General features: G+C 36.6%; 9 protein-coding genes and 1 pseudogene across 9 annotated transcripts; 4 read left to right on the plus strand and 6 right to left on the minus strand.

The window, feature by feature from the left end:
• Positions 1–62,388: 62,388 nt before the first annotated feature.
• LOC100438760 (olfactory receptor 13C5-like) lies at positions 62,389–186,522 on the minus strand. Its single transcript, XM_009244711.4, is given in 3 exon segments — positions 62,389–62,472; positions 185,558–185,829; positions 185,832–186,522. Coding segments are annotated over 2 exon segments (954 nt in total). The 3' UTR covers positions 62,389–62,472; positions 185,558–185,566.
• LOC100436923 (olfactory receptor 13F1) lies at positions 95,841–96,799 on the plus strand. The gene is given in 2 exon segments (XM_009244709.3): positions 95,841–96,006; positions 96,009–96,799. Coding segments are annotated over 2 exon segments (957 nt in total).
• LOC100437297 (olfactory receptor 13C4) lies at positions 117,794–118,773 on the minus strand. The gene has a single exon (XM_002820056.6). It carries the CDS (start codon positions 118,748–118,750, stop codon positions 117,794–117,796), a length of 957 nt encoding a protein of 318 aa, XP_002820102.5. The 5' UTR covers positions 118,751–118,773.
• LOC100437669 (olfactory receptor 13C3) lies at positions 129,582–130,625 on the minus strand. The gene is given in 1 exon segment (XM_002820057.4): positions 129,582–130,625. A coding segment is annotated over 1 exon segment (1,044 nt).
• Positions 156,275–157,235, plus strand: LOC100438037 (olfactory receptor 13C8). Its single transcript, XM_009244710.4, is given in 2 exon segments — positions 156,275–156,975; positions 156,977–157,235. Coding segments are annotated over 2 exon segments (960 nt in total).
• LOC100440236 (olfactory receptor 13D1-like) lies at positions 177,084–178,019 on the plus strand. The gene has a single exon (XM_002820061.3). The coding sequence runs from the start codon at positions 177,084–177,086 to the stop codon at positions 178,017–178,019; it is 936 nt and encodes a 311-aa protein (XP_002820107.3).
• A 4,963-nt stretch (positions 186,523–191,485) lies between the features above and the next one.
• On the minus strand, positions 191,486–192,732 carry LOC100438394 (olfactory receptor 13C2). The gene has a single exon (XM_009244712.3). The coding sequence runs from the start codon at positions 192,730–192,732 to the stop codon at positions 191,776–191,778; it is 957 nt and encodes a 318-aa protein (XP_009242987.3). The 3' UTR covers positions 191,486–191,775.
• A 12,103-nt stretch (positions 192,733–204,835) lies between these two features.
• On the minus strand, positions 204,836–205,792 carry LOC100431269 (olfactory receptor 13C9). The gene has a single exon (XM_002833200.4). It carries the CDS (start codon positions 205,790–205,792, stop codon positions 204,836–204,838), a length of 957 nt encoding a protein of 318 aa, XP_002833246.4.
• A 41,089-nt stretch (positions 205,793–246,881) lies between these two features.
• LOC100440967 (olfactory receptor 13C7-like) lies at positions 246,882–249,488 on the minus strand (annotated as a pseudogene).
• A 35,970-nt stretch (positions 249,489–285,458) lies between these two features.
• Positions 285,459–286,501, plus strand: LOC100439125 (olfactory receptor 13D1). Its single transcript, XM_009244713.4, is given in 2 exon segments — positions 285,459–285,716; positions 285,719–286,501. Coding segments are annotated over 2 exon segments (1,041 nt in total).
• The last annotated feature ends 1,857 nt before the right edge of the window (positions 286,502–288,358 follow it).

The following is a 288,358-nucleotide window of genomic DNA, read 5'->3' on the forward strand; positions in this document are numbered from 1 at the left end:
CTTCTTCTGCTACCTGCCATATTATCTGTTCCTTTCGAATTTGTTCCTTGAATGGATGGAGACAGAGACGCTTTGAGGGATACAGGAGGATGGCAGGTAGCCCTGGCTCTAGCTGTGAAGAAAGCGTACCCACAGAAGAATGCTGAGTTGTCCAGGTTGTTTTTCTCCAAAGTTTCCAAGCTAAGTTAGGAGTAATAAAACTCTATTTTAAACTGATTTCCCATTCTCCTCAGTCTTCCTCTTCCTCTCACAAGGATTCAATATATAGGTCATAATTGTGTTTCTCAATCCAGCTTTATCTGCTTCTGTTGGTTCATGGAAACTCCTCTGGGCCCCTTCCCAATGGTGGACACACATCCCTAGCTCAGTTCTTTTCCCCAGTTAGAGAAGTGTCATGGCACAGTCTTCATCAATTAATAAATTGTTGTCATAAATTCATTGTCTTGACACTGCTGAATACTGAGAACTGTATAGGAATAAGTTAACAAATGGAATCAGGCTCTTCCAAAGAGTGGATGGGGAAAATAGAGGCCCACAGACATGGGCAATTTAAAAAATTATTAATGCAGGTCAGAAATATGCAGATGTCATATTATTTTACATTAACTCTGTAAAATTAAGTCTATCACATGTTGACTAGGTACTGCGCTATCAAGTGTAGCATATTCCTGATACTTGTGGGGCAAACAATCTAATCATATTAGTGAACTGTGGTTATCACCTTTCTTTTTCTTTTCTTTTTTTTTTTTTTTTTTTTTTTTGGGACAGAGTCTCGCTCTGTCACCCAGGCTAGAGTACAGTGGTGCGATCTCGGCTCACTGCAAGCTCCACCTCCCGGGTTCATGCCATTCTCCTGCCTCAGCCTCCCGAGTAGCTGGAACTACAGTTGCCCACCACCACGCCCAGCTAATTTTTTGTATTTTTAGTAGAAATGGGATTTCACTGTGTTAGCCAGGATGGTCTCGATCTCCTGACCTTATGATCTGCCCACCTCGGCCTCCAAAGTGCTGGGATTATCATCTTTTAAATCACCAGGATCCTATCACAGTGCCTCCAACAGCAGACCACTCATGACCTGCCTCAAAATTGTTTGGGAATGCTTTTTTAACCTATGAGTTCTGAAGCCCTTCTTCAGAGTAACTGAATACAAATCTCTTGGGATGGGCCTGGAAATGTGAATTTTTAGAAAGCACTTCAGATGATTCATTTGCACATGCTAGTTTGAAAACCACTGTTTGATTACCTCTGTGAATCAAACTGTTTTAATTTTCACTGCTCCTTTCCAGACCTTGCCCCAAGTATATATCATTTTTACAGTGTTTTAACCATAGTAGAGATATACATTTATACTCTGCTTAAATGATTCATAAGAATGTTCTTGTTGCTACAGTCTTTTTTATAGTCATTTTTTAATGGCTACATATTATTTTATTGTGATATAGACCATATTATGTTACTCAATTAATCACTTATAATTCTTTTGCCCCAGATATTATTCTTTGTCTGCTTTTGGATTATTTAAGTATGATAGGGTCCCAGAAAATAGGCTTATTGGGTCAAAGATTTGGCCCAAATTTTTTAAAAACTGAAATCAAATATAGGCACAATAGCAATTTTCACTTTACATTCACAAAATGAAGCATAAAATCTAAAGCACTTTAGCTTGACAGACATTTGGCCAGAAGTAGAGGGGATGGGAACAGGGGAAAAACCATGTGACATACATAACTTGAAAACTATATCAAAATAGAGAAATTTTTTGCAGATGTCTGTGTGTAGAGAGAATAGAACTGCTTTGTAGATGCTTTCTAGACATAAATAAAGTGTAAATAAAATCTCAGGGATGGCACAACTTCCTAGAAGTCATTTGTAATAATATCCCTTACTTCACCAAGAGATTGTTTCCCATATTTTTATGTGGGACATATAAACCAAGGACTAGGAACAATCTAATTCCTGTAAGATTCTAATCACATCCTTGCCTCTAGTACTGACTCTACCAATCCACTCTCCTTTCTGTAGCCAGGATCATCTTTTTCAGTCATATGATCATCTTTGATCCTCATTCCACTGTCCCTTAGATAAAATACTGTGCACACATTTTAACATGCTTCCTCATGTGCGGACCACTTTGCTTCAGCCCTACAATATGCATTTGCAGCTTGCTATGTAGAAGGCTTTCTGTTAGATCCTTCCTCCTACCTAACTTGCTCCGTAGCTTTATTGAAATGCTTAAATTTACCCTTCCAATTTACCCTTGATAAATATGGAATAGCAATTTCTTTTCAACAATTGTATTACGAATTGTTCCCTCATGTCATTGTGCTTTTAAACCAATTATATTGGTGTTGAGACGTTTTCAAAGATTTATAGGTAAATTGTTTTATTTTCCCCATGTGCTTCGCTCCTTTATGTTTTTTGAGATTAGAAAGACATTTCTCAGCCAGGCGCAGTGGCTTATGCCTGTAATTCTAGCACTTTGGGAGGCCGAGGTGGGTGGATTACGAGGTCAAGAGATTGAGCCCATCCTGGCCAACATGGTGAAACCCCATCTCTTCTAAAAATACAAAAATTAGCTGGACGTGGTGGCATGCTCCTGTAGTCCCAGCTACTCGGGAGGCTGAGGCAAGAGTATCACCTGAACCTGGGAGGCAGAGGTTGCAGTGAGCTGAGACTGCGCCACTGCACTCCAGCCTGGTGATAGAGCGAGACTCTATCTCAAAAAAAAATACATTCTTCAAATAAAGATAAGATAAATATTTATCTATATTTTATTCTATTACATTTAGTTGTCAGTTAGTTGTCAGGTTTTTTTTTTACTCAATTCTGTAATCTATCTGAAACTTCTTTGATGACATGATATGAGAAAATGATTTAAATTGTGTTTCCAAAAATTTTAATAAAATCTTCCAGCACATTTTTTGTATAATCTATTTTTTCTTCATATTTTGCAATGCCATTTCTACTATGTCCTCCCACTTGCTTATGATAAAATTCAGGTTTCATTCTCAATTGTTTCTTTCTCTTTAGCATCTTGCCACAGACTCTCACCCAATTCTTAACCAAGCCCTTTTGTTTCTATCTCACTTCATCTCCCCCAACAACAGTTGACCCAAGTCACTATCATTTCCCATATGACCACTGTGGAGGGCCTCATAGGTTGTTCCCTGTCAACTTGTCCTCTCTAATGAATTTGCCACAGATCTGCCAAGGTGATAGTTTAAAAATGTAAGTCAAATTATGTTACATTTCCTTGCCACTTAAAACACTTAAATGGCTTCAAATAAATCCTGGAATCAAAAACCAGATTCAGTCCCAGGGTATATAAAAGTCTATTAAAGTGTGAAAGGAAAATAAATCTTGGGGCCCCAAATCACTAAGCTAAAGGGAAAAGTCAAGCTGGGAAATGCTTAGGGCAACCCTGCCTCCCATTCTATTCAAAGTCACCCCTCTGCTCACTGAGATAAACATATATCTGATTGCCTCATTTGGAGAGGCTAATCAGAAACTCAAAAGAATGCAACCATTTGTCTCTTATCTACCTATGACTTAGAAGGCCCTCCTTGCTTTGAGTTGTCCTGCCTTCACCTTGAGTTGTCTTGCCTTCACCTTGAGTTGTCTCACCTTTCTGCACTGAACCAATGTACATTTTATGCATATTGATTGATGTCTTTTGTCTCCTTAAAATGTATAAAACCAAGTTGTGCTCCTGCCACCTTGGGCACATGTCGTCAGGACCTCCTGAGGCTGTGTCATGGGTGTGTGTCCTCAATATTGGCAAAATAAACTTTCTAAATTAACTGAGACCTGTCTCAGATTTTTGTGGTCCACATGTCGGTAACCACAGAAAGATTCTGAGTGGAGATGCCCCTGACTATTGACAAATCTCCTTTTGGTGCTTGGTACCAGCATGAACTTACTTTATGGCTGAAACCAATAGGATAATTTGCTGAGGTCTTGGAGCACCCCCTCCAGAGAATCCCTGACCTCCCAAAAGTTGGTGGAGATCTAAAGTTTATTTTGCTGTACAACTCCCTGCTCCCCCACCCTTTTTTTCCAGAGTTTTGCTTGCTTCCAACAAGGAAGGCAAGATTTCCCATTTCCATGATGATGGAAGGCAGGAACTCCCTTTATGGAGTTTGAGCTTGCTCCCAGCAGGAAGACGAGTTTGAAGGGTTTTTTTTTTCCTGCTTCTAGGATGGTAGAAAGCCTTCAGGCTGAGATCCATCCCTGCATAAGTAGCTGAATTGGGGTTTTGTCTTGGCTAAAGTTTAACAACCAACTGGTCTTAATTTCTCCTTACCATTAGAACACTCAGTGATCATAATGTTGGGTTTTTTGTTGTTGTTGTTGTTTGTTCCGGTCTTTCTCCCATCAGATTTCACCAGCTCTACCTGGCTTGGTCAAATCTTAGTGAGAATTCCAAATTATGGGTAACAAAGCCTCTGTAATTTGGCTAAAATTCCTCGCAACTGCAAAAGAGGAAAAAAAAAAAATACACATGCTTGGTTTCTGGTTTGCTTCCTGCCTTAAAAAAAACGTTCTTTAATTTACTTTTCTCCCACCCTATACCTCCTTCCCCCTTTGCCTAATGCAGTACCAAAAAATCTAGAGAAGGCTTCTAATGACTTGAACCCCTTAAAATAATTCAGAACAAAGGGTGACTCACCCATTTTGGGGTGTTCTGTTTTCTTTGTAAAGTTTCAAGAGTCATGGTAAGATTCTTCTTAGTCTAAAGCTCTGTTTTCCAGTATTGCATGACCTGACCTCTTTGGCTTTGGCGTACCAGAGATTACCTTGTACTGTGAGAGGATTTGACCTGGCATGTGTAATGGCAGATGAGAGCTACAGAGTTAGGGTCGCAGAGCATAGTTTACAGGAAATGGTCTTGGCTGTTGTTTTTTTCTCTCCTAGGAAGTGGTTGTTTAAGGATCCTAATTCTAGTTTGGACATGCATTCTAACAGGTCTTCTCTATTGATTTTTCTCCCAAAATTAATCTTGATTCAGCTTGCCTATGCACATTTGCATGAGGAACTGAACTATTGTTTTCATAGGTAAATGAGAGAGACTGAGGTTTCTCAGCTCTGAATAGAAAGGGCATTTGCTCTTCCCAGCTGAAAGTCACTCCTGGGTAACCAGGGGCCTTGTGGGAGTGTTGGGGATGCAGGGAGCCACAGGGAAATCCCCACAAAAATTAATTTTAAAAAAAGTCTCGTCCAGGAAACACATATAAGGGTGGATCACCCAACATTTTGAGCCCTCTCAGGGGTCACAGACCTCTGGAGAGAGAAACTGAGACATGTAAGAAGGTGGAAATGACTCAGTGGTGACACACTGTGGAGTCCTACCCACAAGCAGCAAACATCGATCCAGCACACAAAAACCCTAGGCCACAGCTCAGTTCCTCCTTCTGAGTAAAAAAGTGGGAAACAAATAATCCAAGAATGAGGAGAAAACAAGGAGAATAACCCCCTTTCAAGCACTCTGTAGGTTTTATGGTATCTCTACTTGCCAGAGTTTATGAAAAATGGTTATATTAAGGAAAAAGAGTCCTATGGTCAACCTGCAAAGTATAGAATTTCTAAGTTCTTTTCTTCTCTATTTTTCTTTTCTGCCTTCTTTGAATCTGTTATTTTTATATTAAGATAAAAATCACTGGATTCAACAGGTTCTTTTGTAAGCTGGTGAATTTGTATTTATCTCATGACTAAAGTACTGAAGTAAAAGCTATGGGATCTTCGTGTGTGTGTGTGTGTGTGTGTGTATATATATATTTAAAAGGCCTTTATAATCTCTATAATTTTATGTATAATTGGCAATTAAATCCATTTTAATTGGCTTATGAAAATAAAAGCACTTGAATCAAACACTATTGGAAAAAAGAAAAGACTAGTCTAATACTTTTTCAGGTTTATTTAACTTAAGTAAAATATTACATAAGCTGGCTTTATTAGAAATGTCTTAAGAATTTCCAGCATAAAATTTTTTGCATTTATTAAGCAATTTCATACCATCCCAGCCAAATTGTATATGGTGTCAAAATTTGGCATAATGTTACCAAACTATAAACCCAGCCCAAAACAGAATGATCTTTGCTTGCATAATCTTTAATAAATAAGACATTGGCTTACTAATAATAGCTACATCTTGAATTTATTAAGATTAACATAACTTCTAATCTTGTGGCTTTAGGCGGTCTAGTCTGCGGGCAGTAAGGTTTGTTTTGGGAAGAGATTGTTATCATCTTTGTTTCAAAGCTAAACTATAAGCTAAGTTCCTCCAAAGCTAGTTCTGCCTCTGCCCAGGAATGAACAAGGACAGCTTGGAGGTTAGAAGCAAGAAGGAGTCAGTTAGGTCAGATATTTTTCACTGTTTCAGTTATAATTTTGCAATAGTGTTTCCATAAATTTAAATGACTATCAGAGTTTTCATAAATAATCTAGGTAAACGATTAAAATAAAATAATTATGTAAATGTAATGGAATAAATACATGTAAACAAACTCATCATAACTTAGAATATAAAGTTATATTAAGTTAAATAATAGATATTTCATTATATGGTTATTTTCCAATAAAATACCAAAAAAAATTTATTCATAGGAAAACATTCTTTCTAAAAAAAAAGCAGTGTTTCCTTTTTAAAAAGGTGAATAGTTTTTGTCTAATTCAAAACTTATGTAAAGGTTATATATAAAACAAGGTAAAATAAACCAGGAAATAAGAGAGATGTAAAGAAAGTTATAAAAATAGTTTCTTTTTTGGTAAGCAAGCTTAAAGAGAAATAATTTCATATGAGAAAGAATCTTGTATGGTAGATTTAGTCCTAAAATAAAATGACTGATTGTTTAAGAGGGATGTTCAGGACAAACCAGAAAGTTCAAGCATGTCATGAATGGTCTGTGTAAGTCACAATAAGATGATTTATTAAATCACAGTAAGATGATTTATTTAAAAAATCTTTCATATAATCCAGTTGTCTATTAATTAAAGGAAAAATATAGTGGTCTTTCTAAAGCTAAGCTTAATGTAAAAAACACATACACTAAATAATTGATTAGAACAATGAAATTTTCTTAAGGGATTGATTTACTCTTAATAAATTATAAGAGACACTAATTTTTTTAAATGAAAGTTCAACTTTTATTGCATCTCACTATTTTCAGTTTTCTGTCTCCTTTTAAAGGGTACAATATAGTAGCACTCTCCTTCAACTCATTTTCAGCTAAGTTTTTTTTCCTCAAATTCTGTTTGTTGTGGCCTGAGGCTAACAATGTTTTGGTCTAAAGAAAATGTTTTCTTCCAACGTAATATTCTGTGCAGTGCAGAAGGTCTTTCCTTTTGCCTAACAGATTTTTCATTTTATTGAAATAATTCCTATGCCATTATTATTAAATTTTGGTTTGCTTAGGAAAAAAAACTGAGATTTAAAAACTTTTTTTTAATTAAGTTTATTATATCCTTGCATCTTTCTGTATGTTCTTTTAAAGTACTTATGATGTTAAGTCACAGGGCTTTGACTCCTGGGTCTAAAAAGGACACCATGTCCTGCTAAGTCTTAAATGCTGACAGCAATTAAAACTTCATCTTCAGGTCGGGTAGAAGAAGCCAATCAAAATAAACTGCACTCCTGAGACACAGGACAAGAAATTAAAGTTATTCAATTCCTCATGGCCCAGGGACTATCATGGAAGAGGTGGGCATGTGAGATTGTAATGGCCAACTTTGAGTGATAAAATAAGTTCAGTGTCTCTATAAATTAATCATCAATGTCGAAGGCACACTGATGCAAGACCAGCATATGGGCCGGTGTGTCAGATTAATAAGATTTTCTTAAGCATTAACTGACTCTTTAATAAAGATTATAAAGGTTATAAAAGGCTTATGGAAGTTACATCTTATAGTCAAGATTAAAATTTTATACATTGTTTATAAAATTTTGAAAAACAAATTTAATTGGTTTCATGCTGTTTTATTAGGACTTATTGTTTGGAAAATTAAGTCTTCTCTCTCAAAGAATGAAGATTTTTACCTTTTTTTGAAATTAATTATCACTTTGGTCAAATCAATGACTTATTTTACAATGACCTGTGATATCAAGTGTTTTAAACCTCTGATATTTGACAAACTTTCCAAAATCAAATTATAAATTGTCTTTCTCTGACCTAATTAATCTTTTAAGATATTAGATTCCCTAAGATCCAAAAATGACATAATTTGGCATACTTGTTATTAAAATTATATAGGAAACACTGTCAAATATGGAATGGTGTTTGCTTTTCTTTGGGCTGTATTTGTATAAATATGTTATTGGTATGTGTTCCAAAATTATGGGAAATCTCTATAATTCTGATATGACTTAGTGTACATTATCAGTAATAACTATAATTGTTATGTTAAATTATTGTGCACCACAGAGGTAACAAATTTCCTTGCCAATTGTGTTCTTGACTATGGCTGCCCTAAAACTTTTTTTCATCCTCGAGCAATTGTTTTCTTGTTTTGGTCCTCTTTAGAAGGTGGTTTTATAATCAGCTCTAAAACTCTAACAGGTGCTCTTGAATACAACTTTCTAATAATGTTGGAGATTGTGACATCAGAATAGAAGAAAAACTTTTAGGAATCATGGAGAACTGAAATGTTCATGATATCAAGCAGAACAGGAATTAACTACATGGACAGAACTAATAGAAGACTGAAGTAAACTTTATGACTTTTGCTTAAAACATTCCTGGTCCTTTGTTTAGTTTTTTGAGTCAAGGAAATTTTTCTTTTGAGCTATTGAGAGGTTTTAACAATTTAGTATATTTCTATGAACAAAATTTAGAACATATTGATTTCTCCAGAATTTGGAAACTATTTGTGTATATTCTTAACTTATGGCAATATCGTTATTTGCATAAGTGCAATAAGAATCTGTTTTCATTTAAAACAGGACAAAATTGGAGAAACTGGTTATTTTTTACCAAGGCTTTGACTGGAATGGTGCACTTTCCTTTAAGGATCAAACATGACTTTTGGAGCCAATAAAATCCCCTTAGGAAAACTGGCCTCATTCCTTGTCTACACAGTTCCTGTCCAGGATTCCTGACCTATGGTAAGTAAAAAATGTCACTTTCTGGGAGGCCCAGGAGCCCCAAGTTTATCTCAGTACCTCAAGAGGAGAGGAATTCACCCAACTCATAGGTATTCGATGGTACAAATTCATGGCTGGGCTTGGCTTTATAAAAGTCTTATCTGAGATTCCCCTTATGGAACAAAGTTCCATCAAAGCCAATTTAAAAGCTTGTATAAAAAATATTATTCTTGCTGTACTATATACAAATAAGCAGGCCAAGTATAATAAAGCAAATCAGTCTTACCATGTTCTGTCTTTAATAAAAATGGGAAACTAGAAAAAGAAAAATTTTGTTTCAAAAACTAAATTTAGATTCTAGTCTTACCTAATGTTTTTCAATTTTTATTATTTTCTACAGGTGGGACTGAATTCTATTTTTATTATTTTCTACAGGTGGGACTGAATTCTAATTTTTCTTGGCTACAAGTCTTCAAAATAACGTTTTCAATTTTTTTCCTTCCCCCCACCATTTTTCCTACCTGCAGTCACTGAAAACTAAGCTGTGTTTTCGTAAAGCCCTGTGAACTAAAGCCAGACAACTTAAACTTCAGAAGAAAATAACAGCAACCTATTTACATACATAAGCCAGTCTCATACCTGCCTACTGATGTATGGACTTCAGAGTAATGTGGCCTATACCAATATTTCAGGATTGTTCTTTTGTTTGTTGTTGTTTTTCTCCCTTCCTCTCCCTATTTTCTCTTCACAGGATGTGAGACTTCACAACCTGCTAAAAATGAACTTTCCTAATAACTCGGGACCTACCTGTCTAGGAATAAACCATCCTATTCATGAGAGATAAGACAAAACCTGAGACCAGAGACTCATTTTTTCCTAAAATGCTTTCTCCAAGAGATTTTAAAAAAGAAAAGGGGGGGAAATGTGAAAGGAAAATAAATCTTGGGGCCCCAAAATCACTAAGCAAAGGGGAAAAGTCAAGCTGGGAACTTCTTAAGGCAAAAGCTTGCCCCCCATTCTGTTCAAAGTCACCCTTCTGCTCACTGACATAAATGCATATCTGATGGCCTCATTTGGAGAGGCTAATCAGAAACTCAAAAGAATGTAACTATTTGTCTCTTATCTACCTATGACCTGAAAGCCCTTCCCTGCTTTGAGTTGTCCCGTCTTCACCTCAAGTTGTCCCACCTTTCTACACTGAACCAATGTACATCTTACACATATTGATTGATTTCTCATGTCTCCCTAAAATGTATAAAACCAAACTGTGCTCCTACCACCTTGGGCACATGTTTTTGGACCTCCTGATGCTGTGTCACAAGCATGCATCCTTAACATTAGCAAAATAAACTTTCTAAATTAACTGAGACCTGTCTCAGATTTTCAGTCTTCACAAAAGTAACTATTTTAAAAACTAAATCTGTAATTTGAAATACTTTTATAAAGAAACCCCTAGGTCTAGTTTACTCCAGCAATAAATTTTTCCAAAGATCTACAGAAAAAATAACTCCAATCTTAGACAAACACTTAAAAAGAGGGGACTCTTCTTAATTTGTTTTAGGAAGCCAATAACCACTAAATATTAAATATCTGATAAGGTCATCATGAGGAGAAAATATTATAACTCATTTTATTCATGAATTATATATAAAACTTTAAATAAAATGTTAGGAAATTGAATTTAAATATAAGTTGAAAATAAATTGGTAGAAAAATGAAATAATTTTTTTAGAAAGTGAATATATTGAAGCCATATTTGCTTTATTTTAGGAATAGCGATCTTCCTCAAACAAATCAGATCACTCCCTAACCTAGCTATTGCTTAACACTTTTCAAAGGATCCATATTTCCTATCCCAACCATATATACAGTCTAAGTAAGTAACCTTACATCTCTAGTCTTTTTCTCTCCGGTAGCCCCATATCCTCTTTGCATTTCAATTACACTGAATTTAAAGTTCTACAAAATAGTGGCTGTAATGTAATGCCTGTGAATTTACTATTTCCTGTCATTGGAGTTCCTTGTTATCATTCCTGCCTACTCATTCAAGACATAATACAGATCTCATTTACTCTTGAAAGACTTTCTTATCCCCAGGCATATTTAGCAGGTTCTTCTTTTGCTTCCCTATAGCTCTTTGAACACTGCATTAACATTTGCAGTTTACTTTTCCTTCTCCTGCACCAGGCTACACATATGTTAGGAGAAGAGAGTATTATTATAATTATTAATATTTTAGCACTTAACCCAGTGCTTGATGTTTAACAGCGAATAGAAATCAAAGACTAAGAAATCCAAAGTTGCCTTTTCTATGTCAAAATGATGATTCTATGTTAGTGCAGGCTAACTTAATGATGTTGGAGAAGAGGGTAGAATTTGATGTTCAAATCAAGCTGCTAACTGCTTTCTTCTTCAACATTCTTCATGATAAATTGTACACACCAAGATGTAAGCCAAATGGCAAAGCAACAGTTTGAGAGCCACCAGTACATAACTTCCTAGTAAAATTGATTGAACAATGTGGTCTATTTCCTAATCTGGCTTCCTTTCTCTGAGGTTCCATTCTCTCCCTAAACTCTCCAAATTTTGAAATCTTTCATGCGTCTCTCAGAAAACCCTATGACATTCAGATGAAGGGATCACTGTCCCTGGATTTACCCCTCTTCATCATGCTTCTCTCCAAGTCAGAGTCCTGCTATTTGGAGATGCCTCCTAGAACTTTAATAAGATCACCAATGATGGCTTTTCCACCTAAAACCCACAGAATAGTCAGAGGTTGGGCTTTTAAACAGGAGCTATGAAACTTCAAGTCTCATGGCCTACGGGTTCATGGTACCTCGGTGACAGTTACTCAATACAATGTGTACACATACATTTTCTTAACCATTGCCACATTAGATCATATCACTATGCCCCATTTCCAGTCTAGTCAAAATCACTATGATGAAGAAGATAAATCTAACAAATTTGACCTCTGCAAGGTGATTCAGCCTTATTTTGTCATAACTGAAGTGACTGTTGCACAGAAAAAGTCAGAAACTTTTCTTTCTCTACCTGGGAGATAACTAGTCATTAAGGATAAAGTCTCATTGTTATCTTAATAGGGCTTTAAGATCATTTATTTTGGTAAGACCCCAATAAATCTAGTCTGCTTATTTCAATCTTGTTCCAGACAGAATAAGAGGAGGTAGTAGCCTTATTTTCTCTTTAATCGCATTAATACCAAAAAAATTAAATTAGTCATATTATTAGATTATAAAATTTCTGTAAATCAAGTCCAAGTCTCTGGCCAATAAAGATATTCTACACAATAGTTTCCTCTTCTTTGCCTGAACTTCATAAAGAAAATTTTCTTATTGTAACCCTAACTTGCACAGATATTAAGACTTTTTGATGACAAACAGACCTGATTTGTTCAACACACTTTGAGTACTTACTTTGTCTTCAAAATTTAATGAACACTTTTACATAGATGCTTTAATTCTTATACTGTTCTATGAGATAAGTGATCATAGCCTCAATTTACAGATGTGAAAATAGGTTATGAGATAAAACCTCAGGTATTATTTTTCTACAAATTCCCAGCCAACTCACCAGGGTAGCAGGGAAGAAGGGATTCAGGATAGCCACTCTGAGAAATCATGCATGTGCCTCTGTCTGGGGCATCTTATTTTTACTTTTCTGAGAAAGGGCATATGAGGCAAGGCCTAAGTAGGGAGTGAGTACTTCCTTTTCACTAAAACACAGAGTCGAAGAAGCAGAAGTGACTGTAGAAATGGAATGATTTGAGGGTATTCTAGAAAACTTTTATTCATAAACTACAGATTTTTGTGTGTTCTTCAAGGGAGGTCGATTTGGAAAATTTGCTGCTGACTTCTAATGTTCTGATTATACTCAGTGAGAGGTTGCACGTGTGTCGTATTTTCTCAAGACATAGATTTCCATTTCTGCTAATTTGTAATTAGAAAGCCTGTTGGTTTGCAAAGCACATTTAAAACCATGAAAAGGATGGCAGCATTTTCTACAGATGCAGTTACAAATGACAGAGATTACCCTGTGCATTTGTGCATTTTAAGATGATCTGTAATTGTTTTGCCCTCAGAACACTACTTAGCCAAGAAGAGGTCAGTTCTAGTCTTGAACTTATTCTTAAAGAGCTAAGCTTAATTATCTTATAATTGTGTGGGAAACCCAAGCAGAGTTTATTGTTTACTCTTGCAGAAACAGCAGGATGATGTTAAGTCTCTGCAGGGTGCTCTGCAGATCACAAATTTTCTTCAAATTGCTCAGCAAATTGTGGTAGGGGAAAAAGAGACAGGCAACTATACCTTGTACTGGAGTTAAAAATTTTTATCTTTTTAACCTGTTTGTATACATATAAATATGCATTGTCTTAATTTTAATTTTCATGGACATTTTAATAAAAGAACATCATTAAAGCAATGCAGCAAAGGTACTTAGGTTTTAGAGGAATTCACCTCTTGGCAAAATCCCAGGGAGCCATGGGAAACTGGCTTTCTCACTTAATTTAAATTCAGAAACATGCTTTATGGGTGTATTAGTCTGTTCTCATGCTGCTAATAAAGACATATCCAAGACTGGGTGATTTATAAAGGAAAGAGGTTTAATTGACTCACAGTTCCAAATGGCTGGGGAGGTCTCAGGATATTAACAATCATAGTGGAAGGGGGAGCAAACGCATCCTTCTTCACATTGTGGCAGGAGAGAGAAGTGCCAAACAAAAGGGGGAAAATTCCCTTATAAAATCATCAGATCTCGTGAGAACTCACTCACTATAATGAGAACAGCATGAAGGTAACTGCCCCCATAATTAAGTTACCTCCTACTGGGTCCCTCTCAGTACACGTGGGGATTATGGGAACAACAATTCAAGATGAGATTTGGGTGGGTACACAGCCAGGCCATATCAATGGGGAAACTCATGAAGACAAAAACATATCATTAACTGGGACATCCAACGGGAATGAGTTATGGCTCCCTAATATAGATATAAATACAAATTGATTCAATTGCCAATTTCAACATTCATGGTGACATTCATTCTTCTGTTAAATTTTATTGGGGTCTTCAGGTCCCAAATATTGTATCCCCAGCAATACACCTGTAGTCAGCTACAAAACCCATATTTTAAACTCTATTTAGAAAAATATTTTATAAACTTTGCCTATGTGCCAGAAGTCTGGCTGTGTTCTGTTGCTGGTACACATTACTTTCCCTTCCACTTATGTTAACTTATACCATTCACTCCAACCCTTTGTTTTCTGCCATTTAGATGGCATTTTCCTCCATCTCCACTTCCCAACCATCGAACATCCAACTAATATTTGTTGAGTGCATGCTAAATACTAAGCACTATTTTCTAAGACGTTCGTTTTCTCACTTAATCATTACCAAAAGCCAGTAGATAATATTATACTCATTTTTAAAAAAAGAAAATTGAGACTCAAAAGTTTAAGACTATGGGGTCAGTTAGCTAGAAAGAGAAGGAAAGTATTCTCATTCCCCAGAAATCTTTCAACCTCACCATATCCTTAGCTCCTTAGCATTTCTCCTTAATTTGGATGATACCCCTCTCTGACAAAAAATTCTTCCTTGGATAACTTCTCTTCACACCTTAACTTAGTTTTTTTTTTTTTAATTTGTCATTCCATATTTCATTCCCTAAACACCCTAACCTATAAGGCAAAATTAAATCCATCACATTAATCCATTAATAGGGGTTCTATTTTTGTTTTTCTAAAACTTATGAAATTTTGGGTAACTTTCATTAAGAACATGTTTTATTTTTCCAAAATATTTCTCGTGGGATTTAAGAAAAATAACTTCTAATATGTTAATAATATACGGAGTGCATACCTTTTATGTGAAAATAATGTTGTATTTTACAAAACCTTTCCTAGCAATCTCTCCTGTAGCTGTCCTAGTCTAGGTCTTTATAAGTAGTACCTAGATTGTTGAAGCTGTATTCTAATTGATTTCTGTTCTTTCCAGTGTATCTCACTTGACTACTTGAAGCTAGTGGATTAATTTTCCTGAAATACAGTGCCAATACTATAACTTTCTAATTCAGATACGTTTGATTACTCCAAATTGGTTATTGAATAAATTGCTAAATTAGTAACTTGCCCTTTAATGACTTATCAGATGGGGTTCACATTTCTTTTTAAAAAATATTTTGTACCACCTTTTGAAAACACTCCAACCAGATAGAAATAGCTGATCCCCCCAATAAGTGCTAAATACTTATTTACTAAGTATTTAGTATAAATACTAAGCATGTTGATGCTATTCATATTTTAGCAATTTCCTAAACAACTCTTGATAAGTTTCTTACATCTTAATTATACTCACCAAGATATATTACCAGGTTATCTGTGGAATTTACTCTTCCTATTTAGAAATAACTTTCCTTCCCATCTCTAAATTTCCAAATCATTGTCTACACCGCTTTTATAAAATTTGTAACTTTCTGTTGTGTTGCTGATATCGTATTTCCATATTAGAAATAGAGGGAAAAAATTCATGTTTGATTGTTTTTATTCCAAATAATCTAGCAAAGTCTCATTTTTTTTACCATCTATTTTTGTTAAAAAGGACTACGCAAATTGTAGTCACAATAGGGCATTTGTCCCGTTGGATAAAGAACAATATCGAAACCTTCAAATTGTGATATCCTTGAGTAAAAGATCATAATCTTTCATATATATATATATGTGTGTGTGTATATATATATGTATGTGTATGTGTGTGTGTATATATATATATATTTCCTGTTACAGTTATTCCCTATAACTAGTACTATATGTTTTTGTAACACTCTAATTCTTCTCCAAACTGTGCCACTTATTACATTGCATTATAATTATTTAAATTCATCTCTCCTCCTAGTTATCCTATGAATTCCTGAAAAATAGAAACCATGCATTATTTAGTTTTATATGTCCAGGTTTAAAAATAGCTCCTACTTGCTGTTAAAATAAGCATTAAACTTAAAATTTAATAAAATTATTAAAGGTACTTTAGTCAAATTCAAACTAGATATTCAAAAGTCATCAGAAAAAACTAAAATGAATTATTAATAATATCTAAAAGGAATAAGCTTAGTCAAAATGCTTAGCTTCATAAAATGTCCTCAAATACAAGTCTAAAAATAACCAAAATAATATCACTGACAATTTTTATCTTTCTGGGAAAATATTCATCCTAAAAATAAACTAGAGAATCACTTTGGTGAAAAAATCATTCTGTTATAGAACACAGCAGGATGTTTTTCCAATAGAATAACCCCAATTATTATGACCAAAAGATTTCAACAGCCAACAGAATAGAAGCTTCTTAGAATACTGGATGAAGTACCATTTTAGAAACTAGTCCAAAGAGCCCTGAATTTTGATTCATGTCTCAATTGCAGCTCTTGTCTTGCAAACTCTTTAATCCTAGAAAATCATTTCTCTTCTCTGATGCTGTTTTCTTGTCTACGAAATGAGGCAATTTACTGACAACATCTTTTTTGAGTTATACACTTTTATTATTTTAAGCATGAATGTTATAATCTCTAATTTAGGACTATATATTAACTTGAAAGCAGAAAGCTATTATATGGTGATATTGGGAGTCAATTGACTTATTTGTGAAAAACCTCTGTATGGTTAATTATTTATTCTGTTTCTTTTCATTGGCTCACTAATTTTTTTTTTCACTTTCAAGTCTGTTGGGTTTTGTTTACTTGTTTGTTTACAAGGAATATTAATGTATATGAATAGTACAGCTTAAAACTACATTCTGCTTTTTTGTGCTTTGCATCTGAAACCATGAAAAGTACATAGAAAAAAAGGAATATTTTGTAGTCAATATGAGCTATATAATTTCCTGTTTAGCAACAGCCACCAGAAAAATTTCTTATAGGGATTCTTTGACCTTCAGGTCTAGTGGCTAATGAGCCTCACTATGACACTGAACCCTGAAATGTTTGTTTGAGTGAAGTGAGAACCACAGTTGCCATACAAACATAAACATTTTGTTAATGCTTTCTATTAGTAGAATGTTTTTCAAGATGATCTTTGGCTCTGTTTATATTCTATCACCTTACCCTTAACTGAGGGGCAGATTCCTAACAAATGTTGAACCGGTCCATAGCTCTCTTCGAGAATTTGAAATGGATACAGTAAATGAGAATCAATAAGCCTGACAATTTCTGGCCCTGAAAGATTTATGGACACTTTTTGCCTGAAGCTCCTAGAGTGTCCATGATTTCTGCCTTTTCCATTTTGACTATAAAATACTGAGGAAAGAAAATGAAAAGGACACCAAAAAAAATAGAAAGATATTCCATGTGCATGGATTGGAAGAATCAATATTGTTGAAATGTCCATACTACTCAAAGCAGTCAACAGACTCAATGCAACCCCTATCAAAATATCAATGACATTCTTCACAGAAATAGAAAAAAGAATCCTAAAACTTACATGAAACCCCTAAAGTTCCAGAATAGCTAAAGGTGTCCTAAGCAGGAAGAACAAAACTAGAGGAATCACACTACCTGACTTCAAATTATGCTACAGAGCTATAGTAACCAAAACAGCACAGCACTGGCATAAAAACAGACACAGAACAATGGAACAGAATAGAGAACCCAGAAACAAATCCATACATTTACAGTGAACTCATTTTTGACAAAGGTGCCAAGAACATACACTGGGGAAAAGATAGTCTCTTTAGTAAATGGTGCTGGGGAAACTGGATATCCATATGCAGAGTGAAATGAGACCCTATCTCTTGCCATATACAAAAATAAAATCAAAATGAATTAAAGACTTAAATCTAAGACCTCAAACTATGAAACTACTACAAGAAGACACTGGAGAAACTCTCCAATACATTGGTCTGGGCAAAAATTTCTTGAGTGATGCCCCACAAGAATAGGCAGTTAAAGCAAAAATGGACAAATGGGATCATGTTGAGTTAAAAAGCTTCTGCACAACAAAGGAAACAATCAACAAAGTGAAGAGAGAGCCCATAGAATGGGAGAAGATATTTGCAAACTACCCTTCTGACAAGGGATTAAGCCAGAATATAAAAGGAGGAGCTTAAACAACTCTATAGGAAAAAGTCTAATAATCCAATTTAAAAATGGGCAAATCTCACCTCTCAACAATGGCAAAAGGAAAGACAAGTAGAAATTATTGAGAAGACAAAAATCTGTACCAGAATAAGAAGTCAAATGTGGCCCAATTGTGAATAGTTGATAAAACATGGGAAAATAGAATTTGTTTACTTGGATGCTTGATTCTTCTTCGGCTGACAAGATCTTTGGAATTTACAATTACATTTGCTTTCCTATACATTTTTAATGCTATTCTGTCTACATTGATTAATATTTAGAATAAACTTATAGGCTAAAAAGGTTTTTATATTTCAGAAGCAAATGAAAATGTTATAAATCATGACAATTTATGAGTTCACCTGACAGAAAAATGACAAAGAAAATAGTCATCAGAGATTTTAAAAAGTGAAAATTAAAATGTATTTATTCTAAATATATATTAAGGAATCTTATAATTCACTCATCTTATAAAGTCAGTCAATTGAAACTTAAGGATGTATGTAATTTCAAGTTATATTACCTATAGGACAACCACACATACACACATACACACACGTACACATACACAGTTTATTTTTTTTAACGGGAAGATAACTGAGAAAGGGGATGAGAAGTAGTGGAAGTACACTAAATTGCTTTAAACAACAGAGAATCCCTAGGTATTATCTAAAATAGTTTAAAATATTTACTTTCAGAAAAAAGAACTAGGAATAGGGGATGTTGCAGATATGGGTCTTTGCTTTCATGTCTTTTTGTGTGCTCCTTGCTATTTTCCCTCTGTGTATGAACTGGTTTGTATTATTCAAACACTAATCTTTGAATTAAAGATAGCAAGAGGAGTAAAGGTGAATAAAGAGTCCTAATATTATGGAATGGAATGGAATTAGCTTAGTAAAACATAAGACTATTAGAAATTTTCTAGGTTAACATCTTTTTAATTTCAGAGGTAATTTTGTTTTTCTCTGAGGATAATATTTTTTCTGAATTTTTCCTTTACCGCTCCTGAAGTATGCAATGATCAATTCCACATGCACACGATACACCAAGACAATATTGATTCTTCCATTCCATGAACATGGAATATTTTTTCGTTTTGGGGGATCCTTTTCAATTTCTTTCATCAGTGTTTTACAGTTTTCATTACAGAGATCTTTAACTTCTTTTTTAACGTTAATATCTACGCATTTAATTTTATTTGTGGCTATAGTAAATGGAATAATCTTTTTCAGGTTGTTCACAGTTGGTATGTACTCTAGGGTTTCTTGTGAATACAAAATAAAATTATATAGCACAAACCTTACATATGGCAAAACACTTAATAATGTAGCCAACATCCACTTGTGTTTCTTAACAGTGTTATTGAGGTGTAAGTTATACTAAAATAAAATTCATCCCTTTTAAGTACACAGTAAGGTGACTTTTGGCAAATGTCCACAGTCATGTTACCACCATTACAATAAAAATATAGAGCATTTCCATCACCACAGAAAGTTTTATGGTACTCTTTTGCAGCCAATACCCTCAATCATTGGCTCCAGGTAATTGATAATTTGCTTTCTGTCAACACATTTCACCTTTTCTAGACTTTCACAAAAATTAAATCAGAGTGTACAAATACAGACTTTGCATCTGGCTTCTTTTGCTTAACATAATATATTTGAGATTCATTCATATTATTGCATGTATCAGTAATTTATTCTATTTTATTTTAAGTAGTGCCCTATTGGGTAGATATACTGCAATGTGTTTATCCATTGAGTAGTTGATGGACATTTTTGTTATTCCATTGTAGAGCTATTTAATGTTGCTATGAACATTTAGGTAAAGGCCTTTGTGTGGATATATACTTTTATTTTTCTTGGATAGAAATATAGGAGTACAACTGCTGAGTCTTATATGATAATAGTATGTTCAACTTCATAGAAAAAGATAAAACACTGCCAGCTGGTTTATAAAAGTGGCCCTATCAACACTGGTATTTTCAGTCTTTTTATTTTAGTCATTCTAGTGAGTAAATAGTGCTATCTCATTTGTGTTCCTCTGACTACTAGTGATGTTGAGCACATTTTCATAAACTTGTTTTCCATTCTCATATCTTCTTTTACAAAGTATCTGTCCAAATAATTTGCTCATTTTTTTATTGATGAAGAAGACAACTTATTATTAAGTTATTGGACTCCTTATATATTCTGAATACAATTTTTTGTTAAATGACATGTTGCAAATATTTTCATCCAAACTTAAACTATAATTTAAGTTTTCATTTTCTTAACTTTGAATATATTTTCTATACTATTGAGAAAATTTGTGGCCATTAATTCTTCAACTATTTTTCTGCCCTTTCTTTTGGTCCTCCCTTTTTCTGAATCACTATATGTATGCTGGGTCATTTTACATTGTTGCACTAGTTTCTGAGTCTGTTGTATTTTCTTTAATATTTTCTCTCTTTTTTCTGAATGGAATAATTTTTACTAATCTATATTTAACTTCACTTATTCTTTTCCAGTTTTCTCACGTTTGCAGTTGAGCCTATTTAGTAAATTTTTTTTTTTCATTTTGGTGATTTACATAATGCCCCCTTTATTCACTTTTTAAATATTTTACATTGCTCCGTTGATATTCTCTATCTGTTCACTTGTTAATAATACCAATATCCAAGCCAACTCCGTGTCAATTTCCACTGAGTGCATTTTTCTTGAATATGAACCATACTCTTTTCTGTATCTTTTTATACTCAGATTTTGTGTATTAACTTCTGTGGCAGACTTTTATAATGACCTCCCTCCCAAGGATATAGTCACCTCTTAATCCACAAAATCTATGAGTGTGAGACTATATGAAAATATACCTGATTAATCTAAGGATCTTGAGAGGAGAGATTATGCTGGATTATCTGGTTGGGCCCTAAATTCAATCACATGTATCCTTATAAAAGAGAAGCAGAGGGAGACTCAACAGGGGACCAAAGAAGGAAGACAGTAATGTGACAATGGAATCAGAGAAAGGTATTGCAAGATGCTACACTGCTGGGTTTGCAGATGGAGGAAGGGGACCTGAGCCAAGAAATATAACTCCAGATGCTGGAAGAGGCAAGGAATAGACATCCTCCTCAAGCCTCTTGAGGGAGTATGGCACTGCCAACACCTCAATTTCTGCCCAGTAAAACTGATGTTGAATTTCTGGCCTTTAGAACTATGAAAGAATAAGTGTTGGGTTTTTTAAGCCACAAAGCTGGTTTTTAATTTGTTAAAGCAGTCACAAGAAACTAGTGTAACTTCTCTTTGATTTTCTTTTTTCAGCTTAACTGAAGTATATAATTGACAAATAAAAATTCTAGGTATTCATAGTTGACATGGTTTTGCTCTGGGTCCCCACCCAAATCTCATGTCAAATTGTAATCCCCATGTGTCAGGAGAGGAGCCTGGTGGGAGGTGGTTGAATCATGGGGACATACTTCTCCCTTGCTGCTCTCCTGATAGAGTTCTCATGAGATCTGGTTGTTTGAAAGTGCATAGCATTTTGTCAGATGAGTAGATTGCAAAAATTTTCTCCCATTCCGTAGGTTGCCTGTTCACTCTGATGGTAGTTCCTTTTGCTGTGCAGAAGCTCTTTAATTTAATTAGATCCCATTTGTCAATTTTGGCTTTTGTTGCCATTGCTTTTGGTGTTTTAGACATGAAGTCAAAGAACTCAAACAAATTTACAAGAAAAAAGCAAACAACCCCATCACAAAGTGGGCAAAGGATATGAACAGACACTTCTCAAAAGAAGATATTTATGCAGCCAACAGACACATGAAAAAATGCTCATCATCACTGGTCATCAGAGAAATGTAAATCAAAACCACAATGAGATACCATCTCACACCAGTTAGAATGGTGATCATTAAAAAGTCAGGAAACAACAGGTGCTGGAGAGGATATGGAGAAATAGGAACACTTTTACACTGTTGGTGGGACTGTAAACCCATTCAACCATTGTGGAAGTCAGTGTGGCAATTCCTCAAGGATCTAGAACTAGAAATACCATTTGACCCAGCCATCTCATTACTAGGTATATACCCAAAGGATTATAAATCATGCTGCTATAAAGACACATGCACACGTATGTTTATTGCGGCACTATTCACAATAGCAAGGACTTGGAACCAACCCAAATGTCCATCAATGATAGACTGGATTAAGAAAATGTGGCACATATACACCATGGAATACTATGCAGCCATAAAAAAGGATGACTTCATGTCCTTTGTAAGGACATGGATGAAGCTGGAAACCATCATTCTCAGCAAACTATCACAAGGACAAAAAACCAAACACCGCATGTTCTCACTCATAGGTGGGAATTGAACAATGAGAACACTTGGACACAGGAAGGGGAACATCACACACTGGGGCCTGTCACGGGGTGGGGGGAGGGGGGAGGGGGGAGGGATAGCATTAGGAGATATATCTAATGTAAATGACGAGTTAATGGGTGCAGCGCACCAACATGGCACATGTATACATATGTAACAAACCTGCATGTTGTGCACATGTACCCTAGAACTTAAAGTATAATAAAAAAAAGAATAGTAAAAAAAAAAGGAAGTGCATAGCAATCTCCCCCACACTCTCTCTATCTCTCCTGCTCCATCACAGTAAAGTGTCTGCTTCTCCTTTACCTTCTACCATGACTGAAAGTTCCTGAGGCCTCCTAGTCATGCTTCCTGTTAAGCCTATGATACTGTGAGTCAATTAAACCTCTTTTCTTCATAAATTACCCAGTCTCAGGTAGTTCTTTGTAGCAGTATGAAAATAAACTAATACAGAAAATTGGTACCAGAAAAGTGAAGTATTGCTATAAACAAATATGAAAATGTGGAAGCGGCTTTGGGACTGGGTAATGGGAAGAGGTGGAACAGTTTGGAGGGCTCAGAAGAAGACAGGAAGACATGGGAAAGTTTGAAAATTCATATTGGGAACTGGAGTAAAGGTCACTCTTGCTATGTTTACCAAAGAGACTGGAGGCATTGTGCCCCTGCTCTAGAGATCTGTGGAGCATTGAACTTGAGAGAGATGATTTAGTGAATCTGGCAGAAGAAATTTCTAAGCAGCAAAGTATTCAAGATGTGTCCTGGCTGCTTCTAAAAGCCTACAGTCATTTGCATAAACAAAGAAATGACCTGAAACTAAAACTTATATTTAAAAGGGAAGCAGAGCATAAAAGTTTGGAAAATTTGCAGCTTGACCATGCAGTAGAAAAGAAAACCCCATTTTCTGGGGAGGAATTCTAGGCTGCTGAAATTTGCATAATGAAAGAAGAGACAAATGTTAATAGCCAAGAGAGTAGAGAAAATGCCTCCAGGGCATTTCAGAGACCTTCCTGGCAGCCCCTCCCATCACAGGCCTGGAGGCCTAGGAAGGAAAAATGGATTCATGGGCCAGGCCCAGGGTCCTCTTTGGTGCAGCCTTAAGACATGGTGCCCTGCATCCCAGCCACTCCAGCTCCAGCCATGACTAAAAGGGGCCAAGGTCCAGCCCAGACTGTTGCTTCAGAGGGTGTGAGCCCCACGCCTTGGCAGCTTCCATGTGGTGTTGGATCTGTGCGTGTGCAGAAGGCAAGAGCTGAGGTTTGGGAACCTGTGCCACGATTTCAGAGGATTTATGGAAATGCCTCGTAGTCCAGGCAGAAGTCTGCTGCAGGGGAAGAGCCCCCTTGGAGAACCTCTACTAGGGCAGTGCAGAGAGGAAATGTGGGGTTGGAGCCCCCACACAGAGTCCCCACTGGGGCACTGCCTAGTGCAGCTGTAAGAGGAGTGCTACCATCCTCCAGACCTCAGAATGGTAGATCCACTGACAGTGTGCCCCGTGTGCCTAAAAACGCCACAGGCACTCAATGCTAGCCTGTGAAAGCAGCCATGGGGGTTGTATCCTGCAGAGCCACAGAGGCAAAGCTACGCCAGGCTGTAGGAGCTCACCCCTAGCATCAGTGTGGCCTGGATGTGAGAGATGGAGTCAAAGGAGATCATTTTGGAACTTTAAGATTTAACGACTTCCCTGCTGGGTTTCGGACTTGCATGGGTCCCATAGCCCCTTTGTTTGGGCCAATTTCTCCCTTTTGGAATGGGAGTATTTACCCAATGCCTGTACCCCTATTGTATCTTGAAGTAACTAACTTGTTTTTGACTTTACAAGCTCATAGGTAGAAGGAACTTGTCTTTTAAGCAGAGTATAAAAGTTTGGAAAATTTGCAGCTTGACCATGCAGTAGAAAAGAAAAACCCATTTTCTGGGGAGGAATTCAAGGCTGCAGAAATTTGGATAAGTAAAGAAGAGCCAAGTGGTCATATTCAAGACAATGGGGAAAATGCCTCCAGAGCATTTCAGAGACCTTCATGCTAGCCCCTCCCCTCAGATGAGACTTTGGACTTAAGACTTTTGAGTTAATGCTAAAATGAGTTAAGACTTTGGAGGACTATTGGGGAGGTATAATTTGTTTTGATATGTGAGAAGAACATGAGATTTGGGAGGGATTTAGATTTCCCAAATCTCTTTGGGAAAAAAACACTGAAAATAAATACAATGTTAGAGAAGTAATACAGGTTTGCTCTTACTTTAACTGACTGTCCTTTTTATCCCCATGCCCAAACATAGCCAGATGTCAACAATGAGAGTTAGTTACCATCTTCTTGAAGAATCTTTAGGATTTTTCCGTTTATTTCTTATTTATTTACATATGGTTATATCAACACAATAAATGTTACAGTATTTAGACCACAGTTCTGTTACTCTAGGTTGCAGCTAAATTTTGGGGCTTGATAAGTTGTTTTTGTTTAGTTGGATCCTGTTTTTACTGGATTAAGATGATAAAAATAAAAAACTAATAATAGATTCATGTGGAGTGATATTATTGCTAATGATGGGCTGGCAAATCTTGTGTCAAATAACAAAGAAGTTAAAGCAAGCTTTCTTGCCCTATCCCTATTAAGATCAGACAGACTTCATTAGGACAAACAGAAGAAAACTTTCGTTGTTATACCGATCTGAAACCCATAAAAATAATGAGGTGAGGATAGAGAATTGGGCAGGGGATATTTCAGCTCAACATGCAGATCTAATAAAGACTCAGCTGATCCAGTAGGGAACTTGAAGAAAAAGATTGTGCAGTATCTCTTCAATGCTCCACATTGGACAAAAAAGACCAAAATTTAATACCTCTCTGGTGCTTAGTCAAATGTTTCTTGGGAGCTGGTCTTGCTGAGTTCTAGTGTACATCTCTTCCTGAGGAAAAGCTTAGAAGAGGAAGCCTATGGGGATTAGTATAGCCCTTGTCACTGTAGGTGGTCTCTGGATTACAAATGGTCTCATAGTCTTTCTCCTCTATGCATTCTAAATCTCCCTACCCTTCAGCTATTACCCCAGCTGGTCTTGGTAGTTTACCATGTGGTACAGCCCAAACTCTTATTGAAGAGTTATATGAGCCCCTGATAACCATATCCTTCTTAGGTTGGTGTTGTAGTATTTGAACACTCAGAGTTGCAATTAGGCAAGGGGATACACAAGGTGCCCAAGTGGATCACCTGACTTACACATATATTCTCTCTTGATCACATTATGTAACAACAACCCTATATCTACCTGAGGATCAGAGTGAAGTACTGTCAAAATCTTGACTCTTTGTCTTGCTTGCTAGTCTCTGGATATGAGGAATCCACAGTGCCCAAGCAGGAACCATATCTCATATTTCCATGGAACCCTTGAAGTATCCCTTTGCTACAGGGTGCTCTCTTTGGAGCCCAGGACTGCTAACCTTACAGAGCTCAGAGTTGTGAGGTCAAGAAGCTCAACTCTACCAGTGGGTCATTGAGAATTATAGTAAGAGGGGTCACTCCTGCTTCTACCATATGGTTTCTGGACTGATGTATTCTCCCTATTAAGAAGGTCTCTGATTCAGTGTGCATAATGCTTCCTGAAAGTCAGCACCACATCCTCAAAGAGTACTGCCTCTGGATTAGCAGTATGTATGTTGTTTCTTCATCGTGCCATTGCACTGCTCCTTCAGACCAGATGGTTCTGGGTGGTGCAAGTATATAATATGACCAGTGGATCCCATGGTCACTGACTCACTCCAGCATGTTCTTTACCATGAATAGGGCCTCCTGATTGGATGTTATGTTGTTGATATTCTATAACTAAGGTTCTTGGTTCAGGCACTCTTGAACTAGTGGTGCTAGGTAAAATTCTGCAGGCAGGAAAGGTAAATCTGCATCCAGAATATGTTCCTGTATCTATGAGAATGAAACACTAACCCTACCATGACAGAAGATGCTTATCACTTTGACACTGTTTTTTAATTGTTTGTTAAACGTCCTCAGCTTTTAAAAATTTTCCTTTTGTAGAGCAGTACAATGTAATAACAACCAGACATTTTATTTTATTTGTATTTATTATCCACCCTTATCTTTTACTTTTCAATGCCTGTGAAAGATAAAGGAGAAGGAATCAGGGTTGGAGAACTGGAAAAGTCTTGGCCAACCAAATAGGCAACTCTGCAGCAAAGATTGCCCATTAGAAGAGTCAAATGCTGGGAAGAAATTGCAAACCCTACTATTCTCACTGTGCTCAAACATCGACTAGGAACTTCCACAAAGAGTGTGGCCTTGGCTTGAATATTGCAGCAGCAGATTATGTAGGTGCTGCACTTGGAGTTTTGCACTTCTCACAGCTGACAGCAAATTCTTCCTTCAAGGGAGACCTAAGCAGTCCTCCATATCTGCCAAATTACTGCATAGGAGCAAAAAGGAGCCCTCCATTCATCTAAGGAGCAAAATGAACTAGCAGAGAGAGCTTTGGCATCAGGCAAATCTGATTGTAAATACTTCTAGCATATAGTTGCTCTTACATTGGTATGTTGTCTAATGTTTCAGAGTATTACTTTCCTTGTCTATAATGGGAAAATAATAATAATTATCTTATGGTTATTTGTTGAATATATGGGTAAAGTTATTATGAGGATTAAATGAGATAACACTTGGGAATAGCCTAATAGAGTGTTAAGCACATAATGGATGTTCAATAGATATATTAAAGTAATAAATTGCCCTAATTTCTTATTTGCAAAAGTTAAGAGACTCTGGTCACTACTTTTGATGGAATATCTTAAATAATTCATTTTTTTCCTAGACATTTTATGCACAATAATGGGACTGTGACACACACATTATCCCTTCTGCCTGAAGTGTCTTGACTTTCCCTCTTTGTCACTCTGCAAGGTCCATTGTCCATTCTGAAGCATTAAATAACTAGTATAATAGGTCATGAGGGAAATTCCTGGCATCTTAATTGAAGTATATTCCTTTGGCTGCAAGTCAAAGTTAACATTATTAGGATTTCTGGCATCAGAACAATCACTTGTAATTCTTTCTGGAGAATTTTCTTGGTTAAGCAATGCTAATGAAATCCTACTCGAACCAGCTATATTCTCTGGCAATTTCCCATCTATGTATGCACTGATAAATATTTGGAAGATTCTCATTCCTCACTGATTTATTGACATAAAATCATTTTGGTTCACTATTACAATTTTCATTTCATCTACAATTAACCCATTAAATTTATTATTCCAATTATTCTTTACTCCTGGCACCTTATGTTATTATAACTGTTATTTTATACTATTATTAACACCTAAATCTATGATACTGAAAAGGGTAATAATAAATTTACAGTAGTTTTTTCCACATCACCTTAGTTTGGGACATATTATTGTTTACAACTTTATGTTACTACAGTAATCTTGCTGTATAAGTATCTGTGTACAAGTTCTTTATTTTTTACAGAAACATTGAAATATTTATTTGGATTTTTTTCAGAGTTGGATTGCTGGATCAGGAAATATTAATATTTTAAAGACATTTATTACCAAACCAGTATCAAAAATATCAACTTTGGTTGACTATGATACCAGCAATGGATACATGTATATGTTTCCCTGAAATGCTATGAATACTGTTTTTCTGAGGCATGAAGAGGTAAGCAGCAACACAAAGACTAGCATCAATGCCTCCTCTTTTTTTATCCAGTGCTTTCAGCACAACCTATCATATGAGCAAAAAGTATACATTAATCTAGTAGATGCACCTGCCTATTCTATCTTGTGGTTTAACTTCCAATAACACTTCCTAAAAATATACAATGTCTTAGCACCAATTACAATTTTGTAATTAACTTATCCTTAATTTTCTGAATAAAGTAATTTTCAGGCACATCTTTACATGGATTCGGTTTGTAGTTCTGGCTAATTGCATGGGCTCAGAAACCAGACGGAATCTCAAGTCTCCTACTTAGTAGATATGTGAGAGGCACACAGGTTACTCAATCTTTCTGCACTTCAGTTTTCTTCCTATGAAATGGGTTTGACAATGGCATAGAATTTAGAGTATTACAACACATAAAGGAGTTCATATAAAGAAAGTACCTAAAAAGTATCTAATATACAGTAAACTACCAATAAATTCTAGCTGTATTTGGGAGCTCCCTAAATATGTAGTAGAGAGATACATATTTAATAGGCTTTGTCTTTGTTTAAAATGATTGATTGATTAGGCCATTTATGTTGTAATATATGTTTAACACCAAGTAGATCAGGGAAGACGAATATATTTCATGTCCCGTTGTCATTTGACTGGTAATGGCTGCCTGGAACACTGTGCTGAAAAGGATTGTGTGTCCATGTCTATGACTAGAGAGAGTCATATTTAATTTGTAGTGTCAGCCACAGGTGCAGATGAAAACAACTGCAAGTGTGCATGTCAGATATTTGGTATATTTGCTGTAAACTAAATAGAAATAATCAAATATTTACACCTAAGTTATTTCATTGGCTCTCTGTATAGAAACAGAATAAAAATTATTTTATTGGTTCTATATAGACAAAAATTAATAATAATTTAGCATCTACCAACTATTGCAGAGAAGATCTGAGTCAGGTATTGAATTTGCAGTGAAGATGTCTGTCTTTCAATACATTACTTTAATTATATAGGTATTTTTGTCATGGAAGGGCACACTTTCAACTATTTGTATTCAACTACAAAAAGCAAAAAAGATACCACTCTAGTTGTAAAAGATGTAAGCTCATCAAATAAGTAGATATATGGCTTTTTAATAATAGATCTTTGCTTCCTACCTGGTAGGCTATGTTGTTATAGAATGAAAAATCAGTTCCCCAATGTGCTCCCATCTGTTTCTTTGACTAGCCAAACAGGAGCTCACATGGAGGAACCAAGTCTTATTTATCTTTGTATTTCCAATGCTTGGTATAGAGTTGATGCTCAGTAAATGTTTGTTGAACCAATGAATATCTTCTATGCCGAGGTAAAGTGGTTGTAGGATTCAAGATGAATGAGATGATCCTGGGTGATGGCTGATGCTGTCATCGCCCGAACACAACAGCACTCCCAGTAGCCGTCATGGCTGATGGGGATTTTTCAGGCTCCACATACAGAAGCACATACAAGTATAATGGCTAGATAATGCCTAAGCTCATTTGCAAAAAAAATCAGCTCTAGCCCTTGTGACCTGGGACAAGAATTTCGGGAAAATGTCCTTTTGTCCTTATCAGTGAGACTCTTAAAATATTATTGCTAAGATATTCAAATTACTTTCAATTTTCCAGATCCAGTGGGTAAGCTCCTTTCATTTTTACTTTATGAGAGTAAAGTGAAGTCTGAAGTCTGAAGTCCCTGACAGTAATATTGCTTCCTGCTGTTGAAAACACTTTTTCTTCCAGGGCTTCCATCACACTATACTACATAATGTTTTCTCTCTCTCACTGTGTTTCTTTCCGGTCTTCTCTTCATCTTTCAACACGTTGCTTTTCCATAGGGGTCTATTATTGGTTTTCCTCTCCTTTCCACATATACACTCTTGTTTTGAAATCATCTACTCATATAAACTCAATTCTCATCTCTATCACTTACCTGTTGGTATTTTCCTAAGTGGCATTTTACACTCTAAAACTTGAACTTCAGACTTTTAAAAAATATTTTATTTTATTTTTATTAAAAGATTTTTTTGAAACAGGTTCTCACTCTATTGCCCAGGCTAGAGTGCAGTGGTGTGATCATAGCTCACTGCAGCCTCCATCTCCTGGGCTTAAGTGATCCTCCTGCCTCAGCCTACTGAGTAGCTGAGACTATAGGCACTTGCGACCATTCTTAGCTAATTTTTTTTGGTAGAGATGGGGTCTTGCTATGTTGCCCAGGCTGGTCTCAAACACTTAGCCTCTAGTGACCCTCCTGCCTCAGCCTCCCAAAGTTCTCAGTCTCCCAAAGTACAGGCATGAACCACTGTGCTCAGCCTTTAGATTTAAATGTTAAAGTTCCCCAAGACATCTTTTCCTAGATTGCTTTCAGTCCCCTCAATTTTAAAATATCTAAAATCATAACTATTACTTACTCTGCCAGAAGTCTGCTTATACCTCTTTATTTCTTCTATAAATAAATATTTTTTAAGTTACAAAGTCTAAAAAACTCTGAGAAAGCCTATGAAGATGTTCTTCTCTTCCTCAGCCAATAAGCTTAGTTATTTGTAGTACTTCAAAAATATATCCTTCTGAATCTAACTTTTCCAATATTATACCCATCCTTTCTTTTCTATTCCCACAATAATTCCTGGATGAAGTCTTCATTGTTACCTAGATTATTGTTATAGTGTCCTCAATTATTGCCCTGTTTATAAAGACTTCCCTCTATACTGATACTAGAGTTATCTTTTCTAAAAAGTAAGGTGGTAACTATCTTTACTAAAAAATTTTTCGCCTAATTTCATATAGAAGATAACCCATTGCCCTTTGTTCACATGGAATTTTCTGATCTTATTTACTATAATAATCAAAATGTAGTTATGACTTTAAGTGAAAGTAGACTCAATGCTTCACTCAGAAGTGGAAAGATTATCATAATGAATAAAAACAAAATCTAGAAACAGAAGACACATCTAAAATGCAAAAAAAGTTTTAAAAAGCTTGAAAGTATAAGAATGGAAAAAATATACCACAGATAAAAGCAAAACAAGATTAAAGAGAAACAAAACAGAAACAACATCAAAGAAATAAAACTTAGGCTAAGTAAGTTGTAGGAGCTCAATAAATATATATATTTAATTTTTTTACTTGAAGTTCCAGGATACATTTGCAGAATGTGCAGGTTTGTTACACAGGTATGCATGTGCCATGGTGGTTTGCTGCACCCATCAACCTGTCACCTAGGTTTTAAGCCCCGCATGCATTAGTTATTTGTCCTGATGCTCCCCTTTCTCTTGCCCTCAGCCCCTGACAGGCCCCAGTACGTGTTGTTCCCCTCCCTGTGTCCATGTGTTCTCATTGTTCGACTCCCACTTATGAGTGAGAACATACGGTATTTGGTTTTCTGTTCTTGTGTTAGTTTGCTGAGGATGATGGCTTCCAGCTTCATCCGTGTCCCTGCAAAGGACATGATCTCATTCCTTTTTGTGGCCTCATAGTATTCCATGGTGTATATATATCACATTTTCTTTATCCAGTCTATCATTGATGGGCATTTGGGTTGGTTCTGTGTCTTTCTATTGTGAGTAGTGCTGCAATAAACATATGTGTGCATGTATCCTTATAATAGAATGATTTATATTCCTTTGGGTATATACCCAGTAATGCAATTGCTGGGTCAAGTGGTATTTCTGGTTCTAGATCCTTGAGGAATCCCCACACTGTCTTGCACAATGGTTGAACTAGTTTACATTCCCACCAACAATGTAAAAGCATTCCTATTTCTCCACAGCCTTCCAGCATTTGTTGTTTCTTGACTTTTTAATAATTGCCATTCTGACTGGTGTGAGGCGATATCTCATTGTGGTTTTGATTTGCATTTTTCTAATGATCAGTAAAGTTGAGCTTTTTTTCATATGATCGTTGGCCACGTAAACGTCTTATGTTGAGAAGTGTCTGTTCATATCCTTTGCCCATGTTTTGATGGGGTGGTCTTTTTCTTGTAAATTTGTTTCATTTCCTTGTAGATTCTGGATACTAGACCTTCGTCAGATGGGTAGATTGAAAATTTTTTCTCTTATTCTATAAGCTGCCTGTTTGCTCTGATGGTAGTTTGTTTTGCAGTGCGGCAGTTCTTTAGTTTAATTTGATCCCATTTGTCAATTTTAGCTTTTGTTGCAATTGCTTTTGACAATTTCATCGTAAAATCTTTGCTCTTGCCTATATCCTGAATTGTATTGCCTAGGTTTTCTTCTAAAATTTTTGTGGTTTGGGGTTTTATGTTTAAGTCTTGAACCCATCTTGAGTTGATTTTTGTATAAGGTGTAAGGAAGGAGTCCAGTTTCAGTTTTTGCATATGACGAGCCAGTTTTCCCAGGACCATTTATTAAATAGAGAGTCCTTTTCCCATTGCTTTTGTCAGGTTTGTCGAAGATCAGATGGTTGTAGATGTGTGTGGTCTTATTTCTGAGGTCTCTATTCTGTTCCATTGGTCTGTATGTCTGGTTTTGTACCAGTACCATGCTATTTTGGTTCTTATAGCCTTGCAGTATTGTTTGGAGTCAGGTAGCATGATGCCTCCAGCTTTGTTCTTTCTGCTTAGGATTGTCTTGGCTAGTCGAGCCCTTTTTGTGTTCCATATGAATTTTAAAGTATTTTTTTCTAATTCTGTGAAAAATGTCAATGGTAATTTGATGGGAATAGCTTTGAAGCTATAAATTACTTTGTGCAGTATGGCGATTTCCATGATATTGATTCTTCCTATCCATGAGGATGGAATGTTTTTCCATTTGTTTGTGTCCTCTCTTACTTCCTTAAGCAGTGATTTGTATTTCTCCTTGAAGAGGTCCTTCACGTTTCTTGTTAGCTGTATTCCTAGGTATTTTATTCTCTTTGTAGCAAATGTGAATGGGAGTTCATTCATGATTTGGCTCTCTGCTTGTCTGTTGTTGGTATATAGGAATGCCTGTGATTTTTGCACATTGATTTTGTATCCTGAGACTTTGCTGAAGTTGCTTATTAGCTTAAGGAGTTTTGGGGCTGAGACAATGGGGTTTTCTAAATATTAGGATCATGTCCTCTGCAAACAGAGACAATCTGACTTCCTCTCTTCCTATTTGAATACGCTTTATTTCTTTCTCTTGCCTGATTTTCCTGGCCAGAATTTCCAATACTATGTTGAGCAGGAGTGGTGAGAGAGGGCATCCTTGTCTTGTGATGGTTTTCAAAGGGAATGCTTCCAGCTTTTGTCCATTCAGTATGGTATTCACTGTGGGTTTGTTATAAATAGCTCTTATTATTTTGAGACATGTTCCATCAGTACCTAGTTTATTCAGAGTTTTTAGCATGAAGGGATGTTGGATTTATCAAAGGCCTTTTCTGCATCTATTGAGATAATCATGTGGTTTTTGTCATTGGTTCTGTTTATGTGATGGATTACATTTATTGATTTGAGTATGTTGAATGAGCCTTGCTTCCCAGGGATGAAACTGACTTGATCATGTTGGATAAGCTTTTTGATGTGCTGCTGGATTCAGTTTGCCAGTATTTTACTGAGGATTTTCGCATCGATGTTCATCAGGGATATTGGCCTGAAGTTTTCTTTTTTTGTTGTGTCTCTGTCAGGTTTTGGTATCAGGATGATTCTGGCCTCATAAAATGAGTTAGGGAGGAGTCCCTCCTTTTCGATTGTTTAGAATAGTTTCTGAAGGAATGGTACTGGCTTCTTTTTGTACCTCTGGTAGAATTTGGTTGTGAATTCGTCTGGTCCTGGGCTTTTTTTTTTGGTTGGTAGGCTATTTATTACTGTCTCAATTTCAGAACTTTTATTGGTCTATTCAAGGATTTGACGTCTTCCTGGTTTGGAAGGTGTATGTGTCCAGTCTTGGGAGGGTGTACATGCCCAGGAATTTATCCATTTCTTCTAGATTTTCTAGTTTATTTGCATAGAGGTGTTTATAGTATTCTCTGATGGTAGTTTGTATTTCTGTGGGGTCAGTGGTTACATCCCCTTTATCATTTTTTATTGTGTCTATTTGATTCATCTCTCATTTCTTCTTTATTAATCTAGCTAGCAGTCTATCTAGTCTATTAATTTTTTCAAAAACCCAGCACCTGGATTGATTTTTTGAAGGGTTTTATGTGTCTCTATCTGCCTCAGTACCACTCTGATCTTAGTTATTTCTTGTCTTCTTCTAGCTTTTGGATTTGTTTGCTCTTGCTTCACTAGTTCTTTTAATTGTGATGTTAGGTTGTTGATTTGAGATCTTTCTAGCTTTCTGATATGGGCATTTCGTGCTATAAATTTCCCTCTTACACTGCTTTAGCTGCATCCCAGAGATTCTGGTACATTGTCTCTTTGTTCTCATTGGTTTCAAATAACTTCTTGATTTCTGCCTTAATTTTGTTATTCACCCATGAGTCATTCAGGAGCAGGTTGTTCAATTTCCATGCAGTTTTGTGATTTTGAGTGAGTTTCTTAATCCTGAGTTCTAATTTGATTGCACTGTGGTCTTGAGAGACTGTTTGTTGTGATTTCAGTTCTTTTACAATAAATATTACTTTTTATTAAGAAAAGTATCCAAGGTTATATAGTTACAGGGACAGGAATTTAACACAGGCAGTTTAAAGTGCATATGCTCTAAAGTGCTAAAATAAGCTGTATAGACACAGATAAAACATTGTAAACAAAAGAAAGGAATAAAGAGGAAAATTCTGACAGATTTGAATACAGCAAAATATAAAATGTCTGTTTATCAAAAGATATCCTTACAAATGTTAAGAGAAAAGCTATACTTCTCAAAATATATCTTTAATCTCATCCTGTTGGTAGACATAACTACCAATTTAAAGATATTATAAACTCAGAAGAACATGTTAAGTGACCACAGAGGTGCAATCAGAAACATTCAAAGCTGTTAATGTTTGAAATCCATCTCTACTTGCCTCCATAAGCCATACTACACATGGCCAGCTCTCCAACAATACTAAGGCAGACCTAATTTAGGAGACAGAGTACTCCATCGTCTGTGGAATTTGGTGCCAGATATCCTTTTATTGAACCTTTATCGAAATTTCCTTAGACTGAATATCAGTCTAAGATGCTTCCACTCAAGTTATTGCATGGTCTGAAGGTTCCTCCAGATTTCCTTGACCCTTTCCTATTTCTTTTCACACAGCCATTACCCCTAATAAGACCCTGTCTGGGCTTCTGCTTCTTGGTGGACCTAGGCTAACACATCCTACTTACAACACTCTGCATGGCATAGCCTCCACCTACTTCTCCATTTTCGCTTTATACCATACTTTCTCTGGTACTCTCTTGCCTAACACTGGCCTTCTATTATTTTGTCTTAAAATTAACTTCTTCTTATCTTCTCCTAGTTAATACCTACAGATCCTTCAACTATTAGTTTAAGAATATCAATTCAGAGAAGATTTACTCCTATTATATATTACAAATGTATCTTGTATCTATTATAGCACTGTTGCATTTGAAATTTTATACTTTATTTTGTTATCATTTAATTAGTCTGTCCCAACTAGACTGCAAGCTAAACAAATAAGTGATTGCATAAATAAACAGCCAAGGGAATAGCTATTTCCTCACCGTTGTATTCCCAGTATATTGTAAAGCCTCTGGCCTGCAATAAGTGTTCTATAAATCCATGCTGAATTAATTAATGAAAATCAGCAGTATAAAACCCCCCTTTTCACTGCTGGGAAATCAAACTGCAGTCTAGCAAAATATTTGTCCTCAAATGGTCAAATGGTCTTCTCAATCCCCATTCCTCCCCTCCCCTCCCCTCCCCTCCCCTGGTTTATTAAACTCATGTTTATCCTTTTAATCTCAGTACAAATAACTCTTCCTCAAAAAAGCCTTTAATGAAGACCATCTCACCCCTCATCCAGATGGAGCGCCCTCCATTATGCATTACTATAGTCTTGGGAATCTCTCTTCATATAGTTTGTTAAGTTTTCAAAAATTTAACATTAGTTCACATAGGTATTTAATTGCATAATAATCAGTTTGACTAATTCAACTGTCTATCCCCTCCAAGAGACTCTTAAGTTCCATGAGGCCAGGGTTGTAATAAACATTCGTTGAATGAATAAAAAAGGTTATCCCTTCAGTCAGTAGTGCAGCTTTAGAAAGAAAGATTTGACCGTTAAAGGACACAGTGGACAACTGCTAGCTGAACACATCATTTGAACCAAACTTAGGGAACATAGAGAGACAGGTATGGCAGTTAGATCATTATTATATTCATAAAGATAAAAAAGAATAAAACATATAGATAAAATAAGTTGTAACAAGTGAAGTGCAAAATGTTTCCCAGAAGTGTAATGTAAATATTAATCAAGCCTAGAAAAATAATTTTTTGCCTATTAGATCCATAATATGCTAAAAGCCAGCCCAGCCAGAGACAAGTCCTATTTTGACATGGCATTGTGAGGAAGACTGGTCATTGAGCATCAGAGCCTTGACTATGAATTCAGGTGGTTTATGTATTTCTCTACTTCAATACCTTCAGGAGTTATTTTAAAAATTATTTTTCCCAAAATGACAAACAGAATGCATTAAATAAAATAATAATGATGATAACAATCAACACATCATTTATGGAGTGCCATTTTAGATTCAATAAAAATGTCACTAGAATGCTTATTCAACCTTACCCCCAAAGCCAGTACTTCGCTCTCCTTCATCCATGAGAACCTACATTGCTTCCTCAGTTTGTGGGCATCATTGGACAGTGTATATATGGTTAATGAGTATCTACACTGCTTAAGTCAGATGGGGACTGGGCAATGTCTTAGGGTGTAATGAAGGATAAAGTCCTTGCTGGAAGTTCTCTAGGTCATTCAAGCTGCTGATGAATACAAGTCTACATCAAAAATTGACAGACCATATAGACAGCATCATAGACCTCAGGCATACGTACAGGGAAGGATAACTGCTCTGCCCTGGAGGACTCAGCTACCCATGCACCCCATGGGTACTCAAAACCATACATAGGAACCCTCTGCACTTCCTTTGCTACTTTAGTTTCAGGCTAAGGACATGGAACATTTTTTTTCATGACTATGTATACTTTATCTGCCTGTGTGTCTGCAGTCATTTCTGTCTCAGATCTTGCCATATTCCTAACACTCTGTCAATTTTGCTATTTCTAGGATCCCCCAGTTCACTTTGCCTTTTATCTTATCCCTCCAAACTCTAGCTTAGGGAATTATGTTTTAAGACTGGGGAAGTATTCATCAAAAGCTCTTGGCATAATTTTTTAATGAATTTAAGCTCTTAGATGTTTCCCTTTGAAATTATCAACTTTGGGTGCTGGTGGTATTCTTAGATAAATCTAACTTTATTGATTTTGATAGCCAAATGCTAGGGAGCTTTAGGGGATGCCAAATGGCCATGGAGTCTTTATTCCCCATTATCTTGGAAACTTTTAAGACAATTTTTCATTTATTTTTCTGCCTTTGTTTTGCTAACCACAGTTTCAAACTACCCTATTTCTCATTGTCACACCACTTCTTTCTGACACTATAAATATATGTGATCAACAGCACAACCATGAACTAGCCATTTGTCAAGTTAATAGTGCCTTTGCCTTGAAAAGAAGTGGAAATATTTCTTGTTCATTCTCTGTCCCCTTCACAGACCCCTTGAACTGTCCTAATCCCCTTTCTCTTGCCATTATTTCTATGAACAAGTAATCCAATATGCTGGATCATTCTTTTTGATTTTACTTTTTACTACTTTTACAGTGTGAAAATTGGAACATGACTCTTTAATAACATATACCTCTTAGATTTTGACCTTTGGTTTCTCTGACCTCTAATTTTTATTTTAGAACTATTTTTTATTCGAGACTTTCCTTTGCCTGCATTAGCTATGCAGATCTTGTTATCAATGATGAATAAATATTGAATATTTATTAAGAGACTAAAATGTATATCAGAAAACCTCATTAATTCTATGTGGACCCAGAATACATTTTCTTTTGCTTTCCATAATCGATATTTCCAGGTATAATATGTGGATACTATAAAAAAAGTTTGGAGTATGTGGTATAATAATGGTTAAGATACTTAGGAGTAAACCTTATGGCAGTTTAGAATAATTCAATTCATACAGAATCCTCATTACAAATTATCTTTAGGGGCACCTGGGTAAGGAGAGTCAGATACTCTGAGGAACCAGATGCCACATCTAAGAAGGATATTCAGGGTTCAAAAGCCAAGCCAATATGTATATGTCATCACTTAGTTCTGAAGAGTAAGCACTAGGATCCTAGCTGTAAGCAAGGCAAGAGTTTAGCATCTTGGTGAACACAGGAGCCAGCTAAGAAGTCCAAACATTGATCAAAGGAGGAGAATTTTAATTCTAAACAGGGCTTTACTGTTCAGAGCTCTTTATATTTGGGTACTGGCTACCTGGCATCAGGACAGCGTAGATGTGTAAAAGGCACAGGCTTGGTTTGATACTAAAAGAATTGTAAATATTATCCCTTACATTCATATACAGACTGTCATGTCATTGCCAAGACTGTAAGTTTGAAATGATCTAAGAATTCTGCGTTCAGGCTGGTGAAAAGCCTGGCACCACGATGGATGCCTGAGGAATGAGCTCTACCTTCCACCAATATCACACATCATGCTTTTTCTTTATAGTTACAGTAGTTGAAAGTTTATTAATATTTTATTTTTATCAACTTTAGAAAAGAGCCCAATTTGCAACTAAAATATCTGGGAGACTAAGATAAATCTAACTTTATTGATTTTGATAGCCAAATGCTAGGGAGCTTTAGGGGATGCCAAATGGCCATGGAGTCTTTGTTCCCCATTATCTTGGAAACTTTTAAGACAATTTTTCATTTATTTTTCTGCCTTTGTTTTGCTAACCACAGTTTCAAACTACCCTATTTCTCATTGTGATTGTATCTCCCTACAATCTATCCCTCCAAATACTCCTTAGGCTTTTATTTTGTCTTTAAGAAGAAAAATAAAATGTCCAGCTACGATCTTAGTATCTCCCTCATTTAAACCTATTTTTCTCCTGTGTTGACAGCACCTTAGTTAACAGTGCAACATTCACCTAGATACCCAAGGGAAATACCATGGAATTACTCTTGATTCTACCCATTTGTGCATCTCTCATTTCAACCATGTACTAAAGCCTGTAATTTCTCCCTCCAAAAATTCCCCTCAAGTTCACTGAGTCTCTACTCAGAAATTAATTTAGACCACTCAGCATCACTTAAAGGAGCTAGGCCCCACAGCTGGACCAGTTCCACTTAAACTCACACCAGTTCAGCTGCTGAGGTCCCTGCCTGTCTTGCAGTCAGGGCTCTGGCCAGCCCTCATGGTTCAATTATATAAAACAGCAAATGGCATTTCCTGTTGTCCAAATTATTATTACCGTACTAAAAACACTAATTTTTACATTATATCTTTTCCACTCTTTAGACCCCAACCAATAATTACCTCAATCACATTTTAACTAAAGAGGGGAAAAGGCACATGGTTACTCATGCAGTTGGTTTATGTGTTGTGGTTATTAATAATCAAAGTCACCAAAGGCAAAGTGGAAAAAATAACAGCTATGCAATCAAGAACAGAGAAAGAAGCAAGCTCAATATAGTTTCCAATAAACCTTAAAATTGGGCTTTGCAAATATTAACAAAATATGAGAACTAAATGATGTGATTGTTTGTCTCTTTTTTATCTAAAGTGGACCAGAGAAAGTTTTGTGCAGCACAGCAAGACTTCTGCATCCTAATTGAATAAAGGGTCACGTAACCCAGAACTCATTTCTGTGTATTTCTCTTTAAGTGTCTTGCCCTGTAACCTTCCCCCTCCCAGATATTTTAGTTGCAAATTGGGCTCTTTTCTAAAGTTGATAAAAATAAAATATTAATAAACTTTCAACTACTGTAACTATAAAGAAAAAGCATGATGTGTGATATTGGTGGAAGGTAGAGCTCATTCCTCAGGCATCCATCGTGGTGCCAGGCTTTTCACCAGCCTGAATGCAGAATTCTTAGATCATTTCAAACTTACAGTCTTGGCAATGACATGACAGCTGGTGCACGTGGCATATTAATTCAGCACACATCAATGCCAACTGGGTGCCCCATGAATCAACTCACCACCTTTTCTTCAACAAAGCAGCAGCTGTCTGGTTTTTAAATGTTTAGTTACAGGGGAAAGGGGTAATATTAGACATACTTATGGAAGCATAAAATCATGTATATAAGCACAAATTGATGTGACCATTGTGATGGAATAAATTTGCATAATCAAATCATTCCAAACAATTATTTAACTCTTTACTAGTTAACTTTTAGTCCTTACAGTTTGAAAATGTAATTATAAACAAAATCTCCTAACCCAGAAACCTTCACAAAAGTGGAAGAGAAAGAAAGCTATTTTTATTGCATAAGCATTAAATTAGAATGCAATGCACATCACATACATTTTGCTAAGAGATTACAGAAGCAGAAAGAAATCTTACCAAGCAGAAACAAATCATTACATACATGCTCTCAAGACAAACTATAACTAGTCCTCATGTAAGAGGACATGATGGCACAGTTTGTCACACAGAATTCATTCTAAATTCATTTGGTAATTGGGCGACCATCTTGTTAGCTAATTGACTTTATCCAAAGGAAAAAAAAAAATTTCTAATATCTTTATCACAGGAGGCAGTTTTGCAACTTGGAGCAAGGCATCCACCAAAGTTAAGCTTCTCCCCTCCAACTGAAACTGGTGGATAGGGATGCTGTCTTCCTTAATGATTGCATTTCAAAGAAATAGTTCCCAGGTCCTCGAGAAAGAATTCCTGGACCATACAGCAGACAAGAGGCTAATTTAGCTTTTAATGACTTACAAAGAGACAGAGAAACAACTTGTAAGTTTTCTAAAGTAAATAAATACTCTAAGCAAAGGGAAGGAAGTCTCTTCCCTTATTATTTTCAACAGGGAGAATTAAGCATTTCTTTTCTATGTGCCTTTAAACACAAAACCTGGTGCATAATAAATGCGCATTACACATTTATTGTTGATTCCTACTGACATGTAATGAGTCACTTCCAAACTGATGGAGAGAATATAAGTAAAAGAATCACAATAAATAGAACAAAATGTAGAAGGTGAATGATACAGCAAGAAAGCATAGATTGTGATTGTCATTTACAATGAGATAATGAAGGACAAAGTGTTTCCCTTATGAAGGGATTCGGTATGACACTGACCTGTGCTGACACCCCTTCAGTGTGACCTTGTGTGTGTTGTTAAACCTTGTTAGCTCTGTCTCTTCACTTATAAAATGGTTACTATCTTTTTCATTTAATCTAAGATGTATGTCATTGATTATAAGTGGCACCATTGTTATATATTATAAAAAGGAAAAATATCTGATAATTGTATGATGCCATTTTTTGTGAGACCTATCACAATCTTAATGACAGTAAAATGTGAGAAAGTTGGGTGTCTCAGAATCAATGAAATATAACTAATAACAGCTTCATAGTGAGGTTTTGGAAATTAAATATTATGATGTATGAGAAGAGTGTAGCAGGATACCTGGCACAAAATAGATGTTCAATATATGTTATCAATTATTGGTGATAATGATAAAAAATAGTTTGAACTCTTCTATTACAACAAAAATCCCCAGACTGGTCAAATAAACCAGGTTCCAGGAAGAACTTGCTTCTTATAAAACATCCATTTGCAATAACTCGACAAACAATGGTTAAGTCTCAAAAAACTTTAAAACATTTCTTGTATATCTGTAATTATTTTCCCATTTTCATCCCTATTTTTAATCGGTATGTTTTTGTCCTTGGTTAGAGTACTTAATGATTTATCTATTTTGTTGTACTGTTTGTAATGGTAAGTTTCTGAATGTGTGTATTGTTTCTGCTAAAGACTTTCATTTGTTGGCTGGTTAGTTGATTTTCCAATTCAATAATTCCTGATTTTAACTTTATTGGTTTCTTTTGCTTTTCTTGGCTTTGCAATTAATTTATCCTTAATTTTCTGAATAAAGTAATTTTCAGGCACATCTTTACATGGATTTGGTTTGTAGTTCTGGCTAATTGCATGGGCTCAGAAACCAGACGGAATCTCAAGTCTCCTACTTAGTAGATATGTGAGAGGCACACAGGTTACTCAATCTTTCTGCACTTCAGTTTTTTTCCTATGAAATGGGTTTGACAATGGCATAGAATTTAGAGTATTACGACACATAAAGGAGTTCATATAAAGAAAGTACCTAAAAAGTATCTAATATACAGTAAACTACCAATAAATTCTAGCTGTATTTGGGAGCTCCCTAAATATGTAGTAGGGAGATACATATTTAATAGGCTTTGTCTTTGTTTAAAATGATTGATTGATTAGGCCATTTATGTTGTAATATATGTTTAACACCAAGTAGATCAGGGAAGACGAATATATTTCATGTCCCGTTGTCATTTGACTGGTAATGGCTGCCTGGAACACTGTGCTGAAAAGGATTGTGTGTCCACGTCTATGACTAGAGAGAGTCATATTTAATTTGTAGTGTCAGCCACAGGTGCAGATGAAAACAACTGCAAGTGTGCATGTCAGATATTTGGTATATTTGCTGTAAACTAAATAGAAATAATCAAATATTTACACCTAAGTTATTTCATTGGCTCTCTGTATAGAAACAGAATAAAAATTATTTTATTGGTTCTATATAGACAAAAATTAATAATAATTTAGCATCTACCAACTATTGCAGAGAAGATCTGAGTCAGGTATTGAATTTGCAGTGAAGATGTCTGTCTTTCAATACATTACTTTAATTATATAGGTATTTTTGTCATGGAAGGGCACACTTTCAACTATTCGTATTCAACTACAAAAAGCAAAAAAGATACCACTCCAGTTGTAAAAGATTTAAGCTCATCAAATAAGTAGATATATGGCTTTTTAATAATAGATCTTTGCTTCCTACCTGGTAGGCTATGTTGTTATAGAATGAAAAATCAGTTCCCCAATGTGCTCCCTTCTGTTTCTTTGACTAGCCAAACTGGAGCTCACATGGAGGAACCAAGTCTTATTTATCTTTGTATTTCCAATGTTTGGTATAGAGTTGATGCTCAGTAATAGTTTGAACTGGCAGCTCTAACTGCACAAAAGGTAGGAAGTTTAAGTATGTGGTATTTTTCAACCTCTGTTACGGGTATCAAATAAATGAGCAGGGGATTGAGAGTTGTGGTTGAGTTGGAAAACCAGCTGTGTTTTCCACACACCTTTTTGTGGTAACTATGACAGCAACTGTCTCAGGTGAGAACCTTATATTACAGGCTTGTTGTGTGGTAAACTGGTGTATATCTGTCTCTGTTAGCAGACTCTGGTGAACTTTTAAGTCTCTTTATATTTTTAGTAACCATATGTATTTCTCATTTCTCTCATTAGCTTTCATGTCACATTTTCTATTTTATTTGTAGTTTTTTTCCAGACCTCAGGTTGCAGAAGATTGAGCTAATCATATTCCTCAGTTGGAGACATAGTGTCATCAGTGGTTACACAAGTCCCCAGCATTGTAATTTATTTAACCCCTTATATCCTTCTTCCCATTTCTATCCATTCCCTCCTCAGCAACCATTTTAATATGTTTAATACATTTTTATATATTTTGTTTAATATACCTTTTTATATATTGTATATATTTTAATACATATTTATATATTTTGTTAAAATGTTGTTATAGTTTTGTGATATATATATCTATAATATAGTATAAGTTCCCTTCTATTACATTTATTACATGTATGTATATATACAAATGTGTATATATTTTCATTGACATCTCATTAACAGACTACAATATGCACAGATCTTAGGTCTTCAGTTTGTTGTCTTTTGACAAAGGTATACACTGCGTAACCATCACACAAAACAAGATACAGAATATTTCCATCCCTCCAGAGATTTCCCTCATGCTCTCATCTAGCCAAGTCTCTTCTTCCTCATTATTTGTAGTTTTTTTCCAAACCTCAAGTTGCAGAAGGTTGAGATAATCATATTTTTCAGTTGGAGACATAGTGTCATCAGTGGTTGCACAAGGCCCCAGCATTGTGTATATAGGTACAGACATACACACACACACACACACACACACACACACAAAATATACTATATATGTACACATATACATTCAACACAAGTCTCTGCTTTTAAGATCTGTCTGGCCAGATGCGGTGGCTTATGCCTGTAATCCCAGCACTTTGGGAGGCCGAGATGGGTGGATCATTTGGGGTCAGGAGTTTGAGACCAGCCTGACCAACATGGTGAAACCCCATCTCTACTAAAAATACAAAAATTAGCTGGGTGTGGTGCCATGTGCCTGTGATCCCAGCTCCTCAGGAGGCTGAGATGGGAGAACACTTGAACCTGGGAGGTGGAGGTTTCAGTGAGCCAAGATCAAGCCACTGCACTCCAGCCTGGGCGACAGGGTAAGACTCCATCTCAAAAAAATAATAATAATAAAAAAGATCTATCCATGTTCTTTTGTGTCCACCAAGTCTACCGCTTCTCACTGCTGGCTACAACCCTGTGATTTGTACCCACCATGTTACTCACTTCTTTAGCCTGCTTCCTCTTCTACCTATCCCAGTGACGTTGCCATGAACATCTTGAACTTGTCCCTTTATAGATCTGTGTATTAGTTTGTGATATTTATCCAGGAGTGAAATTGCTGGATTGTAGGGCATATATAGAGAGAGAATTGCACTCAATACTGCCAGGTTTCTCCAAAGAATGGCTTCTGCAATCAAAGTTTTCACTAGCAGCGCCTAAGTCTTCCTACATCCTCACTTCTATTCCAACACTTGGCATTAGCCAGCATTCCAATGTTTGCCAGTCTAACAGGCATATAACAGTCATGACTTATCACTATTATTTATTCTGCATTCTATATTTTTACTGATACATGATAGCCCTTGATTTATTAAAAACATCAACTTTTAGTTTGTGACTATTTTTCCTGGCGAAGTTGCCCTTCAGATAGGTTTTTTTGGTATTGAAGTTTTGGAGCTTATTTCTAAATTCTGGGGAATTTAAAAATTTTTTATGAAGTCAGATTGATTAATTTACTTCTCTACTTTCTTTATTTTTGTAGTCATGTGCTTAGAAAATCTTCTCACCCATCTACGTATTGTATTAGAGAAAAGTTCTGCCAAATATGGTTCTAAGAAGTCTATAAACAGTAACAGTTTTATCTTTTCATAATTATTAGAGAATGTACAATACAGACAACGTTTTCATCCCTCAACCTCACCATAGGTTTTCCTTCATCCCCAGAGTTTAAGAGTGACCACAATTGAGAAAAAGAACAAGGAACTGGGCAAAGTTCAGAGATGAGGTAATGTCTGTCATACACATTCTCTCGTGATAAAGTAACTGTGCTTTTACACCTTGGGACTGCTATTTTAAAATAACTGTACCTTTAGCCATGTCATGATGCCCTTCCTTGTATTTTCTCTAGGTGAAAGTTACAGTCCAAAATAAAAAATTTAATAGTTGTAAACCGTTATGAGCTGAAGCAATTTCTATTCATCCCTTCCCTATCTCGTATAACCATAAATAAGAATCAAAATGGTTGTTCATTATTTATTACATGATGGAGAGTCTTAGCAAAAACTAGTTGTATTAAGAAATAATTTTCACCTATACCACAACACTGGAGGTTATTATATAATTTACAATGTAGTTTTTCTATTTAGGTAGGCTTTATCTCACATACACCTATAAGCTCTTATTCTTTGTTCATTTTAGTGTGTTGTTTTCCTTCTGAGCTATTATTTGTAATGATCTTTCTCTTGCCATCTCAGAGCATTTTGCAGACCAAAAGTTGTGCTTTGGGTACCCTTATGAGTGAGCTGTATTGGCATTTGTAGAGGACTAGAATCCCAAAGCAAAAACACATGAAACAACTCAGTAGCCTGCTGAAGTTTGCTTGTGAGTCAAAGAATTTAATGATCTACCGAAGAAGTATATAACACAAAAAAACAATGGGTGCTTGGCCTTGATGGAATTTTTATCACTTTAGTCAGATGAAGAACAATCTAGCCATGAGATACATAATCTGTAAATAATACATAATAATAATCACATACACTAATGACTGTTTATGGTTATTCTTGTAGCAGAAGATTGAAATGTAGACTGAAAACATTGATTCAAATCCAAACTCTAAAATGTTAAGCTTCTTAAATATATAAAACTTCAGGATTAATATTTTGGAGTATTTCTCTTAAATTGTTCCTTTGGGGTAGGAAATGGAATAGAAATTGTGAAATCTTAAGCTCCGCTCAAAGAAGTAAACATTTTACCCAAAATGTATGTATCATAAACCCTTGAATATTTCATAAATTCTTCATTAATCATCTCTTGATTCAGCCTTATTGCAACATAACAAATCATGTCTCATAATATGTAGTTAGGTTGCTCTAAAGAGACTGAAAAGGGTTTTGCCGTTTCTTTCTATGGCACTGTCAGATATCAGCATTATTTTTCTTGTGATAGTTTTAAATGTGGTAATTGTTAACTAGTATCAGAGAAATTCCAGATGCATCTGGTCAGCACTGGTATCTTGGCACACAATATGCTGTTTAAATAATACATGCCTTCCAAAACTGGACCCTTTGCACAGCAAATGGAGGCGGCTGGATGCAAAATGATTGGAAAGATGGTAGCCAAGCGTAAAACTGTTCTATAGAAGTAACCTTTTATTTTGCATTAACTAAATCTGCTTTTTTAAGCTTATCAGCCCCTTCAAGTTTACAGTTAATGGGGAACACTGTAATTTGAGATGTCAGAAAATGTATCTCAGATGGAAAAGGGAACTTGCAGAGTCCTTCTCTGAGGCTAAGGGAAAATTATATAGTATATTCTGGTTGTTCCTTGGGTTTTAAACTTGGAGCCAAGCAGTTTTCGTTTTTAAAAGTACAGTGCCTTATTTATCCTTTTTGTTTTTAAATTTACAAAAGCTAAAAAGCTGATCTATGTGAATAAAGGCTTGTATTTAAAATAATAATAATAATACATGCCTTCACTTAACATCCAATAGTCATATGTATAAGGAAGCTTAAGCCATGTAAATCATATTTAGCAAATAGAAGAAAAATTAAAGTGAACTTTGAAAAAAAAAAACATCTCATCCTATTTTGCAACACCTAATAAAGTGAGACAACTTACTCTTCATTCCTAATCCACAAAGAAATGCACACTGGCTCTAAATAATTGTCTCCTTAGATGATTAAATGCGGTATATGAGAAGACTTCTAAACAGTGGATCATGTAGGAGTGGAAGAAGACTAGCTCAGGTAGATTTAAAATTACCCAATCCATAATTACAAAATACCACTTCCCTTTTATTATTTTAGGCTTTCCCAGAATGAAGTTAAGGTTTTCAAAGCAATAAAAAGCTGAAAACACTGTGTGTTGGGTTTTTTTGGTAGTCCATATCAAAATGCATATAGCAAGTGTCGCCACAGAGGAGAAACCTTTCCTATATAGAATTAATAAAACTGCCTGATTAAATTCCAGAATGCTGGTTGTACTGGGAATGAAATCCACTCCTGAATAGCCTGCAGAGCTTTGAAACTCTAGAATTAGAAATAAACTTGAAGCTCATTCTTGAGGCACAGATCTCTTCTAAATACACAGATCTCTCTTAAAGCTCTTTCTGTATTATAATAATTGATAATTAAATTTTGTTTCATTTTTGTAGCAAAAGCACTAGTTTTCATGAACAGTTGCACACAGAATTAATTATGGCCTTTTACGAATCAATAATATGTTTGCCTATCTTAAATCAGGTAAGTGCTTGATCAGTGAGAAAAACTGTTATTCACCCAAGAGGTAAGTACAGTGGAAACAAATTGCAGCAATAATTGGAATAGCCATCATTTAACTTATCTGGATGAATAATATTTTTATTTTGTAGATATTTTGGGGATTCACCCTAAACTTTTTCTCCTTAATCATTCCAAAAACTCAATAAATCACTAAATCCTATTTATTTTACCTTCTAAAATCTCTTAGTATCATACCTTTCTTTCTACTTCCAGGGCTAAAGCCTTCAGGGCATTACCATCTATTACCTCAACTATTACAGCTATCTTTTCACTGCCTTTCTGGCTGCTGGTTTCTCCCTAGTCTGATGTATTTCTGCACTACTGTCCAAGTCTAATCTGACCATATGACTTCTCTGATTAAACTTCTCCTTTTCTATACTATATTTTGGATCAAGTCCAAATCTTTCTGCGTGTCATACAGGCCTGTGCGTTATCTGGCCTTGTCTGTCTTCCAACCTCATCTCTCTCCCAAGTAACACCACCACCTTTAAGCAGAGGATCAGAGGTGTAGGCCTATCAAAATGCTTATATTTCCCTGAGCATCTCTTTCATGATGACCTCCCTTTCATGATGTTCCTTACTCTTCCTAGAGCCATCTCAGACAGAGACAATATTTTGTAGAAAAACACTTCAGAAATCTGCGAGAAGAATATCTAATGAGAATATTTTATTGCCAAGAGCTTTGCACAATTTAATTCAATGAATAGTTAAAATAACCCTAGGAAGCGGGATCTATTGTTACCATTTTACAGATGAAAAAACTGAAATTCATCTATATAAGAAATGTGCTCAGCACCACATAGGTTGTAAGTGGTAGTGCTAAGTTACAAACTCCAACAGTTTGAATCCAGCACAGTCATATGTTTTATTGCACTTCAATCCCCCTTTCTGATTTTTATATCAACACATATAAGAGTTGGGAGCACTAGAGTTTATGACTCTATCCTCTACTTAACTGTGATTCCTTCACGGCAAGGACAATGTCTGTTTTATCTTCCCTGTATTCTCAACACACAGTTTGGTCCTGACAATCCATAGGTATTTGAATAAATGAAAAAAATGACTTACGGGTTATTCAACCTTTTCCTTACTTTGTTTTTGTTCATTAATTGTCCCATGCATATGGCCACCTAACAGATAAGCTAAGGAGTGGAGCAAATATAAGTTTCAAATCAGTCCAGGTGGTACCTAGGTGATGTCCTATAAGAAGACTTAGTATAGAAAAAAAATGTAAATGAATTTAACCAAATCCATTTAATTAAAATGTAAATGGATGTAGCTAAGAGAGGTAAAGTAACTAGCCCAAGCTCACACAGCTAGTAAGTTTTTTAGTAACAGGTCTACCAGCTTCTCAGCCTTGTGATGTCCAAGTGAGCACCTGTTGCAATGGATACTTGCAATGGGTATTCGTATGTATTCTTGGAAGTCTCCTCTTTGTTATCACAAATGCATATTTAAATTTGGCCTGTGTATGGTCTGTCTTCTCAATTAGATCAGAAACTCCTAGAGAAAAAAGATTGTCTAGATTCCTCTGTGCTTCTCACATTTGCGTAAAACTATGACATGCATCTGAAATGCACAGTAAACATTTGTTGAATAAATGAACCAATTATTTAATTAATTGAAGTTTATTAATATAATAGCCTGATTATTTTAGAGTATTTATAGGATTTGAATAAGAAAATGCATATTCACCTCAGGAAGCTATTCTGATCTTCCTTTCTTGGAGAATCCAACACTCGCCTCTTCCCTCACATGATCATTATTTCATCACTACATTTTGGGGATTATATATTAACTTTATGCTAGATTTCAAAAATCAGACTCAGAAGTTGTCACTAAGATTGATAATAGTACCAAGTATTTTGGGGGCCAAGTACCCATTACAATAGATGCTCCCTTGTACATCACAAGGCTGAGAAGCCAGTAGACACTGCTACCAAATTCCAAATCTGTCACTTACTAGCTGTGTGAGCTTGGGCTAATTACCTCTCTTAGCTACATAATTATCCACAGCATGGTTTAACTGAATAAAGCACCTAACACAGATTTGCATATAGACAATGCACTATAATGTGAGTGTGGGTTTTTTTCTGCAAAAATACAGGAAACTGAAATTTCTTTTATTTCTTTTTCTTTCTTTCTTTCTTTTTTTTTTTTTTCTGAGACAGAGTCTTACTCTGTTGCCCAGGCTGGAGTACAGTAGCATGATCTTGGTTCACTGCAACCTCCACCTCCCAGGTTCAAACTATTTTTGTGCCTCAGCCTCTCAAGTAGCTGGGATTACAGGCATCTACCACCACACCCAGCTAATTTTTGTATTTTTCGTAGAGGCAGGGTTTTAACATGTTGGCCCAACTGGTCTCTAACTCCTGGCCTCAAGTGATTCACCCACCTTGGCCTCCCAACGTGTTGGGATTACAGGTGTGAGCCACCATGCCCAGGCCAAAACCGAGGTTTCCTACTGGCTCTGACAATAACAAGATATGTGACCTTCAATAAGCAAATTCACTCTCAGAGACTCGCTTGATTTTCTTTAAACAGTACTGATACGAGTAAGTCAGCTGTCTGAAGGAAGGCTAGTGAATCAATAACTTTTCTTGGTCTCATCTAGCTATAAAACCCTTTACATAAATTTGAAACTTCTTCCGATCGAAGGCTAGCCTAGGAAGACTATGTATGGCGAATCCATGAGTCAGCCTATTTGTTTGCTTATTTGTTCAACAAATATTCATTAGTCACCTACCATGTGCCATCCAGTGTTATAATCACTGAGTAATGAACAAGAAACAAGACAGACAACTTTCCCTCATTAATAGAGCTTACAACCCTTTAGAGGATAATAAACACATATCTATACAACATCAGATGGTAAGTGCTGTAAAAAATAAAGTCTGGTTAGCAGTAAGTATGGATAGCCTGGTCTAGAAAAGCCTCCTGGAGAGAATGGCATTTGCACAGAGACCTGCATGATAGGAGAAAGTAAACAATATAGTAAGTGGGCAAAGAACATCCCAGGCAGGATGAACAAGTGCAAAATCCCTGAGGTAAGAGTATGTTTGGAGTATTTGATGAACAGCAAGTCAAAGGGTCTGGAGAAGACTCAGTGATGGCAAGAATTATAGGACATGAGGTCTGAGAAGAAGCGGGGCCAGATCATGGAGGGCTATGAAGGCCAAAGTGAGGTTTTTTTCTTTTATTTTAATTGCAAATGGAAGACTTTGGAGACAAATTCCTTATATTTTGAGGATCAGGCTGGTGCTGTGTGAGAAATAGATAGCGCACCATCCATTTATCAACAATTCCAAATTTGCTCACTTCTATTTTCACTCATAAAAGTCCTTCATTGAAATAAACCTAGTGCCAGGCGGAAGGTCTGGGCTGTTTCCTGTGGATGGACGTTTATTAATGACATCTCCTTAGAGTGGGTGCCGGATGGAGAACTGAGACAAGGAATGAACCAGTTCTGTGAAGCAACACCTGGAGGGAGTCCAGGCACAGAGAAGAGTAGATAAAAACTTTCCAAAGTTGGAAAGAACTTGGAGGGTTTCAGATGCAAAACTGAGGCTAGCATGTCTGGAGCTGAGTGAACAAGGGGAGGGTGGTGCCAAAGTGAGCTGAGAGACAGGCAGTCATCAGACAGTGCAGAGCCTCTGAGCCATACAGAGTTTGAGTTTTATTCTAAAAGCAATTTTAAGCAAGTGTAAGCAAGAAAATGGTCTGATTTTATAATTTTTAAATCTTTCTAGTTACAATGGATGTGGGTATCAAAAAATTGTTTTCATTATTCAAGAATTTGGGACTACTGTCTTGCACAAGTGACCCAGGAGATATTGACACTCTCACTCTCCAGGTCCAGTCCTGTTAATACTACTTGCTTTATATTTTACAAATCTAGTCCTTTGTATCCAACCCTGCTGCTGCTGCCTTGGCCCAGGGCGTCAGTATCTGTCCAGTTGATTATTCTAATAGGATTCAAATTGGTTTCCCCTAAAGGGCAGTTCTTATCATGCCACATCTCTCCTTAAAATACTGTAATGTGTCTCTAATTCCTTGTGTTTGTTTGTTTGTTTGTTTGTTTTTGAGACAGAGTCTCGCTCTGTCGCCCAGGCTGGAGTGCAGTCGCGCCATCTCGGCTCACTGCAAGCTCCGCCTCCCAGGTTCACGCCATTCTCCTGCCTCAGCCTCCCGAGTAACTGGGACTACAGGTGCCCGCCACCATACCTGGCTAATTTTTTGTATTTTTATTAGAGACAGGGTTTCACCGTGTTAGCAAGGATGGTCTCGATCTCCTGACCTCGTGATCCACCCGCCTTGGCCTCCCGAAGTGCTGGGATTACAGGCGTGAGCCACAGCGCCCGGCCAATGTGTCTCTAATTCTTAAAGTAAATATAAATCCCGGTTGGCCTGGACACTCTCAGTTTATACCTTTTCTCCCAGAGTAATTATTAATAGCACCAACTCTCATTCTTCAAAGTTTCCCAGTTTGGCAAATCATACAGTGACTCTTAGGCATTTAGTTTCAAATTCACACTCCAGCAAGTCAGACAAATCCCTTCTAGGCCCAGATTCCTCCACCCTTGATTGCCCCCACCCTCCACCCTATGTATTTTTTTTGCATACTTACATATTTCCAGTGTTTTTAAAGCAAAAACACTCTGCATTCATTGTCTTTTCTCTTGGTTTGTATATACTTCCCCCACTATTTCTTCCCACAGCTAGCTTGTGTATGATCTTCAAATTTCAGAACAGGTTCCACATCCTTCTAGAATACTTTCCTTCCCTAAACTTAAGTTGTGTGCCTCTACTTGTAATACCATAGTTCTTTTTTATTTCCAATAACTAACACAAAGCCAGAAAATGTTTGTGGAAGGCTAGAAAGCAGGAAGGACGAGAGGCAGGAAGGCAAGAAACAGGTAGGAGAGAAGGAAGGAGGGAAGGAAGGAAGGAAGGAAGGAAGGAAGGAAGGAAGGAAAGGAGGGAGGGAGGGAGGGGACTTGTCTTACATATGGAAGATATTTAATAAATTTTGACTATCATCAACATATAGTCTTTAACTTAATTACTATATTCATTATAAGAATTATGAGTAATTTCTAGTCTAAAATAATCTATTTTATGACTGATATTTTGTCTTATTCTTAGAGCCCTGTAATACAATTGATGAGATCAGTTCCATTTATTTTACTGGTAAAGAAACTGAGACTCTCACCCTTTCTAATTGCTTTTAAGCAGCAGTTTTGCATCATTATTGGATTAAAACGAAGGTATACCTAGGATGCAGCTATGAATTCATATTTTTAATACTTTGATGGATGACAACTGATTATAAGCTGCAGTTTCTCAATGTGTATTATCACAGATACTTCACTCATAGGCCTTTTAGTCAAATCTCATTTCCCAAGGATAGCTAAATTTAATTTATAGGTTTGTGCATTTCAAGTTAAAGGATGGATATTTGATATCAGAGAAGAGCTACTGGCCTGTATTATGTCAAATAGTAACTGAAATGAAAAATGGTCAAAATGAGGCTAAAGTTTTCTAGGACATTGTGCAGATTATTTTGCATTTCCCCTATACTTCTCCAAGGTTCATTCTCTGCCTTTCTCTCCCCTGCACTTTCCCTGGGAGCCTGACATTGATGGACTCCATCTACCAGGCTTCCCTGACCAAAAGCTTCCAGTTGGTTTGGACACTGGAGGCACAGGCAGGCAGACAATCCAAAGGGAGGAAGACAGAGACTGTAGGTTTTCTTACCTGCTCCTTTTCTGTTTCCTTGCCATGCCTCTGGCTGTAGCTGTGACTCTCTATGTCCATGTCTATAGGCTCCACCTGCAGCCACTTCTCGATAGGTTCAGCTCCCACTGGGGTGAGATAATTCATTTTTCTTCCCTTTTCCATTTGATTTTAGGGTGATAGTTGTTTTCTTCCACTTCTCATCTCTGGGTGGCTCACCATCCCTATTTCTCCCCTTATCCCTCCCTAGTATATGTAACTCTTTCATTACATTCTCTTTGGGATGATTTCTGTTTCCTGATGGGATCCTGATTTAAAGGGGCATGATGTCTTCATTTCTGCTAATAATCAAAACTTAATAATTAAGATTCACAACATCCTTGACACACAAATTAATTAGGTGAGATTCTGTCCAGCAGCAAATAATAAAATGCTGTGCTCAAAAGGCTTACATGAATCAGTTTATTCATTTAATATAACAAGAAGTCTGGAGGTATATGGCTACTGATATTAATTTTGGACTCTATGATGTAAGTTCTGACATATCTTTGGCTCACTGTGTCTTTATTTCAGGATCACAGGATGACTGTGCCACCTCCATCCATCACATCTTTATTAAATCAGGAAAAGAGAGAAGAGAGCTCATAGCAACCATGTCTATCCATCTTAATAAGAATTTAGGTTTTCTGGCCTGGTGCGGTGGCTCAGGACTGTAATCCCAGAACTTTGGGAGGCCGAGGCAGGTGGATCACCTGAGATCAGGAGTTCGAGACCAGCCTGATCAACATGGTGACACCCCTGTCTCTACTAAAAATACAAAAATTAGCCGGGCATGGTGGTGCATGCCTGTAATCCCAGCTACTTGGGAGGCTGAGGTAGGAAATCACTTGAACCCAGGAGGCAGAGGTTGCAGTGAGCTGAGACTGTGACATTGCACTCCAGCTGGGGCAAAAAGAGCAAAACTTCATCTCAAAAAAAGAATTTAGTTTTCTGGAGGCTACTCTGACAGACTTATGCTTAGCATCTGTTATAAGGTGAATTATGTCATCTTAAAAGTAATATGTTAAAACCCTAACCCCTAGTACCTCAGAATGTAACTGTATTTGAAGATAGAGGCAGTAAAGATGTAATTATGGTTAAATAAAGTCATCTGGGTGGGCCTTCATTCAATCTGAGCTGTATTCTTTAAAAAGAGGGAAATTCGGACACACACACAAGACACCAGAGATATTCACACACAGAGGAAAGACTATGAGGGGATGCAGGTAGACGGCAGCCTTCTGCAAGTTAAGGAGAAAGGCTTCAAAATAAAACAAAATAAAACCAACTCTACTGACACCTTGATTTTGGACATCCAGCCTCCAGAACTATGAGAAAATAAATTTCTGTCATTTAAGCAACCTGTCTGGTCTTTTGTTATGACAGTCCTAGCAAACTAATACAGCATCTTATTGGTTGGAGTTATGTTTTCAGACATCCCAGGTGTCAGGAAGAGTGAGGAAGTACCTAGATTTCCAGATATTTAAGGGAGGGACAGCAAGAAGGAAGTTGAGGTTGAGTAGCCACACTACAATGTTTGCCTCAGAAAATGTTCTTGTGATGTCATTTTCACTGAATTGAAACATTTTATTGAGATAAACAAATCTCACCACAGATGTTAAATATAATAAATCTCTTATTTTACTGTTTTACTGCTTCAAATAAAATAGATCCTTCAGATCAAAGAGATACAGGAAGGGAGTTGGCCATTTGTGAAAGAAAGGCATGAACAGGATTTGATGATGTGTTTGCTATCAATGGTACATCAGTCCATTCTCACACTGCAATAAAGAAATAACTGAGACTGGGTGATTTATAAAGAAAAGAGGTTACATTGGCTCACAGTTCTGCTGTACAAAAGCATAGTGGCATCTCCCTGGCTTCTGCAAAGGCTAAGGGGGAGCAGACACCAGACACATCACACGGCCAGAGCAGGAGGCAGAGTGAGATGAGGGAGGTGCTACACACTTTTAAACAACCAGATCTTGTGATAAGTCACTCACTCACCATTGTGACAACAGTGCCAAGGGGGATGGTACTAAACCATTCATGAGAAACCCCCCATGATCCAATCACCTCCCTCCAGGCCCCATGTCCGATTTTGGGGGCTGCATTTCAATATGAGATTTCAGTGGGCACTACAGATCCATACCATATCAAATGAAGAGAAATGTATTATACTAGCTTTCACCAAAATTCATTTTAGAAAAATGCACCAATAGGCAACAGAAGAGACAGTCAAGTGTCTGCATGAACAAGTGAGAGGAATATGTAATGCAACTGGGAGTGAGGAGAAGGAAAAAGAGAATAAAGCAGCATAATGAGAAGATAAATACAGGACCAACGTTTACGAAGGAAGGCTGGGCACCAGGTACAGTGAAGTAATCAATGCCCATTGTGAAACTACAGTAGTTGAACAGCCAACAGAATGAGATTAGAAATGTCTAATATATCCTCTGAAAAATTTCTAACATAGACAATAATTTCCTTTTCAAATTTATTTGAAGGTGGAATGACATTTAAAGAAAGGGTTCCTGTTTTGTATTTTTCTTAGCACAAGGGTAAGGAAATACCATTGCAAGAGTCATAGAACCAGAAAAAGAATTAGTAAAGACAGGAAATAAGAATTATAAGTGATCATGAGAATATAAGCATTTATCTTAGAGAGGGTTTTGAACTTCAACAGTGTGATAGGCAGAATAACAGTTTCCAAAAATATCCACATCCTAATCTCTGGAAACTGTGAAAATGTTAGGTTACCTGAAAAAGAAGAATTAAAGTTGCAGATGGAATTAAGGTTGCTAATCAGCTGATATTAAGATAAGGAGAATGTCTTGGATTATCCAACTGAGCTCAGTGTAGTCACAGATTTTTTTAAGAATGGAGGAGGCAGAAGAGGCAGTCAGAGTAATGCAATGGTAGAAGAACTCAACCTGCACTCTGGCTTTTGAAGATGGAGGAAGGGGCCACAAGCCAAGAAATGCAGATCCCCTCTAGTAGCTGGAAAAGTCAGAAAATGGACTCCCCAGCTTGAGCCTCCAAAAGGAAATGTAGCCCTACATTTCTTACAGAAGTCTGACATGGTTGAACTGTGTCAAAATCAAGGTGCTTATTTTATCGTTACAGAACTGTAACATAAAAATATCGTGTTGCTTTAAGCTACTTAGTTTGTAATAATTTGTTTCAGCAGCAAAAGAACAGTCATACACAAAACTTGAAGGGTGGAAATTCAGAGGACTGCATTTTTATCTATATCATCCTTTCTTAACCAGTGGTTGAGAAGCCCCTCTTCCACAACTGCAGCTCTCACTGGGTTCTGGTAACACCATTAGGGCCTTTGCCCATTTTAGCTCTAAGGGTATTCAGCATTAAGAACTCCAGCTGTTGCTGTCCCTGGGAGCTTCACCATCCTTTATTGATTCCCTAAATCATGCCCATGACTTTGTAAATAGACGCTTCATTCATTTCTCTTTAGGTAAGTCTTAAATGGACCAGCTCTTTCCCCCCCAAGACCCAGACTAATATTCTTGGCCTCTTTGTCAGAAATGTCTTCTAAAAGATATTCAACCACACATCTACAGGTTCCTGACTTTTGTCTTTCTGAGGCTAAAACAAGCATCTCACTTGAGAAAGATCACCACCTGTTTAACTTTTACATAGAGAGAGGATATATCTGGGGTTTTTATTGAGAGCCACACTAAGTGAGATTGGCAATTCAGTACACAAGTAGAAAAAGAGAAAAGCTATTTACAGATTTCTGAGGGCTCAAGACGGTATGTCTTAAGAAGAAAAAAAACCCCATCAGTAAATGGGGATCACAAGTTTTTTAACTGGTAACTTCTAAACCCCTATTCTAGAACAAAGTTTCAATCAGTCCTTGGAAAACTAAAAATATGTTTAATTAAAACAATTGCTGATCTACTGGTTTGTCTTAGAAGTTCAAAGTCTTTTTAGGTCTAACTTTAATTCAATTATAATCTAATTTTTATTCAAGAAAGCTATATTGAGTAATTTATTTATTTGTCTTTGCTACATATAATCTCTGGTACTAGGGTTGCAGGTCATTCTGAATTTGGAACTAATGAGTTTTACTTAAGAGATCTATGGAACTAAGCAAGTGGAATTTAGCAATGTATAAAAAGAATTAAAACTATGACCAAGTAGAATTAATTCCAAGTTCCCCAAAGTCTGGTTCAACATTTGAAAATTAATTAATCTAACTCGCCATATTAACAAAGAAGAAAAATCAGTTGATCATATTAATTGATGCAGAAAAAGCATTTGACAAAATCCAGCAATGATTCATGATTTTAAAACTCTCAAACTAGAAATAGAGGGGAATTTGTAAACTTGATAAAGAACACCTACAAAAAACTTACAAATAATATCATTTTTGATCATGAGAAACTAGACCCTGTTCCCCCAAGATTGGAAACAAGGCAAAGATGTCCCTTTCACTACTCCTATTCAACACCTTATGCAAAGCACTAACGAAGGTAATAAGACAAGAAAACAAAATAAAAGATATACAGATGAGAAAGAATAATAATGTTTTCATTTGTTTGTTTTTGCAAATGACATGATTGCCTATGTAGAAAATCCCAATGAATCAACAACAACAAATCCTGTATCTAATAAGCAATTAAAACAGAGCTGCAGGATACATCAATTGCTTTATACATACCAACAATGGAAAATTTAAATTTCAAACTAAAAACACAATACCATTTATATCAGCACTCAAACAAGAAGCACTTGTATAAATCTAATAAAGTGTGTATAGGATCAATAGAGGAAAGATCCAGAACAGTCAACATAGTACTGAAGAAGAAAAGAACAAAATGGGAGAACTATACCACGTGAATTACTATAAAGCTATAATAATCAATACAGCATGGTTTGGGTGAAAAAAGCTGGACATATCAATGGAAGATGAGGAGCCCAGAAATAGACTAACACAAATATAGCCAACTGATCTTTGATAAAAGAGGAAAGAGAATTCGACAGAGAAAGGATAATCTTTTCAACAAATAGTGCTGTGACAACTATATAGCTATGTGCAAAAAATCTAGACGTGATACTGAATTTTGATGAAGGTAAAACAAAAACAGCTAGTGACAAGCCCTGTTAATACTGCACACATCTATGAACCTTGTGTATGACTGTAGCTCCTATTAATACTATTGTTATCAATTTTAGAGTTAATGTGGTCTAGGCCTTTGAAAGATGACATGATATCTTGGAATTAACAACATTGTGATATAGTTGATGATATTTAAGTTATATCATTTACTGAATCTTTAGTGCTGGGAAAATTGCTTAATATCACTGAGTAATGTTTTCTCATCTAAAAAACGGATATAAAGATATTGTCTTCCATTTCTGACATGGCCATGGAAATCTAATTCAACAATGCATGTGAGACAATAATCACAATATAAGCATCTGTCTCAAGAAATAGCGGTATGAATTTAAAAACAATAGACTTAGGAAATATTGTCAGTAATATGTCCACTGTATCCCTAAGAACCACACATATTAAATAGCATTTGAGAAATATTTCTTGGCATATGGGACTGGGTAAAGTTTTATTTTCCCTTACAAAATAATACCCTTCCTCTTAAGGAAACAATAATTTCTCATATATAATTAGATTATGATTCAGAAATTTTTATGTCCTTTTCAGTGCCACCTCCATGGAAGTAGACAGTTCCTCCATCTCTTGACATTGGGTCTGACCATATGATTTACTCAAGCAATGGAATGTTAGTGAACATGGCAGAACCAAAGGCTTACAAGTACCTGTGATATTGGGCCTGGCTGTTTGACCCTTGCATTGCCATGAGAACATGATCTGGCTTAGCCTACATGTCCAAGGAGGCTGAGAGATGCTGGAGTATTTTCTGTTTTACACCTGCAGCCTGAAACAGAAAATAACAGACACTACAGTTCAGATCAGCTAAAATCCAGTCAAAACATAGATTTTAGCTCAGCTGAGGTTAACAGAATTGCTTAAGCTCACCAACAGATGCATAATAAGTAAATAGCATGAGCCACCAATATGTTATGGTTCTTTCAATGCTGTTATATTTCAATGCTTTGGCAACAGCTACCTAAAATACCATGTGTCTCATTTTACTTTTTTGTCTTCTAGGAAGCTCAGAAATTTGAAGCTCAGTTGTGTCTTTAAATTGTCTGTGTATTTGGGCATTTATTTTACAGGATTTCAAGTTTTAAATTTTATATGCATTTCTACTTTTTCAGATTCCGTATTTCCATTTTTAATTTACCACTGTTTTATTGCTTGTGTTTTCTCCTAAGTTTCTCATATGCTTTTAGGAATAAAACAGAATATTCATGTGAAATATTGAGCACTTAGTATGTGCCTGGAATTATAAATATAGGTAAAATGTCTTCCATATTCTTTAGGATGTTATAGTCTTATAAAAGAGATAGACATCTAACAATAGATATAATGGTATAATATAAAACTTATAACAATGTAATATAATAGCAATAGATATAATAGAGTATAATGTGCATACAAAAGTATATAGAAAGTATTTTGGTCATGCATAGGAAGAAGCCACCGATTATGCCAAGGACTGATAAAATCAGACCAGGAAGTCATCACAGAGTAATATTTGAGCTTGATTTTGAAATATAAGAGTTTCACTAAACCTGGAATTAGAAAGCATTTTTTTTTCAGGTAACATGAAATAATTCGATTATAACTGTAGTTTGTAATGTGAAGCAAGAAGGGACAAAAAAATTTTGTAAACGTTTGTCTACTGTGCAAAAATGAGTGTCACATCTAAGGAGAAAATGGATAATGTCAACAGAGACATGGAAACCATAAAGAAAAAATTAAAAATAAATGCTAAAAAAATGAAGATTGACTCACATAGGCTCATCATTAGACTCAATATAGACAAGGAAGGAATCAGTGAATTTGAAAATAGGTCACAAGAAACTTCCCACACTGAAACACAAGGAGAAAAAAAGGAATGGAAAAGAAATACAGAATAAAACATTCAACAGTGGCTCATGCCTATAATCCCAGCACTTTGGGAGGCTGAAGCAAAAGGATCACTTGATGTCAGGAGTTTGAGACCACCTGGCCAACATGATAAAACCCTGTCTCTACTAAAAATACAAAAATTAGCTAGACATGGTGGTGGGGGCCTGTAATCCCAGCTACTTGGGAGACTGAGGCAGGAGAATTGCTTGAACCTGGGAGGCAGAGGTTGCAGTGAGCTAAGATCGCACTACTGCATTCCAGTCTGGGCAACAGAGTGAGACTTTGTCTCGAGAAAAATTCAAGAACCATGGAACACTATTAAAAAGTATCGCATATCTGAAGGGAACAGGGACTCACTAAGGTTTTTAAGCAATGGAATATCATCCCAATGGCTTTATAAGTGTTTTAAAATTCACTCAATAAGAGAATGTGAAAGAGACTGTTCATTCCTACATTAGATATTTAATATATATTTATTCACATATAAACACACATTAGATATTTAATCTACATTTATTCATATACAAACACACATAAAAAGTGAGAATTTTTGTGACAATGAATAACAAAAATTCATGTTTAAATAAAAAGTAATTATCATAACAGTAAGTGTAGACTTTAGCTACACTTTTGCATAAAACAGATTGAAGGAATAAGCCTAAAAGCTTCCTTTTCTTTAATTTTCAGAATTCAGAGTTTTCAGGTCAGGCACAACATATTGAGTTCTACCCTTGAAAATTTGCACAGAGTTTCATGAAATGCCTGAGTCTAGAACTAGTGAAAAAACAAGAGAATAAAAAGTCATATGTTTGGTTTGAAGCTTTTTTGGCAGATTCATTCCCCTTTATTTGTCCACATCCTCAGTAATAACTTATTATTCATTGATAACAAAGATCAGTCAGGTTCAGTTATAAATCAAAATTTACAAATGGGATAGAATAGGGTTCCCTAGGCTGCTCTGGTTTTCTTTGATCCCATTGTCAGTATGTATTTCTAGACACTAGTGATAAGAATATTAGTCTTGATATTTTACCACTCATCATCTCTTCACCTATCAGCATCCAGTGTGTTGGAAATATCTTCAACACAATTGTAATTATAATACATTGACCTCAGCCTTTTTCATTCCTGAAGGGAGGGAGGGGCTGACAAGGGGCTGATTAAAACCTGGTACCAGGCATGAGTTTTGAGAGGTAAAACCAGAGGGGAGCATCCTCCCAGAGCTGAAAATTAATCACAAGGGATACCTTGTGGGATTAAAAAGGGAAATGAAACCACTCCAAGTTCAAAAGCCAGGAGGAGAAGAAAGATAGCCTAAGAATAGGGCAGGGCATCATCAGAGACAGAGGCAAGGAGGGTCCAGGATAAATTCCTGGAAAGAATCATGTATTTATCCATTCTTGCATTGTTACAAAGAAATACCTGATATTAGGTAATTTATAAAGAAAAAAGATTGAATTGACTCACGGTTCTGCAGGCTCTACAGTAAGTATAGTGGCTTCTGCTTCTGGGGAGGCCTCAGGAAGCTTCCAGTCATGGTAGAAGGCAAAGGGGAAGCAGCCATCCTACATGGCGGGAGCAGAAGCAAGAGACAGTGAGGGGGGAGGTGCCACACACTTTAAATGACCAGATCTCATGAGAACTCACTCACTATTGCAAGGACAGCACCAAGGAGATGGTACTAAGTCATTCATGGGAAATCTGCCCCCATGGTCCAGTCACCTTCCACCAGGCCCCTCATTCAACATTAGGGATTACAATTTGACATTACTTTAGTGGGGACACAGATCCAAACTAAATCAAATCATAAACTCTACTGACATTAATATAGATATGGTAGATGCATGAAGGTGTTGAACTGACTTCCAGCATGAGAGCAAAAACTATATCTGTTTTAGAATGATCTAAAACTTATTTTACATATTCTTGGTAGATGACTGCAACCAACAGCAGTCTTCTTACCATATTGGCACTGGAGACATGCAATCATCCCATTTTCAGTCAAGTGGAATTCAGCACAAAATATGTCTACTTTAAGCCAAGATCTTTAGATATCAGGGGTTTCAGGGCTACAGGGGGACTTTGACCTATGAACCATTTTTTGGTGGGTTATCTTGGATCAACCCTGCCAAACAAATGAATATGAGCTCATATATATTTTAAGGTACATATTTCAAACTGCTATGAGTAATAAGGTGGGAATCTAAAAATTAATCTAATGATCTATGCTAAAGAAAAGAGATTAAATAAAAAGTCAACTGTGCAACTCATCCCATGGTTACAACCCATAAACACATGGAAATGTCATGTAGCTTGGCTGCCAATAGCAATCAATTTGACTAGGTGACCAGCACTGGTTTCTGAGCTGCTTTGTAGGCCCTACAGGATGAATGTTAATGAGTTTTTACTGACAGTGACCTCTCTCAACCTCCTACAACAACAAAATGGTCCTGACACATCAAGGAATTTTGGAGTTTCAGAATGAAGCTTCAGAGTCTTCCCACAACTATTTGCCAAATGTTAGGGGCAAATCCAAGATCTCATTAGTTAGGCTCCTCAAGGTGTAGAAACAGATGGTACATATATATGTCTATCCAAACTCCCTCAGAATTATATAGGTCTATTCCCTCAGGCACATAGGGACAAATTCTCTTTCCATATCTTCCTGTTTCAACCTTGATACTAAAATGTCTTTGCCCACTTTTCTTAACCGGATTTCTTCTAACTCCCCCAACACACACATTGGCACACATCCTGTCTATTCCCAGGGTAATATTTTGTGTAGTTCTTGACACTGATAACTTTGCACAAGAGCTTTAGTTTATCATACAGTTATGAGCAAACAAGTCAGGGGAAACTAAGAATTATTTTTAATTTTAGGGACTCCTTAGGGAAAGGAACTTTCTAAATATCTTATTAGGTTCCTTAACTACTCTTACATTTATTTGATAATAGTTTAATTTTTTACTGGAATAGTCCATTAGCAAATCCTTCACAGTTTTCAAGATTACATTTTAAACTTGAAATTTATTATGTTCTTGAAATTCAATGCTCTTTTCAAAACTATTTCTATATTCAACATATTAGCCTCCATCTTTTGTTGCAATCAAATATTTATTTTTTTTTTATTTTTCAATCTATCTGCTATTTCTGTAAGTTCAGCCTTTCCTAGTTGAAATGGAAAGAAAACGGAACTTGGAGTGAAAATGTCTGAGTATAGATACTAAATCTGTTGGTTTATATTTATGTGACCTTGGGAAATAACTTGAATGCTTGCTTTAGATTCAGCTTCCTCATCTCCAAATGAGAATATGAAAACTTACATAGCTTATAGAATTCTCATAAAATTAAATTAGGTAATAAAAGCGAAAGTTCTTGGCAGGTATTGGGTGCTCAATAAATATTTGACACCATTCAATTGTGTGCTCTCCTTGCCCTTAACCTCGCTTCCAAAATGTTTAGGGCCATTATGATGTTAATATGCTTGCTCAGATAAGACAGAACTAAGCAATAAATTCATTAAGGCATTCATATTTTCTCAGGAAACAAATCCAAAACTTTTCTTCAAAATTGTGACTTTCCACAAGTCTAATGATTGCTGAGGATAATGGTGAAATTTAGACAAAGTTCCTCCAAAGGATGATGATTTTTTTTTTTTTTTTTTTTTTTTGAGATGGAGTTTCACTCTCGTTGGCCAGGCTACAGTCCAACGGCATGATCTCGGCTCACTGCAACCTCCGCCTTCCAGGTTCAAGTGATTCTCCTGCCTCAGCCTCCTGAGTAGGCACCTGCCACCACGCCCAGCTAAATTTTTTTGTATTTTTAGTAGAGACAGCGTTTCACCATGTTGGCCAGGCTGGTCTTGAACTCCTGACCTCATGATCTGCCTGCCTCTGCCTCCCAAAGTGCTGGGATTACAGGCGTGAGCCACTAGGTCCAGCCAGGACAAAGATTTTTTTTTTTCTTTTTAAGGAAGGGGCAACAGAAAAGTTGCTACCCTGAGAACATATCTGCTATTTACTATCTATCTACTCCTTGTTCACCAACCCTCTCTCTTCTTTCCCCATCACACTCCCCCCGCCTCCTCCCTTCTACTTCCATTCCCCAGCTCTCATTTTTCCTACCTCCACAGTCCATAGATCCTCAAATGGAACTCTACGAATTTCAAAATCCAAGATCTCAGCAAATACCAGCTCATACCTGTAGCCCTTTGCAACGTTAAAAGTGCAGTCTGCAGGTGACCAGCGTAATCATCAACCTGAAGCTCCTTAGAAATGCAGAATCACAGATCTCTGGAATTAATATCTACAGTTTAACAAGATTCCCAGGTGATTCTTACGTACACTTAAGTTTGAGAAATATCGCCAATAGTTCTCAACTCTGGTTGCATGTTGAATATCACTTGGAGAACTTTAAAAATGTTATATGTGTCTACTCCTAGCCCCCAGGAAAGATTCTGATTTAATTGGTATAATGTGAGGCCTGAGTATTAGTGCTTTTTAAAAGTTCCCAGGTGATTCTAATGTGCAGTCGTCTTTGAAAGTCTCTCTTCTGCCCCAGGTGTGCTTTCATACAGTAATGCTTAGAAATACCTCAGCTCCCTTATCAATAAGGATTTAAATACTTAAACAGCTTTACTCATTTAGCAACATCAAAAAGGCTAAACAAAGAGATATACTCAAAAACCCTCCCTGTATTATTACTTACAACTGCATGTGAGCATACAATTAAAAAACGGATAACAATTTTTAAAGTTTACATGGACACACACATTTTGTTCTGCGTATTTGTATAATAAAACCTAGGTCTACAGACTCACATATCTCCTATTGCCATTTAAAAAAAATAAATACAGTTATATTATAGGACAGAGAGGATTCCAAATGAAAAGTGTAGGTCTCTCTTCTCCAATAAATCTATCTTCCCAAACGTAATAACTATTAGTATTAACTTTCATCTTCTAGAAAAAAATTATACCACATAGATTCTTTTTTTATTTTCGCAGACCACATTCTGTCCTTTATATTGACCTTTTCATTCAATATATCTCAGAAGTCCTCCATGACATGTTTTTCACCTCTTTGCTGATTTCAGTTCTAGTTTAATACAGGTCTTTTTGATTCTTCCCTAGTGATTTTTGATCATTTTTCTACAACACAATATTAAATGATTGGCCTTATACATCTAGTAGCACAATTTAGTGAGAACATCTATAAAGTGTGTTTTAGTGTTATAATTCTTGGAACAAAAGGTACAAGAAATTTCAGTGTATACACGTGTTGTCAAATTGACACTAAGGATGTACACATCTACTTTCTCAGCACCAGTATATGCTTTTGTTTTTAGCAGTTCAAAATATCATTGAACTTTTTGTTTGACTTTTGTCAATATGACAGATAAGAAATGAAATGCTATAGTTGCTTAACATATTACATTTCATGATGTATGAAGAAGTCAAACATCTTTTCATATGTTTACTGCTTGTCTGCTTTTTTTGTAAACTATACCCCTTTATGATTTTTTACATTCAACCCAGAAAAATTAAATTCAGAAATCAGATGTTGAAAGGTCATGTTTCGTGTTCTGTGCTGATGTGTTAGAAAAGAGCACTAGAGAGAAGAGCCAGGGCAGAGAATAGGGCCGTTAACAAGTATCATCAATATCCACAGAAGCATCTAGAGGATTCCCTGGTTCACAGATCTAGTTCTTCAGCTCTCTGATAATTGAATGTTGATGAGCTGAGGTTAGAGAGAGTCTGTGATGGAAAGAGGGGTTTGTGAGGCTGGACAAATCCAATTCTATTGTCTCTGAGCCACTGATTCAGCATCAGTTCCTATACCACGTCAGGAATGGGATGGCCTTGCACAGAAGCAGAAATCATCCTGCCTGAGAAAATAGCATGCTTGTCTAAGAGAAAGCTCAAGGTTAGAAAAGGCCTAGTTAGAGGTTGAGATCCCTGAGACAGACTGCCAGAAATATCACTAGTGCCAAAACTCATTTACATAGCTTTGGGCTGTGATTGGATTCATCATTTAACAATGGTTGACAAAAGATTGTCTTCATCTCTGTTATCTTACCCCAGGAGAAGAGACAGAGTGACTCTATTAAACATCCTTTCATCCCATTCTCCATCAAGAATGGATAGTGATATATTAGTAAGAACCTTTCAAAGAATTACAAGGACTTACTAGAAAAAAAAGTGCGAAGTCCCAGTTTAAACCAAGGCTATTCTTTCCTAAAGGTATATTGGCAAATTAAAGTAATTATTGAGATAGAAAAAGCCAGGCACCAGGAAGTTCACCTAATAACAAAATCTTAGTCACTGAAGAGTCACTGAAGATTCCAGATAAAACATGGTGTCCCTTCTAAATGCATTTTCTAGCCCAGTTCCTATTGTATGGATACCTAAATCCTATAAGACAGCAATAAATAAAAACTGAAAAAGATAATTTTAAAAATCCCTATTACAGATTAGGGCACATTTTGTACTCCTTTATGGATCCAAATATGTAATTTTAAGAAGAAAAAAGTGATTCTGCTTCTGAAAGAAGCCTCTCTTCCTTTTTTAAAAAACATTGTATATTAGGCCAGGCGCAGTAGCTCATGCCTGTAATCCCAGCACTTTGGGAGGCCGAGGTGGGAGGGTCACCTGAGGTCAGGAGTTCAAGACCAGCATGACCAACATGGTGAAACCACATTTCTACTAAAAATACAAAAAGTATCCGTGCGTGGTGGTCCACACCTGTAATCCCAGCTACTCGGGAGGCTGAGGCAGGAGAATTTTTTGAACCCGGGAGGTGGAGGTTGCAGTGAGCCCAGATCACGCCACTGCACTCCAGCCTGGGTGGCAGAGCGAGACTCCATCTCAACAACAACAACAAAAATTGTATATTAATATACTATAATAATATATGGTATATAATATATAGTATCATAAACTGTATTATAGTTTAATAATAAATGTTTGTTTATTATATTATTTTGGCTTCAGAGTACTCAGAGATGTCTTGTACCTTGACCTCACCATAGTAACAGAGGCACCCAGAAGGTTTGAGCCAGTGATTCTGGAAGCAGTGTCCCTTACGAAGAGGTGGCAAATTGTGGAAGTGAGCTCATAGCCAGAAGAACATGTTGGGAGGCTGAGGTGGGAGAATCTCTTGAGCCCAGGAGGTAGCGGCTGCCGTGAGCTGTGATCACGCCACTGCACTCCAGTCTGGGTGATAGAGTGAGACCCTGTCTCCAAAAAAAAAAAAAGATACCTGGGGGAAGCAGCTCACCTGTGAGCACAAGAGGATGGGACAAGGCAACCCAGCATAGCTTAGCGGGCAGAGGTAGGATCATTGGCGTATAGGCAGACAAGAAGCAAGGAAGGATGATGGATGTCATGTGACAACATGCTAGACGTGGTGATAAGAGCACCTGATATATATCCAGGTGGCTGCAGAAATAATTATGGAAAAAAGAGAAGGTGGATTCTTCACTAGCAGATAGAGCATTAACCAGTGAAATAGAAACTACTACTTATTACCATACTACCAGGATATAGTAGGGAAATGCATTTACATGTGTATAGTTATTTATAACTAAAATCTGTAACAATATTTCAAATATACAGCTTATATGATGAAATAATATTTAAAGAGCTTAGGAAAAGTAAGATTGTAAGGAAGAAAAGAATACTAACCTGTATATACAATATGGTCCAAATAGTTGTTAAAGAAATATATAGATAGCGATTTAGAAAAGATATAAAAATATTAATGTTACCATGTTATCATAGCAAAATTATGTTGTTTGCTGTTGTGATTGTTACACTTTTTAAATAACAAAAATAATGACACTAAAAGGCAGAATATAAAAAGCTGAATTAAACAGATTAAGCAGACAATTGTAAACAGTGCTGTGATTAATATTCTTACACACACTTTTTGCTTACTGGTCTCATTATTTTATGTAAAATAATATAAGATTAAAGCCAAAAGGAGCCATAAAAACTACATAATCTGTACTTTAAAAACATATTTGAATGCTACTTTGAAAACTGTTAATGAAGCTTATCTGGATGAAAGTATACAGGTAATTTTTATTGTTTTTAATAAACGTTTTCTCATTTTCTTCTACCTCCTTTTCCTTCTCCTTCTCTTACTCCTCTCTTTTTCTTCTTCCAATTAATCAGGCAAATAAGTGCTCTAAATCTGTTTAAATATATCTACGTTTTTACTTCACACATATTCTTCTGCCTTGTATTTTTTGTGATGCTGTAGAAAGCAACAATACCACAGTTTTGAAAGCATATTTGAGTCTCATCCAATCCATGGAGGTGACCACTCTTCCCACCTCACATAATATTCCTGGGAAGAGCTGATATGCGGAAAATAATGTGCTGTGCCCTAAATTGACATTAGAACATAAGCTCCGTGAAGGCAGAGATCTTCACTCAATCCCGTAAGTTGATGGGATGTAATAGCTGCCTACCTATGCCAGGTATGGTGGCTCACGGCTGTAATCCCAGCACTTTGGGAGGCCGAAGTGGGTGGATCACCTGAGGTCAAGAGTTCAAGACCAGCCTGACCAATATGGTGAAATCCTGTCTCTATTAAAAGTACAAAAATTAGCTGGGCATGGTGGTGTGCCCCTGTAGTCCCAGCTACTTGGGAGGCTGAGACAGGAGAATTGCTTGAACCGGGAAGGCAGGGGTTGCAGTGAGCCAAGATGGCACCACTGCACTCCAGCCTGGGCAACAGAGCAAGACTCCATCTCCAAATAATAATAGCTGCCTAAGATCAGCTGGGTAATTAGTGTTGTTCGATGCTCAATTGATATTGTTAACCCTAGGTTAACCATCTTGAGAGTAGATTATACTTTTTAAATAATTAAGAGAAAACTTACTCATGTATTTTCTATCCATTGATCCAAATTTAGGATTTTTAAAACACTTACCAGTTCATTTTGATGCCTGTCAAAATCCAATGAACCCCACTCCACAGTTCTTGCCACCTCCATGCCCCAGGGGACAGGGAAAAGTTTCTGGGTTCCAAAAGAGTCAAGCCCACTTTTATTTTCTCTCCAAATCCTGTGTGTTGGAGAATGGGCAATTTGTTTTCCAAACATTTGTTAGTAAAGTATTTCTGCACATCGAGTGTTGATTTTGTGTGCCATTATTCACTCACAGTACAACTCATATTGACTTGAAGTCTTTTTTATTGCTTTCTTAAAATTGTTCATATCTGTTTCCACCTCTTCCATTGCCACTTGCCAAAATCACCATATTTTTCCATCCTGAATTGCATTACCCTACCTTTAATCATCCTCCAAAATGTAATCAGAATGGCAGAAGTAGCTTTCAGCTATGCAAATCTGATCTTTTCACTTTGATCCTTGAAATCATTTAGTCTGTTTTGCTTACAAGAGAAAATTAAAATTTTTTATTTTATCAAATAAGGCTTTCATAATCTGACCCTTTCCACTTTTTGCACTCTTCTCACACGACTCTTACACTGGTTTTATTTAATTACTATATCTATTTGAAATCAATTAAATATATGTATAAATATTTAAACTGATATATTTAATTACTTCTTGTTATCCCAGCTGTTTCATGCCCTTGAACCTTTTAACTTCATTCTTTATGACCGAAACATGCTCTTATAGACACCCTCAAGTTAACCTTTTTATACAATCATCTTTTTCAAGATTTGGCTTAAGCATCATTTCCTCTGAGAAGTTGCCCTTTTCGAGTTGGGTTAAAGCTCTCATCTCTACCTTCATTCTTTCATAATACCCTGTGCATGCATCTATCTTAATGCCTTCTATTGCATTTTTCTGGTTGCTTGCGTGTCTCTACAATTAGAATGTGAGTAAACTGGAGATATTTTCAATTGTTTGATTCATTCTTGTATTGCCAACAGGAACTGCAGTTGATTACACTTAGTGAGGTATTTGAAGATCATTTATTAAGTAAATGCACACATAACCAACATAAAATCTTCCAAAAATACCTTGCTGATAAATGTTCTAATAAAATTTCCTCTTTCTGTGAGTGTTTATGGTAGAATAATAAACCAATGTGATGCTTTTCTTTCTTAGAATCCAAAGCCTTTTCCCTACAGGCTGAGATACGGCATGGCAAAAACTATGGAGTAGCAATTCTTAGACCTTGGTTTACATCAGAATTGCTACCTTCCCCCTCAGAAAATCTCAGTGATCAGGGTTAGTGTCTGACTTGGGAATATGCATTTTAACATATGATTCTGATGCACACAGACATCTGAGAACCAGAACTATAGAGAGTACCTTGCATATTTTCTATGTGTTTTGCCATGTTCAACAAGTCTTAAATAGGCATTAACATGCTGCTGTGTTTTAACTAAGATATTTTATTCTATCCTCTGGGACTATTATCTTGTCTACTCTGAAGTCAATAATTTCTTGTTTGGATGCTCTAGCAAAAATGCACCCCCCTCCCCCAACACATCACTCCATAAATTTAAATTATACCATAGATACTAAATCTTGGAAGCTTTCGATGTCTTATTTTAGATTGAGTCACCCCCTCCAGTGCCATCAACTATGGATCAAAATATCTCTCAGGCGACCCCCTGGGACTCTGATAACTTATGGAAGCAACTGTGCATGGAGTTCCTCAAGAAGATTTCAAAATAACCTGAGATTTTAAGGTGTCTAAATTGAAGGGAACCTATGACTTTTGGTGCTCTTTCTCGCCAACATACAGTATCTCCTATGGCATGTTTTGCCCCCAAGAAAGATCTTCATTAATTTATAAAATTCACACAACATGATACAAATAAATATTTGGTCTGATACAATAACATAATGCCCTCAGGGAAAGTACTTTTAGAAATAAAAATTAATGATATTCTATTTTGACTGTTTTTGTAGACTTAAAAGATGATTAAAAAAACCACCAGGCCAGGCGCGGTGGCTCACACCTGTAATCCCAGCACTTTGGGAGGCCGAGGTGGGTGGATCACCTGAGGCTAGGAGTTCGAGACCAGCCTGACCAACATGGAGAAACCCCGTCTCTACTAAAAATACAAAATTAGCCAGGCATAGTGGCACGTACCTGTAATCCCAGCTACTTGGGAGGCTGAGGCAGGAGAATTGCTTGAACCTGGGAGGCGGAGGTTGCAGCGAGCCAAGATCGTGCCATTGCACTTCAGCCTGGGCAACAAGAGCAAAACTCCATCTCAAAAAAAAAAAAAAAAAAAAAAAAAACACCAATAGATTTCTTTGTATTTTAGTGTTTTTGTGGCAGTGTACAATGTGGAATTTTATTTATCATTCTTATTATAGTCCTTCAGAGTACTTATAAATCAATTATACAGAAAAGTAGCTCTTGTGTTTCACTCAAAAGCATTAACGCCTTTCCTTTACCATAGGAGAAAAGACGGCAAGAAATTAGCAGTTAACTATTCTCATTGCCAAAGGAATATTTAGATGAGATCTATATTTTGCTATGAATTTGTGTATTGTGGACTTGTGAATATACAAATGGCAAGTGTCAGTACCACTCTTCAAAATAGTATAGAAGATTTATTAAAGTCAGTAGTTCATATTTGCATTAACAAGGACTTTGGCTTGAAGTCCATATGCTGCTTCATAAGACAAAAGGGAAACGTAACTTGATTTGGACAGACTAAGCAGAGAGTCTGCTTTCTGATGATTCCTTGTGTTCTAAATGGAAAAAGATCTGTGACATCTCCTTAGGGTATGAACCCCTGATGCCAGATACAGTGCTCCAGCCCATTGTTTTCTAAACTCAGATACAGGAATGCTAAGCACCAAGTATTCACTCCAATCTTAAGCACTAGGAAGGCTGTCCTTTAAAAGTTGCCTAGGCAATACAAATTTTAGTAATAATAGCATTACTTAATCTTCACGAATTTAGCATTGTGCTAAGTATGTTATTTTGTACAAACTAAGTTAATCTGTGCTGTATGAAGTAAGCATTTTATTATTCTCACTTTATAAGTAGAAAATGAATATGCAGAGAACCTAAGTGACTTGCCTAAAGTTGGAAAACAGAAGCCAAGACTTAATTTTGATCTATCTAACTCCACTTCCTGAACTCCTAGCCTCTGTGATGAATTCCGGCATTGTTCCAGAACAGCCAGGCCGTTACCGCAGACAGCAAACCTATATTTAGAATAAGAGAGCTTAGCCATTGTCCTTGGTGTGCATCTCATTTTAAAATTATTTTTTCATTTTGAATTTAGTCTATGTCTCTTGCCAATTCTGGTGTGTAAAAAAAATATTTCTGCCTCCTAGCTCTGAAATTTCTCATGTTCTTACGTCCACGGAAAGTTTTGTAAACAATCCATTTTCTCATTAAGTGGCTATCTTTTCTTCTCAGATAGCTTTAGTAGTCTATTTTTTTACATAAATGAACCACTGAAGGAAAGCAGTAGGAACTGTTGTGAAAATGTAATGCAAGAATATGTGCAAAAGGTAAATGATGGTGCCTGGTGCATAGAGAGCAGTCTGTAAGTTCTACTAGCTACACCATTCCTTTCCTCCAAGACTGGTCCAGAAAGGCCTTAGGCTCTCTGAACATACAGAATGTCTTGCTTGAGTTATATCTGAGCAATAAAGACAGAGACATTGAGATTCTGCGTGCCAATTTTATGGAGAAGCAGAAAATTATGCCCTTAGTGTGTGCCAGAAAACTCAGAAATTGTCCTCTTGACATTACCTAAACAATCACACCACCCTTTTCTCTGCTAATGTTACTTTGCAATAAAACTGTAAATAAAAAGGTCAAAATCTTGATAACTGGGCATTTTGCTTTCTAAAATTCAGGACCATGTAGACAAATAACATTTATATTCAGAAGGAATTCTAGCATTCTGGTACTCTCCATTTAAATAAATTAACTCATATAAGGAATGTCATCTCCGTGTAAATCAAAAAAGTTGTGAAGATAAGGAAATATAATCTTATATTTTTATTGGCCACTTATAAATTATTCTATAGTTCTTTTTGGGAAAAATATGTATAGTTTATTTGGAATATGATTCAAATTTCCAAGGAATTCTGTGTGATACACATAACTCCTATTTTATCTCTTTCTCTCTCTTTTTTTCTTCACACCTCGGCTGGCAGAAAAATTCCCTATTTTAAAATAAGAAACTAAGGCCTTGAGAAGTTCATCACTTTGTTGAAGGACACACAGCTAATACTGCAATGATGTATGCTTCTCTGCCCGGGTTTCCTAGACAACCAGCAGTCAGACAAACTACGCTAGGCTCCCAGTAAAAGGAGCTCACTCCGGCTCAGCATCCTAGGTGTCTAGGGCTTGCTTCCCCAGAGAACTGCAATGCTGCACAGGACCCAATGCCTAGTGTCTGATGAGAAGTCCCCAAGAGGGAGAGAGGACACAGGGGGACAGGACAACCAGACTAGAATGATTTCCTCTGTGTCACGTTCCAACAGTGCCACTACCTCTAACCCTGTTTCTCCTTCTCTTCAGGCCTATTTCTGTCTCCTAACAGCTTTCAGAAATAAGCTTTAAATTAATTCACCCAGTTAGTTTTAATGGAGTTGAAATTATTTTCAAAAAATTAAATGCCATCATATTGGCAACAATTCACAAAACAAAGGAATTTGATCTGTGAAACATCATGGTACAATCACTGGACATCCAAGCTTGTAATGCTCTATAAATTCATATGCACAATTCCATCTGGACAGGAAACTATCAGCCAAACATGGCCAGATTTACACATCCTTTTTGGAACTAGTGCTGAAAGTGTAATTTTAAACATTTAAACCCAGCACTACTTTTTAAAACTTAAAGTATGCAAGTGAAATTGAAGTGCACTAATGATTTTTAGTGTAGCTTTAACCTGCATTAATCAGAATTGCTCTCGTTTGCAGATGGACTCTATTGAAATGGCTTTGCAGGATTTTGCTTACCCATTATGGCAGTTGGAAGCAGCATAATTTATTTGCGTTGCATCCTTTATGCAAATGGTATCCATTCCCCAAATGTTCTCTTGAATTAAATAAGGCAAGAGTGTAGAGAGAATAAATTAAAGAAAATCATAGCATACAAATATTGTAGAAGGAATTAATTAAACCCCGCATGGCATTGAGCCAGAAAAAAAGAGAGAGAGAAACTAATAAGTATATTCAAGAACAGGGAAAAAAAAAACTTTAGCTGATATTTGGGGAAATGGAATGTTGAAAATGATAGTGAATAGTTGAAAGTGGCCTTATTATGAAGGAAAAATAGGCTATTTTACTAAAAAGAGATTAAATAGAATTCAGAGTTAAATGTGACTTCAGTGTTAGATAAGTCTATAGTTAAATATAGAACAGGATGCTCTTTTAAGAAATGATCACAAATTTCATTCAGCTAAGATGTAGTTGTAGTATATTATGATGGGAAATAATTCAATGAAGTAGATTTTTTAGGTTGCCTGTGATATATTCAACTTCACTTTGGAAGTGAAATCACAATAATGACATGAAAAAGAATACACAGCACCTACCTGATGAATTCTGCCTAAATATTTCTGAGTAGTCAAAACAGTTATGTATTCTTCTAAAATAATGCCACTATTTCTGCTATTAAGATAATGAAGAAGTTGCACGTATGGGATTATTAGCTCTTCAGATAAACTGTGGGTTTGAGATAATCCCTAGTATATTAAGCCTAGGTAAAAATTTATTTAAATTGTCAAGTACTGAATAAACTCATGATATGGTAGTGGAGATTTGAAAATACATGTGTGATAAGAGGTACAAGAAAATTTTGCAAAGTTTTTAGAGAGCTAAGAGGAGGAATTCCTGAATTGGTCTGGGAGAAGCCAGGGAAGATTGCACAGTTGATATGACCAAAAATATAAAGTTGACAAGGACATTTTAGACCTAAGCAAGAACACGCGCAAAGACACAGAGGGATGGAGGTCTCTGTTCGCCCACCTCCCAATAATCGGCAGTTCCTGAGCATGAAAACAAGTGAGGAAAGAACAGGGAATGAAATTAGAAGGCACGGAGTGTTAAGATGTGAATTCGCCTTCCTTCAGGGAGACAGGAAAATGTCTGCAGGTTGGGCAAAGGCACAGGGTGGAGCAGGCTGGGTGGGGTCCATGGTAAACTTGACATCCTGGATTCTTTCCAAAGGAGGCATCCTCCAACCAGTGTGAGGTGTATATTATATTGTGTGAATACAATATTTTATATGAAATATTCAGTGTTTATATGCAAGAACTAATTCAAACTCTTAAGAATTAGACTATTATATAAGCAAAAAACAAACATTTCTGAGGGAAAATTCCAATTAAATAAGCTGTCATTTTGTAAACTTTGCTCTAAGGTATACATATAAGAATGATATATACATTGACTTAATCGTAACCCATGTTGTATCTAATCTTCTAGAAGCTTATATAACTCTATATTAACATTATCAATACATTGTCTTGTAGTTCCTTTTATCTTAAAGTGAGTTACATGAGAGCTCCAATTAATCAATGTAACTATATCTTTTTAATTTTATCCTATAGGGCAAGAGTCTACATATTTATGTATGTAACAGAATCTTGCAGAATGTTAAAAACTTATATTCCTGGGCATCGTCCTCATACCAGTAATATCGGAATCCCAAGACCCAGGAATATGCTTTCTCAGTAAGCCCCCCAGACTTTTCAGACACAATGCTGTGATAACCACATATTAACAATCTCTAATCTAAAGAATGTCCAATGTGAATGAAAAGGTTTAACCTGTTTCCACTGCATACACTGAATAGGATCTGAAGTAGAGGATAATCAGAATCAGAAAGCTGGGATAATCAGACTTTTAAATTAGACGCTACTTGATCATAGGGGAGCTAAGTCTGTCTCATTGATTCTTCTTCTTTAGACTGGCAGTCAAAACATGTTAGCAACAGAGAATCAAGCACTTCCGTATGTCAAACCTCATGATATGGCTCTGACATACATGCTACCTCTCTCAATCTTTAGCCAATGTGTTCACAATTACAAAAATAAAAATAAAAACCCACCACACTGAATTTCTCATCATTCTACAAACTTACAGAATTCTTTCATATGTCAATACTTTTGGAGAACCTGGGCCCACTGTCTGCAAAGCACTCCTTCCTGTTCAGTTCTTCATCTAGCAAACTCCCAGTCTGTCCTTTATAGACCTGAGCAAATGATACCTCCTCACTGGTAAAGCTCTCCCAGAAACCCAGGAGATTCAGTGCCCTCCCTTCTTCTTCCCACAGCAATTTGTTAATATGGTTGTTAACATATTTTATTGAGATGATATTTATCTTACCATCTCTTTTATGAAACCTTGAGCTATTGAGAATATTCAGCCTAAATGGTAAATCTAGTAGCCCTTCACAGACAACAGACAATGAACTCAGTTTTAAGTATTTGTGAAAAGATTGCCAAAGCAAAGGGCCCTAGAGCAATTAATCCACAATCAACCCAGCCCAACTATGACTAAGTTAGTTAATAACCAAAAATCTTTTCGTTAAATTGAATTCTATTAAGAAATCCTAAACCAGCTCAATTACTAGATGCTACATTCTGTAGTCCACTGTCTTAATTGTTGAGATCTATCCCACTGTAACATTGAGGTTGTTTGTAATGTATGAGTTTTTGCTACCAGAAAGTTATAGTACTAGTAAAGGACAAGATCTCCACTAAAGCTCATTTAGTAAATTAGAGAGAGACAGCAAGTCATACCATAAAGAGCCTGGATCCTAAAGTCAGATAAGCCTAGGCTCAAACTACGTATTCCACTGTGTGACTCTGAACAGGTTATTTTATTATGAAAAGCCTCTATTACTTCATCTGTAAAATGGAAATTGTTTCACAGGGTGAAGAGCTAATTAGATAATTAAATATGTATGAAAGTACCCAGCATATTGGCTAGCTCATAATAATCACTCATAAATTTTTTATTGCTGTTGTTATACTGAACCGTTGCACCAGGCACAAGCCCTTTCCATTATAAAGCCTGGAAGAACTGAGGCATGAAGGTGGAATGTGATAGTTGATTGGGCCCCGGTTTACAAGGAGGGCATTGGCAGAAGTATTATATTGGCATGCTAGGACGTGTAGTATCAAATCGTATCTTGCAAACTACAAAATATATAAAGGGACTTTACCTCATCCATGTACTTATAAGTTGGTAGATCTGTTTTAAAGACTTTGAAAAGTCTGTTTTTGAGAAAATGTGAGTGTTTAAAGTCACCTACTAATCAATGGACAGTGATACAGTTAGGATGTTTGTCCCCTCCAAATTTCATGTTGAAATGTGATCCCAGTGTTGAAGGTGGGAACCGGTGTTTGGGTCATGGGGGCAGATCCTTCATGAATGGCTTGGTGTCTTTCCCCATGATAGTGAGTGAGTTCTCGCTCTATTAGTTCACATGAGAGCTGGCTGTTTAGAAGAGCCTGATACCTCTCTTGCTCCCTCTCTCGCCATGTGATACGCCAGCTTCCCTTGCCTTCCACCAAGAGTAAAAGCTTCCTGAGGCCTCACTAGAAGCTGTGCAAATGCCAGCACCAGGCTTCTTGCACAGCCTGCAGAGCTCTGAGCCAAGTAAACCTCTTTCCTTATAAATTACTCAGTCTTAGGTATTCCTTCACAGCAACACAAATGGACTAAGGCAGATGGTCATAATTAGAACATGTTGACTGCGAAAGAGCCCCAATATTAAAGAGGAAGACAAGCAGTGGGCCTGAGCAGGGCTTTGGAGCCTCCCTCAGAGTCTGTTGGACTTAAGGGCCCAGAGTCTAGCCCTTACTTTTTGTTTTTTTTTTTTTTTTTTTTTTGAGACTGAGTTTCACTCTGTTGCCTAGGTTGGAGTGCAGTGGCTTGATCTCGGCTCACTGCAGACTCTGCCTCCCGGATTCAAGCGTTTCTCATGTCTCAGCCCTCCCGACTAGCTGGAATTACAGGCATCTGCCAACATGCCCAGCTAATTTTTGTATTTTTAGTAGAGATGGGGTTTCACCATGTTGACCAGACTGGTCTCGAACTGCTGGCCTCAAGTGATCCACTCCACCTTGGCCTCCCAACGTGCTGGGATTACAGGTGTAAGCCACCGTACCTGGCCCCCTTAATTATTTTGTTCTCAGAAATTTAACTGATCAGTGTGGCAAGAGTTAACTGGCCTCTAGGGGCTGGTTCATAACAACCAAATTCTCAAGAGATAAATGATAAAGCAGACACTAACAGATTTATCAATTTACCATGGAAGAATAAACAACAGATTTACTAATTTACCAAGGAATAAACACTTCCAACAAGCCCAGGACACTCTTCTCCTGGCATTAGATACCAGATACTTAGGTAGTTTGGAAATGGATGTGTTGTCAAAAGGTTGTCAGTAACAAAGAATCAGAGAAAAGGAATAGGATACTCTTGAGGAATATTTCAACAAAAATAAAGAAAAGCTAATGGTTTCTCCATGTCCCCTAATCCTGTTCATTTTCTAGTGGTCAGACTGTGTCTTTTAGATAAAGTGTCTCTATGTGGTACAAAATTCCTCCTTTTCTAGACTCAAGCAGATAAGGCCACTATTTTGTTAACAAGAGCATGCACCTTGCAGATAATTCAGCGACAACTCTCCCTTCTTATAGCCTGGCCACTTTAGTAAAGCTTAAACATTGTCCATAATTTAGTCATTTATCTTTGTACCAGTTTGTAAACTGTATGGTTATGTCTGTACATGATTAAACTCTTGGATATTGTGTGCTGAGTCCTATGAGATACTCTCATGGAGAATGATTTTATCTACCTACAAGCATTGAAGACACTTTATCATAACTCCTACAGAAATGACAACACCAACTCTCAATGGTCCCATTAGGACACACATGAAATTCTCTGCAAAAGGACTAGCAACTTTGACTCTTTGTAACATGACTTCATGATGGATGCTGCAGTCATTTCTCAAGGATACTTGTTGAGCACAGTCTTCGTTTTTGGTAGGTGATTTACAGAAATATTTAAATGTGTTTCAGCAAGTTAAACTTGTCAGCACATGTCAAAACACTGAAGTTATAATGAGAGTCTATGACCTTAGCACAAACATGATGTCAATATTAAGAGACCTCTCGTTATAATTAACATTCTCCTTGAACTGAGTCTCTATGAAAGACTTTTTACCAAGCTCTTAAACAAATTAATTACTGCACATATTTCCTAATTGAAATATTCAGGGCATTAATTTTTTATGGAATTCAGGAATTCTAAAGGGTAGGAATAATTTGATCTTTCTTGGAGTGGGAAGAAGTTTGTTTCTAACAAGAGCCTAATAAAAGAAACTCTGTCTCTATTAATCATAATTAATAGAGAATGATATACAATATAATCTAAATCAACATAATAAGAAAAATTGTTGTTTTCAATTAATAAAGTTCAGAAAAAGAAGTTGCATCATTAAGTCTGGATACTTGTTACAAAGTAGGAACTGAAGAAATGCTGAATGAAACTTTTATATCTGCCATAATGGTGTAAAGTTTTAATTATGAACAAATTTTCATTGATTTTTATTTGAGGCCATGTTTTGGACATTTCTCCTTCAGTTTTAAATGAATAAATGCTTACCAAGGACTGGCTAAGTGTGATTCAACTCCATGTGCTAGTCAGGCACACCATGTTAGGCACTACGGTGGGTTAATACGAAGTTAGCATCCATGGTGAAACCCCATCTCTACAAAAAATACAAAAAATTAGCCAAGCGTGGTGGCAAGCACCTGTAGTCCCAGCTACTTGGGAGGCTGAGGCAAGAGAATTGCTTGAACCCAGGAGGCAGAGGTTGCAGTGAATCAAGATTGCGTCCCTGCACTCCAGCCTGGGCGACACAATGAGACTCCATCTCAAAATAAATAAATTAATTAATTAATTAAGTAAGTAAGTAAGTAAAATAAAAATACTAAGCATCGCAAAGAATTTAAATTTCTTCCATGATATACAACTTTTGGGGTGTATTAATTTACAGATGTTCAGATTTGATAGTATTTGATTGGACTTTGAAGACCATACTTCAATTACATTTATCAATTTCTATTTGTTTATCCTTAAAAATAATTACATTAATAATAAAAACATTAAGACTTGTAATCTTGTGACCTGCCTGCAAGTCATTTATCAAATAAATTGTTGATTCTTTAAATAGTTCTTAAGAGGACCTCCAATTTCAGAACTGCTGGGTTAACTGTTTTCAATCTGTTCAATTATACAGTTTGATAACATGTATTTACAAAGCACCAGCAGTGTGCTGAATCCTAGGAAAACAGTGTGAGTGAAAACAAATGAGATGCCATCTTCCATCTGTGTGACTCCACGAAGGCACGGCCGATGTCTTATTTTAGTATGTTGCCTTTCATTTTTGGCCATGTCTTACTACAAGGGCTCCTATTGCTATTTGTAGTAATATATATTTTAACTGGCAGTTCTCCGGCCAGATCTGTGGTTGTATTCTCTTATACTAGCAGGTCTCACACTTAAATCCATTGGCAGAGCATCTGAAAGATGCAGTGTTCTCTGCAGAAGCATAGTTAACCTGGCATAAAATTAGGAAGAATTCTTCCACGGCAATGTGACTCCATTACATTAATAAACTATACATTTATATGCAGGAATCCATCATTCCACACATTAAAAAGCTGTTGAATGAAGCTAAGTTGAGGGTTTTGAAAATAAATTTAAGCCAGTGAAAAAAGAGTTAAGTATTAAAATAATGTTATTTGAGAATGCTGATGAATTAAAGAATTAATGAGCACATTAAGGTTAAGAGAGGACATTCAAGAGTAGTCCTTCATTGGGGAAGAGGACACTAATCATGATGACAATCATGACTCAGCAGATATGCTCAAAGACATATCCAGGTGTTATGTGTACCCTCACTTGCCTGACCGTTAAAAGTGGCCAGCAGAATGGTCAATGAGGTTTGAGAAAAGAGGCAATAGCAAGAGTGCAAGAATAACCCACAGGCTGACATGGTATCTTCATCAACCACCTGCAAAGTATCTGACACTTGCCCTGTATTCTGGCACTGATCACAATGGGCATTCAGGTCATTCGTGCTGCAGACGTGCACATGTGTATATCCAGGTTATTAAATGAGCTCAACTCCATGAGGGTATACTCCTCCTCAAGACGGAGATCATGCCTTATCCAGCTCAAAGTTCTCTGGGCTGGAAACTGGGCCTTCACTCAGAAAGTATTCTTCAAAAGTGTCTTATGGATATTAATGAGCAAAATATTTTTCTAAATATACATGATATAAATAACACATGTTGGGAAGACAAATTTATATGACACTAAAACCCAGCTACAAGGTAACTGCAGTTGACTCATTTCATTGCTAAAGCAGAATCAGTTGCTAACATCCTCTTCTTGGGCAGTCTTTTAAGTGGCCAGTTTGGCTGCTATAGGTAACATCATTTCCTGATGGACATCATCTTGGATAGAAAATAGAATACAGAATAACATTACAAGGAGCATCTTGTCTTTGCCTATGAGATAAGCAACTAGTGCTCTTCAAGGCTCAAAAACAAAAACAAAAAATGAAAACTGGGCACACATAAGAGGTCTTAGAATATTTGCTGTAGGAAACTTGGTCACTCAGAACTTAATGAGGCTCTATGTTGTCATATTTTCTTTAAAACATGAAGTATGAGTGCCAACATTTTGATATACTACAATCTCTGTCTCCTATCCTATCCTATCCTACTTTTAAGCCCCTTCTATTTTCTCCTGACTCAGAATTTTTCAGTCATGTACCAGATGTAAGCACGACATCACGTATAAAAAAAAGGAAGGAAGGGAGGGAGAGATGGAGCAAGAGAGGAAGGAAGGAAGGAAAAAGAGAAAAAGAATAATTTATTCTTGCTTTTTAGCATAAAGATTTAATGACACATTTCAAGCATTTCTAAACAATGGCCATGTTGACCATCTCATAAAACTTAACCACCCCCCGACACACACAAAAAAGGAAAGAAATCCACCAGAGGATATTTAAAATCCCAACTTGGGAAACAGTTTTAAGGCCTTCTATTATGGGTTGAATTGTGCCTCCCAAATATTAATATGTTGAAGTCCAAATCTCCAGTACCTCAGAGTGTGACCCTATTTAGAAATAGGGCCATTGCAGATGCAATTAATTAAGATGAGGTCATAACTAAGTAGTGCAGGCTCCTAATCCAATATGACTGATATCTTTATAAAAAGGAAAAATCTGTACAAAGCAATAAACACAGGGAGAATGCCATATAAAGATGAAGGCAGAGATTGGGGTGATGCTCCTACAAACCAAGGAATGCCAAAAAATGCCAGCAAACTACCGGAAGCAAGGCTGGAGGCATGGATCAGAGTATCTCCCACAGCCCTTAGAAGGAACCAACCCATGATCTGGACTTTAAGCCGTTAGAACTGTAAGGCAATACATGTCTATTGTTTAAGCCACCCAGTTTGTGGTACTTTGTTATGACAGCCCCAGCAAACTAATATACCTTCTTTGAAGTCATTTACTGAACATAGGAGGGCCTGTCTTGACAAGGCAAGCCATCCCCGTTCGTGCCCCCATTGAAACTGTGCTATGGGATAAGCTTGAGTTCTGCCTTGGCTGAAGCTGTACAATCACTTACCATGGAAAACAACACTATGTTCTATTTTGTTCTCTTATGATCACACAAAGCAGAAGCAGGATTAGCACTGGAGCCACAGGTGCACCCCATAGAGTTTATCTATATCTATATATATACACACATACATAGATATAGATAATATATATTATCTATATATAATATATAGATATATATATATAAGTATATGATAAATACAAAATTAGCCAGGCGTGGTGTTGCATGCCTGTAATCCCAGCTATGCGGGAGGCTGAGGCAGGAGAATTGCTTGAACCCAGGAGGCTGAGGTTGCAGTGAGCCGACATTGTACCACTGCACTCCAGCCTGGGCAACAAGAGCAAAACTCTGTCTCAAAAAAAATATATGTATCTATATAGAAAGACATCTATCTATCTATAGATATATTTTATATATAGATCTATATCTATAGATATATTTTATATATAGGCCTATATCTATAGATATATTTTATGTATAGACCTATATCTATAGATATGTCTTATGTGTAGATCTATATCTATATATAGATATGTCTTATATGTAGATCTATATCTATATATATATGTTTTATATGTAGATCTATATCTATATATAGATATGTTTTATATATAGATCTATATCTATATATAGATATAGACACACTTTATATATAGCTCTATATCTATATATAGATATAGACACACTTTATATATAGGTCTATATCTATATATAGATATAGACACACTTTATATATAGGTCTATATCTATATATAGGTATAGACACACTTTATATATAGATCTATATCTATATATAGGTATAGACACACTTTATATATAGATCTATATCTATATATAGGTATAGACACACTTTATATATAGATCTATATCTATATATAGGTATAGACACACTTTATATATAGATCTATATCTATATATAGGTATAGACACACTTCATATAGAGATCTATATCTATATATAGGTACAGACACACTTTATATAGAGATCTATATCTATATATAGGTATAGACACACTTTATATAGAGATCTATATCTATATATAGGTATAGACACACTTTATATAGAGATCTATATCTATATATAGGTATAGACACACTTTATATAGAGATCTATATCTATATATAGGTATAGACACACTTTATATAGAGATCTATATCTATATATAGGTATAGACACACTTTATATAGAGATCTATATCTATATATAGGTATAGACACACTTTATATAGAGATCTATATCTATATATAGGTATAGACACACTTTATATAGAGATCTATATCTATATATAGGTATAGACACACTTTATATATAGATCTATATCTATATATAGGTATAGACACACTTTATATATAGATCTATATCTATATATAGATATAGACACACTTTATATATAGATCTATATCTATATATAGATATAGACACACTTTATATATAGATCTATATCTATATATACAGATCTATATCTAGAGATCCATATCTATATCTAGATATAGATCTATATATAATATAGATCTATAGGTAGATTTATATCTATATATCCTATATACAGATAGATAGATTTATATCTATATATCTTATATACAGATAGATAGATTTATATCTATATATCCTATATACAGATAGATAGATTTATACATAATATAAATATATAGATACCTATATAGATCTAGAGATATAAATCTATCTCTATATAGATCTATAGAAATAAATATATAGATATATCTATCTATAGATCTATAGGTATCTATATATCGATATCTATATATATCTATATATCTATATATCGATATCTATATATATCTATATATCTATATATCTATATATCTATACATATATCTATATATAGATATATACATCTATATATCTATACAGATATCTATATATAGATATACATATCTATATAGATATATATCTATATATCGATATCTATAGATCTATATATAGATATAAATCTATCTATACATAGATATACAGGTATATAGATAAAAATCTATCTATACACAGATATATAGCAAGATATAAATCTATATATAGAGACAGAGATATATAGATATGAATCTATATATGGAGACATAGATATATAGATATGAATCTATATATGGAGACATAGATATATAGATATAAATCTATATATAGAGACATAGATATATAGATGTAGATCTATAGAGATATAGTTATGTAGATATACATCTATATAGAGAGATATAGATATGTAGATATAGATCTATATAGAGAGATATAGATATGTAGGTATAGATCTATATAGAGAGATATATAGATATAAATCTATATAGAGAGATATAGATATATAGAGATATAAATCTATATATAGAGATATAAATCTATCTACATATAGATATATATGGATATAAATATCTCTCTACATTTTTTTTGAGACAGAGTTTTGCTCTTGTTGCCCAGGCTGGAGTGCAATGGCGCGATCTCGGCTCACCACAACCTCAGCCTCCTGGGTTCAAGCGATTCTCCTGCCTCAGCCTCCCGAGTAGCTGGGATTACAGGCATGTGCCACCACGCCCGGCTAATTTTGTATTTTTTAGTAGAGATGGGGTTTCACCATGTTGGCCGGGCTGGTCTCGAACTCCTGACCTCGTGATCCACCTGCCTTAGCCTCCCAAAGTGCTGGGATTACAGGTGTGAGCCACCGTGCCCAGCCCCAGCTTATCTATATTTACCATAAACAATGGCCAGGCAAAGCAGTCATTGACTGACACATTAATGTAAGAGATACGTCAAGTGTCCTTCAGTTCAAGGACAGGGATGAAACCTTGTACTTAGTCTATTCCCCACACAGCCTCCAGTTCAATACTGAGCACAGAGCTTTCCCTTAGTATTTAATCTTCAATGTAAAACACTAGCAACTCTCTTCGACAGTTTATTATATTTTAAAATAATTTGAATAAAAATATAGAGACGCTTGTTTATATTTGTAAATATTAATAACAACAGAAAACAAAGCAGTGCATTTTTCTCTCCATGGAGAAAGCTTTTCATAGGGGGAGGGTGGGCTCCATCAAAGACAAGCAAGTCTTTTTCGCCATCTAGTGGCAATAGGGGATTATAACATCAGAGATCTTAAATTCAAACTTCTCTTCCCACACCAAGCTTTATTGAAGTATACCTGACATAAAAATTGTATCTTAATCCTTTCAAGGACAATTAAAACTATACTTAGAAAATTGTAGTAGAGTAGGGTTCACAAATAGAGCTGCGTCCCTGTGTGTACACAGGGAAGGCCAGTGTAACCTTTCCTTTCCTCTTACCTTGGGTCTGTGTGCAGGAATGTTATCTATGTGATGAATTATTTATTCATCTAACAAATCTCCACCTAGTCGTTACTATATTCCAGCCTCCATAATGGTAATAAAAAAGCTGACTAGCAGGAGTTCGAGACCAGCCTGTCCAACATGGTGAAACCACATCTCTACTACAAATACAAAAATTAGCCAGGCATGGTGGTACGTGCCTGTAATCCCAGCTACTTGGGAAGCTGAGGCAGGAGAATCGCTTAAATGAGAAAGGTGGAGGTTGCAGGGAGTTGAGATCGCACCACTGTACTTTAGCCTGGGCAACAGAGCGAAACTCTGTCAAAAAAAAAAACTAAGAAACCTAATTCGCAAAAATAAGCCATCATACAATATAAGGGAGTCAGACCTAAAGTGTCTGTCAGACCTAAAGTGACAGCTCACAAATGTCAAATTTAAATACATTTATTCCACGCTTGCTATGCTTCCAAAAATATGCAAAATATCACCCACCAGTGGTTACTTTTTCCATTAATATAGGCCTTCACCTGACGATTTGAATCTTTTATTGGTTGGATCTTGTGCCCCACGACTTCCAGACTTCTTGGCTTTGCCCCGTGTTCCTGCTTCAGGCTGCAAACTGCCTTTTGTTTTGATGAAGTTTGTGGCCCCACATCTTTGACTTTGTTCCTTGAACATTTTTCTTAGACATGATTGTATTTGCTCTACTTTCTGTGATAACCTTAGAGAACCCTTACTACCCAAAAATTATACTGGAAAGCCAAAAGGAGATGACATCAAAAGCCCAAGGCCTTGAGGGCCCCGTTCCCTGGAGATGAGACAATGCCTTCTTTGCTGTCTGTGCAGAAAAGGCTGTGCAAACCACAATTCTGTGCACTCAGATTTCAACAATGACCACTACACTTGCCTAAAGTATCTGCTTTGCTGGTGTCCTGATTTTAGAAAGGAAACATAAAGCTTACCAAGGGACCATGCTCTCCGGCACCAAGGAAGCAAACTCATTACCAAGAGAAAAGATCAGTATAGATTTGGGTGGTCGGATTACTTCACAGAACCTTAAACATTTCCCCCCATCCAAGGTACTAGCCTTAATAATAGGCCCTGAGTGTGTTCCTGAAGAGGTGTAAGCTACTCAGGTGCCGACCAATGCCTCTGTTGTAGACTGAATAGTGTCCCCCAAATTTCATTTGTTGCAGTCCTAACCTCCTGCCCCTCAGAATAAAACCTTATTTAGAGATAAGGCCTTTAAAGAGGCAATTAAGGCCAGACATGGTAGCTCACACTTTGAATCTCAACATTTTTGGAAGGCTAAGGCAGGAGGACCACTTGAAGCCAGGAGTTCAAGACCAGCCTGGGCAACAAAGCAAGACACCATCTCTACAAATATTTTATTTTTTTGACGGAGTCTGGCTCTGTCGCCCAGGCTGGAGTACAGTGGTGCGATCTCAGCTCACTGCAAGCTCCGCCTCCCGGGTTCACACCATTGCCATTCTCCTGCCTCAGCCTCCCGAGTAGCTGGGACTACAGGCGCCCGCCACCATGCGCGGCTAATTTTTTGTATTTTGTTTAGTAGAGACGGGGTTTCACCGTGTTAGCCAGGATGGTCTCAATCTCCTGACCTCCTGATCCACCCACCTCGGCCTCCCAAAGTGCTGGGATTACAGGCGTGAGCCACCGCGCCCAGCCCAAAAAAATTTTTAAAGTGATTAAGTTAAAATAAAATCTTCAGAGTGAGACCTAATTCAATATGAGTGGTATTCCCATAAAAAGAAACGTGGACACAAAGAGAAAAATCAAATGCATGCACACACAGAGATGACCCTGTCAACACGCCAAGAGGAGGCAGTTGACTCCAGTGATGAACAACGAGAGAGGCCTCAGAAGAAACTAAACCTGCTAACACCTCAATCTTGAACTTCTAGTCTCCAGAAGTGTGAGAAAATAAATTTCTGTTGTTGAACTCACTCTGGCTGTGGTATGTTGTTATGGCAGCCTTAGCAAACTAATGTACCCTCCTATGCAATAACCTAATCTTGGTTCAACACTCTTTCCCCTCTAGAAAATTTGCAGGTCTCCATGCAGTCTTCAACTCGAGTAACAGTCCTTCTTCTTGGAAGAGGAAGTTGTCTTTTTATTGATCCTGACTCATATTTGGAAAGGTAAAATGATTTTTCAGCCAGATTTATATTCACTTGGGGATGAACAATTATCTTCTTTGGGGGAGATCAGTAAAATAGCACAGAAACTCCCTCAGCCCCACATATTCATCAGGCCACTTCCCTCGTGATTTATCTCTGCATATAGATTCTTCTGAGATCACTGAAATGGGTATCCAGCCCCTGGTGTCTTTTATCAATACAGCTTTGGTGGTATTCCCAGGAACTTCTACAATGTATCAAAATAAAACATTTCAATGTCTTATTTTAATGTCTACCAGGCCACATTATGACCTCAACTGAGAGCTCGTCCTCTCAAATTATGTTCAATTATGCTATTCTGCCTAACTCCCTGAATTAATACTGTACAGTGAACACCAGATGACGATATAACCCAAGTAATGTACATCTCTGACTGTTTTAGTATCTCAGGATCCAAACTCCTCCCATCCACTTTCATTGAGAGACTTCTAATTTCAGTCTTATTTTCAATCCCTTCTCCTCAATTCTTTAAGTGATTTGTTAAAAATTCAAGCTATATTTGGCCAGGTGCAGTGGCTCACGCCTGTAATCCCAGCCCTTTGGGAGGCCGAGGAGGACGGATCACAAGGTCAGGAGATTGAGACCATCCTGGCTAACACGGTGAAACCCCGTCTCTACTAAAAATACAAAAAATTAGCCAGGCATGGTGGTGGGCGCCTGTAGTCCCAGCTACTCAGGAGGCTGAGGCAGGAGAATGGCAATGGTGTGAACCCAGGAGGCGGAGCTTGCAGTGAGCCGAGATTGCGCCACTGCACTCCAGCCTAGGCGACAGAGTGAGACTCCGTCTCAAAAAAAAAAAAAAAAAAAAATCAAACCATATTTATATTGCTTTCCTTCTGGTAAAAATCCCCTTTGAACACCTAAAATGTGAACTATAGAGGCCCTCAATTGGCACAGACTATCCCGTGTGACAATGCCAGTTTTACTACCTGGCACTCTCTCTTTCAAACTCAATAATCTAGTCACATTGATCTCCGTATCTTTTCCTGAGTGCAAAATGACATTTTATAACTCCAAGTTTAAATATACTGTTATTCCCTTATTGGAAGGCTTTTCTTTCACATACTCATTGGGCTGCATGTGATAACTTTTCAAATTCTATTCTGGTAGCATTTTTTGTATGATGTCCTTTGTAATCCTTCCCAGACCACAGCAAAGGGTGCTCACCCCCATGACTGACAAATAATTCTATAATCCTATTATTATAATATATTTCCCTAATTAGATTGAGAGGATGCCCAGGAAAGGGTTTATACCTTTATTATCTTCTTATCTCTAGCACCTAACAAACACAGTAATTTACAATTAGTGGCTGTTAACTAAATAATTTATTCAGGATTAGGAATAGAGCAGGAAAAATGTGGTCTTTGTGTGCTTCCTTGCTTTTTGAGGGGAGGGAGGTGGTTAGAGCAGGAATATGAGAAATGTTGATTTTGCACTGCCTAGGTCTTCCATACAAAAAGAGCTGTCATTCCAACAGCTCCTGTGCCCACATTTGCCTCACCTGGGAGGTTCTCACATCTTGAACACACATTTGTGGTTTTGCTTTATCTATTTTCTCAACACTGTTGTTTTCATGGCAGTCACTAGATTAATCTCATGTTCATCTGTATCAGATAAGCTTTCAATTTGTCATGTCACGATCAGAGAGGGGGCACAGAGCAGCAGCATGGTATTGTTAAAAAAAAAATCTCAATTCGTTTAGCTTTCAAGCATACTATTCCTAGTTCCTCTCTGAACCACCATATCATACCAACCTCCCTCTTTTAGACAAGCTAGGCATTCTCAGAGCCCTTAATGCTGGAAAAAACAAGACGACATATGGATAAATATTTAGATCTAGCCTCTTCCCCATCATCACTCCAGGTAAGTGGCTTTATCCTTCCTAGTTCTTCTTTGACTGGACAGCCAGCCCATGCTTCCAAATACTTTCTTGCTTCTCCTCTGCTCTTCCAATTCAATGTTGGATCTTCAGTTTCAAATCTGAATCATCTCCTATTATTTTTCACATTGATCTGATTCCTTATTCTGCTAGCATGGAATTATCTACCCCTTAGTCTAGTTATTTTTCATTCTTGCCCTCCAGTGTCTACACTTTAGCTTTAACTGATATTCGTAGGTGATTAATAGAGATCTAGTCCAAGAAAAAATATATATATAGAGAGAGAGATATGATTATATGTAATAGATATTTAATTTTGTATTTTATATATGTACACATACACATAAATTTGTAGTATCAATGCACTCACTGTAGCTCTGCAAGAAAGAGTCATTACATAGCCTGAAAGATGTTTATACAAGTGAATATCAGAGTTTTGAAATATTATATTTGAAAGCATTATGAAAGATGATCTATTTCAATTCTCTCCAATTAAGCACAAGACAAAGGAGGCTGAATGTGGAGATATGTCCAAGGTGAAACAGCCAGAAAAAAGTCAACTAAAAGACTGAATGTTCTCTTCCTAAGATCAAGAACAAGGCAAGAATGTCCACTATCACCACTTGTGTGTAGCACTGTATTGACTGTGTTAGCCAAAACAATAAGACAAGAGAAATAACTAAAAGGGGTTACAGTTGGAAAGAAAGAAGAAAAGTGTCCCAATTCACAGACAACCAGATTGCATATGTGAACAGTGACAAACATTTCCAAGGAATCCACACAATAAATAATAAAATTAATAAAAGAATTTATCAAGCTATCAGGATATGTCACCATATACATACCAGTTGCATTTCTATTTACCAACAAAAAGAAATTGAAATATATATATATTTGAAAAATACCACATATTTTAAAACATAAAATAACAGGGAAAATTACCTTTGTTTTTTTTTGTTTGTTTTTGTTTTGTTTTGTTTTGTTTTTGAGACAGAGTCTCACTCCATCACCCAGGCTGGAGTGCAGTGGTGCCATCTTGGCTCACTCCAAACTGTCTCCTGGGTTCAAAGGAATCTCCTGCCCAGACTCCCAAATAGCAGGGATTACAGGAGCATGCCACCACACCCAGCCAATTTTTGCATTTTTAGTAGAGATGGGGTCTCACCATGTTGGCCAGGCTGGTCTGGAATTCCTGACCTCAAATGATCCACCCACCTCAGCCTCCCAAAGTGCTGGGATTACAGGCTTGAGTCACTGCACCTGGCAGATCTGTAAAGCTTTTATACTGAAAGATATAGAACACTGCAGACAGAATTTAAAGACCTATAGAAATGAGAGATACATTGTTCATGAAACAGCAGAATCAATATGATTAAGATATCAATTCTCCCAAGATTGATCTACAAATTACTGCCATACCACTCAAAATCTAGGAAGAGGTTTTGGAGAAACTGACAGTTCTAAAGCTAATAGGAAAAGAAAAGGACCTAGTATACCCAAAACAACGTTGAAAAAGAAGAATAAAGTTGGAGGATTTACACTACCTCATTATAAACTTATTATAAACCTATAATGATCTAGCTACTGTGGTATTGGCATAAAGAAAAACAAATAGATCAGTAGAACAGAATAAAAGAATTCAGAAAGAAATCCGTGCAATATATAGTCAGTTGATTTTCTTTTCTTTTTTTTTTTTTAATTTTTATTTTACTTTAAGCTCCAGGATACATGTGTAGAATGTTCAGGTTTGTTAACATAGGTATACATGTGCCATGGTGGTTTGCTGCACCGATCAACCCGTCATCTAGGTTTTAAGCCCCGCATGCATTAGGTATTTGTCCTAATGCTCTCCCTCCCCTTGCCCCCAACCCCTCAACAGGCCCCACTGTGTGATGTTCCCCTCCCTGTGTCCATGTGTTCTCATTGTTCAACTCCCACTTATGAGTGAGAACATGCAGTGTGTGGTTTTCTATTCTTGTGTTAGTTTGCTGAGGATGATAGCTTCCAGCTTCATCCATGTACCTGCAAAGGACATGAACTCATTCTTTTTTTATGGCTGCATAGTATTCCATGGTGTATCTGTGCAACACTTTCTTTATCCAGTCTATCATTGATGGGCATTTGGGTTAGTTCCAAGTCTTTGCTATTGTGAACAGTGCTGCAATAAACATATGTGTGCATGTATCTTTATAGTAGAATAATTTACCATCAGAGAGAAAATTCCATGGAGGTTCAGTATTTCTTCTTTTCAGCATTTTCTGAAGTATCTCCAAAGCAGAAATGTAGTCTGCTGCTGCATAAATAGTGGGAAATAAGATTGGCAACCTTTCTGAGAATCATTCATTGCATCCACATGATCTTTTTGTGGGTAGCCCTAAAATAATGTACTGTTCTTTTTTTTTTTTTTTTTGAGATGGAGTCTTGTTCTGTCACCAGGCTGGAGGGCAGTGGCATGATCTCAGCTCACTGCAACCTCCGCCTCCCAGGTTCAGGCAATTCTTCTTTCTTCTGCCTCAGCCTCCTAGTAGCTGGGACTACAGGCACGTGCCACCATGCCCAGCTAATTTTTGTATTTTTAGTAGAGACGGGGTTTCACCATTTTGACCAGGATTGTCTCAATCTCTTGACCTCATGATCCTCCTGCGTTGGCCTCCTAAAGTGCTGGGATTACAGGCATGAGCCACCGCACCCAGCCAATAATGTACTCTTCTAACCCTTCCCCCAAGCACAATCAAGTCAACCTAAATGATTCACTTTGAGCCTCACAAGCTTTGGTCTATAGGAACTGGACAGGTAAGTCAGAAGGAGTATCAGATAAACAAATTCAAAGGAAAAGTGGATTCCGGGGCCAGATGTTAGTCCATTTTTCTTCTCTCTTTTGCTTTAACCATTTGTATTGCAGTTGCAGCAAATATTGTCTAAATGTGAAAAGCAAAGGAAGGGCATTGCCATAGTCAAAGAGGGAAATAATGAAAAGGGAGAATAAATACAAGGAAAAAAGATGATTGAAGAAGCAAGTCAAAAACCACAGAATGGAGAAAAATCTAACATTTATTAATTACCTACTATACACCAATTACAGTCTTAGTTGCTTTACATGAAATATCTTTATTCCTCAAAACAACTCTGATAAAGAAATATTGTCATTGCCCTTTTATAAATAATCTGAATCTCAATGAGGATCATCAACTTGCTCTAGGTGACAAAAATGAAGTGGTAAAGTGGAAAGTGTTTATTGCACAAAGTCCCTAGTCTTTCCTGTGCACCAAGCTTTCCTATAGTTAAAGAAGGGAACCATATGCATGATCCTAAGGCCATGAAAGTTCTATCTCTGTTGGAGTGAGTACATGAAAGACCTAAAAGACGCATTCTGATTGCAAATACTAACTAGCAAAGAGATTTTTTTTACTGTGCTTCCAAAAATCTTGGCAATCATTCAAATTTATGACCTTCTCTGAGAATGAAGAATATTTACAATTCAGTAATGGCCGTGATTACAATCTGCTACTAACAAGCAAGTTATACAATCACAATTGTATAGTGATGACATTGACAATATGCATTCCCCACGCCACCATACACTGTCAACCATTCAACTCTCACTTGGAAAACAGACAAGTTGTGAACAGGGATTATAAAGCATCACTCAAATAGATAGAACAGTCAGTGGATTTCTGAAGGGTAAAGATGCCTTTATAGGGTGAAGCTCACTTCCCACAAGAAAAAGTGTTTCTGAAAGCAAATGGACCTTTATGTGCTGTGAGACATATCTGCCCTCAATTGCCTTCTCTTTAAGCCATGTTGAATAATAGAAAAGTTGCTTAAGCACTCATTCCCCTGTCTTTGGTGGGATCCATATCAAGTACAACTTGATCTCATTCATATTATAAAACTCTCCTACGATCTGAAGGAGAAACTACCAACATTATCCATTATTTTTAATTTCATTTAAATTAATGAGCCTGACTTCATAACACTATTGGGAGAAGAGTAAAGTTTCCCTTCCCAAAGACAGTGTAGATAAGAAACATGTTTACCTATTGTTTCAATAACCCTACAATTAGGCAAGACAAGCTACTGACTATAATTGGATTTATGGGACACTGTCCCTGGAGTTTTAGAATTTGTAATACTGTGCAAACAGATGTTTAACTTTAATTTGCTGCATGAATTGGAGACTTATTAAAAAGCAACAAATAGCTTAAATTGCCCTACACTGCTAATGGCAGGTTCTTTGGAGGATGTTTCTGCAGCACAAACATCAGGACAACAATAGCAAGATGAAAGAAATATCTGCCATGTGTCTCCCAGCATGAGACACATTTCACCATTTTCCTGAGTTTGAGAAGGAAACTCTGGGCTTGTGTCTAAGTGTTCAAAGTCTCTGCTAATTTATGGCTGCCAAAATCTATAACTTTTTTTGCCTTTATTCACTGAGACTTCCAAATTATTTTGGTTATATCTCTAGGAATGGCAGAAGAAACTGTGAACTTGGAAATCCAAACAGTTCCTAAGTAAGAAGATTATTACCAAATCAGAGGAAGAAAATCATGCCAATGTTACAGAGGTAAATAGATCAGTTAAAATGTGGTTTTGGAAAAAGAAAGAATGCAAAATATTGTTTCTTTTCTCATTCTTTTGTGATACTGATTAAATACACCATCCTCCTACGCTCACATTGCCAGAAGAAAATCTTACAGCAAAACTAATATTTTAAGGATGTATCTGTTGACTTCTTGCTTAAATTTTTCTTATTAGTGACATATTTCTTCAAATATATATTACTATCACTAACCTAGAGAACCATTTAAGAACAGAACACAAGTTCATATAAATAAAACATGCCAGATATGTGAAGGAGGGGGTTATGTTTTATGTATGTGTGACGTTAATCCTTCTATGCATACATACAGATGAACATAACATAAAAATATGTTCCCGGCAAATTGGACACCTGTAAAAGTATTTTTCTTCCTGGGATTTTCTCACTACCCCAAAGTTCAGGTCATCATATTTGTGGTGTGCTTGCTGATGTACCTGATCACCTTGCTGGGAAACATTACTCTGATCTCCGTCACCATTCTAGATTCCCACCTGCACACCCCATGTACCTCTTCCTCAGCAATCTGTCCTTTCTGGACATCTGGTACTCCTCTTCTGCGCTCACTCCAATGCTGGCAAACTTTGTTTCAGGGAGAAACACTATTTCATTCTCAGGGTGTGCCACTCAGATGTACCTCTCCCTTGCCATGGGCTCCACTGAGTGTGTGCTCCTGCCCATGAAGGCATATGACCGGTATGTGGCCATCTGCAACCCCCTGAGATACCCTACCATCATGAATAGGAGAACCTGTGTGCAGATTGCAGCTGGCTCCTGGATGACAGGCTGTCTCACTGCCCTGGTGGAAACGATGTCTGTGCTGCCACTGTCTCTCTGTGGTAACAGTATCATCAATCATTTCACTTGTGAAATTCTGGCTATCTTGAAATTGGTTTGTGTGGACACCTCCCTGGTGCAGTTAATCATGCTGGTGATCAGTGTACTTCTTCTCCCCATGCCAGTGCTACTCATTTGTATCTCTTATGCATTTATCCTCACCAGTATCCTGAGAATCAGTTCAGTGGAAGGCCGAAGTAAAGCCTTTTCAACGTGCACAGCCCACCTGATGGTGGTAGTTTTGTTCTATGGGACAGCTCTCTCCATGTACCTGAAGCCCTCCACTGTAGATTCACAGGAAATAGATAAATTTATGGCTTTGGTATATGCTGGACTAACCCCTATGTTGAATCCTATCATCTAGAGTCTACGGAACAAAGAGGTGAAAGTGGCCTTGAAAAAATTGCTGATTAGAAATCCTTTTAATGCTGCCTTCATTTCCATCCTCAAATAACAATCACACTCATACAGATAATCAACATTACCCAGAAAACTGCATAATAGTTTACTTAAACCAACCATGGAAAATACTTATTTTCAATAGAAGTTTACTATTATGTCCTCTATTCTGATTTCTTATAAGTAAAACTTTTCATATTAACAAATCATTTATGAAGAATAAATTAAGTTTCCAAGAAAGCAATTAACATTTATTGAATATTAGTATAACATTAAAATTCGATAATTGCCTATTGTTTCATATTTACTTTCTATAGCATCTCAGTGTCCAGCTGTGACATAAGCATAATAACAATAAATATGCCAAAACTGTAAAATTTTGAGCCTAGTAAATTTTGAAATAATTTACTCCAAATGATTCACAATTTCCCCTCAATTTAAAAAGAAATGTATATTTTTTAATTAGTGTGGATACAACTCAAAGTATACACACATGCACACACACACACACACACACCCCTAATAATTTGTAAAACCAAAACAGCATCAATTTTGGAACTCTTCCTAGTTTCCAACATGTTAAAGTGGAAAAAACATGGTTTTAAATGTAATGAAATATGAGTGATTTTGGGTTTTTTTGTTTTGTTTTGTTTTGTTTTTTGAGACAGAGTCTTGCTCTGTCGCCCAGGCTGGAGTGCAGTGGCACAATCTCAGCTCACTGCAAGCTCCACCTCCTGGGTTCATGCCATTCTCCTGTCTCAGCCTCCTGAGTAGCTGGGATTACAGGCGCCCGCCACCACACCCTGCTAATTTTTGTATTTTTAGTAGAGACAGGGTTTCACCTTGTTAGCCAGGATGGTCTCAATCTCCTGACCTTGTAATCCGCCCACCTTGGCCTCCCAAAGTGCTGGGATTACAGGCATGAGCCACCACACCCGGGAGAGTGATTTTGTTTATTTGGAATGTATGTGTGGGGGATGAGTAAATATCTGTGTGTGCGCAAATATATCATAACAAGGGTTGGCACTATTGTAATCCTATGTATGAGGTGGAATACAGGTCCAATTGCAATGTCCTAAAGTATCTATGGATATAAGATTAGAATACTCTTATATTGTACTTTGTCTCAGTGAATTCATCAACACACACCTATCATGTTATTCTTTTTCTTAAGGCATGCTGAATTGACCAGTTAATTAAAGCTGAGGAGTGAAATTGCATTGCAAGATAAATAATATATTAATGCAGATACATATTCTAGAAACAGATTCATAAATATATCTAATATATGTGAGCAAAATTACATAAATTATAATTTTACCAGTGTTACATATTGATGTACTTTTCCTTGTCTTTTCCACCCTCTCTGGAGCTATAGAATATTGAGGCCAATGTGCACACATTAGTTCTTTATCAGAGAAGGTTCATTGGATTTATGTGGGTGATGGCTTTATCCTAGGGAGAAGGTACCTCTTGCTGCATACATATAACCTTCCTAAGCCTTAGGTGTAGGGAACATGATGCAATTACAGATAATTATTACAAGAGTTTCCAGCCTAAGCAAGACAGAGCTTGCAAGAAATTACTCAGTTGTAGATGAATGGATTAGGAATGGAACCTTGTAGAAGGAAAGAATTCAATGAGTAGGAAGTGTGCTGGTGATCTTAATCCAAGTGCTGTTAGCACACATCAGAACACTTTTCTTACTCAAGTATCAGATTCCCAGTTCTATTAATTCAGAATCTCTACAAAGGTAGGTACTGGACATTTTTATTAAAAATCAAAGCTATATAGTTATTTTTATTTCCGTCCTTACTTAAACATTTCAGGATCAGGCAGTAGTGACCACAGCATGATGCTATTATTTGGCTGAAGAGGAGGAAGGGATGTTAAAACTGTTAACCACTCAGTTTCTACACCAATTTTAGAAAAAAAAAAAACTAATTCCAGGTAATCACAAACATTGAGCACATAATAATTCATCTTATTTGTTTATATGGGTGGAAAAAAACCTATAAAAATCGTATTGAATTTAAAGTTTTGTTTCATCAGCTCCAGTGGGCATGTATTAGGCACATGATATCTTCTTCAAAGTCTTTATTTATCAGTGTTTTTAAGGGATGCAATGAACTAAATTAGGAATTGCAGTGTAGGACAAGCCAACAAGCTGCCCAGAAGCAAAACAATGAAATGACCTTATCTACCTGGTTGGACCCCGACAAGCCCAGAAAAAGTCCTCAGATTTCAGGTACTTCTGTAAGAGTCATCTTGTCCAAACAAAGACAAGATGGAGTTAACTTCTATGTAACCCAAGTATGTTTTCGTTGCTCTCCTCCCAAGGATGGAACTACATATGTAATCCTGAACTGTGTCCTGATTACATCTTCATTATTCCATGATGAGCAGCCTCCACCACTACAATATTTTAAAAATATTATCATTGATTGATAAATAATAATTGTATACATTTATGGGATACAATGTGATATTTTTCTCTACGTACACAAAGTGGGATGATTTATTATTTTTATTTTTTTCATTTCAAATTTTATCTTCGATTCAAGTAGTACATATGCAGGTTTGTTACATGGGTATACTGCATGATGCTGAGGTTTGGGACACAAATGATCTTGTCATCCAGATAATGAGCACAGTACCCAACAGTTAGTTTTTCATCCCTTGCACCCACACCTCACTCCCCCATGTCTATTGTTGCCATAAGTACCCAATTTTTAGCTCTTGCTTATAAGTGAGAACATGTGGTACTATGTTTTCTGTTCCTGCGTTAAATGGCTTAGGACAGTGATCTCTAGCTGCATCCATGTTGCTACAAAAGGCATGATTTTGTTCTTTTTTATGACTGCCTAGTATTCTATGGTATATATGTACCATATTTTCTTTATCTAATCCACCATGGGAACCTAGGATGGGCACCTAGGATGATTCCATGTCTTTGCTATTGTGAATAGTCCTGTGATGAACATATGAGTGCATGCATCTTTTTAGTAGAATGACTTATTTTCTTTTGGATATATACCCAGTAATGGGATTGGTGAGTGAAATGGTAGTTCTAAGTTCTTTAAGAAATCTCCATGCTTTTCACGATGGGTGAACCAATTTACATTCCCACCAACAATGTATACGCATTCCCTTTCTAAGCATTTCCATTTCTCTGCAGCCTTGCCAACATCTGCTGTTCTTTGGCTTTTTAATAATAGCCATTCTGATGGTACAAGATGGTATCTCATTGTGATTTTGATTTGCACTTCTCTTATGATTAGTGATGTTGAGCATTTTTTCATATCTTTGTTGGCCACGTGTATGTCTTCTTTTGAGAAGTGTCTGTTCATGTCTTTTCCTTACTCCTTAATGAGGTTATTTGGTTTTTGCTTGTTGAATTAAGTTCCTTATAGATTCTAGATATTAGACCTTTGTCAAATGCATAGTTTGCAAATATTTTCTCCCATTTTGTAAGTTGTCTGTTTACTCTGTTGATAGTTTCTTTTGCTGTGCAGAAGTTCTTTAGTTTAATTAGGTCCCACTTAATCGATTTTTCTTTTGTTGCAATTGCTTTTGAAGACATGGTCATAAATTCTTTCCCAAGGCCAATGTCCAGAATGGTGTTTGCTAGGTTTTATTCAAGGATTCTTACAGCTTGAGGTCTTACATTTAAATCTTTAATCCATCTTGAGTACATTTTTGTGTATGGTGAAAACTAGGAGTCCAGTCTCATTCTTCTGCATGTAGCTCGCCACCTATCACAGTACCATTTATTGAACAGGGAGTCCTTCCTTCGTTGTTTATTTTTGTCAACTTTGTAAAGATTAGATGGCTGTAGGTCTGTGGCTTCATTTCTGGGTTCTCTATTCTGTTCCACTGCACTATGTGTCTGTTTATGTACCAGTACCAAGCTGTTTTGGTTATGGTGGCCTTATCGTATAGTTTTTAGAGTTGGGTAATGTGATGACTCCAGCTTTGTTCTTTTTGCTTAAGATTGTCTTGGGTATTCAGGCTCTTTTTGGTTCCATATGAATTTTAGCATAATTTTTCCAATTCCATGAAAAATTACATTGGAAGTTTGATAGGAATAGCATTGAATCTGTAGATTGCTTTGGGCAGTATGGCCGTTTTTGATATTGATTCTTCTAATCCATGAGCATGAAATGTTTTTCCATTTGTTTGTATCATCTGTGATTTCATTCAGCAGTGTTTTGTAGTTCTCCTTGTGGAGATCTTTCATCTCCTTGGTTAGATGTATTCCTAGGTATTTTATTTTTGTGTGTGGCTATTGTAAATGGGATTGCGTTCTTGATTTGGCTTTTGGCTTGAATGTTATTGGTGTATAGGAATGCTACTAATTTTTGTACATTGATTTTGTATGCTGAAACTTTACTGAAGTTGTTTATCAGTTCCAGAACCCTTTGGGCAGAATCTTTAGGGTTTTCTAGGTATAGAGTCATATAGTCAACAAAGAGAGATATTTTGACTTCTTTTCCTACTTGGATGTCTTTTATTTCTCTTCTCTGATTACTCTGGCTAAGACTTTCAGTACTATCTTGAATAGGGGTGGTGAGAGGAAGCATCACTGTCTTCTTTCAGTTCTCAAAGGGAATGCTTCTAGCTTTTGCTCATTCACTATGATGTTGGCTCTAGGTTTTTCACAGAAGGTTCTTATTATTTTGAGGTATGTCCCTTTGGTGCCTAGTTTGTTGAGGGTATTTATCATGAAGAGATGTAGGATTTTACCAAAGGTCTTGTCTACATCTATTGAGATGATCATACGGTTTTTGTTTTTAATTGCATTCATGTGGTGAATCACATTTATTGATTTGCATATGTTGAAACAACCTTGCCTCCCAGGAATGAACCTATTTGATTGTGGTGAATTAACTTTTTGATATATGCTGGATTCAATTTGCTAGTATTTTGTTGATTATTTTTTGCATCTTTCCTCCTCGGTATTATTGGCCTGTAGTTTTCTTTTTGCATCGTGTCTTTGCCAGGTTTTGTTATCAGGGTGATGCTGGCTTCATACAATTAGTTAGGGAGGAGTTCCTTCTTGATTTTGTGAAAATTGTTTTAGTAGAATTGGTACCAGCTCTTCTTTGTACATCTGGTAGAATGCAACTGTAAATCCATCTAGTCCAGAGCTTTTTTTGATTGGTAAGTATTTGGTTCCCATTTCAATTTTGGAACTCAATATTGGATTGTTTAGGGTTTCAATTTCTTCCTGATTCAATCTTTGGGGGGTTGTATGTTTCCAGGAATTTACCCATTTCCTCTAGATTTTCTAGTTTGTGTGCATGGAGGTGTTCAGGATAGTCTCTGAGGCTCTATTGTATTTATGTCACAACAGTTATAATGTCATCTTTGTCATTTCTGTTTGTGGTTACTTGGATATTCTCTCCTTTTTTCTTTGTTAATAAATACAGAGCAGTTTATACTTTCTACCAAGTCAAACTGTATCTATTCTAGCTCCTCCTGACCCAAAGGAGGGAAAGAACATGTAGCTGATGGTCCAGGTGACTCAGGTTTCTTGACTTTGCTTTTTCCATGCAAGATGATGACTGAACACACCCTCTGCCCTACATAATTTTGCCTTAGGGATCTTTCTTGAATCCATTTCTATAATACTTAACACCCACTGCTGACTTCCTTCTCCCTTGGTACCTTTACTCTAAAGGTCAGAAAGGCTTACTATTATCTTTTTAAGCCTCACTTGCAGCTGGGGTGCTCATGGAAATAGTTCCTGTCAATAAGACATAAGTGTAAGTTTACTAGGGGCTCTGGGAAGGGTTTTGCTTTTAATACAACAAAGGGGCCTGAAGGCAGCGTCTGCCTTGAATGTGGTCACTACGTTGTGACCGTGAGGGGATAACCATAGTAGAATGACTGAAGAAATTGTATGCAGGCCAGTATGATAGGCCAAGTCACTGACATGAGCTATTTCAAACTACTGTTACACTTATTTTTAATCTTCTATCCGCATTCAGACAAAGCTAGCATACCCTGCTTTTCCCAGAGCTGAGCTGAAGAGCAAGGTGTATGCACAAGGCCCTGACAAGGGCACACAGGATCTACTAGTCAGTGCCACCAGAATGATTTCTCACTGCCTATGCCTGTGACTAAATGCCATCAAATGACACGCGAACAAACCTGGATACATTCTTAGTTGTGGATGGTGCAAAAGATTGCTAATGAAAGGGTTATTTTTTTGAAGTGTTTAAGTCCACCAAAATTACATCTCAAATTTGAAATGTCATGAAGAGTCTCCAACAAAAGGTAAAATGATCTGATCAACCCTGCTGCCCTTGCTCACATTAGTAATCACATTTAGTACAAATATATTTTCCTAGATGGATGTCTAATTGTGACTATGAAATATCATTAATGAGGTGGGCGGATCACAAGGTCAGGAGATCAAGACCATCCTGGCTAACACGGTGAAATCCTATCTCTACTAAAAATACAAAAAAAAATTAGCCCGGCGTGGTGGCGGGCCCCTGTAGTCCCAGCTACTCCAGAGGCTGAGGCAGGAGAATGGCATGAACCCAGGAGGAGCAGCTTGCAGTGAGCCGAGATCACGCCACTGCACTCCAGCCTGGGTGACAGAGCGAGACTCTGTTTCAAAAAATGTATATATATATATATATATATAATTAATGTAATATGTGCAGTCATGAGTCACCAAATCTACATTAAGAAAATGTCAGCCGGGTGCGGTGGCTCACGCCTGTAATCCCAGCACTTTGGGAGGCCGAGGTGGGCAGATCACGAGGTCAGGAGTTTGAGACCAGCCAATATGGTGAAACCCCGTCTCTACTAAAAATACAAAAATTAGCCAGGTGTGGTGGTGCATGCCTGTAGTCCCAGCTACTCAGGAGGCTGAGGCAGAAGAATTGCTTGAACCAGGGAGGCAGAGGTTGCAGTGAGCCGAGATCGCGCCACTGCACTCCAGCCTGGGCGACAGAGCGAGATTCCATCTCAAAAAAAAAAAAAGAAAATGTCTGACTTAGCAGAACTATCTTTGGAGATATGATCTAAACTATGGTCATTCTAAATCCATGTAATAATGGTAAGTCAAATTAAAGTGATAGCTTGTTGAGATTATAAATTGCATCATATTTTGTTTATCCATCATTTCTCATTGAATGGTAGATTATTTTATACTAATAAAAAATTAAAGTCCAAAAAAGTGATGCAATCTGGCCTAGACCCTCAGGCAGCTAGTGGCACAATGATTCATAAAACTCCACCTGTGACTTTAATATCATCACCCTTTTATTATTTGACACTGTCTCTCAATTGTCTTGAGTCTTGCTTCAGCTTCACTTTGCAACTTATTTTTTCCCCAAAGACCACTGCAGTACTTTCAAAGATTGGAGCCTACAGAAGGGAGATGGGGATAAACTGACAATTCCTCTTATAGTGCTTTTTAGGATTGAGGTCGACCTGATTACCTAAACAGCTACAATTGGCTCTCAACTAGCACAGAAGCAAATCAACACAGAGTGGCTTCCATATCACCAAAGAAACATGGTACCACCACAAATAATTGCATTGTAATGAGAAAGATGGCTATACAGTGTGGAAAAAAATTAATCAGGAAACAAAGGCAAGGCTTTGAATGCCACAGAAATGAAGGGTAGCGGGAGTTTACAGGGGAGAATGATTTACTTACAAGGTGTTAGCAACATAAGGAAAGAACAACTGAAATACACGTGGAACAGGGTCCTGGCTGCAGTGATAATACTAAAAGTAATAATAATAAATAGTAAAAATCCAGAATGCTTATCGAGTTATTACTGTGCTCTAGACACTCTTCTAAATTCTTTACACACAGTAATTTAATACAAGCAATAATGCTAGAGTTGGTATTGGTAATATTTTATTCCATTTCATCAACCATATTGTCACTTCCACTTTCCAAATGAGCAACCTGAGTAAAAAGAGATTAAATGGCTTAGGTTGTTCACAAATCAGGTATGTGGTGGAGCTGGAATCCAACCAATTCGACACAGACCCTTTCACTTAATCATTGTTATTCTAATTCTCACAATCAGCTGAATGTCCTTGAACTCATGTTTCCCTCTCAGCTTCACTAAAAAGCAGCTCTGCTGGAAAAACTGTGGAGCCCAGGTTCTTCAAAAGGTTCTGGGGTTGGACTAAACCAGCAAATCCTTGTGTGTGACCTCTCTTGAGAGTACAGGCAACTGTGGTTTACTTAAGAAGACAGGGCAGATTTAGGGATAACTTAAACTAAAACACAAATCATAATCAATGCCCACCTTAGCCCTTGAGGATTCGCAATAGTTGGCCCTTGAACATGGGTTTGAATTGCACAGGTCCACTTATGCGTGAATTTCCTTCAACCTCTACCATCCCTCAAACAGCAAGACCAACCTTTCCTCTTCCTCCTCTTCCTCAGCCTGCTCAACATGAAAAACATGAGGATGAAGACTTATGATGATCCATTTCCACTTAATAAATACTAAATGTATTTTCTTTACCTTATTATCTTAATAACATTTTCTTTACCTTATGATTTTCTTAAAAACATTTTCTTTTCTGTAGCTTGATTTATTGTAAAAATGTAGCCTATCATCCATATAACATACAGAATATATGTTAGTCAAGCATTTATGTTATCAGTAAGGTTTCCAATCAGCAGTAGGCTACCAGTAGTTAAGTTTTGAGGAAGTCAAAAGTTATACACAGATTTTAGACTGCATGGAGTTGGGGGTTGGCATCCCTGTATTCTCTTGATAGAGATGGGGAAATGCTGAGGTATGAATCCAGGTAGCATAGTACACACTTCCTCCTTCTAAACATCTTCAGGAATAATCTCTCAGGCTGTCATGCAATTGAACTTGAAGATATCTCCTTCTTGGACTAGCAATTTTAAATAAATTAATTATTTAAAAGCTATAAAAGAGAAGGTATGTATAATACACATATAATATATCATGTATATTAGCCGACTAATTCTTTTTTTAAAAGTATACAAATAAACTAAGGTAAAAAAGAAATTAATAACAACAAAGGCTTCTATTTAAAATGGCATTGGCTCAAGACAATTTGATTCAGTTTTTTTATGGAACTGCAACATGTATGAAGTTATATCAGCTATTATTTATTTATTTAGGTATTTTGTGTTTCCATTTGTAAACTGTAAGTCTCAAGAGAACACCAAACTTTCCATTTCTATACTATCTTGAATCCCTAGTTTCTTCAACAGTGCTGAAGATTTAAAAAGTACTTTAAATAAATATTTGTCAAATGAACCAAAAGCAGATATTAGAAAACAAAAAATCTAACTCAGATGAATTCATAAAAAATTAACAGTAAATGAAATTTTAGTTAGCTAATTTAAAACAAAAAGAAAAAATAGGAATATGTTAAATTGTGAAAATACAAGCAGTAGAATGACATTTAAAGATGTAATTTTTAGAATGAGAATATGTTATAAATACAGTGGTGTATTAATTAATTTGAAAATCCTGTTGCAATGGAGGATTTTTGAAAAAACAAAATGTAAGACCTCAAACTATAAGAATCCTTGAAGCAAATGCCATTGTAGACATAGGCCTTGTAAAATAATTTATGACTAAATACTTGAAAGCAATTGCAACAAAAACAAAAATTGATTAAGTGGGACATAATTAAACTAAAGAGCTTCTGCACAGCAAAAGAAACTATCAACAGAGTAAACAGACAACCTACAGAATGGGAGAAAATATTTGCAAACTGTGCATTTGACAAAGGTCTAATATCCAGAATCTATCAGGAACTTAAACAAATTTACAAGAAAAAGTCAAATAACCCCATTAAAAATAGACAAGAGATATGAACAGATGCTTCTCAAAAAAGGGCATACATGCTGCCAATGAACATATAAAAAAAATGCTCAATATCACTAAACATCAGAGAAATGCAAATCAAAACCACAATGAGATACAATCCCACACCAGTCAGAATGGCTATAGTCAGAAAACAACAGATGCTGTCAAGGCTGCAGAGAAAAGGGAACACTTACACATTCATGTGGGGACTTAAATTAGTTCAGCCACTGTGGAAAGCAGTTTGAAGATTTCTTAAAGAACTTAAAACAGAGCCACTCTTTGACCCAGCAATCCCCATTACTGGATATATACCCAAAGGAAAATAAATCGTTCTACCAAAAAGACACACGTGAACTCCCATGTTCATTGCAGCACTATTAATAATAGCAAAGACATGGAGTCAACCAAGGTGCCCATCCCTGGGAGACTGATAAAGCAAATGTGGTACATATACGTCATAGGATACTATGCTGCCATAAAAAAGAATGCACTCATGTGATTTGCAGGGACATGGATGCAGCTGCAGGCCATTAAGCTAAAGAAAATAATGCAGGAACAGAAAGCCAAATATTACATGTTCTCGCTTATAAGTGGGAGCTAAACTTTGGGTACTCATGGACATAAAGATGGCAAGTATAGACACTGGAAGTAATAGAGGGGGACAGGAAAAAGAGGCGCAACGGTTGAAAAACTAACTGTTGGGTATTATCCTCACCACCTGGGTGATGGGATCAATCGTACTCCAAACCCTCACATGTACCCCCCACATATACCCCCTGAGTCTAAAATAAAAGTTGAAATTATAAATAAAATAAAATTTCAATATAAGAAAGAGATATACTTTCAAACCACGAGTCATATCACACTCCATTTTAAAACACATTCCTGTGAAAGTTAGGTTTAGGACAAGGATAGCTTCTAATACCATTATTGTTTAACATTAATTGTTACGGATAATCCAATGCATGCAAAAGGAAACACAAATTTAATGTTATAAATATTGGAATAAAAGAGAAAGTTATCAATACTAATATCCAATTTTTTAAAGAAAATGGAGGAGAATCAACCAAGAAATCTATTGGAATTGTAAAAATGTTTAGTTACCTAGTAACATAAAAATATGTAATAATTAATGGTTTCTCTATAAGCAGCAGTTGTTTAAAAATTATCATGAAAAAATAATGCTAACACTATAAATACAAAATATGAAAAGCAATCAAAGATCTTTAAAAATTAAAAAAACTACTATATACATGAACTAATGATAACCTCAATATATAAAGAATTTTTCAAAGCAAATGGAATTTTTAATGTATTTACTTTGCCCAAATTTCCATTGAAACCAAAGTAGAAAATGGATAAATAATAAATATAAATTATAAACTAAGACAGACTAGCAAATTAATATACAAACATGTTCAATTTCACTTCTATGCAAATAAAAGTTAACAAATTCAGAAATGAGATGTTATTTTCAATCTATTAAATGGTCAACATTTTAAAAATGCATATACACTTATAAGCAGTTGATGATAATGGCAGCTGCTTAAATCCACACCTCCCTACATATCTTCCAAAAATACAGAATGTAACAGAAGAAAAAATAAAACTCTCCAAACCCACATAGTAGACATAACTAGAAATAAGAAAATATCTAAACTTCAAGTTACCTGTAAACACAAAATTTAACACCAAATCCTAACCCATCTCATGCTCCCAGTGAGCAAAGATTTTCATGGAAAGATAGAAGGGAACAGAAGCAGGCAGACTTAAGATTGATCTAAAACCAAGGACAGAGCCCTTAACACAGGTATGTATGACTTGAGGTAGCTATCTTTGAAAGCCATGGCTTCTTGGGTAAAAGTTAAGTGAAAAGGAAGGGACAGGAACCTTTGGAGATCTTGAAGTTAAAAAAAAAAAAAAAAAAAAAAAAAAGAAAGAAAGAAAAATTTGGATCCTGCAAAAGAAAAGGACTAAAATACCAGAAAGCATACAATTCCTCCTCATGTAGCCAGGCAATATAAAAATGCAGGAGGAGGAGAATCAAAGAGCTTTCAGGACAAAGAGTAAAATTGGCTTTAGTAAGCCAATGCTATAAAGAAGCAAAGCAGTCATGTAATGAAATTTTACCACACATCACAGACAGATGAGGGCACTTGTGACCTAAAAACGTTATAAACTATCCAAAATAATGAAATGAATAGATTAAAGTAGGCTATATTCAAAACTACTATTAAATGAAATAGAAAATGAGAATCAAAACCCCTTAGCTGATGGAAATCTCTGCCCCTGTCCAACAAAAGTATAAATACACAAGAAGTAAATAAAAATAGTAACACAACATTAAAAACTGATAAAAATATATATATATATATCCTTAAACAAGCACTTCAGGGGAGTTTAAAACCACATTGAATCAGAAATTCAAAAATTTACAGAAAGGGACATAATAACACACCAGGAAGAAATGAAAAGATATTTGATTGAACTCAGAAAAGAAAGAAAAGAAAAAACTAATTTTGGAAGTGAAGACTAAAATAAACATAGCCAAGGTAACAAAAGATTAAAATGAAATGTAATAAGGGCCTTGAATAAAGGCAGTAAAGCAATCAACAAAACAAAGTTCAAGAAAATCTATTCACACGTAGTTGAAATGAAACACAGGCAAAGAAGAAATATCGTTTCTTTTACAAGTATGTAAAATTTGAATCTCTAAAACAGAAAATAAAACAATAGAATAGAATTAGTATTTAAAACAAGTTTAGAAAAAATTTCTGTAAATATAGAAATGCTGAAAGCATTCACCAGATTCCTGGAAAAATTTACACAGCTAAATCAATCCTAAGACATAGCCCAGTAAAACTATTAAGGTTTGAAGATAAAAACAAAAAATCTTCAAGTTTTTAAAATTAAAAAGATTAATACTTTACAAAGGCAAAAGTCTTAATTCAGCATCAGACTTCTCAAAATAATCATACAATGTAGTGCATTTTCAAAACACTCAGAAAACACATACCAAAAAATTTTATCTATTCAAATTGTCCTTCAAATATCAATACTATTAAAATATGTTTAAAAGTGCAAGATCCAAGGAATGCTATACTCACAATCCCTTTGTGGAGTTGATGAGAAAATACTCACTCAAACAAAAAAAGATAAAGAAACTTGGGCAAAAAGCTAAGTGGAAAGCATTTAATAAATTTAATTATAGATCTAAGAAAATAAAACTGGGAATGAGGATGCAAGTATAATATATGAATGTTATATATTCTGACCAAATAAAAATGACACAATCAGAAAAGTTACAGGGAACATCTGCTTCTGGCAATAATAAACTAGCTAGGACCAGTTTTACCCTCGATCATGAACTATTAGAAAATTGGACAAAATAAATGAAATAATAGTTTTTAAAAATTGAACAATCAGGGCAGAACTGTGACTCTGAGGGAAAGAAAACTAAAATTAAGAGAACTTTATGATTACTTGTTAGACTCTGGTTCATGGAAAAGGATCCCAAAAAGATCACAGTGGTCTCACTAGATTGAAAAGGATCAGAATAAAATTCAGGAGACTAGACAACTGGAGTTTACAGTGAAGAGTTCTGGAAGTAAAAAAGGCTTGGCAAAGAAAAAGCTCCAGAGCCCACCAAAAGGGTTCTGTTGTAGCTGTTGCTAAATACTAAGCCACACTTGCAGAATGCTGAAACTTCATGGGTCCAAGCAAAGAAGAACTAATAGAGAGCTACAAGCCCAACTATTCCCAAAGCTCGCAAAGGCTTGGGAGACATTCAAGCAACCAAAGTGGAATATCTTCACTGACTATCCAGAGCATTTATTAGATACCTATGAACTGTCAGATAACAGTAGGATAAATGTAAAAGAAATGATGGAGTGAGAAAATCACTGAAGTAGCTTCGTTGTCTGGGGAAATACCTGTGGTTCGTCATCTCATGCCACACAGATTAATGACATGGACTCACACACATGGAGTGGGTTAAGGAGCAGAAATTTAATAGGCAAGAAAGAAGAGAACAGATCCCCTGTACAGAGCTGTGTGTGTGTGTGTGTGTGTGTGTGTGTCTGTGTGTGTGAGAGAGAGAGAGAGAGAGAGAGAGTGAGAGCACAAGCAAAAAATTTATTTTAAGGAATTGACTCATGCAATGTTGGGGATGCCACATCTGAGATCTGCAGGGCAGGCAAGAAATTCTGGCAGGAGTTGTCGTAGGCTCATGTCTGAATGAAGACACTATGGAGGCAGAATTCCTTTCTTTTCTGGGGAACTCAGTTTTTTAATGTTGACAGCCGATTGAATGAGGTCCACCCACATTACATAAGGTAATCTGCTTTACTCAAAAGTTATTGATTGAAACGTTAATCACATCTAAAACTAACTTCACATTAACATCTAGATTGGTATTTGACCAAACAACTGGGTGCCATAGCCTAACAAAGTTGACACATAAAGTAAAACATCACAGGGTAGCAAGAGGGAGTTCCCTGGTAGTGACTGATCAGTCACATGTTTTGATTATGGTGGTGGTTACAAGAATCTATACATGGAATAAAATTGCATAGAACTACACACACACACACAGCAACACATGAATACATGAAAAAATAGTGAAAACTGAACAAGTTCTACAGTCTTGTTAATAGTTTTGAACCAATGACAATGTTGTGGTTTTGATATTATGCTACCATAACACAAAATGTCATAATTAGAGGAAGCTGATGAGGGGTACATGGTACTCTACATATTATTTACTTTGGTTCTATAGTTATCTTCAAATAAAAAGTTTTAATAACTTTATGGATGCTCAAGTTCTTTCTTTTCAAGATGGCCGAATAGGAATAGCTCCGGTCTGCAGCTCCCAGCAAGATCGACACAGAAGGCAGGTGATTTCCGCATTTACAACTGAGGTACCCAGTTCATCTCATTGGGACTGGTTGGACAGTGGGTGCAGCCCACCGAGGGTGAGCCGAAGCAGGGTGGGGCATTGTCTCACCCAGGAAGCACAAGGGGTCAGAGAATTCTCTCCCCTACCCAAGGGAAGCTGTGAGGGACTGAGCCTGACGAAAGTTGCACTCCAGCCCAGACACTGTACTTTTCCCACAGTCTTTGCAAACCACAGACCAGGAGATTCCCTCTGATGCCTACGCCACCAGGGCCCTGGGTTTCAAGCACAAAACTGGGAGGCCATTCAGGCAGACACTGAACTAGCTGCAGGAGTTTTTTTTTTTTTTTTTTTTTTTCTAGACCCCTGTGGCACCTGGTATGCCAGCGAGACACAACTGTTCACTCCCCTGGAAAGGGGGCTGAAGCCAGGGAACCAAGTGGTCTGGCCCGGCGGGTCCCACTCCCATGGAGCCCAGCAAACCAAGATCCACTGGCTTGAAATTCTTGCTGCCAGCACAGCAGCAGTCTGAGATCGACCTGGGACGCTCCAGCTTGGTGGGGAGAGGGGCGTCTGCCATTGCTGAGGCTTGAGTAGGCGGTTTTACCGTCATAGTATAAAGAAAGCTGCTGGGAAGTTCAAACTGGGCAGAGCCCACCACAGCTCAGCAAGGCTGCTATGGCCCGACTGTCTCTCTACTTTTCTCCTCTCCGGGAAGGGCATCTCTGAAAAAAAGGCAGCAGCCCCAGTCAAGGACCTATGGATAAAACCCCCATCTCCCTGGGACAGAGCACCTGGGGGAAGGGGTGGCTGTGGGCACAGCTTCAGCAGATTTAAACATCCCTGCCTGATGGCTCTGAAGAGAGCAGCAGATCTCCCAGCACACTGTTCGAGCTCAGCTAAGGGTCAGACTGCCTCCTCAAGTGGGTCCATGACCCCCATGTATCCTGATTGGGAGACACCTCCCAGGAGCGGCTGACAGACACCTCATACAGGAGAGCTCTGGCTAGTATCTGGCAGGTGCCCCTCTGAGACAAAGCTTCCAGAGGAAAGAACAGGCAGCAATCTTTGCTGTTCTGCAGCCTCCACTGGTGATACCCAGGCAAACAGGGTCTTGGGTGGACCTTCAGCAAACTCCAGCAGACCTGCAGCAGAGGGGCCTGACTGTTAGAAGGAAAACTAACAAACAGAAAGGAATAGCACATCCACTCAGAGACCCCATCCGAAGGTCACCAACATCAAAGACCAAAGGTAGTTAAATACACGAAGATGGGGAGAAACCAGTGCAAAAAGGCTGAAAATTCTTTTCAACAGTTTAAAAATGTAGACATAATTCTTAGTTTGGGGGACACGAAAATACAGGTAGTGGGCTAGATTTTGCCAAAAGTTATTATTTACAGACCATTAAATTCAATTATAGTATTGTAACTGTATGATGATAATTGTATCATGGTTATGGTAAAAGAATGTCTTTGATGCTAAGAAGACAGAGTAAAATACTAAGGAGTAAAGAAACATAGTATCTACAACTTACTCTCAAATAGCTGTATATAAATAAATATATATAATATACACACATACATGTGCATATAAAGAGAAAGAAATGGTAAAACAAGCATGGTAAGATGTTAATATCCAAAGATTCTGGGTGAAGGCTTAAAGGAAATTCTTTTGTGATTCTTGAAACTTCCTATAAGTCTAAAATTATTTCAAAATAAAAGATATTTTTCCCAGTACTTGCTTAAAATAATCTGGAGAAAAGGGATAACTAAGTACAGATAATAATAAAACAATGAGCTCCTAATTAAAGATAAGTGGCACATGAGGTTTAATTAAAAAATTATTTTTCTTTTAACTGAAATTTTCCAAAATTAAATGTTTATACACACACACACACACACCAGAGCTGTAAAAATATGGGGAAGCCCTTAGAGTATCATTAACAAAGCATGATATAATTTAGAGGAAGGGATATAATTTAACAAGGGAAGTTAAAAATTTATATCACTTCCCATAATAATTTAATTTTCTAAAATTTATTCTGTAAAAACCTAAAAAGTTGCACACACAATTAAAAAATACTTTCCAAATAGTAATTCCAGGTGTTCATGGTACATAACAAAAAATGATTAATTTTATGACTCCAAATTAGTGAGAGAAATAATAAAATTTTAACAGTTGTTGGCTATAGGAGGTAGCAATAGTAATAACATTTTTTACTTTTTTATACTTCTCCACAATTTTTAAAATTTTCTAAAATATTTATTATTTGTCACAAAGTCATACATGTAATAATCTTTTGAGATTTCTCAATTTTCTGGGAGGATAGATTAGTTTTAAAACTTAATTTTCTGAGCATTCATCAACATGAACAGAACTTGTCTAAACTGGAACAATATTGTACCAACTTTTTGTAGAGCAGTGGAAAGCATTTGAATCAACTTTTATAAATAAATAATTCAATCTGATATAAACACAGATATGAGATGCTGGCCCTCTTCCCCTTATGGAAAAAAAAAAAAAATAAAGTGCTTAAGAGACAACAGAAGCAGGACCTTGTCATAGTGACATGTTCCTAAAAGCTGAGTGCCATAAGTCAAAGTTGGGAAAAAGCTAAACTAGGGTCAGAACAACACATAGGGCTCATCCCAGTGGGAGTGGGCAGAAGTTAAAAAGCCTCACCCACAGAGTGTGGTGCACACTTGTCCTAATTGAACCAAAACCAGCATCCAGTGTGATTCAAGTTAAGTAATAGGAGGGATCCACAGCTGGAGGTTTATTGTACAGCCCATGCTTCCTGGTAGGATAGTAGGAGTGCAGCAGGACTTCAGTGACTAGATCATCTAAGCCTAAACCAAGGAAGTGGATTGGCTGGGCATAAACCCCCCATGTAGGAGGACGGGGGTCATGTCATGGCTCTAAAACCAACAGAAAAAGGAAATTTACATAGGAAATTAAGACTAAGAGCAGCTGTAAAAATGACTGGTGATGTGCAGCAAGGATATGCTGTGCTTGGCCATGTCAGAAGAATCTACAGGAAAAGAAACAAAAATGATTGTAATAGGTTTACCGAAGAGTTTAAACTCACTGGAATGTAAAATGAAATACTTTTCTTATAACAGTCACTAATTTCAGCCTTTTTGGAGAATGAATTCTCTCTAAAATGTCTGGTTTATCTTGTTGATGTCCCAAACGCTTCTGGTTATTTTCAGCGTAAAATACTCATCCTCCAGCCCCCTTCTAGACCTGTTGACCTGTTTCTCTGTTATCTACAGCCTAGAGAGGGAAAGCTCAGCAAGCCCCATTCACCAAGCCAGACTTGCAGGCACCCAAAACTTCAAGAGGTTTTTTTGCAATACCTTCTTACTTGCTTTTTTGCAGTACCTTCTTACTTGACTTAGATTAGAACAGTGTTTCCAGTCTTCCACAGGTTTCAGATGTTTTCTTTATACAAATATGTGGGAGAATGAGCAAGCAGCTGTGGTGATTGACAATGTTAGGAAGATTTATGAAAGATATACGGACCCAAATAATTGGTGGCTTACAAAAATAAGATGTGCTAGCTAGTATCCTTTGTCTTCACTTTGGAGTCCTTACTTCAGTTCCTCAGTTGGGACTCATAGGAGAAGTCAATCTCAACGTTCTCTCCAAAGGAAACCACAATGAACTTGGCACATTATGTCAGGTATTTTGTGCAACTTACTGAATATTTACAATAACACTGGGAGCAGGATTTATTTGCTCCCTTTTTGGAGATAAGGAAACTACAGTTTTAAAAACATGAAAAAACCTGCCTGATACTACTAAAGTAGTTTTGAATTTATACTCCTGCCATCTATTTTCAAAGCTTTTGTTTGGTGTTTTCTACTGTGTTGCACCAAATACACCAGATATACTTGTTTTGGATATTGCCAGAGAAAATAACTGAAGGAATTTATTGTCTTCGTGATATCTGGGTCAGAACCCGTTCGAATCTGTTTACTGTTAGAATTTCAGTAACAGCGGATTACTGTTCTCAGTGATTCTAGATAATCAAAGGTAGTGAGGGCAAAGAATAAAAATCTCTCCTCATAATTTTGCTTTTCTCAGATAAGGTCCTCAATAGTTGCACAATAATGCCATTTCTATGCTTCTTCTTTTAATTTTAAATGACAAAAATTGTACGTATTTATGGTACACAAGATGATCTTTTAATACAAGTATTGTATTAGTCCATTTTCATACTGATATGAAGAAATACCTGAGACTGTGTAATTTATAAAGAAAAAGAGGTTTAATGAACTCACAGTTCCACATGGCTGCGGAGGCCTCACAATAATGGCAGGCATCAGAGGAGGAGCAAGATGAGATTTGGGTGGGGACACAGCCAAACCCTATCATTCTGCCCCAGCGCCTTCCAAATCTCATGTCCTCACATTTCAAAACCAATCATGCCTTCCCAACAGTCCCCCAAAGTTTTAACTCATTTCAGCATTAACTTAAAAGTCTGTGGTCCAAAGTCTTATCTGAGACAAGGCAAGTCCCTTCTGCCTATGAGCCTGTAAAACCAAAAGGAAGTTAGTTACTTCATAGATACAAAGGGGATACAGGCACTGGGTAAATACACCCATTCCAAATGGAAGAAATTGACCAAAACAAAGGGCTACAAGCTCCATGAAGTCCAAATCCAATAGGGTAGTCATTAATCCTTGAAGTTCCAAAATGATCTCCTTTGATTCCATGTCCAGGTCACAGTGATGCAAGAGGTGGGCTGTCATGGCCTTAGGCAGCTCCACCACTGTGGCTTTGCAGGGTACAGCCTCCCTCTCGGCTGCTTTTACAGGCTTGCTTTTCTAGATGCATGGTGCAAGATGTTGGTGGATCTACCATTCTGAGTTCTGGAGGACAGTGGCCCTCTTCTCACACCTCAACTAGGCAGTGCCCCAGTGGGGACTTTGCGTGGGGGCTCCAACCCCACATTTCCCTTCTGTGCTGTCCTAGCAGAGGTTCTCCATGGGGACCCTGCCCCTGCAGCAAACTCCTGCCTGGACATCCAGATGTTTCCATAAATCTGAAATCTAGGCAGAAGTTCCCAAACCTTCATTCTTGACTTCTGTGCACCTGCAGGCTCAACAATATGTGGAAGCTGCCAAGTCTTGGGGCTTGCACCCTCTGAAGCCATGGCCCAAGCTTTACCCTGGCCCCTTTTAGCCATGGCTAGAGCAGCTGGGACACAGGGCAACAAGTCTTTAGGCTGCACACAGCAGGGTGGCCCTGAGCCTGACTCAGACCATTTTTTCCCCCTAGGTCTCCAGTCCTGTGATGGGAGGGGCTGCCAGGAAGGTCTCTGATATGCCCTAGAGACATTTTCCCCATTGTCTTGGCAATTAACATTTGGCTCCTCGTTACTTATACAAATTTCTGTAGCAGGCTTGAATTTCTCCTCAAAAAATAGGTTTTTCTTTTCTATTGCATTGTCAGGCTGCAAATTTTCCAAACTTTTATGCTCTGCTTCCTCTTGAATGCTTTGCCTACTTAGAATTTCTTCTGACAGATACCCTAAATCATCTCTCTGAAGTTCAAAGTACCACAGATCTCTAGAGCAGAAGCAAAATGCCACCAGTCTCTTTGCTAAAGCATAACAAGAGTCACCTTTGCTCAAGTTCCCAACAAGTTCTTCATCTCCATCTGAGACCACTTCAGCCTGAACTTTATTGTCTATATCACTATCAGCGTTTTGGTCAAAGCCATTCAGCAAGTCTCTAGGAAGTTCCAAACTTTCCCACACTTTCCTATCTTTTTCTGAGCTCTCCAAACTGTTCCACCTCTGCTGTTACCTGGTTCCAAAGTCACTTCCACATTTTCAGGTATCCTTATAGCAGCACCCCACTACCTGTTACCAATTTAGTGTATTAGTCCATTTTCATAACGCTATGAAGAAATACCAAAGACTGGGTAATTTATAAAGAAAAGAAGGTTTAATGGACTCACAGTTCCACATGGCTGGGAGGCCTCACAATCATGGTGGGTGGTGAAGGAGAAGCAAAGGCACATTTTACATGGTGGCAGGCAAGAAAGCAGGTACAAAGGAACTGTGCTTTTAATGAAACCATCAGTTCTCATGAAATTTATTCACTATCACAAGAGCAGCATGTGAAAAACCCACTCCCATGATTCAGTTACCTCCCACCAGGTCAATCCTACAACATATGGGGACTATAGGAGCTACAATTCAAAAATTGGGTGGGGACACAGCCAAATCACATCATATATATATTGTGAAATGGCTAAGGCAAGCTAATTATACATAAAAGACCCATATATCCCTTTTATCTTACTGGTTAATAGCTTTCCTGCTCAGCAAATATTTTATAGCAGCTTTTACATCTTTATTTCTCAGGCTATAGATTATGGGGTTTAACATGGGGGTCACAACCCCATAAAACATGGAAACAAGCCCCTCTGTAGCTTGCAAGTTGTCTTTCCCAAGGAGGTCCTGGGACTTAGGTTTTGCATACATAAAGAAGATGGTACCATAAAATATGATCACAACAGTCAGGTGAGCTGAGCACGTAGAAAATGCCTTGTGTCTTCCTGTGGCTGAGTTCATTCGCAAGGTGGTGTAGAGGATGAACATATAGGAGAAAAAAACCACGAGCAGAGGAAGAACTAGGAAAGCAATATTTGACACTGCTAGGATAACAATATTGACAGATATATCAGCACAAGCTAATATTAGGACAGCTAAGATCTCACATAAGAAATGATTAATAATATTGTTCCCACAGAAAGGCAATCGCATGGCAAGTGATGTTTGCACAATTGAACTGATTCCACCGGAAAGCCATAATACAGAAGCCATCAGTACATACACCACCTTGGTCATGATGATGGGGTATCTCAGAGGGTTACAGATGGCCACATAATGATCAAATGCCATCATGCCAAGGAGGAAACATTCTGTTGACCCCATTGCAAACCCAAAGAACATCTGCACTGCACATCCAGAGAAGGAAATGTTTCTTTTCTTTGAGATTAAGCTCACCAATGTTGAGGGAATGGAGGAGGTTGTATAGCAGATATCCAGGAAAAAGAGGTTGCCCAGAAAGAAGTACATGGGCATGTGAAGACGAGAATCCAAGATGCTTGCTATGATCAGAACACCATTGCCAATTAGAATCACTACATACATAATTAGAATCAGAGCAAAGAAAATGATCTTAAGTTTGGGGTAACCAGAGAGTCCCAGAAGAATGAATTCTCTCACAAATGTCTGGTTTATCTTGTCCATGTCCCAGCTTTCAGGATGCCAAAGGAAGACCCAGTGTATAATATTTTCATAGCCAAGCAACAAATGTAAAAAAAACTTGAATAAACATTACTCTAGGGTGAAATAGAGACTGTTTGTTTTAAAGCTCTGCCATTGAGTTATCTTCAATAGTATTTGTGCCTAGAATACAGCCACACTAGGACGCTTAGAGTTTCTATGCCCTGTATCTAATATGTGAAGATTTACCTAGGATCATAAGTAAATTCAGACACAACTTTTCTTATTGTTGAGGACACCCCAAGTTGAGTTTTCTAAAAGCCTTAGACTATTGCAGACAACAAACCTAACTTCTTCATTTAGTCAAGCCCAGTGAGAGAGCTGCAAAGAAGAAAAAAGACAACTCAACAAGAACCGGAATTTTGACCCAGCGCTTAATAGAAATGTTTAGAATTTTAAAGCAGGTTAGATGTTCATGTACATTTGTTTGTCTGCCTAAAACTCTGAATGTCTTTCCAGTCAGATAAATGTGTATTTTTATAGGGAAGACATTTGATAATAGTAAATTGAGTCCCATACACTGCAATTTAACATCTGTTCAAAGGTAAAGTTATTTGTTGATCTCATTCTAACATCCCACTCTTACTATTTTGTTGTTTCCTATGACAAGACCATGGTGTAGACCAGCTCTACAGGTATAAGATGGAGAATCTTTGGAGAACAATACATGATCTCTATCTGTTTTATTCCATGGCTTCAGAGTTAGCCTTTTTTTTTTACTTTATTTATTTGTTTATTTATTATTATACTTTAGGTTTTAGGGTACATGTATGCAATGTGCAGGTTAGTTACATACGTATACATGTGCCATGCTGGTGCGCTGCACCCACTTACTCGTCATCTAGCATTAGGTATATCTCCCAGTGCTATCCCTCCCCCCTCCCACAACCCCACAACAGTCCCCAGAGTGTGATGTTCCCCTTCCTGTGTCCATGTGTTCTCATTGTTCAATTCCCACCTGTGAGTGAGAATATGCGGTTTTTGGTTTTTTGTTCCTGCGATAGTTTACTGAGAATGATGATTTCCAATTTCATCCATGTCCCTACAAAGGACATGAACTCATCACTTTTTATGGCTGCATAGTATTCCATGGTGTATATGTGCCACATTTTCTTAATCCAGTCTATCATTGTTGGACATTTGGGTTGGTTCCAAGTCTTTGCTATTGTGAATAATGCCGCAATAAACATACATGTGCATGTGTCTTTATAGCAGCATGATTTATAGTCCTTTGGGTATATACCCAGTAATGGGATGGCTGGGTCGAATGGAATTTCTAGTCCTAGATCCCTGAGGAATCGCCACACTGACTTCCACAATGGTTGAACTAGTTTACAGTCCCACCAACAGTGTAAAAGTGTTCCTATTTCTCACATCCTCTCCAGCACCTGTTGTTTCCTGACTTTTTAATGATTGCCATTCTAACTGGTGTGAGATGGTATCTCATTGTGGTTTTGATTTGCATTTCTCTGATGGCCAGTGATGGTGAGCATTTTTTCATGTGTTTTTTGGCTGCATAACTGTCTTCTTTTGAGAAGTGTCTGTTCATGTCCTTTGCCCACTTTTTGATGGGGTTGTTTGTTTTTTTCTTGTAAATTTGTTGGAGTTCATTGTAGATTCTGGATATTAGCCCTTTGTCAGATGAGTAGGTTGCGAAAATTTTCTCCCATTTTGTAGGTTGCCTGTTCACTCTGATGGTAGTTTCTTTTGCTGTGCAGAAGCTCTTTAGTTTAATTAGATCCCATTTGTCAATTTTGGCTTTTGTGGCCATTGCTTTTGGTGTTTTAGACATGAAGTCCTTGCCCATGCCTATGTCCTGAATGGTAATGCCTAGAAAAGGCCTTTGACAAAATTCAACAACCCTTCATGCTAAAAACTCTCAATAAATTAGGTGTTGATGGGACATATCTCAAAATAATAAGAGCTATCTATGACAAACCCACAGCCAATATCATACTGAATGGGCAAAAACTGGAAGCATTCCCTTTGAAAACTGGCACAAGACAGGGACGCCCTCTCTCACCACTCCTATTCAACATAGTGTTGGAACTTCTGGCCAGGGCAATTAGGCAGGAGAAGGAAATAAAGGGTATTCAATTAGGAAAAGAGAAAATCAAATTGTCCCTGTTTGCAGACAACATGATTGTATATCTAGAAAACCCCATTGCCTCAGCCCAAAATCTCCTTAAGCTGATAAGCAACTTCAGCAAAGTCTCAGGATACAAAATCAATGTACAAAAATCACAAGCATTCTTATACACCAACAATAGACAAACAGAGAGCCAAATCATGAGTGAACTCCCATTCACAATTGCTTCAAAGAGAATAAAATACCTAGGAATCCAACTTACAAGGGATGTGAAGGACCTCTTCAAGGAGAACTACAAACCACTGCTCAAGGAAATAAAAGAGGATACAAACAAATGGAAGAACATTCCATGCTCATGGGTAGGAAGAATCAATATCGTGAAAATGGCCATACGGCCCAAGTTAATTTACAGATTCAATGCCATCCCCATCAAGCTACCAATGACTTTCTTCACAGAATTGGAAAAAACTACCTTAAAGTTCATATGGAACCAAAAAAGAGCCCCCATCGCCAAGTCAATCCTAAGCCAAAAGAACAAAGCTGGAGGCATCACACTACCTGACTTCAAACTATACTACAAGGCTACAGTAACAAAAACAGCATGATACTAGTACCAAAACAGAGATATCGATCAATGGAATAGAACAGAGCCCTCAGAAATAACGCCACATATCTACAACTATCTGATCTTTGACAAACCTGAGAAAAACAAGCAATGGGGAAAGGATTCCCTATTTAATAAATGGTGCTGGGAAAACTGGCTAGCCATATGTAGAAAGCTGAAACTGGATCCCTTCCTTACACCTTATACAAAAATCAATTCAAGATGGATTAAAGATTTAAACGTTAGACCTAAAACCATAAAAACCCAGAGTTAGTCTTGAGAATTCGTTTAAGTAAACCTGAAAAAAGAGTAATAATAGTCAAACACATTTGTGTGTATGTGTGTGCGGCACTTTACAAAAAGCAAATGAATCTTCTCATTATCCTTAATTTGCTTTTCTCAAATGTAAAAGACAGAATGTGGCCTATATGTACAAAGGGAAACTTAAAGTTCAGCTCTTTGGATGGCAACACCAAAAGTTATTTTACCTTGTTTTCACAAAGTACTATCCAAAATTTTTAGCTTTGGTGGAATTTCAATTTTTCAAATTTCATATGCACATAAATCACCTGAGGATACCATTAACATGTAAATGTTATGTTAGCATGCCTGGGGCAAGGCCTGTGATTCTTCATGTCTATTAAGTTCCCAGGGTATGTTGAACCACTGGGATGAGGGCACATTTTGAGTAGCAAGTCATTGGTTTATCTATAGTGATTTAGTACAGTATCCAGATGTTTCTGATCCAAATAGATTTTCTTTTGTGTTATTATATGGATTGGCTTAACAACCTGGAAAATGACTGAAAGCCTAATTCTTTTGTGTTTGCCAGCATACTCCAGGGCCACATCTTGCTATTCAGTATACTTCAGAAAATAAATACTATTGAAACATTTTATGAAAGCAGGATAAACTTTTGCTGGACTGCTATAATATGTGTATGATATTACTGATTGCCTAATTTGAGCACAGTCCTCTTCCAACACAAGTAAGGGTGGAAAAAGTATGACACAACATGTCTGCCATCAAAAAGTTCATAATTCAATAACAAAAACACGAAAACTACACATGGAACAATTTGATAAAAATATGATTATATCATGTGGCCAGGGTGAATATTATAAGTAACCTCAGAAGGAGGAGGTAAAGGAGAAATAAATAAATCACGTGAGAGTCCTGAAAGAATTTCAAAGTTATACCAGGTCTGGAAGCACAAAAGGAATGGGGCAGGTTTGGAAGAGAAGAGAGAAACTGGGGTATTCCAGAAGGGAGAGCAGCTTAATGTTTTAGAGGAGCAGATTGGCAGTACCAGGGGAGTCTCAGCAGAAACACAACTGAAAAGTTAATGAGGCAGGCATATAGAAGGGCCCAAAGGTTAGGAAGAAGAAAAATAGCATTCCCTTTTGTATATAAGGGACTTATTATTAAATAAGAACACCCAGCACAAGGTGACTGCTTAGCCCCTGTAACTTTAGCTACCTTTCAACCCTGACATTATATAATTTGATTTTATGAGGTTTTGAATAGAAATGTGACACAAGGAATTAAGATGCTTAGATTAATTAGGTTATTATCAATTACTGCCTGGTACACACATACACACACACAGCCCATCATCATCTTTTCATAACCACCAGTTTTTAGGTTAACCAAAACTGCAGGTTTAGGTCTCACGTGGGCTAACAGTTTTGAGAATATCTGCAGAGGCTCAACCCTTACTCTAACATTCAGTTTGTTATGTGATGATAAGTGAAAAATTTCTCTACAGTGTATAATGTCTTGGAGTCAGAAGCCAAACCAGACAGAGGGATTCTCACTTCAGAAACAGTTTAAAGAATACCAGTAGAACATCTGAACTTCTAAGAGAAGCACAAATGAATGTTGGATCTCCAAATTAGAGATGAGAAAATTAAGCCTCAAAGAAATTTTAAATCTATATTTCCTCAGCTTAAGACTAGAAGTATCTATTGGGAAAAAAAAAAAACGTTTTGTTTATTTAAGTGAATAAAATCACTTAAACAACTTCTATTGCAGACTTTTATGTGCCAGATCCTGTGCTTGAAATTTGCTTACCTGGCTGAGGTCACATGACTAGCACAGGCAAAGGCAAAATCCAAAGCCCCTTCTGCTTCCACTACTTCTCTGTCTAACAGGTAGCATTAAAATCTGTATAGAAATCATGTGTCAACAACAGAGAACAGTCAGTGAGTAACATCAGAAACAGAGTTCATAAAGGTGAAACTTTAGTCTGTTAAAAATGTACAAGGAGAATGATTAATTCTTGAGGACTTAGTACTTCTTATCATGGAAGAAGGTTCATGGTTGTGGGATTGAATCATATGCCTTAGAACAGTCCATTTGCTGTGAAACTTTTCTACAGTACTTCGTAGCATAGGTGAAAATTCTCTCTCAAGCAGGCTACAGAAATCCTTTGAGGATGCATTGGATAAGTAACATCAACACGCTAGCAGCCCAGTCATGAAAGCAAACGGAAGAAAACAGAAAGATAATGACTTACCAGGAAAGGCGGTGATGATGTGCCAGATCCCGCCTAGATCTCCAGCCCAGGCCTGGAGAATCTGCTGGCTTTGCCTTCCAGGCAAATGTAATGACAATGCATTTTAGGCTACCTAGACAGCTTCTTCTGCCATCTGCTCCAAGCCTTCCCCTCCTAGGAAGAAATTATCTCACCAGTTCAATCCACCTTAAGCCAAGCCTGTCTTGCTACCCTTGGTTTTCTTCTTATCCCAGCTCTTTAAATTGGTTCTCTCATGTATTGTGAGATAACACGAGACATGGGGAAGGAGCTTGCTTGTCTTGCCCATTCCTCTACACCTGTGGCCTAACACGGTGGCTACACATAATAGATGGGTTTTTCTAGACTCTCAGGCAATTTCCCTGTGCAGTATTTATGGATTAGTGTTCAGAACTTTAATATGCACAAAGTGTTTATTTGCAGCAAGTAATCTGTTAAAAAAAACAGAAAATATATCTTTCTGTCAGTACTAATAAGCTGCCAACTTATAAAGAGATTAACTGGTTTATGCACTGCAAGTGTAAAGGCATCACCTAATTCACACTTGAACAGATATGGCACGGGGTTAGCCTAGTTAAAAAGTGCTTGGGATTCAGAAACAAAAATCCTAGTTTTGAGGTTATTTTTTCTTCTAATATGCAACTTGTTTTTCATTTGTTAAATAGTTACAGAAATACCTGCCCTACTTTTCTTACAGGTTTGTTTTGAGAAAAAATTCAGCTAGCATATGGAAAATGCTTTATGGATTAACCAGCACTATGCAGATCATAATAATGATATTATTATCATAGCCATATTTGCTAATAATACCACATTGATAGCTGTATTGCCTAATGATAGTCACACTGTAAATCCACATGTAACAATAGCTTTAATTATAAATTTAAAAGGTACAGTTTCATGGTATTCAGGACTTACCTTTACAATGATAAATTATGTCCCCTCCTAGAAGAACCAGGTACTATTTCCTAGTATTTATGTCAGCATTATGAATTAAAGTCAGTTTCAGCAAAAGATGGCAGATTCCATAGATGTGGAACAGTACATATTTGTTATGCAACAGTTATTGTAATTGTTCCCCATTTCCCAAAGCAATTTAAAGTTGGAGTGAGAGATCTGTGGAATGGAGAAACTTCTGGTGCGTTAGGGACAGTACCCCACAGACCCAATTAAGAGGGGTGCTGGAAATAGACTGTGGGTGAACTAAAGCTCACAAATGAAATAACACTCTCCTGCCCACATAACTTCTAGGAGCAGGGACAGATGTTCACCAAACAAACTTCATGAAATGTGAGAGCGTCCTAGTTTAAAATATATCTACCAAAGTTAATTCAAAGTAAGAAATTAATAATTCAAATGATGTTTACTAAAAATGACCTCGATATTATGAATGAAATAAAATGGATAGTAGCTATGAATTAAATGCATTGTGATTAACTGTTTGCTTACTTTATTCTTTTTGAAAAATTAATTTTATGCAGCATGTGATTTTCAAGTTTTTTGAAATGAAAAGAAAGACCGATAAGCAAGAAAATAAATAGATCCATGGGACAAAAGCAACTCTATATGTTTAAGGCCAAAAAAGTGAAAAAAAATCCAGAATTTATAGTTTGGGGTATTATTGGGAAGAAGGGACATTATTGAATTAAAGTGTCTTAGCAAAGTCTATTAAGCTATATTTTAGATATTAACACTTAGATTGTGACTGTAATTTTCTAGTAGATGTCACATTTCATGTACAATACTTGAATTCTCAGAAATAACTATTTACTTAAAAAGCAAAAACAGTATTTATATACGCACATAGACACAAACACATACATACAAACATAGCCCCTGCAACCAACACACACACCACAAACCATGGTCTGTGTACATTAAATACGAATAGATATATGTCAAGAGTTTCTTTAATATTATGGAAGTCAAGAGCGAGAAAACTCTGCAAAAATCATTTAGTAAGACTTTTCTTCCTATAGATGAGTAAACTGTGGTAAATGTGATGAAATACTATTCCCAAGTCATTGTTAGCATTTGACCTAGAGAGAATTCAGAACAGTCACTCTTCAGAAGAACCAGATAATGACAATAACAATGCTATATGAATTTTTACCAGTTCTTAGACAATAGCTAATGGAATAGTCTGAAAATATAGGCCTCATATGACTGGAAGATAAAGGACTCCTACATGGAGTCAGTAGTGAGACATTTTATTAACCTGAAGAGAGATTATTGGAGTGAAACTTATCTATATCTATTATAGAACTTCCCTTCTGAATTCAGAAAAGGACTAGAATCAACAAAGGGGAGCCTTTATTCTCTTTTTGGAAGTGGCCTCTAGGGGACATAAGATGAGAGGGCATAGAGGCATTTGAGCATTGCAACAAAGTATGAAAATATATGCATCCCATTGTCTCCCTCAAGAGCAGGAAATATACATAAAAATTGATCTGCTTCTCAGCAGAAGAATCAGAGATGAATGGCAGTTATAAGTCGGCTACTGAAAGGATCCAGGAGGAGCCATAGCTGGCAAATGGGTTATACTGGCCCATTATCTGGTTTCCAGGTGGATAACAGTGAATACTGACAGAGACAGACACTTATTCTGGATTTAGGTTTGCATACCTCGCAAATAAAGCAAATACTACTAACACCACTAGTATAGGCTGAGAGCAAATGTATTATTTTAATTTGGATGTTGGTCACCTTGTTAAAGAACTCTAAAATTCAACATTGAGTAACAAAGCATCATAAATAGTAGATTTATATCCATTCCCATTCACAAAAACATGGACAAATGAAAATTGAAATGAACAACTGAAACCCCTGCTTACAAAATTGGAGAGTAACAAGGACTAAAGGGATGTGTTTCACAACTGAATGAATGTGTGTTAAAACTTGCTATACATGGAATTAAATGGAGACCACCATTGGATCTATTACTGAGTTATTGTAGAAGATATAGAGAAGATAGTGGGAATGATACAGGTATTCACAGAAACTTTTCTGTTTCTAACAGTTTTTATTTGCCTGCTTCTGTGTTGGCGGGACATTCATCGCATTTATGAGTTCCAGAACACTATTTGCTGACCACAACACCATGACAATACATCTAAATATTACTACTGCCCATATTCCTAAAAGAACGATAATATGGATCATTCTCTCTTTTCACCTTTTAAAAGTGGGATTAATGGTTTCTGTCTTTCCTACCTGGTGGATGAAGCAGGCCTATATGCTTGCAGTTATCCAACCCTACTCCAATATAACAGAATTGATAAAAGGTTTATATTGCTGCCAACTTTATGTCAGTTCTCTAGTTGAACCTAACAGTCCTACTCCAGGGAAGATAATCTAGGTAAAATAAATTAAAAGTGGAGGAAAGGAGAAATAGTTGTAGCTATAAAAGGAGCCTATAAGAAGCTCTTTGGCATACTCTAAGATACATTTGGACGTTACTACTACGTATGACAGTAACCTAGGAAGATCAACATTTGGGGTTCAAAATATACACTCAAACTCTATTTAAGCAATAAGCAGTTAACGACAACGTATTTGGTGTAGAATTCAACATTGATTGAATTGTTCTAAAAGACAGTTTCTCAAAAGTGGCCTGGAAAGTATGATTGAAGTTTTCCGAACTCTCCTTTTAGGACTGAAATTTCTTCCTCCTGCAGGACCATGTCCTGTATCTCTATTAAAGCCTTATATGAGTACACAATCTGGAATCACATGTGTTCTGTAAAATAGCCAAACCTGGGTAAATGTTGCAATGCTTAATTTAAAAATCTGGCCTATCTTGAAATGTATTAATTTCTTTTTAAGAGATGGGTCTTGCTCTGTCACCCAGGCTGGAGTGCGGTGGCACAATCATAGCTCACTGCAGCCTTGGACTCCTGGGCTCATGCGATCCTCCCATCTCAGCCTCCCAAGTAAATGGGACCATAGCCGTGCATCATCATACCTGATTAATTTTTAATTTTTAATTTTTTGTAGAGACATGGTCTCACTATGATATCCAGGCTTCTCTTGAAATTTAGAAAATCAGTCAATATACATCCTGAATGATCTTATAGCAACAACCCACTGAAGTGAGAAATAATGTCTTTTCTGTGACTCGTGCGCCCTTTTCATGGTTCACAGTCCTCACCAGCACTGTCTTATTCTTAATTGGAGGAGGCATCATTCATATCACAACTTGTGTTCTGGAAGTGCATTCTCATAGACTACAATGTGAATGGGGACCGTTGGATTTGTGTCATTTAAATATGTACACACACAGATGTCCTGGACATAATTACATAATATATAACATGATGTAATTATGTCCAGAATTTGCTTTAAAGTAAAGGAAGAAGATAAGTGGGTAAGGATAATGATGAAAGAAGGTTGACCATGTGTAATTATTTAAGCTGTGCAATTAGTACATTGACTTTTATTATTCTCATTCTTTTGTTAAATATTTGAAAATGAAAATTCTCAAAAAAAAGTTTTAAAGAAAAAATATTCATATCATATATATATACACAAATGCGTGTATGTATAAATGGAGATATATGTGTGTGTGCATATGTATTTAAATAGAGCTGCAAAAATATTGGGGGAAACATATAATGGTATTTAGGGTAGTAATACAACATTTCTAATGGTAAGTTAGCCAGGAACTTTAAAAGTTTATACCACCTGGCCTATTAATTTCATGCCTTAGAATTTATCCTGTGGAAACGTGTTGGACATTAAAAAAAAATTAACCCCAAGTGCTCATAGTAGATCTAATAAATCAAAATAAAAACATGATGAATATAAGATTCCTACTTACTAAGAGAAACATTAGAATGATATCTTTGGGAGGTGGCCATAGTGACAACAATTTTTCTTTTTTTAATTCTTTTTTATTTTTTTAGAATTTTAGAAAATATTGAATTTTAAAATTTTAGAAAATATTACCTTAATGGGGTGACTTTCAGTGAGACATCTGGCTCTAGTAATTATTAGCTGAGAGTGAAAGAGGGGATAAATAGCAACTTTTAGTCCTCACTATGGAGTCTTAGCTTCAATTCTGAAATTCTTGGACACTGTGAAGCCAGTATTATGCTAGGTGTTTCCTCCAACTTATTGAAACATTAAATGATATTGGGACCTGGATTTTTTTATTATTTTATTTCCTTATTACAAGTAAGGTAACTATGTCTTAGAAAGAAAGAATAATCTATCCAATATCACCTAGGTAGTTTACGGAACTGCAGATTTTGTACTATTGCTCTCTATTTCCAAAGCTTATAGTGTGATTGTTTTCCACTATGTTTCTACACAGAAACACTCATTTCAGACATCACAAGGGATGAGATTCTAAGAGAATTAATTATGTTTGTGAAACCTGGATCAGGGCATGTTAGAGTTTGTAGCAAACTATAGTTAACAGTGATTCTAGATGAGCAGGGCTAGTAAAGGCAAAGGATAAAAATCTGTCTCTCTAACCATGGTTTCTCCAAAAAAGGTTCACGCTGATTTACCTGTGAGTCCATCTTTGTGACTGTTAAACAAAGACCTACATGTCCTGGTTTCATTAGTGAATTGGTTTTTTGTTCAGCAAATATTTTACAGCAGCTTTTACATCCTTATTTCTCAAGCTATAGATTATAGGATTCAGCATGGGCGTCACTACCCCATAAAACAGAGAAATGAGCTTGTCTGATGCTTGCAATTTTTCTTCCCCAATCAAGTCTTGAGACTGTGGTTTTGCATACATAAAGAAGATGGTACCATAAAATATGATCACCACAGTCAGGTGAGCTGAGCACATGGAAAATGCCTTGCGTCTTCCTGTGGCTGAGTTCATTTGCAAGATGGTGTAGAGGATGAACATATAGGAGAAAAAAATGACCATCAGCGGAAGAACCAGGAAGGCCATATTTGATATCACCATGGTGATAATATTGAGGGATATATCAGCACAGGCTAGCTTGAGGACAGCTAATATTTCACATGTGAAATGATTGATAATATTATTCCCACAGAAAGGCAGTTTCATGGCAAGTAATGTTTGCAGAACTGAATTGATTCCGCTGGAGAGCCAGGACACAGAAGCCATCAATACATACGACACCTTGCTCAGGATGATGGGGTATCTCAGTGGGTTGCAGATGGCCACATAATGATCAAATGCCATCATGCCAAGAAGCAGACATTCTGTTGACCCCATTGCAAACCCAAAGAACATCTGCACTGCACATCCAGAGAAGGAAATGTTTCTTTTCTTTGAGATTAAGCTCACCGATGTTGAGGGAATAGAGAAGGATGTATAGCAGATATCCAGGAAAGAGAAGTTGCCCAGGAAGAACTACACGGGTGTGTGAAGACGAGAATCAAAGATGCTGGCTATGATTAGAACACCATTGCCAATTAGAATCACTAGGTACATAACTAGAATGAGAGCAAAGTAAACAATCTCAATCTTTGGGTATCCAGAAAGACCCAGAAGAAAAAATTCTGACACAAGTGTCTGGTTAATCTCACCCATGTCATCTGCTTTCAGGAAATCAAAAGAAGATCTAATATAAAATGTATTTACTGCCAAGAAACAAACAGTACAAATTACCTGAACAATCATTCTTTTGGCACATATTAGAAGGAGTGCTTGCTTGAAGTTCTGACATCCAGTTATCTTCAGTAATGTGTGTGACTGGAATACAATGAAATTGGGAATGATGGAAGTACCTATACCGCATCGCCAATATGTGAACATCTACCTACGATCAGACACACATGCAGACGGAACTTTTCCTGCTGTTGAGGACATGTTCCTGAGTTGAGGACATGTTCCTGAGTTGAGGACACTCTCCGGAGCTGAGGTTTCTAAAACCCCTGGCCAATCAACAACTCTAAGCCTAACATCTTCATTTCATCAACCCCAGCAAACAAGCAGTAAAGAGGGCAAAAGACTACTCAAAAAAGACTGGAATTTTAATTCAGCAATTTATAAAGTGGTTAAAATTTCACAGCAACTTTGACATTTTTGTGTGTTTATATTTTTTTCTAGGCCTGATACTAATACCTTATAGTTAGTTTAATTGTGTATTTTATAGACATTTAATAATAATACATTGAATCGCATACCTTGAAATTTGACAATTGTTTAAAGGCATAGTTAGTTGTTGATCTCATAGTATCTTGTATGACTGTTCCTATGACAAGACCACTGCACAGAACAGCTCCACACGAATGTGATAGTCTTTGGAGAACATTATATAGTGTCTTTACATATTTTGCTCTGTAGCTTAAGAGTCTGTCTTGATAATTCACTCATTTAAGTCAACCGATAAAAACAATAATAATGTTTAAATATTTCATATAAATATGTATATATGTGTATGTATACCACTTTATGATTTACAAATTATAATATTCTTTATATTAATTCCATTTTCAACTATAAAATATGGAACTTGGCCAAGATTAACTAGGTAGTAAATAATAAAATGGAATGTAAAGCTAATATTTTTGACACCAAGTCTAGTTCTTGGCTTCACTAATTTTCATATGCATGTAAAGCATCTTGGAATTTTTACTTTTTTTATTATTTTTTTTTTTAGACAGAGTCTCACTCTGTCGCCAGGCTGGAGTGCAGTGGCACAATCTGGGCTGACTGCAACCTCCACCTACAGGCATGTGCCACCATGCCCAGCTAACTTTTGTATTTTTAGTAGAGACAGGGTTTCATTATGTTGGCCAGAATGGTCTCCATCTCTTGATGTCGTGATCTGTCCGCCTCAGCCTCCCAGTGCTGGGATTATAGGCATAAGCCACCGCACCCAACAAGCATCTGGGAAACCTAAAAACCTTCAGATTCTCTTTTAGTGTGTAGGCCAGGTCCTGAGATTCTGCATTTCTTGCAGGTGCCCAGGTGACACTTATGCCACTGGTCCCAAAAGAACTTGAGTAGCAAGGCTTAGTCTGTACTGAGTTGGCCAATTATCTAGATGTTTCTAATTCCAGCCAATTTTCTTTTGCCGTATTATGTAGATTGGCAATAAGAACCTTGAAAATTTCAAGAGCATAATTCTTTGATGTTTTACAGAAACTCCAGATTGACTCCATTTTTTAAATACTCTTTAAAAATATTATTGAAACACATATTTTTAAAAAGCAGCATTTTTTTGCAATAAAATCTTAATGTTTAATGACTATTCTCATTTCTCAATATTATTTCATAATATTTCTCTATAAAATGATAGTGTTCCATTTAACATTACTGATTTTTATTAAAAATCTGGACAGAAAATTATAAATATGACTTTATCCTAGAAACTGGCTATAAAATTATTGGACCAAATTGAATTCTTTCTAAGGCATTTGTATGATAAAACTTTTTTTGTTTATAGATATGTAAAATGTGGATTATGTTGCAAATTGAGATTAAAATTATTTGGGGTTTTGTAACAATTTTAAAAAATGCTTTAGCAAAGTAGCATTTAATATTTATTTATGAAATCATTAGAAATGAGCTCCTTTAAAAATTTTTAAAAGTCAACTTTTTAGAAGTATAATTTATGCATATTAAACTATATTCACGGATAATAAAGTACATTCAGTCTAGGAGTACATTTTGATGAGTTTTGACAAATTTGTATACCTGTGTAACTACTACCACAGTCAATGTATGAAACATTTCTATCACTTCGGAGCATTCCCTTGTACCTTACTCTAGTAAATCCCAGCCACTACCCATAGCCCCAGTATACCATTTATCCACTTTATATCACTACAGATTAGAATTGTCTTTTCTGTAGTTTCATATAGAGTCATATAGTATGTACTCATTTTGTTTTTGAGATTTACCCACGTAATTACATATTCCTAAGTAGTATTAGGTACCACAATTTGTTTTTCCAGTTATCTGTTGATGGGTTTTGGTGTATTTCCAGCTTTTGATTATTTGAATAAGGCTGTTATAAATAAAGCTGCTATGAATATGTGTACATATATGTCTATACATAGACACATATTTTCTTAAAAAGCAGCATTTTTAAAGTGCCTATCATTACAAAGTTCACAATTTAGGTAGGGATATAAGAAAAGAACATATCAAAATAATTTACAGTCACTTTCTATAGCTTACATGAAAATTACAGTTTTTCCCAGAAGGAAGAATTTTATGAGAAATAAATTAGACCAAGGAGAACTCCGGAGTTTCAGTGCTCAGCTGAACCTGGGAGTATAGAAAAGAATTAGACAGGGTTAAAAGAGAAAAGGGATATCTCAAAAGCGAGAAGTTGGACCAAAGTTAGTAGTAAGCCGACTGGCAGCACAAGTGAGTTTCTGTGAAAGAGTGGTGGGAAACACATCTGAGAAAGTCTGACAGGTGCATATAGAAAGGGCTCTAAAATCAGGCAGAAAAAGTGGCATTTCTTTTGGTGGAAAAGAGGTCCATCATTAGAAAGCACAGAGCATGGGGTAAGCACCTAGCCCATTAGACTTTAGCAGTTCTCTAAATTTGACCTCATAGAATATGGTGCTACAAGATTTTTTAGTAGAAATGTAACTCAGGGAATTAAAGCATTTAGATTAGTGGAGTTGTCACTAATTACAAACTATGCATGATAATTGATCTTTCTATAATCACTACTAGATTTAATTTTGGTCAAAATCACAAATGTAGGTTTTGCATGGGCTAATAGTTTTGAGAATGTTAGCACATCCACTCTTCCCCACACTGTGACTGTTGGTCACATGATAATCACTGGGAAGTTTTGTGTAGAGCAGACATTACTAGGAGTCAGAAATCCAACTCAACAGAATCTTTACTATAGGAAAAATTTAGTTAAGGATACACAATAGAAATATTTAAACTTTGAAGAGAAAGGCAAGGAAGAGAATATACAATCTCAATCTTAAAGACAAAAAAAACTGAGCCCACAATAGATTGTTAATTTTTATTATTCAGCTTTAAGAAGAAGAGAGAGAAGGAGGGAAAGGAGGCAGGGAGGAAAGAAAGAAGGAAAGATGGGAGGAAAGAAAGAAGGAAAGATGGGAGGAAGGGTAAAAGGGAAGGGAGGGCAAAAGGAGATAAGAAAAGGAGGGAAGGAAGAGAGAGAGTAAGGGAAAGAGGGAAGGAGGGAGAGGAAGGGGAGGGAAGGGGAGGGAAGGGGAGGGGAGGGAAGGAAGAGAGAGAGTAAGGGAAGGAGGGAAGGAGGGAGGGGAAGGGGAGGGAAGGGGAGGGAAGGGGAGGGGAGGGAAGGGAAGAGAAGGGAAGGGAAGGAAAGGGAAGGGAAGGGAAGGGAAGGAAGGGAAGGAAGGGAAAGAAGGAAAAGAAAGACAATCTCTGTATTTCATTTATTTAGACAACTTTTATTGTAGCTTCCTATGTGCCAAATTTTGTGCCAAGGTCACATGTCTAATAACAAACAGAGGTCCAAAGTCCACTCTCTTCATATTACTATCCTGCCTGACAAGTGGCATTAAAATCTGTATAGAAATCAAATGTCAAAAGCAGTGGATGGTCAATGAGAACCACAGAAAAATTGAGGTCACAAAAACAAATTGAATGTACTCATTCAACAGTGCCCAGAGAAAGGAGCAATTATTTATACTGCTTCTGACTCCTCAAATGGGGTACAGAAATGGCCGTACGAAACACTGGCTAAGGGACATGGGCACTCTGATTAGCCCTGTCACAAATGCAAAAGGAAGTGAACAGCAAAACAATTCAAATCCACTGTCTTCTGCTCCGGACACTTTACATTGGTTATCTTGTATATTGTGAGATAAGAGACTTAGGGAAAGAGCTTGTCTGTTTTGCTCATCCTTCCACACCTAAGTCTAACTCAGGGGCTGCACATAATACATGGGTTTTGAAATAGGTGAAAAGTTACTTTCTGGACTCAAGCAATTTCCCTGTGCAGTATTTGTGGATTCATGAGCAGGACAACATTGGTATGCCACATTTATTCTTTTGCAGCAGGCTTTAATTTTAAAATATATACCTTTCATTCAGTACTGATAAGCTGCTATCTTATACAAATAATGAGCAGTTTGTGTACTGTAAGTATAGAGGAATCACCTAATACTTATTTGAATATGTATGACATCGGCTTAGCATAGCGAAAAAGTGCCTAACACTAGAATCAAAGTCTTTGGTTTGAAGTTCTTTGCCTGCAATTTACAGCCTCAGTTTTCTTATTTGTAAAACAGTGATGAACATACCTGCATTACTATACTTGTAGAATATTCTAAAAATATATATAGTGTATGAAAATTGCTTTAACGATTAATTAACATAATACAACTAATAATTAAATGATACTAATAATCACAGCTGTATTTTTGTGATAATAAATTGGTACCCATATTGCTTCAAATTATTCAAATTAAAATGCATGCTGAATAGCACCTTTACTTATAGATTGAGTTTAATTATAAGTTTCATATGATTCAGGACTTACTTTATAGTGATAAATTATGTCCACCTCCTAGAAGAACCAAGTACTTTTTCTTAGTATTTATGTCAGCATTCTAAATTAAGGTCAGGCTCAACAAGAGAGGCCAGATTCTACAGATGTAGAAGAGTAAATATTTGTTATACAACAGTTATTGTAATTGTTCCCCAATTCCCAAAGCAATGTAAAGTTGGAGTGAGAGATCTGTGGAATAGAGAAACTTCTGATGCGTTAGGGACAGTGTCCCACAGACCCAATTAAGGGGGGTGCTGGGAATAGACTGTGGGTGAACTAAAGCTCACAAATGGAGTAACACTCTCCTGCCCACATAACTTTTAGAAATAGGGGCAGATGTTCACCAAAAAAACTTTATGAAATGTGAGAGCTCCCTAGTTTAAAATATATCTACCAAAGCAAAGTTCATTCAAAGTAAGAGATTAATAATTCAAATCATGATTACTAAAATGTAACGCTAGAAGTGAAAAATGATGTAGATATCATGAATGAAATAAAATGGATATTAGCTATGAATTAAGCACATTATGATTCAACTTTTTTGCTTACTTTAACTTAATTCTTTTTGATAAGTTAAATTCATACAGGATGTCTTCACTAAATTTTTTTGAAATGAAAAGTCATACAGATAAGCAATAAGTAAATCCATAGGACAAAAGCAAATTCATAAGTTTTAAACCACAAAAGTAAAAAGTCTGAAATGAATAGTTTGGGGTATGAATTCAGATAGGCATATTATTGAATTAACATGCTTTAGCAAAGCCTATTAAGCTACATTGTAGATATTAACACTGAGGTTCACTGTAAAATATTTAGGTTCTGAAAAATAACAGTTGGCTTAATAAAGCAGGGGAATAATTTATTCATGCACATACACATACACCCCACAAAACATCATACAGGTGCATTAAAATACAAATGGAAACATGTCAGCGATGTATATTTAAAATCATAAAATCTTAGAGCTGAAAACTTCTGCAGGAGTCATATAGTAAGATTTACCTTTTTATAGATTAGTGAACTGAGGTATGAAGTAATTAATGTTTCAAAGTCACACAGTAGTATTTAAATAAGTCACAATTACAAGTCTAATAGTCAGGATAATAAGCACAGGAACTCTCTGTACTATGTTTGCAACTTGTCCATAAATCTAAAATTATTCCAAAATAACACTTAAGTAGAAATTAAAATATATCCAGGATTCTTATGTTTTTTCACTGCAGTATCACAGAAGTTTTGAGACCAAAAATACCATAGAAGTCAGCTAAGATTCCACTTTCTATAAGTGAGTAAATTGAGATATAGTGATGAAATAATGTTCAAAGTCACAAAATCCTGTTAATATTTCAATTAGCAACAACTACAAAGTCTAATATTCTAGGTGACAAATTTCCAAAATAAAGAAATGATAAATGTTTGAGATAATTAATATGCTAAATACCTGATCTGGTCACTACACATTCTATGTAGTGAAACATCATTATTACCCTATGAATATGTACAATTATTATTTGTCAATTTAATTTTTTTGTTTGTTTGAGATGAGGTCTCACCCTGTCGCCCAGGCTGGAGTATAGTGGTGTGATCTCAGCCCACTGCAACCTCTGCTTCCCGGGTTCAAGCAATTCTCTTGCCTCAGCTTCCACACTAGCTGGGACAACAGGTGCCCACCACCATGTCTGGCTAATATTTGTATTTTTAGTAGAGACGAGGTCTCACCGTGTTGGCCAGACTGGTCTTGAACTCCTGACCTCAAGTGATCCACCCACCTCAGCTTGCCAAAGTGCTGAGATTACAGGCATGAGCCACCGTGCCCAGCCAAAAAATAAATAAATAAATGATTTTTTTTAAAAAAAAGGAAACAAAACTATATTGCCATGATACTCTGCTATTTTACCACATCTGATTACACATTAAAAAGAGGCTTGGCCAGGCACGGTGGTTCACGCCTGTAATCCCAGTACTTTGGGAGGCCGAGGCAGGTGGATCACTTGAAGTCAGGAGTTCAAGACCAGCCTGGCCCATATGGTGAAACCCCATATCTACTAAAAATACAAAAAATAGCCACACGTGGTGGTGGGCGCCTGTAATCTCAGCTACTCGGGAAGCTGAGGTGGCAGAATCACTTGAACCTGAGAGGTGGAGGTTGCAGTGAGCCAAGATCGGCCATTGCACTCCAGCCTAGGCAACAAGAGCAAAACTCCCTCTCAAAAAAAATAAAATAAAATAAAAAAATAAAGAGAGGCTGACAATCACAAAAAGATACCCTTAAAAGATACCCTTCAAAAAAATTTACTTTCTTGTTCAATAATTATCGAAATTTGAAATATATTTATAATGTTTTCATAGATTATATATTACTAATAATTAAAACAGTCCTTTAGCAGGAATTTTCTAACACTTGACCATATGGTCATGGCAAATATATTTTTCTTTAAGTTAATTTATCTCAATTTTTTGTTGTCAAGAAATGATGATGATCAATAAAAGACTTTTAAGATTTTTAAAAGTATTTTAAAACTTTTTTCATATTTAAAAACCTGTGTTTATTTATTATATTTTAAATTTTGAGAAGTTTTTTCTAGTGTCCTACTTTTTAAATTAGTTTTGTCAAAAAAATATGTACTGGAAACTAATATGTGCCAGCCGTTTTTTAAGTACTGGAGATCCAGTGTCTGATTTAGCATTTTGTAAAGAACTGAGGGCTAGAAAACGAGTTGTATTAAGTACACATGACATATAATGGCCACATTATCTGTATGAGAAAAAACTAATACTTCTTACAAAACTATTAAAGTAATAACATTTTTTTCCTATAAATGTATTTTAAATAAAATGTTAGAAAATTCCACTACTTTAATGGGGAATATATTTACATCAACATTTTAGAGTAAAAATTGACATGTGAAATACAAACTTAAACATCTCTATCAATAAAATAATAAAAATAAAATAAAAGTGAGTTGTATATTTTTTCTTTTTCCTCCCCAAACAGAGAATAGAGTGCTTTCTTTGTACAAATATCCACGCTATTTTATTGATTTATATTTTGACAAATTTATATGAGCCCCAATAGATAATTTTAGTGAAACATTACTTTCATCTTCATTTCTTATGCTTCACTTCTTAATAGTAATACCTAGCAGCATCTTGAAGTTCATAAAATATGTTCATATCCATTATGGCATATAAGAAACATTTTTGAGTATCTATTATCTTCAAGAGAATGAAATTGCTACAGTCGCTCTCAAGGAAATCTGAACATAGTAAGATAAACAGATCTATAAAGTAGTGAATATAATATAATTTGATGACTAGTAGAAAATGATGTATAAGTACAATGTTATTATGTCTCTATAGTAATTTCCTCTCCCCTACTTTAATGTGCCTAGTAATTCTAAAAGGTCACAAAAAAGTTAATTAGAATATAATGCTTTATAAGCCACATCAATAAACAGCTTAAGAGCAAAACTGCATATACTTATACCAGACCAGAGTATGGTAGCTGAAGACCCACAATATTGCTATCTATATCTCTTCAGTTCATCTCCTGATTAATTTCCTAAGACATTACTAGCTTAATTTTCTCCAGAATGTTCCACTATCTCAGTTCAGACACTGGAATGATTTTGGTGTTCTCATCTTAATTTCAGTCTTTTTCTGCCTTATTTCTTAGTCAAAGATAGATTAATTGGAGGGGAGGTTAAAAAGCTATCTGACTGATGTTTTAATTTGAAGTAAATAATCTAGGCAATGTGTTTCTCTGATGGTACCTCCTAAATTGAGGAGCTAGATTATTCCTTTCACATCTTGATCACAAACTCAAACACTAGCAGTAGTGGTGAGTTATTTTTAAAAAGAGGAAGATATAGCATGGCTGGGCGTGGTGGCTCAGGCCTGTAATCCCAGTACTTTGGGAGGCCGAGGTGGGTAGATGGTCTGAGCTCAGGAATTCAAGACAAGCAACATGGTGAAACCCCATCTCTACCAAAAATACAAAAAAAAACCAACCAGGCGTGGTGGCAGTCACCTATAGTCCTAGCTACTCTGGAGGCTGAGGCACAAGAATCGCTCGAGCCTGGGAGGCGGAGGTTGCAGTGAGCCGAGATGGTGCTACTGCACTCCAGCTTGGGTGACAGAGTGAGACCCTGTCTCAAAAAATAAATTAAAAAATTTTAAAAGAGGAAGATATAGAACAAAACATGTGGTGGGGCTGGGTAAGGGGGGAGTAGAGAATACAAAAAGAAAGTAAAAGTAGTACTCAAAAATCATTTAAGTGGTTTCAAAGACAAAGTTGTACTACTACGTGGAAGTTCACCAAACCAATTTGTTGTTATTTCTACTCTCCATCGGTAAAAGCCTAGTTCAATTTATTGTATAGAAAACTAATGAAAATATGCAGTTGCTTATGTTATATTACCTTAGTTGTAGAGTAGCTATTGGAGCCTGGTAAAGACATCCAACTTTGACTGTATAAAGATGAGCTAAATGAGCGTGCTAGCTGTATGTTTATCTCCATGATCGCCTGGAAGTTGAGGACTGACACTTGGTCAAGAGAAGGATGAAATGTCCTGGCTTGTCATTAATAATGTGCTATTTGAAGTCCAAAACTCCCCTAGAGGCATCCTGTACTAATTTGTTTACAATAATGCTTTGTATGTGGCTTAATTTTTTACATGCCAGATTTTAGCTACTGGCCAGTGGGGTATAAAAGACCTCTAATCAAACTTGAGCCTTGGCTCTACTGAGACCAAAGTATGTTGATATATATCTTGGTGTTTCATAATCGAAAGATAAAGTATGGCTTCATAAAATAAGTTTTCTCTTCAATTTTTTGGGAAATTTCAAAAATGATTGGCATTAATTTGTCTCTAAATATTTGATAGAATTGACTAGGGAAGCCATCAAGACATAGGATTTATTTTGGGTGAGGTTTTTTATTACTGATTCATTCTCCTTATTTGGTATTAGTCTATTCTGATTTTTTATTTCTTCATAATTGTCTTAGTAGGTTGTATGTTTCCAGAAACTTATCCATTTCTTTTAGGTTATTCAATTTGTGGTATATAATTGTTCACAGTAGTCTCGTATAATCGTTTGTATTTCTGTGGTATCAGTTGTACTTTCTTCTTTTTAATTTATAACTTCATTTATTTATTCTCTCTTTTTAGTCTAGTGAAAGGTCAATTTCTAGCTTTATTAATCTGTTCTGTTATTTTATAATTTCTATTTCATATATTTCTGCTCTGATTTTTATTATTATAAGAAAACCACAAACTAATATCACTGATGAACACAGATACAAAAGTCCTCAATAAAATACTATCAGACTAAGTTTAACAATACATTAAAAGAATCATACACCATGACCAAGTGGATTTATCCTTAGGATGCAAGTATGGTTCAACATATGCAAATCAATAAATAGGATGCATCATATTAACAGGATAAGCAATAAAAATCATAAGAAGCATCTCAACAAGTACAAAAAGGCATTTAACAAAATTCAATATATTTTATGATTAAAAAATAACCCAACAAATTAGGTGTAGAAGGAATGTACTGCAACATAATAAAGACAATATATGACAAGCCTCTAGCTAATATTATACTCAATGGTATAAAGCTGAAAGCTTTTTCTCTAAAATGAAGAACAAGACAAGTATGCTTACTCTCATCACTTCTATTTAATATCATCCTGGAAGTGCTAGCCAGGGCATTTAGGCAAAAAAAGAGAGAGAGAAACAAAAGGCATAGGTATCCAAATGAGGAAGAAAAAAGTAAAATAATCTTTGCTTGCAGATGACATATTCTTATATATAGAAAACCCTGAAGGTGCTACCAAATTATTGTTAGGACTAATAAATGAATTTAGTAAAGTGGCAAGACACAAAGTAACATGTAAAATTTATTTGTGTTGTTACACACTATTAATAAACTATGAGGAAAAGAAATTAAGAAAACAATCCCATTTACAATAACATAAAAAATACATAGGATAAATTTAGCCAAGGAAGTGAAAGATCTATACACTGAAACTATTGATGCACAAGTAATTGCAGTTGTTGCCATTAAAAGTAATAGCAAAATGAACAGTTACTTTTGCATCAACCTAATATAAGACTTTGAGGAAAGATTTTTGGAGAAGACACAAATAAATGGAAAGATTCAAAGAAATTCACAGAAATAAAAAAACAATTCTAAAATTCTTATGGAATCACAAATGGTCTCAAAAATACCCAAAGCAATCTACAGCAAGAAGAACAAAACTGGGTATATTACACTATCTGATTTCAAAATCTACTACAAAGCAATAGTAATCAAAAGAGCATGGTACTGACACACAAAAAAAAACTGAAATATGTATCAATGGACTACAATAGAGAGACCAGAAATAAATCTATGCATTTATAGTCAATTGATCTTTGACAAGGCTGCCAAGAACACACAATAGGGAAAGGACAATCTCTTAAATAAATGATGCTGGGAAGGCTTGATAGCTACAAGCAGAAGAATAAAATTGGAGCCTTATCTCAAGCAATATACAAAAGTTAATTCAAAATGAATTAAAGATTTAAATGTAAGACCTGAAACTATAAAACCACTAGAAGAAAACATAAGGGAAAAGCTTCTTGACACTGGTCTGGGCAACGATTTTTTTAATGAACCCAAAAACACATGGAACAAAAGCAAAAATAGACAAATGGGATTGCAGCAAACTTAAAAGCTCTGTATAGAGAAGGAAACAACCAACAGAGTGAAGAGACAATATATGGAATGAGAGAAACTATTCACAAACCATACATCTTAATTCATTTTCTATCACTTAGAATACCTGAAACTGATAAACTTTTAAAGAAAATAAATATATGTTTTACAGTTATGGAGACTGAGAAGTCCAGCAACAATGTGCCATAACTGGTGAGGACCTTCTTACTAGTGGGGACCCTGCAGAGTCCCAAGGTGGCATAGGGCATTACATGGTGAGGGGACTGAGCATGCTAGCTCAGTTCTCTCTTCCTCTTCTTATAAAGCCACCAGTGTCATCCCATGATAGCCCATTAATTTATTAACCCATTAATCTATTAATTCATTAATCCATGAATGGATTACTTTAATGCCCAAGCATCTCTCAAAGGCCCCACTTCTCATTATTGCCACATTGAAGATTAAGTTTCAACATAAGTTACAGAGGGAACAAACATTCAAACCAAAGCACCATACATCTGATAAGGGGTTGATATTTTAAATATATGAGGAACTCAAACAACCCAAAAACAAATAACAATAATAAACCTCACTTTTAAAAATTTGCAAAGGACCAGAATACGTACTTCTAAAACAAGTCATATGAATGGCTAATAGGTACATAAAAAATGCTCAACATCACTAATCATCAGAAGAATACAAATTAAAACAACAATAAAATACCACCTCACACCAGTTATAATGTCTATTATAAAAAAGACAAAAGATAATCAGTATTGGTGAGAATGTGGAGAAAAAGAAGCTCTTGTATACTGTTGGTGAGAATGTAAATTGGTACACCCATTATGGTATGAAGCTTTCTCAAAAATTGAAAATAGAACTACTATATGATCCAGCAATCCCACTTCTGAGTAATATCCAAAGGAAATGAAATCAGTATCTCAAAGAGCTATCAGCATTCTCATGTTCACTGCAGCATTGTTTACAATAGTCAAGATATAAAATCAACATAAGTTTTCACTGAAAGATGAATGTATAAAGAGCATGTGATATTGATACACACACACATAAAATGAAATTTTATTAAGCTTTATAAAAAAGAAAATTTTTTCATTTGCAACAACATGATAATTCTGGAGAACATTATGCTAAGTGAAATAAGCCAGGTGAAAAAAGACAAATACTGCATGATCTCACTTACATACATAAAATCCTAAAAAGTTGAACTCACAGAAACAGAGAGTAGAATGGTGGTGACCAGGGGCTGTGCGGAGGGGAAAATGAGATGTTTGTCAATGTGTAAAGTTTCAATTATGCAGGATAAATAAGTTCCAGAGATCTAATCTACCTCATAGTAACTATAGTTTGTAATGCTGTATTGTATGCTTAAAATTTGCTGAGATTTGGTCTTAAATGTTCTCAACACACAAAAAAGGATAATTTTTGAGGTTATAAATGGTTAATTGTCTTGATTGTTTTAATCATTTGATAATCTATCTATATATATGTATATCAAAAAGTTGCACTGTGATATGGTTTGGCTCTGTGTCCCCATCCAAATCTCATCTCGAATTTAATTCCCACATGTCAGATTAGGGGACTAGTGGGAGGTGATTTGATTATGGGGGCCAACATCCTCCTTGTTGTTTTCACGATAGTGAGTGAGTTCTCATGAGATATGATGATATAAAACTGTGTGGCACTACCCCTCGCTTCTATTCAACATAGTACTGGAAATCCTGGCCACAGCGATCAGACAAGAGAAAGAAATAAAGGGTATGCCATCAATGATAGACTGGATAAAGAAAATGTGGCACATATACATCATGGAATACTATGCAGCCATAAAAAGAATGAATTAGTGTCTTTTGCAGGGACATGGATGAAGCTGGAAACCATCATTCTCACCAAACTAACACAGGAACAGAAAACCAAACACCACATGTTCTCACTTATAAATGGGAGTTAAACAATGAGAACACATGGACACAGGAAGGGGAACATCACACACTGGTGCCTGTCAGTGGGTGGGATCCAGGGGAGGGAGAGCATTAGGACAAATACCTAATACATGCAGAGATTAAAACCTAGATGATGGATTGATAGGAGCAGCAAACTACTGTGGCACATGTATGCCTATGTAGCAAACCTATGCATTCTGCACAAATATCCCAGAACTTAAAAGTAAAATTTAAAAAAAAAGAAACAAAGAAAGGGCATCCAAATTGGTAAAGAGTAAGTCACAGTCGGGCACAGTGGCTCACGCCTGTAATCCCAGTATTTTGGGAGGCCGAGTCAGGAGTTCAAGACCAGCCTGGCCAACATGGTGAAACCCCATCTCTACCAAAAATACAAAAAATTAGCCAGGCATGGTGGCGGGCACCTGTAATCCCACCTACTGGGGAGGCTGAGTCAGGAGAATTGCTTGAACCCAGGAGGTGGAGATTGCAGCGAGCTGAGATTGCACCATTGCACTCCAGCTTGGGTGACAAGAGTGAGATTCCATCTCAAAAAAAAGAGGAAGTCACACTGTCCCTCTTTGCTGATGATATGATTGTATGCCTAGAAAACCCTAAAGATTCCTCCAAAAAGCTCCTAGAACTAATGAATGAATTCAGCAAAATTTCAGGATACAAAATTAATGTACATAAATCAGTAGCTCTCCTATATACCAATAGTGGCCAAGCTAAGAATCAAATCAAGAACTCAACCCTTTTTACAATAGCCGCAAAAAAATTAAAATACTTAGGAATATACCTAACCAAGGAGGTGAAAGACCTCTACAAGGAAAACACTGTTGAAAGAAGTCATAGACAACACAAACAAAAGGAAACACATCCCATGTTCATGGATGAGTAGAATCAATGTTATGAAAATTACCACACTGCCAAAAAGCAATCTACAAATTCAATGTAATTCCCATGAGAAAAACACCATCATTCTTAAAAGGACTAGAAAAAGGCAATTCTAAAATTCATATGGAACCAAAAAAGAGCCCGTACAGCCAAAGTAAGACTAAGCAAAAAGAACAAATCTGGAGTCATCACATTACCTGACTTCAAACTGTACTCCAAGGCCATAGTCATCAAAACAGCATGGTACTGGTGTAAAAATAGGTACTTAGATTAACAGAACAGAACAGAGAACCCAGAAATAAAGCCAAACACTTATAGCCAACTGATCTTTAACAAAGCAAACAAAAACATAAAGTGGGGAAAAGACAACTTATTCAACAAATGGTGCTGAGATAATTGGCAAGCCACATGTAGAAGAATGAAACTTGATCCTTATCTCTCACCTTATACAAAAATCAACTCAAGATGGATCAAGGATTTGAATCTAGACATTGGCTTAGGCAAAAACTTCATGAACAAGAACTCAAACGCAAATGCAACAAAAACAAAAGTAGATAGGATTTAATTAAACTAAAAAGCTTCTTCACAGCAAAAGAAACAATCAGCAGAGTAAACAGAAAACCCACAAAGTGGGAGAAAATCTTCACAATCTATACATCTGACAAATGACTAATATACAGAATCTACAAGGAATTCAGATGAATTAGCAAAAAAAAAAAAAATCCCATCAAAAAGTGGGCAAAGGACATGACTAGACAATTCTCAGAAGAATATATACAAATGAACTGGGTGTGATGGGTCACGCCTGTAATCCCAGAACTTTGGGAGGCCTAGGCAGGCAGATCACTTGAGGTCAGGAGTTCAAAACCAGCCTGACGAACACAGTGAAACCCTGTCTCTACTAAAAATACAAAAATTAGCTGGGCATGGTGGTGCATGTCTGTAATCCCAGCTACTCAGAGGCTGAGGCAAGAGAATCACTTGAACCTGGGAGGCAGAGGTTGCAGTGAGCTGAGATCGCACCACTGCACACCAGCCTGGATGACACAGCAAGACTCCGTCTCAAAAAAAAAAAAAAAAAAAAAAAAAAGGAATATGTACAAATGGCCAAAAACATGAAAAAAATGCTCAACATCACTAATGATCAGGGAAATGCAAACAAAATCACAATGAGATAACACCTCACTCCTGCAAGCATGGCCATAATTTAAAAATAAAAAAATAATAAATGTTGGCATGGATGTAGTGAAAAGGGAACACTTCTGCACTGCTGGTGGGAATGTAAACTAGTACAACCATTATGGAAAACAGTGTAGAGATTTCCTGAAGAACTAAAAGTAGAACTACCATTTCATCCAGCAATCCCACTACTGGGTATCTACCCAGAGGAAAAGAAGTCATTATATGAAAAAGATACTTGCACATGCATGTTTACAGCAGCACAATTTGCAACTGCAAAAATATGGAACCAGCTGAAATGCCCTTCAGTCAACAAGTAGATAAAGAAACTGTGGTGTATAGAATACTACTCAGCCATAAAAAGGAATGAAATAATGGCATTCACAGTGACTTGGATAGAATTGGAAAGCATTATTCTAAGTGAAGTAACTCAGGAATGGAAAACCAAACATTGTACATTCTCACTTATAAGTGGCAGCTAAGCTATGAGGATGCAAAGGCATAAAAATGATACAATGGACTTTCAGGATTTGGGAACAGTTTGAGAGAGGGGTGAGAGATAAAATTCTACACATTGGGTATAGTGTAAACTGCTCAGGTGACAGGTTCACTAAAACCTCAGAAATCCCCACTAAAGAACTTATTCATGTAGCCAAACACCTCCTGTTCCCCCAAAAACCTATTGAAATTTTTAAAAAATTTACAGGAAATATGTCACAGAGAATTTGTGGGTAAAAAGAATAAAATGATAGTTACCAGAGGTTGGGGTGTTTGGGGGTGGGAGGGCAGTGTTAAAGAGAGGTTGGCTAGGCCAGGCACAGTGGCTCACAGCTGTAATCCCAGCACTTTGAGTTGCCGAAGCAGATGGATTGCAAGGTCAGAAGTTCAAGACCAGCCTCGCCAAGATGGTGAAATCCCGTCTTTACTAAAAATACAAAAATTAGCTAGGCATGGTGGCAGGCGCCTGTAATCCCAGCTACTCAGGAGGCTGAGGCAGAGAACTGCTTGAACCCAGGAGGCAGAGGTTGCAGTGAGCCGAGATCGTACCACTGCACTCCAGCCTGGGCAACAGAGTGAGACTTCATCTCAAAAAAAAAAAGGACTGGTTGGTTAATGAGTACAGATGCACAGTTAGATAGAAGGAATAAGTTCTAATGTTCAATAGCAGAGTACGATGACTATAGTTAACAACAATAGTATATATTTGAAAACAGCTAGAAGAGAGGACTTGAAATGTTCCCAACACATAGAAACAATAAATGCTCAAGGTGATGGATATCTTAACTTAAATATTCTGACTTTATTGTTGCACATTCTATGCAAATAATAAAATATCACATATAACCCATAAATATATGCAAATATCATATATCACTAAAAAGTGAAAAAAAATTTAAAAATTAGTAAAATCAAAGAGGAATTGTTTTTAATCAGAGGTTACATTCTCTTCCACATGCTTCAATTCTGACATGGGTCTAGAGAAAAAGTAAAGCTCATTTAAAATATTTTAATGGTATTTAATTGTCAGCTTAAATTATTTACATATTTCTAACCTAGCTTTTCTGTACTCATTGCAGAATGTAGATGCAATATTCTAAAGCTCATTCTCAGCTCTTATGAGTGAGAGACGGGGCAGTGCCATGGGTTGATTACAGGAGCTAGAGTCACAAATGGTAGATTTAAGATATTTTTTATTATCTTATATGCTGGCTGGACAATCTTCAACAAAACAGTTGAACTTCCTATCTCAGGCTTACATCTGTCTAATAGTAATAATTATCTTAACTCATGGTAGTATTCTAAGAACTCCATCAGATATTTGAAAGCATTAAGCAAATGAGGGTGATTTATTCGTTCGATTATGGAAAGTTTTCAGATAATTCTTAAAAATAAAAAACAATACTTATTAAAGACTTTTTCTGTTTATTGGGGTCTCAAAATCTTCACATATTGTGATAATGCAGACAGCAATATATTTACTATTTGAATTACATTAGAACAAGAATATACCAATTATATGATATAATTGAGTCTGATGACATTATCCCTGGAGTTTTAGAAAGTTTTTAATTCTCCATGTTTACCTTCTTACCTTTAAGTTGTTGTAAACATTGGACCCCTCCCTGAGTCACCCCAAAAAAAAATTAAATTGCCTTGTTGTTGTAATGGCCAGTCCTTTGGAGGATGTTTCTGGTGCTCAAAATGTAGCAAAACACTTAAGTCACCATAAAAGCCCCTAGAACCTATGGGCCTGTATCTTTTTTCTCCAAGATTAAACTAGAAACTCTACACCTGAGTTTCAGAATTTTATACAGCTTCATCTATCAGTTTTACCTGAGGAATAAACTACAGGTAAGTGGAAACTTAAAGAAAATAATTACAGCATGCTGCTTGCTATCTAATTCTCACTTATATCACCTCACTTTATGATGAAAATTATTACATAAAATGAAGAACATTTTTTGAGGCAGTCTAGTAAAACAGCTGTTAAGAAAGAAGACTGGTCTCAAACCAAGGAAAGGAAACCATTCCTCAGGCTCAGAGGTGAATAAATGATGGCATATTCCATCTTCTTGTTTTGTAAATATTATTTTTCAATTATAGATATCAATTTCATATTCTTCAACTGGACACATCTAATTTCTCATCCATCACATTTTCATCACTTAGTGTTACAGAGATTTCCATTACATGTTAGATCATTGTCTGGGTAACATTCACAACAGGACTCTTAGGTAGGAATTGGTCTCATTTACAGAAGAGAAAAAAGGAGGTTCCAAGTCTTTGAGTTTCAAATCTAGATACTATAAAATGAAATTCAGTGTTCTTTTCCAGTGTCACCTGCCTTTTCAAAAACATTTATTCTGCCTCTTCTCTCCTTTCCCCTGAGAAGACAGAATGAGAACATTAGATGCTGCTGTCTGGTGCTCTAACCTAGAAACATCATTGCAAGACAGATGTATTCTCCCCCATTTTCTTCAAGAACCAGGCAATTTGAACACTATTATTGGACCTATAATCTGCTAAAAAGATTAATTCTGTGTTCCAAATGTGTAGAACTGCAATACTATAATTTGACCGTTTTCAGCAGCTGCTGTGCCCACTATGTTTGAAAGTATTTTTAAAATAGCTGAGACATCATATCACCTGTGTGGTTATATTCAGAATAATTGTTGGGTTCAAATTATATAAGACAAAAAATACATTCTCTATAACTAAATATGAATGTAATTCAAATTGCATATAATTTTCTGTAAATATGAAGGAATGTAAATTACCTCTTCCACTAACTTTTTCTGGACGCTCCTTGGACCAGAATTACCAGTGACCAGTGCCTGTTTATTCTTTGCCTAAGAATGTAGCTTTCATTCACATATACTTTTAATTGTAACTAATTATGACCCAAAAAAGAATCTAATGTGTTTTAAGTTCCTACTCTCTACCATAAACTTGTGTAGTGGGGCTAACAGAGGCTCGTTAGCTTGATCTGAGTTTAACTGTTATCATATATGCTAAGTTTATGGTACTGAGCTGAGAGAAGCTAGAAATGCAGCATGATGCTACAAAGCTCATAAGAGGTGCAGCCAAGATTCTTTACAGCTCATGTGCATTTGACTACTACTGCTAATAATGTTCAATACACCCTAGGGCCTCTATACGAAAACTAAAGACAAAAGGAATGTGTACTTTTTCACATAATGAGCAATTCCTTAATGTACTTACTACTTCTAGAAGAAAAACTGTGAGGGAGACGGAAGAGACAAAAGCTTTCTTAAAAAAGGGGGGTTGGGGACATGAATAGCAGAAGGGTTTGCTTCCTATAACCTCCAGGGCATGAGTCCTTTAACTTATTTTTTTTAATTAATTAATTTATTTATTATTATTATACATTAGGTTTTAGGGTGCATGTGCACAATGTGCAGGTTAGTTACATATGTATACATGTGCCAAGCTGGTGTGCTGCACCCACTAACTCGTCATCTAGCATTAGGTATATCTCCTAATGCTATCCCTCCCCCCTATCCCCACCCCACAACAGTCCCCAGAGTGTGATGTTCCCCTTCCTGTGTCCATGTGTTCTCATTGTTCAATTCCCACCTATGAGTAAGAATATGCGGTGTTTGGTTTTTTGTTCTTGCGATAGTTTACTGAGAATGATGATTTCCAATTTCATCCATGTCCCTACAAAGGACATGAACTCATCATTCACAATTGCTTCAAAGAGAATAAAATACCTAGGAATCCAACTTACAAGGGATGTGAAGGACCTCTTCAAGGAGAACTACAAACCACTGCTCAAGGAAATAAAAGAGGATACAAACAAATGGAAGAACATTCCATGCTCATGGGTAGGAAGAATCAATATCGTGAAAATGGCCATACGGCCCAAGGTAATTTACAGATTCAATGCCATCCCCATCAAGCTACCAATGACTTTCCTCACAGAATTGGAAAAAACTACTTTAAAGTTCATATGGAACCGAGAAAGAGCCCGCATCGCCAAGTCAATCCTAAGCCAAAAGAACAAAGCTGGAGGCATCACACTACCTGACTTCAAACTATACTACAAGGCTACAGTAACCAAAACAGCATGGTACTGGTACCAAAACAGAGATGTCGATCAATGGAATAGAACAGAGCCTTCAGAAATAACGCCACATATCTACAACTATCTGATCTTTGACAAACCTGAGAAAAACAAGCAATGGGGAAAGGATTCCCTATTTAATAAATGGTGCTGAGTCCTTTAACTTATTAACTGGGATGTTTTTCTTCTTCTCTGGGTTTCAATGAAGTCACTTTCACAGTCAGAAGTGAAAGAAACTGGAAAACCAAGGCAGAATGGGGCAGTTAGCCTAATGAGTTTCATTAGCTTAATAGCTAAAGCAATCAGTTAAGACCCAGCTTTAAAGGACCCAACAAAACTTTGGCCTTTCCTTCAAACTGAAACTACAAACACTTTTGTTTCCACCGATTATTCTAAAAGTTGGCTAAGAACTCAGAGGAGACAGGATTGTCTCTTTTTAGAAAATAAAATAAATTATTAAAATAAAATGTTTTATTACCAATCTAACCTAAAAAGAACTACTATGTGTCCATTTGCAAAGAAGATGAATTTTGAGTCAGGTTCTCTACAAGCCAAAGAAGATGCCAACAATTGCCCTGAAAAACACTTACAAAATTACAAAGCACAGGTCACAGTCAAATATTGGGGAGAAAAGTACAAGACCCTGAAGAATATTCCCATAACAATCTTGAGTGTTTGTGTGTGTTTTCAGCTTTAACATTCCCTGATCAAAACTCCAATGTCTCCCAATTGCCTAGATAATAAATTATAATTCCCTAACTCTACATTTAATATTCATCACAAATCGGCAAACCAGCTCTCCTCTTTTTTTTTTTTTTTTCTTTTCCTACTATCCTCCTGTACTTGTTTTCTTCTGTAGAATTCCCACTGATGCCTTTTAGCCTCAATCTATTACCTGAGGCATTTCCCCCTCAGCTCATTAGGACAAAATTCAATTAATGTGATGAAATCTTGTCCTACCCCTCTCTCAGATGATTTCTCCTTCTTTGAAGTGTATCTGTACTTAATCTGGGTGTTTGAATAAAATGTGTAGTGATTCAGAGGCTTCCCTGGGGAAAGGTGACTGATTTCCTACCAACACACCTATGGCAATGCTTGGTGATTTTACCAAGGTCCACATTCTGTCCCTTATTACCACAGACTTAAAATTGATTTGGTAAGTAAGAAGAGACTGGGTCTCATTCACAGGTGTAGATTCACATGAGCTCACAGATATGACTAGAAAGTAGAGTGCCGAGCTTTACAATGAGAAACAAAGGCCTATGGGGAGCAGACACCAAATTTCTCTGCTCATTCTTTCTTTATATCCAAGTTACCTGAATGCGGGCTTGTCATTGGAAGGGAACACACAGTCAGATCAAGAGGATTACTTATGTGAATGGCATATTTCATGGCATTGGGCTAATACAAATGCCAGATTCATTTTCTTCCACTCTAAGGATAACCTTTCCAGTGGGATGATAAGACTTAAATTCCTTGGGTGAACCCTGCCTTCCCCAGACCTTGGAAAATTCCTTTTATTCTCCTCCATTGCTGACCATCTACTCTATAATTGACTTTTTTCTTTACCTAGATGAAAAACTTTATTTTTAAAAATGTTTGGTCTAACTACGCTTTTTTTTTTAATTTTGTAAGTACCTCAATTTCTTATTCACTTAATCCATATTATGTTGTTTTTATGGCGTCAGAAGTCAACTTCTCTTTTTCTTTTTTCTTTTTTTTTCATCTATGATAGTCCCTTCTATTAAAACTATGCTTCTTTTTCTGACTGGGACAGAATGCTCCCTCATATTTTTCTTTTATAAAACTGACTGTGCAAGTTGTATACTTTTATTCTTTCATATGAATTTAGGATAACTACTCATATTCCTAAAAAAAAACCAACTAAATCTTTAAAGGATTCAATTTAATGTATAGACTAATTTGAGAGGGAAATGACAGCATTCTTATATTTTTATCCTACCTATTAATATGTCATACCTTTTCAATTACTCATATTCTACTATGCCCTTCATTATAATATAATTTTTAAAGAATTCTTGTAAAGGTCTTATGTATGCCTTGTTGAGATAAACGTAGATCTTTACTTTTTGTTATATTTGTTTCTATTATTTTATCATTTGTTGTTAATGTAGAGAAAGCTATTGATTTTTTAGTTTCCTTCCAGAAGTCTTACTAATTTTTCTCATCTGGTCTTATAAATTTTTGTCTTTTTTAATCTATACTTCAGCCATTTTCTTGTCTTATGATTTTAACCAAGACTACCAATTTTATATTAAAGAGTTACTATAAGAGTGGGCATCCTTATCTTATTCCAGATCTTAATAAGAATGTATAAAAGTCTGGGCGCAGAGGCTCACTCCTGTAATCCCAGCACTTTGGGAGGCCGAGGTGGATGGATTACCTGAGGTCAGGAGTTCAAGACCAGCCTGACCAACATGGTGAAATCCTGTCTCTACTAAAAATACAAAAATTAGCTGGACGTGGTGGTGCATGCCTGTAATCCCAGCTACTCAGGAGGCTGAGGCAGGAGAATCACTTGAACCCAGGAGGCAGAGGTTGCAGTGAGCTGAGATCATGCCACTGTACTCCAGCCCGGGCAACAGTGCAAGACTCTGTCTCAAAAACAAAACAAAACAAAACAAAAAAAACTTTAAGAATGTATAAACTGTCTCCATTAAGTATTAGTGAATAGTAACTTAATATAGTTTTTTGGTATATAGTTTTCTTTGAAGTTCAGAAAGTTACCTTCTGCTTGAGGATTTCAGATAGTTTCCATAAAAATTATAAATTGAACTTTACTAAATGTGTTTTCTGCATCTTTTGAAATAATTACTACTTTTTTCCTTAAGTCTATTCATACCATAATTTACTGATGTTTACCAAATGTTTAAGAAAGGATAATTCTTATCTCCTACAATAATAGTCCCATTACCTTGGGTTATTATGAATAAAAAAAAATTAGAAATGTATCTAGCATAATCAGTACATAAATTACTATTTTATTATTATTGTTGTTGATTAAAGGATTTTATGTGTTGCATTGACAATTTTATGTCCTTCGCCCACTTTTTGATGGGGTTGTTTGTTTTTTTCTTGTAAATTTGTTGGAGTTCATTGTAGATTTTGGATATTAGCCCTTTGTCAGATGAGTAGGTTGCGAAAATTTTCTCCCATTTTGTAGGTTGCCTGTTCACTCTGATGGTAGTTTCTTTTGCTGTGCAGAAGCTCTTGAGTTTAATTAGATCCCATTTGTCAATTTTGGCTTTTGTTGCCATTGCTTTTGGTGTTTTAGACATGAAGTCCTTGCCCATGCCTATGTCCTGAATGGTAATGCCTAGGTTTTCTTCTAGGGTTTTTATGGTTTTAGGTCTAACATTTAAGTCTTTAATCCATCTTGAATTGATTTTTGTATAAGGTGTAAGGAAGGGATCCAGTTTCAGCTTTCTACATATGGCTAGCCAGTTTTCCCAGCACCATTTATTAAATAGGGAATCCTTTCCCCATTTCTTGTTTTTGTCAGGTTTGTCAAAGATCAGATACTTGTAGATATGTGGCATTATTTCTGACGGCTCTGTTCTGTAACTTACCTGCACATTGCGCACATGTACCATAAAACCTAAAGTATAATAATAATAATAATAATAATAATAATAATAATAAAAGAAAAAAAAAAAGACAATTTTAAAACTATGCTCCCTGGGATCCTCTTAAACTTAACTGAGGGAGTAAGAGTGAATAAACAAGTAAAGAACAGTGTTTTCTTCTCCCCTGTACACCAGTGTGACTTCAACTGGAGAAATTTTCCTTTTTATTTGTTTTATATATTACACTTCTGTATAAATTTTATTTTTCAATAATTAATGGTTAGACATCATTGGTTCAGTTCAATGTATATTTTTTGAATAAAAGCACTATTATCACAATTGATTCTTTAGTTGTTGCATGCATGAAAATAAATTAGGTAGAGGCTACAATAAACACCATTACATATTTTAATCAAAGCCAGTGATAAAATTGGCTTTGTAAATTTTAATTTATTCAATTTTTAAAAAATCATTTCTTTGAAGGCATACTTCCTCATTGTACTGAAAAAAGATACTGGAGGAATATGAAGGTATGTTCCTTTTCTCAACGAGGTTACCCTCCTCAAAGAGGTTATATGCAGATACATAACCACTACTATACCCCAGTAGACCAGACTGAATTTTCAAAAGATGCTCAACCACACAGGGCCACATTATGATTTTGATGGGCCCTAGGCACTTTTTTTTTTTTTTTTTGTCTTTGTGGGGCCTTATTTCCATAAAGATTTTAAAGTTATATTTTACTTCTGCATTGTTATAAAAACAAATATAGTATATATTAAAACTTCAAAGTTAACTTTTTTCTTCATATTTTAAAAGAAATCATAACATTTTCCTAGGTTTTTCACAATATGGTGGGAGTACTGGGCCTAATGGATAAGTTGGCCATGCAGCCATGGGTCAAGATTCCAAATCCATATAAGATCCTGCCAGGTAATATAAACAATTGAGACCAACAATTGAGAATAACATGAGACTAACATGTTAATTGATAACTTGTATTCACCTCCAGTGACAAGAGAGTGAGGAGAGTAGTCTGGTAGAATGGAGGGACATGCGTTGGATCCAATGGGTCAGTTATTAATATAACTAAGCTCCATAACAGAAACAGGTCTAATGTTTTCAAATATTCTAATTTATTCAAAGACAAGCTGAAGGCACAGATTTTTATACCATATCTGTTGATTAGAATGTTGATCTCTAGGCCGGGCACGGTGGCTCACGCCTGTAATCCCAGCACCTTGGGAGGCCGAGGAGGGTAGATCACGAGGTCAGGAGATGGAGACCATCCCGGCTAACACGGTGAAACCCCGTCTCTACTAAAAATACAAAAACAAAATTAGCCGGGCGTGGTGGCGGGCGCCTGTAATCCCAGCTACTCGGGAGGCTGACGCAGGAGAATGGCATGAACCCGGGAGGCGGAGTCTGCAGTGAGCCGAGATCGCACCACTGCACTCCAGCCTGGGCGACAGAGCAAGACTCCGTCTCAAAAAAAAAAAAGAATGTTGATCTCTATTTCAAATTTAAACACAGTGCAGACAATCACTGCCAAACATAGCACACCTGTCTGCTGAATCCAGGCTGTAGGACACTGATTTGCAGCCAATGGGTTAAGAGGCAGAACTTGCGGAAACAGCAATAAAGTGGATTGGGATCCAAAGGTCCTATAATCATGTGTTCTCTCTTAACTCTGAGACAGTCAGGTTAGGATTCCTACTCTAGTGGCCTGGGTTTTACAGAAAGAAATTGTCCCCAAACTTATATTGTTGCATCCAAATACAGAACTGCAATAATACAGAATATGATTCTTAAAAGTAGCTCTCACAGACACTGTATTAACATATTCCTGTTCTATCATTCACAGAGTTCTGTTGGAGATCGGTATATGTAATATGGAAAGGACCAAGGATTCCACGTTGACAGAATTTGTCCTGGTAGGGCTTTCTGCCCACCCAAAGGTCCAGACAGTTTTCTTCGTTCTAATTTTGTGGATGTACCTGATGATCCTGCTTGGAAATGGAGTCCTTATCTCAGTTATCATCTATGATTCTCACGTGCACACCCCCATGTATTTCTTCGTCTGTAATCTTTCCTTCCTCGACGTTTGCTACACAAGTTCCTCCGTCCCACTAATTCTTGCCAGCTTTCTGGCAGTAAAGAAAAAGGTTTCCTTCTCTGGGTGTATGGTGCAAATGTTTATTTCTTTTGCCACGGGGGCCACAAAGTGCATGCTCTTAGGCATGATGGCACTTGACCGCTATGTGGCCATCTGCTACCCACTCAGATACCCTGTCATCATGAGCAAGGATGCCTATGTGGCCATGGCAGCTGGGTCCTGGGTCACTGGGCTTGTGGACTCAGTAATGCAGACAGCTCTTGCAATGCAGTTACCATTCTGTGCTAATAATGTCATTAACCATTTTGTCTGTGAAATTCTGGCTATCTTGAAACTGGCCAGTGCTGATATTTCAATCAATGTGATTAGTATGACAGGGTCGAATCTGATTATTCTGGTTATTCCATTGTTAGTAATTTCCATCTCTTACATATTTATTGTTGCCACTATTCTGAGGATTCCTTCCACTGAAGGAAAACAAGGCCTTCTCCACCTGCTCAGCCCACCTGACAGTGGTGATTATCTTCTATGGAACCATCTTCTGCACGTACACAAAGCCTGAGTCTAAAGACTCTGTTGATTCAGGTAATGAAGACATCATTGAGGCCCTCATCTCCCTCTTCTATGGAGTGATGACTCCCATGCTCAATCCTCTCATCTATAGTCTGCGAAACAAGGATGTAAAGGCTGCTGTCAAAAACATACTGTGTAGGAAAACCTTTTCTGATGGAAAATGAATACTGATTTATACTACATGACTTAATATTCAATGCTGCTGCAGACATAAAATTCAGAAAGATGAAATTACCATGTGAAAACAAATTTTGCCATGTGGCATTCAAAACCACATGGTAGAAATATTTTTGGGCCAGGCACAGTGGCTCATGCCTATAATCCCAGCACTTTGGGAGGCCAAGGCAGGTGGGTCACCTGAGGTCAGGAGTTCGAGACCAGCCTGGCCAATATGGCAAAACCCCGTCTCTACTAAAAATACAAAAATTAGACAGGTGTGGTGATGTGGGTGTGTAGTCCCAGCTACTTGGGAGGCTGAGGCAGGAGAATTGCTTGAATGGGAAAGGAGGAGGTTGCAGCAAGCTGAGATCTCGCCACTGCACTCCAGCCTGGGCGACAGAGCGAGACTTCATCTCAAAAAAGAAATATTTTCTCTTTTGCTATTAGATTTTTGTTTAAAAATATATAACTATAGAAATAAAACATGCTCCTGGTGTTAAAACATACTATCATGGATAAATGTTGAAAATCTCTTTGGAAGCCTGAGCAAAAAATAATCACTCTCCAATCTTCAGAAAATAATAAAGGCAAAAGGCATTTGAAAAAGCAATTTATGACCTATATTAAGTTCATTATTTATTAGTATGCAAAGTAAATATTAATCAACACATGATGTATTATATATTCATTTTTAATTGTTCATTTATTTACTGTACAGTGTCCACCACACATATAAGCTCCCTGAGGATGGGATCTTGTCTGTTTATTACCCTACAACATCCAAAAACTCCTGTAATAGAGCCTGACACATAATGGGTGCTCAATAAATATTTTTGAACAAATAGGTGAGCCACCTCACATATAAAACGAGAAATGTATGTTTGTCGTATCTGAGGTAGCAAAGGTTATTCACCAGAAATTGATTAGATTAAATACTTCTAAATAAACTGTACTGACATTTAGTCATATACATTCCTTAATAGCTAAGGCATCACCTTTTATTTTCCATAACTTTTCTTGAATTTGATTCATCATAAGACTAAGATAAATGAAAAAGTTCCCTGGTAATGCGTCCTAAGTTTTAATTTAATAAAACATAGATAGCCTGGTAGCATAGTGCTACTCTTGGAGTTTGAGAAGAGACCAGGCTGAAACAAGGACTTTTTTTCTACTCTGCATTAGATCACACAGAATCTAAGTAGTAGAAAAACTAGACAGAACTAGTGACTGACAAAAATTGCGACATGAGTATAAGAAGTGGCAGAAGAAATTAAGTCAAGTTATCCAATGTACTAAGGAGCACAGGGTTTTGGGCACTGAGGGATAAGACAGAGATGGCTCAAAATTGAGATCATCTCTATTTATGCTCCCTGTGGGGGCAGCACCCATGTGAGGAAGTCCCACCTCCATTGAAGGAATTGAGTCAGTGATGGTCAATAGAAGAAAGCATTCCCTTTACGTACAGATCTTTGAGGGGTCTATGGTAGTTGAAATATAAAACAGAAATCCAAAGTAAAAGACTAGAGCTACTTCTAACTTGTGAGAGTAAGAGCACAATACCTTCCCATGTGTTAACAGGCAATTATTGTAATTTCATAATATAATAAGTTAATTCATGCATAGCATTAAATAGTGCCTGGAAAATCCAAAATCCCCAATACACATCAGCTATTTTATTATTTTTAGTGTTGGGTATACTTTAATAAGTCATAAAGCTTTGAGTTGGCATGCAATTTTTATCCTTTTTTTAGGGCATAACTAATGCTATTAACTCTCTCAGCTTCAAATCTACTTTTCTATATTCTGCCTTGTTAGTTAGGGTTGGCACACTAAAAATCACATTTCATTTCTCTTTTGTTAACTAGCTTCTATTAGACTCTACCGGAAGAAGTGCTAGAGGGTAAATGAAAGCTTCGATGAAAGTAAGGGATTTGCCCCTCCCTATTTGTTTCCCATTCCTGTCAGCATCACCCCAGCTTTAGTTCTTCACTATGACAATTAGCTGCTTTCAATATTGGTTTTAGTTCCATCTATTTTTCTCCATAATCCAGAATTAATAATCTACCAGCACCATATCCTCAGAGTTTTAAGTCTGTCACTTGGCTCTTATTTCTGGTAAATTAAAAGGCCTATCAAGTTTTTAGTCTCTCTTGAGGTATCTTTAAAAGCAATGAAATATGCGACTATCTGCTTGAGAAATGTATCAAATCAGATGGATAATAAGCAATAGACTGGATCAAGCTACCATTTCCATACACAACTATATAACAAAATGTATGTGCAAGACATTTTCTTTTTCTTCTGCAGTTGCTTTCTTGTTTCTAAACTGTAGACTATTAAAAGTTTCTTTAGTGTACTCTCAAATGGAATAATTATAATAATTATATAATCATTATATAATGATCAGAGCTTCAGGGAAATGTGAGACAATACTAAGTGTACCAAGATACACATAATGGAAATAACAGAAGGAAGAAGGCAGAAAAAAATACTTATTTAAGTAATTGCTAAAAACATCACAAATTTGATGAAACACTAGTCTATACATCCAAGAAGATCAATGAATTTTAAGTAAGGTAAACTAAAAAGAGATCTACACTCAGATACACCGTAGTCAAAATATTGTAAGATAAAAAGAAAAAAAAACACCTCATAAACGTCAAGAGAAAACTGGTTCATCATGTGTAAGGGAGCCACTATAAGATTAACAGCAAACTTCCCATCAGAAACAATTGAGGCTATATGGCAATTGGATAACATATTCAAAGGCCTGGAAGAAGAAATAAAAAACAAAAGTAAAAATAAATGTCAACCAAGAAGCCCATGTTCAGCAAAACCATATTTCAAAAATAAAGGTGAAATAAACGTGTTACCTGATAAACAAATTGAGATGATTCTTTGCAAGCAGACTTACCTTATGAAGATACTAAAGGAAGTTCTTCAGGATAAAAAAAAAGTAATACCAAACAGCAATTCAATGCACACACATACACAGAAAGTAATTCAAAAATACAGTTTAAAAAATAAGTAAGTGAATTAAAATGCTATGTTAGCTTATCTGGTTTGGCTGACTAAAATTTTCTTGTAAACCTGCATGTTCTTTCTGGTTTATTTTGGAGGGAGAAGAAAGGACATTTGTTCACTTGTTTTAAAGGAATTTCTTTACAGAACTACTCCACTCAACTCCTTACAATACTGTCAATATCTGGCCCTTGGGAAATGCACAGACTTTTTTGTTCCACTAAACTCTGAAAATACAGTTCCCTTCCCTACATGTTATTTCTCCATGCTGTACTGCTAAGCATGGGCAGCTTCAGCCCAAGCCAATATTCCCCAGTAATAAATGCCAGTCCCTTGAATTTTAAGATGCTTTATAAGTAGCTCTCTTGAAAGATCACCTTCCCTTGTAGGTGGTTGTGGGGTTGAGGGTAGAGAAGGAAGGGATCACGGTGATGGTAGAACATACATCATAATCATCTTTGCCCCTACAAAATTCACACAACTGAGGTTCAAACTCTACTACATTCTTCACTTTCTCTCACAGATCCTGGGAGTGTGTGACAAACTAATGTGTACAGAGAAGTGGTTTCACGGTTTTTTAGCATGTTCTAAACAGGTAGTCCATAAACTCACTCTAGTACATAGGAGTTTAGAGTACCTATTATATTGCTCTCTGCTGTTAGAGCATCTGACACAACATGATATAATGCTAAATGAAATACCAAATATAAAAGTATATCTATGTCATAATCACTTTTAAGTGTTTAAGCCAACCCTACAGAAAAAAAGAATTCCCTAACCAAGCCTGAATATGACATTGTCCATTGTCCTTGCCCGTATTTCCCACACACCATTAATTACATGGTGATATGGTTTGGCTTGGTGTCCCCGCCCAAATCGCATGTCAAATTGGAGGAGGTGCCTAGTGGGAGGTGATTGGATCATGGGGGTAAATTTCCCCCTTGCTGTTCTTGTGATAGTGTGTGAGTTCTCATGAGATCTGATGGTTTTAAAGTGTGTGGCACTTCCCCCATTGTGCTCTCTTTCTCTCCACCATGAGAAGATGTGCCTTGCTTCGCCTTTGCCTTCTGCCATGATTGTAAGTTTCCTGAGGCCTCCCAACCATGCTTCCTGTTAATCCTGTGGAACTGTGAGTCAATTAAACCTATTTCCTTCATAAATTACCAAGTCTCAGGTGGTTCTTTATAGCAGTATGAAAACAAACTAATACACATGGCCACAGTTTCCTTAAAAAGTCTAAAATTTTTAGCTAGTTACAGAAGATCTCATAAAGATGGATCAAAAGATGACTGAAGCCAAACAACAAACTTAAAGAGGGAACTCTAGCACTTTACTGATATATTTAATCCTTTTGATTTTCTCCAAGTGCCTGGCTAGAATTCGCCTTTGTCTCCATCCCAAATGAAATAAAGCGGAATGTTCAAAAGAATAAGAACTCACACTCATGAAAGAAAATTTAAAAAATCGTTCTTCATTTATGCTGTTCATATAGGATAGTAAATTAAATAGGTCTTTCTAATTAATACTACCAAAATGAAATCTGAACTACATTCAGTCTCCATGCTTAAGGCACAGTCTTTGCTTACTGCATCTGTTGCTATGAAACAATAAATATTTTAAGATTCCTCTAACTGTAATACAATTGGATATCAAATAAAACTGACATTGACATAAATTTGGCATTACAAAAAGTGGATATTCTCCCTAAGGAACCTCTTATTTCATGCCCTGTGGTAGTCATTAGTGCTGTTCACTGCACATTCTGGTTCTCCTTTTAGGAATACAGAAAAATTGCTATTCCCCTTGAAGCTGGACCCAAATTTTCTTTGCTGTGACCAATGAAGTTCTGATGGAAGTGGTATTTATTGTTTCCAGATAGAAATATTTATTTGCCAGTGAGAGATCCTGCCACTCCCTCTTCCCTTTGCCAGGTGGAAAAGTACATTTCAAAATGGAGCCTCCATTAGTCTATGTCCCTGAGTGACTGTCAGAACCTTCCTACCATTCATGACACATTAAATACGTAGCAGCATCAATAAGTAAACCATTATTGCAATAAGCCACAGAGGTTGAAAGGATTTGTTATTACATCCTAACCATCCTACAGCCATTCCTGACACACAAACCCAAACACATAAATAAAGGAAAAAGCTATGAGATGAAACAAAGTGAGACGACCTGCAAAAAAGGCAGTAATAAGATTAGATTGTTGGGAAATGCCAGTATCAGCTGTGCAGATGGATTTTAAGTAAAAATTTGGAGATTTGAATCTGGGACTCCTCCATTAGACCTGAACCCTCTACTAGGGCAAAAGAGGCTTTTCAGGGTCACTGTGGATGATTTTACAAGATGTACTTACACAATTTCACAACATTCAGTAATAAGCTATTCACAACCTAGAAAGCATAGACTTGAAAATTTATCATAGAAATTTTCAGGGAGATAGAAGTAAAGTATTTTGTTTTAACAATATCAACAGCATAATTTCTTAAAAGCTGGAGATCAAATGTCCTAAGATGAGTCACATTTTCCAGTGCTCACACATGTAACATATAAGCTAGCAGCAGCACTTAATGGTTTCACGTTAGTACCACTTGCTTATTCCCAGCAAAAGCAGATCAAATGCTCTCTGGAGGAAATAATCTTCAATTTAATTCTGCAGGATACCCAAAGAAAAATTGAATTTACACTCACAAATCACTAAACACAACAGAAGCAAACCGCCATTAGTGAGAGTCCACACTCACAATAACCACAGTCATTGTAAATGAAATAAACTCATAATTTTTAAAGTAGTATTATTATAATAGACATATAATATTTTATTTTAAGGGAATCAGAACTTTCATTTTATTTTAATATGTATGTTTTCTACTACATAGGAAAAATAGGGATTGAAGTTAAAAGAAGGAAAAAGTATACTAGGCAAGTAATAATCAAAAGCCGATGTTGCTATATTAATATGTGACAAAATTGATTTAAGATCAAAAAGCATTACTAGAAGTAAAAGAGGAAGTTACATTATGATAAATGTTTATTTAATCAGTAAAACGTGTATTGTAAGCTTTATTCTCCTAATAAAACAGCCTCAATATATAAAAGAAAACTTAATATAACTACATATCATCTTAAGCACTGAAAGAATAAACAGACAAATATAAGGATCAACAGATTTGAACAAAAACATTAATGAGCTTATCAGCCCAACTATTATGGAATATAGATTCTTCTAAAACACATTTGAGACATTTGCAAAAATTTATGTTAGGCTGAAAGCAAGAAGCAGTAAATTTTAAGGAAGCAATATTGAACAGTCATATTCTCTTTCCTATATACAATTAAGTTAAAGGTACTTAATTAATTTAAAAGCTCCATAACCTGAGACAATTAAAACACACTTCTAAATGATTGAGTAGCAGCAATGTTCAAAATATTTAACTTCTATGGCAAGTGTTCTAGTAAATTAGAATAAATATTTGCCATAAACAACCAGTGTGGCCATAGTAATTAATGTATGCCAGCAAAGCGTCAGCCCTTGCTCATAGGTAAGAGAAAAAAATTAAAAACAAAAAAATTAAAATTACAACCCCCAAATTAAAATCTCATAAAACCATGCTTAAGACTGCAGCCAGTAGTACAGCTGTATTAGCTGTTTATAGTTGGTGTCCATTCTGATCGGGTGGCAGCTATGCCACAGTCTTTGTTAAATACATTCACTATTAATCCTGCTAAGAAATAAAGTGTAATTGAATAATGCATATTAACCTTTACTAGGTTCGGAAAAAGTAACTTTTTCTGGAAAATGTTTATACTTAAATTCTTGTAGAAAACTTGACTTCATAAGGGAGAAAAAAGGAAGGAAACAAAAGGAAAGAAAGACAATGAGCAGGAAAAATCTAAGTAATTTGAATTCAGAGCGGATATTCCAAGCATTTTGCTATTTATTCATATTATACTATTTCTAATTAAATCTTCATAGTAATAGTGAAAATTATATTTTCTTGTTCTTAATTTACAGCTGAAGACACTAAGACTCCTAGAGGTTCTAAGTGGAAAAGCTATGTTTCTTTTCTCTAGATGCCTACTAGTCAGGAGGGAAACATCTGAAAGTCCAGTTGCTTCTGAGTCATGAAAAATAATCCAAAGTTATTAGAAGGCAAGAGAGTTAATAAATGTTACTGGATTTTACCTTGGCATTTCTCTAAAGCTGTTAAACTGGATAATTAGATTAATTTGGGGGACTAGGATGACCAAGTCCTGTGATGATTGTGGCCATGATTTAGAGTGGATAGTAGTTTGACTTTTTCTTGATCCCAGTATTGCATCATCCTCTTGAGAAATTTATGGATACCCCTGTACTCACAGGTAAAGGACAGTAAGTGCTAGGACCAAGGGCTTTAACCAGAAAAACTGCTGAATAAACCTAGGGTCATGGGTTTTCAGTGCGATGTACTTTAGGAAAGATGAGAGGATGCAAGAAATTTTTGTTAATTAAGAGAGACAGAAAAACTTAGTGGTAAGGAGACTAAATGTGTTGTCAAACTGCTTAGATTGGAATCTCACCTCCACATCTATCTTGCTTGCCTGTGCAAGTGATTTAATGTCTTTGAACCTCAGTTTTCTGATGTACTGTGAAGGTTAAATGTACCAGCTCACTCATCCACATTTACAGCACTTCTCTTACTGTAGAGAAAGGATGCTTAGTTCAACAAACCAAGGAGGTGGAGAAATAGGGGAGTTTAATTATAAACAGGTTTATTTGAGGTGATAGTGAGTGAATCACCAGGTTGATGGAATCCAGCCGGTATATGGAGATGCAAATTAAAACACTAATGATGGACATTCCATTTGATGCTATAGATGGTGTAATTCTTGATGCAAATATTATAGGTAATGCAGAATATGAGAAAAGTAGAGCAACCATTACTAACTTCACCCCACTTTCTAAAGAAGAAAGAAATACAAGCACTAAAAGAGAGGCAAGCAAGCTGTCCAAGGGGTGGAAAAAGAGGCATGGCTATGTAGTCTCAGAGATCACAAAACGAAGAGCCTCCAAAGCCAAAGGGACTATCCTAAGAATGGAAATTAGAGATACTAACATCAAAAATATCAGAGATACCCGTGTAGAAAGAAAGACTCTGACCCAATGAGTTCAGAAATGGTTCCTCTTGGGCATATTGGAGAGGAAACTCTACACCAGTGAAAAGTCCAGAGTTTTCAAGATCAGTAGGACTCTAAACAAAGATGATAGAGCAATTATTTTGCTGAGCCTAGAGAGGAAATTGGTCTCTGGACCAACATCCATGAGGTTTCTAGAGAAGTGGGAAAACGAAGAAAGTTACTTTTCCTCGTTGCAAATTAATTAAAAATGAAACAACCACTTCAGTGACTTATGTTTTCTGTAGCTCAGATAAGGGAACACATTAAACATCATTTATGTCACAAATAAATTTAATCCTCATAAAAACCTGAAGATATACATAATTTACACAATAAAGAACATGTAGTCCAAAAAAGTTATACGAATTGCCCTAGGTCACACAGCTAGGAAGCCACACCGTGGAGGGTGGAGTGCAACTAAAGAGATTCCAAAATTCATACACTTCTTATTACCGCACCGTAGAGCTCCATTTTTTTCTGATTACTAAAAGACCTGCCAAGACCTCTCTATCCACCTCTGTAGTAAATAGATAATGACAATGTACAGCTCTATATGACCTTTAACCGCATAAAACAGAGTGCTTCCAAACAGGCCAACAAATTCAGGAAGACCATTTCTTTTCTATTTGTTATCTCTAGCTTGGTAATTTTCTCCCACAGTCTAATATTTACACCTGAGCAGGCAACTACATCTCAAAGGACATCATTAAAAGTTGACTGACCTACTTCTCTCTGGTACAAATAGGTTACATAGGGATGATATCCCAGGTGCCTGCTAACAGTCTAAAGTCAAGCTTATTAAAGTGAACTCATAACTTTTTAACAACACTCTTCCCTCCACAAGTTTCTGAAGGGAATCTGGGGATGTTCCTAGGAGATTGATTTCTCCTCTTTCGTTGTAACTAAACAATAAAAAAGGAGCGTATGAGATCATCATGTGGAAAATTTGAAATGGATAATCACTTTATTCTTGGTAAAGAGAGCAGTCCTCTATGAACTGCCATCACCAAGTCATTTAGAAAATGTAATTAGACAGGCTAAAGAAGACTTATTCCAATAAAGACATAGAGTCACAAACTAGTGAGAAAGGGAAAATAATAACACATGCATTTTGTTTGGTCACATGAAATTAATGAGATTCGCCACAGTCCTCACCCTTCTATATTGCTTCACATCCAATCTGTTTCATTCAAATACATCAATTGCATAGCAGTGAAGATACTTGAGTTTGTGACCCCAGAATACATCAAATTATTCAGGTATTTCAATTTCATCCTGGGAAATTAATTCAGGGCCTACATAATTAATGTTATGATTTAAAAAAAAAAAAGAATTAGAGTTGTAAGGAAATAGAATGGATCCAACTTTTGGAATGGAGGGTTTTTTCTCCTGCACTGTTCACATATCCAGGACAGCCATGGGATGGAACAATATAAAGGACATTCCTGCAGCACCAAGCATAGGATTCATTAATACTTTTTTTCCCAACTCTGATTTATATAATCTACAAAGACACTTAAAGATGGCACAAAGTAAGAGCACAGGGCCAGTAAGATGACTGGCAAATAAACAAAGAATGGTAAGTAAATGATCATACTAATCAGTATGCCTTTGTAATCTGACTATCCATCATGCTGATTCAGAATCACTGTGGAAATTATGACCACCCCCAAACAACAAACTGTTTATTCATCTGAATCTATATAGGTGATATTCTATTAAGTGAGGATACCCCCAAGCTTTCTAGCAGAGGCTGTATCATAAGTATCTATGAGATGCTTCATTGAGAGTACATTATATTGAATGTAACACAAATGTGAGCAAGTGTTCAAGGGTTGATCATGCTGCTTAACTTTTTGTCATGATTGCTCAAATTTGTGATGAAATTTGAGAACTTAAATTTGAATGTCTCAAATAATTATACCATTATTAACATTATTTAGCACCAATCGCAACTAAAAATGTATCCGTATCTGTCCCTTTGACATCTGGTAGCATTTGACACAGGCATCTGCAGTGAGAAGGGAATTGGACCACGCTGACCTTCCATCTCCAGTGTTTCTGCCATACTATGCTCTTCACCCACCCCCACTTCACACAGAGCTCCAAGAGAAGCATGATGCTCTAGTTCAGCCCTTGCTATTGCTATTGGGTTGGTTTGAAAGAGCTCATGTCTTTTAGGGAGCTGAGGCTCTAGGACATACTAGTGAATGTTGCTGGAATGACAGTCCTGAGCTTTGGAAGTATGAGCCATGCTTCTCTCAAACATTTTCTGCTTTATTTTATAGGAACCTGTGCTGCATGTGAAAATGAAGAACATGTAGTCAGATTGTAGCATTTTCTCTCATTTTGTGACAAATTTCACTGTCCAGAAGAGAATTCTCACAAGACACCAAGTTGTGACCATTTCACAGTTTGCTATGATTGTGAAACTAGGCCCTGACAAGGATTTTTTTTTAATTAAGAAGTAAGACATAGGCAACAATCAATCATTTAACAAATCTCGGCTGGTATGACATGCTGATAAGCAGAGTAGTGGTTTGAAATGTATCACATTTTGAGAATATCTGCCATGCAACTATCTGGAAAATACACTGAAGGAAGGGAATAGTGGAAGTTGAGAGACCAGTTAGGAAGCTGATGCAAAATGCCATTTTATCTTATTTATAATTGTCAAGATTGAATATATTCAAGGTATATATGTATACATTGTGTAATGATTATCAAAATCAAATTAATTAACACATCCATCACCACCTATGCTGTACATTAGTTATCTTGTTCATCTTTTTTTTTTTTTTTCCGAGACAGGAGCTCACTCTGTCACCTAGCCATGGGTCACTGCAACCTCAGTCTCCTGGGCTCAAGTGATCCTCCCACCACAGCATCCCCATAGCTGGGACTACAGTCATGCACCCCCTTGCCCAGCTAATTTTTTGTAGAGACAGGATTTCACCATGTTGCCCAGGTTGGATCTTGTTCACCTAATAACTGAAAGTTTGTACCATCTGACCAATACCTTCCCATTTTCCCCACTCCCAACCCCTAGCAACCACCATTCTACCTCTGCTCCTAGGGGTTTGACAGTAATGCCATGATAAGCAGGAACTCAGGACTCGTCAGAGTTGTGTCCTACTCATCTTTGTGCCTACTAACGTGCTTGCTGAACTACATTGACATGAATACACTTACCAAAAAAAAAAGCCTCTTCTAATTTAGATGAAATTATCTTAGACAACTTGCTAATACTTTGTTTAATCAAATTCAGTAAGTTTATAATTTTGTTTATTAGAAGCAATACATATTTTCTCAACTCATCAGGAATAGATTTCATTCTTTGGAAACAGTGATTCATTTTGATATTCTTTCCATTGATTTATATAACTTCATACTGAAACAAAATGATTTCATGTCTGTTTTATTTACCAAAATCAATTGAAAGTGATTATTTTTGGCATCAACATTAGGCAAACTATACTCAGATTCACTGATTTATAATCAAATGTAACAATGTTAACTGTCCTTTATGGAATTCCTATTAAATGCCAAGAATCAAGATAATCACCCTTTAAACTTTACCACATAACAGTCCTGCAAGATAATTATAACACTAATTTTATAGCTTATTAGAGGTCATCAAGCTACAAATCAGCAAACTGAGGTCCTAACCCATGTATTTCCAACTCCAAAGTCATTCTCCTTCTATAAAAGCAAGGTGCATATTTACAATCATCAATACTTTTCTAATCAATATAATTAGAAGAGTAGCAAGCACTCTGAGTATCTACTATGCCTCCATAATGATGTTAAATTCCTCATAGGCATAACCTCATTAATTCTCAGGATAACAACATCAGGTAGGCATTTTTAAGTTTCTAATTTCACATATAAGGAAATTGAAGCTTATAGAGGTGCAGTAACCTCCCTAAGATCATAGAAGTAGTGTTTGACAAAGTGGGGCTAATTCCAGAATCTATGCTCTTAACGAGGTCATTCTTAACTCTTACATGACAGAGAGTGCTTTGCTCCGTAGAGTCCTGCAAAACCAGTAACCAGAAGCAGTATGCATAGGAGGGACCCTTATTTATCATAGAGAACCTCACATTCCTAAATAGTCTCTTCAGCAATACAAGTTCTTAATTATTTTTTTAAAAACACATGGAGAATGGCTGAAGGAACATAGAACAATAGACCAGACCAGAAGGACAGGAACAGCTATCTGTAAATACTTTAAAAAAAAAAAAAAACTGTCCTCACTCCTGTAATCCTAGCACTTTGGAAGGCCAAGGTGAGCGGATCATGAGATCAGGAGCTCAAAACCAGCCTGGCCAACATGGTGAAACCCTGTCTTTACTAAAAGTACAAAAAAATTAGCTGGGCACAGTGGTGAGTGCCTGTAATCCCAGCTACTTGGGAGGCTGTGGCAGGAGAATTGCTTGAATCCGGGAGGCGGAGGTTGCAGTGAGCTGAGATCACAGCACTGCACTCCAGCCTGGGTGACAGAGCGAGACTCCGTCTCAAAAAAAAAAAGAAAAAATAGCTGTCATGAGAAAAGTCTGTATTTTTTTGTTGTTGCTGTTCTACAAGGAAAAAGAGTTGCATACAGACAGTTATATATCAATATATCTATATATCTATACCTATAGATATATAATATATATAGTTGACTTAAATAACTTTCTAATAATTAGAATTGTACAAAAATAACTTGTGTGGCCTCATGAAGTGTTCTAATCATCACTGGGTCTGCAGGCAGAACTAAGGTAGTCACCAGCCATACTGTAGATGTGTTTCTGTCATCTCATAAGGTTTAGGACTAGGTTTAAGATAATTTCCACCTCTAAGATCCAATCATGTAGAACTTGATGATTTCACTGGTATGATTGTATTTCAGTATGTATGTAATTATCTTTACCTCTACTTTCATAATTCATTATTGAGGTGATTAAGGTTATGCAAAAAAATAGAAACATTCCCTTAAAGAATGTTATAATTATTATTACAGAATTGTTTATAATAGTAAAGAAATGAAAGGAAGATAAATCCCCATTAATTGAAAATAGATCAAATAAAGCTTGAGATATAAATAGAACAGAACACTATGTGGCCTTTATAAATCATGTGTTCCCTGAGTATTTGATAATATGTAAAAAATTACTTGTGATATAGTGTTGAGTATAAAAGGATGCAAATTAAAAGTAAAGGTAGAAGAAATATTATAACTTGTAATATAATGTTACTTACATTTATCTTTAAAATTTATGACCCTATCTTTTTCTACCATGTCCAAGTTTATATCAAGGCTAATCACAGAGTCTAGCCCATAACAGGTGGGCTATTCATTCACAAAATTATTTTGTGAATGAATAAGGGGGGAACTGTGAGACATAGCTTTAATAATCCATTTTGGAAAAATCAGTTAATATTTTTACAATGTAAATCTGGTCTATGCCTGAGACATAAAACAAAATAGTTATCATATGGATGGAATGAAAAAATAAGTCATAGAAGAATATTTCATTGAGGCTTTTTCAGGGATCATATTAAAATCTTACCTCAATTTTTTTAAAAGCATGTTAAAAATGAGAAGAAAAGACACAGTTTGAAAAATATTTGCAGAAAATTTGAGGAGCAAAGTGTTAATCACATAATCTAATTAATAGTTCATACAAATGAAGAGGAGAGAAAATATAATAAACACAAAGAAAATGTTCAATCTAACTACCAATCATAGAAATAAAATGTAAAACAAAGTAACATTTTATACAAATAGAAAAGAGTACATATATTTTCTGGTTCTAGAAAATGTACAAAGAATGTTCTGTGCAAATATTTCAAGAAAAATATGAAGTGTAAGTGGGGGAAACAATTCTGCCTGAGTACTCAGAATTCTCTCATAATTCATATCTTTGTATTCTGTAGTTCTGTCTCCAGAAATTTATCTTATCTCTAGTTGAAGCAACAGCAGATTAGATAGCCAACTACATAGATATCAATCGTAATTACATAAAAATCTCAAAAAATTAAAAATAAATATGCCCAATAATATGAAAATTGTAGGCTATAGTAATTCCACTTAATAAAATATTCTTTAAATATTAAAAAAGAATATTACATACACTATAAAAAATCCAAAATCACAGAAAATTATTGATGTAAAGTGGCAAATGCTAATTAAAATTTATTTATGCTACAATTCTACTGGTATAAAGAAAAATGTTTGCATGTTGTCTGGAATTAACAAAAATATGAAAAACAAAGAATTTAAACAGTTGAAATGTAGGATTCTATAGAGTTAACTTAGTATTATTTACGCAGTACAAAAAAAATCAAATTAGTGAATTTGTGAGAAAAGTTTAACTTTTCTGAGAACTTTCGGACATTCTAACTGGAGCCCCAACTTATTACAATGCCATCAAATACAGACATATTCAATGAATACTCCAAGAAATGTATGGCTGGGGAAGGTTTTCTTTAGATCAGAATAACTGGGTCTTTGGAATATGCAGAAGTCAGGAACTGTATCCCTAGAGAATCCTATAATTTTTTTACTTACAACCTTAGGGACTGAAGAAGTTTGTAAAAGTAAGTGCTGAATTCACCTCCAAAAACCTTGAGTCTCCCTTGAGTAAGCGCCAACTTAAGAACAAATTATGGGAAAACTAGAGTTATATCATTGATCATTATGCTTAATATGTTTTATTTCCTTGATATCCTCTTAAGAATATTCACGTACAGCCAAATTGCCTGATTGTGCCTACTCTTCCTCACATTTCTTTTTAGGAAAGAGGAGGCACTGTATCCAAATTGAGAATCTTCTGGTATCATCTGAAAAGTACAAATGAAATTCAAATTCCTGGGAATTTTTTCTATTACTTAACAGCATGGAACGGTATGGATGATTTTAAAACCCAGTCAGGAGGTAAGATAAAGAGAGAAGATTTTATGATGATTATTTCAAAAGAAAAACATCTTATCAACAAAGATTTTTGAGTTGACATGGTTATTGCTTGTGGTATTTCAAAAATATAAATATTTAATATATATATCAAGGAAAAAAATGCAAAAACTCAGTCATCACCTACCAGACCAGGAGATTTTATTTAAATTTTTCTCTTTAATTCCAAAATAATCCAGTGGTGTGCAGTCTCTTTTGAGATCACAGAATTAATTCCTGTGAGGAATTAATTCTGTAATTAATGTGAGGAATGTAACATGTCTGTTTACAATGCAACAGACTCATAAATAATAGGCTAATGGTTATTGTATTCAAGTATGTGGTCCACTAAAGTCTTAAGTAACAGTAACATGGAGAAAGAACACATGGCAATTTATATGTTATTCATATATAAACTATGCCTAATAAGGCTTTGAGAAAGCATATAATTAAAGGTATTTGCAGTAAAAATGGAATTAACAACAAGTAATATGAAAGAGAGGTGAGAAATAATTATAACTGAGTGTTAGTTTGAACCCCAGGCAGCCAGGGTAAAAGAAAAAAAATTAAATTTTTGTGAGTTCTTATTTACATAATAAATCAAATTCCACTATACTAGGCCTTAATTTCCCACAATAGACCAGAAAGGAATTTGGGGTAGGCTTTCATTTGAAGTCATTATTGTAGATAATGTCTTTATAAATGGTTTTCAAAAGGGGTAAATTTATTCTCTATGTGCATAATTATCATAAAGACCCTTTTTGAAAGTTCATCTAATTAAATTGTGGCTTTATAAAATTTTTGTACTTTAAAATAAGTGAACACTGCAGAACAGTGGTAACCTTTACTACTATCAGATATTGAACATTTTCTGCATTGATCTCGCTGGGAGCTACAGACCAGAGCTGTTCCTATTCGGCCATCCTTTGAAATCTCAAATTAATTTCTTTGTGGAAAAAAAAAAGTCATAGTAGTATTTGGGTTATTTTGACAAGTGATAAAAATTATATGAAATGTCAAATACATACTAATACTTCACATGTTATACATTGCCCTTCCCTTTGTGAGCTAAAATAATATGTCTTTCCTCATGGTGTATTAATTGAGGGTTAGAGTATATCTATAAATTGATAGTTGGCATGTCCATTACACTTTGTGTAATATCAATGATCTTAACTGATCTCTTTAGAAAAGCTGGAGATTACAAGATTGTTTCTTCTAGGGAGTATTTAGGATACAGATGTTACATGGTTTTGCTGAAAAAAAATTAGTACTTTAAATATTTGACCTTCAAGTAGCTAAGTTAATAAAGCAAAGCAAAACAACAAGGTTAGATGTTTTTCTAGAAAGTTAGAGTTTGACTTCTGGCTTGAATTAAAAAGTCATAAACTTTGCTTAGGCCTATTGCAACACTAAAGCAGCCCCAGAGCATTGAATCATAGACTGGTTGTTTCTTACAGGGGCTGGGAGAGAGGGATTTGAGGGTGGCAGGATTCCAGCTAGTTTAAAGCCTGCTGCAAATACAAACTTCATCTTCTAGTAACAATTCTGTTCTAGGCATTAATGGTCTGCAATCTCCTTTGAAATCATCTGATTAAGTTAGGAACTCAAGTTCTTTATCTTGGTTACCTCCAGAAAATAATAAAGACTGTTACCTAGAAGATTTTAAGTGTAGGGATATAAATGCTCTAGATCCAATACAAAAACTAATGAGTTCCTGTGGATACCTGGAAAGGACACACCCGCACAATTGAGCCACATTGTGCAATCTCTAGACAAAATTGCTGTATTATTTCAATTGTTTTAACATTTTTTACTCTGAGTTAGTCTTCCTAACATAATTATAGACAACTGCTTCAGCGTTTTTCACTTTTGTTTACATTTTGCTTTTATATATATTTATTTAGAAATGTAGATATTCAGAAAAGTAGAAAAAAGTTATCTAAAATAACCATTCACATTTTGGATATTTCTTTCCAGTCTTTATTTTCTGTCTGGGTTATCTTGGTTTGGGTTTTGGTTTTGTACACAATGTTATAATATAAACTTTTGTTTCTGTTTTAACTTAATTATCTTAAAATAATTTAAACACGACTTTTGTGTTCATACAAATCCCCACAAACATCATATTAATAGGTGCATAAAGGCCCATTACATGAGTGTACTATGATTATTTAACAATTCCACTAACATTAGACAAAAATAAAAACCCTTTTAAAAGATAATATCCAATAATAGCAGAGATCTGGAAAGAACAAAATTATTCGATACTAGAAGTCCCATGGAAAGTGATTTATTAGAAACTATTCAGCATCTTAACAATCTTCATTCCCTGTTCCCAAGAAGATTCTGGGAATCCATGTTAGGAAATTAAACCTAAGTGCAGAAAAAATGTAGGCACAATGCCTGCAGGGTATTTGTTGCTCGCTTCTTAAATTACACCAACATTGCAACAGTAATTCAAATAATTTATTCTATATTTTCCATTATCCCTTTTTTCCCATTTGAAAGCATTGAAGCAGACTGGTGATTTCTCTTATAAATATTTGCGAGTGAAATTATGATTGCAGCAACCATCTCAGGGCTGTTAGGATACTATTTATACCATAATTATTTTCCAAAATTAATTTCCAAATAGGAATCAATGTTTAGATGTTCCAAGAAAAGAAAAGAGAGGGCAGTGTACCTGATTCATATCTTGCCTGAAGAAACTTCAATGCAGAGAGGGCTCTATGAAAATTTCATTGACAGATTCAGAGTAGGTTAATATATGCAGCTATAGTCATTCAAATTCCTATCTTACTACCAAAAAAAGTGTATGCTGGCCTACCTAACACTTTCTACCTTCTTTGTAATTTATGCCTAGAAAGTGGGATGCAGCTTGAACTAGTTGAAAGCCCTCATTTCCATAGCCAATAGAAATATAAGCATCCAGCCAGGCGTGGTGGTTCATGCCTGTAATCCCAGCACTTTGGGAGGCCAAGGGGAGCGAATCACTTGAGGTCAGGAGTTTGAGACCAGCCTGGCCAACATGATGAAACCCCATCTCTACTAAAAATACAAAAATTAGCCAGGCGTGGTGGCAGGCACCTATAAACCGGCTGCTTAGGAGGCTACGGCAGGAGAATTGCTTCAACTCGGGAGGCAGAGGTTGCAGTGAGCCAAATCACGCCACTGCACTCCAGACTGGGTGGCAGAGTGAGACTGTCTCAAAAAAAAGGAAAAGAAATATAAGCATCCTTTTACGCTGACTATGTTGCCTGACCATTGTAAACTAGAGTTTTCATAGAAAGCAGCACAACTTGTGGGCAAATGACTAGCACAAAAATGGCAAATCCTGTACCAGAAACACAGCCATTTGTTGAAAATATTAAGTCAAAATTCATTCATTGTATCAATTTTTTTCTGCTAGGGATATATTTTAAAGCTAGATAGAATACCATGAGGATGTTGAGATGTTTTCAAAATGATATTGTGTGATCTATTTGCTGTAAAGAAGGTAATCTGCTAATATCTACCCTTTAAGTTTTTTCAGATTAAAATCATTTGTTCCATGTTCTTTGGTGCACTACTCAGGTGCCTGAACTGGACTAATATTCCTTCTTAAGAAAAATACTAGCCCTAACTGCAAATTCAACAAGTAGAAGAGGAATGAATTTCATATGGACAGAGGTAAAAGGCAGGTTCTTCTCTGTGCAATTTGGTTGCTTGCATATATAACCAGAATTGATTGCAATAAACTACACAGAGGTATCTTCATGTTTCAGCAGTGTTCAGTTTAGCATTGTCTATTGTCCAATTGCTATTTTACACAAAATTGAAGTAGCAATAGCACTTCACTGGTATTAGAGTCAGATGGTCTGAAAGGCCTTGCTACTCAGATATGTTCTGCAGACAAGCAATATCAGCATCACCTGGGAACATGTTAATAAATGCAGCGCTCAGAACCACCACAGATTTATTGAATCAGAATATTTTACAAAATTCCCCACATGATTTGTATGAAGACTAAAGCTTGAAAGCACAAGATAGCTGGGTCTCTTCCTCAGTTGTACATTAAAATCATCTCAAGAGTATTATAAAAAAAGAAAAGATGCCTGATTCCCACCCCTTCGATTGAACTTACATCATTTTGGGAGGGTTATAAGGTATAGTTTTAAAAAATGGGATTTTAAAACAAAAAAATGAAGCTTTGCATAACAACTCCCTCACTTACTATAATTGTATATAAGTTTCTCAATAGCCTTCATTTTCTTCAGAGAATTATAATAAAATGAATAATATGTGAACATATTTGTAAACTATAAAAAACTAAGCCAATGGCATTGTTACTTGCATGGTATAAAATCAAATTATAAATCTTTTTCAAACAGATTAAAGCATGCTGTCTTCAAAATATTGATTTTCAAAGTGGGATCTGTGGATCAACTGCATGAGAAGTAACAGATGCTTGTTAAAAATGCAAATGGTTCCTCCCTGCCTCATACCTTTTGCATCACAATCTCAAGAAATGGAATACGGAGGCCTGCAATTTTTAATAAACTACCAATATAATTAACATGTGTCTTCAATTCACTGCTTTATGAGCTAGAAAAGGAATCCCAGAATCTAACCTCAAAGCTGTTACCACCACTTTAGCTAGCAGAGATACACTTGCCCCTCCCACACCAATTATCTCTCACTTCATATGTTAATGCTGTACAGACTTGTTAAACTCCAGGTATAAAAAAATAACATGGAAAGGACCAATTGGACAGAGATAGAGTTCATTCTGCAAGGACTTTCAGAGTACCCAAGAGCTGAAAAATTCCTTTTCGTGATGTGCTTAGTGATGTACCTGGTGATTCTCCTAGGGAATGGCACCTTGATCATTCTGACACACCTGGATGCTCATCTCCACACACCCATGTACTTCTTCCTTGGGAATCTTTCCTTCCTAGACATTTGGTACACATCCTCCTCCATCCCCTCAATGCTGATACACTTCCTATCAGAGAAGAAAACTATCTCCTTCACTAGATGTGTGATTCAAATGTCTGTCTCTTACACTATGGGATCCACCGAGTGTGTGCTTCTAGCAGTGATGGCATATGACCGCTATGTGGCCATCTGCAACCCTCTGAGATACCCCATCATCATGGGCAAGGCACTTTGTATTCAGATGGCAGCTGTCTCTTGGGGACTAGGCTTTCTCAACTCATTGACAGAAACTGTTCTTGCAATACGGTTGCCCTTCTGTGGAAAAAATGTCATTAATCATTTTGTTTGTGAAATATTGGCCTTTGTCAAGCTGGCTTGCACAGATACTTCCTTGAATGAGATTATTATAATGTTGGGCAATGTAATATTTTTGTTTTCTCCATTACTGCTGATTTGTATCTCCTACATCTTTATCCTTTCTACTGTACTAAGAATCAATTCAGCTGAAGGAAGGAAAAAGGCCTTTTCTACATGCTCAGCCCACATGACAGTGGTGATTGTGTTTTATGGGACAATCCTCTTCATGTACATGAAGGCAAAGTCCAAAGACTCTGCTTTTGACAAACTGATTGCCCTGTTCTACGGCATAGTCACCCCCATGCTCAATCCTATCATCTATAGCCTGAGGAATACAGAGGTGTATGGAGCTATGAGGAAATTAATGAGTAGACCCTGGTTCTGGAGGAAATGATGACACACTGACACCTTTGAGTTTATGCACAAAATACGCTCACAAGTTTGAGACAAGACTTTTAAAGAAAAGCAATTAAGATCATGTTGAGTCAGAATTTCAGAGTTAGAAAAAATTTGAAGATTAAGAGTTTAACGATATTGCTTTATGAAAATGACTGATTTCATTAAAATGTAGAAACAAGTGGTCTGTGAGAGCAAACTTTTGGAAACAAGAAAAATATTTTAAGTAAGTCTTTCTAAGAAAATCCAGCTCATTAATTTTAACAATTAAAACACATTTTTCAGCCCTCTTTAAAAAAAACTATTTCATATTTTTGTTCTTTTATTCTTGCTTTTTATTTTATCCAGGGACTGGATCTGGTCCCAACTTTCCCTTCCAGCTACATATTTCAACCTCTTTCCCTGTTCTTTCCCTCCCCCTACCTCTTTGCATAAGCTGTGTTCTATTTACTATGTAATTACCAAATTATATCATTTTCTTTCACACCTAATGACAATAGCACATGCTATTCCATCTGCATTTTCACATTTCTCCTTCTCAGGTGAAATCCTAACAATCTCATAAAGGACAGGTCAAATGTCATATTCTCTGCAACACAGTCCAAAGCTTTCCCAGAGTTAGCTATTCCCTCCTCCGTGCTGCCCTGGACTTTATCTCCACTAAGCAATTTTTCTTTTATACTCTAATCATTTATTACCGTCCGAAATTCTTCCCAGTGGCAGAACTATGGCTCACTATTCTCCACATAAAATCTAATGTCAAGTTAATTAAAAACAGTTGGCAATAATTAACTGTTGAATTAAAAATTTTAAAGGATGGTAAAATGCGGTCTAAGTACCTGATTTAATACAGGGAGATAACTGAAATTTATACATTATTCCCTTTACCAAACTACAGTTCTAAAAGATTTTGGTAAAATAACAGCTGATTTTTAAACATGGAGAAAAAATAAGGGAAGATAAAGTCCGAATAAAATATACTGAAGAGATCATTTTGGCCAGGTAAGACCAAAAATCCTTGTGCTTATTATTATCAAATAAGCAATTGCTGAGAAAAATACATCAATTGTATAAATTCTTATAGAACACTGACAATTTCAATTTCTCTCAAAAGCAATAGTCTCATTTAAAATATTTTCCTTTCATTACAGTCTCATTTAAAATATTTTCCTTTCATTAGAAAAACCCTTGGACTGGCTAGTGAATAATATATAGTTGTATTTTTTATAAAATATATATTTGCATAATATATATTTGAGCATAATATATATTTGCATAATATATATATGAGTACACTATCATAGCCTGAGCTGGGTGAGGAACTCAGCTCAGGCTATGAGCTGAGGCTATGAACTTACTTGTTCAGTAAAACCAGTAAAGATTTTTATAACCCAATGGCATTGAGAAAGGCATCCTTACTTGCTCTGCGCAGTATGATGTTTTGGAGCCTGTCCAGAATAAGGGAGATGTCAACGTGGAAGAGAGGCTCAGTTCAGGGTGTCAAAGTCCAAGCAGCATGAAAGAGGCATACACACAAGAGGAAGGTGTGGATCCTAGCACCTGGATGAGGACCACACCTGCAAAGAAAAGCTGACTGATAGAAGATATTAGAACAAAAGTGGGATAAGGAAAACACCTGCACACCATACGCAGGTGGTCTGGAGTGAGTTGTCAGAGTCCTCATGGGGTAAGAAAAGCATCCGTGGTGGGATGGGGAGGTTCAGAATATGGGTGTCCAAGTCTGAAAGGGGTGAAGAGAGAATCTCTGAAGAAAGACCTACATGGAGTGAAAAGAGCTCACCTGAGGAGGGGAGAAGAGTCAAGGTGTGTAAGAAACAGATTAGGGTGAAGTGGGCATTCTTGAAGGAAACAGCCTTGCCTGAAGTGTTGGAACCCAAGCCAGTTGAGAAGAATGTCAGTAATCACAGCTCACTGCAGCCTCAACCTTCACTAGCTCAGGTGATACTCCCACCTCAGCCTCCTGAGTAGCTGGGGCTACAGGCACATGCCACCACGCTCAGCTAATTTTTGTAATTTTTTTGTAGAGATGGGATTTTGCCATGTTGCCCAGGCTGGTCTCAAACTCCTGGGCTAAAGTGGTGAACCTGCCTTGGCCTCCCAAAGTGCTAGGATTAGCAGCATGAGCCACCATACCAAGCCAGGATTTCTTTCAAGGTAAGACTACTAAAGAAGAATTATTTGTGTAGATGGAGGGAAGTTGGGGGAGAGTCTGGAAATGTTTTCATTTTGTTCTCAATTTTAAAGGATATTTTCACTGAGTATACACTTGTTGGTTGGCAATTTTTTTTTCAACACTTAAAAAATGCTGTTCTTTATATTTGGTATCCATTGTTTCTGCTGAGAAGTTGCCTCTGTTTTGTTGCTGCTTCTTTGAAAAAATGTGTCTTTTTTTTCTTTTGGTTGCTTTTTATATTTTCTCTTTAGAGTTGGTCTCTGAAATTTTATAACAAGGCTCTTATAGGTGGCTTTTTTTTAAACTTATCCTCCTTGATGTTGTAGATCTCCTTAAATCTGTGGCTTGATGTCTTTTATAAGCTTAACAATTTCGTTTGACATTTGCCATTTTTTCTTCTATTCCATTCCTCTTTCTCCTCTCCCTCTGAGCATCTAGCTATATATATATGTTAGACTTTCCATTATATTCCATGTAGCTCTCACAGTCCTTTCTGCATTTTCCTTCCTTTGTCTTCTCCATGTGTCCAGTCTGGTTATTTTCTACTGGTCTACCTTCCAGATTGTTAAGCCCTTCTTCAACTTTGTCTATTTTGCTATTAAATCTATGTATTTAGTTCTTAATACCAGTTATTGTGGTTTGGAGGTCCATAATTTCAATTTTTTAAATATAATATTAAGTTGTCTGGTGAAGTCCTCATCTTCTTATCTATGCTCATGGCAGGTTAACATTAGCTATTTTAAAGACTGTGTCTGACGACTTCCAAATTTAGATCACCTGATGGTCTTTCAATTAACTGTTTTTGTCTCTTGATCCTGTTTTCTTATTCTTTGTAATTTTTTTATTAAATGCCAGACATTGTAGATGAAAAAAATGTAGAATCTCTGGGTGATGTTTTATTTATCCAAAGAGGATTTACTTTATTCTCTAGTAGAAACCCAGAGTAGGGGAGATTGTCTTAGGTCAAAGATGGGTTGAAATAACTTAGAGTTGGATTTCAGACTTTGTAAATATATAAAATATAAGCCAAAATCTAATTCACCTCCTTTTCTTAGATTCTTTTCTCCAGAGTCTCCAGAGTCCCAACTGAGATTCTGGAGATTTCATTAAAAAGCTTTTTTTTCCTTAGGTCCCAGACTCCAATTTTGATCTCATAAACACAAGAGGCAGTCACAATCTCAAATAATATTCTTAGTTATTTTTTGTACAATCCTGGCTTCTTGTTCTGACTAGCCTAGAGTCAGCAAATGCCTCATGTGGAAAACCAATGACAATGGTGGGCACCACTCATCTGTACATCCCTTCAGTTTGGGACCTTGGCCTCTCAAGAACAGGGTGTCTTAGCTGGTCCAAAGTTCATGTTCTGTCTTCCTAGACCCATGACAATGCCAAAATCTATTTTCACTTTTTCTGTCTCTTAGTAGCAGCCCCTCTGCCCAGTTTCTCAGCCTATCAAGCAACAATTAAGAATCAGCAAATGTCCCAAGAGAATAAAAGAGGAGTACAGAATGTTTGGCTCATTTAAATAAACTCTTTTCTTCAGAATCTTAGCTTTTCATATCCTGACTTCTACAGAAATAATAAAGTCCATTTACTTTCTTTTTATTCTACATAGATTTTTTTACTTTTCTTAGTAGAACCATTAGCTACTCCAGCATATTACGAAGTGGATGCACACTATGGTAAACCTTTTTTTTTTTTTTTTACATTTTTTTATTTGTCTCACTGGCTGGAGTATGAGCTCTATGAGAGCAAGAATGTCTGTTCTGTTTACCACGGTATCTCGTGTGCTTAGAACAGTGCTAAGGACATGTTAGGCACCAGGAAATATATGTTTCATTGAATTGAACATTGCATTGTAAAGATTTTTTTTTTTTTTTTTGTATATTATGATGCTTTGACATAGTAAAAAACATTCCTGGCTGGGAAGAGACTGCCCTTCATGGGCTAGTGAATTCTTAGAGATAGCAAAAAGCTCAGCTAGGAGCATGCCTCTGACATGGAAACTAACAAATCCAGAGCCATACCTTCTTTATCTGGCCCTTAAACTCCAGTTCCCAGTGACAATTGCCACACAACCAGAGATCACTCCTTTAGCCCAAAGCCTGCAGAAATTATTCAAACCTTCCAATCCTAAACTGTTCATTGTGCCTTGACTTGCCTTTACTGTGGAAACTCCAATAAAGGCAGTGGCCTAAACCTTCCCCGCACACCTGTTTTTTGCGTCCTGACCATCCTGGTGGCTTCCCCATGTGGCCCTGCGTGGTATATCATGATGCCCCTGATCTCTAAGACTTGTGAGTATAATAAACTTTGCTTTCCTGACCCTTTTCTGTGTCTCCTCATGTGGCTGAACCTAACTAACGATTTCCCAAAAGACTACAAAACAACTATGTTTTAAGGACCTGATATTGGATCTGTGGTGGAAGGAAGATTGCTTCTGGTTATTGCTCTGCATGAGTTTAGCACTTTAGAGTGTATCAGCGCTGGCTGCCTTGTGCTATCCTATTCTTCTTATAATTGATATTCTGGATCAAAAAACATTTTAACCCTGGATATAGCTGTCACAAACACAAGCAATATTTATTATCACAGTAGAGTATTTAGGAGCTGAGAAAAATAAGGTAGAATGAGAAAACTTTATTGGAAAAATTTACTGTTGCCTGGCATTGGCTATGGGCCATTTAAAACTAGGTTTTGAGTTCTGTAAAAATTAAGATTCTCTTTTCAGCAAATTGCAGAAAACATAAAATATTTTTAGCACCAAAATATTATGGCAAATGTAAAGCCAATTTCATATGAAGTGTATAAATGAGCTCCCAGGAATCCTATAAAACATTTTTCTAATGATATTAGTAAGGCAGCACAGAAGAAATGCAAATAAGTAAAAAAACACCTGGCCGCTATCTGGTGTATAATAAATATAAAGGAAATTACAAATTTCAAAGTAAATTGTGGAAAACATCATTATAATAGAGTCTCTTGGTAGATCTTGATGTGATCAATGTAACTGCAGTATGAGTAGATTCTGAGACAGGATTTTTTGTGCCTGGGAGACTAAGAGATGGAGGCCCAAACCTCAGTGGAAAGCTTCACCTATTTTAGCACAGACTAGGGTCAATTGTCCTGAATATTATATGTTCCAACTTACATTCTGCCTGGAACCCAGTAATTGGAACTCATATCACTGAGCATTTGAAAACTTAAGGTGAAAAAATATACTTGAGGATAAAGCTTTTTTTTTTTTGAGAAGATGAAAAGCTTATCTACACTAATTGAGTCAGTGTTATTAACAATAAGCTGACAACCCTTCTAACTGGATCCAAACATTAAAAACTAAGCATACCTCTTTTTTTCAATAAGTATGGATCTATTTATTAAATATTCTGCCAAAATGAAACAACAGCTAAATACTTTAAAAATTGTATGTTTCTGACCAACATTTTCCATGGGGTCTGGGAAAACTAGACACAAATCTACATGTCTGCAAATTTAAAGAGTATTACAGAGAGTAACGTTCTTTAGACTCACGGAGATTTCAGCATGAAAAAATATTACAGTCATAAAAACAGGGGTACAGTCTGAGAAATGCATAATTGTCAAATCTTATTATGTTGTAAACATCACAGGGTATATTTACACAAACCTAGATGGTATAGCCTATCATACACTGAGGCTACATAGCATAGCCTATTGCTTCTAGGCTACAAAGCTGTACAGCATGCTACTGTACTGAACACTATAGGAAATTGTGTCACAGTGATATTTGTGTATCTAAAATAACAAGAAAAGTCACAGTAAAAATATAAAATTATATCTCCTGAGACCACCATCATATGTTATCTGGCATTGATCAAAACGTTGTCAAATGGCACATGACTTTAGTTCCTTGTAGCTCTAGTTGACCTTACATCAGCATTCATTCTGTATGCAGGGCATGGCCTCCAGAATTTCCCCAAAACCTCCAAATTTCCATGACATTGGTCTGAGCAACAAAGAAGTATCTTTACATAAAGAAGACACTTAACGAACTATATATGGAAACCCTGGAGACTCAATCTTTAGAACTCAAGGTAGTTCACGGCTATGATAACTCAAGATAATATTAAAAAATATATTTTCCCCCAGGTTTTTATAGATAACAGAACATCAGTTTCCCCAGGCTAGTGGAGAATGAAAACTATGGCTTTTAATGTTAGTCTTTTCAGAATCATGGCAGACAACACATCCTGACATCTTCAAACTACCCCAGTATTTAGGGACCAAGAATAACATCTCATTTTTAAAGATTTCATTTTACGTAGCTTTTAGTATAATAGAGGCTGTCTATAAGAGCCTGAAAAGACTAATTGCAAGAAGTATATCAAGGATGTCTTATAAAGCAATGGCATATACAAATCGATAGAACAAAAAGAAGTATATGTGCAAATGTATAGCTATGAGGCAATTTTAAGAGAACTGTCGAATCCCTAGCAATGATGGGGAATAAGGGAGTATTTGAAATTTTCTATTTGTCTACAGATATTATCCCATTACATTTTAATGTTAAGGATAAGTTATAGGCCAAGGTGTACAAGCTCAAAATAGACTCATCACTATATACCCCTCATCTCACAAAATACAAGCCAATAAGCATCATTTTCTAATAAGAAAGCTGACATGTTCCAGTAAAAAATGTAGAGTTGTTTTGTTTTGAACCCTCATTCTTTTACTTGTGATTTAATGATCACATATCATTTTAGATGAGTTGGTTGCCAATCTCTCCAAAATAAAAAAGACAACCAAAGTCGTAAAAGAACTGTACACTGAAAACTATAAAATATTGATTAAAAAAAGAAGAAGACATAAGTAAATAGAAAGATATTACATATTCGTGGATTAGAAGAATTAATATTGTGAAATGTCCATATTACCTAAAGCAATCTACAGATTCAATGCAATCCGTATCAAAATTCCAATGTCATTTTTCATAAAAATTGAAACAACAATCCTAAAATTTACATGGAACTAGAAAAGACCCTTCCTGGGCAAAGCAATCTGGAGCAAAAACAAAGCTGACAGCATCATACGCTGCAATTTTAAAATATGTTATAAAGTTATTGTAATCAAAAGAGCATGGTACTCAGATAAAAATAGACATATCAACCAATGGAACAGAATAGAAACTTATTTCCAAACACTGAAATTTATTTATTTACTTCTTTTCATTAGGTATCGCAATCAGAGAAGTGTATTTTGGAGCTTTAGAACTTCGAGAGATGAATGTGAAACAGCAACGAGAACCTGTTTAACCCTGGTTTCTCTAATTGATTTCCACATTGTGATTATAAAATTACTCTCACCTTTCTCATTTACTTGTTAAAAATTTTTCTTCTCCGTAGGTGTTTTACTGCCTCCTTCACATCCTTGTTTCTAAGACTGTAGATTAAAGGATTCATCGTGGGAGTCATCACCCTGTAGAATATGAATATAAGTTTGTCAGTGGTATCCAAGTCATCTGAATTAAGTGTCTCTTGAGACTTGGGCTTCATGTACATGAGGTAGATGGTCCCACAGACTGTTATCACCACAGTCAGATGAGCTGAGCAGGTAGAGGAAGCTTTGCTTCTCCCTCAGAAGAGCTAATTTTGAAGATGCTCACAATGATTAATGTGTAAGAGACAATGATTAATAACAAAGGTGTCAATATGAACAATGTTGTGGCCACAAGAAGGATGAACTCATTGCCTGAGATGTCAGTACAGGCCACTTTCATGACAGCTAGAATTTCACAGGCGAAATGATTGATGATGTTATTCCTGCAGAAAGGCAATTGTACCACAAACACTGTTTGTACTGCAGAATTAACAGCTCCTATGATCCAGGACCCAGTTGCCATGGATATATAGGCATCCTTGTTCACGATGATGGGATATCTTGGAGGGTTACAGATAGTCACATAGCGGTCAAAGGCCATCATGCCCAGAAGCACACACTCTGTTGTCCCCATGGCCAAGCCAAGGAACATATGCACTGCACAGCCAGAAAGGGAAATGGTCTTTCTTTCTGAAAGGAAGCTCACCAAGGTGGAGGAAATAGAGGTGGTGGTGTAGCAGATGTCCAAGAAGGAGAGGTTCCCCAGAAAGAAGTACATAGGGGTGTGAAAGTGAGGGTCCAAGATGCTGATTAAAATGAGAGTACCATTCCCCAGAAGGATGACCACATACATTATGAAGATTAGCACAAAAAAGAGTAACTCAAGCCTTGGGTGACCAGAAAGTCCCTTCAGAAAAAATTCCACCAGAATGGTGTGGTTTCCCCATTCCATTTTATTCCCTCTTTAACCTGTAAGACAGAGCATGTTATCTTACTCTGATTACTTTCAAGCATGTATCAATGAATATGTGCCATAATTCCCAAGGAAAAAGAAAAATAAAATAGGAAAAGACCAAAGAAAGAAGAGAGAGCATAAAGAAAAGTCGACAGAAAAGAGGGAATTATGAATGGAGAGATGGAAGGGAATGAATGAATGAATGAATGGAGAGAAGGAAGGAAAGATAAAACTAACATGTTTCGTGCTACAGCCATTTAATTCATTTAATATCATCACAGTTCTAGGAGAGGGGTATTAGTATCCATATTTTACAGGTGAATAAATCAAAGTGGATATGTTAAGTAAACTTGACCAAAGGTAAATACTATATAGCAGAGCTAAGATTCAAACCTAAATCTTCCTGCTGAAGCCTGAACTTTTTGTCATATTTGTCATCACATAGTAAACTGTAGGTTATAATAGAAATGAGCATTGTACTATGTATAACTGAACACTAAACTATTTTTATTGGCTATAAATCACCACACAATAGATCAATGCTCTTGTCACTCCTTGAAATTATACTATGTTATGTATATTGTCTGTCTTTCCCAGTAGAATGTAAACTTCATAAGGGCAGGTACTTATTCTTGCTTATTTCCACAGCCCCATTAGCTAGAATAGAACAGACAACGAGGCAAATGTTCAAAAACATTCGTTGGATGCACAGACAAAATCAAAGGCAAAACAATTGCTATATTTCTTACTCTGTGCCAATCCTCTATTATTTGTTTTATCTGTGCATTACATAATGGAGTCTGAATAGCAAGCCTATGAGGTAATACTGTTACTCTTAGTATCACCAAGCCTATTGTGTAGAGGGGAAAATAAGGTACAGAAAAGTTAAGTAATTTGCTTAAGGTCAATTTCATAAAGACAAATAAATGAGAGAGCAAGGACTTAAAGCCAAGCAGTATGGCTTCAGAATTCGAGCTCTTAATACTCAAAACTTAATACTCAGTACTTAATAACTTAATATTTAAAGAGAATTTGCAAAGAGAATTTGGCTCATGGGCTAGAATATCTTGCAATCTCACTAACAGTATTAATATTTCAAAAGAAATATCAGATAAAAAATATGATTGGTCAGAAAGGGGATTTCAATATGGTAATTTGATAGCAGTTGATTTTGATGCTTCATATTTTACTAGAAAATACTCATTTCTATAACAAATGTTTTGTCACAGAGTTGCATTTGATCATTATAATTCTTGTGTCCTCCCTTACATGAAAAGTTCTCATTTTCATTATGATGCCTGTTTGACTTTTTTTTTCCTTTATTCGACTCACAAGGGGTTTTCCTATATTCCAGGTCTTTAAAAAAAAAAAAACACAGCTTTAGGATTGATTTATTCTCTTGACTTTTTGCGTTTCATTAAGTTTCTGTCTTCATAAATTTCTTGTTTATTCGGATCTATTTTTCTAATTTTCTGATTTCTAATTTCTATTTTCCAAATCTATTTTTCTAATTTGTTGAAATAAGAAGAAAAATTCTTATTTCCTCCTCCTTACTCGTCTATTTCTTGCTCTAATGAAGGCACTTAGAGCACTTTTTGTTTTATTATAGACTTTGTATTTTATGGGAATTTTTTTACTGGTTTCTAGATAATTTTTTTGTTTGTTAAGTTCCTCTTAAATCCAAGCATCTTTCTTCATTATTTAGTGATTAGGCATTTTCATTCTATTTTTACTATTTATTTCCCATTTTATTTTATGTATGTATGTATGTATTTATTTATTTATTTATTTTTCTGAGACAGAGTCTCCCTCTGTCATTCAGGCTGGAGTGCAGTGTTGTGATCTTGGCTCACTACAGCCTCCACCTCCCAGATTCAAGTGATTCTTCTGTCTCAGCCTTCTGAGTAGCTGAGACTACAGGCATGCGCCACCACGCCTGGCTAATTTTTGTGTTTTTGGTAGAGACAGGGTTTCACCATGTTGGCCAGGCTGGTCTTGAACACCTGACCTCAAGTGATCCGCCCACCTCAGCCTCCCAAAGTGCTGGGGTTACAGGCATGAGCCACCGTGCCCGGCCCCATTTTATTTTAATATGAAAACATGACCTATAATTCTCTAGTTTGCACATTTCGTAGTATTTGACTATTTTACAATAAGCACATATTTCCTTTGGAATTTTAGATATATAAATAAATTAAAGGTAGTTGCCATCCAAAAACAGCATAAAAAACATTTCATAATTTCAAAGATAAAATGTTACTTATACACTATAAATTAGGAGCCCCTGTTTTTGTAAAGTGAGTGTTATCTTTACTAAAACAAAAAAAAATCTATTTTTATAGTCTTTTCTGAAGATTAGAGCTAATATCAAATTCCTCCCCTTCTCATATCTCAATTAATGTCAGGTCTTCCCCTAATTTAAGATTTAATTCCTATCAATTGTGATTAAGCATCATTTTTGGACACAACATGTGATGGTGTCAAGGTTCTTTCATAAATAATTAAATTAATTTTCTTTTTTAAGTTATTTTCCGGAAATTTAATATACTTGCTATGAAAGTTGAGAAACAGGTAATAGTTTCTTTGGTCATTTTAGATATGCTGCCAAGAAATACTGGTGTTAGATGTCATGACAAGCAATGTGGAAAAGTAAACATGCTGTAGTATAAGAATAATTAACTCAAGAAAGAATAGCCAGGTGTGTATGCTTGTCTTTAACCTGCATACTTTGAGGTTTGGGCAAGACGTATTAACTTCCATAAGCTTTGTGGCCTCATCTACGAGATAGCGACACTATAGCCCAGATCATAGGATTTTAAAGAAATGATTTATGTGAATTAGCTGATAGCCAATATATTGCTACATTTTTAAGTGTTCATTTTAGAAGTCCCCAGGACCCTAAAAAGTTGACATAATCTCAAGCTTAGAATATTTGGAAATTGGGCAGGCATAAAAGTGTGCAAAAATGATGAAATAATTTGTTGGATTAGGAGCAATGTAATTTTGCCTTTTTTGCTGTATCTCTGCTCTTAACCAAATCATGAACCTGTCTTGGGACTTCAGTGGGATATAAAAGTATGTGCTTCGCTCCAGTTGCACCTCCTTCCATATAATTTTCCTATTCATGGGTATAAATGTATATTGAATCATATTATAAATGTCATGCTCTAAATTGAGTGCAATGGGAGTAAATATGGTAAGAATATAAAGAAATACTCACCTTTGTAGATTTTGCTATCTGGTAGAAAAATCACCAGGAACATGCACACACTACACATACACAAACTAAACACACACACACACTCACACACACACACACTCACACACACACACACAGATACATGCCTATCAGATAAGTTTATCTTACTTTGTCTCCAAATTAGAAAAAACAAGTTGCTAACAACAAAATCGTCCTCCTTAAGCTTTTAAAATAAATTTTCTGAATGAAAACTCCTCTAGAGGCCCAAGTATTAAAATAAAGCATTATGTCAGTATTATAATGATTGTGTATTTTGCCCAGCAAATTTGAACACATAAATATATCAAGACAGGTAACATGCCTTTATTTTCTTCAGACCTTGATTCTACAACCCTGTGAGAGAAAAACTGTCCTAATATTCTCCTGTGAGGAGAAATGTGTCTTTTAAAATTTCTTCTTGCGTTAATTAATTTTCCATCAAAAATTTATAAATCTGATATAAGACTACGGAGCTACCACAGTCACCCCAGAGAATTTATGGAAGTGGCTGGATTAAAGCTGTGAAGGAAAACAAAATTAGCATTTGAGCATTCAAGACAGGCTGCCTGTGGGTCAAACATAAAATACCTGACTTCCAGGGCTTTCTACCTACCTGGAATTCTTAGTGGGTGCAAAAAGTCCAGTGAACTCGTGTATGGGAACTAATAGATTCTCATAGCCTATTTTGTCAGGATGTAAATTTAATTATCAATGATCTCAACTCTCACCATCGGATTTAATCTGTAAACAGCTATGATGGATATATTTAAATATAGTTTGTGACTGTTTAATATTCCTTCCACTAAAATTAACAAGTGAACTTGGGAAGATTAAATGAGTGACTAAACCCAAAAGGTTCCACAAGCAGGTAATTCTTATTGGCCTGTGTAAAATATGTTTATGCCCAATATAATCTAAATGCACTGGCCCATTAATAAAAATTGATTCAGCCAAACTGATTACCTAGAATGTGGTTCACTCCTGAACACACTTCATCATTCATCTTGGGCTGTAAATTTAAAATGTTCTTCAATAGAGTAAAAAGTTGACGTAAAAACCAAGGAAAAGCAAGGTAGTGTCTGATTTTCCCCAATCCTCTTCTTCCTCAAATCAAGCTGGTTAGTAACAGAGACTAGACATCAATAGTATTCTTACTAAAAATTAAGAGCTTGGACATTCTTCTAAGATTTGGAAAAATATTGAAATTCCCTCGGGACAGCAAAGAAATCTGGCATCTTCTAAATGGGCATTGATATGACACTCCATTCAACCCAAAAGTAGTCCACATTATTATCTGGACCAGTAGACTGATTTTCAAACCCATTTTTAATTTTGCAAAATGTTCTTTATGCTAAAGCCAACATGTAAGTTAAAGCAAAGAAAGACCATAAAGCAGGATATCCTGACTGATTGCATAGGCCCTGCTTTTAAACTCTATTTATCTACTCCCCTTTGATAGTCCCAAATACTAGCTTCGCACACAAAAAAAATTTAATACGGAAAAAGAAAATAGTATTTAATGGCTTAACAGGATCTGAAGATTAATGTGAAACTATAACACAAGGCTTGTCCCTGGAAAATGTGAGTACACTATGTTGGGTTTTTTCTGTTTTGCTTTTTCTACAACAGAGGGCTTTATTTATTTTGAAAGATTCAATGAAATGCTGCCTATGAAATAACATTATGGAAAAAAGTGAACATAAAATGGCACATCACACCCAATTCCAATGCAGGAAAAAAAAACCATAATATGAAAGTTACTGTTCAAAATGTTGAAACGGGGCCATTTCCCACTAGTAGCGTAATAGGTAACCCCTCTTTCTTCTTCATCCTACTGCCCTGTATCTTGCAAATTCTCTAGAGTGGACATGCAATAATTTTGAAATGCTGTATCTCATTATTTTAACATAATACATGAAAATGCAGAAAAATAGTAAAAGTATCCAAAATTCTAACATAATTCTGAAGTTTCAACAATATCAAGTGTGTTCACACTCCAGTACATTTTGCACTCACTTGCTAAAGAACCTTCTGTTCAGTAGGTGTTTTACTGCCTCTTTCACATCCTTGTTTCTAAGACTGTAGATTAAAGGATTCATCATGGGAGTCATCACCCCATAGAACATGGATATAATTTTGTCGGTAGCATCCAAGTCATCTGAATTAAGTGTCTCTTGAGACTTGGGCTTCATATACATGAAGAGGATGGTCCCATAGAATATTATGACCACAGTTAGATGTGCTGAGCAGGTAGAGGAAGCTTTGCTTCTCCCCTCAGAAGAGCTAATTTTGAAGATGCTCACAATGATTAATGTGTAAGAGACAATGATTAATAACAAAGGTGTCAATATGAACAATGTTATGGCCACAAGCAGGATGAACTCATTGCCTGAGAAGTCAGCACAGGCCAGTTTCACGACAGCCAGAATTTCACAGGTGAAATGACTGATGATGTTATTCTTGCAGAAAGGCAATTGTACCACAAACACTGTTTGTACTGCAGAATTAACAGCTTCTATGATCCAGGACCCAGTTGCCATGGGTACATAGGCATCCTTGCTCACGATGATGGGATATCTCGGAGCGTTGCAGATAGCCACATAGCGGTCAAAGGCCATCATGCCCAGAAGCACACACTCTGTTGTCCCCATGGCCAAGCCAAGGAGCATCTGCACTGCACAGCCAGAAAGGGAAATGGTCTTTCTTTCTGAAAGGAAGCTCACCAAGGTGGAGGAAATAGAGGTGGTGGTGTAGCAGATGTCCAAGAAGGAGAGGTTCCCCAGAAAGAAATACATAGGGGTGTGAAAGTGAGGGTCCAAGATGCTGATTAAAATGAGAGTACCATTCCCCAGAAGGATGACCACATACATTATGAAGATTAGCACAAAAAAGAGTAACTCAAGCCTTGGGTGACCAGAAAGTCTCTTCAGAAAAAATTCCACCAGAATGGTGTGGTTTTCCCATTCCATTTTACTCTCTATTTAACCTGTAAGACAGAGCATGTTAAGACAAATATTTATCTTACTCTGATTACTTTCAAGCATGTATCAATGAATATGTACCATAATTCCCAGGAAAAATAAAAATAAAAAAGGAAAAGACCAAAGAAAGAAGAGAGAGCATAAAGAAAAGTCGACAGAAAAGAGGGAATTATGAATGGAGAGAGGGAAGGGAATGAATGAATGAATGAATGGAGAGAAGGAAGGAAAGATAAAACTAACATGTTTCGTGCTACAGCCATTTAATTCATTTAATATCATCACAGTTCTAGGAGAGGGGTATTAGTATCCATATTTTACAGGTGAATAAATCAAAGTGGATATGTTAAGTAAACTTGACCAAAGGTAAATACTATATAGCAGAGCTAAGATTCAAACCTACATCTTCCTGTTAAAGCCTGAACTTTTTGTCATATTTGTCATCACATATGTAAACTGTAGGTTATAATAGAAATGAGCATTGTATTACATATAATTGAACACTGAACTATTTTTATTGGCTATAAATCACCACACAATAGATCAATGCTCTTGTCACTCCTTGAAATTATACTATGTTATGTATGTTGTCTCTCTTTCCCAGTAGAATGTAAACTTCATTAGGGCTTTTACCTATTCTTGCTTATTTCCACAGCCCCTGTAGCTAGAATAGAACAGATACAGATGCAAATGTTCAAAAACATTTGTTGGATGAATGAACAAAATCAAAGGCAAAATAATTGCTACATTTCTTACTGTGTGCCAATCCTCTATTAATTGTTTTCTTTGTGCATTACATAATGGAGTCTGAATAGCAAGCCTATGAGGTAATTACTGTTACTATTAGTATCACCAAGCCTATTGTGTAGAGAGGAAAATAAGGCACAGAAAAGTTAAGTAATTTGCTTAAGGTCAATTTCACACAGCCAATGAAATTGAAATGAAATTGAAATTGAAATGAAAGAGCAAGGAGTTAAACCCAAGCAGTATGGCTTCAGAATTCGAGCTCTAATACTCATTTTGCAAAGAGAATTTGGCTCACAGACTAGAATACCTTGTATTCTAATTAACAGAACTAATATTTCAAAAGAAATATCAGATAAAAACTGTGATTGATCAGAAAGAAGATTTCAATATGGTAATTTGATAGCAGTTGATTTTATACTTTATATTTTGCTAGAAAAGTACTCATTTCTATAACAAATGTTTTGTCAGAGTTGCATTTGATCATTATAATTCTTGTGTCCTCCCGTACATGAAAAGTTCTCATTTTCATTATGATGCCTGTTTGACTTTTTTTTTTCCTTTATTAGACTCACAAGGGGTTTTCCTATATTACAGGTCTTAAAAAAAAAAAAAACAGCTTTAGGTTAGATTTATTCTCTTGACTTTTTGCATTTCATTAAGTTTCTGTCTTCATAAATTTCTTGTTTATTCGGATCTATTTTTCTAATTTTCTGATTTCTAATTTCTATTTTCTGTATTCTAATACTATTTATCTAATTTCTTGAAATAAGAAGAAAAATTCTTATTTCCTCCTCCTTACTCCTCTATTTCTTGCTCTAATGAAAGCACTTAGAGCACTTTTTCTTTTATTTTAGACTTAGTTTTTTATGAGAATTTTTTTACTGGTTTCTAGATAATTTTTTTTTTTGTTTTTCTGTTCAGTTCCTCTTAAATCCAAGCATCTTTCTTCATTATTTAGTGATTAGGCATTTTCATTCTATTTTTACTATTTATTTCCCATTTTATTTAGTTAATGTTTTTATTTTTATTTTTATTTTTTTCTGAGACAAAGTCTTGCTCTGTCATTCAGGCTAGAGCGCAGTGGCACCATCTTGGCTCACTGTAGCCTCTGCCTCCCTGGTTCAAGTGATTCTCCTGTCTCAGCCTTCTGAGTAGCTGGGACTACAGGCATGCACCACCACGCCTGGCTAATTTTTCTGTTTTTGGTAGAGACAGGGTTTCACCATGTTGCCCTTGCTGATCTTGCACTCCTGACCTCAAGTAATCCACCCGCCTCAGCCTCCCAAAGTGCTGGGATCAGAGGTGTGAGCCACCACGCCCGGCCCCATTTTATCTTAATAGAAAACATGACCTATAATTCTCTAGTTATGGACTTTTGTGCAGCCAATTGCATGATGTATGTTGTAAATGTTAACAAAAAAATGTGATTTCTCTTTGGGAAGATACATAGTTTTAAGTACATGCGCAAAACATGTATACATGTAAAATTTATTAAATATATTATTAAAATCTTTGAAATAACCTATTTTCTGCTGCCTAGATTTAATGAATTCTATGTAAATATTGTTATCAAATTCTTGTATACCTAGGATCCTTTTGTTATATAGGCTTAGTTTCTATGTTAGTGTAGTGTAGATAGATTTATGGTTAATATATCATCTTCATAAATTATAACTTATCATAAATTGATGTATCTTTATTCTATTTGACACTTTAAAGTTTAATTCCACTTTTATGATATTGATATTACACTCCCGCTTTCTTTTAGTTTGCTTTTGTCTGCTATCTCTTTGTACAACTTCTTATTTTTAACTTCTCTTTTTCACTTTGTTTAAAGTATACTACTTTTAAATAACAAATATCGGAGTAAGTTTTAACTACTTTTTAAATGTTTGGGTCATTTATGAGAATATTCAGACTATTCTATTTACTTTAACTTAATTATTAATGTACTACATCTTATTCTTTCCATCATACTTTATTTTTATTAATTATTTGAATTATTGCATTCTCTTTTTCCCACTTTTTTATTTTTGCTAATTGATGAAGTTGTCATTCATTATTTGTTTTCATTAACTTGAACACTACTCATTTTTTTCATTCAGTAAGTGATTGCCTTCTTTTTCTCTCCTCTCATAATTTAACTTCTAAGGCCATAAACTGTTTTCTCCAGCAGGGTGTGCTCTAATCACCTTAATTACCCCTGAAATCTAAATGAAGCCAAAACTCAGAATACTTTTACTCCACTTTTATCCTAATCTCCTAATTCCTAGGTTTTACTGGTATAATACTTACAAAGTCCTTACAATCTGCCTTTTTGAGAGTTCTTTTTCAGCCTTTAGATTATACAAGCTTGGACAGTCAATATGTCTACCTATCTATACATCTATTCATTGATCATCATTGATCCCTTTTTTTCACTCTCTTGAGGATTGTATTTATTGTTTTGCTTGATTATAGTATATTTGCAGAAATTTTCCTCAGATGAGAATGTGAGTAATATATACTCACATCAATCCCTATAGATCACCAAATGTCTTCCTTTTATAACACAGGCAAAAGTTTATGAATTTTGGCCCACACATTCTGTGTCTGAGATATAGCCTAAGGAAATAATAAAGATAGTTATATACAAAATGGAACACATAGTTATATATTTTATATATAGAAAATATATGTTATATACAACATAAATATATATTATATATACAGTATACACACACAAAAAATTGTGACTGTTATCATTAATTGACATATCTTTATCCTATCTGATACTCTGTTATTAGCTGAAGAGAATATTTAAGAAACCAGTGACCAAAATCCCAGGGAACTTTCAAACAGAAATTCCCTAATACCTCCCACTCTGTGGCAATATTTATCAAAATAACAAATACATATATAAAACATTTGACCACAGACTGACTTCTCAGTAATCATCATACAGATATACTGGCACATGCCAAAGTGATTTTAGTAGAAATGGATTCATTAAAGTATTATTTGTAACAGCAGATGTAGCAAACAATTTAAATTTCCACAAGAAGAAAATATAGAAATAATGCAATACTGTACTGCTGTCAAAAGGAGTAAGGATGTTTTGTGCACTGATGTGGAAAGATCTTCAAGAAACATTAAATGGAAAAGTAATAGAAGAGTATATATGGTACACTATCATTTGTGTAAAAAAGATTATATATGTATATGTGTATGTGTATATATACATGCATGTATTTTTGCTCACACATAGAGTATCTCTAGAAAAATAAACAATAGTTTTTATCCCCAGAAAAGGGAATATATAGCTTATTAATTGGGGTGGGAGTGTTAACAGTATACCCTTTAGCACATTTTTAAAATTTTGAACCTTGTGAATGTATTTCCTATTAATAAAATAATATTTAAGCTAAAGCGTTCTTGTTTGTGGGATTCCTAGCCTTTCTCCTTTCACCTTTCCAATAGCACACTACATTAAAGCCATCCATTGCCATAGGACATGACCACATGCATTTGAAAATTGTTCTAACTTGTTCAATATCACACACTAAATGGTAATTGCTGAGGATGAAGAGGTACTTTATAGTCACATTCCCAATACTTAAGATAATTTATTTCGTATCTATAGGACTTGCAGTACTATGTCTGTCTCATTTCCTACCAACAAGCTCTAGGCTATTCTTGACCTGGCTTAGGGCCTAACATCCAATTCCATGTCACTTTTTTTCCACTAAACATTTTGATGTTTTTATGATCTAGCAAAGTTCCTGGAATAAAATTACGGTTCAGTAAATGTTGGCTATTATTCTTTTCCGTTTTCAGGTTCAAGGAGCCTTTTATCTTCAGAATACTTCCTCCACCTAACAATATGAGGTACTTTGCTGTGAATCTCAGGTCCCTCTTCTCAATTTCGAGACATAATTAGTCTCCTCAAGATCACTTCAAACCCAACCTGATTTCCCTATTCTAAATTCCCCCTATCGTTCTGTAGCTTTTTATACAATTTACATTTTCTAGAATTTTTCAGATTTTCTGGATTAAGGTATTAACTATTTGAGACCCCAAAGAGCATTTTACAATGTGGAGTTCTTTGAATAATGGAGATTATATGCACACCTGTAAAAATCTTCTCTCTGCAAAAATTATTGTTTCATGAGCTATCTCTGTGCTACAAGATATACTATCAAGCATACTTCATAATATTGTCAAGGTCACAGACTTTGGAAGAGGCTTGGTTCAAATGCCATCTCTACCCCTTATTAACTAGGTGACCTGGACATGTCTCTGCTCACCATCGTCATCAGTAGAATGAAGATACGGACAACATCTATACCATGTACTTGTGCATAAGATTAAATGAAATGATGTGTGTAACTCACTTAGCACAGTAATGGTTCCTATTGTTAGTGGTTTCCTTCATGCTTGTCTTTTATGACTTTTCATTCTGTTAAGAGTTTTTTTGACATCCCTGAACTAGTCATTATCATCCTTCCATGAGGTCAGGTATATGTGGCTTACTTAGTCAGATCACACACTATGTTCTAATAAATGGTATTATTTTCACTTTTTAAAAATTCTGATACATTTTATCACAGTCACTCCAACCCTTTGGATGCCAGTGAATTAGGTGGCAGAAAAGAAAAATCATCCAAAAGATCCACCTTTTATCGAAGTCAATTTATTTCATAAAAAAGATAGGATTTTATTTTTTTCATGTTGATAACTGTTTATTGTGTCCTCTTATACTTGACAGTATTATTGGATATAAAACCTTGTCTTTTTTTTGAAGTCTTTTTTTTTATTATTATACTTTAAGTTCTAGGGTACATGTGCACAACGTGCAGGTTTGTTACATATGTATACATGTGCCATGTTGGTGTGTTGCACCCATTAACTCATCATTTACATTAGGTATAAAAGATAGGATTTTAATAAGGTGCCAGTGTGTTGCTAGTTTTAAAACACATGACTGAGTTTTTCTTGACTGAAACTATTTTAACATCTTGAGCAAGCCTATTAACATAAAAGAGGAAAAGGAAAGTTACTCACTATTACAATCATGACCTAATGACAGAAAAGCAAATATTCAAAATAGTCGCCAATGCTAATGCAAGCACATAAGGATATTCCCTAAGATGGTCTCTTTCTGACTGTGCATTCCTTTGGCAAATTATATATTTCAGATCCCAAGAGATTATTTAGTTTTTTTTTTATTTTCCAAATTTGTCATAATGTTCTCTTCACATGATATTGTCGTATAAAGAGTCCCTGGCATATTACCTAGCACACAGTTCAACTGGTTCACAGGTAACTGAACCAAATGGACCTGAGTTACTGCTAGGGAACCACAGTCAAGGATTTGTTTAATATGAATTCTATACTAAAGAACACACAATCTGCTATTTACTGTGTAGTGAGCTTTAATTAGCTAACGTAGATGACGCAGTGTCCAAGTACTTTGTAATGTCGTAAAAAACTGCACACTGACAAAAAGTAATTCATAAGGGCTGGGAAAATTCAGTTTTTGTTCAATTGCCTTTGCATGCAGAACTGCTCTTTTGGTCTCATGGCTTTTATTTTGTTCCTACTACATCCCAGTGAATAGACACTTAAATTCCATTTCCAATATTCAAAGTCACTCTCAAATGAGAAAAAAAATGTCATTTTCAAACTGATTTAACCGATCAGTCCAAGTCTCGCTTACAGTTGAAACACTGTTCTTGTTTTTGCAATAACTTACCTCCAAACCAGAGGTTGCCTCTCTTTATAGGCTGCAACAGCAACAGACAATTTTGTCTTACTTTTCTACTTGCAGCGAGTCTTCGTAGCCACTCATTAGTAGCTGAATCTCCAAAGAGGCAAGACGAGTGAGTAATCATTTTGTCATAGAAATTCATTGACTAGTTGATGTTTACAGAAACATGGTGTTATGGACATGATTACTAGGACAAAGTGTCATGAAATTCCTCTAGTTCAGAAAAAGTATCATCAGATTCCTCTAGTTTAAAAATAGAAAGAAAATTAATATTTGGCAATAAATTTTAGGAATAGGGCAAATTGAATTTGCCTCTGAAGTGCATGCTGAAATACCATCCCATTGTGGAGACCCACAAATTCCTAAAGATCTGCCTCAGGATTTAAGAAACAATTTAAATATTCTGCTCTTAAGGACTCTTCTAAACCTCTGTGCACAACTTTAAATTGCCTCCAAGATGAAAGGTGTATAAAACTTATGAAACTTCAGAAATAAAGCCCTAAAGACCTAATTATGGGAGGCCTATTACTCTATTTCATACACAAAATCAGAAGGGAGCTTCTCTCTCTCTCTCTCTCTCTCTCTCTCTCTCTCTCTCTCTCTCTCTCAATCTCTCTCATTTTGGAAGTATAATTGATGTTTTCTGTACACAAATTTCCCGTTCACTTTATGGATTTAGTTTACAGTAAAAGTTGACTCTGAATAAACATATATTTACAGATGGTGTGAAATAATATGCATTGAGTAAAAACTGTACTTCAAGAACCCATACAACCATTCTACTTTTCACTTTCAGCACAATATTCAATAAATTACTTAGGATATTCAACACTTTAATATAAAATAGGCTTTGTGTTACATGATTCTGCCCACCCATAGGCTAATGTAAGTCTTCTGAGCACATTTAAGGTAGGCCAGGCTAAGCTGTGATGTTTGGCAAGTTAGATACACTAAATGCATTTTCAATTTATGATATTTTCATGTAACAATGAGTTTATTGGTATACTCTTTAACATTGATATATTTTCATTCATTCTAATGGTGATACATACTGTAAAAAAAAGAATGAAAGGACAGAAGGAAGGGAAGGATGGGGGAATGGGAAAAGGACAAAGGAAGGAAGAGAGGGAATAAAAGAGGAAAGAAGACAGGGACAGAAAGAGAAGGTAAAAGAAGGCAAGACAAGAAAAGATATCCTCAAGCAGTATATAATGGTGTAAAAAACAAAGCCAAGAATAAACTATAATTAAATAGCCTGGCAAAAGCCACAGCTCAGAAAGGAGGCTGATCCTAATCATAAAACAATGTAATAACTTAGGCTAAAATAATTTGCCTTTCTCTAATGAGAGTAAACTGAGGCATCTTAAGGCTGAACACTTCTGAATGATTGTTTTCATTTTTTCTCTTCTTTATTTATTTATTTTTATTTATTATTATTATACTTTAGGTATATCTCCCAATGCTATCCCTCCCCCCTCCCCCCACCCCACAACAGTCCCCAGAGTGTGATATTCCCCTTCCTGTGTCCATGTGTTCTCATTGTTCACTTCCCACCTATGAGTGAGAATATGCTTATTTTTATCAAAATACTTTCAAAATTTTTTCAGATAGAATTCTAAAAGTGAAATGAGTGGGTCAAAATCAATGAAGATTTTTTATGAATCTAAAAGGATAATATTAATGTAGTGTTATGGTATTGCTAATTTTATCTTCCTCTTATCAACACTGGATGTTGTCAATAATTTAGATTTTCAATCTAATCTAAAGGGCTTAAAATGATATCTTGTCATTATTGTAAATGGCATTTTAATCTTTATAGATATTTACTATTTACATTTTGGTGTGTCTTAAAAAGTTTTATTTTCTTTCATGTAAGTTGTGCACTCATGTCCTCTATTCATTTTTCTATTGGGTATTTTACATTTTTACACTGGTTTCTTAAATATTCTTTTCAGCTAATAACAAAGTATCAAATAGGATAAAGATATGTCAATTAATGATAACAGTCACAATTTTACATTTTTAAATCACTTGTTTACATGATGTATTATATATCTACTCTATGAAACTTGTAGAAAGAACATCTGCAAATATAAAAATGCCTCAGACACAGTCCTCACCTTCAAGAATCATGTAGTTAGTAAGAAAAACATTCATGTAATTAGTGGATTTCAATACAAAGTGGTGAAAGCTGTGATTAAAGTGATGGCTTAGTGTGCTATGGAAGTGAAACAGGAAAAATTCCCTTATCCTCCTGGCAGAGCACGTGATGGGGGTGTGGCTTGCTTCTTCGGTTACACTAAGAATTGTAGATTTTGCTATCTGGTAGAAATTTTTGCTATCTAGTAGAAATGGCAGATTTTGCTATCTGGTAGAAATGGTAGATTTTGCTATCTGGTAGAAAAATCACAGGAACACGCACACACTACACACACACACACACAGAGATACATGCCTGGTATATCAGATAAGTTTATATTACTTTGTCTCCTAATTAGAAAAAACAAATTGCTAACAACAAAATGATCCTCCATAAGCTTTTAAAAAAACTTTCTGAATGAAAACTCCTCTAGAGGCTCAAGTATTAAAATAAAGCATTATGTCAGTATTATAATGATTGTGTATTTTGCCCAGCAAATTTGAACACATAAATATATCAAGACAATTAACATGCCTTTATTTTCTTCAGACCTTGATTCTACAACCCTGTGAGAGAAAAACTCTCCTAATATTCTCCTGTAAGGAGAAACGTGTGCTTTAAAATTTCTTCTTGCTTTAATTAATTTTCTATCAAAAATGTATAAATCTCTAATATCCAGAATCTACAAAGAACTTAAACAAATTTACAAGAAAAAACCAAACAACCCTATCAAAAAGTGGGCAAGATATGAACAGAAACTTCTCAAAAGAAGACATTTATGCAGCCAACAGACACATGAAAAAATGCTCATCATCACTGGCCATCAGAGAAATGCAAATCAAAACCACAATGAGATACCATCTCACACCAGTTAGAATGGCAATCATTAAAAAGTCAGGAAACAACAGGTGCTGGAGAGGATGTGAAGAAATAGGAATGCTTTTACACTGTTGGTGGGACTGTAAACTAGTTCAACCATTGTGGAAGACAGTGTGGAGATTCTTCAAGGATCTAGAACTAGAAATACCATTTGACCCAGCCATCCCATTACTGGGTATATACCCAAAGGATTATAAATCATGCTACTATAAAGACACATGAATACCTATGTTTATTGTGGCACTATTCACAATAGCAAAGACTTGGAACCAACCCAAATGTCCATAATGATAGACTGGATTAAGAAAATGTGGCACATACATACCATGGAGTACTATGCAGCCATAAAAAAGGATGAGTTCATGTCCTTTGCAGGGACATGGATGAAGCTGGAAACCATCATTCTCAGCAAACTATCACAAGGACAGAAAACCAAACACTACATGTTCTCACTCATAGGTGGGAATTCAACAGTGAGAAGAACACTTGGACACAGGGTGGGGAACATCACACACCAGGGCCTGTCAGGGGGTAGGGTGTTGGGAGAGGAACAGCATTAGGAGAAATACCTAATGTAAATGACGAGTTGATGAGAGCAGCAAACCAACATGGCACACGTATACCTATGTAACAAACCTGCACGTTGCGCACATGTACCCTATAACTTAGAGTATAGTAATAAAAAATGGTATAAATCTGATATAACACTATGGAGCTACCTGAGTCTTCTCAGAGAATTTATCAAAGTGGCTGGATTTAAGCTGTGAAGGAAAACAAAATTAGCATTTGAGCATTCAAGACAACCTGACTATGAGTCAAACATAAAATGCCTGACTTCCAGAGTTTTCTACCTACCAGGAATTCTTAGTGGGTGCAAAAAGTCCAATGAACTCGTGTATGGGAACTAATAGATTTTCACAGCCCATTTTGTCAGGATGTAAATTTAATTATCAATAATCTCAACTCTTGCCATCAGATTTAATCTGTAAACAACTATGATGGATATATTTAAATATAGTTTGTGACTGTTTAATATTCTTTCCACTAAAATTAACAAGTGAACTTGGGAAGATTACTCAAGTGACTAAACCCAAAGATTCCACAAGCAGGTAATTCTACTTGTCTACGTAAAATATGTTTATGCCCAATATACTCTAAATTCACTGGTCCATTAATAAAAATTGATTCAGCTAAACTGATTACCTAGAAGGTGGTTCACTCCTGAATACACTTCGTCATTCATCTTGGGCTGTAAATTTAAAATGTTCTTCACATAGAGTAAAATGTTGACGTAAAAACCAAGGAAAAGCAAGATAATGTCTGACATTCCCTAATCCTCTTCTTCCTCAAATTAAGCTGGTTAGTAACAGAGACAAGACATGAATAGTATTTGTACTAAAAATTAAGAGCTTGGACATTCTTTTGTTTTTGTTTTTGTTTTTTGTTTTTTTTTTGAGACGGAGTCTCGCTCTTTCGCCCAGGCCGGACTGCAGTGGCGCTATCTTGGCTCACTGCAAGCTCCGCCTCCCGAGTTCATGCCATTCTCCTGCCTCAGCCTCCTGAGTAGCTGGGATTACAGGCGCCCACCACCGCGCCCGGCTAATTTTTTGTATTTTTAGTAGAGACGGGGTTTCACCGTGTTAGCCAAGATGGTCTCGATCTTCTGACCTCGTGATCCGCCCGCCTCGGCCTCCCAAAGTGCTGGGATTACAGGCGTGAGCCACCGCGCCCAGCTGAACATTCTTCTAAGACTTGGAAAAATATTGGAATTCCCTCGGGATAGCAAAGAAATCGGGCATCTTCTAAATGGGCATTGATAGGACACTCCATTCAACCCAAAACTGGTCCACATTATTATCTGGACCAGTAGACTGATTTTTAAACCTATTTTTAATTTTGCAAAATGTTCTTTATGCTAAAGCCAACAAATAAGTTAAAGCAAAGAAAGACCATAAAGCAGGATATCCCGATTGATTGCATAGGCCCTGCTTTTAAACTCTACTTATCTACTGCCCTTTGATAGTCCCAAATACTCAGCTTCACACAAAAATATTTAAATACAGAACACGAAAATAGTATTTAATGACTCAACAGGATCTGGAGATTAATGTGAAACTATAACACAAGGCTTGCCACTGGAAAATGTGAGTGCAGTATATTGGGTTTTTTCTGTTTTGCTTTTTCTACAACAGAGGGCTTTATTTATTTTGAAAGATTCAATGAAATGTTGCCTATGAAATAATGTTATGTAGAAAAGTGAACATAAAAAGGCACATCACACCCAATTCCAATACAGCAAAAATTAAAAAACCATAATACAAAAGATACTGTTCAAAATGTTGAAAAGTAGCCATTTCCCACTATTAGAGTAATAGGTAACCCGTCTGTCTTCTTCATCCTCCTGCCCTGTATCTTGCAAATTCTCTAGAGTAGACATGCAATAATTTTGAAATGCTGTATCTCATTATTTTAACATAATACATGAAAATGCAGAAAAACAGTAAAAGTATCCAAAATTCTAACATAATTCTGAAGTTTCAACAATATCAAGTGTGTTCACACTCCAGTATATTTTGCACTCACTTGCTAAAGAACCTTCTGTTCAGTAGGTGTTTTACTGCCTCTTTCACATCCTTGTTTCTAAGACTGTAGATTAAAGGATTCATCATGGGAGTCATCACCCCATAGAACATGGATATAATTTTGTTGGTAACATCCAAGTCATCTGAATTAAGTGTCTCTTTAGACTTGGGCTTCATATACATGAAGAGGATGGTCCCATAGAATATTATTACCACAGTCAGATGGGCTGAGCAAGTAGAGAACGCTTTGCTTCTCCCCTCAGAGGAGTGAATCTTGAGGATGCTGGAAATGATTAATGAGTAAGAGATAACTATCAAGAGCAGTGGCATCAATGTGAACAATATTGTGGCCACAAGCATGAGGAACTCATTGCCTGAGATGTCAGCACAGGCCATCTTCATGACAGCTAGAATTTCACAGGAGAAATGATTGATGACATTATTCCTGCAGAAAGGCAATTGTACTACAAATGTAGTTTGTACTGCAGAGTTGACAATCCCTGCAAACCAGGACCCAACAGCCATGGGTACATAGGCATCCTTGCTCATGATGATGGGATATCTCAGAGGGTTGCAGATAGCCACATAGCGGTCAAAGGCCATCATGCCTAGGAGCACACACTCTGTTGTCCCCATGGCCAAGCCAAGGAACATCTGCACTGCACAGCCAGAAAAGGAAATGGTCTTTCTTTCTGAAAGGAAGCTCACCAGCGTGGAGGGAATAGAGGTGGTGGTGTAGCAGATGTCCAAGAAGGAGAGGTTCCCCAGAAAGAAGTATATAGGGGTGTGAAGGTGAGGGTCTAAGATGCTGATTAAAATGAGAGTACCATTCCCCAGAAGGATGACCACATATATTATGAAGATTAGCACAAAAAAGAGTAACTCAAGCCTTGGGTGACCAGAAAGTCCCTTCAGAAAAAATTCCACCAGAATGGTTTGGTTTTCCCATTCCATTTAAATGTCTCTCTTTTACCTGTAAGAAGTCAAAAAAATTAATATAATTTATTTACATGGTAAATCCAAGTATCCCAATGTACAAATATAAAAATTTGCCATGAACCCAATAAAAGTATTGAAGAAAGAGAAAATAGGGAAGAGGAGAAAGGAATATAGGGAAAGGGAATGAAAAGAACTAACAATGCAGGAAGAGAAATATGAGGGGAAACCTTATGATATTGATCACTCATTCTTGGCCAGGAACTTTGTGATTTTTTTTTCACAGTACTTAAACTCCACATTATCATTTGAAAGATAAGAAAACCTAAAGTGAGAGAGTTCAGCCTAAAGTCATATAACTAATATGTAGCACAGCCTAGGCTCCAAGACTACCTGTTTGTGGCCCATACTTGCCTGAGGTTTTTTAATGAATTATAAAAGCAATACAGAGTGTATTGCATAAGAGATTTGGTAATTTACTTTAAAACCTCACTCCCAGGTCAGGAGAACTCAACAATAACCCATGTGTATTCCAACACTGAAAGAAGTGTGTCAATCTGGAGGGAGAATCATCAGAAATGAACCCAACCAGTGATTACTGCGTTCCTGATTATCCAGAGAACACGACCAATTCATGTAAAGCCCAATAATATGAAATCTTCATGTTAAAGTGCAAACACCTTTTTCTTTGGTTAGGGGTGGAATTTTTTTGTTGTTTTTTAAAATTATCATACAGTTAGATGTCATACCATAAATTGACTTTTTATCTTCTGGAGTATGGTTCTATGAATTTTAAAACATGTATAGATTCATATAACCACAGCCATAACCACAACACAGAACTCTTCTATTACCCAAAACACTTCTTTGTGATATTCTTTTCTTAGTCACCTCTTCCACCTACCTATACATCCTGGCAACCACTGATATTTTCTATCCCTATAGTTTTACATTTACCATAATGTCATATAAATAGAGTCATATGAGCCACTGGGGTTGGGATTCTTTCACTTAGATAAAGCCTCTGAGATCCATTCAAGTTATTATTGCTAAATAGTATTGAGTAGATTACTGTATTTTGCCTATCTGTTCACCTTTTGAAGGACATTTGGATTGTTTCCAGTTTGGGGCAATTATGAATAGAGCTACTATAAATATTTCTGCCCCAATTTTTGTATGACCACAAGCTTTCATTTTTTTTAGAATATCCAGGAATGAGACAATAAGCATGTTTAAATGTATAAGAAGCTGCCAAACAGTTTTCCAGAGTGGCTGTACCAGTTTTGCATTTCAACCAACAATGTATGAGAGTTCCACTTGCTTCCTATCTCATCATTTAATATTGTCAGTAATTTTTTATCCATTCTAATAGATATATCCATTCTAATAGTCATATTTAATTATGATTTCATTTTACATTTCCTTGATGACTGATGATGTTTTTCCATTCTTAGTAAAGTATCTTTTGCCTCCTTTTTTTGTTAACAAATGGGGGTCTCGATATTTTTCCCAGGCTGTCCTCAAACTCCTGGCCTCAAGCCATTCTCCCACCTCAGCCTCTGAGTATCTGGGACTACAGATTCATGTAACTACCAACTTAACCAGAACACAGAACTACAGGCATGCACCACCATGCTGGTTCTATTGCTCATTTTTTTTTTTTTAGTTTATTATTATTATTATTATTATTATACTTTACGTTTTATGGTACATGTGCGCAATGTGCAGGTAAGTTACATATGTATACATGTGCCATGCTGGTGCGCTGCACCCACTAACTCGTCATCTAGCATTAGGTATATCTCCCAATGCTATCCCTCCTCCCCTCCTCCCACCCCACAACAGTCCCCCAAGTGTGATGTTCCCCTTCCTGTGTCCATGTGTTCTCATTGTTCAATTCCCACCTATGAGTGAGAATATGCGGTGTTTGGTTTTTTGTTCTTGCGATAGTTTACTGAGAATGATGATTTCCAATTTCATCCATGTCCCTACAAAGGACATGAACTCATCATTTTTTATGGCTGCATAGTATTCCATGGTGTATATGTGCCACATTTTCTTAATCCAGTCTATCATTGTTGGACATTTGGGTTGGTTCCAAGTCTTTGCTATTGTGAATAATGCCGCAATAAACATACGTGTGCATGTGTCTTTATAGCAGCATGATTTATAGTCCTTTGGGTATATACCCAGTAATGGGATGGCTGGGTCGAATGGAATTTCTAGTTCTAGATCCCTGAGGAATCGCCACACTGACTGCCACAAGGGTTGAACTAGTTTACAGTCCCACCAACAGTGTAAAAGTGTTCCTATTTCTCCACATCCTCTCCAGCACCTGTTGTTTCCTGACTTTTTAATGATTGCCATTCTAACTGGTGTGAGATGGTATCTCATTGTGGTTTTGATTTGCATTTCTCTGATGGCCAGTGATGGTGAGCATTTTTTCATGTGGTTTTTGGCTGCATAAATGTCTTCTTTTGAGAAGTGTCTGTTCATGTCCTTCGCCCACTTTTTGATGGGGTTGTTTGTTTTTTTCTTGTAAATTTGTTGGAGTTCATTGTAGATTCTAGGTATTAGCCCTTTGTCAGATGAGTAGGTTGCGAAAATTTTCTCCTATTTTGTAGGTTGCCTGTTCACTCTGATGGTAGTTTCCTTTGCTGTGCAGAAGCTCTTTAGTTTAATTAGATCCCATTTGTCAATTTTGGCTTTTGTGGCCATTGCTTTTGGTGTTTTAGACATGAAATCCTTGCCCATGCCTATGTCCTGAATGGTAATGCCTAGGTTTTCTTCTAGGGTTTTTATGGTTTTAGGTCTAACATTTAAGTCTTTAATCCATCTTGAATTGATTTTTGTATAAGGTGTAAGGAAGGGATCCAGTTTCAGCTTTCTACATATGGCTAGCCAGTTTTCCCAGCACCATTTATTAAATAGGGAATCCTTTCCCCATTGCTTGTTTTTCTCAGGTTTGTCAAAGATCAGATAGTTGTAGATATGTGGCATTATTTCTGACGGCTCTGTTCTGTTCCATTGATCTATATCTCTGTTTTGGTACCAGTACCATGCTGTTTTGGTTACTGTAGCCTTGTAGTATAGTTTGAAGTCAGGTAGTGTGATGCCTCCAGCTTTGTTCTTTTGGCTTAGGATTGACTTGGCGATGCGGGCTCTTTTTTGGTTCCATATGAACTTTAAAGTAGTTTTTTCCAATTCTGTGAAGAAAGTCATTGGTAGCTTGATGGGGATGGCATTGAATCTGTAAATTACCTTGGGAAGGATGGCCATTTTCACGATATTGATTCTTCCTACCCATGAGCATGGAATGTTCTTCCATTTGTTTGTATCCTCTTTTATTTCCTTGAGCAGTGGTTTGTAGTTCTCCTTGAAGAGGTCCTTCACATCCCTTGTAAGTTGGATTCCTAGGTATTTTATTCTCTTTGAAGCAATTGTGAATGGGAGTTCACTCATGATTTGGCTCTCTGTTTGTCTGTTATTGATGTATAAGAATGCTTGTGATTTTTGTACATTGATTTTGTATCCTGAGACTTTGCTGAAGTTGCTTATCAGCTTAAGGAGATTTTGGGCTGAGACAATGGGGTTTTCTAGATATACAATCATGTCATCTGCAAACAGGGACAATTTGACTTCCTCTTTTCCTAATTGAATACCCTTGATTTCCTTCTCCTGCCTAATTGCCCTGGCCTGAACTTCCAACACTATGTTGAATAGGAGTGGTGAGAGAGGGCATCCCTGTCTTGTGCCAGTTTTCAAAGGGAATGCTTCCAGTTTTTGCCCATTCAGTATGATATTGGCTGTGGGTTTGTCATAGATAGCTCTTATTATTTTGAGATACGTCCCATCAATACCGAATTTATTGAGAGTTTTTAGCATGAAGGGTTGTTGAATTTTGTCAAAGGCCTTTTCTGCATCTATTGAGATAATCATGTGGTTTTTGTCTTTGGTTCTGTTTATATGCTGGATTACATTTATTGATTTGCATATATTGAACCAGCCTTGCATCCCAGGGATGAAGCCCACTTGATCATGGTGGATAAGCTTTTTGATGTGCTGCTGGATTCTGTTTGCCAGTATTTTATTGAGGATTTTTGCATCCTATTGCTCATTTTTAATTGAGGTTTCTTTTCTTGTTGAGTTTTGAGAGTTCTTTATATATTTTTTGTATGAGTTATTTATCATGTGATTTGCATATGTTGTCTCCCAGTAACTGGTTTCTCTTCTCATTCTCTAATGCAAACACCTTTTAGTTGCCATTTTAATTGGTTGCTGCCTAAGTCCAACTGAACATGATGCAAAGAAAGACTATGACAAAAGAGACATGTTGTAATGGCACATCTCACTTTAGGTGATACTGCCGGAAAATATCCACTGGAAAATAGCCATTCCCTGGGAATTGGGAATGGTGGATTTTGCTTAACCTTGCCTCAGAAAGTCTCAAGCTATCTCTTAGTTTTTCCTCAGGAACAGTCATTTCTCCCAACCCCACTACCCCTCTACACAAACAAATTTCCAGTAGTATCATTGTCCATTGATGAAAATCCTCCACTTAGTTCACAAAACAAAAGTAATTTCTGAAAACAAACCAGGCGCTTAATACATATGCCATTTTTCTTTATTCACAAAACTTGGCACAAGTTTAAGGTCTAAATTGAGTTGTTTGAACTTATTTCAACCAGCTTCTGACTAACCAGATCTGCCTTTGGCCATTATAGGGGTATTTCTCCTTTCAGCCTATTTTGCCCTTATTTCCATTGACTCCAGTTTTTACACTTTGGGATTCTTTTATATTCTAGAAATACATCCTTTTTTATCTAAATCCTAGATTCACTTTTTTAATGCTATGTTACAAATAATGCCACCTCAATTCCAATTCCCTGTTAAATTATGACTGAGAAGCAATTTCATGGTAAGAAACATTCTTCTAACCACTGCCACGATGCAGCTATTATTGTGTCAAGTCTACTTTGTCTAATAGAGAGAACATGTACTTAAGTCCTATCTTGGCCAGTTACTAGCTGTGACCATGGGCAATTTATAAATTCTCTGAATCTCACTATCTTCATCTATAACATGGGGGTCTTAATAGGCTTATAATGGGGTTCTCGGGAGAATAAATCGGCAAAGCATGTAAAGTACATAGCATGTAGTAAGCACTATTTTTGTTTCTTCTTATCTTCTACTGACTTGTTCTTCTCTCAAGTTCTTCTATGTCTCTGTCCCCAGGATCAACCGCTGCACAAGTATCTTTGGAATTTCATCAATCACACTTTCTCATATATCAAGTCTCCTTTCATCTAAGTCAACCTATTTTTTATCACATTCATGATATGAGATGGATGCACATTATACCAAAGTCTACTCACTTTGCAGTGAACAGTGTTATACCATTATAACAAAAGTCCATTGCAATTTAAAACAAGGAATGTGTAGGGTGACATTTTTAAATAGAGGCTATTTCAGTTCATTCATCTAAAATCTAAATGTGTGCGTGTATCTCACAAATGTTACATCTAAAGTCACCATACAAATGCATTACCAGCAACAAAAAAAATTAAAAATATTCAAACATCTCCAAAATACTCATGTAAGCATAAGAAGCCAAAATTCTTCCTATTAACTCATTGCTCCTCTTCATTTGCATTTTCACAAATTCAAAGATATATTCAAGAACAAGTAATAAAGTGTTTGTGTTTCAAATAGTACGCCTAGTTAGAGGTTATCGGACAGGGACCATGCTAGAACATTGTCTACTCATGATTAGTATTGGACGAACATTTGCCAAACTGAACAAAATCGAACTGAATTGGTGCTGTGATTTAAATGGCCACAAAATCAGAACTTTGGTGGTAACAGACTGCTTTGCATTCTGGACCAAGAGTACAGTTTGGCAGCTTATTGAGCAACAGAAGAGAGATGATACTTTTAGATGCATATACGTGTGCTTGTAATAAAGTGAGGACCACAAAACTGTATTTTGACCAATGAATCTTTATTCCCAGTTAGAAATTATAAACCTACTCTGTAGAAGGACTGTTCATGAAAACAACTATAAACCTAAACATCATCTGTTTGGAATGCTCAAATTACTTTGGATATGCAAGCAGTCTTTTGATAATATTTTTTCTTTTTTTCAATTTTCTAACTATATCTGAAAAAATCCTCTTGGATTATACACTTTCTCTAATAAGAAATACTACATTTTCAAAAGACATGGCTTATTTCAATTTATTTCATAAGGCTAACCACCACCCCACCTTCGATTTGTGTTAGTAGTATGGCTTCAACAATTACCTCTAAATGGAAGGTCGGCTCACTTCCTAGGTTGCAATACACAGCAGATTGTTTTGCCTTGATCTTCTATTTTTAGGCTGTTCAACAAAATTTTCTGTGAAGCTGATGAATTTCTGAAGAAGGGATTACTGTTTGGAAGCCATAATGACACAGGGTATATTATCTGTAAAACATTGATAACAAAGGTATTATATCTAAATTGTTTCAAAACAGCATACATTACATCAGATATATTTACAAAGGAAGGGTAATTTGGATCTGCTAGTTCAAAAGTAAGAGGAGAAGAAAATATTGGGCAGTTCAATTTGTGAATATGGCACATTTCATTTTCCTTTGAAGCCCAGATGGAAACATTGTCCCATTGAGAAGGCCCAGGAAATTCTCTAAAGAATCTTCCTTGGGCTCAGGGAGGCAATTTAAATATTTCTTGCTCTCAGGGACTTCTGCAAATTTCTAAGTGATAACTTTAAATTGCTTCAGGCAAAAGATATTCAAAACTTTTAGAAATTTCAAGAATAATGCCCTAAAGACTTAATTATATGAGACCAATTATTGTAATTTACATAACCAATCAGAAGTCTTGAAGACATGTCTTATCCCATTTTCAATCTATTACTATATACTGCTGAGATCCTTTCTCCAAATATATTCTAATCACTTGGTCCAGACCTTTGTTCATCCTATCATGTCATCTCGTATGTAGTACAGTAGAAAGAACTCAGGCTACATTAAGTCTTCATTATTAACAATAATAATAATAGAATACAAATTTCCAGGCATCATTATAAGGGTTTTATAGATATTATGTCATTTAATTTGTTTTTGTTAAATTAACCCCAACAAAAAGTGGGCGAAGGATATGAACAGACACTTCTCAAAAGAAGACATTTATGCAGCCAACAGACACATGAAAAAATGCTCATCATCACTGGCCATCAGAGAAATGCAAATCAAAACCACAATGAGATACCATCTCACATCAGTTAGAATGGCAATCATTAAAAAGTCAGGAAACAACAGGTGCTGGAGCGATGTGGAGAAATAGGAACACTTTTACACTGTTGGTGGGACTGTAAACTAGTTCAACCATTGTGGAAGACAGTGTGGCGACTCCTCAAGGATCTAGAACTAGAAATACCATTTGACCCAGTGATCCCATTACTGGGTATACACCCAAAGGATTATAAGTCATGCTGCTATAAAGACACATGCATACATATGTTTATTGTGGCACTATTCACAATAGCAAGGACTTGGAACCAACCCAAATGTCCATCAGTGATAGACTGGATTAAGAAAATGTGGCACATATACACCATGGAATACTATGCAGCCATAAAAAAGCATGAGTTCATGTCCTTTGTAGGGACATGGATGAAACTGGAAACCATCATTCTCAGCAAACTATCGCAAGGACAAAAAGCCAAACACCGCATGTTCTCACTCATAGGTGGGAATTGAACAATGAGAACACTTGGACACAGGAAGGGGAACATCACACACTGGGGCCTGTCGTGGGGTTGGGGGAGGGGGGAGGGATAGCATTAGGAGATATACCTAACGTAAATGACGAGTTAATGGATGCAGCACACCAACAGGGCGCATGTATACATATGTAACAAACCTGCACGTTGTGCACATGTACCCTAGAACTTAAAGTATAATAAAAAAAAAGAAAAAACAAGTTTTATGTACAACTAGTCTAGAAATAATTGTATTTTGCTCTGAAATTGGAATTTAGATGTTATTGTAAATGTGGGTGGCATTTTGAAATTCACAACAAATTCAGAAATGTTTAAATCATATGACAGAAATGTAGAAGCTATTTAGCTTTTTTATTGTTACTCCAGAAGCTAATTTGTAACTTCATCTCACTCCATACTGTAAACATTTCCAAAAAATTCACCTAAACAGATAATATCTCTATTCCCTAGATTTATTGGCATAAAAATCTTATCTAATTTACGATGGGAGGAGGTGATGCGAAAACCATCCCAGATCACAAGGAATTGCTTCCTGGCCATCTTGTTAAGTTCTGATCTGTCACCATGTGGCTAAGCTTCTGATATGGTTTGGCTGTGTCCCCACTGAAATCTCAACTTGAATTGTATCTCCTAGAATTCCCACATGTTGTGGGAAGGACCCAGTGGGAGGTAATTGAATCACCAAGGCAGGTCTTTCCCCTGCTATTCTCATGATAGTGAATAAGTACTGTGAGATCTGATGGGTTTATCAGGGGTTTCTGCTTTTGCTTCTTCCTCGTTTTCTCTTGCCACCACCAAGTAAGAAGTCCCTTTCACCTCCCACCATGATTCTGAGACCCCAGCCATGTGGAACCGTAAGTCCAATTAAAACTCTTTTTCTTCCCAGTCTCAGGTATGTGTTTATCAGCAGGGGGAAAATGGACTAACACAGTAAATTGGTACCAGTAGAGTGCGGCATTGCTGAAGAGATTCCCCAAAATGTGGAAGCGACTTTGGAACTGGGTAACAGGCAGAAGATGGAACAGTTTGGAGGGCTCAGAAGACAGGAAAATGTGGGAAAGTTTAGAACTTCCTACAGACTTGTTGAATGGCTTTACCCAAAATGTTGATAGCAATATGGATAATAAGGTCCAGGCTGAGGTGGTCTCAAATGGAGATGAGAAACTTGTTGGGAGCTGAAGCAAAGGTGACTCTTGCCATGTTTTAGCAAAGAGACTGGTGGCAATTTGCCCCTGCCCTAGAGATTTGTGGAACTTTGAACTTGAGAGAGATGATTTTGGGTATTTGGCTGAAGAAATTTCTAAGCAGCAAAGCATTCAATAGGTGACTTGGGTGCTATTAAAGGCATTCAGTTTTATCAGGGAAGCAGAGCATAAAAGTTTGGAAAATTTGCAGCCTGACAATGTGATAGAAAAGAAAAATCCATTTTCTGAGGAGAAATTCAAGCTGGCTACAGAAATTTGCATAAGTAACCAGGAGCCGAATGTTAATCCCTAAGATAATGGGGAAATTGTCTCCAGGGCATGTCAGAGGTCTTCACTGCAGCTCCTCCCATCAGACGCTGGAGGCCTAGGAGAAAATGGTTTTGCTGGCCCAGGGACCCCCCGCTGGGTGCAGCCTAGGGACTTGGTGCCCTGCATCCCAGCTGCTCCAGATGTAGCTAAAAGGGGCCAACACAGAGCTTGGGCCGTGGCTTCAGAGGGGGTAAGCCTCAAGCCTTGGAAGCTTCCACATGGTGTTGAGCCTGCAAGTGCACAGAAGTCAAGAATTGGGGGTTGGAAACCTCTGCCTAGATTTCAGAAGATGCATGGAAACACCTGGATGCCCAGGCAGAAGTTTGCTGTAGGGATGGGTTGCTCATGGAGAACCTCTGCTAGCGCAGTGCAGAAGGGAAAAGTGGGGTTGGAACCCCCACACAGAGTCCCTACTGGGGCACTGCCTAGTGGATCTGTGAGAAGAGGGCCACCATCCTCCAGACCCCAGAATGGTAGATCCACCAACAGCTTGCACCATTTGCCTGGAAAAGCCACAGACACTCAATACCAGCCTGTGAAAGTAGCTGAGAAGGAGGCTGTACTCTGCAAACCCACAGGGTCGGAGCTGCCCAAGACCATGGGAATGCACTTCTTGCATCAGCGTGACCTGGATATGAGACCAGAGTCAAAGGAGATCATTTTGGAGCTCTAAAATTTAACTGCCCTGCTGGATTCTGGACTTGCATAGGCTCTATAACCCCTTTGTTTTGGCTAATTTCTCCAATTTGGAACAGTTGTGTTTACCCAATGTCTGTATCCTCATTGTATCTAGTAAGTAACTAGCTTGCTTTTGATTTTACAGGCTCATGAGTGAAAGGGACTTGCCTTGTCTCTGATGAAACTTTGGACTGTGGACTTTTGGATTAATGCTGAAATGAGTTAAGACTTTGGGGGACCGTTGGGAAGGCATGATTGGTTTTGAAATGGGAGGACATGAGATTTGGAGGGGCCAGGAGTGGAATTATATGGTTTGGCTGTGTTCCCACCCAAATCTCAGCTTGAATTCTATCTCCCAGCATGTGTTGTGGGAGTGACGTAGGGGAGGTAATTGAATCATGGGGGCCAGTCTTTCCTGTGCTATTCTCATGATAGTGAGTAAGTCTCATGAGATCTGATGGGTTTATCAGAGGTTTCTTTTTTGCTTCTTCCTCATTTTCTCTTGCTGCCACCATGTAAGAAGTGCCCTTTGCCTCCCACCATGATTCGGAGGCCTACCCTGCCATGCAGAACTGTAAATCCAATTAAACCTCTTTTTCTTCACAGTCTCAGGTATATCTTTATCAGCAGCATGAAAATAGACTAATCCAGCTTCCCTCCTAAGAAGAAAGCAGTTTTGGACTTCCGTGTTTTGTTTTGTTTCATAACTATGTACTTTTTTTTAAGAAATAAAAAGGTAAGCTCTTTACTCATTTTTCCCTCCTCTTTCTTGCCAAGTTACAAGGGACCCCTAAATCCTATATCCAGCATTACTTAAGTAAAGCCTCCAAATCAGTCATATCAGAACAGTTTCAAGCTAATGAGATTGTTCACTTACTTTATTTGGCGAAGTTTTAGTTACTGTTTTTTTAACCTATTTCATTAAACCTGGGACATAGGTCATATTTATATAAAATTAAATGGTCCATCAAAGTACTCCCCCATCAGAAAATTTTTTAAAGTACAGTTATTTCTTCTGATATAACTTGGGATGTGAAAAACATCCTAATGGGCACGCAGTGCAACTCAGCCTTTATGTGTGATCTCCAGATACCTAAAGAAATTGCCCATTTAAATTCAAATTTGACAGTTTTTGCTGAGTCATCTTTCTAATATAATTATGCCCCTGCTTCCATTTATTCTTTTTGGAGTTACATTTTTCTTTTATCCATATGTAGCCATATTTATTTTAAAAACTTAGAAATTTCAGAAAAGACACCAAGATAAATTTTTTGGATATCTATTTTTTTTTTTTTTTTTTTTGAAACCGAGTTTCGCTCCTGTTGCCTAGGCTGGAGTGCAGTGGTGCGATCTCAGCTCACTGCAACCTCTATCTTCCAGTTTCAAGTTATTCTTCTGCCTCAGCCTCCCGAGTAGCTGGGATTACAGGCACCCACCATCGTGCCTGGCTAATTTTTGTATTTTTAGTAGAGACAGGGTTTCACCATATTGGCCAGGCTGATCTCGAACTCCTGACATCGTGATCCGCCCACCTCAGCCTCCCAAAGTGCTGGGATTACAGGCATGAGCCGCCGCGCGTGGCCTTTTGGATATTTCTTTTCAGCCTTTATTCTGAATAAGTTTTCTTGCTTTAGGTTTTGGTTTTGTAAACAATGCAAAATACTATTTTTGTTTTTCTTTTAACTATATTAAGTGTTTTTATATTAATACAAATTCCTCAAAATGTTATTTAATAGTTACAAATATTCCACTAAATAAATGTACTATGATGATTTTATATTTCCCCTTCATCACAGTAGACAAGTATAAAAATGATAACAAAATTATCCAATCCTCCAAGTCCTATAAAAATAATTTATTAGGGACTCTTTATAGTCTTAAATTTTCAATATCTTTACCCAAACAGAATATAAGACTTCACCTTAGAGAAAAAAAACATAAAAGCCAGAAGTCTCTAGCACAAAGTATTAAAACACAGTGCTTTTTCAATGATCAAACATTTGGAATCTATTAACTGATTTTTAAAGAAGTTACACTAGCATTACCAGAGAAATACAAATAATAGCCTCTATGCTATTATCCTTTTATTAAAAAATGGATCAAAAGAGATGGGTGGATTCCATAGGGATGTTTGCAAGTAAAATTCTTTGGGAATAACTGTCTCAAGGATGTTCGAGTACCAAATGTACCCCCTTATTCTCAGCATGAAATAAATTTTTATTTTATTTTATTATTATTATACTTTAAGTTTTAGGGTACATGTGCACAACGTGCAGGTTTGTTACATATGTATACATGTGCCACATTGGTGTGCTGCACCCATTAACTTGTCATTTAGCATTAGGTATATCACCTAATGCTATCCCTCCCCCCTCTCTCCACCCCCAACAGTCCCCAGTGTGTGATGTTCCCCTTCCTGTGTCCATGTGTTCTAATTGTTCAATTCCCACCTATGAGTGAGAACATGCGGTGTTTGGCTTTTTGTCCTTGCGATAGTTTGCTGAGAATGATGGTTTCCAGTTTCATCCATGTCCCTACAAAGGACATGAACTCATCCTTTTTTACGGCTGCATGGTATTCCATGGTGTATATGTGCCACATTTTCTTAATCCAGTCTATCATTGTTGGACATTTAAGTTGGTTCCAAGTCTTTGCTATTAAGGATTATAAATCATGCTGCTATAAAGACACATGCACACGTATGTTTATAGCGGCACTATTCACAATAGCAAAGAAATAAATATTTTCTTAAAGCAACTTTAAAATAGGAATAAACATTTTGGAGAAGTTAAAAGAGAAGGAATGGCTTTCCACTTAATTCATACCTTCCCTGAAACAGGTTTAGTATGAACCCCAGACTATTGATGTTTGTTCAAAGTCTCTATTAGAATTTTGCTGTCCAACTGAGATTGTACTCCTATAGTCAATCAAATTGTAATCATAAATAGTACCAAATAGGAGTATATGTTGGCCTATCCACATTTTCCTGCTCTATTTGGAGGCAGGCATAGTTTAGGAAAGCTTGAATTCAATGACAATCCTCCTTTCCAAAGCCAATAGGATTAGAAATTCTCTTCTATGTTGAACATTGTTTAATTAAGGAGCAGCATAACCTACTGGCAAATGACTACTATAAGGCAAATCCTATACCATAACCAAAACTATTGTTTGAAAGTACTAAGTTATAATACTAAGTATACTCATCTATTGAGTCAATTAATTTATTTGTCTAGGGATATATTTTGCAGCTGAGACAGGATACCATGAAGATGCAGAGTTGTTTTTAAAATGATGTTCTGTGATGCATTTACTACAAACAAGGTCACCCGCTGATAGTTATCCATTAATTTTTTTTAATTAAAATCATTTTCTTTATGTTCTTTAGTTCACAACTCAGATGCTTGAGCTGACTCAAAATTCTTTCTTCAGGAAAATATTGGTCCTAACAATAAATTTAACAAGTAGGAGAAAATGACTTTCATATGTATAGAAATAAAAGGCAGGCTCTCCTGTGTGCAATTTGGTTGCTTTTAATTCTAAAATATCAAGAACCCAAAATTGTTTGCAATAAGCTATACAGAAGTCTTATCTCCAAGTCTCACCAGAATATTGTTTCACATCAGCTATCTAATTACTATCCTACACACAATTAAAGCACCAATGGTCCTCTCTAAGGTATTAAAGAGAGACGGTCAGAGATACCTTGCTACTCACGTGTGTTCTGTAGATGAGCAGCATCAACATTACCTGGGAACATGTTAATAAATGTAGATCTCAGAACCCAGGTCAGACCCACTGAATCAGAATCTTTTACATAGATTCCCCAGGGGACTCCTGGGAATATTAAAGTTTGAGAAGCACATTGACTAAATCAGTTACGTTCTTCCTCAGTTGCACATTAGAATAACCTGGAGAGCATTATTAAAAAGATGTCTGATTCCCACCTAATGAAGTATAGTTAAAAAAAATACATGGGATTTAAAATCAGAAAACTCAGATTTAAATAGCAGCTCACTCACACTTACTCTAATTTTAAATAAATTTCATCTTTCAAGATTTAATTTCCCTCAGAGAATTATAGTGATGATAAAATGAGTAATGTGTGTGATCATATTTGTAAACTATAAAATCCTAAACCAATGGTATTGTTAATGATTTGTATGGTATAAACCCAAATAAATAAGTCTGTTGATCAGATTAAAGTATGCTCTCTCTGATGCTAATTTTTCAAAGTGGACTTTGTGGATCAATTGTATCGGTAATAACCGACACTTGTTTAAAATGCAAATAGCTCTTCCCTTCCTCAGACCTCATGCTCAATCTCAGGAAGTGGAATACAGAAGTTTGCATATTTAATGACCTACCAATGTAGCTCAGTTGCTTTATGAGCTAAAAGAGGAATCCCATAAGCTAATCTTATTCCTGTTACCACTACTCCAGCTAGTACTAGCATAGTTGTTGGACCTCCAACTTCTATGACCTCTTACTTTACATAATATGGGACCACTCCTTTAACTCACATGCTGTGTCCTTTTCTGGATTATTCATACTCCAGGTATGAAAAAGTACATAGAAAGGACTAATTGAACAACTGAGTTTGAGTAGATTCCCATAAGTCTATCTGAATACTCATAAGTTAACAAAAACTCCTTTTTGTCACATGCTTAGCGGTGTACTCCAGTGACCCTCTTGGGGAACAGAATCTAGATTATCCAAATACTCCTTGTTTCCCACCTATATTTATTCCATGGCAATCCCTCCTTCCTGGATATCTTGCTTACATCCTTTTTTACTCCCTCAATCCTGACAAACTTCCTATCAGAAGGAAAAAAAACTCTCTTTCACAGATTGTATTATACAAATGTCTATCTTCTATTCCATGGGGTCCACGGAGTGTGTGCTCCTAGCAGTGATGGCATATGATAACTGTGTGGTCATCAGCAAATTCCTGAGATACCCTCTGATCATAAATAAGGTGCTTTGGCTGGGCATGGTGGCTCACGCCTATAATCCCAGCCCTCTGGGAGGCCGAGGCTGGTGGATCACCGGAGGTCAGGAGTTCGAGACCAGCTTGGCCAACATGATGAAACCCTATCTCTACCAAAAATACAAAAAATTAGCCCTGTGCAGTGGCGGGCACCTGTAATCCCAGCTACTTGGGAGGCTGAGGCAGGAGAATCACTTGAACCCAGGAGGCCGAGGTTGCAGTGAGCCAAGATCATGCCACTGCACTCCAGTCAGGGCAACAAGAGCGAAACTCTGTCTCAAAAAATAATATAATAAAAAATAAAATAAAATAAAATAAATAAGATGCTTTGTGTTTTCATGGCTGCTGTCTCTTATGAATTAGGATTTCTCAACAGACTGGCACAAAATGTATTAATAGTTACATATGAATGCACTTTTGTGGAAAACATGTCATTAATCATTTTTGTAAAATATTATAGTTAATGCATCTGGCCTGCATAGATATTTCCTTGAATGAGAATATAATAATATTGGCTGAAGTAAACTTTTCGTTTACTTTACTACTACCATTTCAGTTCTTTATATTCAGTTTTTTATATTTTCACCATCTATGCTGTACTGAAATCAATTCAGCTGAAGGAAGGAAAAAGGTCTCTTCCACCTGTTCAGCCCACATAACAGTGGTGATTGTGTTTCATCGGACAATCCTCTTCATGTACATAAAGGCAACATCTGATGGCATTACTTCAGAGAAACTAGTTGACCTGTTCTGTGGGGTAGTAATGTTCATGCTCAATCTTATCATCTATAGCCTGGGGAATATAGAGGTGCTTGGGACTATGAAAAAATTGATCACTATGAGTAGACCCTGGTGCTGGAAAAATGATGAGAAACTGACATCTTTTAGTTCATGTACAAAATAAGCTCACATATTTTGAGGCAAGAATTTTAAATATAAATAGAATAAAAGAAAGGACGATTATGTCTAGAAACAAAATTTCAGCATTAGAAAGAAGTTTCAACATTAATAATCTAATATTTCTCTTTAAGAAAATGACTGTGACTTCATAAAAATATAAAGAGAAGTAATCTAAGAAGTACATGTAAAGTTATGGGAGTCAGACAAAAAATATTTATAACTAAGCCTTTCCAAGAAAAGACAACATAAGTCCTTAACAAATAAAACATATTTGTCAGCCCTCTTTGGAATACCTTTTATATATTTATTTGTTTACGCTTAATTGTTTTTTTACCCAGGGACCTTATCTGGCCCTCACCTACATTTCTAGCTACATACTTCACCCTTTTCTGTCCATGCCCATATTGCCTCCATCCCCCTTTCCACATACTGTGTTCCATTCTGTATGTATTTACACAATTATTTCAAGCTCTTTCACACCTAAGTGCAACAGTACCTGCCACTTCCTCTTCATGATCACATTTCTCCTTCTTCTCTGGTAAAATCTCAGAAGAGATGGGCAAATTGTCATATCCTCTGCAAAGCCTTCCAATACTGTCATTAAAACAGCAAAAACAGGCCAGGTGCAGTAGCTCACAGTTTTAATCCCAGCAATTTGGGAGGCCGAGGTGGGCAGCTCACGAGGTCAAGAGATCAAGACCATCCTGGCCAACATGGTGAAACCCTGTCTGTACTAAAAATACAAAAATTAGCTGGGTATGGTGGTGCGCTCCTGTAGTCCCAGCTACTCGGGAGGCTGAGTCAGGAGAATCACTTGAACCCGGGAGGTGGAGGTTGCAGTGAGCTGAGATCGCGCCAGTGCGCTCCAGCCTGGTGACACAGTGAGACTCCATCTCAAAAAAATGAAGAAAAAAAAAACAGCAATTACTTTTGCACCAACCTAATACTTATTCCCTCCTCTATGCTACCCACACCTTTACTTCTGCTACAGTGTTCTTTCTTTTATGCTATAACCATTTGTTAGTTTCTGAAATCTTCTCAATGGCAGGACCATGGCTCACTGTTCTCTTTATGAAGTCCAATGCCATGTTAATTTAAAATAGTAGGCAGCAATAAACTGCTGAATGAACTAATTAATTTAAATTTTAAAAGAACAATAAAAATAAAAGTCCAAGTATTCAAACTAAAAGAAATGAACTTTATATATTATTTCATCCCCCAAACCACAATTCCAAATACTTTTGGTATAATATCAGATAATCCTTTTGTTGTTGTTGTTTTTTGAGACAGGGTCTCCCTCTGTCACCCAGGCTGGAGTGCAGTGATACAATCTGGGCTCACTGCAGCCTCCACCTCCTAGGCTCAAGTGATCCTCCCACCTCAGCCTCCCAAGTAGCTGGGATTACAAGCATGCATCACCATGCCCAGATTTTTTTTTTTTCCTTTTAGTAGAGACAGGATTTTGCCACATTGCCGAGGCTGGTCTGGAACTCCTGAGCTCAAGTTAACCACCCACCTTGGCCTCCCAAACTGCTGAGATTATAGGCATAAGCTACTGCATCTGGCCTCAGAACATCTTTTAGTATAGGCGAAACCAGGGGAAAAAAAGATTGAATAAAATATACTGCAGAGGTCATTGGGTTGAGTAAGACAAAAAAGCATATCAGTATACATTATTCTCTGATAATCAATTGACATGAGATTACTGTCAATGACTAAACTTCTTTTAAAGAGCACTAATTCTTTCTCTCTGGTTCAGAAACAATAAATAACTTTATGCTAAATATTTTTCCCCCATAAAAATTTTACCCTGGGTAGCTAGTGAGTTATAATTATGTAATAATGTTGCCTAAGATATTATCACTATTCTTGTTCTGTATGTTTGCCCCAATCCTGTACTACAAACTCATATTCAATTTTTAAGAACAAATTTTAAAGTAATTGCAAATATTGGATGATGATTTTTAGAGTATATGCTAAAAACACTTTGGAGTAATGTTTCTGTATTTAGTAGGAAATTCAGTTTGCAGCATATATGGAAAAACCCGACTCAATTAAAAAAAATCAGAAGCAAAATTCTAATATTCCTTCAGAGGAATGTCAGCATAGGTAGCAGAAAAAACAACTATTCTCTTTTTTTTTTTTTTTTTGAGACAGAGTCTCGCTGTGTTGCCCAGGCTGGAGTGCAGTGGCCGAATCTCAGCTCACTGCAACCTCCGCCTCCGGGGTTCACGCCGTTCTCCTGCCTCAGCCTCCTGAGTAGCTGGGATTACAGGCGCCCACCACCACGCCCGGCTAATTTTTTGTATTTTCAGTAGAGACGGGGTTTCACCGTGTTAGCCAGGATGGTCTCGATCTCCTGACCTCGTGATCCGCCCGCCTCGGCCTCCCAAAGTGCTGGGATTACAGGCGTGAGCCACGGCGCCCGACCGAAAAACAACTATTCTTAAACTTTATAACAATTTCTGTCTTGCTCTCCTGTCTTCCTTAAATATCTCTTAAAAGAAGTTATTTCATTTCTCTCTTTTTTTTTTTTTCTTCAGATGGAGTCTCGCTCTGTCGCCCAGGCTGGAGTGCAGCGGCGCGATCTTGGCTCGCTGCAACCTCCGCCTAGCGGATTCAAGCGATTCTCCTGCCTCAGCCTCCTGAGTAGATGGGATTATGGGCACACACCACCATGCCCGGCTAATTTTTTGTACTTTTTTAGTAGAGACGGGGTTTCACCATGTCGGCCAGGCTGGTCACGAACTCCTGACCTCAGGTGATCTACCAGCCTCGGCCTCCCAGAGTGCTGGGATTACAGGCGTGAGCTACCGCGCCTGGCCGTTACTTCATTTCTTAAACTTGCACTACATTTATTGTAGACAGAGAAGGTTTTAAATCCTACAGCCACTTATTACCTGTACAAAGTCTTGTGGCTTTTGCAGTTTGGCGAGCAGGAGGGAATAGTGCACAGTGGCTTTTTCTCCCCTGTTGCTTGGGTGAGCAGGAGGGAGGGTTACAGTGTTACAGTGTTACAGGATCCCTTCAGTGCCGTTTCGCCAACCAGAAATCTCTGTGGCCGCCCTGAGCTCTGTCAGGGGCCTCACTCGGGTCCGCCTGACTTGCTCCGCCCGCTGTGTTCAACTAGCGCCACCCGCCGGGATCCCACGCCTGCCGCGGCTCCGCGCTCAGCCTGCGGCTGGACTCAGCGTGCCACAGCAGCTTCCACGTTGGGCACCGGCGTCTAGATGAGGTGGTGGCACCCTAGAACTCGGAGATGCCAGCAACCGCAGACCCCCAAGGGATGTTACAGCTTTTGCTCTGGGAGTCCCGAGGTCTGATCCCCCAGGAAATGTTACAGCTCTCTCTGGTTCTGCCGCCTGCAGCTCAGTGAACACGGGCATGTTACAGCTTGTTCATTCCTGTGGCTCGCAGCTTCAGTGAGATCCGGGTTCCTGTCCCGCAATCAAGAATAAGGTGCGTGGACACCGGAGAGTGAGCAAGGCAGAGAATTTATTTAGCAACAGAAAGAAAGCTCTCAGGCCGGGCGCTGTGGCTCATGCCTGTAATCCCAGCACTTTGGGAGGCCAAGGCGTGCAGATCACCTGAGGTCAGGAGTTCAAGACCAGCCTGGCCAACATGGGGAAACCCTGTCTCTACTAAAAATACAAAAATTAGCTAGGCGTGGTGGTGGGGGCCTGTAATCCCAGCTACTTGGGAGGCTGAGGCAGGAGAATCACTTGACACTGGGAGGCGGAGGTTGCAGTGAGCCAAGATCGTGCCATTGCACTCCAGCCTGAGTGACAAAAGTAAAACTTGTCTAAAAAAAAAAAAAGCTCTCAGCAAACAGGGACCCGAGAGTGGGTCGCCATCTGTCTGGCTGAGTCTTGCTGGTTTTTATGGGCTCAGAATGGTGAAGTGGGTGCTGATGGGGTCCATGCCTGGTCTTGGAAAAAGCACCATTCAATTGGTTAAAAGGCATTGAGGAAGTTCTCACACAGGTCATGGACTCTATCCAGCCAGCATATCCGTCTTCAGGCTTCAGGCTGTCTTTGACTTCAAGGTCGGCTTTCACCAAGGACTCATCCCTGTGCGTAAGAATTTGTCTGTCCTCTGTCACTATCATTCTGAGCCTAAAACTCCTCATTTGTGAAATGGCAGTAATGTCTGTTACAGAGTTCTCTCAAACTAATGCTTGAGGATAGGGACTGTATCCTATCCAGCATTTAGTTTCCAGCACTAGCAGAAGGACAGGCACATTCCCAATGCTGAATAAATAAGACAAAAATTTAATCAACAAAAATGAAGACAATCATATGTCACACTGTCCATCATCATTAATTAATTTTTTAAAAATTTAAACAGCATATGTAGGATACCTTGCATATGCTTTGTATTCCTTTAAATGGTGCCAAAAAAGAAATGTCTGGTCCCAATTTAAAAGTAGTTAAATAAGAATCTCTGGAGATTAGACTTCAGAATCAGTACATTTTTTTAGTTTGCCAGATGATTCTCATTAGAAGCCAGACTGGCAATCACTAATCAAACTGCCCGTTATTTAAGGCTTTTCCACACTTTGGAACCATGGCATATGTTACACTCCCTGCATTGTCATATTTCATCTTCTCTGATGAAATGTCTCACCCTCTAGGGAGTCTTCCAAAACTGCCCCAGAGCAATCGAAGCCTTCCTCTCTGCTGTCCTTGCCACTTTCCCATACTATAGCGCTTAGCTATTATATTATAATCATTTGAGAACTTCTAAAAGTTTCCCAATGGCAGGAAACATGGTTCTATGTTTTAAAGAGAGAGAGACAGAGAGATGCCCAATGCCCAATATAATAAAAATACTAGGAAGTTAATAAATGAACATATGGAAGAAAAAATTAAAAGTATAATAAAAATTCAGTCCAAGAAACACATGTAACACATGGAATAAAAGAGAATGCGAGAGTAACGTCAGCAGGATGGCCAACTAGACGTGCCTAATTATCATTCCTACCACAGAAAAGGACCAAGACGATGAACAAACAACTACATTTCAACAAAAATGATTAAAAGAGTATGCCGGAGTACATCAAGGAAGTGGTAGAAACTTTATAAGACACAGAAACTCAGGCTGACTGCATAGAAAAGGGAACAAAACACCCTGCCTCTGCCACCTCATCTGCCCATCTGGGATCAGCTGGAAACCAGGAGGGACTTCTCTGCTGGGAAAAGGTAAGCAGGAAGCCTCCAGCAACTCCCATTATCACCACTGTAGTCTTTGCTATGAGAGAATCCTGCAGTCCTCATGGAGCCTGAACCCAGTTTAAGGGAGCTGCCTGGAATTCAATTCTACTCCAGCAAAGAAGCCCATGTTGTGCCCCACCCCACCCACCCTCGTGTCCCAAGCTGCCACTGCACTTTCCATCTTGAAATGGAAGCCACTGCCTCTGGGGGTCAGTAGCCACTGCACCTCTCCATTTCTGAGTCTCCACCATCATTGCACCATGCTCACACACGGTAGTACACCATTTATCAGCTGGGCTCACCAACCCCTGGAAACAGGCTGCCTAGGACACACTCCATCTTCCCCATTCCAGTGGCTACTGCACTCCACTCCTGACTACTCAGAGCCTTGGCATCCCAACCCCAGGAAAGCAATGCCTGAGCTAGCAGACTTGCCATGACCCACCAGCATGTAAACCAGCCTTGTGCCCCTCCACTGGGGAAGCCACATCCAACGTGGTGAAGCAGTTCTGCAGCCTTCGTGCCCAAGCCAACCTGATGCCTTAAGCCCAGAAAACTAGAGCTATGGCCCAGGAAAGCAGCTGCAATTGCAGTGCCCAAGCCCACACAGTACCCTGCCTCTTGGGGACCAGGCTCCCCAGCCCAGTAGAGAAGCCGCACCCAAGCCAGCAGAGCATTCATGCCTCCTCAGCACCTGCACCAGCCTGGTACCTCGACCTCAGAGGACTGGAGCTTTGGCTCAGGGAAGCAACTTTAACCCTGTACCTGAGCCCAAGTGGCACCCTGCTCCTTAGGGACCAGGCACTCCAGCATGGCTAAGAAACCACACCCAAGCCAGCAGAGCAGTCATGTCTCCTCAGCACCCTGAACCAGCCCAGTGCCTCAGCCGCAGGGGAATGGAGCTTTAGCCCAGGGAAACAGCTACAAACTTTTTGCATGAGCCCAGCCCCCAAGGGAAACATAACTTTGGCTGATCTGTATCACCCCCATCTTAGGGCTGAAAAACCACAGTGCCCTACCTCAATGGATCTGGACCAGCCCTCCAAAGTCTGTGCTGCTGAGGTGCACCATCTCCCTGGAGAATAAAGACCACATTGCACTGCTCCTCATCCATGGAGCTGAAGCCACAGCTGCTCCACACAACTCCTTGCTGCCAAGAAATGGGCCCTTGTTGCTACTGTATTCAGCTCCACAGAGCCTAACCCCTACTGTGTTGCACCATTACAGGATCCACAGTCAGCACTATGCAGTACCCTCTCTCTTGGTGTCCAAGTTGCCACTGTGGCCTCTTGTCTCCAGAATTCAAATTACAGATGTGCCCTGCGCCCCCAGAATGTGAGCCTCTGGAACACACCTTCATCCCTGGAACCATGCCAGCCCTACACTCTGATCCCCAGAATCAGAGTCACAGCTATATCCCTGCCCCATGAAACCAAACTACTGGGGAGTGTCTCATAGTCACAGTCCTTGGCTTGATGGAAAAGCTGCAGCCACCCAAGCCTAAGAGAGTAAACCTGCACCCATGTCACAGGTTCCACAGTAGTTCAACAAGACACAATCCACAGCCACTCCAACCACCTGTGTGGTGGAACACAGCCTTGTTGTGGCTTCCAGTGGCCAATGTCAGATAACACACCAAGAGAGATCCCCTAAGCTAAGTCTCCCCACTGTGAAGAAAATGAAAACACGAAGATCTCTAAAGCCTTTGCCACCAAGAACCCTAACATTCTACCTTGCCACCACTGCTGCCAATTTCCTGCAGCCTAGGCCACAGAGGTACCTACAGTCATCACTGACACTGATTATAGCTGAAAAAACCTCATGGAGACTACAGTACTGTGCCCACCCAGACCCACACTCTACCCAAATGACAGTCAACACACTCTATCCAATTGACGCAATAAGACCCATCTTCAAGGGAAACTCTTCCCCTATAAAAGCTACTGTATAAAATTAAAAGGCCACTGTTTCATCAGACACACAGAGATCAATACAGGGGCACAAGAAACAAGAAAAAAAAAAAGAAGGAAACATGACACCACCAAAGGAAAACAATATTTCTCCAGCGGCTGACCGCAAAAGAAATGGAAATTTATAAGCTGCCTAAAAAGAAATTCGAAACAATTTTCTTAAGGAAACTCAGTGAGATCAAGAGAACACAGAAGACAAGTCAATGAAATCAGGAAAACAGTTTGTGATCTAATGAGAAATTCAACAAAGATATAGATTTAAAAAAAAAAGAACCAAACAGAAATCTAGAAGCTGAAGAAGTCAATGAATAAAATAAAAAAATTAATTTAGAGCTTCAACAGCAGACTAGATGAAGCTGAAGAAATAATTTCTGAACCTGAAGACAGGTCTTTTGAAATAATCCAGTTGGGGAAGGGGAGGAAGAATTAAAAAAGCATGAAAAAAATCCTACTTATGGGACTATGGAGCGCCATTAAGCGAAAATATTGCATTGTGAGAAGAAATTGAGAAAGGCACAGAAAGGTTATTTAACAAAATAATTGCTGAAAACTGAGTCTTGGTAGAGATATACACATTCAGATCTATAATACGTGTATGCAATTCAATAAATGTGATACCTCATATGAATAGAATGAAGGACAAAAACTGTGATTATGTTAATTGATGCCAAAAAATCATTCAATAAAATTCTACATTCCTTAATGATAAAATCTCTCAAAAGAGTCGTATACAACAGATCCACAGCTAGTATTATGTCGAATGAGGACAAACTGAAAGCCTCCCCTGTAAGGTCTGAAACAAGATAAAGATGCCCACTTTCACTGATTTCATTTAACATGGTACTATAAGTCCTATCCAGAGCAATTAGACATGGGAAACAAATAAAAAGCAACAAAATAGGAAAGGTATAAGTCAAAGTTTCCTTCTTAGCAGATGATATAATCTTATATTTAGAAAAACCTAAAGATGTTATCAATAAATTCTTACAACTGATAAATTCAGTAAAGTTTCAGAATACAAAATTAACATGAAAAGAATCAGTAAAATTTCCATATGCCAGCAGTGAAAAATCTGAAAAATAAATTAAGAAAGCAATCCTATTTACAATAGCTGCAAAATATATAAAATATATAGGGATAAACTTAAAGAAGTAAAATAGCTCTGTAATGAAAACTATAAAACATTGATAGAAGAAATTGAAGAGGACACAAAAAAATAGAAAAATATTTCATGTTCATGGATTGAAAGAATCAATATTGTTAAAATCTTCATACTACACAAAATCATCTACAGATGCAATTCCTATCAAAATACCAATATAATTCTGCAAAGAAACAGAAGAAACAATCCTAAGCTTCACATGGAACTACAAAAGAACTAGAATAATCAAAGCAACCCAGAGCAAAAGAACAAAGCCATAGGCATCACTCTACCTGATTTCAAATTATACTACAAAGTTATAGTAACCAAAACAGCATGGTACTGGCATAAAAACAGACATGTAGACCAACGGAACAGAACAGACAACCTATAAATCACACATTTACAGTCAACTCATTTTATCTGAATAGACATTTCTCAAAAGATATACACATGGCCAACAGATATATGAAAAAATGCTCAACCTCACTAATCATCAGGGAAATGCAAATTAAAGACACAGTAAAAAATTATTCCAGTTAAAATGGCTATCATCAAAAGACAAAAACAATACATGCTGACAAGGATGCAGAGAAAGGGGATCTCTTGTATAGTGTTTGTGGGAATGTAAAGTAGTACAGCCATTATGGAAAACAGTATGAAGACTCCTCAAACAAATAAAAATAGAGCTTCTATATGATTCAGCAATTCCATACCTGGATATATATTCAGGTATATATCCAAAACAAAGGAAATCAACATACTGAAAAAAAATCTGCACTCCCACGTTTATTGCAGTACCAATCACAATAGCCAAGACAGGGACCCAACCTACGTGTTCATTGATAAATGAATGGATAAGAAACTGTGGTATACACTGGCACCACAGAAATACAACCATCAGAGAATATTATGAACACTTTCTGCACACAAACTAGAAAATCTAGAAGAAATGGATACATTCCTAGACACATACACCCTCTGAAGACTGAACCAGGAAGAAATTGAATCCCTGAACAGACCAATAATAAGCTCTGAAATTGAGTCAGAAATAGCCTACCAACCATAAAAAAAGCCCAGGACCAAACAGACTTACAGCCGAATTCTACAAGATGTACAAAGAATAGCTGGTACCATCCCTGCTGAAACTATTCCAAAAAAATGAGGAGGATGGACACCTCCATAACTCATTCTAAGAGACCAGCATCATCCTGATAGCAAAACCTGGCAGAGACACAACAAAAAAATAAAACTTCATGTCAATACCCTTGATAAACATCAATGTAAACATCCTCAACAAAATACTTGCATACCATATCCTGCAGCACATCAAAAAGCTTATCCACCACGATCAAGTAGGCTTTATCCCTAGGATGCAAGGTTGGTTCAACACATGCAAATAAATAAATGTGATTCATCACATAAACGAATTCAACACCCCTTCACATTAAAAACTCTCAATAAAGTAGGTATTGAGGAACATACCTCAAAATAATAACAGCTGTGTATGACAAACCCACAGCCAACATTATACTGAATGAGCAAAAGCTGGAAGCATTCCCTTTGAAAACCAGCACAATACAAGCATGCCCTCTCTCACCACTCCTATTCAACATAGTACTGGAAGTCCTGGCCACGGCAATCAGGCAAGAGAAAAAAATAAAGGACATCCAAACAGGAAAAGAGGAAGTCAAACTGAGAGGTGAAGCCGGCTGGGCTTCTGGGTCAGGTGGGGACTTGGAGAACTTTTGTGTCTAGCTAAAGGTTTGTAAACGCACCAATCAGCACTCTGTAAAATGGACCAATCAGCACTCTGTAAAATGGACCAATCAGCAGGACATGGGTGGGGCCAAATAAGGGAATAAAAGCTGGCCACCTGAGCCAGCAGCAGCAACCCACTCGGGTCCCCTTCCATGCTGTGAAACCTTTGTTATTTTGCTCTTCACAATAACTCTTGCTGCTGCTCACTCTTTGGGTCCGCACTACATTTTATGAGCTGTAACACTCACTGCGAAGGTCTGCGGCTTCACTTCTGAGGTCAGCAAAACCACAAACCCACTGGGAGGAAGAAACAACTCCAGACACACCACCTTTAAGAGCTGTAATGCTCACTGTGAAGGTCTGCGGTTTCACTCCTGAAGTCAGCAAGACCACGAACTCACCAGAAGGAAGAAACTCCAGACACATCTGAACATCAGAAGGAACAAACTCCAGACACACCATCTTTAAGAACTGTAACCCTCACCACAAGGGTCCAGAAGGAAGAAACTCCGGACACATCTGAACATCAGAAGGAACAAACTCCGGACACACCATCTTTAAAAACTGTAACACTCGCCGCAAGAGTCTGTGGCTTCATTCTTGAAGTCAGCAAGACCAAGAACCCACCAGAAGGAACCAATTCCAGACACAAAACTATCCCCGTTTGCAGACAACATGATTCTATATCTAGAAAACCCCATAGTCTCAACTCAAAAGATTCTTAAGCTGATAAACAACTTCAGCAAAATCTCAAGATACAAAATCGATGTGCAAATATCACTAACATTCGTACACACCAATTCCAGTCAAGCCAAAGCCAAATCAGGACTCAATCCCATTCACAATTGCCACAAAAAGAATAAAATACCTAAGAATACATCTAACTGGGAAGGTTAAAGATCTCTACAAGAAGAATTACAAAACGCTGCTCAAAGAAATCAGAGAAGACACAAACAAATGGGAAAACATTCCATGTTCATGAATAGGAAGAATCAATATCATAAAATGGCCATATTGCTCAAAGTAATTTATAGATTCAATGCTATTCCTGTTAAACGACCATTGAGATTCTTCAAAGAACTAAAAAAAAAAAAAAAAAAAAAAAAACTACTTTAAAATTCATATGGAACCAAAAAAGAGCCCAAATAGCCAAGGCAATCCTAAGCAAAAAGAACAAAGCTGAAGGCATTGCGCTACCCAACTTCAGACTATACTACAGGGCTACAGCAACGAAAACAGCATGGTAAGGGTACAAAAACAGACCTATAGACCAATGGAACAGAATAGAGAACCCAGAAATGAGGCTACACACCTACAGCTATCTGATCTTCAACAAACCTGACAAAAACAAGCAATGGGGAAAAGATTCACTATTCAATAAATGGTGTTGGGATAACTGGCGAGCCATATGCAGAAGATTGAAACCAGACCCCTTTCTTATATCATATACAAAAATTAACTCGAGATGGATTAGAGACTTAAATGTAAAGCATGAAACTATAAAAACTCTGGAAGACAACCTAGACAATACTATTCAGGACACAGGCACAGGTAAAGATTTCATTACAAAAATGCCAAAAGCAATTGCAACACAAGCAAAAATTGACAAATGGGATCTAATTAAATTAAAGAGCTACAGCACAGAAAAAAAAAATTATATAGAAAAATATATATAATTTTATATATTTATATATATATATAAACAGAGTGAACAGACAGCCTGCAGAATGGGAGAAAATTTTTGCAAACTATGCAACTGACAAAGGTCTAATATCTAGTATCTATAAGGAACTTAAACAAATTTACAAGAAAAAAGAAACAACCCCATTAAAAAGTGGACAAAGGACATGAACAGACACTTTTCAAAAGAATATATACATGTGACCAACAATCATATGAAAAAGATGCTCAACATCACTGATCATTGGAGAAGTACAAATCAAAACCACAATGAGGTACCATCTCACACCAGTCAGAATGGCTACTAATAAAAAGTGAAAAAATAACAGATGCTGGTGAGCTTGTAGAGAAAAAGGAGTGTTTATACACTGTTGGTTGGAGTGTAAATTAGTTCAACCATTGTGGAAGATAGTGTGGTGATTCCTCCAAGATGTAAAGACAGAAATACCATTCAACCCAGCAAGCCATTACTGGGTATATATTTGAAGGAATATAAATTGTTCTATTATAAAAACACTTGCACATGTATGTTCACTGCAACACTATTCACAATAGGAAAGACATGGAATCAACCTAAATGCTCATCACTTATAGACTGGATAATGAAAATGTGGTACATATACACTATGGAGTACTATGCCACCATAAAAAAGAATGAGGTCATATCTTTTGCAAGAACATGGATGGAGCTGAAGGCCATTATCCTTACCAAACTAATGCTGGAATAGAAAACTGAATACCACGTGTTCTTCATAAGTGGAAGCTAAATGATGAGAACACATGGACATATAGAGAGAAACAACACACACTGGAGCCCATTGGAGGGTGGAGGGTAGGAGTGCATGGAGAGGATCAGGAAAAATAACTATGGGTACTAGGCTTAATGCCTGGGTGACTTAATAATCTGGACAACAAACTCCCATGACACAAGTTTACCTATATAACAAACTTGTACATGTACCCCTGAAATTAAAATAAAAGTTCAAAAAAAGGAAAATGTGGTATATATACACGATGAAATATTACTCTGCTATAAATGAAATTATGTCACTTGCAGCAAAATGGATAGAATTGGAGGACCTTATGTTCAGTAAAATAAGACACAGAAAGAAAGATGTTGTATGAATAGAATGGTAGTTACCAGAGGCTGGGGAGGGGAAATAAAACAAATTTGCTTAATAGTGTATAAAAATACAGTATGGGGCCAGGCGTGGTGGTTCACACCTGTAATCCCAGCACTTTGGGAGGCTGAGGCAGGTAGATCACGAGGTCAGGTGATTGAGACCATCCTGGCCAACATGGTGAAACCCTGTCTCTACTAAAAATTAGCTGGGCATAGACTAAAAATTAGCTGGGCATAGTGGCGCGTGCCTGTAATCTCAGCTACTCGGGAGGCTGAGACAGGAGAATCACTTGAACCAGGGAGTTAGAAGTTGCAGTGAGCCAAGATCGTGCTGCTGCACTCCAGCCTGGTGACAGAGGAAGACTCTGTCTCAAAAAAAAAAAAAATACAGTATGGTAGAAGGAATAAAATCTAGTGCTTGGTAGCACAATATGGCAACTATAATTAACAATAATTTATTGTATATATCACACAATAACTAGAAGAATAGATTTCCAGTATTCCCAATACAAAGATTTAATGAATATTTGAGGTTATGAGTATCCCAGTTACCTGGGTTTGATATATACTGTGCATTTGTATCAAAAGATTACATAAACCCCATAAGTATGTATAATTATCATGTATCCATAAAAACGAAAAATTAAATAAAATTTTTTAAAAATGAAAAAATATTTCCCCAACGTGCAAAAATGAAAGGCATTTTTCACCACTATACCAGCCTTACAAGAAATGCTTAAGAAAGTGCTCCAACTGGAAGCAAAAGGACAACATTCACTGTCATGAAAACATATGAAAGTATAAAACTCACTGGTAGAGATAAATTCATAATCAAATTCAAAATACTGCATTACTGTAATGGTGATGTATAAATCTTTCAAACATCTAGTATGAAAGTTAAAAGTCAGTATGGTCTAAAACAACCATAGCAACAATAGGTTGTTAAAGAATAGAAAATGTAAGCCGGGCACGGTGGCTCTTGCCTCTAATCCCAGCACTTTGGGAGGCCAAGACAGGCGGATCACGAGGTCAAGGGTTTGAGACCAGCCTGGCCAACATGGTGAAACCCCTCTCTATTAAAAATACAAAAATTAGCTGGGTGTGGTGGCAGACACCTGTAATCCCTGCTACTTGGGAGGCTGAGGCAGGAGAATTGCTTGAACCCAGGAGGCAGAGGTTGCAGTGAGCTGAGATCACACCACTGCACTCCAGCCTGGGCAAGAGAGCAAGGATCCATCTTGGAAAAAAAAAAAGAATAGAAAATGTAAAAAGATATAAATTGCAGCAATGAAAATATAAGTTATTGGGAGAGGGCAAAAGTCTGGAATATTTGTATGTGACCAAAGTTCAGTTGTTATCAGCTTAAAATAGTCTATTATAACAACAAGATTTTTAAATGTAAGCCTCGTGGTAACCAAGAAGCAAAAAATAATAGCAGATATAAAATAAGAAAGAGAAAAAAATCAAAGCTTAGCATTCCTGAAAATTACCAAAGCACAAAGGTAAGCAACAAGAGAGGGAAAAAGAAACAAAGAATCTATAAAACGATCAGAAAATGATAAACAAAATGGCAGGAGTAAGTTCTTACCTATCAATAACAACCTTGAATATAAATGGATTAAATTCTCCAATAAAAAGACAGGTGGCTGAATGGGTTTTTAAAAAGATCCAACTATATGCTGCTTATAAGAGACCCACGTTAGCTTTAAGGGCGCATGTAGACTGAAAAATAAAGGGATGGAAGAAGATATTCCATCTTCTTCCCCATAAAGAGATGGAAATAGTAACCAAAAGAGAGCAAGAGTGGCCATTCTTAATGTAGTATACTTATAAAATAGACTTCAAGTCTAATAAACACTGCAAGACATAAATATGACCATTATTTAATAGTAAAGAGGTCAATTCTATAAGAAGACATAACAATTATAAATAGATATGCACCCAACATTGAAGCACCAAAATTTATAAACAAATATTTATGAACAAGAACAAAGAAATAGATAGCAAAACAATAATACCAAGAGACTTCAATACTCTTCTTTCAACAATAAACAGACCAACCAAACAGAAAGTTAACAAGGAAATACTGGACTTCAGCTACACTTTAGACCAAATGGACCTAATGAACATATATAGAACTTTTCATCCAGCAGCACCAGAGTATACCTTTTTTTCTAGTGTGTATGGAACACTCTCCAGAATATACCATGTGTTAGGCCACAAAACAAATCTTAACAAATTCAGAAAAATTAAAATCATGTCTAGAATTTTTTCCTGATCACAATAATATGAAACTAGAAACAAATAATAGGAAGAATATTAAAAATTTTACTAATATGTGTAAATTAAACAACATGTTCTGGAACAGCTACTGGATCAAAGAAGAAATCAAAAAGAAAATTTTAAAAATATCTTACAGCCTAGGCAACATAGGAAGACCCATCTCTACAAAAAATTAAAAAACATTAGCCAGATGTGGTGGCACATACGTGCATGCATGTATGTATAAACACATGCATATACACATATAAATATATTTGGTATGTTGTGTTTCCATTGTCATTTGTCTCTGATAGACATAGAGAGAGATAGATAGATAGATAAAGAGATATATAAAATATATCCTATACATATGACAGTAGAAACACAACATACCAAATCTATGGGATGCAGCAAAAGCAGTTCTAAAAGGAATGTTCATAGCCATAAATGCCTACATTAAAAATGAAGAAAGATCCCAAATAAATAGCCTAGCATCACATCTCAAGGAGCTAGAAAAAGAACAACAAAGTAAACCCAAAATTAACAGAAGGAAGGAAATAATAAAATTCGGAACAGAAATAAATCAAATGGAAAACAGAAAAAACATATAAAAGTCAATAAAACAAAAATTTGATTATTTGAAAAATTGAACAAAATTGACAAACCTCTAGCTAGACTAAGAAACAAAGAGGAAAGGCTTAAATGAAATGAAACATGAGTGAAAACATTACAACAGATGCCTCAGAAATAAAAAGAATCATAAGAAACTATTATAAACAATTATATACCAACAAATTTAACCACCTAAAGGAAATTGATACATTTCTAGAAAAATATAACATTCCAAGATTGAGTCAGGAAGAAATAGAAAGCTTGAACAGACAAATAACAAATAAAGGAATTGAAAATCATTTAAATCCTCCCAATAAAGAAAAGCAGGAAGATTTCATGGTTGAATTCTACCACATACTCAAATAATTACTACCAATACTTCTTAAACCTTCATTAAATAGAGCTAAAGGGAATACTTCCAAAAATATTTTACAAGACCACCATCACCCTGAGATATAAGCCACACAAAGACACTGCAAGAAAAGACAACTACAGGCCAATATCTCTGATGAACATCAATACAAAAATCCTCCATAAAATACTAGCAAACCAAATTCAACAACACATCAGAAAGATTATGCCTCATGACCAAGTAGGACTTTTCGTTGGCATTCAAGTCTGGTTTAACATGTGCAAATCAATCAAAGTGATACATCACATTAACAGAATAAAAATAAAAGCCATATGATCATTTCAACTGATATGGAAAAAGCATTTGATAATATTCGTCATCCTTTCTTGATAAAAATCCTTAACAGTTTAGTACAGAAGGAAAGATCTTCAACATAATAAAAGCCACTTATAAGAAAAAGAAACCTACATCTAATGTCATAATCAATGGGGCACAACTGAAAGCTTTTCCATTAAAATCTGGTAAAAGGCAGAGATAGTCATTTTCATCATTTCTATTCATTACAGCACCATTAGTACTAGCAAGTACAGTCAGACAAGAAAAAAAAAATAAAAGGTATCCAAATAAAAAGAAAGAAGTAAAATTATCTCTATTTGCAGATGACCTAATTCTATATGTCAGAAGTTAATCTAGCTAGAACTAACTAGAACCCCAAAGATTCTACCACAAAAACAGTTAGAACTAATAAATGAATTCAACAAAGTTACAAAGTACAAAAATAACATAAAAAATCAGTAGCATTTCTATACACAAATAACAACCTAACTGAAAAAAAATCAAGAAAATCATATTATTTATGACAGTATACAAAAATTGAGAAATAAATTTAACAAAGGAGGTGAAATAATTTTATACTAAAAACTATAAAACATTGATGAAAGTAATTGAAGAAGACACAAGTAAATGGAAAGATACCCCACGTTCATAGATGGGACAGATTAATATTTTTAAAATGTCCATACTACCCAAAGCAATATACAGATTTAACACAATTTCAATCAAAATTCCAACGGCATTCTTCAGAAACAATTGTTTTAACTCCTGTAATAATATGGAACCACACATACAAGCGCACACACACACACACACCACACACACACACACGCACAGCCAAAGCAATACTGAGGGGGAAAAAAGCAAGTTAGAGACATCACACTTCCTGATTTAAAATTGTATTACAAAGCTATAGTAATCAAAACCACATGGTACTTGCATACAAACAGAAATAAAGATCAATTGAATAAAACAGAGTGCCCAGAACTAAATCCAAACACTTATGTCAACTAATTTTTAACAAGGGTACCAAGAGGACACAACAAGGATTGGGTAGTTTTTCAAGAAATGGTGCTGAGAAAACTGGATTTCTACAGGCAAAAGAATGAAATTGGACTCTTACACCATACACAAAATTCAACTCAAAATGAATAAAATACCTAAATGTAAGACCTGAAATCATAAAATACCTAGAAAAGAACACAGGGAAAAGCTCCTCAACATTGGTCTTGGCGATGAGTTTTTGTATATCATACCAAAAGTTCTTACTACAAAAATAAAAATAAATAAATGATATTAAATCTAACAAAAAACACATTTTTATAGAAAAGGAAACAATCCACAAAATGAAAGGCAACCTACTGACTGGCAAAAATAATTGCAATTGATAAGGGGTTAACATCCAAAATTTATAAGGAACTGTTACAACACTCAATGGCAGAAAAATGAATAACCTGATTTTAAAATGGGGAAGGAACTTAGACATTTCTTTAATGAAGACATAAAAATGGCCAATAGGTATATGAAAATGTGTTCAATACTACTAATTATAAAGGAAATGCAAATTAAAACACCATGAGATATCACCTCACATCTGTGTGATTGGGTATTATCAAAAGATAAGAGATAACAAATGTTCGCAATGGTGTGGACAAAAGGGAACCCTAGTTCACTGTTGGTAGGAATGTAGACTGGTATAGCCATTATGGAAAACAGTGTGGAGGTTCTAAAGAAATTAAAAATAGAACTACCATATGACCCTGCAATCCCTCTTCTGGGTCCATACCCAAAGGAAATAAAATCACCGCCTGGTAGATATCTGTACTACCATGTTCATTGCAGCATTATTCACAATAGTCAAGATACAGAAACAGCCTAAATGCCCACTAATGGGTAAAGAAAATGTGATGTCTCTCCACAATGAAATATTATTCAGCCTTTTAAAAAGAGAGAGAGAGAGACAGAGATTCTGTCATTTGCCATAACATGGATGGACCTGAAGGACATTACAGGAAGCCAGACATAGAAAAATATTGCAGGATCTTATTCATTTGTGGATTTTTTTTTGAAAGAAAGGTCATATATACAGAGATGGAGAATGGAACATTGGTAACCACAGGTGGGAGGAGATGGGATGGAAAAGAATTGGGGAGATGTAGATCCAAGGATACAAAATAGCAGATATGTAAGATGAGCAAGTCTAGAGATATAACATACAATATGAGTACTAAAGTTAATAAAATCCATTGTATTGGGGTTTTTTGTTTAAATAAGTAGATTGTAGCTGTTCTTGTCACACAAAATAGTAACTATGCAAGATGGTTTATTAATCAGCTTCACTATAGTAACCATTTACCATCTATATATATCCCAAAACATCATGTTGTAAACCTCAAACCCAAAAAAAAATTATTTAAAAAAAAGAGTAAGATTTATTTAGAGTTTTTAATTCCCAAACAAAAATGTCAAATGCTTTGGCAGAGGAGGGGAAAAGCAGCTAATCTTTAAGCCTAAAAAAGAGAAAAGGAAGTGAAAGAATTTAATAAAATACACTAAAGAGGTCATTAGGTCTGAGTAAAGCAAATATTCACATCAATATTTATCTCTAACATTAAGTTAAAGAGAAAATATATTAGTTGACTAAAGTCTACTTGGAGAATATTGGCAATTCTCTCTGTTTCAAAAGCAATATATGATCTTATTCATAATGTTTTTCTTTCATAACAATTTCCGCTTGGAATGACTTTTGAGTTGTAATATATGGTGATGTTTCTTAACATATCATCGCCCCTCTAATTGTATATTCCTATCCCAATTCTGCACTATAAACTCAGATTGTAAGAGTAAATTTTTAATTAATTTTATATATACAGTAGTGATTTCTAGAACACGGTCAACACACCTTGGAAAATAAAAGTTGTTTTTTGTTTATTTTTGGTTTTGCCACAGAGGAAATTCAATTCATAGCACACTTGAAAAGACTGACTCAAAATCCAAATTCAGAATCACCCAGCACTTTGGGAGGCCAAGACAGGAGGATGGCTTGAGCTCAAGAGTTGGCTGACTGCCTGCGGAACATAGCAAGACCTCATCTTTACATAAAAAAAAAAAAGAAAAGAAAAAAAAAATTAGCCTGGGCAAGGTGACATGTACCTGTGGTACTAGCTACTCAGAAGGCCGAATTGGGGGTTTGGGGGGAATATTGCTTAAGCTCAGGAATTCCAGGCTGCAGTGAGCTATGATCACACCATTGCATTCCAGTCTAAGAGACAGAGCAAGACCCTGTCTCTAAAATTCAGAATCAAAATGCAATTCTCCTTCAGAGAAATATCAGCATCATTAATAGGCAAAATAACCTTTTTTATAATAATTTTTTAAGAATGTCTCACAGTTCCTCTTGTCCTCCTGAAATACTTCCTTGTATTTAATTTATTCCTCAAACTGACTCTGAAATTAATATAGGAAATATAGACAAACAACAGACTTAAACCGTGGCTGCCATTTATGACCTGTGTGACTTTTATATAAGCCTAAATTTTCTTATCCACCTTATAGAGCCATCTGGAGCTAATCCCAGAATGCAGAGAAAATATCATATACAGAATTGAATCCCCAGCCCCTAACATGCACGTACACAGTGCTGAATACATGAGAGCAATAATCAACATAAAAATGAAGGCAACACACATATTACATTATTTATAGGCATTACTTAATGAAAACAATTTTTAAAAGACAATTTACATATGACAGCTAGTACAACACATGGTATATGTAACGCATTAATTAAGTAATATTGCCTAACCCATCCATTGTTTTTCTCATTTGCTCTCTGATTCTTGAAATTAAGGACATTAAGCAAGGATTCTGGTGTCTGTGTCTGAATGAGGCAATGAGAGACAATTATTTGTTGCACTTGCCACCAGCATTAATTAATGAACAAGAACTTAAAAGATAATATGTAAATTACCTAGTTACCTAACACATTTTATGGTAATATTATGCATTATTTAAATATGACTTCTCATCTCCCCTCCTTATCTTTCTCATTTGTCCTCTGAGTTCTGGAAATAAAGTAGTTAATCATAAATTCCTGGGTAGTTTGAATAAGGCACAGAGAGGAGGGAGCATTAGCAGGAAGTGATCAAAGAGGACTGCTAAAGGAGATGAACTCTGAGGGTCAGTTTCCATTTTGCCTGCTCAAGGAAGGAATGGGCTACAGGTGAACTAAGGGTGGAAAGAGACTAAAAGACTAGATTTTTATTTAGAGGATGGAAATAAAATATAACGAGACCCTCCCATGAGCCATCTGCTTTCACATAATGCCTCATTTAACCTTTAATGGGCTAATAAAACACAAATCTATTGAATTATTCCATGCTGTTTAACACTTATGATATGCTCCCCTCTGGCCTCAGGGGGATTCCAAATTTTTTATTCATTGTCTCATATTCTCCATTGGAAATATCAGTCTACTTTGATTTTGAGGTGTATTAGGAAATCATATAGGTAGGATCAGCATGGAAGCCAACACAGAGAAGGAGAGAGGTACACTCTAATTAGAAAATGTAAAGGGGAGGACTTTTGATTTCTGTTGCTGTCACTTTGGCTGAATAAGCTCCTATCAGACTCAAGCACCTCAGAAATGACAACTAGAAACTCTCTGCAAAATTTTTTAAGAGTATCACTTAGAAGAAGTAACATTTTGGTGTGAGTTTCACATTTTTATGGGTATAGACTGACTAGGCACAGCAGAGGTTTGGAAATTCTGATAATAAAATGGCTCTTTATGGACAAACCAGCAGAATTCTGGAGAAACAGCCACCATAAAGTAAGGGAGGAATTCCAGAAAGCAGAGTCCCAGCAGAGGAAACATCAAATTCTGTGTAAAAACTTGCCCCAGTTCTCTGATTGACCCCTGCACCATACAGGCACAATCCAGCTAAATACCAATATATATATATACAGGGATCCCTTGGTATCTATGAGGGATGGATTCCAGGACTCCCACGGTTACCCAAATCCACGGATGTTCAAGTTCCTTATATAAAATGGCAAAGTATTTGCACAGAATCCACACTCATTTTCTCATATACTTTGAATCATCTCTAGGTTACTTATAATACCTACTACTATGTAAATGCTATGTAAATACCTGTTAAGCTGTATTTTTAATTCATATTATATTGTTATTTCTATTGGCTTTTGCCTGAATATTTTTGATCCAAATTTGTTGAATCCAAGTTATGTGAAACCCATAAGCATGGAGGGCTGACTGTAAAAACATAAATATAGGTAGAGATAGAGATCTTGAACTGAGATGTGTATTGCTAACAAAAAGATCAAGTTTGTAGTTTGAGTCCAACCTGATTGCTCCTAAAGCAAAAACATCAAAACCATTTAGAGGAATGTAACGGTATTCAGAGCCTCCACAGTATTGTTCTAGGACAACCAGGTTTGCCTGTCATATGGGTAACAGACCAATGCACCGAAACAGTGGGAGTTGAAGCAGAGAAAGAGTATAATGACTGTATGGCAGCCAAATGAGAAAGTGGAAAGGAACCTTAAATCCACCTCACCATGGAGTTTTGGCCTAGAATTTTTAAGGGAATTTTGGCAAATAGGGGGCTGAGGAGCTAATTGCTTAGGGTGTGTGGAATGCAATCTTTAATAAAGATGCAGAAACTACATTTTGGGGCTGAATTACTTCCTCAGAGAGGGTCTTCAGACTGGCTGGCCTCGATGGACCCATTGGAATGCAGGATCTGGAAAATATCTCAAAATGGAAAACTTGACATTTCATAACATTAAAGATGTTATCTATAGAAGTTAGGACATTATGGCAGGGGCTATGTGACTTTTAAGTAGTAATCAGCTGTATAGAAGTGGGCCATAGGGCCGTCTGGTTAATGCTTTGCTATGTTTCTACTTAAAGCTTATGCTTTTGTTAAACCTAGCAATTTAGTTTTATCAATTTTATTAGGATGGCTTCAATAAGACATTCACAATGTCTAGGATACTATGTTTTTTCTCTAATAAGGGCAGAAATATGTGTGGATCCTAAATCTGTGTAATGCTCTCATTCATGTTATTTTGCTGTTTCTTCACTGTTTCCTCAATTAAAGTAAAAATTTTAAACCAAAGGGTCAGGAAAGTTATTTGAGAAATTCAAGTCTATTTACAAACAGTCAAGAATAGAATGGAAACTCTAAGAAATTGGATAGGTACTCAGTACCCTGAAGCCTATAAGAAATAAGACAAGGTAAGTGCTAGAGGCTGATGAAGGAATGTAAAACAGGCCTGACTGAGGATTTATCAGCTAGAGATTTACAACTTTATTATCCCCAGTGCCAAAGTGAGCTTTCTAAAGCACCAACCCAAAAACATCAGTTTCTTTCTTATAACTGTTGGTAGATTCTGTTGTTCACTGCAGTGATTTAAAAACTTTTCCTCACAACAGAATACTCATTTTCCAAATAAAATATTATGTGGAACTTCAGGGAATATAAAACAGACAAAAGTAGGGACAGGTAGGAGGTTGGGAGTATTATAGATCTGACTTCTCAGAATTTGCTCATGTATGTGGTAGCCCTGATTCAGCCTCCTGGACTCCAGAGAACAGAGGGTCATCACCTCAAACGTATAGAGGTATTGACTTAGATTAGCATCTGAAGCCCTGACAATTTGGCTCCAAACTACCTTTCCAGTCTTCTCTGTCACTACCCCAACAGTAAAACCCAAGTTCCAACCATTCCAAACTCTTATTAGTATTCCACATCTTGGCACTGTTTCATCTGTTTAGAAAATTCTTGCTTACAATACCAGTAGGAGAACTGCTTTTCCTAGTTTATCCAAGCAGAAGTGCCTTTCCCTTTCTGGGACTTCCCCTTCAAGGGATTTACATATATTCTGCTATAAAAGCATTTAACATACTGCATTGTAATTGTGACCCACCTAAGTCTGCGACCCACTTAAGTTACCCTCATCCTATGGCCAGTCTCAGCATGGTGATACTGCAAAAGAAACTGAATCCATAACCAAATGTCTTAAAGAATGTTGTACATCTTTATTGAGATTATCAAGACACACTGAGGTAGGGTCACATAAAACCAGCATCAAAGCTTTCCCAAAATTCCATGTAGCTAATTTTTCCTTTCCTCTAATCCTATTTTTGCAGTATCAATGTAAATATCTGCCCTTCTATCTTTAAAATCTCCAGTATGCACTGGGTTCTTTCTCACTATGTTATTTCTTTTCTAGAGATGGTTCAAGCCCTTTCATATGACAATCAGCTTATTTAAATTATTACAAATTCAACCATTATTCTGCTCAGTCCAACAAAGACCCAACAAAGAGTCCAGCTTAGAAGGTACGAGAGAATAAAAAGCCATAAATAAGTATTCTTTAATATTTTTGTCTCCAATGTATGCGTCAATCTGTATTCCACAAGACTATGCTCCCTAACCACATCTTCATTTTCATTTCCAGGTTGTCTTATATTTTTTATATCACCAATACTTAGCACAATGCCAAGACAAAAATAGGTATTCAGTAAATACTGGTTGATTGAATAAGTAAATGAGTAATAAATGACTGAATGAATGAATGGAATGCTCATATTCCACAGGAAATTCATGTAATTGCAAAAATACCTAACTTCTTAAAACAGTAAACCCAGGCCGGGCACAGTGGCTCACGCCTGTAATCCCAGCACTTTGGGAGGCCGAGGCGGGTGGATCACGAGGTCAGGAGCTCGAGACAATCCTGACAAACACAGTGAAACCCTGTCTCTACTAAAAATACAAAAAAATTAGCCGGGCGTGGTGGCAGGCGCCTATAGTCCCAGCTACTCGGGAGGCTGAGGCAGGAGAATGGCATGAACCTGGGAGGAGGAGCTTGCAGTGGGTGGAGATCTTGCCACTGCACTCCAGTCTGGGCGACAGAGCCAGATTCCATCTCAAAAAAATAAAACAAAGTAACTAAAAAAAAAAAAAAAAAAAAAAAAAAAACACAACAGTAAACCCATTATCACTGTGTTCTCAGAGAACTATGCTATAAAGTTATGTAGAAATAAAGTAAATTTTTTGAATCATTTAACAGTAATGTTTTTCACTCAAAGACATCATTTCTCATCTATTGAAACACAAGGCAGACCATAGTTCCCCATCATCTGGGTTATCTGCACAAAGTCTCACATTGCCTTAGACACCTCTGCACAAAAGATGGCTTGCCAGTTTGCAGCCAAAAGGAAATCATCCCTAGGAAAAATAGCTTCATTTTTCCATTTCTTCTCCCTCTATGACATATATACAGGCTAGGTGCCTAATACCTTACACTGTTGCCCCTTTACTTCTACATGATCAAATCTACTTCATTCTGAATTATTAACTGTTGAAATCATATAGCATTCTGATTTTTAGCAAGACACTTTCTACTTGATCTTCCTAAGAATGGTGTAGATAGGGGATAAAAGATTACATTGGCAAAATGGTACTTTCTCTTAGATTATAGAATTTACCATTCAAGGAATAAACTAAACTCTGTTAGCCAAGAGAAGGAAGGTGGTTTGGATGAGAATCCTTTTACCCATAAGTTTCTGTCCTTTAACTCTGTCATGAAGAGAAAAGGTAACTCAGTCCTGGATTTCCCTCTTTCTTTTAAATATTAGGAAGAGAAAAATGAGAATTTTGGGAATTAGTGGAATCATCAACCCTCATATTTATTTTGGAACCTCCGGGTGAGAGCTAGCCCTACACTCAGAGTAAAATACTTTTAAAAATAAATAAAGAAGCATTTACATTCCTTCCGAGAAGCATTTTTGACACAGTATACTCTTCACAGTTGCCTTCATGTCTTTGTTCCTCAAACTATAGACGAGAGGATTAAGCATAGGTGTCACCACTCCATAGAAGAGGGAGATGATTTCGTGACTTGTTCTTTGTCTGCACCAGAAGAGTCTTTAGCCTTGGGCTTTGCATACATGAAAAGGATGGTTCCGTAGAATATAATCACCACTGTTAGGTGGGCAGAGCAGGTGGAGAAGGCTTTGTGCCTTCCTTCTGCAGAAGGAATTCTCAGGATGGTGGAGAGAATAAAAACATATGTAACAAAAATAAAAAGTACTGGCCCTACAAGAAAAATCATATTGCCCTGGCCAGAACTTCCAACACTATGTTGAATAGAAGTGGTGAGAGAGGGCATCCCTGTCTTGTGCCAGTTTTCAAAGGGAATGCTTCCAGTTTTTGCCCATTCAGTATGATATTGGCTGTGGGTTTGTCATAGATAGCTCTTATTATTTTGAGATACGACCCATCAATACCTAATTTATTGAGAGTTTTTAGCATGAAGGGTTGTTGAATTTTGTCAAAGGGCTTTTCTGCATCTATTGAGATAATCATGTGGTTTTTGACTTTGGTTCTGTTTATATGCTGGATTACATTTATTGATTTGTGTATATTGAACCAGCCTTGCATCCCAGTGATGAAGCCCACTTGATCATGGTGGATAAGCTTTTTGATGTGCTGCTGGATTCGGTTTGCCAGTATTTTATTGAGGATTTTTGCATCAGTGTTCATCAGAGATATTGGTCTAAAATTCTCTTTTTTTTGTTGTGCCTCTGCCAGGCTTTGGTATCAGGATGATGCTGGCCTCATAAAATGAGTTAGGGAGGATTCCCTCTTTTTCTATTGATTGGAATAGTTTCAGAAGGAATGGTACCAGCTCCTCCTTGTACCTCTGGTAGAATTCGGCTGTGAACCCATCTGGTCCTGGACTTTTTTTGGTTGGTAAGCTATTGATTATTGCCACAATTTCAGCTCCTGTTATTGGTCTATTCAGAGATTCAACTTCTTCCTGGTTTAGTCTTGGGAGGGTGTATGTGTTGAGGAATTTATCCATTTCTTCTAGATTTTCTAGTTTATTTGCGTAGAGGTGTTTGTAATATTCTCTGATGGTAGTTTGTATTTCTGTGGGATCGGTGGTGATATCCCCTTTATCATTTTTTATTGCATCTATTTGATTCTTCTCTCTTTTTTTCTTTATTAATCTTGCTAGCGGTCTATCAATTTTGTTGATCCACCCAAATGTCCAACAATGATAGACTGGATTAAGAAAATGTGGCACATATACACCATGGAATACTATGCAGCCATAAAAAATGATGAGTTCACGTCCTTTGTAGGGACATGGATGAAATTGGAAATCATCATTCTCAGTAAACTATCACAAGAACAAAAAACCAAACACCGCATATTCTCACTCATAGGTGGGAACTGAACAATGAGAACACATGGACACAGGAAGGGGAACATCACACTTCGGGGACTGTTGTGGGGTGGGGGGAGGGGGGAGGGATAGCATTGGGAGATATACCTAATGCTAGATGACGAGTTGGTGGGTGCAGCGCACCAGCATGGCACATGTATACATATGTAACTTACCTGCACATTGTGCACATGTACCATAGAGCCTAAAGTATAATAATAATAATAATAATAATAATAATAATAATAATAAATAAAATAAAATAAAAAAAAGAAAAATCATATTAGCAACAACCATGCTAATAATATTTATGGAGATATTAGCACAGGCCAATTTTAAGACAGCCAGGATTTCACAAGTAAAATGATTAATGACGTTATCTCCACAGAAAGGAAGCCGCATTGCAAGGGAGGTTTGCAACACAGAATTGGTTCCTCCTCCAATCCAGGACCCAGCAGCCATGGACACATATGAAGCCTTGCTCATGATGATAGGATATCGTAGAGGGTTACAGATGGCCACATAGCGGTCAAACGCCATCATACTTAGAAGCACACACTCTGTTGCTCCCACAGCAAAAGAGAGAAACATTTGCACTCCACACCCAGAGAAGGAAATAGTTTTCTCTGACGTTAAGAAGCTGCTGAGAAATAGTGGAATAGATGAACTAGTGTAGCAGATGTCCAAGAATGATAAGTCACTGAGGAAAATGTACATGGGGGTGTGCAAGTGGGTGTCATAAACACTCACAATGATGATGACTCCATTTCCCAAGAGGATCACCAAATACATACATAGGACCAGCACAAAGTAAATGGCCTCTAGCTCTGGGTAGCCAGAAAGCCCCAGCAGGACAAATTCTGTCACGAAAGACTGATTAGAGTTTCCCATGCTAATATTTTCTTTGACCAACAGGAATTCTGTAGTGGCTGGAATGTGTGTGGATCTTTTACAGCAGTGTCTGTAAGAATCATTTGCATTCTTGAATGGCTTCCCTTATGGGTAATAAAGACCTGTAAATGGATACACAAATAGCACAACAATATGTTACGGCCCTCTAAGTTAAGCTCAGTTAGACTTTCAGACTTCACGAAGGAGTCCCCAGCTCTCAAAAAGAATATTCTTGTTAGAGAACAGATTAAAAATACATGCAACTGAGTTAGAATTATGAATCTCATTTGCATTACAAATTTAAATTATTTTAATACAATGTTACCATATTTTGACCAAACAATCCAGAACAAATAGAAAATGTATGAAATATTACTAGCCAGCAGATATCTGGCCATTTTAACCAACATTATTATCTGTAACCAAACATTTTTCTTCACACTATGTTATACCTAACAAAATTGCTGTTCTTCAGTTACTAAAACAAAGTTGTATGTGAAAGTTCTGCTTCAATGGTAATTTAATCTTAATTGCAGAAGAGTTTTGTGGGCTAAAAGAATAAATAGAAAAGACATTTTTAGGAAAAAGGACTTTTGGTTATTCCTAATTTAGGAGAAATATGAATACCTGAACTATCCTCCTAAGAATATTGACTAGAGAAGAAGTATTACTTATAAAATAGTAAAGGAAAAAATTGAGATAAAATTATTCTTGTTTGTCTTTTTCAATACAGATTAGGAAATCTTTCTAGGTCACCCTATTGTTCTGCCTGCTATACACAATGAATAAAAAGTTGACCTCAGAAAAACTCTAGTGTACATTTCTCAATCTATAATCAAACCATAAATAAATGTATAAATTAAAGAATTTCAGTAACAAGGGATTTGCTCTTTTACCTCTAAGTATGAGAAAATACATATTGCCTTCTTCCTGCATAGAAGTCAGCTTCCTCTGCTCTAACAGCTGTTCTGCTGATCTTCCTCTCACTGCATATTTGGAAATACCCATGATAATGAGAGGTAGGTCACTCAAAAAGCTCTTAAACATAGCAATTTGCTATAATTATTTGTACCCTTATTTGATGTAATATGGAGTATTTCTATATTTAAATGCCAAAAACAGAAGTCCTACTTTTTTAAATCAGATTGCTAGTCTCATAAGTTCCATCTCAATAACTTCACAAAGATAACTAAAAGAACTGTCTGCTTCTCAGTTTTCATTAAAATCAAGTAGCTGCCATTGCTATTGTAAAAGCCAATTAGTCATTGGCAAAATAGAAACTAGTTCTAGTAACGATGAAAGCTGGGGCTCTTGGCAGTCTTTTCACTAGCAGAGGATTCTTTAAAAGACCAGCCAATGAAGCACCAAAGCAACTCAAAGTGTTTGCTGCTTTGAGGATGCTTCTAATCCCAAAAGTAATTGAAACCTCACAATGTGGATTGGACAGAATTTTAAAACTTTCTAGTACTTTTGGGACGAAGTCCCTCAGAAGCAATTAAAACAAAGTTGTTAATACAATTTAATTAAAGTTTAACTCATAAAATAGTAACAATTATTCTAGCTTTACATTCTCTGGGAAGAGCAAGTTGAGGAATGCTACCCAGGTAAAACAGCCAAGACATGGAAATTAGAATTCACTATATCTGATGGAAAGATGTAGCAGTAATCTGTGACGCTTAATTCAAAATGATGCTTTGTTCTTAATAAATGAACTGTTAATCACGTTTATTTTGACCATTAATCCTGGAGTCTCAGAACCCATAAGCTTCATACAGGTCTTATTGGCCCCTCTAAATAGCCATAATCACACGCACAGTCATTTTAATTTTGTTCACTCATACTCTCATTCAAATATTTATGCAATATCCCAACTTCATTCAACCTGTTCTTTAGTTATGTCCACACTAGCATGGCACAATGTAAGTCCGACCACGCAACAACTTCCATGAGTGAGCAAGCCTTACTTTACTTTTTAACAGGAAAAGAAATTGTGACTTGAAGTAATTCTTTATAACACTTATCATGACTATCTTTTGAAATAAATATCAACCCTTAAAGAATTCAGTTATTTCACACAGATATGACAAAATAATCTTTCAGCATAGAAACAAGTGGGATCACCATGTGTAGTGTTAAAAAGGGAATAAAATTGGACAACGGTGCTCTTTGTCAGTGGACGATATTTTTAAAAAGTTATTGAACAAGAGATGTAACATAATCCTGAAGAATGGGTAAACTACTTATGTCAGAAAAACTGGTAGTATATGCTTCAACAAATCAAATTTGAAATAAAAAATTCTCAGAGTTGTTAACTTTATGCAAGGACATGTTCAGTATACTGGTTCGTAAGGCAGATATTGGGCAGGTTTTCTCACTAATCAATACTCAATGGACAAAAGAATTAAACAGGTCAAATGTGACACTGTAGAAGCTATACTATAATGTAAATGGAGGATAGACTGTAACTGCAAAACAACTTATAAGCAAACTCGGCAAAACAAAAAAAATGTCAAGGAGAGCCAAATCATTATAGAAATATAATTAACGAGGTATGTAATATAGATGCCTATATTTATTTAATTTTTTTTTTTTTTGAGACAGGGTCTCATGCTGTCGCCCAAGCTGGAGTGCAATGGCACAACGACAGCTTACTGCAGCCTTGACCTCCCAGGCTCAAGTGCTCTTCCACCTCTCTTCTTCCCGAATAGCTGGGACTACAGACGTGCCACCATATCCAGTTAATTTTTGTATTTTTTGTAGAGATGGGGTCTCACCATGTTTCTCAGGCTCATCTCGAACTCCTGGGCTCTAGCAATTCTCCCACGTCAGTCTCCCAAAGTGTCACTGTCAGTTCCAACCATTCGCAGGCATTGGAGAGAGTATGAGACCCAGATCTCTGGGCATTACTACTCATAATAATACTGTCAGACAGTACTATTTTCAGAACTTTCAAATGAGAAACAGAGAATATTCAGTCTTTGTCTGTTTGGGTTGCTATACCAAAACACCAAAGACTGAGTGGCTTATAAACAACAGAAATTTATTTCTCACATCTCACAGTTCTGGAGGCTGAGAAGCCCAAGATCAAGGTACCAGCAGATTCAGTATCTGAATAGGGCCCATTCCTCATAGACATCTGTTTCCAATGGAGCCTCACATGAAGGAAGGGTTGAGGAATTTTCTGGGATGTCTGTTCTAAGGACAGTATTCCTATTCATGAAGGCTATACCATCATGACCTAATCCCTGTCCAAAGGCCTCACTTCCTAATACCATCACCTGGGGATTAGGGTTTCAACATACGAATGGAATGGGGGACATAAACATTCAGTCAATTGCACAGTGTATTTTGCTAAGCCATTCTAGTGGATACAAGATTATAACATTATTTGTTGTCTCAAATGCACCTAGCCACCACATAAATATCACCTACAGCTGCAACCCTCCATCCCTCTCCATAATAGTAAGAAAAAACAATTAAGATGAACTTATAGGTTCTCATGATTAAGTACTGCTCTTCAATATTTCCAAGCCCTAGTCTATCATCTCATCTTCTCTCTGATTTTATTCAATTCAGTAAACATTAACTGAAGCCTCCCTTGTTCCAGGAACTATGTGCCTGCTTCAGCCTTAGATCTCATGAATTACACTAATCCCCTGCCAAATACTATAGCCTATTATAAGAATGACAAGCCAATGTCTAGGGTCTCACTATCTTGGGTCAACTCCCCAAATGCCACCTGTCTATACTCCAAGCAGAACACTCTCTGAATTCTTTCTTCACATTGCTCTGCTTTATGCTGTACTCACACATCAATCCGTGCTTTTCCTTTAAGTGGCTGGCGTAGGCTGCTTGAATTTCCACTCAAATTCTTAGGTATATGGTATTCAAATGCCTTCTTCTTGTCCCTCAGGAAGCTGCTATACCTGTCCATTTCATTTTGTCTAATGACAAACTAATTCTATATGAATAATTAAGTATCTGCTACAAGCCTCTTCTTTTCCCTAAAATAGTTTACTTCACTAAACTATGGCTATATTTTATCTAAATTGTGAACAAAAATTTTATTTCATGTTATGCTTAGAAAATTTTGTTTAAAAACCTTGAAGTTAGATAAGGGTAATGTTGTTTTGGGTTTTTTTCTGGTTTTTTTGTTTGCTTGTTTTGTTGTATTTGAGACAGGGTCTCGCTCTGTCACAGAGGCTGGAGTGGAGTGGCTCAATCTCAGCTCCCTGCAACCTACACCTCCCAGGCTCTCTTGATTCTCCCACCTCAGCCTCCCAACTAGCTGGGAATACAGACATGTGCCACCACACCCAGCTAATTTTTTATATTTTTTATAGAGACATGGTTTTGCCATGTTGCCTCAGCCTCCTGAAGTGCTGAGATTATAGGCATGAGCCACTGTGCCCAGTGGTAATGTTTTCTTACATTTTTAATGAATGAGCACAGAACCTCATCTATCTCCTCAAACTAAAGTTTATCAAAATAGTTAATATTAGCTATAATGCAGCTACATCACGATCAGCATATTTACTCTGTCAATCAAGAGAGTCTCTGTCACAGCCTCATTATCATTCTCTTTCTTGCTTGTATCCTGTCTGTTTCCTAACAGGTGAGTTTTGTCCAGATTGGAGGGATAGTAAAAGGCAGCAAGTAAATACCAATTAGTCCATGATATAAGGAAAAGAACAAGGACATAAAATTGGAATCGGTTAACTAGAATTCAGGTGGGTTATTCCCAAAGCCACATAGTGGAAAGATCAGGGTTGTGATGAGAAAAACACAGAACTACAGATTAATAAATATTGTTGAGCTAGCCAGATACAGAGCAATGGGAAAGATAACAATGGACAATGTAACTTAACTCAGTTGAAAAACAACTTTCAGTGTAAGTTCTGTTTCTTAATAACTTTTTAATCTAATTAATCAATCATTCAATAAACAAATCTTTTGCTAGTTTGCTCTTTCTAGAAACTAGAAATATATTATTTAAAAAATAATAAAGCATTAATTATTAGAAATAATAAAATCATATCAAGCATCTTCTTGGACCATTGTGGAATGAAATTAGAAATCAATATCAAAAGGAACTCTCAAAACTGCACAAGTATGGCAGGGCACAGTGGCTAGTGCCTATAATCCCAGCACTTTGGGAGGCCGAGGTGGGCAGATCACCTGAGGTCAGGAGTTCAAGACCAGCCTGGCCAACATGGTGAAACCCCATCTCTACTAAAAAAAATACAAAATTAGCCAGGCATGATGGCATGTGCCTGTAATCCCAGCTCCTGCTGGGGCAGGAGAATCGTCTGAACCTGGGAGACGGAGGTTGCAGTGAGCCAAGTTCGCGTCATTACACTCTAGCCTGGGAAAAAAAAGCGAAACTCCGCCTCAGAAAAAAAAAAAAAAAAAAAAACTGCACAAGTATATGGAAACTGAGCAACTTCCTTCTGAATTACTTTCAGATAAACAACAAAATTAAGGCAGAAATCAAAAAATTTTTTGAAACAAATGAAAATAGAGACAGCACATACCAAAATCTCTGGGATACAGCATAAGCAGAGTTAAAAGGAAAGTTTATAGTGGTATAAACCTACATCAAGCAGATAGAAATATTTCAAATTAACAGCCTAACTCTGCATCTAAAAGAACTAGATAAACAAGAACAAACTAATCCTAAAGCTAGCCGAAGAAAAGCAATAACTAAAATCAGAGCAAAGCTAAATGAAATTGTGACCAAGAGTACCATACGAAAGATCAACAAAATTAAAATTTCGTCCTTTGAAAGGATAAACAAAGTTGATAGGCCACTAGCTAAGTTAACTGAAGAAAAAAGAGACAAAATTCCAACAAGCATAATCAAAAATGAGAAAGGTGACATTACATTGAATACCACAGAATTACAAAAGATCCTCAGAAACTACTATGAACATCTCTCTGTGCACAAACTAGAAAACTAAGAGGAAATGGATACATTTCTGGAAACATACAACCTCCCAAGACTGAACCAGGAAGAAATTAAAATCCTGAACAGACCAATAAGAAGTTATGAAACTGAATCAGTAATAAAAAACCTACCAAACCAAAAATAGCCCAGCACCAGATGGATTCACAGCCAAATTCTACCAGATGAACAAAAATGAGCTGGTTCCAATTTTACTAAAACTTTTCAAAAAAATTGAGAAGCATACCTCCCTGACTCATTCCATGAAACCAGTATCATCCTGATATGAAAATGTGCAAAGGACAGAACAACAACAACAAATTACAGGCCAATATCTCTGATGAACATAGATGCAAAAATCCTCAACAAAATACTAGCAAACTGAATCCAGCAGCACATCAATAAGACAATTCACCATCATCAAATGGGTTTCATTTCAGAGATGCAAGGATGGTGCAACCTACACAAATCAATAAATGTGATTCACCATTTAAACAGAATTAAACACAAAAGACACATAATCATCTCAATAAATGCAGAAAAAGCATTCAATAAAACTCAACAGCCCTTCATGATAAACACCCTCAACAAACTAGGCATCAAAGGAACATACCTCAAAATAATAAGAGCCATATATGACAAACCCACAGCCAACATCATTTCTCTGGTAAGGACTGCGTCTAAGAACTAGAACAAAACAAGGATGCCTACTCTCACCATTCCTATTCAATGTAGTACTGGAAGTCCTAGCCAGAGAAATTAGGCAAGAGAAAGAAATAAAATGTATCCAGAGGTAAAACAAAAAAAAAGAAAGAAAATATATCCAAATAGGAAAGAAGAAGGTCAAATGATCTCTGTTCACTGATGAAATGACACTGTACCTAGAAAACCCTAAAGATTCCTCCCAAAGACTCTTAGACATGAAAAACATTTTCAGCAAAGTTTCAGGATACAAAATCCATGCACAAAAAATTTATTTCCTTTTTATACACTAACAACTCTCAAGCTGAGAACAAAATCAAAACTCAATTTTATTTATAATTGCCACACAAAAAAATTAAATACCTAGTAATATATTTAACCAAGGAGTGAAAGACTTCTACAAGGAGAACTACAAAACACTGGTGAAAGAAACTGTAGATGACACAAACAGATGGAAAAATATCCCATGCTCATGGATACGAAGAATCAATATCATTAATTAACTGTATTGCCCAAAGCAATATGCAGGTTCAATGCAATTTCTATCAAATTACCAATGTCATTTTTCACAGAATTAGACAAAACAATTTTAAAACTCATATAGAACCTAAAAAGAGCTCAAATAGCCAAAGCAATCCTAAGCAAAAAAGAAAACCTGGAGGCATCACATTATCCAACTTTAAACAATACTATAAGGCTAGAATAATCAAAATAGTATGGTACTGATACTAAAATAGACACACAGACCAATGGAACAGAATAAAGAACTCGTAAATAAAGTCATACACCCACAACGAATTGATCTTCAATAACATTGATAAAAATAAACAAGGGAGAAAGCACACCCTATTCAATAAATGGTGCTGGGAAAACTGGCTAGCCATATGCAGAAGAATAAAACTGGATCCCTACCTCTCACCATATACAAAAATTAACTCAAGATCAATTAAAAATTTAAAGGTACTACTGAAAACTGTGAAAATTCTAGAAGAAAACCTAGGGAAAAAACTCTCTTGGACATTTGCCTAGGCAAAGAATTTTTGATTAGCAACTCAAAAGTAAATGCAACAAAAACATAAATAGACAAATAGGGCATAATTAAACTAAATAACTTCTTCACAGGTGAAGAAACAATCAACAAAGTAAACAGAAAACCTACAGAATGGGAGATATTTGCAAACTATGCATTTGATAAAGGACTAATATCTAGAATCTATAAGGAACTTAAGCAAATCAATAAGAAAAAAATGTTTTTCATGAGCAAAGGACATGAACAGACATTTCTCGAAAGAAGATATACAAGTGGCCAAAAAACACATGAAAAAATAATCAACATCACTAATCATCAGAAAAATACATATTAAAACCACAATAAGATACCATCACACATCAGTCAGAATGGCTATTATTAAAAGGTCAAAATATAAGAGATGTTGGTGAGGATGCAGAGAAAAGGGAACATAAATTATTTCAACCCCTATGGAAAACAGATGGAGATTTTTCAATGAACTGAAAATGGAACTACCATTCAACTCAGCAATCCAGTTGTATCAAAAAGACACTTGCACTCATATGTATATCACTGCACTATTTACAATAGCAAATTCATGGAATCAAGTGTCTGTTAACAGTCAATTGGATAAAGAAAATGTGCTACATATACACCATGGAAAAGAATGAAAGCCATAAAAAAGAATAAAAGCATGTCCTTCACAGAAACATTGATGGAACTGAAGACCATTGTCCTAAGTGAAATAACTCAGAAGCAGAAAATCAAATACCACATGTTCTCACTTATAAGTGGGAGCTAAACAATGGGTATACATGGACATAAAGATGGAAAAAACAGACACTGGGGACTCCAAAAGGGGGAAGGATGGGAAGGGATGATGGTTAAAAAACTACCTATTGGGTACTATGTTCACTATGTGGGTGATGGGTTCACTAGAAGCCCCAAACCCCAAAAATACACAATATACCCACATAATAAACATGCACATGTACCCCTGAATTGGTAATAAAATATTTTAAAGAGAAAAATAAAATAACATAAAAAATAATAAGACATTCAGGAGCTATAAAAAACAACTAATATGAAGTAAACTTTTTTTTTTTTTTTTGAGATGGAGTCTCGCTCTGTCACCCAGGCTGGAGTGCAGTGGCGCAATCTCGGCTCACTGCAAAGTCCGCCTCCCAGGTTCACGCCATTCTCCTGCCTCAGCCTCCCGAGTAGCTGGGACTACAGGCCCCCACCACCACGCCCAGCTAATTTTTTTTTGTATTTTTAGCAGAGACGGGGTTTCACCGTGTTAGCCAGGATGGTCTCGATCTCCTGACCTTGTGATCCGCCCGCCTCGGCCTCCCAAAGGGCTGGGATTACAGGCGTGAGCCACCGTGCCCAGCCGAAATAAACTTTAAGATATGTTTTTTTTTAAAAAAAAGAGTACCACAAGTGGTCTCAAAGCCTCCTGTATTCAGATATTACTAACCCCTTCCTTTAGTAGCCCAATTGTGATAATCTAGCCTTTATTTTTCATGAATGCACATAGTTTATACTCCTTGCAAAATATTGCTTAGGACTTTTTATATTTTCCTAGTTGTTGGTTATTTTTTTCTCCAGCCTGATTGATATTCCGTGCTTCTCTATCATTTTTCTCTGAAAATCTTATAATTACTTTCTCATCCTGTTTATTAATAAGCTCTTTACAGCCCATTTTGCTGCACAAAGAGTATATACAAGTACCTTTAAAAACATTTACAGGCCAGGCACAGTGGCTCACGCCTGTAATCCCAGCAATTTGGGAGGCCGAGGAGGGCAGATCACCTGAGGTCAGGAGTTCAACAGCAGCCTGGCCAACATGGTGAAACCCCGTCTCTACCAAAAAATACAAAAATTAGCTGGGCGTGGTGGTGGGCGCCTGTAATCCTAGCTACTCGGGAGGCTGGGGCAGGAGAATCGCTTGAACCCGGGAGATGGAGTTTGCAGTGAGCCGAGATCGCGCCATTGCACTCCAGCCTGGACAACAAGAACGAAACTCCGTGTAAAAAAAAAAAAATTTACATACATTCCAGGGACTGTCGTTTTTAACACACTACTTGGCCTGAAAATAAGATAAAGTGATGCCGTAAAGAAAAGACTTTAATACTGAATATCACTGCTGCTAATATCTACTAGACATGCTTCCTCACAAGGGCCTCTCAACACCATTTCCCTCTTCAGTTCCTGGCCAGCCACCGTGTTGCTGAGTCCTCTTCGTTTCCTTCTTTTACAAGCATTGGGGTTAACCCAGTAAAAATATATAGGTACATAACTTCAAAGTATTTATCTTTAAAAGTATGGCTCTTTCCAGAAGAGTGAGTCTACCCTCAAAATGGATGGCAGTTTCTACTCTTAGAACTACAGGAAAAAAAAGTGCATATCTTCTATCACGCCAGTGATTTAGAAATACTAGAATCCAGCACCTTTTCACACGTATTTGTTATCCGCTTCAGGAATAACAGATACGTCATAAGAAAAAGGTCCTTGAAACATCTTTACCTATCCAATGAAATGTTTGGTGGTAAAAGAAAATCTCTTTAGACCAACCTTCAGAACATATTATCAATCAATGCATACTGCCTTGCTATTATCAACCAAAGCATATCGTCTCCAAAAATAATAACCTTGACTCCAATTATTTGTCATATTTCACATGCATTTACTGGATGCCAATACCATTTTTTTCTAAGATAGAGAAGTTTCTAACACACCAAATAATGTTTAAAGCTAAATTAACACAACTATCAAGTCTCATAGAACTAAAAACATCTAATTCACCACCTGATGCTTAAACATCCTCCGAAACATCCCTAACAGGCTGTTATCTCTTTCTTGTACACCTCTAATAATGGGAAGCTCATTTCTTCTGAGGGAATCTAGTTATTACTGTCAAAAACTGCTTATATGAATCCAAAATCTGTTCTTTTGTGCATATATTTTCCACTTTTTGTTTTTAGTTGTATTATTTGAAACAATTACTACTTGAGTTTATTTTTAGAACTAAAATCAGAATTACAGTTTGTATTTTAGAGTAGACTTATAATTAGCAAAGATCATTTCATTCATTCATTGAACAAATATATAAGAGCCTACACTCTTCTAGGTAATGGTAAACAACGTGAGCATTGGTGTTTGAGATGGAATCTGAGTCCAGATCTTTTTTTATTCTAAAAGCCATTCCTTATTTTTTGTTTTCTGCTACTATCCAGATTCTTTTCAACTTGGAGATTACAGTAATCTATTTGCTTTCACAGTATCTAAACTTTTTAAATTCTATAGAGTCTGCTACCTTTTCCAAATTAATCTTCCTAATTCATGGTGTTCATCATCACCAACAATTCAAAAACTTACCTTGGCTTTCCAACTAAGACATGAACACTTTGACCTGATACTAATGTCCCCCCACAAAACAACTACCACCTAAAAGTCCAGATTATCTCCTAGGGCAATCTCATTCACTCTATGTTTTCAATGCATCATCAATAAACTGGTGAATCTAAATCTATAGGCCTCATCCTAGATTTCTCTCCTGGGCATTTTATGGTAGCATCTTATCTAAATGCAGTAAGTAAAACACGTGTCTTTCACTCACCATGTTAACTTACACTACATTATCTTCCTGCTACTTTCCCATTATGAAAAGAAATCTTATCCCCTGTTCTTTTGATAATTTCCAAAATGCCTAAACTGACCTGCAAAGTTGTCTGAGATCTAGATCCTAAATAACTCTTTAGCCTCATATTTCACAAAATTTCACCTCTCCCAACCATTCTTTATCCCATGTTCAACCAAAATGGAGCTTCTTTTAATTTTTAGAATATACCACCTTCCCCCACCACCCCCCTCCTCTCTCTCTAGAAAAGAAAGAGCAAATGGAGAATTTTTGAGGGAGAAAGAATAGCACAGCATATGCAGAGGGTAGGGAACTCTTCCTTTTCTTGCTTAATTGCTATTATCCTTCTCCCAGAATCTCCTGAAGATGTCATTCCTGACCCCTAGTCTGAATTAGGCAACCCTCCTGTGTGTCCTGATAACATCCTATATCTCCCTTAACACAGCACTTATCACACATTATTGCAATCACGTGTTTAATTATCTGTGTCTGCCAAACAGCAATCACCTTAAGAATAAGCACCATCTTGCTCCTGTTAATCATTGTGATTACAGAATTAAGGCCAGTACCTGGCATATTTTTAACCACTCAGAATGCAAGTGTTATATTGTTGACTTCCCTTGCAATTCCTAACTGATTAATGGCACCACCAAATCTAAACTATCAAAACTTATAAAGTTGGACTCCTAGACATCTTTCACATCTGTTAACTACCCTCCAGCTATTCTTAGTACTATTTCCACATTATGCCTCCATTTGATTACTGCAAGGTACTCCCAGTTGGCCTTTCTACCTTCATTTTCAACACCATCACTAGCACCTCAGTCTATCCTCCACAATTTTGTCTGTGTTATCTTTCCAAAAAATCAATCTGATCATGGTAAGCCTCTGTCAAATAAAAGCTGCATGATCTTGGGCCCATTACTTAAGCCTCAATTTTCTTAATCTGTTAATAATATTTTAAGATAAAAATGTGCAACTAAATAACCTAATAGGGGATCAACTGAATATCCAAAAAGAAAAAATTTAATCTTGGCCCCTACTTTATACACAAAAATCAAATCAAGATTGATTACAGATTTAGATATGAAAAATGGAACAATACATCTTTTAGAATAATATGTAGAAGTATTCTTTTAGAAGAATACATAGAAGTAAGAATAACCACAAAGAAAAGATTGTGAATTGGTCTAATTATATTTAAATTAATAACTTCTATTCATTAGATGTCATCATTAAGAACATAAACAGAAAGGAAAAATATTTTTAAATAAATATTTTTAACAAAGGATTCATATAAATAAGATGTGAAAAATCATTTAAAATCCATTTTAAAAAGACAACCTGGTAGAAGAACAGACCAAAAAAAAGTGAATGTACATTTCATCAAATAAGATATTTGAAATACAATAAATGTATGAAAAATGCTCAACTTCAGGGAAATAAAAAATAAAATAATATGCTACCACTCCCATCACAACAGCTAAAATGAAAAACAGAGATAATACCAAGTGTTTCCAAAGATGTAAAGCAACTTAAGTTCTTACATACTGCTGGTGGGTGTTTAAATTGGTACCAATACTTTATAGAACTGGAGATGTGTATGAAGCTAAGTTTTGCATACCCTATAACTCAGAATTCTTTCTAAACTGTATATTCAATAGAGTGATTATATATAAATTTACACCAAAGATGCATATAAGTATGTTAATAAAAGCACTATTCATACCTTATACAAACACTAGAAAAATATAAATGTTTATCACAAGTAGAATAATGGAATATTTAGCATGGAGAATGAAGAAGGTGCAACTTCAAGCAATATAATATTCGTTAAAGGTATACATAATACATGATATTTGAAACAAATAAAATCAATATGCAGTATTAAAATACTATATATCTATTAACTCTGAGGAGCTTTGGGGGTGCTTTCTCAGTTTTCCATGATCTGAGATGTGTTCCATTAAAGCATTCAACATGTTATAGCACTTATAACTTGAGCATTTTCAACAAATAACTAGATAGAGAACCCACTAAATACAGAACCCAATGCATTGCCTAAGACTTTAATAAATGTCTTTCATGATTAACAGTATTATTAGTGTTATTATTACATGCTTACAAAGCTGAAATTTCCATGGCTCATTCTCAAAAAGGAAACAGTCAAGCAATCAAAATAATTTTCAACCTCTACTTAACTTTCTTAAAAACCATGGAAGGAATCCAAATATTTACTACCACAGTAACACTGATAAGAATTACTTTTTCTTTTATCCACTGGCATCATATCCCCTAGCTGTTTTGGAGCATCTCTCCATTTTCCAGCTTTGCTTTTTTTTCTCCCTCTCTCTTGCTTTCATTTCATATGGTAATATTCTTTTGATGTCAATATCTCTTATCAGGTAAAATAAAATCTATCTTCCTTGGACCAGGAGTTCAGGGGATGGTAAGTTTTAAAACAAGGGAAAAAACAGACTTTAAGTATTGAGGCTCATGTTAGTGAGCTAGGATATATATTGATTGTAGCTCACATTTTTAATTCTTTTGAAGATTATAAAGATCAATAACTGGAAGCTCCTGCTCTTTTGATAGATGGATTTTGAGAAGAGTTGAACATTAATATTCCCAAATCAAGAGTTATTTTTTCTGTCACACTGTTGCTAAACTCAAATGTCACCTCTTCTGTGAAGCCTTTACTAAACCCTCCAGGAAAAATTCACTTCTCCCACTTCAGTGTTTCTATGTGCTTCTTTGTGCCTCTTTTATAATTTGTATTACATATTGTATACTATTTATTCAGAGGGATTTAGTTGAAAGCACACATTTTAGAAATCAGGAAGAGATGGATAAAAATCCCAACTCTGTAGTTCACCAGGAACATAAAATTTAAAGACGTAAAGTGGAGTCCTCAGGAAATAGATGTTCATTATAGTTCTTTGTTGAATGAATGAAGGCATGATTGCCTTTCACACACTGAAGCTAAGCAAGCTTAGTTACCATTACTGGAATAAGCCTTGCCAATCATTGCTGCCTGTGCATCTTTGTTCATGCCATTCTCTCTATCTAAAATCAAAATCTCTCTAATCTATCACAATCCAAGACCCTCCTCAAAAGCCTCCTCTGCCTTGAAGCTCCTACTTATCATTTTAACTAAATTGCATTTGTTTAGCAATCTTTCATAATATTTATAATATGACGATTTCTTTTCTATCTGTGTGTTGTTTGTATATCCTGCTTTATTGAAAGGTCATTAGAAGTAGAGTTACTGGTCTTTGTAATCTCCACAATCAACACGTTGATAATTTGGATCAGTGCAATTTGTATATTCAACTTTTTTAAACAGGCATTTTTCTTTTGAAGGTTGTGTCTTGTATGATGTTACAGGGAATACACACAACTAGCAATAAGCCCAGTTGAGACAGCATTCTCTTCAACAGTGTTTCAGGCCAGGTGTGGTGGCTCACGACTGTAATCCCAGCACTTTGGGAGGCCAATACAGGCAGATCACTTGATGTCAGGAGTTTGAGCCCAGCCTGGCCAACATGGTGAAGCCCCATCTCTACTAAAAACACATAAAAGGCCAGGTGCGGTGGCTCACACCTGTGGTCCCAGCACTTTGGGAGGCCGAGGCAGGTGGATCAGAAGGTCAGGAGATCCAGACCATCCTGGCCAACATGGTGAAACCCTGGCTCTACTAAAAATAAAAAAATTAGCTGGGCGTGGTGGTGGGTGCCTGTAGTCCCAGCTACTTGGGAGGCTGAGGCAGGAGAATCACTTGAACCTGGGAGTCAGAGGTTGCAGTGAGCCGAGATCACACTACTGCACTCCAGCCTGGTGACAGAGCGAAACTCTGTCTCAAACAAAAAAAAAGCACACACAAAAAAATTAGCTGGGTGTGGTGGCGTGTGCCTGTAGTCCCAGCTACTAGGGAGGCTGAGGCATAAGAATTGCTTGAACCCAAGAGGCAGAGGTTGCAGTGAGCCGATATTGCCTACTGCATTCCAACCTGGGTGACACAGCAAGACTCTGTCAATTAAAAAAAAAAAATGTGTTTCAGTGTTGTTTACCTGGTTTTGTCTCACCTGGGTGTAACAACCGTGACTATAATAGGTCAGGCAGAGTCTATCTAATTTAATTAAACACAGATAAGAATCCCAGAGCTAGTTTCTTAAGGTCATTATTTAACAGGAAGAAATATTAATCTATAAACCAGTAATTCCTACATATGTATCTCCACTCCTGACTTCCCTAACATCCAGATTCATATATTCAACTTCCTACTACACATTTCCACTTAGATAATTAATAAGTGTATCAAGATAATGAGTTCAATACAGTTGATTCTCTCTATCCTCATTTGGTTTCATCTTCCCTACCTCAGGAAATGTAAAACCACTTATACAAATCCAATGCACCAGAAAATTCTGTCAGTTTGACTCAAAATTTATACTGAACCTGAATACTTCAGTTGCTACCACTCTAGTCCAAGCTACTGTTATCACGTCTACACTACTGAAATGGCTTTCAAAGTCATCTCCTCACTTTCATTCTTGTTCTGCTACAAGTCATTCTCCAGTAGCTAGGGTGGGTTTTTTGTTTGTTTGTTTGGTTGGTTTTGTTTTGTTTTGAGACAGAGTCTTGCGGTGTTGCCCGGGCTGGAGTGCAGTGGTGCAAACTCGGCTCACTGCAACCTCGGCCTCCCAGGTTCAAGCAATTCTCCTTGCCTCAGCCTCTCAAGTAGCTAGGATTACAGGTGCCCACCACCACACCCGGCTAATTGTTTTTGTATTTTTAGTAGAGACCGGGTTTCACTATGTTGGCCAGGCTGGTCTTGAACTCCTGACCTCATGATCCGCCAGCCTCAGCCTCCCAAAGTGCTGGGATGACAGACATGAGCCATCACGCCCAGCCGTGTTATTTTAAAAATGTAAACATATGATGTCAGGCATTTACTAAAAACCATCTTAATATTACCATTATATTTCGAATAAAATCCACTCCTTACCATGGCCTACAAGGGTCTACATAATCTGACCCAACCTACTTCCCCAATGTCATCTCCTACCTCCTTCCCATGCTTACTGGAGTCCACATCTGTTGTCTTCTTGATGTTTCTCAGACATACCCCCAAGCCTTTGCCTTTGCTGTTTCCTCTACCTGGCACAGTCTTTCCTGGTCCCCCAGGTTTCTCTCTCATTTAACTCAAGTCTTGGTCAAGAACTTATCATACTTTGTTTTCCTTCATAGCGCTCACATTTCCCAAAATTGCATTATATATTCACTGTTTTACAAGTTTATTGTCTAACCTCTCCACAGGAATGAAAGCTCCACAAGGGTGAGGACTCTTTCTTTTCTTTTCTTTTCTTTTTTTTTTTTTTTGAGATGGAGTCTTGCTCTGTTACCCAGGCTGGAGTGCCGTGGCTTGATCTCAGCTCACTGCAACCTCTGCCTCCCGGGTTCCAGTGATTCTCCTGCCTCAGCCTCCCAAGTAGCTGGGACTACAGGCACGTGCCACCATGCCCAGCTAATTTTTGTATTTTTAGTAGAGACAGGGTTTCACCATGTTGGCCAGGATGGTCTCGATTTTTTGACCTCGTGATCCACCCACGTCAGCCTCCCAAAGTGCTGAAATTTCAGGTGTAAGCCACCACGCCCAGCTAACTTTTTCTTATTAGTTATTTTTTTTTTAGCAATGTTAAACAAATATTATGTACTCTATAAATATTTGTTGAAGAATGAGCACACACATTGCAGGACAGCCCTATAACCTGTACACTTTGGAATATATATATTGCAAAATATATTTGTGTGTATATATATGCACACACACATTTTGGCATTCACTATAAGTTTCTGGGTTTTTTTCTGATTTGATTACTGATAGGAACCCTAAGCTAGTAATTAAAGGACTACTCTATACATTTTTAGTCTACTTACCTTTCCTCCAGGTTCCACTGATCTTTTTCTTTTTATATGAGCTGCTTGTTACATTTTGTATGTGCTGGACTTGGCTACTCCTGGTTTTAGGGCTCTGATTTATTTCACTTTAAAGGTAAGTTTAGAATGTCTTGCAAAATGCTGGCTACTTATTACTCAGTGCTCTCTCACTCTTGCTCTCTCTCTCTCCCCACTGCAATAAAGCTCTTTTTATCCCCCAAATCTAAATGCTTGGACTCCTGTCAGTGTACTTGCAATAATTCATAGGTTTTTTTGTTCTGTGTCTTGTGGTTGGAAATCTGGCAAGCTCCGAACTTCTCTTAAAATTCATTTGCTTATCTATTAAATGGGGACGATGAAAACAAAATGTTTGTCTGTTTTTGGTGATAGGAAGAGTAATAATATTTACTGCTGGAAAGAGTCACATCTCAATTGGAGTACAAGCTGAAAAATCAGTTTCTAACTTCATACTGACATACTATGTTCTGTGTTACATCATTTGACATTCTTTCTAAAATTCAGGTGCACATTTATTTACTAATGTAATAACCGATGAAATGACACACCATACTTGCAAAACAAGAAGTTAAAACCATCTTACCATACTGTCTAGCAGCAAGATTTTCCCAGGGGATTCAAGCAAGACACTTTAAATGAAATACTGGTAAAAATTCTTGACTTGTGACTACAGCTATTTCTGACAAAATTGTTATAAAGGTTAAACTCTATATAAGAAATATTTTAGGCCAGGCGCAGTGGCTCACACCTGTAATCCCAGCACTTTGAGAGGCAGAGGTGGGCGGATTGCTTGAGGTCAGGAGTTCGAGACCAGACTGGTCAACATGGCAAAACCCCATCTCTACTAAAAATACAAAAAATTAGCCAAGCATGGTGGCGTGCACCTGTAATCCCAGCTACTCAGGAGGCTGAGGCAGGAGAATCGCTTGAACCCGGGAGGCAGAGGTTGCAGTGAGCCAAGATCGCACCACTGCACTCCAGCCTGGGGGACAGACCAAGACTCTGTCTCAAAAAAACAGACAAACAAACAAACAAACAAAAAACAGTTTAAATATCTTATAATTATAAAAATAAATAAATAAGTAAATAATATTCAGACTTTGAAATACCGACACAATTAGGTGATTGGGTAACTCTCACAGACATGTAAATGAGAGTAGACAAATGTGTCATTGAGGAAGAAGCTAGTTTATGTTTTCTTCTTTTGAGAAAATGAGCATATATACAGGTATGTGAATAAAAACTTTTAAAAATAATTTCAGAAATATTTGAGAGAGAAAACACATCTGGATTGAAACTTGGAATAAACTTATGGATTAAGAGACATATCAATGAGGTGAAATGGAATAAGTGCCATATATTTAAGGTTTTTTTCTAATATGCTATCTCCATACTATCTGTAAATTCTTTCAACTAGACTTCTTATGTAAAGTATATGTAGTTACCCTCAGAATCTTTAGTACCTGTTTAAAAACATATATCCTGCCAATTTTAATAGCTAAGAGGAATGGATACTGTTGTAGGAACCTGATTCAAGAGAGAAATTTTTTGATGCTATCAGTAATATCCTCCATTCACTTTAACTCCAGAGGCCATTAAGAGGAAATTTTCTTTTGGATCTTATCTGCTTTTCAATTCATTAACAGTTTTTTAATTTTTTTGATAGGAGTGCAAGCAGAGAACAAATAATTAATTTTTAATTGTAGCATTTTATGTGACACTGATTAGAAAGTTCAGATATCTAAATTTATAAAATAAACAAAATGACAAAAGGAGGATAATTTTTTTCACATCATCACCAAGACGTTATTCTTTATTAAAGCAGTTTTTGCAGGGTTCTCTGAAAGAGATCTTTCCAATATTAAAATACATATGTACATATTTATATTGACAGAAAACTTGTCAAGTTGAATGTATGATGCAAGATAGACTCTAATGGAGGCAAGACTAGTAAGTGGATAAAAAGAAATGTGTCATTATAAATTTAAGCCTTCTTTAGGAAAAAAGATTTATTTAAAAACAAAAACTTTTTAATAGGTTGCTTACAACTCTAACAAGGGAGCAATGCAAAATAAAATGTAATGGTTCCTTAGAAATGTAGTTTTCTATACTGAATGCCTGTCTGGATTTCAGTTGCTATTCCTGGGGGATGGGAAGGAAAGAAAAGCATCAGAAGATTTACAAATTTAAACTCTAAGTGATAAACAGAAAGTCATTAACAAACTTCTTTCACATGATATGTTTTCAGTTAAAGTTCGTCTGTTTTTAGTTACTTCTGAGGGAACTAGATTCCCCAGGACATGTCAGATTGTATAAACCTTAGCAAAAGGACCTTAGTTATTCCTACAGCATTTATTCTGCAGGAATTAATTTCACATTCAATACCCATTGCATCATGAAGATACCTTTGATAATGTTATTTCTCTGCATCTACATGATAACAGCCTATATATCGTATAGCATCGCTGTTCTTAAAACCACTAAGTTACATTAGTATTCACATTTCTCAGGATCTATTTTAATATGTAAGTTTAATAAAAACTAAATGACTGAAGTTCAACCCTAAAAAACTAAATTATAACCTGGATGAAAGAAAAAATTATTTCTTTATCTATGTTACTCATGTTCTTACACAGATGTGAGATTAAAAGAACAATGATTAAATTATGCAACACTATTAATTAGAGGCTATCTAAACTAATAGTAGCTAAATTATAATAATGATTCCGTTGATCAAGGCTGCAGTAAGCCATGATCATGCCACTGCACTCCAGCCAGGGCGACAGGGTGGGACTCTGTCTCAAAAAAATAAATAAAATAAAAGTGAGAGGAGGCAGGACAATATGGCTAACTAGAAGCCTCCACCAACTGTCTTCCCTACAGGAACACCAAATTGCACAACTATCCACACAATAAAAAGCACATTCATAAGAACCAAAACAGCTGAGCAATCATAGCACCTGGTTGTAACTTCATATCACTGAAAGAGGCAAGGAAGAGGGTAGAAAATATAGCCCTGAATCTCTGATAACATGCCTCCTTCATGAACCCATAGTGATCATTAGATCACTAGAAGCTACTATGAACAATGATTTGCCAATAAATTGAAAAACCTAGAAGAAATTGATAAATTCCTAGACATATACAACCTACCAAGATTAAACCATAAAGAAATCCAAAACTTCAACAGACCTGTAACAAGTAATGAGACTGAAGCCAAAATAATAATAATTTTTTCTTTCCCAGCAACGAAAATCCCAGGACCCAATGTCTTCACTGCTGAATTTTACCAAACATTTAAAGAAGAACTAATGCCAATCCTACTCAAACTATTCAAAAAAAAAAAAAAAAGTTTCCAAACTGATTCTATAAGCCCAATGTTACCATGATACCACAACCAGATAAAGACACATCAAAAAAAAAAGAAAAAGAAAACTACAGGACAATATCCCTGATGAACATTGATGCAAAAATCCTCAACAAAATCCTAGCAAACCAAATTCAACAACACATTAAAAAATTTATTATGACCAAGTGAGATTTATCCTAGGGATGCAAAGATGGTTTGCATTCAACATACGCAAATTAATCCATGTGATATATCATATCAACAAAATGAAGGGCAAAAACCATAGGATAATTTCAAATGATGCTAAAAAAGCATTTTATAAAATTTAACATCTCTTCATGATACAAACCCTCAAAAACTGGGTATAGAAGGAACATACATCAACATAACAAAAGCCGTATACAACAGACCCACAGATGGTATCTTACTGAATGGAAAAAAACTGAAAGCCTTTCCTATTATATCTGGAACATGACAACAATGCCCACTTTCACCACTGTTATTTAACATAGTACTGGAAATCCTAGCTAGAGCAATCAGACATAGGAAGAAATAAAGGGCATTCAAATTGGAAATGAAAACTCAAATTATCCTTGGAGATGATATGACTTTATATTTAGAAAAACCTAAAGACTCCAGCAAAAAACTATTAAAACTGAGAAGCAAATTCAGTAAGCTACAGGATACAAAATCAACATACAAAAATTAGTAGCATTTCTATATGCCAGCAGCGAACAATCTGAAAAAGAAATCGAGATAGTAATCCCATTTATAACAGATACATATAAAATAAAATACCTAGGAATAAACTTAACCAAAGAAGTGAAAGATATCTACAATGAAAACTATAAAATATTGATAAAAGAAGTTAAGAGGACACACACAAAAAAATGGAAAGATATTCCATGTTCATGGATTGGAAGAATCAATACTGTTAAAATGTTCATACTACTCAAAGCAATCTACAGATTCAATGCAATCCTTATCAAAATATTAATGGCATTCTTCAAAAAAATAGAAAAAATAATCCTAAAATTTATATGGAACCACAAAATACCCAGAATAGCCAAAGCTATCCCAAGAAAAAAGAACAAAACTGGAAGAATCACATTACCTGACTTCATATTATAATACAGAGCTGTAGTAACCAAAACAGCACGGTGCTGGCATAAAAACAGACATATAGACCAATGGAACATTCTAGAGAACCCAGAAAGAAATTCATACATCTAAAGGAAACTCATTTCCAACAAAGGTGCCAAGAACAACAGTGGAGAAAGGACAGTCTTTTCAATAAATGGTGCTGGGAAAACTGGATAGCCATATGCAGAAGAATGCACCTAGAACCCTATCTCTCATCATATACAAAGATCAAATCAAAATGGATTAAAGACTTAAATCTAAGACATCAGGCTCTGAAACTACTACAAGAAAACATTGGGGAAACTCTCCAGGACACAGAATTTGGCAAAGATTTCTTGAGTAATACCCCACAACCACAGACAAGCAAAGCAAAAATGAACAAATGAGATCACATCAAGTTTAAAAGCTTCTGCACAGCAGAGGAAACAATCAACAACGCAAAGAGACAACCCACAGAATGGGAGAAAATATTTGCAAACTACCCATCTGACAAGGGATTCATAACCAGATATACAAGGAGCTCAAACAACTCTATAGAAAAAAGTCTAGTAATCCAATTAAAAATTGAGCTAAAAATCTGAGTAGACATTTCTCAAAAGAAGACACACAAATGGCAAAGGGGTATATGAAAAGGTGCTCAATATCACTGATCATCAGAGAAATGCAAATCAAAACCCAATATCCCCAGTTAAAATGACTTATATCTAAAACACAGGCAATAACAAATGCTAGTGAGGATATGGAGAAAGAGGAACCCTCATACAATATTGGTGGGAATGTAAATTAGTACAACCACTTTAGAGAATGGTTTGGAAGTTCCTCAAAAAACTAAAAATAGAGCTACCATGTGATCTAGCAATCCCCCTGCTAGGTATATACCCAAAAGAAAGGAAAGCAGTATATTGAAGAGATATCTGCACTCCCATGTTTATTGCAACTCTATTCACAATAGCCAAAATTTTGAAGCAACCTAAAGGTCCACTAAAGATAAATGGATAAAGAAAATGTGGCACATACGTACAATGGAGTACTATTCAGCCATAAAAAAGAATGAGATCCTGTCATTTGCACAACATGGATGGAATTGGAGGTTATTATGTTAAGTGAAATAAGTTAGACACAGAAAGACAAACCACATGTTCTCACTTATTTGTGGGAGCTAAAAATTAAAACAATTGAACTCATGGAGGTAGAGAGTAGAACGATGGTTACCAGAGGCTGGGAAGCACAAAGTGAGGGAGAACTAAGGATGGTTGATCTGCATAAAAATATAGTTAGATAGAATAAATAGAATCTAGAATCTGATAGCACAACAGGATGACTACAATCAACAGTAATTTATTGTACATTTTAAAATAACTAAAAGGATATAATTGGATTGTTTGCAACACAAAGAAAAGATAAATACTTGAGGTGATGGATACCTCATTTGCCCTAGTGTGATTACTACACGTATGCTTGCATCAAAATATCTCATCCGCCCTATAAATATATACACTTACTGTACTCATAAAAATTAATAATTAAAAAAGAAATTTAATGATATTTTTAAAATAAAATAAAAGTGAGTGATTTTAATGTATACTTCTCTCTAATGGGTTAAAAATGTGAAAATAAAAAATTTAAATTCTACAGTGAATAAAAGTCATCTGAAGAAGATAATAAAATATATAATATGTAGTATCTATCAAGTTTTATATTCAAACAACTGGGGAATATATATTTATAAAACTGACTCCTTGGGTCAGAAAGCAAGACTTAATACATATTGAACAATTAATAGCACTCAACCACGTTTTCTTATCACAATGAAATACAATTAGGAATCAATAAAAAAACTCAAAATATATTTTATATTTGGAAATTTTGAAACACATTTCTAAGTAAATCATTGATTAGTAAAAAATAACAATGGAAATTATAAAACATTTACAACTTTAGGACAATAAAATTACCATCAAAATTAGTTGATTCAGTTTAACTGTTTAGAAGAAAATTTATAGGCTTAAATATAAAAAAAGTTGAAATTTCATGCACTTAGCATCCAATTCAAGCTCTAGAAAAAAATAAAGAATGGAAAAAACCCAAAGACGAGGAATTTTGAACCAGTTGTTTAAAAAATTGCCAGTCCCAAACAATTTCCCTAGAAAATTCTAATAAAGTTTCAAGAGCATAAAAAATCTCTACCTAATTTATTGCAGAAAATAGAAAAAGAGGAAGATCTTCTGGAACCAATCTTTTGAAGCAAGCACGTGAAACAAAAACTGAACAATTAAAAAAGGGAAAAAATAAGCCACTCTACTACATAGATACAAAAATCTTGAATAAAATATTAGCAAACATAATCCAGCAATGTACAAAATAATAATACCTAATGTCCAAGTAAAATTATATCAGGGATGCAAGAAATGTTAACACTAGAAAATATGTTAATTTAATTTATAACAATATCAATTAAAGGAGAAAAAAGCATGTCTATTTTACTAAATGCAGAAAATTTAATAAAATTCAACATGTATTTATAATGACAATATGAGACATTACATACTTCCAAAATAGTCAGATACTAAATTATAGCATCATAAGTATTGACAAGAATATGGAGAAATCAAGTCCAATTCATTGCCAGTGAACGTATGAATCACTATTTTGAAGAGCAAATAAGATCAGGTAAAACTGATCCCACAATCCCACTTAAAAGTAAGAGGCAAAACAAATGAGGAAGAAAAAGCAAATCTATGCCACCATCTAGTGGCCTTAGAATAGAAGTTGTGATTCCTTCAGCAGCGCTTACAAAGGAGTCTTGAAAGTACCTACATAAGGATGGACCAAAAACTTACAAACATATACAGTATATTTGCAGTTACTGCCCTCACTAACTGTTGGGTCCACATTGGCACCACCCATCCTGCTTCCTTCTGAAGATTTGCATGAACCTAACCTCGTGACACAACCAAGTAGAAATATCTCAAGACAGAGTGCTTCCTATGTCCACCTCATATAATTTTTTTCACCACCCTTCAAACAATACCTATTGTTTCATGAGTCTTAAAAAAGATGCTATTTCAAATTGACCAGACTAGATTGGTAATAACTTAAAAGTTGGTCAGTACTAAGTATTGGCAAGAATATGATGCATAGCGAAGCCTTATACACTTCTATTTAGGGTACAAATTTGGAAACTTAGCAAAGATGAATATATAACCCAAAATCAAACAAAGGAAACAAACGAACAAGAAAGATTTTAAAATTAACAAAAATTAAAAGAAAGATGAATGTGTGTACACTGACCCAGAAAACCTCTCCTTGGTATATTCTCTAGAACAGTGGCTCTTGATCCCAAAGGACACCTACGAATAGAATTCAAGGGGCCTAGTAACTTGGATGGGAAAAAACCTACATCTTTATTTTCATCAACCTCAATTGAACCTTAATAGTTCCTGCTGCCAGACAGTTTTGCTTATGAGTTCACTAAATTGTCAAGGAACAGTCATCATCTTATTCAAGTTATTTAGCAAAAAAAAAAAAAAAAAAAAATTGAGAAACCTGCCTGATCCATTTATTTTTATTTCATATTCAGATGAGAACAGTACAAGCAGATAAAGCTTTTTGGCTTATTTCACTTATAACATAGATGTGGAAATAATAAATAAAATATAAAATGGAATTTTCCAATAATAGCATTTGGACCAACTCTCCTGCAGCTAACAACTGTACACTCTAGGAAAAATATGTTTTAAATTTCTTGTTGGAGGTGATAATTTCTGTTGCTGCTCACCTCGGAGAACTGTTCTTTTCACAAAGAACAATAAGAATAAGAGTAGATAAAGAGTGCGATAGAAAACTTTTTTAGGCAATGGATTGTTTATGGCATAGATTGTGGTAATGGTTTCCTGGGTGTATGCTTACCTTCAAACTCATTAAATTGCATACATTAAATATGTGTAACTTTTTGTTATGTCAATTGTATCTCAATAGAATGTTTTTTAAATCCTTGCACTCATAGAGCTTTCATTGAAATAACTGAATATATACTCTTTTCTTTTCTTTTCTTTTTTTTTTTGAGGCAAAGTCTCCTTCTGTCCCCCAGGCTGAAGTGCAATGGCGTGATCTCGGCTCACTGCAACCTCTGCCTTCTGGGTTCAGGCAATTCTCCTGCCTCAGCCTCCCAAGTAGCTGGAATTACAGGCATGCACCACCACACTCAGCTAATTTTTTGTATCTTAGTAGAGACGGGGCTTCACCATGTTGGCCAGGCTGGTCTCAAACTCCTGACCTCATGATCCACCTGCCTCGGCCTCCCAAAGTGCTGGGATTACAGGTGTGAGCCACTGCACCCAGCCTATATACTCTTGAAGGGTGGCATTTATATAAAGATATATTCATTTCTTCACTAGATTGACAATATCCCTGAAACAAGAATAGTATCTTGTTAATTTTGTATCCCCAATAAACACCTAGACTATTACAGGTAATAATATAGGTAAAAATGTTTTTTTTTACTTTACAGGGAAAAAGAAACTTCCTGAAATCAGGATCTTGAAGAGATATTTGCATGCCAGTGTCATTTAGCATTGTTCACAATAGTCTAAATATGGAAACAACCTAAATGTCCAGCAACAGATGTCTGGATAAAGAAAACATGTGTACATATGATATAATGGAATATTATTCAGCCTTTAAAAAGTAGGAAATCCACCTGGCCAACATGGCAAAACCCCGTCTCTACTATAAACACAAAAATTAGCCAGGCGTGGTGGTGGGCGCCTGTAACCCCAGCCCCTCTGGAGGCTGAGGCAGGAGAATCACTTGAACCTGGGAGGCGAAGGTTGCAGTGAGCCAAGATCACGCCATTGCACCCCAGCCTGGGCAACAAGAGGGTGACTCCATCTCAAAAAAAAAAACATGGCCGAACCTTGATAACACTATACTAAGTAAAATAAGCCAGTCACCGCAAGACAAATACTGTAGGAATACACTTATATCAACTATCTAAAATAACCAAATTCATAGAAGCAGAAAAGAGAATGATGGTTTCCAGGGGATGGGTGGGGGGCAGACAGTAATGAAGAGTTGCTATTCAACAAATATAAAAGTTTCAATTATAAAAGATCAATATCTTCTAGATATCTGTTGTACAACATAGTGCTCATAGTTAACGATGCTATATTGAATGCTTAAAAATTTGTTAAGAGAGTACATCTCATATTATCATGTTAAATGCTCTTACCACAACAAACACACAAATATATACTTACACACATACATACATTTTCCTGAAGTGGCCAAAAGCATCCAGAAACTGGATGGGAGCAGTCGATATTTGCCAGAGAAAATGGCATGGATGATTTCCTTTTGCTGGTTTTAAGATAAAAGAAGGACCCAGTCAGCGTCATTTTACAGGGTAACTAAAATCTAGGTAGAAAACATCAGTCTTACACGATGAAGGAACAGGACAGAGTTCATGAAGGTCATGGAGATTGAAAATTTGGAAGATAAAACCACAGAAAATAGGCAGACAGACCAATGAGAGCCTCAAATTTTTGTGTTTACTATACCCAAATACTGGCTGATCTCTACGCTATACATAAGTGATGTTAAGCCTAAAAGACCTAAACAAAGATTTCAATTGCTGCCCACCTCAGGGAAGACAAGTTTGAAAATGGAGTCCTGCTGAATTACAGTCTGCTAAAAGAAAATATCAATATCGAGTCAAATTCCACTTTCCAAGAATAACCTGATAAATATTTTTACTTCAACATGCTTTTCTGAAATATTGCCAGTGCCTGCCTCAAGAGGTAGAGTCTTTTCATCTTTGTATATTCCTACAACATTGAGTGGACATCAAGTTTATTTGGCATCAAAATTCAGCAAAGGGCCTTATATATATGTGTTCTCCAAATATTAAATGAATTGTGAATGTTCTTCGAATTCAGGCTTACACAATTGCAGAGGTGCTTACACAAATGTAAGTGTGGTTGAGTTTAAAAACACAAAGACCTGGAAGTATCACAGCAGTATCTGGAGCCAGAAAGTTGATAGAGGATGAGTGGAGTTGGAGAAGTCTCTTGGGAAACCATGGCAGCACTGTGTTGTCCTTTGATGCTGTGAGTTCACAGCTTTGGTTATTATACCCTATGTGTGCTTTGCCTCACTAAGAAAAAAATGTACATCACACTCATTTTTCATTTTACAAAAGGGCATTATGAGAACTTCTGACAGTGGAAATGGGCCTTAACTCTTAGGGTAGAGAAAGTGAAAAGAATCTCTGAGCCTAGTCCTCCAATATTGTTCTTAACCTCAAAAACCTAAAGAAAAGTGAAAGCTTGCTGAGAATCCAGCAGAAAACTATTTCGTTTCCACTTGTTATATGTAGGGTTTTTTTCCTGTTTTCCATTTTAAAATATTATGAATTTGTTAAAAATGTCTGAAAAATTAACATGGAAAAATATATACAATGTAGTATGCATAATAAAAATCAGGTAATAAATCAAGAAATACAGTGCACTCTCAAGCATGTAAACACAGTATATGCATAGAAGTATATTAATATTTACATCTGTAATTATGAGTGATTTTCTTTCCTCCTTTGGATTTTTTGGAATTTCTCAAATTTTCTATTCTGAGTATGTATTATTTGTATAATCAGGGAAGTAGCAATTCAAAAAAGAAAGAAGATTACTGCTTAATAAGTTAGGTATGGCCGGGTGCGGTGGCTCACGCCTGTAATCCCAGCACTTTGGGAGGCCAAGGTGGGTGGATCATGAGGTCAAGAGTTCAAGACCTGCCTGGCCAACATAGTGAAACCCTGTCTCTACTAAAAATACAAAAAATTAGCCTGGCATGGTGGTGGACACCTGTAATCCCAGCTACTCAGGGGGGTGAGGCAGGAGAATCACTTGAACCCAGGAGGCGGAGGTTGCAGTGAGTAGAGATTGCGCCACTGCACTCCAGCCTGGGCGACAGTGGGAGACTCCGTCTCAAAAATAATAATAGTAAGTTAGGTATAATCAGATCTTTGAGATATTAGCCCTAATGTATCTAAAAGTCACTATCTTCCACATTATTTAAAGATTCAACTTTAAATCACTTCTGGGATTACAGTCTCTCAGAAGAAAACCAAGGAGGATTTAAATTGGCTACCAGAGCCACTGGCAGGTCCTCTGGAAATAATGGGGCTCAGAGGAAGGAAAGTACTTATGTGACACATTAATTTACTATTGGATATAAAATTATGGCTGAAAGCTTTATTGTTTATCTCTCCCATGCCACTACTAAGAGTTGTGATTCTGTTCTAGAGTATGGCTATAGCTCAAAGAGAGAGAGCTGAGAAGTCAACTGATCGAGGAGGAGCAGCTACAGTGACTTCAGTATGTGGACACAAGAAGTTAGCAAAACACTGGTGAAAAAGAGGGAGAATGTTTTGAAAGAAACTGAAATCCCAATAAGTCATGCTATCCATTTTAAGTGGAGAAGATGAAGACCCTATACAGACGTTTGAAATGGGAACATTAGGGCAAAGCTGGGAAGAAGTATTTTCAGAAAGAAAGAGGTAAATGGTTGAAGTATACGTCAGTATACTGGAGTATACTGGAGAAGACACAGTACTTCTCCTTATCAGTAGCCAAAGGGGACTATAGAGTACATGGACTGGGGCACAGTAGGCTTACAGAGACTCAAGGGCACTGCACTGTGACATAGCTCTAAAGACGGTGAGGACATGAAGACAGCGGGGTGAATCAATCCCAGCACTGAGCCCATGGCTCACTGAAACTTCCAGCAACAAACACATATTTTTGGCTACCAAAGAGAAGCGTGGATGAAAAAACCCAGGATGATTATCTAACCTATGTGAGAGGGAGAGAAGAGGCCTTGTTCTAACTAGAGCACTGCTGCTTATTATTAGCTCCTTTGGGGCTCAGAAGGGCTCATTTATTCGGACAAGCACTGGAGCTCTAGTACCAGGGATGTTGGCTATTGTGAAGAGTAAGTTATTATATAAACAGCAGGATAATCTAGCTGGAGCAGGAGATAGGCTACAATACTTAGTGAATTGAATTTCCTTCTGAGGGCACAGTCTGTTTTGAGAGTTTCTTTGGTTAAAATGAGGGAATGTGGGTGAGTACATATGCTTTACAAGCAAAATATTACTCTTTCTTATTGGTAAACATGGGGTGAAGGGTGAACACTTCAGAATCATATTTCTCAAGCAGAGTTTGCTTTTCATCTAGAGGTGATATCCAATGCTGAGCATCAGTCTAAAGACCGGACCAACCCCTGGGAGAGATGTACAAAAAAACAGAGAGCCAGGGGCACTGGAACTTCACCCATTTTTGGCAGAAATGAAACTGAGGTAATAGTCATTGCTATTACTCCCCTACCCCTTCCCACCATGGGTATCTCCTCTGCCTTCTCTTTTTACTGTGTGATACTATTGGATGTCTTATCATCCTACCTACACTGCCCACCTTAGCCACATTCTAAGTGGTGAGCTCTAGAATCCTAATCTAAGAACTGGGACTGTTAGTGTGTCTTCTCAGAGTGAATATATTTGTGAAGTTGATCTCTTGAAGTCAGAAGATTCAATGGCATTAAGTCAGTTTACATCATAAATCAATAGAAAGCCTTTCTCCAATTTATTTCTAATAACTATTCTCACTCGTTCTTGGGTATTAGTGAAAATTGGACCAAAATTCTTCAAACTCTTACCACTGTTTCCTTCAAAGGAAAATTTAAAATATTATGTATTTTTATAATCAGAAAATATACATTCTTTTCAAAAAATTAGAAAATGAGGCAAAATGAAGAACAGTAATAATCCCTCCAAGTATCACATTCCAGAAAAAAAAAAACTGGTTAAGATTTCAATGTAACTTCTTTCAGTCACATATATACAAAACTGTGATCATTTATATGGTTATGAGACAGTCTTTTCTTTTCTTTTTTCTAAGATGGAGTCTCGCTCTATCACCCAGGCTACAGTGCAGTGGCGCGATCTTGGCTCACTGCAACCTCCACCTTCTGGGTTCAAGCGATTCTTCTGCTTCACCCTCCCGAGTAGCTGGGACTACAGGCACGTGCCACTATGCCTGGCTAATTTTTGTATTTTTAGTAGAGACGGGGTTTCACCATATTGGCCAGCCTGGTCTCGAACTCCTGACCTCGTGATCTGCCCGCCTCAACCTCCCAAAGTACTGGGTTTACAGGCGTGAGCCACTGCGCCCAGCCGAGACATTCTTTTTAACACAACACTGTATCATGGGGATTTTCCTTTTCATTTACTATTCTCCAAGATTACAACTTTCAAAGTTGTTTAACATATGAGAAGATGTATTCTTATGTGTATATTATAACCTACCAACCCCACAGACCAGAATTCCAGCAACCTGGAGATTAAAAAAAAAAAAAAAAAGAAAAGAAAAAAGAAAAAGAAAGAAAAAGGAAAAGCATAGCAACCTTTTAAATCATGATTAAACTTGAAACATAATAGGACATATGGATCCAACCTATGGATATGCTATTCCATTTGGTTGGATCATTCTAGTGAAAAATTGTTAATAATAGTGCTAACACTATCTTTGCAAACTTTAAGAAAAAACACTGCTACAGTTTCACCATTTTGAATTATGCTGCCCAATGATTTGAGAGTAATAATCTCCTTTATCATCTTAATTCTCGATCTTCCTATATCTAGATTACTCAGAGGTCTGACCAAGAAAGAATGTTGTATTTTACCAAATGCACTTTAGTATCTTGTTAGAAGACCATGTGTTGGGTTTTTTGCTTATTTGTTTAGTATGTTGATAGATTTTCAAATATTAATTTGGAAATTTATTAATCCATGAAATAAATTGTATCACTTTAGTATATACAGTTTGGATGTACTTTAATTATGATTTTACATATATATTCATAAATAAGATTATCTATAGTTTTCGTCTACCTTTGAAAGTTTGGGAAAACAAGGCTATTTTTGCTTGATAAAATGTTTCTACAAAATGTTCTATAACTTTTTCACATTGAAGCATATTATACAGCACAGAAGTTTTTTCTTGAAAGTGTAAAATAACTATTGTAAGCATTCTGCATCCGGTGCAAAATCCAGTCTCGATTTTGAAAGTCAAGATCTCACAACAGGATCTCTATTACCTACCATAGTATACATGGCACAGTTTCTGTTGAATAAATGTAGAATTCTGTAAGACAGATAAGCACAGTTTCATGACAGTATATAAAAAGGGCATCCTCCTCGCAATAGTAGGTGAGAAAGCTTTCCTAGAAAAGGTAATAGATAAGAACAGTCCTTTCAGTTTAAGAAGACACCACATACAAATGCACAATGATGAAAATGCAGGCCGGGCGCAGTGGCTCAACGCCTGTAATCCCAGCACTTTGGGAGGCCGAGGCGGGCAGATCACTTGAGGTCAGGAGCTCGAGACCAGCCTGACCAACATGGTGAAACCCCAACTCTACTAAAAATACAAAAATTAGCTCGGTGTGGTGGCAGGTGGCTATAATCTCAGCTACTCGGGAGGCTGAGGCAGGAGAATCGCTTGAACCCAGGAGGCAGAGGTTGCAGTGGGCCAAGATCACACCATTGCACTCCAGCCTGGGCAACAGAGTGAGACTCTGTCTCCAAAAAAAAAAAAAAAGGAACAAAAAAAAAAAGAAAGAAAGAAAGAAAATGCAGTATTATGGGGAGACTGAATGAAACTCATCATGGTCAGTGCAGAGCATTTGGGACATCAGTAGTGGCTCCAGAGTTAGAGAGAACCAGAGGTAACAATGTGATTAGAGGATGAACTAGAGGACTTTCCTTGAAGCTGCAGAGCAAGCACATATTTTCCTTTAAGTTGTATTTCTCTATTAGGATGTCTTTTGTGGGGAGACTGATGGCGCTCATGGGGAAACAAAGTCCTCCTAATAATTCCTCCTTAACACAGTCATGGGAGGAGACATGGTATAAATTGGAGAAAGATACCTAATAGGTTAGGATAGGCCTGTGTAATGGGTTGATTCAGTGTCTTTGGTGAAGTTACTGTTTCCCTTTCTCTTGTTTTGATCTAAATCCTGAAATATTTCACTAACACATATAAGCTGAAAAGAATAAATTAAAATTTAAAATAAATTCTGAAATATGGACTTCTTCACCTGGGATCTTTTCTGAATAGATAGAAAGAGAGCCATTCTTCTTCCTTCATCTTTGTATCCTCGACATCCCCACTTATAGGGTAAACACATCTGATAGCAATAAATAAAGCATACCCTTAGAATGACACTGTAATGGCACAGGCACCCAAATGTGTGTTCTGATCTAGGGAATCTAGGAGTGGCCAACCCAGAGATTCGTTCTTTCTCTGTGATAAACAGTCTGTCCCAAACATGGGCCACGCAGGGAATTGGGTCCCTAAGCTTTTGGTTGGATGAAGGTTGCCAGGCGGAGGTTGTTCAGGAGAGGATTAAGTGAAAATGCCATATAAAACTGCATAATTTTACAGGCAGTTGTGGTTTTTCTGTCCAGCCCACCACCCCTGGACTCTCTCCCCTGTATGTAATTCCCTAATAAACCCCATGTCTCATTTGCTGACTCTGGGTCTCTTGGCCTTTTGAACCTGGTGCCGCCCTTATTGAGATTAATAGGGGTTTAGCACAACACTATTGCCCAAGATACAAGTGGTAAGTTTAGTGCTCTTTCTATACTAGTACAAATTTGTTTCTTCTCCACCTCTTCTTTCCTTCCACTTTCCTCTACTTCAAAACAGCTATGCTCTATCCAATTAAAACAGCTACCTTAACTGCCCACTTTGTGGGAACAAATCCATATGCCAATGTAGATAGAGACAGGAAAAAGAGGTGCAGGACAAAGGGAATATTTTCCAATATACCAACACATTGGTATCATCTAATTTTTTTTTAATCTCCTGCCAACTCATGGTCTAGGTAGTACTCTCTGAGAGGAAGACAAAGGATATGGAAAGGGAATGGAGAGACTTTTTCCCTTCATCTCCCTGGAGCCAGTACTCCACTACTCCCTGAAGCCACTACCGATGCCCCAAATGCTCTGCAAAGACCATGCTGAGTTTCTTCTAGTCTCCCCATAATACTACATTTTTCATCATTATGCAACAGGGAGATAGGAGGGCTTGCCATCTATGACCACCCAAAAAGTAAGCATTCATCCTGTCTTCAAAGTCTCTGGATATGAAAAGGCCAAAGCAAAAGTGTGGTCGTAGGGTCAGAATAAGATCAGTAAGAAATATTCTCATTCCACAAGGAGAGCCCAGCACAGATATAGTTCTTATGGCAATAGTGTAACAATGTATGAGACACAGCCCCTTATATAAGACATCTTAACATAATACTTGGACATATCAATGTAATGAATATCAAACAAATAGAGCACATTGAGTTTTCAAAGATGTGGCACTAATGTTATAAATGGGAGTAGTTTCTCAAAAGACTCTAAGCTGCATTTAGATTTGCAAAGTAAGGGCAGGGGCTGTGGTATTTTAGATATGTTACTGATAAAGGCAAAGGTGGGCTGGGCATGGTGGCTCACACCTGTAATCCCAGCACTTCGGGAGGCTGAGGCGGGTGGATCACCTGAGGTCATGGGTTCAAGACCATCCTGGCCAACATGGAGAAATCCCATCTCTACTAAAAATACAAAAATTAGCTGGGCATGGTTGTGTGCACCTGTAATCCCAACTACTTGGGAAGCTGAAGCAGGAGAACCACTTGCACCTGGGAGGCAGAGGTTGCAGTGAGTTGAGATTACACCACTGCACTCCAACCTGGGTGACAGAGTGAGACTCTGTCTCAAAATAAAAAAAAAAGAAAGAAAAGAAAAAGGCAAAGGTGATGAAAAGGATTTTGCAACATTATTCTTGATCATGCTTCTTTTCATAGTTGTGAAATTGCCTTCTACACATAGAAAACTGAGCAGACGAGACAGGGTAGCTCATGCTTGCAATCCTAGCAGTTTGGGAGGCCGAGGTGGGAGGATCACTTGAGGCCAGGAGTTCGAGACCAGCCTGGCCAATATGATATGAACCCCATCTCTACTAAAAATACAAAAATTAGCCAGGTGTGGTGGGGCATGCCGGTAATCTCAGCTACTCGGGAGGCTGAGGCAGGAGAATCGCTTGAACCTGGGAAGTGGAGGTTGCAGTGAGCTGAGATCGCGCCACTGCACTCCAGCCCAAGCAACAGAGCAGACTCTGTCTCAAAAAAAAAAAAAAAAAAAAACAGAGAGAGAGAGAAAAGAAAAGAAAACTGAGCAGACCACAATCAAAAGCTACAGGAAAAAGTGGTCCAGCCTTCAGAGTTCTCCATCACATCACATATGATCAGAATCACAAGTGATGTTTGCTGTCTCACTGTACCCCAACAGAAGATACATTTTTTGTAACAGTCTTCTCTTGCGTGGAATCTGTGTAGTAACCAATGAGAGAGAGTAGGGTATAGTGGGTAAAGGGGCTGATTCTATAGCCAGATGGCTAGATATTGAATTTTGGCTTTAGTATTTACTACCTGTATGACCTTGAGAAAGTTACTTAAACTTTTCTTTGTCTCTGTTTCCTACTTTGTAAAATGGGAGTAATACTACACTTAAGAAGAGAGAATCCCAGGGCCTGGAAAAAAAGCTGTACATGCTGGGACCTAGACTCCTTAATCTCTGGAAGTTTCTAGAACAGTCCTCCAATGATTCTCAGACTCCTAACAGGTTTTTGAAAGAAGTGCAGTGAAATGTCCCACTGGGAACAAAAATGTTCACAGTCTGTCAGGTGTGGTTTCAAACTTTAAACCTTTTACCTTTAAAAAGCTAAATCTACTTTTCCCTTTTGAGATTGGTAGATCTAAATATTATACTATAATTCATAAAATGCATGTATATAAAGTACATTTAATATTATATCTTGTATAAGGTAAATATAATTATATTACATATATGCATACACACACACACACACACACACACACACACACACACATATATATGCCATGTTGGAACCATTAGGTTCTAGGCATCTAGTATTTTATCTAATTCTAACTATACCCTAAGAAATAATTATTGCTTCTTCCAAGCTTACTGTGAACTATCTGCAACTCAGAAAAACAAGCAACTTACCAAAGCTACATCCAGGTTAAATGATATGTCACTGGCAGTCTATAAAATCTTTTAAGTAGAGGCCAGCTTCATCAAAAAAACAGCTTTAAGTTCAAAATCTCTTTCTACATTTGAAAGCAGCATGTTCCTAAACTTTATTTGACACTTCGCAGAAGAATTCTGGCAGTATTGGTAGCTTTGACTGTGCTGCTGTGTAGTCCTAAGATATACTGGGTTTCTCAATGTCTCAATTTTCATAATCAATAAAACTAGTACAATATCCATACTGTTTTGCTTACCAGGATTATTCTAAGAATCAAACACAATATTGGAAGCAAATTGGTATTGAAAATTTATAGATGTACAGATTTACAGATTTTGATGTATCAAACATTTCAATTTACCTGAATCATGTCCTTTTCTATACCCAGCAGGCAGGTGACCTAGAACACATGGAGACAAGAAATTACTCTGCCTTGACTGAATTCTTTCTGGTGGGGCTTTCCCAATATCCAGAGCTCCAGCTTTTTCTGTTCCTGCTCTGCCTCATCATGTACGTGATAATCCTCCTGGGAAATAGCCTCCTCATTATCATCAGCATCTTGGATTCTCGCCTCCATACCATACCCCCATGTATTTCTTTCTTGGAAACCTCTCATTCTTGGACATCTGTTACACATCATCATCCATTCCTCCAATGCTTATTATATTTATGTCTGAGAGAAAATCCATCTCCTTCATTGGCTGTGCTCTGCAGATGGTTGTGTACCTTGGCTTGGGCTCCACTGACTGTGTCCTCCTGGCTGTGATGGCCTATGACCGCTATGTGGCCATCTGCAACCCACTGAGGTACTCCATCATCATGAACAGAGTGCTGTATGTGCAAATGGCTGCATGGTCCTGGATCATAGGCTGTCTGACCTCCCTATTGCAAACAGTTCTGACAATGATATTGCCTTTCTGTGGGAATACTGTCATTGATCATACTACCTGTGAAATCTTGGCCCTTCTAAAACTTGTTTGTTCAGATATCACCATCAATGGGCTTATCATGACAGTGACAAATATTGTTTTATTGGTGATTCCTCTACTGTTAATTTTCATCTCCTATGTGTTTATTCTCTCTTCCATCCTGAGAATTAATTCTGCTGAGGGAAGAAAGAAAGCCTTCTCTACCTGTTCAGCACACTTGACTGTGGTCATCTTATTCTATGGTTCAGCCCTTTTTATGTACATGAAACCCAAGTCAAAGAACACTAATACATCTGATGAGATTATTGGGCTGTCTTATGGAGTGGTAACCCCAATGTTAAATCCCATCATCTATAGCCTCAGGAATAAACAGGTCAAAGAGGCTGTAAAGAAAGTCCTGAGCAGACATCTGCATTTATTGAAAATGTGAAAAACCTTGGGCATGCGATATCCTCAATGGAGCAAGAGAGCTTGTCTTTTGTATTTAGATACTGCAAAACCTACTGTCACGAGAGGTTGTGTGTTTGCAAAACCAACTATTAGATTCCCATTCTTTTCAACGTAGAATTTTCATGCTCATGTAACCTTCTTAATAGTGCCTTGTCTGCTGGGTTTGTAGCTGTAAGCAGGTCTGCAAACTGGCCCTATAAAAATATTGATGCTGTTCATTAAAATGAATCTCTGTCTCTCACTCTCTCTCTCTCTCTCTGTCTCTCTCTCTTCTCTCTCCTGCCATGTGTGTGTCTCTCTCCACTCCTCTGATTTTCTGTCCTCTCTCTCTATTCTGCTCCTCTCTCTCCTCTGTATATTTTCTTTCTCTTCCTTTCTTTTCTCTTCCTTGTCTCCTTTCTCAGTCACTTTGAAGTGGATATATAGTTTTTGTTGTGCAGCATCCCTGCACAATATTGCCACCCAATTGACAGATCTGCATAATATATATTAATAGAAAGATGCATATTTTTATTTTGATGAACCAACAGTCCCCCACTCTCAGTCTGTGTTGTACATGGTGGGGCTGACCCAATCCTCTGAAAATGAAGATAAGCATGGAGGAGGTCTTGCCAAAAAAAAAAGAAAGGATGTCTAATTCCTCTAGTCATAGTGATTGGTGTAGTGTAGGACGTGACCTGAGCCACACTAATCAGACTCCATCCCAGGAATGCTGCCTTTGTCAGAAAGACACACTCTTTTTTGAAATGGTGTCTAAACTGGTAGAATGTTAACTCAGAATTCCTACTGGCAACCATTGCCAATATGTGAGGACAGCATGAGAATGAAAGCAGAGCTGAGATAGAGAGTGTGCTTGATGGTGTTACTTTAACTCTTGAATGCAACTGTAGCTAAAGCCAGATTCACCGTTGCAGATTTTCTTTGAGTCAAATTAGCATTTTATGAAAAACTAATTTGACCTGGATTTTACCACATACCACAAAATAAATCCTAATACATTCCTTTGTCCTATCTTCCTCTCCATCCACTTACATTTTAAGGCAATAATAATAATAACAAGGTATGTAATCTGAGAGGTTCCAAGTTCTCCAGCCTTTAGGAGTTCCCTTTCTCTTTAATAACTAAAGTACAATAATCTAACCTCTATTCAGCATTACTTCAGGCATTTCAGTCATCTCCCCAATTATTTCTGTGGAGCATTTACATGTTTCTAATTTTTTGTTCTCATATCTTTCATCAAATTGATTTATGGATTTCTTACCATTTTTCTCTGTGCTTCAATCAATATATTGGTACTTGAAATAATTGCATTTTGCTTTTCTACATAATATTTTTTAGTTTAATAAACATTGTCATTTGGTGAATTATGGTAGATTACTGTGTTACATATAAATACATATAAGCAGTAATAAGCCAAATTAAGGCAGAATTCCCTTAGAGGTGTTGCATATCTGATTTTGTCCACTCTGGGGACCAGAATCATAACTGTAGTAGATTAGACAGGGCTCACTTAATTCAGTTATACAGAGATATAATTCCTAGATTATATTGAACTCAGAATTTGACAAAAACAAAAATAAGTAATCTATTAATCTGCAGGATACAAATTTTTAAAGCCTGGTATGGTGGTGCATGCCTGTAATCCCAGCTGCTTTGGAGGCTGAAGTGGGAAGACTGCTTGAGCCCAGGAGTTCGAAACCAGCCTGGGAAACAATGAGATCCCATCTCAAAAAAGTGAGAGAGAGATTTTTAAATGTTTTAAATTCCTTACCATGGTATACCAGACCCATATAATCTTAACCCCACCTACTTTTACCACTTCATCTCCTACCACCTG

The sequence above is a fragment of the Pongo abelii genome, chromosome 13 (assembly GCF_028885655.2).
Source record: "Pongo abelii isolate AG06213 chromosome 13, NHGRI_mPonAbe1-v2.0_pri, whole genome shotgun sequence".
NCBI classification, from domain to species: domain Eukaryota; kingdom Metazoa; phylum Chordata; class Mammalia; order Primates; family Hominidae; genus Pongo; species Pongo abelii.

Excerpts from the sequence above, each read along its gene's own strand:
- LOC100437297 (XM_002820056.6), bottom strand. The coding sequence starts at position 118,750 with ATGGACAAGATAAACCAGACATTTGTGAGAGAATTCATTCTTCTGGGA.
- LOC100440236 (XM_002820061.3), top strand. The coding sequence starts at position 177,084 with ATGGAAAGGACCAATTGGACAGAGATAGAGTTCATTCTGCAAGGACTT.
- LOC100431269 (XM_002833200.4), bottom strand. The coding sequence starts at position 205,792 with ATGGAATGGGAAAACCAAACCATTCTGGTGGAATTTTTTCTGAAGGGA.
- LOC100438394 (XM_009244712.3), bottom strand. The coding sequence starts at position 192,732 with ATGGAATGGGAAAACCACACCATTCTGGTGGAATTTTTTCTGAAGAGA.